Source organism: Scyliorhinus canicula, chromosome 14 (assembly GCF_902713615.1).
Source record: "Scyliorhinus canicula chromosome 14, sScyCan1.1, whole genome shotgun sequence".
In the NCBI taxonomy this organism is placed as follows: domain Eukaryota; kingdom Metazoa; phylum Chordata; class Chondrichthyes; order Carcharhiniformes; family Scyliorhinidae; genus Scyliorhinus; species Scyliorhinus canicula.
Window position 1 is genome coordinate 6,787,890 of NC_052159.1, and position 288,358 is coordinate 7,076,247.

Genomic DNA, 288,358 nt, shown 5'->3' on the forward strand with positions numbered 1-288,358 from the left:
TGTCAGATTTTAATCGCTCCACCGTTGCCCGGGCTCCAAACTCTGGAATTCCCTGGCTAAACCCCTGCTTCTCTCAAACTCCGGTTTCTCCTTTAAGATGCTCCCTAAAACCATCCTCTTTGACCTGTGCTGAATGTAGGGATTTCAGATATATTGCGTTATATGTATCTGATGCAGTAAGGGTTAAAAGTCTGGGTTAGAGTGTGTGTGACTGCTGCAGTCATGTTTTTTAAAAGGCAGTAGACCTTTTGGAGACAGAGGTGCAATTAAAGCATCATAAAAGTTTAGGCTAATGGACTTTTGTTTATATTAAGAGGGTCCCCTGGGGAGTAGATAATTAGAGACATTGTGTTCAGCTTAGTGAGGGGAGGAAGTTAATGGGAGGAGCCAGGGGTCGAAGCAGCCAGGTGTTGAGCTATTCGGTTTTGAAGTTTAGCTATAGATAGGGATGTGAAGAGACAAGAAGCGGTGCTCTCAATACAGTGAAGTTGGATCTGTCTATGGACAGACTAGCAGTTTCTGGAGAAACAGTCAGTTAAGGATTTGATTGAGGACAGACGAGAACCAGCTGATCTCGAGACGGTGAGTTAAACATTCGCCTGTGAACAGCATAGGAGCAATTTCAAAGGCTGGTAGTTTAAACAGTAGTGGAGACGGGCAATAATGTGCAGCTGGCTCCTGAGGGATCTCTTTCTCAAGGTGGTTTATCCAAGACATCTCCTTACAGCAAGTACTCCTGAGTCATGCTAACGGTATTTAAAAGTGGATTTTGTCCTGAGATGGGTGTTGCTTGAGAGGAGATAAAGGTAGCAGTTAGAACGGTCTCATTTTATTGTGAAACATTGTTTAACTGGTAATAGTGGGCTATTTGTCTTTATGGTATCAAAGTTAGTTTAATACCATGTTAATGATGTTTGTTTTAATGCACCATATCCCTACTTTCTCGTGACACACATCGCCTGGAGTGAGGTAGCCTTTCCTCACGGTCTTACAAAATGAAAAGAAAACATTTAGCAAGGGTGTTTCGTGGCACCTGCAGCATTGAGAAAGACCTCGCTATTCAACGGCACTTTGCCAGTTTTGTTTGCCCACAGGGAGGGTCCCCCCATCAAGGCTGCTCTTTACGTCATTTCCTGCACTGACGTGCTCAGCTCACCAGTGCACGAGACGACCCCTGGCATGGGGCGGCATTTTTAAAGGCAGCCCTGATATTTCCACCCTCCTGTGCACCCCCCCCAATCCGTAACCTCAGGATCCTTTCCCCCTCCCCACCCCAGCTTCACCCAAATTGCCTCTCCTGGGATCCTCGAACCCCCCCTCACCCCGACTCTAATGGGCAAGGCCCCCCCCTCCTTCCCAAGCCATCCCCTGCTACAGGCAACCTGGGAACTGGGAATGTTGGCACTGCCACCCTGACAGTGCTGGCAGTGCTGTTGCCACCCTGGCAGTGCCGTCATGGCACCTTGGCAGGACCTGGGTGGCAGTGCCAGGGTGCCAATGTGGCAATGCCAAGGTGCCATGTTGCCAGCGGGAGAGCCAGGGTACCACCCTGCCCTGTCCCCGACCACCTGGGGGCCTTAACCCACCAGCTAGACCCTCCGAGGTGCCACTACGACTGGTTCACGACTTTGTGAACCAGTATCAAACATTTCCCGGTCGAGGCTTCGCTGGCGGGGCCGGTGCACCCCAGGCCCTGGGTGAATTGGGCCAGCGCATATTTAAATGAGCCTCATCGCTCACTCTCGCCCAGCGAAAGCGGGATCCCAATCACAGGGACTTTGTGAGAGCCGCGATTCCCGATGGAGGCCTCTCTCCAAGCCGGGCAGGATGAGGCTGCTGAATTACGCCCGATATCTCCTCCCGTCACTCGGTGCCGCGTGATAATCATTCCTGCGGAGCGCCGTCTGATGTTTTACTGTGTTGACGGCACCACATAGCCACACGTTGCTATTGTTTATTGCTCTGTAGGGCGGGGATGAAGACCAGCGAGATTCCACTCCAGGGAAAGGTGACATCTTTGGACATTAACTCAGACCGAACCCAGCTCCTCAGCTGTTCCCGAGACGACCTGCTGAATGTGACAGACCTGCGGATGAACGAGACCAGGCTAGAGCTCAGGTACCGTGAGCGGGCGGGCCAGGAATTGGGTTAGGAGATTTATTCAAATGAGTAATGTTGAGGTTTTGTTCTGAGGCACGAACGGACTTTCTTAGCCTTTCTAATTCTCTTTATTCCAGAGCCGAAGGGTTTAAGTGCGGCGCTGATTGGACAAAGGCAATTTTCAGGTTAGTCTCAGTGTTACGTTGTGTTTGGCGTGAATTCTGATCAACGTGCGTTTCGCTTTTACAATGCCATCGGAATGTTGATGTTACAGAATGTCAGTCAGATGTCCTGATCGGAAGGACGATGTTACTGACTTTTCCAGGGGACAGCGAAGACCAGGAGAGATGCCAACAATGCCAATTTTGAGGGAATTTGGAGAATGTGTGGTTTGTGTCGGTAGAAAGAGGCTGGGTGTGATTCTCTGGGCCTTTCGCCGTGGGCACAAATCCCCTGATGGCCACTAAACTCTCGTGAGGGGGTCCCAACGGGATTCTTCCAGGGTTGACATATGTTGCCCCCTGCTGGTGTGTCGCCGCACTGACCAGGAATCACTGCTGCTCTCCGGCAGCCAAGATGGCCACGATGGGGGCACCAGGGCCCGTGTAGCCCCCGGATGGATGGTCAAGGTCATGGCCAGATTGTGGTGTTGGGGTGGAGCTTTATCTCCACATTGTGGTCAGGCCAGGTTTGTCGGCCTATCAGACCCCGTCCCGTGAAGAGTGACCCGACAAAACATGCCCCCCTGCTTATTTTTGATAAACGTGTCAAAAAGTCTGGAGGGATAGGGTGCGGGGCTGGGTAGGATTCTTTTCAGAGGGTCGGTGTAGGCTCAATGGGCCGAATGGCCTCCTTCTGCACTGTATGGATTCTATGATTTCTGTCGGAAGTTCGATTCTGGTCAATAGTAACCCCCCAGGTTGCTGATAGTGGGAGATTCTGCGATGGTCACGGGGAAATGGTGAGATTGCTTTCTCGTTGGAGACGGTCATTGCCCAGCACTTGTGTGGCGCGACTGTTATGTTCCTTACCTCTTCCTGGCTTTTTAAACCTTGCATTGAAACTTTAAGTAATTTGTGAAATCAATCTGTGGTAATCCCAGGCAATGTTCCCAGGTCGCTGGTACGTAATGTGTCAGAGAACCTTTCCTGACCAGTGTAACCTTCCCTTTATTTAAACACCCAGCTTAATAGATTTTCAGAAATTGGATTTGGAATTTCCAAATTCAATTCACCATCTCCAGCAGTGGCAGGAGGCCAGTTATTATCCATTTGGCTGCTGTTCTGGGTCCCTGAGGTAAAACAAATGGTTTTCACTGGCCGTGCAAACATTTTTCATCACGCTAACCCTTTACTCTCTGCTACTTTCTTTCCCAAGTCTTCCGAGTGGCTGCCAATTCTCTCCAGGATTTCTCAGGAGCGTTCCCAGGATTGGAGACTAACTTCCAGGATAATGTGGGTAGCGTGCTGCCTCACGGCGCCGAGGTCCCAGGTTCGATCCCGCCTCTGGGTCACTGTCCGTGTGGGGTTTGCACATTCTCCCCGTGTCTGCGTGGGTTTCACCCCCACACACCCAAAGATGTGCAGGGGAGGTGGATTGGCCGTGCTAAATTGCCCCTTAATTGGAAAAAAAAACCTCCAGGACAATTTGTGCACAGCAAAACCCACAAACTATGATGCGATAATGCCAGGTGATCTGTTTTAGTGAAGTTGATTCAGGGCCAGGACATTGGGGGAAAATGCACTGTTCCTCTTCAAAATAGTGATTTGGGATATTCCTCGAGGACAGTCGGGACCACGACTTAATATCTCAACTGGAAGACAACACCTCTGACAGTGCGTCACTCCCTCAGTACTGACCCTCTGACAGTGCAGCACTCCCTCAGTACTGACCCTCTGACAGTGCAGCACTCCCTCAGTACTGACCCTCTGACAGTGCAGCACTCCCTCAGTACTGACCCTCTGACAGTGCAGCACTCCCTCAGTACTGACCCTCTGACAGTGCAGCACTCCCTCAGTACTGACCCTCTGACAGTGCAGCACTCCCTCAGTACTGACCCTCTGACAGTGCAGCACTCCCTCAGTACTGACCCTCTGACAGTGCGGCACTCCCTCAGTACTGACCCTCTGACAGTGCAGCACTCCCTCAGTACTGACCCTCTGACAGTGCAGCACTCCCTCAGTACTGACCCTCTGACAGTGCAGCACTCCCTCAGTACTGACCCTCTGACAGTGCAGCACTCCCTCAGTACTGACCCTCTGACAGTGCGGCACTCCCTCAGTACTGACCCTCTGACAGTGCAGCACTCCCTCAGTACTGACCCTCTGACAGTGCAGCACTCCCTCAGTACTGACCCTCTGACAGTGCAGCACTCCCTCAGTACTGACCCTCTGACAGTGCAGCACTCCCTCAGTACTGACCCTCTGACAGTGCAGCACTCCCTCAGTACTGACCCTCTGACAGTGCAGCACTCCCTCAGTACTGACCCTCTGACAGTGCAGCACTCCCTCAGTACTGACCCTCTGACAGTGCGGCACTCCCTCAGTACTGACCCTCTGACAGTGCAGCACTCCCTCAGTACTGACCCCCTGACAGTGCAGCACTCCCTCAGTACTGACCCTCTGACAGTGCAGCACTCCCTCAGTACTGACCCTCTGACAGTGCAGCACTCCCTCAGTACTGACCCTCTGACAGTGCGGCACTCCCTCAGTACTGACCCTCTGACAATGCAGCACTCCCTCAGTACTGATCCTCTGACAGTGCGGCACTCCCTCAGTATTGACCCTCTGACAGTGCAGCGCTCCCTCAGTATTGACCCTCTGACAGTGCAGCGCTCCCTCAGTACTGACCCTCTGACAGTGCAGCACTCCCTCAGTACTGACCCTCTGACAGTGCGGCACTCCCTCAGTACTGACCCTCTGACAGTGCGGCACTCCTTCAGTACTGACCCTCTGTCAGTGCGGCACTCCCTCAGTACTGACCCTCTGTCAGTGCGGCACTCCTCCAGTACTGACCCTCTGACAGTGCAGCACTCCCTCAGTACTGACCCTCTGACAGTGCGGCACTCACTCAGTACTTACCCTCTGACAGTGCAGCGCTCCCTCAGTACTGACCCTCTGACAGTGCAGAACTCCCTCAGTACTGACCCTCTGACAGTACAGCACTCCCTCAGTACTGACCCTCTGACAGTGCAGCACTCCCTCAGTACTGACCCTCTGACAGTGCGGCACTCCCTCAGTACTGACCCTCTGACAGTGCGGCACTCCCTCAGTACTGACCCTCTGACAGTGCGGCACTCCCTCAGTACTGACCCTCTGATCAGTGCGGCACTCCTCCAGTACTGACCCTCTGACAGTGCAGCACTCCCTCAGTACTGACCCTCTGACAGTGCGGCACTCACTCAGTACTTACCCTCTGACAGTGCAGCGCTCCCTCAGTACTGACGCTCTGACAGTGCAGAACTCCCTCAGTACTGACCCTCTGACAGTGCAGCACTCCCTCAGTACTGACCCTCTGACAGTGCAGCACTCCCTCAGTACTGACCCTCTGACAGTGCGGCACTCCCTCAGTACTGACCCTCTGACAGTACGGCACTCCCTCAGTACTGACCCTCTGACAGTGCGGCACTCACTCAGTACTTACCCTCTGACAGTGCAGCACTCCCTCAGTACTGACACTAACAATGCAGCACTCCCTCACTACTGACCCTCTGACAGTGCAGCGCTCCCTCAGTACTGACGCTCTGACAGTGCAGAACTCCCTCAGTACTGACCCTCTGACAGTGCGGCACTCCCTCAGTACTGACCCTCTGACAGTGCAGCACTCCCTCAGTACTGACCCTCTGACAGTGCAGCACTCCCTCAGTACTGACCCTCTGACAGTACGGCACTCCCTCAGTACTGACCCTCTGACAGTGCAGCACTCCCTCAGTACTGACCCTCTGACAGTGCGGCACTCCCTCAGTACTGACCCTCTGACAGTGCGGAACTCCCTCAGTACTGACCCTCTGACAGTGCAGCTCTCCCTCAGTACTGACCCTCTGACAGTGCAGCATTCCCTGAGCACTGACCCTCTGACAGTGCGGCACTCCCTCAGTACTGACCCTCTGACAGTGCAGCACTCCCTCAGTACTGACCCTCTGACAGTGCGGCACTCCCTCAGTACTGACCCTCTGACAGTGCGGCACTCCCTCAGTACTGACCCTCTGACAGTGCAGCACTCCCTCAGTACTGACCCTCTGACAGTGCGGCACTCCCTCAGTACTGACCCTCTGACAGTGCAGCACTCCCTCAGTACTGACCCTCTGGACAGTGCGGCACTCCCTCAGTACTGACCCTCTGACAGTGCGGCACTCCCTCAGTACTGACCCTCTGACAGTGCAGCACTCCCTCAGTACTGACCCTCTGACAGTGCAGCACTCCCTCAGTACTGACCCTCTGACAGTGCAGGCCTCCCTCAGTACTGACCCTCTGACAGTGCAGCACTCCCTCAGTACTGACCCTCTGACAGTGCGGCACTCCCTCAGTACTGACCCTCTGACAGTGCAGCACTCCCTCAGTACTGACCCTCTGACAGTGCGGCACTCCCTCAGTACTGACCCTCTGACAGTGCGGCACTCCCTCAGTACTGACCCTCTGACAGTGCGGCACTCCCTCAGTACTGACCCTCTGACAGTGCAGCACTCCCTCAGTACTGACCCTCTGACAGTGCGGCACTCCCTCAGTACTGACCCTCTGACAGTGCAGCACTCCCTCAGTACTGACCCTCTGACAGTGCAGCACTCCCTCAGTACTGACCCTCTGACAGTGCAGCACTCCCTCAGTACTGACCCTCTGACAGTGCAGCACTCCCTCAGTACTGACCCTCTGACAGTGCGGCACTCCCTCAGTACTGACCCTCTGACAGTACGGCACTCCCTCAGTACTGACCCTCTGACAGTGCGGCACTCCCTCAGTACTGACCCTCTGACAGTGCAGCACTCCCTCAGTACTGACACTCTGACAGTGCAGCACTCCCTCAGTACTGACCCTCTGACAGTGCAGCACTCCCTCAGTACTGACCCTCTGACAGTGCAGCACTCCCTCAGTACTGACCCTCTGACAGTGCAGCACTCCCTCAGTACTGACCCTCTGACAGTGCGGCACTCCCTCAGTACTGACCCTCTGACAGTGCGGCACTCCCTCAGTACTGACCCTCTGACAGTGCGGCACTCCCTCAGTACTGACCCTCTGACAGTGCAGCACTCCCTCAGTACTGACCCTCTGACAGTGCAGCACTCCCTCAGTACTGACCCTCTGACAGTGCGGCACTCCCTCAGTACTGACCCTCTGACAGTGCAGCACTCCCTCAGTACTGACCCTCTGACAGTGCGGCACTCCCTCAGTACTGACCCTCTGACAGTGCGGCACTCCCTCAGTACTGACCCTCTGACAGTGCAGCACTCCCTCAGTACTGACCCTCTGACAGTGCGGCACTCCCTCAGTACTGACCCTCTGACAGTGCAGCACTCCCTCAGTACTGACCCTCTGACAGTGCAGCACTCCCTCAGTACTGACCCTCTGACAGTGCGGCACTCCCTCAGTACTGACCCTCTGACAGTGCGGCACTCCCTCAGTACTGACCCTCTGACAGTGCGGCACTCCCTCAGTACTGACCCTCTGACAGTGCGGCACTCCCTCAGTACTGACCCTCTGACAGTGCGGCGCTCCCTCAGTACTGACCCTCTGACACTGCAGCACTCCCTCAGTACTGACCCTCTGACAGTGCGGCACTCCCTCAGTACTGACCCTCTGACAGTGCGGCACTCCTCAGTACTGACCCTCTGACAGTGCGGCACTCCCTCAGTACTGACCCTCTGACAGTGCGGCACTCCCTCAGTACTGACCCTCTGACAGTGCAGCACTCCCTCAGTACTGACCCTCTGACAGTGCAGCACTCCCTCAGTACTGACCCTCTGACAGTGCAGCGCTCCCTCAGTACTGACCCTCTGACAGTGCAGCACTCCCTCAGCACTGACCCTCTGACAGTGCGGCACTCCCTCAGTACTGACCCTCTGACAGTGCAGCACCCCCTCAGTACTGACCCTCTGACAGTGCAGCACTCCCTCAGTACTGACCCTCTGACAGTGCAGCACTCCCTCAGTACTGACCCTCTGACAGTGCAGCACTCCCTCAGTACTGACCCTCTGACAGTGCGGCACTCCCTCAGTACTGACCCTCTGACAGTGCAGCACTCCCTCAGTACTGACCCTCTGACAGTGCGGCACTCCCTCAGTACTGACCCTCTGACAGTGCAGCGCTCCCTCAGTACTGACCCTCTGACAGTGCAGCGCTCCCTCAGTACTGACCCTCTGACAGTGCAGCACTCCCTCAGTACTGACCCTCTGACAGTGCGGCACTCCCTCAGTACTGACCCTCTGACAGTGCGGCACTCCCTCAGTACTGACCCTCTGACAGTGCGGCACTCCCTCAGTACTGACCCTCTGACAGTGCGGCACTCCCTCAGTACTGACCCTCTGACAGTGCAGCACTCCCTCAGTACTGACCCTCTGACAGTGCGGCACTCCCTCAGTACTGACCCTCTGACAGTGCAGCACTCCCTCAGTACTGACCCTCTGACAGTGCAGGCACTCCCTCAGTACTGACCCTCTGACAGTGCAGGCACTCCCTCAGTACTGACCCTCTGACAGTGCAGCACTCCCTCAGTACTGACCCTCTGACAGTGCGGCACTCCCTCAGTACTGACCCTCTGACAGTGCGGCACTCCCTCAGTACTGACCCTCTGACAGTGCGGCACTCCCTCAGTACTGACCCTCTGACAGTGCAGCACTCCCTCAGTACTGACCCTCTGACAGTGCAGCACTCCCTCAGTACTGACCCTCTGACAGTGCAGCACTCCCTCAGTACTGACCCTCTGACAGTGCAGCACTCCCTCAGTACTGACCCTCTGACAGTGCGGCACTCCCTCAGTACTGACCCTCTGACAGTGCAGCACTCCCTCAGTACTGACCCTCTGACAGTGCAGCACTCCCTCAGTACTGACCCTCTGACAGTGCGGCACTCCCTCAGTACTGACCCTCTGACAGTGCAGCACTCCCTCAGTACTGACCCTCTGACAGTGCGGCACTCCCTCAGTACTGACCCTCTGACAGTGCGGCACTCCCTCAGTACTGACCCTCTGACAGTGCAGCACTCCCTCAGTACTGACCCTCTGACAGTGCAGCACTCCCTCAGTACTGACCCTCTGACAGTGCGGCACTCCCTCAGTACTGACCCTCTGACAGTGCAGCACTCCCTCAGTACTGACCCTCTGACAGTGCGGCACTCCCTCAGTACTGACCCTCTGACAGTGCGGCACTCCCTCAGTACTGACCCTCTGACAGTGCAGCACTCCCTCAGTACTGACCCTCTGACAGTGCGGCACTCCCTCAGTACTGACCCTCTGACAGTGCAGCACTCCCTCAGTACTGACCCTCTGACAGTGCGGCACTCCCTCAGTACTGACCCTCTGACAGTGCGGCACTCCCTCAGTACTGACCCTCTGACAGTGCAGCACTCCCTCAGTACTGACCCTCTGACAGTGCAGGCACTCCCTCAGTACTGACCCTCTGACAGTGCAGGCACTCCCTCAGTACTGACCCTCTGACAGTGCAGCACTCCCTCAGTACTGACCCTCTGACAGTGCGGCACTCCCTCAGTACTGACCCTCTGACAGTGCAGCACTCCCTCAGTACTGACCCTCTGACAGTGCGGCACTCCCTCAGTACTGACCCTCTGACAGTGCGGCACTCCCTCAGTACTGACCCTCTGACAGTGCGGCACTCCCTCAGTACTGACCCTCTGACAGTGCAGCACTCCCTCAGTACTGACCCTCTGACAGTGCGGCACTCCCTCAGTACTGACCCTCTGACAGTGCAGCACTCCCTCAGTACTGACCCTCTGACAGTGCAGGCACTCCCTCAGTACTGACCCTCTGACAGTGCAGCACTCCCTCAGTACTGACCCTCTGACAGTGCAGCACTCCCTCAGTACTGACCCTCTGACAGTGCGGCACTCCCTCAGTACTGACCCTCTGACAGTGCGGCACTCCCTCAGTACTGACCCTCTGACAGTGCGGCACTCCCTCAGTACTGACCCTCTGACAGTGCAGCACTCCCTCAGTACTGACCCTCTGACAGTGCAGCACTCCCTCAGTACTGACCCTCTGACAGTGCAGCACTCCCTCAGTACTGACCCTCTGACAGTGCAGCACTCCCTCAGTACTGACCCTCTGACAGTGCAGCACTCCCTCAGTACTGACCCTCTGACAGTGCAGGCACTCCCTCAGTACTGACCCTCTGACAGTGCGGCACTCCCTCAGTACTGACCCTCTGACAGTGCGGCACTCCCTCAGTACTGACCCTCTGACAGTGCAGCACTCCCTCAGTACTGACCCTCTGACAGTGCAGCACTCCCTCAGTACTGACCCTCTGACAGTGCGGCACTCCCTCAGTACTGACCCTCTGACAGTGCAGCACTCCCTCAGTACTGACCCTCTGACAGTGCGGCACTCCCTCAGTACTGACCCTCTGACAGTGCGGCACTCCCTCAGTACTGACCCTCTGACAGTGCAGCACTCCCTCAGTACTGACCCTCTGACAGTGCGGCACTCCCTCAGTACTGACCCTCTGACAGTGCAGCTCTCCCTCAGTACTGACCCTCTGACAGTGCAGCACTTCCCTCAGTACTGACCCTCTGACAGTGCGGCACTCCCTCAGTACTGACCCTCTGACAGTGCGGCACTCCCTCAGTACTGACCCTCTGACAGTGCGGCAGCTCCCTCAGTACTGACCCTCTGACAGTGCGGTACTCCCTCAGTACTGACCCTCTGACAGTGCGGCTCTCCCTCAGTACTGACCCTCTGACAGTGCAGCACTCCCTCAGTACTGACCCTCTGACAGTGCGGCACTCCCTCAGTACTGACCCTCTGACAGTGCGGCACTCCCTCAGTACTGACCCTCTGACAGTGCGGCACTCCCTCAGTACTGACCCTCTGACAGTGCGGCACTCCCTCAGTACTGACCCTCTGACAGTGCAGCACTCCCTCAGTACTGACCCTCTGACAGTGCAGCACTCCCTCAGTACTGACCCTCTGACAGTAGAGCACTCCCTCAGTACTGACCCTCTGACAGTGCAGCACTCCCTCAGTACTGACCCTCTGACAGTGCGGCACTCCCTCAGTACTGACCCTCTGACAGTACGGCACTCCCTCAGTACTGACCCTCTGACAGTGCAGGCACTCCCTCAGTACTGACCCTCCGACAGTGCGGCACTCCCTCAGTACTGACCCTAGACAGTGCAGCACTCCCTCAGTACTGACCCTCTGACAGTGCAGCGCTCCCTCAGTACTGACCCTCTGACAGTGCAGCACTCCCTCAGTACTGACCCTCTGACAGTGCGGCACTCCCTCAGTACTGACCCTCTGACAGTGCAGCACTCCCTCAGTACTGACCCTCTGACAGTGCAGCACTCCCTCAGTACTGACCCTCTGACAGTGCGGACTCCCTCAGTACTGACCCTCTGACAGTGCAGCACTCCCTCAGTACTGACCCTCTGACAGTGCAGCACTCCCTCAGTACTGACCCTCTGACAGTGCAGCACTCCCTCAGTACTGACCCTCTGACAGTGCGGCACTCCCTCAGTACTGACCCTCTGACAGTGCAGCACTCCCTCAGTACTGACCCTCTGACAGTGCGGCACTCCCTCAGTACTGACCCTCTGACAGTGCGGAACTCCCTCAGTACTGACCCTCTGACAGTGCAGCTCTCCCTCAGTACTGACCCTCTGACAGTGCAGCATTCCCTGAGCACTGACCCTCTGACAGTGCGGCACTCCCTCAGTACTGACCCTCTGACAGTGCGGCACTCCCTCAGCACTGACCCTCTGAAGTGCGGCACTCCCTCAGTACTGACCCTCTGACAGTGTAGCACTCCCTCAGTACTGACCCTCTGACAGTGCGGAACTCCCTCAGTACTGACCCTCTGACAGTGCAGCTCTCCCTCAGTACTGACCCTCTGGCAGTACGGCACTCCCTCAGTACTGACCCTCTGACAGTGCGGCACTCACTCAGTACTTACCCTCTGACAGTGCAGCACTCCCTCAGTACTGACCTCTGACAGTGCAGCACTCCCTCACTGACCCTCTGACAGTGCAGGCACTCCCTCAGTACTGACCCTCTGACAGTGCAGCACTCCCTCAGTACTGACCCTCTGACAGTGCGGCACTCCCTCAGTACTGACCCTCTGACAGTGCAGCACTCCCTCAGTACTGACCCTCTGACAGTGCGGCACTCCCTCAGTACTGACCCTCTGACAGTGCGGCACTCCCTCAGTACTGACCCTCTGACAGTGCGGCACTCCCTCAGTACTGACCCTCTGACAGTGCAGGCACTCCCTCAGTACTGACCCTCTGACAGTGCAGGCACTCCCTCAGTACTGACCCTCTGACAGTGCAGCACTCCCTCAGTACTGACCCTCTGACAGTGCAGCACTCCCTCAGTACTGACCCTCTGACAGTGCAGGCACTCCCTCAGTACTGACCCTCTGACAGTGCAGCACTCCCTCAGTACTGACCCTCTGACAGTGCGGCACTCCCTCAGTACTGACCCTCTGACAGTGCGGCACTCCCTCAGTACTGACCCTCTGACAGTGCGGCACTCCCTCAGTACTGACCCTCTGACAGTGCGGCACTCCCTCAGTACTGACCCTCTGACAGTGCAGCACTCCCTCAGTACTGACCCTCTGACAGTGCAGCACTCCCTCAGTACTGACCCTCTGACAGTGCGGCACTCCCTCAGTACTGACCCTCTGACAGTGCAGCACTCCCTCAGTACTGACCCTCTGACAGTGCAGCACTCCCTCAGTACTGACCCTCTGACAGTGCAGCACTCCCTCAGTACTGACCCTCTGACAGTGCGGCACTCCCTCAGTACTGACCCTCTGACAGTGCGGCACTCCCTCAGTACTGACCCTCTGACAGTGCAGCACTCCCTCAGTACTGACCCTCTGACAGTGCGGCACTCCCTCAGTACTGACCCTCTGACAGTGCAGCACTCCCTCAGTACTGACCCTCTGACAGTGCAGCACTCCCTCAGTACTGACCCTCTGACAGTGCGGCACTCCCTCAGTACTGACCCTCTGACAGTGCAGCACTCCCTCAGTACTGACCCTCTGACAGTGCGGCACTCCCTCAGTACTGACCCTCTGACAGTGCAGCACTCCCTCAGTACTGACCCTCTGACAGTGCAGGCACTCCCTCAGTACTGACCCTCTGACAGTGCAGCACTCCCTCAGTACTGACCCTCTGACAGTGCGGCACTCCCTCAGTACTGACCCTCTGACAGTGCAGCACTCCCTCAGTACTGACCCTCTGACAGTGCAGCACTCCCTCAGTACTGACCCTCTGACAGTGCGGCACTCCCTCAGTACTGACCCTCTGACAGTGCAGGCACTCCCTCAGTACTGACCCTCTGACAGTGCGGCACTCCCTCAGTACTGACCCTCTGACAGTGCGGCACTCCCTCAGTACTGACCCTCTGACAGTGCAGCACTCCCTCAGTACTGACCCTCTGACAGTGCGGCACTCCCTCAGTACTGACCCTCTGACAGTGCAGCACTCCCTCAGTACTGACCCTCTGACAGTGCAGCACTCCCTCAGTACTGACCCTCTGACAGTGCGGCACTCCCTCAGTACTGACCCTCTGACAGTGCAGCACTCCCTCAGTACTGACCCTCTGACAGTGCGGCACTCCCTCAGTACTGACCCTCTGACAGTGCGGCACTCCCTCAGTACTGACCCTCTGACAGTGCAGGCACTCCCTCAGTACTGACCCTCTGACAGTGCGGCACTCCCTCAGTACTGACCCTCTGACAGTGCAGCACTCCCTCAGTACTGACCCTCTGACAGTGCAGCACTCCCTCAGTACTGACCCTCTGACAGTGCGGCACTCCCTCAGTACTGACCCTCTGACAGTGCAGCACTCCCTCAGTACTGACCCTCTGACAGTGCGGCACTCCCTCAGTACTGACCCTCTGACAGTGCGGCACTCCCTCAGTACTGACCCTCTGACAGTGCGGCGCTCCCTCAGTACTGACCCTCTGACAGTGCGGCACTCCCTCAGTACTGACCCTCTGACAGTGCGGCACTCCCTCAGTACTGACCCTCTGACAGTGCAGCACTCCCTCAGTACTGACCCTCTGACAGTGCGGCACTCCCTCAGTACTGACCCTCTGACAGTGCGGCACTCCCTCAGTACTGACCCTCTGACAGTGCAGCACTCCCTCAGTACTGACCCTCTGACAGTGCGGCACTCCCTCAGTACTGACCCTCTGACAGTGCGGCACTCCCTCAGTACTGACCCTCTGACAGTGCGGCACTCCCTCAGTACTGACCCTCTGACAGTGCAGCACTCCCTCAGTACTGACCCTCTGACAGTGCAGCACTCCCTCAGTACTGACCCTCTGACAGTGCGGCACTCCCTCAGTACTGACCCTCTGACAGTGCAGCACTCCCTCAGTACTGACCCTCTGACAGTGCGGCACTCCCTCAGTACTGACCCTCTGACAGTGCGGCACTCCCTCAGTACTGACCCTCTGACAGTGCAGCACTCCCTCAGTACTGACCCTCTGACAGTGCAGCACTCCCTCAGTACTGACCCTCTGACAGTGCAGGCACTCCCTCAGTACTGACCCTCTGACAGTGCAGGCACTCCCTCAGTACTGACCCTCTGACAGTGCGGCACTCCCTCAGTACTGACCCTCTGACAGTGCAGCACTCCCTCAGTACTGACCCTCTGACAGTGCGGCACTCCCTCAGTACTGACCCTCTGACAGTGCAGCACTCCCTCAGTACTGACCCTCTGACAGTGCAGCACTCCCTCAGTACTGACCCTCTGACAGTGCGGCACTCCCTCAGTACTGACCCTCTGACAGTGCAGCACTCCCTCAGTACTGACCCTCTGACAGTGCAGCACTCCCTCAGTACTGACCCTCTGACAGTGCGGCACTCCCTCAGTACTGACCCTCTGACAGTGCAGGCACTCCCTCAGTACTGACCCTCTGACAGTGCAGGCACTCCCTCAGTACTGACCCTCTGACAGTGCGGCACTCCCTCAGTACTGACCCTCTGACAGTGCGGCACTCCCTCAGTACTGACCCTCTGACAGTGCGGCACTCCCTCAGTACTGACCCTCTGACAGTGCGGCACTCCCTCAGTACTGACCCTCTGACAGTGCGGCACTCCCTCAGTACTGACCCTCTGACAGTGCAGGCACTCCCTCAGTACTGACCCTCTGACAGTGCGGCACTCCCTCAGTACTGACCCTCTGACAGTGCGGCACTCCCTCAGTACTGACCCTCTGACAGTGCGGCACTCCCTCAGTACTGACCCTCTGACAGTGCGGCACTCCCTCAGTACTGACCCTCTGACAGTGCGGCACTCCCTCAGTACTGACCCTCTGACAGTGCGGCACTCCCTCAGTACTGACCCTCTGACAGTGCGGCACTCCCTCAGTACTGACCCTCTGACAGTGCGGCACTCCCTCAGTACTGACCCTCTGACAGTGCGGCACTCCCTCAGTACTGACCCTCTGACAGTGCGGCACTCCCTCAGTACTGACCCTCTGACAGTGCGGCACTCCCTCAGTACTGACCCTCTGACAGTGCAGCACTCCCTCAGTACTGACCCTCTGACAGTGCAGCACTCCCTCAGTACTGACCCTCTGACAGTGCGGCACTCCCTCAGTACTGACCCTCTGACAGTGCGGCACTCCCTCAGTACTGACCCTCTGACAGTGCGGCACTCCCTCAGTACTGACCCTCTGACAGTGCAGGCACTCCCTCAGTACTGACCCTCTGACAGTGCAGCACTCCCTCAGTACTGACCCTCTGACAGTGCAGCACTCCCTCAGTACTGACCCTCTGACAGTGCAGCACTCCCTCAGTACTGACCCTCTGACAGTGCGGCACTCCCTCAGTACTGACCCTCTGACAGTGCAGCACTCCCTCAGTACTGACCCTCTGACAGTGCGGCACTCCCTCAGTACTGACCCTCTGACAGTGCAGCACTCCCTCAGTACTGACCCTCTGACAGTGCGCACTCCCTCAGTACTGACCCTCTGACAGTGCAGGCACTCCCTCAGTACTGACCCTCTGACAGTGCGGCACTCCCTCAGTACTGACCCTCTGACAGTGCGGCACTCCCTCAGTACTGACCCTCTGACAGTGCGGCACTCCCTCAGTACTGACCCTCTGACAGTGCGGCACTCCCTCAGTACTGACCCTCTGACAGTGCGGCACTCCCTCAGTACTGACCCTCTGACAGTGCGGCACTCCCTCAGTACTGACCCTCTGACAGTGCGGCACTCCCTCAGTACTGACCCTCTGACAGTGCAGCACTCCCTCAGTACTGACCCTCTGACAGTGCGGCACTCCCTCAGTACTGACCCTCTGACAGTGCGGCACTCCCTCAGTACTGACCCTCTGACAGTGCGGCACTCCCTCAGTACTGACCCTCTGACAGTGCGGCACTCCCTCAGTACTGACCCTCTGACAGTGCGGCACTCCCTCAGTACTGACCCTCTGACAGTGCGGCACTCCCTCAGTACTGACCCTCTGACAGTGCGGCACTCCCTCAGTACTGACCCTCTGACAGTGCGGCACTCCCTCAGTACTGACCCTCTGACAGTGCGGCACTCCCTCAGTACTGACCCTCTGACAGTGCGGCACTCCCTCAGTACTGACCCTCTGACAGTGCGGCACTCCCTCAGTACTGACCCTCTGACAGTGCGGCACTCCCTCAGTACTGACCCTCTGACAGTGCAGGCACTCCCTCAGTACTGACCCTCTGACAGTGCGGCACTCCCTCAGTACTGACCCTCTGACAGTGCGGCACTCCCTCAGTACTGACCCTCTGACAGTGCAGCACTCCCTCAGTACTGACCCTCTGACAGTGCGGCACTCCCTCAGTACTGACCCTCTGACAGTGCGGCACTCCCTCAGTACTGACCCTCTGACAGTGCAGCACTCCCTCAGTACTGACCCTCTGACAGTGCGGCACTCCCTCAGTACTGACCCTCTGACAGTGCAGGCACTCCCTCAGTACTGACCCTCTGACAGTGCGGCACTCCCTCAGTACTGACCCTCTGACAGTGCGGCACTCCCTCAGTACTGACCCTCTGACAGTGCAGCACTCCCTCAGTACTGACCCTCTGACAGTGCGGCACTCCCTCAGTACTGACCCTCTGACAGTGCAGGCACTCCCTCAGTACTGACCCTCTGACAGTGCGGCACTCCCTCAGTACTGACCCTCTGACAGTGCGGCACTCCCTCAGTACTGACCCTCTGACAGTGCAGCACTCCCTCAGTACTGACCCTCTGACAGTGCAGCACTCCCTCAGTACTGACCCTCTGACAGTGCAGCGCTCCCTCAGTACTGACCCTCTGACAGTGCAGCACTCCCTCAGTACTGACCCTCTGACAGTGCAGGCACTCCCTCAGTACTGACCCTCTGACAGTGCAGGCACTCCCTCAGTACTGACCCTCTGACAGTGCGGCACTCCCTCAGTACTGACCCTCTGACAGTGCAGCACTCCCTCAGTACTGACCCTCTGACAGTGCAGCACTCCCTCAGTACTGACCCTCTGACAGTGCGGCACTCCCTCAGTACTGACCCTCTGACAGTGCAGCACTCCCTCAGTACTGACCCTCTGACAGTGCAGCACTCCCTCAGTACTGACCCTCTGACAGTGCGGCACTCCCTCAGTACTGACCCTCTGACAGTGCAGCACTCCCTCAGTACTGACCCTCTGACAGTGCGGCACTCCCTCAGTACTGACCCTCTGACAGTGCGGCACTCCCTCAGTACTGACCCTCTGACAGTGCGGCACTCCCTCAGTACTGACCCTCTGACAGTGCGGCACTCCCTCAGTACTGACCCTCTGACAGTGCGGCACTCCCTCAGTACTGACCCTCTGACAGTGCGGCACTCCCTCAGTACTGACCCTCTGACAGTGCGGCACTCCCTCAGTACTGACCCTCTGACAGTGCGGCACTCCCTCAGTACTGACCCTCTGACAGTGCGGCACTCCCTCAGTACTGACCCTCTGACAGTGCAGCACTCCCTCAGTACTGACCCTCTGACAGTGCGGCACTCCCTCAGTACTGACCCTCTGACAGTGCAGCACTCCCTCAGTACTGACCCTCTGACAGTGCGGCACTCCCTCAGTACTGACCCTCTGACAGTGCGGCACTCCCTCAGTACTGACCCTCTGACAGTGCGGCACTCCCTCAGTACTGACCCTCTGACAGTGCGGCACTCCCTCAGTACTGACCCTCTGACAGTGCGGCACTCCCTCAGTACTGACCCTCTGACAGTGCGGCACTCCCTCAGTACTGACCCTCTGACAGTGCAGCACTCCCTCAGTACTGACCCTCTGACAGTGCGGCACTCCCTCAGTACTGACCCTCTGACAGTGCGGCACTCCCTCAGTACTGACCCTCTGACAGTGCAGGCACTCCCTCAGTACTGACCCTCTGACAGTGCGGCACTCCCTCAGTACTGACCCTCTGACAGTGCGGCACTCCCTCAGTACTGACCCTCTGACAGTGCGGCACTCCCTCAGTACTGACCCTCTGACAGTGCAGCACTCCCTCAGTACTGACCCTCTGACAGTGCGGCACTCCCTCAGTACTGACCCTCTGACAGTGCGGCACTCCCTCAGTACTGACCCTCTGACAGTGCAGCACTCCCTCAGTACTGACCCTCTGACAGTGCAGGCACTCCCTCAGTACTGACCCTCTGACAGTGCGGCACTCCCTCAGTACTGACCCTCTGACAGTGCAGCACTCCCTCAGTACTGACCCTCTGACAGTGCAGGCACTCCCTCAGTACTGACCCTCTGACAGTGCGGCACTCCCTCAGTACTGACCCTCTGACAGTGCGGCACTCCCTCAGTACTGACCCTCTGACAGTGCGGCACTCCCTCAGTACTGACCCTCTGACAGTGCGGCACTCCCTCAGTACTGACCCTCTGACAGTGCGGCACTCCCTCAGTACTGACCCTCTGACAGTGCAGCACTCCCTCAGTACTGACCCTCTGACAGTGCGGCACTCCCTCAGTACTGACCCTCTGACAGTGCGGCACTCCCTCAGTACTGACCCTCTGACAGTGCAGCACTCCCTCAGTACTGACCCTCTGACAGTGCGGCACTCCCTCAGTACTGACCCTCTGACAGTGCGGCACTCCCTCAGTACTGACCCTCTGACAGTGCGGCACTCCCTCAGTACTGACCCTCTGACAGTGCGGCACTCCCTCAGTACTGACCCTCTGACAGTGCGGCACTCCCTCAGTACTGACCCTCTGACAGTGCGGCACTCCCTCAGTACTGACCCTCTGACAGTGCGGCACTCCCTCAGTACTGACCCTCTGACAGTGCAGCACTCCCTCAGTACTGACCCTCTGACAGAGCACTCCCTCAGTACTGACCCTCTGACAGTGCGGCACTCCCTCAGTACTGACCCTCTGACAGTGCAGCACTCCCTCAGTACTGACCCTCTGACAGTGCAGCACTCCCTCAGTACTGACCCTCTGACAGTGCGGCACTCCCTCAGTACTGACCCTCTGACAGTGCGGCACTCCCTCAGTATTGGTACTGGGAGTGTCAGTCTGGATTACAGGGACAAGAGACTGGATTGCGAGCTGCTTGTCACCTACTGAGTATGAACAAGTCCATGTAAAGGTGAAAGAGTTTGCAGAGAGATGTAGCCGTGGGGAGGGGTGTTCAGTGTATGATAATCCTCTTGTTTTCATGTAGTCTGAAGCTCCTGTATCCATCTGTCCTGTCGGAAGTTGGTAATGGATTTGTCTATTTTTGTTCTTCCAGCCCTGATGGATGCTATGCAGTTGTTGGATCCTCGGAGGGAGTTCTCTATGTCTGGGACACCCTCACTGGCCAATTGGAGACTTCCTTGGTTGGTCAGCACAGGTATGTGGAGGAAGTGCACCTTGCGCATTCTGCGTTTGTCCCTGTTTTGCCTCCACTTCTGAGAGTGAAATTTATTCCGAAGCAATGCAGCAACGGCCTCCGTTTATCCGAAGCCTTTCAGATCGGAAACTACAAGATATCGCACCTTATTTGTCTTCCGGACATCCCAGAACTTTCCAGCCATTGGCTCGGCTGCCAATTTGGGCACAGCAAGCTCCAACAAACATCATGGGGCTGGTTTAGCACATTGGGCTAAATCGCTGGCTTTTAAAGCAGACCCAGGCAGGCCAGCAGCGCGGTTCAATTCCCGTACCAGCCTCCCCGAACAGGCGCCGGAATGTGGCGACTAGGGGCTTTTTACAGTAACTTCATTTGAAGCCAACTCGTGACAATAAGCGATTTTCATTTTTCATTTTCATGCGGTAAATGACCTGAAAGTAAGTGTAAAATACTGCGACTGCTGGAAACCCGGATCAAAAACTGAAAATGCAGGAAAATCTCAGCAGGTCTGACAGCATCTGTACCACCTGAAAGTCGCTTTTAATTATGTGGGTCGCGGGGTGAATATTGCCCGGGACTGCAATGATTAGAAAGACAGCGAGGAGTTTCCTGTTGAACCCTCCATTCAGAGTTTTGAGATGCTTTCCCTTTCTGGGGTATTTTGAGCTTGGCCGGGATACTTTTATAACACGTTAAGCAAGTGACTCTGCAGGGGCTAGCGAGTAGTATATTCTGCGAACAGCCGACAGTCCCAAAACCACGCAATTGAGCAACGCCGGGTATGAAGTTCCGTGCCAGTGGGATGTCAGGTACATGCACCCGACATTCCAGAAATTAGCTGATCAAGTCAAACAACCATATTCCTTCAATTGGCTGTAATATGCAGAGTGCAGACCATACTCAACCAGCCCACAGCAAAATGTCTGCTGTTAGATGTGATTCCACGATTGGGCAGCACTTGCTGAACAATCCTGAGTGGGCTAATAGCTACACTGACAACCAATTTCAGACAATCTGTCGAGCGTTTCATTTACGCTCGTTAGAAGCCACATGCGTTCATACACAGGGACCTGTTCCCCGCAAACAAAAGGAATATGCTCAAGCCTTGCACCTTTTTTGAATTAGCTGGGAGCTTGGGGAGCCTGTAGTTCCTGTTGCGTTCTCCGTGGCAACATCTCAGCCAATCAGATTCAACCTTCCAACCAATCAAGGCCCTTTTCCTCTGTGGGATAAATTGTTGCGATCATTTGAAATTTGATACTCTTGTGTTTGTTCTGATGAGTGTAAGATGAAAAACTTCAACAACATGTCTCTCTTTTCAAGAATATTCATATTCTGACTGGTAGTTTCGAGTCCCATTCCTCACTGGTCACCGATTTCTTTTCCCTGTAAACACTGTGGTCATTTTGTGGGGGTAAAACACGCACGTCATTCCCTCCGCATAGGAACAGTCAGACAGCGGAGAATGTCTGCCTGGCGAATCTTCTCCAGAACAAATAGAGTCAACACGATGATAAAAGAAAAATACTGCTGATGCTGCAAATCTGAAATTAAAACAAAAAATGCAGGACAATCACAGCAGGTCCGGCAGCATCTGTGGAGAGAGAAACAGAGTTAATGTTTCGAGTCTGCATGATCTTTTATTGGAGTCGGTATGAGCTGGCTTCTGCAACGCTTCCCTCTCCAGCTTCACAACTCGCACTCTTCTGAAAATTGAGCTCCAACAGGACTCTGCTGCACGTATCTTTACTCACACCAAAATCTGTTCACCCATCTTCCTTGTGCGCACTGATCCACATTGGCTCCCAATACTTCAGTTTCAAAAGTCTTCTCTTTGAGGGCAGCACGGTAGCACAAGTGGCTAGCACTGTGGCTTCAGAGCACTAGGGACCCAGGTTCGATTCCCCGCTGGGTCACTGTCTGTGCGGAGTTCTCCCCATGTCTGCGTGGGTTTCCTCCGGGTGCTCCGGTTTCCTCCCACAGTCCAAAGATGTGCGGGCTAGGTGGATTGGCCATGATAAATTGCCCTTAGTGGCCAAAAAAGGTTAGGAGGGGTTATTGGGTTACAGGGATAGGGTGGGTCGGTGCAGACTCGATGGGCCGAATGGCCTCCTTCTGCACTGTATGTTCTATGGTGTTTTCAAATCCCTCCGTGGCCGCTTCCCTCCTCCATCCCCACAGCCCTCCAAGATCGCAGCACTTCTCCAACTCTTGTCTCCTGCCCATCCCCAATTTTAATCGCTCCATCATTAGCGGCCGTGCCATCAGCTGCCTGGTCCCCAAGGAATTCGCACCCTGTCCTTTTCCGCTACCATCTCCTTCTTTAAGGAGGTTTTTGATCTGTCTTTATACCCCCTCAAGTGGCTCGATATTCAAAACTTGTCTTATGTTGCTACAGCTGTACGAGGCATTGACGAGACCTCACCTGGAGCTCGGTGTACAGTTTCGGTCCCCTTATTTGAGGAGGGATAATAATAATAATAATCGCTTATTGTCACAAGTAGGCTTCAATGCAGTTGCTGTGAAAAGCCCCTAGTCACCACATTCCGGAGCCTGTTCGGGGAGGCTGGTACGGGAATTGAACCCGCGCTGCTTGCCTTGTTCTGCATTACAAGCCAGCTGTTTAGTCCACTGTGCTAAACCAGCCCCTGAGGTTGCGTGAGCGGCAGTTCAGAGGATGTTCACTAGATTGATTCCAGAGATGAGGCGAGCGGTGAAGGAGGAATGGGATCAGCCAAGTGGAAAGGTAATAGACCCATCATCCAAATGGAGGATGTCAGTCAAACTGTCTTTTTTCCCCATTTTCAATGTTTTTATATCCGTTGGAGAGAAATGTTCAAAGAGAATGACATGAAACAAATCTCTTTGAGCCACCCGATGATTTTTCACGCAGCAGTGTCCTGGAGATTGATCGATCTTCAGATCCTGGAGACTCCAGGGCAAGACGGGAGGGTTGGCAGTGCTCGGAGAAGGTCGGAGCTCCAGATTCCCACTCCCTCATCTGAGGAAGATCCTGCCACGCCCCACCCTCTGCCCTTCGTCCAAGTCTATGCCTCCAAAGATTCAACCTTGACAAATTCTCCCCCCACTTACACACACACACACACACAGTCCATTTCCCCTCTCCCTGCTCCGAAATAGCTTTCACTCTCTCTCTCTCTCCCTTGTTTTCCAGATCATCCATCAACGCGGTTTCCTGGTCTTTGTCAGGGGAGTACGTGGTGACTGTGGACCGTACGAAGATGGCCAATCTCTGGTCTGACTGCTGACCCGCTTGCAGTGATGATGCCGTTTCTGCTGCTCCTGACCACCATTGCATCAAGTGGGAATCTGTCCCAGAAAGAAAGGGTGACGAGTGTACCAGAGCTTGGGTTCAAGAAATTTAATGTTCCTTACAGGGGGGGGGGGGGCGTTTCGCCGACAGCCCCCAACTCCCCCCACGCCCAACTTTTGTTTCCAAGGCAATGGACGCATGAAACCCACACAAAGACTGAAGAAGGAGGATGTGGCCTCGGTACCTCCTGCAAGATGAGGGAGTTTACCTCATGCCCTATCCAAGACTGCCTTGTACCTCCCACGGGGAGGGAAAAACTCGCACAGCGCGGGTTGGTGACGGGAAACCTCCAGGAAGAGTTGAACCCAAAGCATTCCTTTCACAGTGGAGGTTGTGTTCGATTCTCAATGCTCAGTGGAGGGACAATGACAAGGGAATGAGTCTGAATCATTCTCAACAAATGGTAACTGTGCGAAATAAGTTGCAGGAAGGGACTTGGAAAGTGAAAGTATTCAAGGGACAATGAGATTAGTAATAAAAATACAACATCCTCCAAAGACTCAGTGAGTCAGGATGCACCTGCGGAGAGAAGGGATGGAAATAAAGGGTTCGACTCTGACCCATGACTGGATGTTCGTCTGAAAGACTGAGCTGGGTTGTAAGGTTTGAGAAGCAGTTGAACTGCAAACTTGTCTTCTACAAAGCCCTGTGCACTTCAAACGCACTTTGCCATCATTCATTTGACGAAGGAAAAATGTATTTTTGAGGGAGAGAAAATATTTTTTTAATTATTGGCGGTGAATTTTTAATTAATCTTTCACGGGATGTGGGCGTCGCTGGCTAGGCCAGCATTTGTTGTCCATCCCTAATTGCCCCTTGAGAAAGTGCTGGTGAGCCGCCATCTTGAACCGCTGGAGTCCAGGTGGTGTAGGTGCACCCGCAGTGCTGTTAGGGAGGGAGTTCCAGGATTTTGCCCCAGCGACAGCGAGGGAACGGCCGATATATTTCCAGGTCGGGATGGTGAGTGACTTGGAGGGGAACCTCCAAGTGGTGGGGCTCCCAGGTATTAACACTGCAATGAAGTTACTGTGAAAAGCCCCTAGTCACCACATTCCGGCGCCTGCTCGGGTACATTGAGGGAGAATTCAGAATGTCCAATTCACCTAACAAGCATGATAAATTGCCCCCTAGTGTCCAAAACGTTAGGTGGGGTTACTGGGTTTCGAGATTAGGATGGTGGTAGGCTGCTCTTTCAGAGGGTCGGTGCAGACCCGATGGGCTCAATGGCCTCCTTCTGTGTTGTAAGGATTCCGGAGGGATTCTGTCCACTCTCTAAACCGAGAGAGATTGCAGCCAACCTGTGGGGGGGTCGGTTTCTTTGCAGCTGAATCAGAGGGAGGGTGGGAGGAGGAGGGAGGATCCACTTGGAGGCCATGAAAGTGTGGTGGGGGGGGGGGGGGGGGGGTGATTCTGAGGCCTACCTTGGGCTCACAGCCTAGCTTTCAGACACTGGCATTGGTGGGGCTCTTGTCTCTTGTTCCCCCCGTAAAGCCGAGGCTGCACATTGTGACAAGGTAGCACGGGCTCAGACAGAGGGAAGAATGTGAAATATTGTGAGACAATAAGTACTGAGTTTGTCACTTCCCCAAAACATTTCGAGGGAAAACGAAGAGTTGCGAGCCGCGACACCTTTCCAAATTTTCCCGGCATGTTTCACATCTAATGAGGTGCTTGGCATGCAAGCCCCGGTTTTAACCTGTGCTCGCTCCCGGTCATGCACCGCCTCGAGTTTGAAAATTCCCACCCTCGTTTTCAGATCTCTCCGTTGCCCCCCTCCCCCTCCCCCGCGCTCTTCCCTTCCTCTGTACTCACCCCCCAACCAACCCCCAAGACCTCTGTGCTCCTGATGTTCAGGGACCTTCAGCATCGGCGATTTTAAGCACTCCAACTTTGGTGGCTGGGAACCTCGGCTTCATGGGCCCGGAGGTCTGGAGATCCCTCCTTAAACCTCCCCGCCTCTCTCGCCCTCTCTCCTACAGTAAGACACTCCTTCAAATCTACCTCTTTAACCCAGCTTTTTGGTCAACCTTTGTGTGATTTTGCAGCGCTCCTGTGAAGCGCCTGGGCCATTTTGTCTTAAGGTTACCTTCTACACTCAAGGTACTATATAAACATAGGGGCAGCACGGTGGCGCAGTGGGTTAGCCCTGCAGCCTCACGGCGCCGAGGTCCCAGGTTCGATCCCGGCTCTGGGTCACTGTCTGTGTGGAGTTTGCACATTCTCCCCGTGTTTGCGTGGGTTTCACCCCCACAACCCAAAGATGTGCAGGGTAGGTGGATTGGCCACGCTAAATTGCCCCTTAATTGGAAAAAATGAATTGGATACTCTAAATTTATAAAAAAAAAGGTAGACTATATAAACATAAGTTTGCATTGGAAGCCAATTAATGTACAGCAAGCTCACATATAAATAACAGTGTGATAATGACCAGATCATCTATTTTGTCGTGAAATTAATTGAGGGCGAAATATTGTTTTCTTAGAAATAGCACCGTGGGGTCTTTTATATCCAACTGAGGGATAGAAAGGGCCTCAATGTAATGTCCGACCTGCGTGACAATGTTTCCGATAGTGCGCCACTGCATCAGTGTTCAGCCAAGATTTTGTACGCGAGCCTCGGGGTGGGACTCGAACACACAATCTCAGTGTCGAGAGTCCGCCCCACTGAGCTACGTTCTTTCTTTTTACAAATTTAGAGTACCCAATTACTTTTTTTTTCCAATTAAGGGGCAATTCGGCGTGGCCAATCCACCTACCCTGCACATCTTTGGGTTGTGGGGGTGAGACTCATACAAACATGGGGAGAATGTGCAAACTCCACAGGGACGGTGACCCAGGATCAGGATTCGAACCCGGGTCCTCAGCGCCGCAGTCCCTGTGCTAACCACTGCGCCACGTGCCGCCCTGAGCTAAACTCTTGAGGGGGCTTGACAGGCTAGATGCTGAGGAAATGCTCCCTCCCCTGGCTGGAGGATCGAGAACACAGGAGTCACAGCCGCAGAATAAGGAGCCAGCCATTTGAGACGCAGATGAGGGGAATGTCTACACTCAAATTGCTCTGAATCATTGCTATTCTCCAGCCCAGGGAGATGTGAATGCTCTGTCGTCGAATATATTCAAGACATAGGTCAATGGATTTTACTTAGAGGTACTAAGGGGATTAAGGGATGTGGGGATTGTGCAGGAAGATGGAGTTGAGGTGGGATGGAGTTGAGGTAGGAGATCAACTGGGATCTTGTTGAATGACAGAACAGGTTTGAAGGGCCGAATGGCCTTATTCAGCCCCTAATTTATATGTGCTTTATGCAGGGACAGCTGCTGGTACCATGGAGCTTCAGGAGGTCAGTGTAGGAACTGTAGAATAATTACCTGGTTGAACAGAACTTGATCATTGCTGAAAAAGAAGAGTTATACTGTTGAAGGTTTTCATCTTGCACTCATTAGGAAAGATGCAAGAATGCCAAATTTCAAAGGGAGCAATAATTTATATTGCATGAGAAAAGGGTTGGGGAGTCGGCTCTGATTGGTCAAGGCGTTGCCATGGAGAATGCAACAGGGAGACTAAGATTAACAGTCGGGTGTTTGGTAGACACTACACATATTCATATACAGGGACTTGTCCTTTCATCCAAAGGGAACATGTCCAAGCATTGCACCTTTTGTGCATCAAACAGGCATGGGGACGCATTTAAGTCGGAGATGAGTGGGAATTTCTTCTCTCTGAGGGTCGTTAATGTTTGGAATTCTCCCCCCAGAGAGCAGTGGGGGCTGTGGGTCAGTGAGTATGTTCAAGTCGTGTTAGAGTTTAGATTAACAAGAGAGTCGAGGGTTTAGGGGAGCAGACAAGAAAGTGGAGTTAAGGCCACAATCCGCTGAGCCGTGACATTATTGACTGACCAGAGCAGGCTCGAGGGGCCGAATGGCCTACTCCTCCTGCTTCTTATGATCTCACAAAGAATGCTTTCACGCAGTTGAGTTGTGATCTGGAATCCCGGAAGAGCGGTGGAAGCAGATTCAACAGGAACGTTTAAAAGGGGAGTTGGATAAATTGTTGAAGAGGAAACACATGACAGAGTGATGGGAATAGAGCAGGGAAGCCGGTCTAATTTGATGGATCTTTCAAAGAGATAGTATAGGCATGATAGGCAGAATGGCCTCCTATTGTGTTGTAGAATTCAAGCATTCCATTTGGATTTTGGTGCCTTTATTACGCTCTGGACACCCTACACACGAGCGAGTGAATAGCCTTTCTCTCCCCCACGCATGCATAATACAAACCTGACTCTATTTCCACCAATTTGCTCCAATCTGTATGTTTCTCTAGTTACTGACTCCCCTATCAGCACAAACACTCTCTCCTGCCTTACTCCAGTAAAGCCTTTCATGATTTTGAACATCTCTATGAATTCGCCATTTAACCTTCTCTGTTCTCAGGGGAGTCTCTCCACGTCAACTCAGGTCCCAGTGAAACTCCAGCCACCGTCTGAACCCCGTCCACGGCCTTGGTATTATCCATATCACCCAATACTCACCCTCGGTATGTCAACCATGGCTCAGTTGCCGCTGAGTCCCACGACCCCCCGTTCACCTCCTCCTGCACGATCTGAGCACCAAGATCGAGGCTGACGTTCCCATTGCACGGTAGCACAAGTGGATAGCACTGTAACTTCACAGCGCCAGGGTCTCAGGTTCGATTCCCGGCTTGGGTCACTGTCTGTGTGGAGTCTGCACGTCCTCCCCGTGTCTGCGTGGGTTTCCTCCGGGTGCTCCGGTTTCCTCCCACAGTCCAAAGACGTGCAGGTTAGGTGGATTGGCCATGATAAATTGCAATTAGTGACCAAAGAGGTTAGGAAGGGTTATTGGGTTGCGAGATAGCGTAGAAGTGGGGACTTAAGTGGGTCGGTGCAGATTCGATGGGCCAAATGGCCTCCTTCTGCACTGTATGTTCTATATTCTAAGCACTGGGGGGTGGGGGGTGGGGGGTGGGGGGGGGGGGGGGGGGGGGGGGGGAGTGCTGCACAGTTGGAGATGCCATTTTGAGGTGAGATGTCAAATCGAGGCCTGCTTGGGTGGATGTAAAGGATCCCAAGGCGTTATTTCAAAGAGGAGGCAGGGATTAACCCCGAATGCCCTGGTCAGTATTTATCCTTCAATCAACATCACAAAAGATTACTTGGAAAATGTCACGTTGCTGTTTGTGGGAGCTTTCTGTGCACAGATTAGACGCTGAATGTCCTCCACTACAACAATGAGGACACATCAAGAAATGCCTAATTGTCTGCAAAGCACTTTGAGACATCTAATGGTGATGAAAAATGCTATATAAATGCAAATCTTTCTTCCTTGCTTCTGTACAGTTCTTGTCAAATGAATGTTGATTTTTCTTTCACAGGTTCACTGCACCTAATCTACCCAGTAGATTTATTACTGACATAGCACAAGTGGTTAGCACTGTGGCTTCACAGCGCCAGGGTCCCAGGTTCGATTCCCCGCTGGGTCACTGTCTGTGTGGAGTCTGCACGTCCTCCCCGTGTCTGCGTGGGTTTCCTCCGGGTGCTCCGGTTTCCTCCCACAAGTCCTGAAAGTGACCTGCACCCCCTACAGTGCTAACCACTGTGCTACCGTGCCTCCCACATCATGGCTGACCTGCAACCTAACACTATAGGCCCACCTTTGCCTCATGTCCCATAATGCCTTTGGTTAACGCCCCTTAATTAGAGCTCACCCGAACCCCTTTGAGTTCTTAATAAAAACAAAGGATCTGTGTTAACTGAGGGTTTCTGATTGTATGCAGTATCTGCTTATCTAAATACCTGCTAGATTAACATGTTGTTTACATGTTTAGACATTGTAAAGAATTTAATTTCTTGCAAAGGTGCTTTAGTACTATTAATATTAAAGTTCATGGCTTTTGTATTTTTGTTAGATTAAATAAAATCACGTTTCACTTCCTCAGTGACTGAAAAGTGTTCTTTGTAAATTCCATCCAAATGTTTGTTCTTTTTATTTCCGCAGCTTTGTTCTCTAAAAATTTCAATCCTCACTCGCTCGCCTGTGCTGATGCTTTACCTCCTTCCCGGAGTTTAGTTCCAGTGTGGTCCCACGTTCCAATTTTCTTCCTGATGGAACCATCAATTCACCAGACAAGTGTTTCCGATGTGAATCTAGGCTTTAATCGACTTACTTCAGAGCCAGCCTGTTACCCGTCGATGAACTCGTAGTGAACTCAGGCTGACTCTGGACAGGGGTATTTATACAGCTGCACTAGGGGGCGGAGTCGTGGGCTGACACTCCACATCATGCGTGGCTGTCCCTCCCGCTCTTACCGGCAGCCATTGGTGCGTTCCGAAGGATCTGCTGGTTGATAGGTGGCATGAACGGGCCTACCTTGGCCATCGGGCCCTGGGGTGGGGCTTGAACCTGGAGCTACTGGATCAGAGGTTAAACGCTACCCACTGTGCCTCATGTCTGGTCTCGACCACCGCTGCTTGTATGAACAAAGAACAAAGAAAACTACAGCGCAGGATCGGGCCCTGCAACCTGCCAAGCCTGCGCCAACCATGCTGCCTGCAGGAACTAATACCCCTTACCCTTCCGAGGACCATATCACTCTATTCCCATCCTATTCATGTATTTGTCAAGATGCTCCTTAAAAGTCACTATTGTACCTGCTTCTACTATCTCCCCCGGCAGCGAGTTCCAGGTGTCCACTACCCTCTGTGTAAAAAACCTCCCTCGCGCATCTCCTCTAAACTTTGCCCCTCGCACCTTAAACCTATGTCCCCTAGTCATTGACTCTTCCATCCTGGGAAAAAGCTTCTGACTATCCACTCTGTTCATGCCCCTCATAATCCTGTAGACTTCTATCAGGTCGCCCCTCAACCTCCGTCGTTCCAGTGAGAACAAACCCAGGTTTCTCCAACCTCTCCTCATAGCTAATTGCTGGGGCTGGTTTAGCACACTGGGCTAAATAACTGGCTTTGAAAGCAGGCCAGCAGCACGGTTCAATTCCCATACCAGCCTCCTCGAACAGGCGCCGGAATGTGGCGACTAGGGGCTTTTCACAGTAACCTCATTTGAAGCCCACTTGTGACAACAAAAGATTTTCAGTTTCATTTAATTAATGAGGGTCAAACACATCACATCCAGTCCACAAGACCTCTTTGTGTAATAACCTACATGAAACACGCCGGGCGGGGTCGATTGTTTTCCCCGTGTGGCTCAAGGGGTATGAGCTCCCGCTCGAACTATGGGGCTGATAATTATGTTGTATAAAGGGTCGGTCAGTTAGAAACCAATGACACGGGATTAAGGCAGGGGTTTGCGGACATCGTGTCAGAGGTCCTGGAAGGGAGGGTGACTCCGAGCCCAGAAGTGGCAATATTTGGAGTGTCGGAAGATCTGGGAGCCCAGGGGGGGAGAGAGGCTGACGTTTTGGCCTTTGCCTCCCTGGTGGCCCGGAGATGGATTTTGCTGGGATGGAGGGACTCGGAGTCCCCAAAGTCGGGGGTGTGGGTCAGTGACATGGCTGGGTTTCTCAGGCTGGAGAAAGTTAAGTTTGCCTTAAGGGCTTCATTGCAGGGGTTCGCTCGGAGCCTTTCATCGACTTCTTCAAGGAGAATTATTGACCGTCAGCGGGGGGGGGGGGGGGGGGGGGGGGGGGGGGAGGCATGGAAATGACGAATAAGGGCGGCGAATCTAATATATGGGTAGCTGGGTGTTAGGGCGGGGGGAAATTGGGTGTGTTATTATGGAGTTTTTGCGTGTGTTGGACCACTCTGTTGTTTAGAATGTTAATATGCTAAAATTATAAATGCCTCAATAAAATATTTTCTGAACAAAAAGGAAAGTGATGACACAGGGAGAGGACACAGTGAGGTTCAACCTGTGTAAATAGTCCATGTTCAAAATAAACGACTCCCCTCGCCTTTATTAAATTGGACTGCTGCATTTCTTTGCTTTCACACTCTGCTCTTTCTGAATGTCCAACTCCCCCTGTCTTAGTTTCCCCTCCGAGCCCAGCTCCCTTCTCCAACCCATTCCATTGTATGTTTCAATGTTAAGGTCAGCATTTTAAGCTCCCCCACTGACGGACTTTTAGGGGAGGGGCAGGCCTGGAACGACGGAGATTGAGGGTGACCTGATGGAAGTCTACAGGAATATGAGGGGTGTGGACAGAGTGGATAGTCAGAACCATTTTTCTCCAGGATGGAAGAGTCAATTATGAAATTGGAGGGGTGGGCTTTCCCCCAGGTTCCCGCCTGTCCCAACCATGCAGCGATTTTGTGCCGGGGAGGGGGAGGTGCAAGGCCTTGGACGGGAAGCCTGCACTTGCCCCAATTGAGCCCGTTAAGTAACGGTTAAGGGTTGCTTCTTGCCCGGCCTCAAGTCTTAGGCTGGCAGAAGGATTGAACTTGGGAAAAGCCAAAAATCAAAAGGGTTATCTCTCGGGCGGTGGGGAGATGACTCCATCAGAAATCCCTTCCTGAGCTCAAAAGGACTGAGCGCCTCCTGACCGCCCTCCCCCCACTCAACAGCCGGTCTCTCCCCTGAGACACCGATCGGCCCACTTTGCGCCCCCTGGGCCTCTCTTGACCCCTCTGTGCTGGGACCCCTTGGACCTCCCTGGGCCTCTGGTGCCCAGGCGTAGGCTGGGATTTTCCAGGCAAATGCGAGGTGATGCATTTTGAAAGATCAAATTCAAGAGCGGACTTTACGGTCAATGGAAGAGTCCTGGGGAAAATTGATGTACAGAGAGATCTGGGAGTTCAGGTCCATTGTACCCTGAAGGTGGCAACGCAGGTCGATAGAGTGGTCAAGAAGGCTTACAGCATGCTTGCCTTCATTGGACGGGGTATTGAGTACAAGAGTAGGCAGGTCATGTTACAGTTGTATAGGACTTTGGTTAGGCCACATTTGGAATACTGCGTGCAGTTCTGGTCGCCACATTACCAGAAGGATGTGGATGCTTTTGAGAGGGTGCAGAGGAGGTTCACCAGGATGTTGCCTGGTATGGAGGGTGCTAGCTATGAAGAAAGGTTGAGTAGATTAGGATTGTTTTTGTTGGAAAGACGAAGGTTGAGGGGGGACCTGATTGAGGTCTACAAAATTATGAGAGGTATGGACAGGGTGGACAGCAACAAGCTTTTTCCAAGAGTGGGGGTGTCAATTACAAGGGTCACAATTTCAAGGTGAGAGGGGGAAAGTTTAAGGGTGATTTGCGTGGAAAGTCTTTTACGCAGAGGGTTGTGGGTGCCTGGAACGCTTTGCCAGCGGAGGTGGTAGAGGCGGGTATGATAGCATCATTTAAGAGGCATCCAGACAGATATATGAACGGGCGGGGAACAGAGGGAAGTAGATCCTTGGAAAATAGGGGACAGGTTTAGATAAAGGATCTGGATCAGCGCAGGCTGGGAGGGCCGAAGGGCCTGTTCCTGTGCTGTAATTTTCTTTGTTCTTTGTTCTAGCATCCCACCTCACCCCGCCCCATGGTGGGTTTTTCCACGGCGAGTAGGGCAGCAGGGTAGCATGGTGGTTAGCATAAATGCTTCACAGCTCCAGGGTCCCAGGTTCGATTCCCGGCTGGGTCACTGTCTGTGTGGAGTCTGCACGTCCTCCCCCTGTTTGCGTGGGTTTCCTCCGGGTGCTCCGGTTTCCTCCCACAGTCCAAAGATGTGCGGGTTAGGTGGATTGGCCATGCTAAATTGCCCGTAATGTCCTAATAAAAAAGTAAGGTTAAGAGGAGAGGGGAGGGGAGGGGAGGGGGGGGGGGGGGGGGGGTTGTTGGGTTACGGGTATAGGATGGATACGTGGGTTGGAGTAGGGTGATCATGGCTCGGCACAACATTGAGGGCCGAAGGGCCTGTTCTGTGCTGTACTGTTCTATGTTCTATGAGCCATTTGCTGCCAGCGGGAAGTTCCGGTGTGCCAAAGTCTATGGCCTTTGCCTGGCTTCCACGTCCGCCACTGGGGAACCCGCTACTGGGGGCAGGGAGTCACCTTTGGTGGGACTGGAAGACCCTGTTATCGGGAAGGGACGGAAAGTCCTGCCCCTTCGTCTCAGGCGTCCTCCCGCATTTCTCCTTCTGTCCACCGGTAGCGCTGTCGCTGCAGGAGCTAGAGAGCTGGCGGACAATCTGATCAGCCAGCTCTCGAGGGAAGGTCTTCCCCCCCAGCAAATGGCAGCGTTCCCACCTACAGCCAGTTAAACCTCAGTCCAGCGTGAAATGGCTGCGGGGGCACTCCAAGTCGGCGGGGATACGTTCCCCACGGATTCTTCAGATGGCGGGAATGGAGACCCAGTCAGCTGAAAAATTCAGTCCCAAGTTTCAGCTGTGGCTCAATGAGCAGCACCCTAGTTACCCAGCACCCCTACTTGGAAATATATCGGCCGTTCCTTCACTGTCGCTGGGGCAAAATCCTGGCACTCCCTCCCTAACAGCACTGCGGGTATACCTACACCGCATGGACTGCTGCGGTTCGAGAAGGCAGCTCACCACCACTTGCTCAAGGGCAAATAGGGATGGGCAACAAATGCTGGCCTAGCCAACAACGCACATATCCTGTCAATGAAAATAAACAATAACCATCGTCCTTGTTGAAATCTGTAAACACGCACCTTTAAACTAAGTGGGGTGCTCTTACAAAGGGCCGGTGCAGACTTGATGGGCCAAATGGCCTCCTTCTGCACTGTAAAATCTATGTCTATGCTTATGTCTAACTACTATTAATCATTATATACCTCAACAGGATGTGATGAGTTTGACCCTGACAAACAAGCAGTGGGTGGTCAAGGCCAGACAAGGCTTCACAGCTCGCAATGGCCATTATTTGAAGATAAGACTATTTACAGATAAAGAACTCCATTATTGTTTCACCAGTCCTTTTGTATTTTTGGTACGTTTACATTGAAACAGAGAAAGAACGCACCATGGTGGCAGGGTGGTCGCACAGTATTCGACGAGCTGACTGAGCAGAACACGAGCCTCGATCTTTCTTACCCAAGCAGAAGAATATAAACGCAGCAGATCTGACAGCATCTGTGGAGGGAGAAAGAGAGTTAACATTTCAACTCCAATATGACTTGTTGTATGTTTGCAGACCCACATAATTAATTCTTATCTGGCATTTGAAATGGCCTTAGCGAGCCATTCTGTTCAAGAGCAATTCAGGATGGGTAACAAATGCTGGTCCAGTCAGCGACACACCATTAGACCATAAGACATAGGAGCAGAATTAGGCCACTCGGCCCATCGAGTCTGCTTCGCCATTCAATCATGGCTGATATTTTTCTCATCCCCATTCGCCTGCCTTCTCCCCTAACCCCTGATCCCCTTATTAATCAAGAACCTATCTATCTCTGCCTTAAAGACACTCAGTGATTTTGGCCTCCACAGCCTTCTGTGGCAAAGAGTTCCACAGATTCACCACCCCCTGGCTGAAGAAATTCCTCCTCATCTCTGTTTTAAAGGAATCGTCGCTTTAGTCTGAGATTGTGTCCTCTGCTTTTAGTTTTTCCCACAAGTGGAAACATCCTCTCCACGTCCACTGTATCCAGGCCTCGCAGTATCCTGTAAGTTTCAATAAGATCCCCCCTCATCCTTCTAAACTCCAACAAGTACAGACCCAGAGTCCTCAACCATTCCTCATACGACAAGTTCTTCATTCCAGGGATCATTCTTGTGAACCTCCTCTGGACCCTTTCCAAGGCCCAGCACATCCTTCCTTAGATACGGGGCCCAAAACTGCTCACGCATCCTGTGGAAGAATGAATTTTTAAAATTGCATAAAATCAGAGTGCATTTGGGTCATTCAGAACAAGAACTCCAATGGCATTGCCATCACGGAATCCCCACTATCACCCTTCTGGGGTTACCATTGACTAGAAACTGGATTAGACTACAAATATAAACACTGTGGCTACCAGAGCAAGTCAGAGGCAGGGAATCCGACAGCGAGTAACTCACCTCCTGACCCCCAAAGCCTGTCCACCATCGACAAGGCACAAGTCAGGAGTGTAATGGAATACTCTCCACTTGCCTGGATGAGTGCGGCTCCAACAACACTCAAGAAGCTCAACACCATCCAGGACAAAGCAGCCCCGCTTGATTGCTCCCCCTTCCACAAATATTCACTCCCTTTCCCTCCCCCCGACAATCGGTAGCAGCCGTGTGTACCATCTACAACTCACTATAACTCACCAAAGCTCCTGAGGCAGCACCTTCTAAACCCACAACCACTACCATCTAGAAGAACATGGGCAGAAGATACCTGGGAACCCCACCACCTGGAGGTTCCCCTCCGAGTCACTCACCATCCTGACTTGGAAATATATCGGCCGTTCCTGCACTGTCACGGAGTCAAAATTCTGGAACTCCCTCTCTAACAGCACTGTGGGTGTACCTACACCACACAGACTGCAGTATGTTCAGGAAGGCAGCTCACCACCACCTTCTCGAGGACAATTAGGGATTGGAAACTAATGCTGGCTTAGTAAACAGCGCCTGCATGCCACAAATGAATATATTTTTTGATAAAATCATTGGTATCTATGCCTCAAGCTTCCAGCCCATTGGCCAGTGTGTATAAAACTGGACATTTGAACTTTGCAGAATTAGAATTCAACAGTGCAAAAGGAGGCCATTCGGCCCATCCATACTGTGCAGGCTTTTTGAAAGAGCTATGCAATTAGTCCCACACACCTTCCCTATTCCCTCAAGCCCTTCAATTTATTTTCCATTTTAAAATATTTATCCAATCCCCGATTGAAAATTGAGTTTTTCAAGGTGCTGCCTCAGGGGGCTTTGGTGACTTATTGCAGTGCATCTTGTAGATGGTACACACGACTGCCACTGATTGTCGGGGGCTGGGGGGGGGGGGGGGGGGGGGAGTGAATGTTTGTGGAAGGGGGAGCAATCAAGCGGGGCTGCTTTGTCCTGGATGGTGTGGAGCTTCTTGAGTGTTGTTGGAGCTGCACTCATCCAGGCAAGTGGAGAGTATTCCATCACACTCCTGACTTGGTGCTTAAAAAATTGAGTTTTTTAAAATATCCATTCTCGGGATGTGGGCATTCCTGACAAGGCCAATATTCATTGTGCGTCAAAAGGTGACCTGAGAGGATGGTGGTGAATCATAGAAAACCTATAGTGCAGAAGGAGGCCACTGACTCTGTGCTCATCCTTCACATGAGCATTTTACCCATGTCCATTGTCCCTGTAACCCCTTAACTTAAACTACACATCCCTGGACACTAAGGGGGAATATTCATGGCCAACCCACTTCACCGGGACATCTTTGGACCTCCACAGACACGGGGAGAACGTGCAAACTCCACACCGACAGTCACCCAAGGCCAGCATTGAACCCGGGTCCCTGGCACTGTGAGGCAGCAGTGCTAACCACTGTGCCGCCCTTCAAGTATTCATATCCAGCTGACGAATACAACTACAGAATGCACGGATGAATTATTCAAAAAGGGAGGGAGACAAAAAGTAGGATACTACAGGCTAATTAACTTAACATCTGTCACAGAGAAGATGTTGGAAGTTCTTATTAAAGAAGCTACAGCAGAGCACTTGGATATGTTCAAGATAATCCGGCAGAGTCAACGTGGTTATTTGAAAGGGAAATCATGTTGAGCCAACTTATTGGAGTTCCTTGAGGGAATAACGTGCTGTGGATAAAGGGGAACTGGTGGATGCACTGTACTTAGATTTCTAGAAGGCATTCGGTAAAGTGCCACATCAAAGGTTATTGCAAAGAATAAAAGTTCATTGTATAGGGGGGTAACATAATGGCATGTGTTGAAGATTGGCTGTTTAACAGGAAGCAGAGAGTAGGCATAAATGCAGGCAAGATCTAATGAGTGACGTGCCACAGGGATCAGTGTTGGGACCTCAATTGTTTACAATTTATATAAATGACTTGGATGAAGGGGCGGTCGCTAAATTTGCTGATGACACAAAGCTAGGTAGGAAAGTAAGTTGTGAAGAAGACGTAAGGAGGCTACAAATGGATGCAGACAGGTTAAGTGAGCGGACACAGATATGGCAAATGGAATATAACAGTGTTCTTCAAAGTCGGGGGCGCGACCCACGGGTGGGTCGTGGGCGGGTGTCGGGAGGGTCACGGAGCCATTGTCCGCGGCGCTCCCGAACACGCAAATCCACACGCAGCAGCCGGCTTTTCATAACGCCGGCTGCATGCGGCCGTGAACATGTTAAAAAAAAAATTTGGCCGCATTGCGCATGCGTGCCAATAATTGGGCACGCATGCGCAGTGCGGCCGCTATTTTTTAAAACAGTTGCAGTTTTTGTTTTACAAGTTCTGCAGTGGTTTTTATTCATTTACTTTATTCATTTAATTTTTTTTTTCATTTATTTTATTCATTTTATTTTTTTTACAAGTTCGGGGGGGTTTTATTCATTTTTTCCATTTATTTTACTCATTTTATTTTTTTTTTTTCAAGTTGGGAGGGGGGGTTATTTGATTAAATTGTACAGGATAAAATTCAGAACTTTGGACAGATGGAGACTCCATACCTTCCGACACCGGAAGGCTTCACCTTCATCCAACAGGATCCATTGGAGGAGCGTGTCCGAGGGCCAAAGGGACCCAAAACTATTTCCTCCATTTTTGTCAGCAGCAAACAAGGTAAGAGAAAATGGTGGGTCGCGCAGGTCGGCCGGCGTGGGTCGCGAAGGTCGGCCGGCGCGGGTCCCGAAGGTCGGCCGGCGTGGATCGCAAAGGTCGGCTGGTGTGGGTCGCGATGGTCGGCCGTCGTGGGTCGCGAAGGTCGGCCGGCGTGGGTCGCGAAGGTCGGCCGGCGTGGGTCGCGAAGGTCGGCTGGCGTGGGGAGCGAAAGTCGGCCGGCGTGGGTCGCGAAGGTCGGCCGGCGTGGGTCGCGAAGGTCGGCCGGCGTGGGTCGCGAAGGTCGGCTGGCGTGGGGAGCGAAGGTCGGCCGGCGTGGGTCGCGAAGGTCGGCCGGCGTGGGTCCCGACGATTGGCCGGCATGGATCGCAAAGGTCGGCTGGTGTGGGTCGTGAAGGTCGGCCGGCGTGGGTCCCGAAGATCGGCCGGCGTGGATCGCAAAGGTTGGCCGGCGCGGGTCCCGAAGATCGGCCGGCGTGGATCGCAAAGGTCGGCAGGTGTGGGTCGCGAAGGTCGGCCGGCGTGGGTCCCGAAGATCGGCCGGCGTGGATCGCAAAGGTCGGCCGGCGTGGGTCGCGAAGGTCGGCCGGCGTGGGTCGCGAAGGTCGGCCGGCGTGGGTCGCGAAGGTCGGCTGCCGTGGGGAGCGAAGGTCGGCCGGCGTGGGTCGCGAAGGTCGGCCGGTGTGGGTCGCGAAGGTCGGCTGGCGTGGGGAGCGAAGGTCGGCCGGCGTGGGTCGCGAAGGTCGGCCGGCGTGGGTCGCGAAGGTCGGCCGGCGCGGGTCCCGAAGATTGGCCGGTGCGGGTCGCGAAGGTCGGCCGGCGTGGGTCCCGAAGATTGGCCGGTGTGGGTCGCGAAGGTCGGCCGGCGTGGGTCGCGAAGGTCGGCCGGCGCGGGTCCCGAAGATTGGCCGGTTGGTAAAAATGGGTCCCCGGAAAAAAAGTTTGAAGAACACTGGAATATAATGTGGGAAAATCTGAAATTGCCCAATTTGGCAGGAAGAATAAAAGAGAAGCTTATTATATAAATGGTGAGAGATTGCAGAGCTCGGAGGTACAGAAAGATCTGGGTGGCTTAGTGAATGAATCACAAAAGGCTAGTATGCTGGCCCGGCAAGTAATTAGGAAAGCTAACAGAATGTTGTCATTTATTGTGAAGCAAATTGAATACAAAAGTAGGACGGTTCTGCTTCAGTTGTACAGAGCACCAGAGAGACCTCAGCTGGACTATTGTGTGCAATATCGGTCACTTTATTTAAGGAAGGATGTAAATGTGTTGGAAGCAGTTCAGAGAAGGTTCACCAGGCTAACACCTGGAATGGGCGGGTTATGAGGAAATGTTGGTCAGGCAGGGTTTGTATCCGCTGGAGTTGAGAAGAGTAAGAGGCGATTTGATTGATATATATAAGATCCTGAGGGGTACTTGTGGGAGAATCTGGAAATAGGGGTCACTGTGTAACAATAAGTAGTTGCTCAATTAAAATGAAAATTAAACGTCATATTGGGCTGGATTCTCCGATTTCCAGACTAAGTGCTGACACCGGCACGGGAACAGTGGCGTTTTACGCTAGAAAACACGGCACAACAGCTGCCCCGATTCCGGGACCGTTGGGGGGCTGGCAGCCGCTCCGGGTAAAGCTCCCACGCCAATAACGGCTGGAGAATAGCCGGATCCGTAGCCGCGCATGTGCCGGCCATGAGCTGGCCGTGCTGCCAAATAATGACCCCCAGTAACCCCCACTTGCCATCCCTCAGACCACCCCCCCACCAGTCCCCCCAGCCCTTGCCAAAGCCCCTCCCCCAACAGCCGGCAGCACGGCCTCCCCCCCCCCCCCCCCCCCCCCCCCGCCCCCGACTGTGACGGCGCTGGACACAGTCTGCAGCCACCATGCGGGGTCGATGAGAAAAAATAGCATAAGTGTGCCGCTCAATATACAGCAAAATATAGATAGATTGGAGAGTTGGGCTGAGAAATGGCAGATGGAGTTCAATCCAGGCAAATGCGAGGTGATGCATTTTGGAAGATCTAACTCAAGAGCAGACTATATGGTCAATGGAAGGGTCCTGGGGAAAATTGATGTACAGAGAGATCTGGGAGTTCATGTCCATTGTACCCTGAAGGTGGCAATGCAGGTCGATAGAGTGGTCAAGAAGGCATACAGCATGCTTGCCTTCATCGGACGGGGTATTGAGTACAAGAGTCAGCAGGTCATGTTACAGTTGTATCGGACTTTGGTTAGGCCACATTTGGAATACTGCGTGCAGTTCTGGTCGCCACATTACCAGAAGGATGTGGATGCTTTAGAGAGGGTGCAGAGGAGGTTCACCAGGATGTTGCCTGGTATGGAGGGTGTTAGCTATGAAGAAAGGTTGAGTAGATTAGGATTGTTTTCGTTGGAAAGAAGGAGATTGAGGGGGGACCTGATTGAGGTATACAAAATTATGAGAGGTATGGATAGGGTGGATAGCAACAAGCTTTTCCCAAGAGTGGGGGTGTCAATTACAAGGGGTCACAATTTCAAGGTAATGTTTAAGGGAGATGTGCGTGGAAAGTTTTTTACGCAGAGGGTGGTGGGTGCCTGGAACGCTTTACCAGCAGGGGTGGTAGAGGCGGGTACGATAGCATCATTTAAGATGCATCTAGACAGATATATGAATGGGCGGGGAACAGAGGGAAGTAGATCCTTGGTGACAGGTTTAGATAAAGGGCGGAATTCTCCGCTCCCCACGCGGCCTGGGAGAATCACGGGAGGGCCTCCCGACATTTTTTACGCCCTCCCTGATGCCCCCGTGATTCTCCCCCCATCTCTCGGAAAAAGCGCCCGTGGCCGAGCGGCCGGCCCTTCACGCCTGTTTCACCACGGCAGCAACCACACCTGGTCGCTGCATTCGTGAAACGGGCACCAGATGCCCGTTTGGGGTATCTAGGGGCCCGATTTGGATGGGGGCACCGCGACTGTGCTCCGGAGGGGACAGGCCCGCGATCAGTGCCCACCGATCGTCGGGCCAGCGTCCAAAACAGACGCACTCTTTCCCCTCCGCCGCCCGGCACGATCAAGCCGCCACGTCTTGCCGGGCGGCGGTGGAGAAAGACGGCACCGCGCATGCGTGGGTTCGTGCTGTCTGCGCGGTGATATCATCCGCGCATGCGCGGGTTGGAACCAGCAACCCGCGCATGCGCGGATGACATCATTAAAAGCGCTGTGCGCGCTTCATTTCTGGCGGCCAAGGTCGCGGCCGGGAACGACAGGGGCCCGCTCCTAGCCCCCCGGGTGGGGGTGAATTAGTTGCGGGGAGCGGGCCTCGAGGCTGTCGTGAATCACTGCCGAGTTCACGACGGCCTCCATGATTTTTGGCCTTAGCGGGGAATACCGCCCAAAGGATCTGGATCGGCGCAGGCTGGGTGGGCCGAAGGGCCTGTTCCTCTGCTGTAATTTTCTTTGTTCTTTTGCTCTGTCTGGAAACCGGCCCATTTGGGGTGGAGCATCGGGGGAGGGGGGTCACGATGACATGCCAACGCCTTTCCAATGGCGTGCGGCATGCAACGCGATGATAGCTTTTCGGAGGGGCAGAAAGTTGAAAACCAGCATTAAACCGGTGCCGCCCCCGATTTGGGCATCGGAACGGATTCTCCGCCCAATCGCCAATTGCGATATTGGCGTCGGGCACTGGAGAATCTCGCCCCATTTCTCTCAGAGGGAACTGAGTCTTTGGAACTCTCTTCCTGAAAAAGGGATAAAAGCTGAACCTTTGAATATTTTTAAGGAAGGGGTGGGTAACATCTAGGTGACCAAGGGGGCAATGGCTCGCAGCGGGTGGGACCCTGGTTTGAGTTGAACATCAGATCAGCCATGTTCTTATTAAATGGTGGAGCAGACTCGAAGGGCTGAATGGCTGACTTCTAATCCTTACTCCCACATTCCAATGTCATGCAACATAGTCATTTGGTAGATTTGCTAAGAGCTAAGTGATTGGCTGTGGGATTGGGTAAGGATTTCCAGGTTTTCTTCCCCAAGGGAGCCATTCAGATTACAATGATAATGACAATTTAACGGTTAGGTATTAACTATTGACATTAGCTTTTCTAATAAAAATAATTCATTTCAAATTCTCTGAGTAACTACATTTGAGATGGTTAGAGTCACAGAAAAAAGGAAGATGGTTGTGATGGTTGGAGTTCATGAAATCATAGAATCCTTACAGTGCTGAAGGAGACCATTCAGCCCATCGAGTCTGCAATGGTCCCGAGAAAGAGCAACCTACATACTATCTATCGATGTCTGTGTATCTGTCTAACGTAACCAACTGTCTATCCATGTCTGTGTAACTGTTTAGTGTAACCAACTGTCTATCCATGTCTGTGTAACTGTTTAGTGCAGGGGTGGGCAAACTTTTCCGTGCAAGGGCCACATTCAGAAATTCACAATTCACAAAGGGCCGCATAGTATATTAAGTAAAATAATTACTTCACCTGGTTATGATTCTGGGCGCCTCATATAGAACATAGAACAGTACAGCACAGAACAGGCCCTTCGGCCCTCAACGTTGTGCCGAGCAATGATCACCCTACTCAAATCAACGTATCCACCCTATACCAGTAAGTAACCCAACAGCCCCCCCCCCATTAACCTTAAAAAAAAAATTAAAAAAAAAAAATTAAAAAAAAATTTTTTTTTTTTTAAATGACTTGGTGGGCCGCAGAAATACCTTTGGCGGGCCGCATGCGGCCCGCGGGCCATAGTTTGCCCACCCCTGGTTTAGTGTAACCAACTGTCTATCCATGTCTGTGTAACTGTTTAGTGTAACCAACTGTCTATCCATGTCTGTGTATCTGTCTAATGTAACCAACTGTCTGACCATGTCTGTGTAACTGTTTAGTGTAACCGACTGTCTGTCTATGTCTGTGTATCTGTTTAATGTAACCAACTGTCTATCTTTGTCTGCGTATATCTTTAGTGTACCCAACTGTCTATCCAGGTCCGTGTATCTGTCTAATGGAACTAATTGTGTACCCATATCTGTTTATCATTTTAGTGTGACCAACTGTCTATCCATGTCTACCCAAGGTCAACACCTCCACCCCATCCCCATAACCCAGTAACCCCACCCAAAACTAAGGGCAATTTTGGACACTAAGGGCAATTTAGCATGGCCAATCCACCTAACCTGCACATCTTTGGACTGTGAGAGGAAACCGGAGCACCCAGAGAAAACCCACGCACACACGGGGAGAACGTGCAGACTCCACACAGACAGTGACCCAAGCCGGAATCGAACCTGGGACCCTGGAGCTGTGAACCGATTGTGCTATCCACAATGCTACCGTGCTGCCCTTATTCAACCTCTCCTCATAGCTAATGCCCTCAATACCAGGCAACATCCTAGTAAATCTCTTCTGCACCCTCTCTAAAGCCTCCACATCTTTCTGGTAGTGTGGCAACCAGAATTGAACACTATACTCCAAGTGTGGCCTAACTAAGGTTCTATACATCTGCAACATGAGTATGCTCAATGCCCCGACCAATGAAGGCAAGCATGCCGAATACCTTCTTGACTACCTTCTCCACCTGGGTTGCCCCTTTCAGTGACCTGTGGACCTGTACACCTAGATCTCTCTGACTTTCAATACTCTTGAGGGTTCTACCATTCACTGTATATTCCCTACCCTGTATTAGACATTCCAAAATGCATTACCTCACAACAGGCTATCGACGTCTATGTAACTGACTAATGTAACCAACTGTCTATCCATGTCTGTGTAATTGTTTAGTGTAACCAACTGTCTATCCAGGTATGGTGAATGTGTAACCACTATAAATTCACACTGTACATTACTGTGTCCCTGTGGGCTCTGTCTGTGAGCCGTTGTGCAGCTCTGCCCACAGGGGGTTATGAGGAGCATGTACAGGGCTCCACCCTTGGCTCCGCCCCCAGCAGGAAGTATAAGTGCTGCGGTCCTACGAGTCCGCCCTCAGTTCAGTATAGTCACAGGCAGGCTCAGTTGTGAGCCGATTAAAGCCACAGTTTACTTCAACTCGTGTCTCTGAATGAATTGATGGTTGCATCAATTTAATCGGCTTAAAAACTACTATGGAATCAGCCCTCAAACCTGACCGACTGGAACTCGATCACCAGGCCGCAGAAGCAAAAGAAATGTTTTTGCATTGGCTTCGGTGCTTCATAGAATTTACAGGGCAGAAGGAGGTCATTCGGCCCATCGAGTCTGCACCGGCTCTTGGGAAGAGCACCCTACCCAAGCCCACACCCCCACCCTATCCTAATAACCCAGTAACCCCATCCACCACTAAGGGCAATTTTGGACACTAAGGGCAATTTATCATGGCCAATCCACCTAACCTACACATCTTTGGACTGTGGGAGGAAACTGGAGCACCCGGAGGAAACCCACGCACACACGGGGAGAACGTGCAGACTCCGCACAGACAGTGACCCAAGCCGGAATTGAATCTGGGACCCTGGAGCTGTGAAGCCATTGTGCTATCCACAATGCAACCATGCTAACCTTCAAGGCCGACCTGGCTGCATCGACTACCTCCTCTGTTACAGAAGAACAGAAACTCAGTCTTCTCCACGCACAGCTGAGCCATCGTATTTTTACTCAACTTGATGTAACTGACTCTTATACTGAGGCCCTCGCGATACTCGACCGCCTGTGCGTGTGGCCCGTGAATGAAGTCTACGCGCGGCACATCTCTACAACTCGCCACCAGCGCCCTGCAGAGTTGCTAGAAGACTACTTGTGCGATCTTAAAGCTCTAGCACGAGAATGTAACTTCCAGGCCGTGACAGCCTCCCATTGAGGGAGGTGAGGGAGGGTGAGGGAGGGTGAGGGAGGGTGAGGGAGGGTGAGGGAGGGTGAGGGAGGGTGAGGGAGGGTGAGGGAGGGTGAGGGAGGGTGAGGGAGGGTGAGGGAGGGTGGAATTCGCCGTCCGAGACATGTATGTTGCAGGGGTCCGATCCAATTATGTGCAGCAGCATCTTCTCGAGAAAGGGGCCCAGGACCTGGAGGACACGGTAAAACTAGCGACCTCATTAGAGGTCGCTTTCCAAAGTTTAAATGCGTTCCCGGCCGATCACGCAACCCCATTGTGGACCCCCGACCAGAGACTGCCCCAGGCCTGTGCCACGTGGCCACCCGCCCACCACAGAGGGCTATCGTGCCACTTTTGCGGCCAGCCCCAACACTCCCGGCAGCACTGCCCGGCCCCCAACGCAACCTGCAGCAGCTGCGGGTGGAAAGGACATTTTGCTAAGGTCTGCCTGGCCAAAGCTAAAAATTCTAACTCAAACCCTAACCCGAACACTCGCTCCTCCGACTCACAGGCTCGCAGACCCCGCAATGTGGCAGCGTGTCTGCCGATTCCGCCTCCGCACAACATGTGCGACTCATGGGGGCCGCCATCTTGGCAATCCTCCCCCACGCAGCCGGTCATGTGCGATTTATGGGGGCCGTCATCTTGGGTGCCATCTTCCTCGCCGCCCGCCACGTGCGATCCATGGGGGCGGTAATTTTGGATGCCACCTTTGGCATCACGAACGGGGTTTCGGTGTTCCAACGAGCAATGGACTGAATGGTGGACCAGTACGGGCTGCGGGCCACGTTTCCGTACTTGGATAATGTCACCATCTGCGGCCATGACCAGCAGAACCACGACGTCAACCTCCACCGATTTCTCCAAACCGCCCAAAAACTCAACCTCATCTATAATAAGGAGAAATGCATTTTCCGCACAACCAGGCTAGCCATCCTCGGCTACGTCATGGAAAACGGGGTCCTAGGACCCGACCCTGACCGACCCTGACCTGACCCCTCTTACAACTCCCTCTCCCTCACTGTTCCAGGGCCCTCAAGAAGTACCTCGGATTTTTCTCATACTACGCCCAGTGGGTCCCCCAGTATGCGGACAAAGCCCGCCCACTATTTAAGACCACACTCTTCCCACTGTCAGCTGAGGCCCGCCAGGCCTTCAACTACATCAAGGCGGACATCGCCAAAGCCGCCATGCGGGCGGTAGATGAGTCCGTCCCATTCCAGGTGGAGAGCGACGCCTCAGAAGTCGCTCTCGCTGCCACTCTGAGCCAGGCAGGTAGGCCAGTAGCGTTCTTTTCCTGAACCCTCTCCGCTTCGGAACTTAGACCCTCCTCAGTCGAAAAGGAAGCCCAAGCCATTGTGGAAGCCGTACGGCACTGGAGCCACTACCCCGCTGGTAGGAGGTTTACCCTCATCATTGACCAGAGATTGGTTACCTTTATGTTTGATAACTCGCAGTGGGGCAAAATCAAGATGACAAAATCTTGCGGTGGAGGATCGAACTCTCCACCCATAATTATGATATCGTATACCGTTCTGGGAAGCTCAACGAGCCCCCAGATGCCCTGTCCCGCGGCACATGCGCCAGCGCGCAAGATGACCGACTACAGGCTATCCACAATCACCTCTGCCACCCAGGGGTCACCCGGCATGCCCACTACATAAAGGCCCGCAATCTGCCCTTCTCCACCGAGGAGGTTAAATCCGTCACCAGGAATTTCCCGATCTGCGCGGAGTGTAAACCACACTTCTATAGACCAGACAAGGCCCATCTGGTAAAGACATCCCGGCCCTTTGAACGACTGAGTATTGATTTCAAAGGGCCCCTCCCTTCGAACAACCGTAACATCTACTTTCTCAATATTATAGACGAGTTCTCCCGTTTCCCCTTTGCCATCCCATGCCCTATATGACCACCCCCATGGTTATCAGAGCCCTGCACAGTATCTTCACCTTGTTAGGCTTCCCCAGCTACGTCCACAGTGACAGATGTTCGTCCTTCATGAGTGACGAGCTGCGTCAGTACCTGCTCAGTAAGGGCATCGCCTCGAGCAGGACTACCAGCTATAACCCCAGGGGGAATGGGCAGGTGGAGAGGGAGAACGCGACGGTCTGGAAGACCGTCCTACTGACCCTACGGTCCAGGAATCTCCCGACCTCCCACTGGCAGGTCCTTCCCGATGTGCTCCATGCTATTAGGTCCCTCCTTTGTACAGCCACGAACCAGATTCCTCATGATCGCTTATTTGTCTTCCCTAGGGGCACTACCACGGGGGCCTCGCTTCCATCCTGGTTGAGGACACTGGGCCCTGTCCTCCTTCGGAAGCCCGTCCGGACACATAAGACAGACCCCCTGGTAGAGAGGGTCCTGCTCCTGCACTCAAACCCCCACTACGCGTTTTTCAAACACCCCGATGGCCGACAGGACACCGTTTCCCTCCGGGACCCGGCACCTGCAGGATCTACTACCACTACCACAACCACTACCGCCGATGTACCTCCCACACTACACCCCCTGCATCTATTTACTTCCGCGCCCCCTTCCACCCGTTACACCGGTCCGCAGGAACGAAGCTCTGGAAGAACCACCCCCGGAGTCCACCCTCGGATTCGCACTGAACATCCTTCCACAGCCATCTGAAGCGGCTGCAACACCAGCGCTTCGCCGGTCTCAACGCACGATTCGGGCGCCGGACCGACTGAACTTATAGACCCGTCACCCCCGCCGGACTTGATTATTTTAACAGGGGGTGAATGTGTAACCACTATAAATTCACACTGTACGTTACTGTGTCCCTGTGGGCTCCATCTGTGAGCCGTTGCACGGCTCTGCCCACAGGGGGAGATGAGGAGCATGTACAGGGCTCCGCCCTTGGCTCCGCCCCCAGCAGGAAGTATAAGTGCTGCGGTCCTACAAGGCCGTCCTCAGTTCAGTATAGTCGCAGGCAGGCTCAGTTGTAAGCCGATTAAAGCCACAGTTTACTTCAACTCGTGTCTCTGAATGAATTGATGGTCGCATCACCAGGTCTGTGTAACTACCTAGTGTAACCAACTGTCTATGTCTGTGTACCTGTCTAATGTAACCAACTGTCTATCCATGTCTGTGTATCTGTCTAGTATAACCAACTGTCTATCTTTGTCTGCGTATATCTTTAGTGTACCCAACCGTCTATCCATATCTGTGCATCTGTCTATTGTAACCAACTGTGTACCCATATCTGTTTATCTTTTTAGTGTGACCAACTGTCTATCCAGGTCCGTGTATCTGTCTAATGGAACTAATTGTGTACCCATATCTGTTTATCATTTTAGTGTGACCAACTGTCTATCCATGTCTATGTAACTGTTTAGTGTAACCGACAGTCTATCGATGTCTGTGTATCTGTCTAATGTTACCAGCTGTCTATCCATGTCTCTGTATTTGTTTAGTGTAACCAACTGTCTATCCATGTTTGTGTAACTGCTTAGTGTAACCAACTGTCTATCCATGTCTATGTAACTGTTTAGTGTAACCAACTTCTATCCATGTCTATGTAACTGTTTAGTGTAACCGACAGTCTATCGATGTCTGTGTATCTGTCTAATGTTACCAGCTGTCTATCCATGTCTCTGTATTTCTTTAGTGTAACCAACTGTCTATCCATGTTTGTGTAACTGTTTAGTGTAACCGACTGTCTATCCTTGTCTGTGTATCTGTCTAATGTAACCAACTGTCTATCCATGTCTGTGTATCTGTTTAGTGTAACCGACTGTCTGTCCATGTCTGTGTAACTGTTTAGTGTAACTAACTATCTATACATGTCTGTGTGTCTGTCTAATGTAACAAACTGTCTATCTCTGTCTGCGTCTCTGTTTAGTGTAACCAACTGTCTGACCATGTCTGTGTAACTGTTTAGTGTAACTAACTATCTATCCATGTCTGTGTGTCTGTCTAATGTAACAAACTGTCTATCTCTGTCTGTGTCTCTGTTTAGTGTAACCGACTGTCTATCCATGTCTGTGTGTCTGTCTAATGTAACCAACTGCCTATCTATATCTGTGTAACTGTCTAATGAAAATGAAAATCACTTATTGTCACAAGTAGGCTTCAAATGAAGTAACTGTGAAAAGCCCCTAGTCACCACATTCCTGCACCTTTTCGGGGAGGTTGGTACGGGAATTGAACCGTGCTGCTGGCCTGCCTTGGTTTGCTTTAAAAAACAGCTATTTAGCCCTGTGATAAACCAGTCCTGTCTATCGATGTCTGTGTATCTGTCTAGTGTAACCAACTGTCTGTCCATGTCTGTGCATCTGTTTAGTGTAACCGACTATCTATCCATGTCTGTGTATCTGTCCAATGTAAACAACTGTCAATCGATGTCTGGGTGTCTGTCTAACCAACTGTCTATCAAATGTAAAGTTGCCAGAGAATCAAAGGTAAAGTTGCCACAGTCATAGAGGCCATTTGGCCCATCATGTCTGCACCGGCCCTTGGAAAGAGCACCCCACTAAATCCCATGCCTCCACCCGATCCCCGTAACCCAATAACCCCACCTATTCTTTTGGACATTAAGGGGCAATTTTTGCCTGGCCAATCCACCAAAACTGCACATCTTTGGACAGTGGCCGTAGTCCCAGATGATCATAGGCTGCTTTAGCTGACTGGTGCTGATTTCACCTGAGGGTCACCACACTTCAGGCAAGAGGCAAGAAGGGGGGGGTGGGGGGATTCATGAATAACTTCAGACGGTACAGGATTGAACCCACGCTGCTGGCCTTGCTCAGCTGTCTAGCCAACTGAGCTCAACCGGCCCCCATGGGTCTGTGCATCTGTGCAGAGTAACAAAATCCCTATCCATGTTTGTATATCTGTCTGGTGTAATCAACTCTCTATCCATCCTCTCTCTCTCTTTGTTCTGTCTGTCTGTCCATTCCCACTTGCGTTCTACAATTTCTTTACCCCATCCCGTCTACTGGGTTCCCCCACTGCCTCTGTGATTAAAAGTGCAGATGTTACCCAGACTGAACCCTGTTTTGGCCACGGTGCAACCTATTACCGAGAGGAGGTGGTACAGCTTTAAGCAGAGCTAGGCGTGGGGATGTGTCTGGGTGAGGAGCAGAGAGACTGTGTGTGTGTGTGTGTGTGTCTCCCTGATGTACAATCAGCAATGACGGTGTAACAAGAGCAATAGCAATCTGGACATTATCAGCCTTCAAGGAAAGAAATTGATCTGTTTAATATCAGATGTTGGTGAGAGGGGAGGGAGGGAGGGGTGCATGCTTGTGTTAAAAAAAAGAAGGAATTTGTGCAGAGAGAGGAGTGGACAAGATTAAAACCGACAGCGAGAGTGAGAGAGAGGGGGGTGACAGCAGTAAGGAGGGCTGACTGAATTCAATTTCAGCTGGAGGTTCCGAGGGCTGGGCTCTGATCAGGCATTCCAACAAGCTGCCTGCTACAGGAGAGGCAGAAGGATAATGGGTGACAAAGGCACAAGGTTTGTGAGATTTCCATCTCCTGTTTATTTCCAATGTTTGAATTGCCCAGGGGTGGATTGTAGAGGGGAAATGATACAGTCCAGTGCTGAGCCTGTGCTACAAACTGGGGGGGGGGGGGGGGGGAGGCTGGGGCAGAGACTGGGACTGTCTGTCCCTCGCTGTTATGAATCTGAAGTGTTCTGTCCATTAGCATCGCCGCTATCTGTTCTGACGGGTGCTTTTGAGTTTGATTTTTCCATCTGCCTCCCATTGCAATGATTGCTGCTGTATTAAAGTGGGTCCTCGAGCTGTGGTCAAGGGAATAGCTGGCGCTAGGGTTCAACTTGAAACATTGGATCATTGTAGGGGGTTGGGTTGGGGGGGGGGGGGAGGATAAATTGGGATTTGCCACAGCACTGCTTGAAGGAGACCCCCCCCCCCCTTCCCTCCCGTTTCTAACCCTTCCTCTATTCCTGTGCTTGCTGTTTTAAATGGCTGAGTGGGGTCTGTCTGGATTTGCTTCCCCTCTCTCCCTCTATTTGTACTTCAGTTTTTCCCAATCCCAAAAAATTCCAAATGAGTCAAATCACTTCCTCCCCTTGGGGCTTTCAGAACTTAAAGGGACCATCAGAGGAACAAAAGGAGGCCCTTCAGCCCCTCGAGCCTGGCCTGTCATTCCAGGGGATGGTGGCTGACCTGTATCCTAACTCCATCAATCTGCCTTGCCAACACATCCTTTTGTGCACCTGAGTAATACGAATCGATAGATCCTGGATTTAAGATGATTAACCAAGCTAATACCCCCCCCTCCCCCCCCCGCATGTTGCGGAGGAGCTCCCATATCTCTCACACTCTGTGTGATGGTGTGTGCCTTAGCTTCTCTGCCCAACGGACTGGCTCTGATTTTAAGCTTCACGGCCCTTTGCCCCAGAGTGCCCTCCACCAGCGGAGCAGGTCCTCCCAATCGATTCTGTCCAATCATTTTTTTTGAATCACAATTAAAGCACGGCTTGACGTTGCAGGGAATACAGGCCTGGTCCGGTCAACCTTTCCTTTGTAATCTAACCCTTGGAGCGTTTGATAACATTGTGGGATCGTCCACACTGGGAGAAATGCAGGCGAAATATCTCCTCGTGACCGGGAATGGCATCATTCCGGGTACTGACTGCAGTTCCAGGGACGTACTCCGGAACAAATGTTTCCCCACTGCAATGTTTGAAATGAAGAGGAGATTAACCAGTAACTTCCAAAAGGGGACAGGGTGCATACTTTAAGCAAATAAACCTTTCTGCGGGGTTGTGGGGAGGGTTAGGGCAGTGAGACCGGGAAAGCTGGGAATGTTCTCCTTCCAGCTTTACAGCACAGCCCTTCGGCCCATCGTGTCTGTGATGGCCATCAAGCACCTATCTACTCTCATGCCATTGTCCAGCACCTGGTCCGTAGCCTTGTGTGCCGTGATGTTTCAAATGCTCATCAAAATTATTCTCAAATGTTGTGAGGGTCTCTGCCTCCACCACCCCTTCAGGCAACGAGTTCCAGATTCCCGCAGACCTCGGGTGGAAAAGATTTTCCTTAAATCCCCTCTAAATCTCCTGCCCTTTACCTTAAATCTATGCCCCCTGGTTAAGTCCGTTAAAGGGATAAGTTCCTTCCTATCCACCCCATCTATGCCCCTCATAGTTTTGTACACCTCGATCAGATCAGAGAAGGTTCAGGGGGGATTTAATCCAGGAGTTGAAATTTATTTAATTTTTAAAAAATAAATTTAGAGTACCCAATTCATTTTGTCCAATTAAGGGGCAATTTAGCCTGGCCAATCCACCTCGCCTGCACATCGTTTTGGGTTGTGGGGGCGAAACCCACGCAAACACGGGGAGAATGTACAAACTCCACACGGACAGTGACCAGAGCCAGGATCGAACCTGGGACCTCGGCGCCGTGAGGCAGCAGTGCCAACCACTGTGCCACCGTGCTGCCCCGAGGAGTTGATCTTTATGAGGGATTTTGATGGAGCGAAACTGTTGCCATCGGCAGCAGCAACGCAATGAAGAGATTCAGCAAATGGGCTAAATCGCTGGCTTTGAAAGCAGACCAAGGCAAGCCAGCAGCACGGTTCAATTCCCGTACCAGCCTCCCCGAACAGGCGCCGGAATGTGGCGACTAGGGGCTTTTCACAGTAACTTTATTTGAAGCCTACTTGTGACAATAAGCGATTTTCATTTCATTTCAAAGAACAAGAGGGGGACCGGAGGAGAGTTTGTTTAAGTGGCGAGTTGCTGTGATCTGGAAGGCACTGACCGAAAGGGCGGTGGAAGCAAATTCAATAATAACTTTCAAAAAAGGGAATTGGATAAATACTTGAAAAGAAAAACAAAAGTAGGATTATGGGGAAAGATGAAGGGGGAGTGGAACAAATTAGATAGTTCTTTCAAAGAGTGGCCGCAGTCTCGATGGGCCGAGTGGCCTTCTCACACGATCTATGTCCCACAGAAAGTGTCCTCACTCCAGCTGTTGACGTGCCTCCTTCAGAGAGCTTCCTTTGGTCAGTAATAGCAGAACTGATATTCTTTTATTACAGAGCGCTTGAAGTCAATCTGAGGCGTTAACGGGCTCTGGGGACACATCGGAACATCAGATATGGAGGGGGCCAGTCAGCCCATCAACCCTGTTCTGCCATCCATTTAGATCATAGTTGATCCGTTTCTTAACTCCATCCACTTTCTTTGCCATAAAGGCACCGAACGAGGCCATTCGGTCCAGAAAATCCATGCAATCCAGTCTGTCCCATTCCCCCGCTCTAATCCCGAGAACCTGCAGGCCTTTCCCCCTCAAGAACCCATCCAAATTCGTGTTGAAATAATTATTAGTCTCCACTTCCACCCCCTTTCTTCTCGTGGCAGCGCGTTCCAGCTCATTACCACTCGCTGCGTAAACAAGGTTTTTCCTCATATTCCCACCCCCCTCTCTTGCCCGAAACCTTAAATCTGTCTCGCCCTGTGTTAGGAGAATCCAAGCTGGTTGGCGAAGTACAAAACAAGGACAGATCTTTGCTTTGCTGAGAGAGTTCATTAACTTCAGTTCAGTCTCATTGCTCCCACATACCCAGTGTCCCACCTGTCCCCGATTTCTATGCTCATTTAGGAAAACCAAGTATCAATAAAAATAAGTGGATAAAAGGGGTAACAGACCCTGATTGGGCCACTGGAACAGAAATAAAACTTCAAAGGAAACTCACATAACTGAATTAAAATGGTGTTCCCGGGGCTGATGATGCACGCCAGCCCCAGAGGTGGCCACCGCTCGCGGAAGGCCTCAAACGTACTTGTGGACATACCCCCCCTCCCCCTCTCCAGTGACACACAGCCACTAACATTGCCTTGAAAAGAAGGATTGACAGTCAGGCCAGACGACCCCCTCGAATGCCTACTGCCTGGGCCTGTTAATGGCTGCCTTGGCCAGGGCCCAGGAGCAGGTTTACAAGGAGGGCCTCCTTGCCAAGTGCTTAATTAAACAATGCTCGTCACCTGTGTATCTTAAGGATGGTTATAATTAAAACCCTGGTCCTTGTTCCCAAAGGGCTGCATAGTGCCCTCACATTGCAAAAGTCTATCAAGCTCCGTTTTGACATTTTCAGATGCAATCCAGCCTCAACAGTTTTTGGAGGGAGACACTTCCAGATTTCCACTCCCCTCCGTGTGAGGAAATGATTCCTGACTTCACCCTGGCTCTCGTTAAGGTTGGCTGTCCCCCGGCAAGGTCCTCATCCTGTCAAGGGCCATGTGGGCAATATTTTATGCATTCCAGTTCAGGCGAGCTCGGAGAGTTGGTCATCAAACAGAAATGCTGAGGTGGAGGCAACTACTGATTGGAGCCGATTTTTATTTTCTTTGTTGCATTTACTGAGTAACCAGCTGAGATACTCCCACCCCTGTGTAACCCTGAATCAAAGCCGTCGATTCTTGGCAGAGTGTCATGTGTTGATCAGAATGCACAGAAACCATCTGCTACACATAAAGGAACATCTGTTGAATGAATAGTCCTGCCATAATGGAATGGACTTTTCCAAATAGGCAATGGACCTATTCCCTTTAAACCTTTTTTTAATGACATGAATGTCCTTGTCCTTTCTAGGAATTCCTTACTTTCTCTCTTTCTCTCTTTCTTTCTTTTCTCTCTCTCTCTCTTTCTTTTTCTCCCTTTCTCTCTCTATCTTTCTCGCTCTTTCTCTCTCTTTCTCTGTCTACCAGCGAACCTGGAGTACAGGTCCTACCTTACATCACCTAATACAGGTGTAACAGTGGTTTACCACAATCACCTTCATATGTTTTGGTCCTGTCCAAAGCTAGAGGATTACTGGAAGGAGGTTTTTAGGACAATTTATAAAATGGTTCACGTGAAACTGGATCCGGGTCCCCGGGAGGCCATATTCGGGGTGTCGGACCAGCCAGGGTTGGAAACGAGTGCGGAGGCCGATATCGTAGCCTTCGCCTCGTTGATCGCCCGAAGGCGGATCCTGATAGGTTGGAGAGCAGCCTCTCCACCCTGTGGTCTGGCGTGTCCGGGGGGACCTGTTGGAATTCTTGACTCTTGAGAAAGTTAACTTTGAACTGAGGGGAAGGATGGAGGAGTTCTCCAATTCATGGGCATTATTCATTATGCACTTTCAAGAACTGGATAACATCGAACATTAGTTGGGGAGGATGGGTGGGAGGGTTGGGGGGGGACGGGGGCTGTGTGTATTAAGGGTGACTATGGGTGATCCCTAATTCCTTTTTGTCATTTGTTTGTGTGAACATGCGGGCTAATGTTTGGGGTTTGGTGGGAGGATGGGATCGTTGTTGATATGGGGATTGACATATTCGTTACTGATTATTGGTTATTGTTGGTGGGGGTAAATTTGGGAGAAAATGTGAAAAAGGAGGAGAATTAAAAATATTTTAAAAAAAGACATGTCTCTCTGGGAGACATGTCTCTCTGTCTCCCATCCCCACTCTTAAATCAGTGAATTTAAGGCAAATCGTAGTCCTGGTTAACATTTGCAGGCAGCGTTTAGCTTTAAGGAACATGGTGCCATGGGAAAACTTGAGTTTTGACACATTTTCTTCAAGTTTAATATTATGGTGGTACTATACAAATTACATTACTTAGGATATACAGCACAGAAACAGGCCTTTTGGCCCAACTCGTCCACGCGGCTGTTTAACATGAGCACCCTCCCATCTATTCCTCTCTATTCCCTTCTCCCACATACATTCGTCCAGCTTCCTCTGAAATTATCAGCAGTTAGGGGAGCAGACAGGCGATTCTGCGGCCACAGACGTGACTCCAGGATGGTATATTGCCTCCCTGGGGGCCAGGGTCGGGAATGTGCCTGAACAGTTGCAGGACATCCGAAAGAGGGAGGGTGATAAGACAGAGGTTGGCGGTACACGTTGGCACCAATGATGTAGATTGAATGAAGGATGAGGTCTTGTGAGCATTCAGGGAGCTCGGTAGCAGATGAAAAAGCAGAACCTCAAAGGTTAAAATCCCTGGATTATTCCTGGTGCCACCTGTTAGCGAGGATGGAAATAGGAGAATAGCATGGCTCAGGCGTCCGTGCAGGAGGGAGGCTTTTAGATTCCTGGATCACTGGGAATGTTTCTGGGGGAAGGTGGGACATGTACAAACGGGACAGTGTGCAACTGAACCAAAATGGGACCAACATCAGTCATTGTCACTCTCTGCCTGTCAAGGCCTATCCATCTCTCTGACCAATGTCCTTGTGTTCGTCGCCATGACTACCCCACCACCCAGGGTTTCAATTCCCAATTGTACTGCTATTGGAGCCTGAGTAGTCTTCATTCTAATCTATTCCTTGAATTAATTTATCTTACAGCCTTGAATGTCAGATATCACAGATTAATTAAGTTTCCAAGAACAGTAACCTGTATTTAAATAGTGCCGCTCATGTAGTGAACCATCCCAAGCCACCTCACTGGGGTGTTGTCATCTGTGGAAAGAGAAGTAAGCAGTCTTACAACACCAGGTTAAAGTCCAACAGGTTTGTTTCCAATCACTAGCTTTTGGAGCACAGCTCCTTCCTGCACCTACCCACTTAACCTGGTGTAAGACTTCTTACTGTGCTGGCCCCAGTCTAACAGCAGCCCAGATAAAGAGAGAAGGGGCTGGATTCTCCGATTTCCCGACCACATGCTGACGCCGGCTTGGGAACATTGGTGTTTCACAGCAGACAAAACGGCGCAACAGCTGCATCGATTCTGGGACCGTCGAGGGTCTGGTAGCTGCTCCGGGTAAAGCTCCCGGCTCCCACGCCAGCTGGAGAATGGCCGGGTTCGTGACCGCGCATGCACGTGGCGGTGCCCTGTGGCAGCACGGCGCCGGCCGCGCGAGTACCCGGCCTGCCAAATAACGAACCCCAGTAACCCCCCTGGCCAGCCCCGGGCCAACCCTCCACCAGCCCCCCCAGTCCTTGCCGAAGCCCCCCCTGGCCAGCGGAACGCCCCCCCCCCCTCCCCGCCTCGATTGTGGCAGTGCTGGACACAGTCTGCAGCCGCCACACGGGATGCACGAAAATAAATACCACACGTGTTCCGCGCCATCGGGAACATGGCCCATCGGGGATGGAGCATCGGGGGAGGGCCTCAGGTGACATCCCGAGGCCGTCCCGATGGCGTGCGGCGTAGTCTTCAAGTATGCCGTTCCTGAGGGGGCGCAGCATCGGCGCCGCTCCCGATTTCGGCACAAACGGGGATTCTCTGGCCAATCGCCGAACGCGATTTGGGAGAATCCCGCCCAATAAGTCAGATGACTAAAAGCTTGGTCAAAGAGGTAAGGTGTGTCGTCATGGAGGAAAGTGAGGTGGAGAGACATGGGGAGTGAATTCTGGAGATTAGGGTCCAGACACCAAAAGCGTGTGATATGAGGAGCGGTTGAGGATTCTGTGTCTGTACTCGGAGTTTAGAAGGATGAGGGTGGATCTAGTAAAATTGTGGATGCTCAAGATAGATAGAGATAGAGAAATACAGCACAGAACAGGCCCTTCGGCCCACGATGTTGCGCCGAACTTTTGTCCTAGGTTAATCATAGAATTTTGGACAATTTTTCATGGCCAATCCACCCAATCTGCACATCTTTGGACTGTGGGTGGAAACCGGATCACCCGGAGGAAACCTACGCACACACGTGGAGGATGTGCAGACTCCACACAGACAGTGACCCAAGTCGAAAGCGAACTTGGGATACTGGAGCTGTGAAGCAATTGTGCTATCCACAATGCTACCGTGCTGCCCTTAAAAGATGCCAGAATTGGAGGAGCGCAGAGAGTCGTGGGTACTTGAGGAGGTTATAGAGATAGGGAGGCACACAAGATTGTGGAGGTATCTTTCCTTTACACTTTTCGCAGGGCTTGGGGACCATCCTCTAGGCCAACATTTTTATTGCCTCTCTCTAGTTGCGCTTGAGAAGATGGTGGTGAGTCTCCTTGTTGAACCTCTGAACTCCGCATGGTGTAGGTACACCCACAGTGCTGTTAGGGAGGGAGTTCCAGGATGTTGCCCCAGCGACAGTGAAGGAACGGCCGATATATTTCCACGTTAGGGTGATGAGTGACTTGGAGGGGAACCTCCAGGTGGTGGGGTTCCCAGGTGTCTGCTGCCCTTGTCCTTCTAGACGGAGAGGCCGTGGTTTACTTAGAACAAACTTTAGACATCAGTCAGATTTCAATGTCCTAGTTCCCACTCCCACTTTTTAATAACTTTTCACCTCACACTTCCTACCTGTAGTAATTGAAGCATTACTTCGTTCCCTTGTCAATAATTTAATGCGTTATGTTCCCATTGACTGGTACACCTTCCCATCTCTGTTATATAGTTATTGAATGTTTTATTTTACATTAATGGATGAGTGGAGGCCATTCAGCCCCCAGACCCTGTCCCACCATTCAATGGTTCCCTAATACATTGAATGGTAGAACCCTTAAGAGTATTGACAGTCAGAGAGATCTAGGTATACAGGTCCACAGGTCACTGAAGGGGACAACACAGGTGGAGAAGGTAGCCAAGACGGCATACGGCATGCTTGCCTTCATTGGCCAGGGCATTGAGTATAAGAGCTGGCAAGTCATGTTGCAGCTGTATAGAACCACACTTGGAGTATAGTGTTCAATTCTGGTCGCCACACTACCAGAAGGATGTGGAGGCTTTAGAGAGGGTGCAGAAGAGATTTACCAGGATGTTGCCTGGTATGGAGGGCATTAGCTATGAGGAGAGGTTGTATAAACTTGGTTTGTTTTCACTGGAACGACGGAGGTTGACGGGCGACCTGATAGAGGTCTACAAAATTATGAGGGGCATAGACAGAGTGGATGTGAATCTATGGAATTCCTTGCCCAGCGAAGCAGTTGAGGCTCCTTCATTACATGTTTTTAAGGTAAAGATAGATAGTTTTTTGAAGAATAAAGGGATTAAGGGTGCTGGTGTTCGGGCCGGAAAGTGGAGCTGAGTCCACAAAAGATCAGCCATGATCTCATTGAATGGTGGAGCAGGCTCGAGGGGCCAGATGGCCTACTCCTGCTCCTAGTTCTTATGTTCTTATGTTCTAATTACTAGGGGGCATAGATTTAAGGTGCGAGGGGCAAGGTTTAGAAGAAATGTATGAGGCAAGTTTTTTTACACAGAGGGTAGTGGGTGCCTGGATCTCGCTGCTGGAGGAGGTGGTGGAAGCTGGGATGATAGTGATGTTTAAGGGGCATCTTGACAAATACATGAATAGGATGGGAATAGAGGGATACGGACCCCGGAAATGTAGAAGATTTTAGTTTACATGGGCAGCATGGTCAGCACAGGCTTGGAGGGCCGAAGGGCCTGTTCCTGTGCTGTACTTTTCTTTGTTCTTTGTTTGTTCTAATACGGTTACCTGTCAGAAACCTATCATTATCACTTTTGAAATTTATTGATCCCCAACCTCAGGGCTGGAGACATTTCCATATTTCCACTATTGGCTTAGATTTCCAGAGAGCCATGGAGACCCTCTGGTGAATTGAAAATGGTGGGCAGACCCCAGATCCAGAGGTCCCACCCCCTGTCCAGTATTAAGTTCAAACATATCCCATTTCCACTGCAGCCGGGGTTTTATCGTGCGGTGTGAGAATTGCCAATATTCAGATCAGCCACTATTCTATTGCTCGTGAGGATGGGCCCCATGTCGAAGGAAGGATGTGCTGGCCTTGGAAAGGGTCCAGGGGAGGTTCACAAGAATGATGCCGGGAATGAAGAGCTTGTCGTATGAGGAGCGGTTGAGGACTCTGGGTCTGTACTCGTCGGGATTTTGGAGAGCAGTTCAGAGGTGTCGGTGTGTGCAACTGGAGTCATGCACAGGCTGAGATTGGGTAAAGGCAGCGGATTTACCACATCCAGCTGATTTGGCTAAATCGAGGGAAGAATCTGCAGCCTGATATGGGGCTGAGAACAGAGGCAGAGCAGCGCATAGTGCTGCACTGCCCCTTTCTCGGAGGTAAGTGGCAGATAGTCAATTCAGGTGTTAAAGGCTAATTAAGGTCAATTATCAGAGGCTAACGAGCCCTAACCCTAACTCGAATGCTGTGGGCTTTGGGGGGGAAAAACAATTCCCTGAACGTGGCTGAAGTGTTCAGTTGTTCAACGGTTCTGTGTTTGATCATGTGAGGCAGCACGGTAGCATTGTGGATAGCACAATTGCTTCACAGCTCCAGGGTCCCAGGTTCGATTCCCGGCTTGGGTCACTGTCTGTGCGGAGTCTGCACATCCTCCCAGTGTCTGCGTGGGTTTCCACCGGGTGCTCCGGTTTCCTCCACAGTCCAAAGATGTGCAGGTTAGGTGGGTTGGCCATGATAAATTGCCCACAGTGTCCAAAATTGCCCTTAGTGTTGGGTGGGGTTGCTGGGTTATGGGGATAGGGTGGGGGTATGGGCTTGGGTAGGGTGCTCTCTCCAAGAGCCGGTGCAGACCTGATGGGCCGAATGGCCTCCTTCTGCACTGTAAATTGTATGAAAAATTCTATGAGTCTGGTAACTGATCTATGCTCACTGTGCTTGATTGGTTTACTCAGAGTAAAGTAAAGAGAAACCACAGGATGTACTAGAGCTGAGTTGTAGACACTTTGTGATTGCAGAGCAGAGTTTGGTTAAAGCATTCTGAACAAACCTGTTGTGGACGTTGAATCATCTGTGCATTGCTCTGAGGCAGTTCGTGCGTACAAAATATACAACAGTGGACAAATGAGGGCTCCCCTCTATAATGGTGGCACGGTGGCTGTGACCATGTTTAAATTCAAATTTGTTAAAGCTGCTGAGAGGGGACTTTACTATCGGAGCTCCTCCCCCCCCCCCCCCCCCCCCCCCCTCACTCCTCACATGCCCTCCCTCTTACTGCAATGTCAGGTTACAGCTCCTGTTGGGCTGGGTGCTTTTTCTTGGCCCTCTATTGGCAGATCGGTTTGCTCAGTTGCCTGTATGGCTGGTTTGTGGCGCAGAGTGATGCCAACAACACGGGTTCAATCCCCGCACCAGCTGAGGTTTGTGCAGTGAAGGTCCCGCCTTCTCGACCAAGTGGGCGGCGTGGTACCACAGTGGCTAGCACTGTTGCTTCACAGTTCCAGGGTCCCAGGTTCGATTCCCGGCTTGGGTCACTGTCTGTGCGGAGTCTGCACGTCCTCCCCGTGCCTGCGTGGGTTTCCTCCGGGTGCTCCGGTTTCCTCCCACAGTCCAAAGATGTGCAGGTTAGGTGGATTGGCCATGCTGAATTTCCCTTAGTGTCCAAAAAGGTTTGGTGGGATTACTGGGTTGCGGGGGTAGGGTGGAGGCGTAGGGGTCTCTTTCCAAGGGCCGGTTCAGACTCGATGGGCCGAATGGCCTCCTTCTGCACTGTAAATTCTATGACAACCTTGCCCCTTGCCTGAGGTGTGGTGACCCTCAGGTTAAATCACCACCAGTCAGCCCTCCCCCCTCAAAGGGGAAAGCAGCCGATGGTCCTGTGAGGCTGCGGCGACTGTCAGTGACTGTTCAGTTTCAAGAACTCCAAAATGCACAATCCTGCCCCAGCATTGTCAAAGTAGGTCACCCTTACCCATGATGCCATAGGTTTGGGGACACAGATTATCCCAAATCGATGAGTGTACTTTCGGATTCCCACTGCAGGGGTCCAGTGGAACGTTCAATACAATTCAACGGTTCAAATCCCTGGGCTAATTTGGATATATGTATTTCGAGGTTGCCTTTGCTTACCTCCAAGATCAGAGGCTTGCGAGAGGGACCAAGCCACAGAATTGAAACCTCCGAGCGACGCTGCGTTGGATTGATTCGGCTAAGGGTGCACGTTTGACTGATGTTGTTTTGAGATGTTGGTTTTTAAACGTGCGGATGCCCTGCGCAATTGTTTCTGCGACATTTCAGAAAGTTAAGTTGTTCAATCAGATGTAATTGGTTGGTGACCTGGGAAGGTTCGGTCAGAGGAGAGCGTCTCCTGGTGAGAAATGACAGAACAGAATTGCTGTTTACACAGAATATTAATCTAATAAAGTAGCAATTTATTACCGAGAGTGTGAACGTTTGTTGTTTTCCTGTTAAAATGCTTCCATTCCTGCTGAAAATCTGTTAAGTTACTGTTAATTATTTGAATGTTTATTTATTGTTCATGAAATTCACTTAGCACAGTGTATATTTCCAAATACATTCATAGGATGTCGATGTAGTGAGCAAAGCCGGCATTGCTCTTTTCGTTCTGGGGACCGTTGGCTAGGCCAGCATTTGTTGTCCATCTCTAATTGCCCCTTGAGAAGGTGGTGGTGAGCTGCTGCCTTGAACCGCTGCAGTCCCCGAGGTGTAGGTACATCCAAAGTGCTGTTAGGGAGGGAGTTCCAGGATGTTGCCCCAGCGAAGGAACGGCCGATATATTTCCAAGTCAGGGAGGTGAGTGACTTGGAGGGGAACCTCCAGGTGGTGGGTTTCCAGGTATCTGCTGCCCTTGTCCTTCTAGATCGACAGAGGTTGCGTGTTTGGAAGAGGCTGCTGATGGAGATTTGGTGAGTTGCTGCAGTAAATCTTGTAGTTGGTTGATGAGTTTTTTGCACCCTATCTAAGTGTCCCTGAGAAGGTGGAGGTGAGCCACCTTCTTGAATACAGTTTTTTAGGCCATGTTAGAGGGCAGTTAGCAGTCAAAGATGTCAAAAACCAAGACCAACCTTGATGAAAAGAATCTGGGAAATTCCTTTTTGGACTGTAGTGTTCAATTTTACAGTGTTCGATTTTGCGAGTCTGATAACTGATGTATGCTCACTGAGCTTGATTGGTTAAGCCTGGGTGTGGACTCAGAGCAAAGTAAACAGAGATTGCAGAAGCTACTAGAAGCTGAGCTTTACTCATGTGTGCAGACAATTGTGGCTGCAGAGATAGTTTAAAACTCTTGGAAATAAACCTGGTGCTCAGTTAGAAACAAGTGTCATCCCTCCGAGATATGTAAAATATAAAACAAGCTGGCGAATATACAACATCGATGGGATGGAAGCTAGGCCAGGTGGTCAGTGGGACTCCGCTAATTCTAGGTGGTACTTAGCCTCATGTATGAGGTGATCTCAGGTTCCGACGGAATCATGACGATTAATTCCCTCCGAAGATGTCAATGAATGGTTGCCACCTCCGGGCGAACCCTGACACTGACCCTCTCAAGGCAAACTTGATCTTTTCCAGGCCGAGAAAGCTCGCCATGTCGGTGTGGTAGTCGGTATTAGGGGTCTTACGGTACCCAGGTTGGAGGTACCTGATGCTGTAAGATCATTGGTGAAGCCTGCCTGCTGGTTCCGCCCAGTAAGGCGGAGTATAAGAATCTGTGTTTCCCTAGCTGCTACATTTCTGTACCTGCGCTGCTGGGGTAAACAGCTAGTTCAATTGCCTTCAATTCTATTACAATCTCGCTTCGGGAGTTATTGATCGTGCATCAATTTATTGAACTAGATGCCCCCCCCCCCCCCCAGCAGCGTAGGTACAGAAAATGCAGCAACTAGGAAAGCACAGACCTTACAGCATCAGGTACCTCCAACCTGGGTACCGTAATACCCCTAATACTGACTACCACAGTCGGTTAACCAGGCCTCTGATTTCAGAGGCCTAGACTCCCTCCAAACCAGTAGTATCCGTCGCCGGGCTACCAAGGAGGAAAAGGCCAGAACATCTGCCTCGCCCTCCTCTTGAACATCCGGGTCCTCCAACACCCCAAAGATCGCTACCCCCGGACTCATTTCCAGACTTGTCTTCAATACCCTGGACATGACATCCGCGCACCCCTGCCAATCTCCCCTAATTTGTGGGCATGCCCAGAACATAGGGACATGGTTCGCTGGTCCACCCACACACCTGACACACTTGTCTTCCACCCCCAAAAATTTACTCATCCGGGTCGCTGCCATGTGTGCCCGGTGCACCACCTTAACTGGATCAAGCTGAGCCTTGCGCCTGTAGCGGTCGCGTTGACCCTGCTCAGCGCCTCCGCCCATAGGCCGTCCTCCATCTCACCCCCCAGTTCCTCCTCCCACTTACGCTCCAGCTCCTCTGTATGCGTCTCCTCCGCCCCCATTAATTCTTTGTAGATGTCTGAGACGCTCCCCTCCCCCACCCACCCCCCAGACACTACCCTATCTTGAATCCCTCTTCGTGGCAGGAGTGGGAAAGAAAGTCCCGCACCTGTAGATATCTGAAATCATTCCCTGCTGTCAGCCCGAACGTCACCTCCAGTGACCTTAAGCTAGGAAAGCTCCCTTCCAGAAACAGGTCCCCCATCTTCTCAATCCCTGCCCTTTGCCAGACCCAAAATCACCCATCTGAGCTCCCCGGAGTGAACAGATGATTGTTGCATATTGGGGACCAAACCGACACCCTCACTGCACCAACACATCTCCTCCATTGCCCCCAGATCCTCAGGGACGCCATCACCACGGGGCTGGTGGAATATCTCGCCGGCGGGAAAGGCAATGGTGCCGTTATCAGCGTCCCTAGGCTGGTGCCCCTGTATGAAGCCGCTTCCACCCGCTCCCAAGCCGCCCCCGTGCCCACCACCCACTTCCTGATCATCGCAATATTGGCCACCCAATAATAATTACTAAAGTTTGGCAGGGCAAGCCCCCCTCTCCCCCCCGATTCCTCTCGAGCATCACCTTCTTCACCCGTGGGGACTTACCCGCCCAAACAAAGTTCAAAATGATTTTGTTGATCCTCTTAAGAAAATCGAGAAGGCATTGGAACACAAATAAAAATCTCGGCAATATCGTCATCTTAACTGTCTGCACCCTCCCCACCAGTGATAGCGGGAGCGCATCCCATCTCCGAAACTCGGCTCAACCAGCCGGGACAAGCTCAACTTGTGTAACCGGCCCCAATCGCGCGCCCCTTGTATCCCCAGATACCTGAAGTTGTCCCTCACTAACCTGAACGGTAGCTCCCCCAGCCGACCCTCCTGGCCTCTTGCTTGGACTACATACATCTCACTCTTCGTCATATTCAGTTTGTATCCCGAAAACCGGCAAAATTCCCCCAGAATCATCATAATCTCCCTTATCCCTGCCCCTGTGTCCGCCACATATAGGAGTAAATCATCCGCATACAGCGATACCCTATGCCCCCCCCCCCCCCCCCACCCCCGAACCAGCCCTTTCCAGCCCCTAGAAGCTCTCAGAGAAATTGCCAGCGGCTCTATGGCCAGCGCAAACAGCAGCGGGGAGAGGGGACATCCCTGTCTTGTCCCCCGGTACAGCCTAAAATAGTCCAAGGTCATCTTATTTGTCTTTACACTCGCCTCCCAGGCCTGGTACAGCAGCCTGACCCAGTCGACAAAGCCCCCACCAAACCCAAACCGTCCCAACACCTCTCATAAATAGTCCCACTCTACCCGGTCAAATGTCTTCTCTGCATCCATGGCCACGACTACCTCCCTACCCTCCGGGGGCATCATAATCACGTTAAGCCACCTTCTAATATTGGCCACCAACTGCCTACCCTTGACAAATCCGGTTTGGTTGTCCATGATCACCTCCAGCACACAATCTTCAATCCTGGAGGCCAGCACTTTGACCAGCAGTCCACATTGAACAGCGAGATCAGAGCCATTCCCTTATCATTGTGTCAAGTGATCGGGAGGATGTTCGAAGGTGAAATAGGTGGACTTTGAGCATTTCTCATCAAACAACAGCTAAATTTGACAATGGAGGGATCTTCTAAAATGCATTGGTGATCTGATGAAAAAAGCAAAATCTATACCTCAATGCAGAGCCCAGTCATTTCTGCAAGATAATTTGTGTAGAATCGCATTCACAAAATGAAGTAGCGAGGTTGTGCATTTATACAAAGAACAAAGAACAATACAGCACAGGAACAGGCCCTTCGGCCCTTCCAAGCAGCACGGCAGCACGGTAGCATAGTGGTTAGCACAATTGCTTCACAGCTCCGGGGTCCCAGGTTCGATTCCCGGCTTGGGTCACTGTCTGTGCGGAGTCTGCACGTTCTCCCCGTGTGTCCATGGGCTTCCTCCGGGTACTCCGGTTTCCTCCCACAGTCCAACGATGTGCAGGTTAGGTGGATTGGCCACGCTAAATTGCCCTTAGTGTCCAAAATTGACCTGAGCGTTGGGTGGGGTTACTGGGTTATGGGGATAGGGTGGAGGTGTGGGCTTGGGTAGGGTGCTCTTTCTAAGAGCCGGTGCAGACTCGATGGGCCAAATGGTCTCCTTCTGCACTGTAAATTCTGTGAAAAAAGCCTGTACCGATCATGATACCACCCTTGGTCAAAACCCTCAGCACTTCCAAACGCCGTATCTTTCTAAATCCATCCTATCCATGTGTTTGTCAAGATGCCTTTTGAACACCGTTAATGTATCTGCTTCCACAGCCTCCCCTGGCAGCGCGTTCCAGCCACTCACCACCCTCTGTGTAAAAAACCTGCCTCACACATCTCCCCTAAACTTTGCCCCAAGGACCTATGCCCCCTGGTGACTGACCCCTCCACCCTGGGATAGAGTGCATCCATTCTATCCATGCATCTCATAATCTTGTACACCTCTATCAGGTGACCCCTCTCAACCTCTATCATTCTAAATATATAACTCCTTTCATAACCTGGGGCCAACTGTGCACAGCAAGTTCCCACAAGCAGCAATGTCATAATGGCCAGGTGGTCTGTTCTTTTGTGTGTTGCGTGAGGGCTGATTTGTTTTTTTTTTGGAGGGGGGAGGACACTGTGGAGAGAACTCCCCTGCTCGTCTTTGCAATAGTGGTCATGTGATCCAGCTGAGGGGGCCGATAGGGCTTTCAGAATGACGGAATGCTTCCTGGGATTGGCTCACAATTCACGCCAGTGCATCGGAGCAGCATTAACAGGAGTTGATATTATCATTTAATTCAGGGCACTCCAGGGTCAGTTCTCTTTGTGTTAATTAGGTTTCTGTAATGCTGTTGGCTTAGTCACTGCTTTGAGTCATTGCACTTAATAATGTCGCCCGTGTCAGAGTAACGCTGAAAAAAATTCAAAATCACATCAAGCCAGATGCAACTCTTGCTCCATGCTTAATAGGGTAGACTCCTTCTTTCAAAGGGGTCCAGAAGTAGAGATTCCCTCTTTTGATAAAACATAGAAAATAGGTGCCAGAGGAGGCCATTCGGCCCATCGAGTCTGCACCACCATTCAATACGATCATAGCTGATCATGCAAATTCAGTATCCCACTCCCGCTTTCTCTCCAAACCCCTTGATCCCTTTAGCCGCAAGGGCCACGTCCAGCTCCCTCTTGAATATATCCAACGAACTGACCCCAACAGCTTTCTGTGGTAGAGAATTCCACAAGTTCCCAACTCTCTGAGAGAAGAAGTTCTTCCTCATCTCAGTCCTGAATGGCTGACCCCTTATTCTTAGGCTGTGACCCCTGGTTCTGGACATCCCCAACATCGGGAACATTCTTCCCGCATCTAACCTGTCCAGTCCCATCAGGATTTTATATGTTTCTATGGGATCCCCTCTCATTCATCTAAACTCCAGTCAGTACAAGCCCAGTCGATCCAGTCTTTCTTCACATGTCAGTCCTGCCATCCCGGGAATTAGTCTGGTGAATCTTTGCTGGATACCCTCAATAGCAATAATGTCCTTCCTCAAACTAGGAGACCAAAACTGTACACAATACTCAAGGGGCACGATTCTCCGCTCCCACGCTGGGTGGGAGAATCGCGGGAGGGCTGCTCTGGCACCCCCCGCGATTCTCCCAAAATGGCGTGTTGCGTTTTGTGACACGCCGTTTTTCACGGCGACCCGCGATTCTCCGGCCCGGATGGGCCGAGCGGCCTGCCGTTCCCGACCTGTTCACGCCGGCGGCAACCACACCTGGTCGCTGCCGGCGTGAACATGGCGCCAAAGGTTGGTTTGTGGCTTGTGGGGGGCGGAGAGGGGAGTGAGCACCACGGCCGTGCTCGGGAGGGGACTGGCCCGCGATCGGTGCCCACCGATCGTCGGGCCGGCGTCTCCAAGGGACGCACTCTTTCCCCTCCGCCGCCCCGCAAGATCAAGCCGCCACGTCCTCCGGGGCAGCGGAGGGGAAGACGGCAACCGCGCATGCGCGGGTTGGAGCCGGCTGACGTCATTAGGCACACCGGCCGTGTCATTCTCGGCGGCCGAGATTTACGGCACACCGCTCCTAGCCCCCCGGGCGGGGGGAATAGGGGGCGAGGAGTGGCCTCTGACGCTGCCGTGAAACACAGTGGGGTTTCACGATGGCGTCGGGCGTTGCGAAGAATTCCGCCCAAGGTGTGGCCTAACCAAGGCCCTGTATAATATTTCTGCAGAGAGAGCGAGACTTGGTCTCTGTTTGCAGCTTGTAATGGTTCCCCTGTCGATTCATTCATCCAGGTTATCTCCAGCCTCAGGAATACTCACAGCCTTTCTGTGTCCAGGAGTCAAACTGAAACTCCTTGGGACTCTGAAAACCATTCCACTGGGATAGGATACAATCAGCACCTGTTACTGGGCAGAGTACGGCCTTTTGGGACAATTCATTGGCCCTTAGCCAATCAATCAAACCGAGTCCCAATCCATCTCTTTCTCTCTCTCTGGTGCCAAAAAGTCTGAACTCCTGTTTAAACGGGCAGAGATTAGCGGAAAGTCCTCTCCGGTAACTTCTGAACTCCTTGAGCAGTATTCTCCGCTCCCATGACTAAGTGCCCGCGCCGTCGTGAACGCCGTCGCGTTTCACGACGGCGCGAACAGGGCCCGGGCACGACCTATTCTGGCCCCCATGGTGGGGGGGGGGGAGTGGTACTGCTTCACCGCGGGGGGGGGGGGGGGGGCGGGGAGTGTTACTGCTTCACCGCGGGGGGGGCCTCCGATGGGGTCTGGCCCGCAATCGAGGCCGACCGATCGGCGCTGGAGCGGTTCACGCCACTCCAGTCCCCTTACGTGGCGCCAAATGGGCTCCGCGCTAACTCGCGCATGCGCAGTTGGGGCAGCTCATTCCTGCGCATGTGCAGTTGGGCTGCGCCATCCTGTGCATGTGCGGGGCACTTCTTACGCACACTGGCCCCTCACCAACATAGCGGCGGTGTTCTGGAGCCGGCCACGGAAGGAGGTAGGCCCGGGGAGGGAGAGGCCGGCCCGCCGATCGGTCGGCCTCGATTGCGGGCCAGACCCCATCGGAAGCCCCCCCCCCCGCGGTGAAGGAGTAACACTCCCCCCCCCCCCACAGGCCGCTCCCCCCAGCGTTCCCGCACATTTCCCACCAGCAGCGACCAGGGGTGAACGGCACCGGCGGGACTGTCATTTTCCTCGCCGGCCGCTCGGCCCATCCGGTCTGGAGAATCGCCGCTCGCCGTTTGCGGCAATTCTCCGAGCAGCCCGGCGCGACTCGCGCGGCGCTGGTTTGGGGGGGGGTGGGAGAATTGCGTGCAGGTGTTCGGGCGGTGTGGCGCGACTCGCGTGGCGCCCCCCCGATTCTCCCACCCGGCGTGGTGGGAGAGAATACCACCCCTTATCTCTCTGCTGCTTGATTTAAAGACACATGTCCATTCATCACCCATAGATCAAAAATGATAACAGCAAAATAAAAGAAAGGGGAAATAGGGGAATTAACAGGAAGGACCCTGACACTTTGAAAGCTGTCCCTAATAAGAACATAAGAACATAAGAACTAGGAGCAGGAGTAGGCCATCTGGCCCCTTGAGCCTGCTCCGCCATTCAATTAGATCATGGCTGATCTTTTGTGGACTCAGCTCCACTTTCCGGCCCGAACACCATAACCCTTAATCCCTTTATTCTTCAAAAAAACAATCTATCTTTACCTTAAAAACATGTAATGAAGGAGCCTCAACTGCTTCACTGGGCAAGGAATTCCATAGATTCACAACCCTTTGGGTGAAGAAGTTCCTCCTAAACTCAGTCCTAAATCTACTTCCCCTTATTTTGAGGCTATGCCCCCTAGTTCTGCTGTCACCCGCCAGTGGAAACAACCTGCCCGCATCTATCTTATCTATTCCCTTCATAATTTTAAATGTTTCTATAAGATCCCCCCTCATCCTTCTAAATTCCAATGAGTACAGTCCCAGTCTACTCAACCTCTCCTCATAATCCAACCCCTTCAGCTCTGGGATTAACCTAGTGAATCTCCTCTGCACACCCTCCAGCGCCAGTACGTCCTTTCTCAAGTAAGGAGACCAAAACTGAACACAATACTCCAGGTGTGGCCGCACTAACACCTTATACAATTGCAACATAACCTCCCTAGTCTTAAACTCCATCCCTCTAGCAATGAAGGACAAAATTCCATTTGCCTTCTTAATCACCTGTTGCACTTGTAAACCAACCTTCTGTGACTCATGCACTAGCACACCCAAGTCTCTCTGAACAGCGGCATGCTTTAATATTTTATCGTTTAAATAATAATCCCGTTTGCTGTTATTCCTACCAAAATGGATAACCTCACATTTGTCAACATTGTATTCCATCTGCCAGACCCGAGCCCATTCACTTAACCTATCCAAATCCCTCTGCAGACTTCCAGTATCCTCTGCACTTTTCGTTTTACCACTCATCTTAGTGTCATCTGCAAACTTGGACACATTGCCCTTGGTCCCCAACTCCAAATCATCAATGTAAATTGTGAACAATTGTGGGCCCAACACGGATCCCTGAGGGACACCACTAGCTACTAATTGCCAACCAGAGAAACACCCATTTATCCCAACTCTTTGCTTTCTATTAATTAACCAATCCTCTATCCATGCTACTACTTTACCCTTAATGCCATGCATCTTTATCTTATGCAGCAACCTTTTGTGTGGCACCTTGTCAAAGGCTTTCTGGAAATCCAGATATACCACATCCATCGGCTCCCCGTTATCTACTGCACTGGTAATGTCCTCAAAAAATTCCACTAAATTAGTTAGGCATGAACTGCCTTTAACGAACCCATGCTGCGTCTGCCCAATGGGACAATTTCTATCCAGATGCCTCGCAATTTCTTCCTTGATGATAGATTCCAGCATCTTCCCTATTACCGAAGTTAAACTCACTGGCCTATAATTTCCTGCTTTCTGCCTACCTCCTTTTTTAAACAGTGGCGTCACGTTTGCTAATTTCCAATCCACCGGGACCACCCCAGAGTCTAGTGAATTTCGGTAAATTATCACTAGTGCATCTGCAATTTCCCTAGCCATCTCTTTTAGCACTCTGGGATGCATTCCATCAGGGCCAGGAGACTTGTCTACCTTTAGCCCCATTAACTTGCCCATCACTCCCTCCTTAATGATAACAATCCTCTCAAGGTCCTCACCTGTCATAGCCTCATTTCTATCAGTCGCTGGCATGTTATTTGTGTCTTCCACTGTGAAGACCGACCCAAAAAACCTGTTCAGTTCCTCAGCCATTTCCTCATTTCCCATTATTAAAACTCCCTTCTCATCCTCTAAAGGACCAATATTTACCTTAGCCACTCTTTTTTGCCTTATATATTTGTAAAAACTTTTACTGTCTGTTTTTATATTCTGAGCAAGTTTACTCTCATACTCTATCTTACTCTTCTTTATAGCTTTTTTAGTAGCTTTCTGTTGCCCCCTAAAGATTTCCCAGTCCTCTAATCTCCCAGCAATCTTTGCCACTTTATATGCTTTTTCCTTCAATTTGATACTCTCCCTTATTTCCTTGGATATCCACGGTCGATTTTCCCTCTTTCTTCCGTCCTTCCTTTTGTTGGTATAAACCTTTGCTGAGCACTGTGAAAAATCGCTTGGAAGGTTCTCCACTGTTCCTCAACTGTTCCACCATAAAGTCTTTGCTCCCAGTCTACCTTAGCTAGTTCTTCTCTCATCCCCTTGTAATCTCCTTTGTTTAAACACAAAACACTAGTATTTGATTTTACTTTCTCACCCTCCATCTGTATTTTAAATTCCACCATATTTGGTTCGCTCCTTCCGAGATGATCCCTAACTATGAGATCATGAATCAATCCTGTCTCATTACACAGGACAAGATCTAGGACCGCTTGTTCCCTCGTAGGTTCCATTACATACTGTTCTAGGAAACTATCGCGGATGCATTCTATAAACTCCTCCTCACGGTTGCCTTGACCGACCTGGTTAAACCAATCGACATGTAGATTAAAATCCCCCATGATAACTGCTGTACCATTTCTACATGCATCAGTTATTTCTTTGTTTATTGCCTGCCCCACCATCTCGTTACTATTTGGTGGCCGATAGACTACTCCTATCAGTGAATTTTTCGCCTTACTATTCCTGATTTCCACCCAAATGGATTCAACCTTATCCTCCATAGCACCGATGTCATCCCTTACTATTGCCCGGATGTCATCCTTAAATAACAGAGCAACACCACCTCCCTTACCATCCACTCTGTCCTTCCGAATAGTTTGATACCCTCGGATATTTAACTCCCAGTCGTGACCATCCTTTAACCATGTTTCAGTAATGGCCACTAAATCATAGTCATTTACGATGATTTGTGCCATCAACTCATTTACTTTATTCTGAATACTACGAGCATTCAGGTAAAGTACACTTATGTTGGTTTTTTTACCTCTGTTTTGAATCTTAACATCTCCAGTTTTATTCCTTTTGTTATTTGTAATGGCTCGGCTCCCTCTCTCAAAGGGGTCTTGATGGGAGACTCCCTCTTTAAAGGGGTCCCTTAGGGGGCGAATCCCTCTTTCGAAGGGCTTCCTGATTGGGAAAATTCCTGTTTAAATTCTCAGTTGAGATTGTTCTGAGCATTGGATGCCTGCCAACGAAAGTATTCATCAATTAGCTTATTTTTCAATTGTTGGCAATGATTAACTCCTGAAAATTCGACAGTCACATCATCTGAGAGAAAATGCATGATTGTTAAAATAATCCATCACTGGATAGTGAAGCCCATGGGAGGTTCTGCTATATTATTAGGGGCTGATTTAGCACAGAGGGCTAAACAGCTGGCTTGTAGTACGGAGCAATGCCAGAAGCGCGGGTTCAATTCCCGCACCTGCCTCCCTGAACAGGCGCCGGAATATGGCGACTAGGGGCTTTTCACAGTCTACTTGTGACAATAAAGTTATTATTATTATTAAAGGGGACTCTTCACCAGATATCTTGCCTCAGTTTCAAAGGAATATTCTCGAGTGAAGGGTCGCTCTCTATGTACCACTGACAGGAACACTGCCTGATATAAGTCTCAGAGTTTACCTTGATTCTGTCTGTATAATAACCGTTTCACAGTCTATAATGCAACTAATCTAACCTCTTTCTCTCCCTCTCCTTCTGTCTCACTCCACTCTCTCTCCCTGTTCTTTCTTTCTCTTGCTTTTTCCCATCTAGTTTCTTATTTCTCACTCCCTTGTAGTCTGGGTTTTATTCCTATTTTTTCATTGCCATCTTCTTCCTTTCTCTCTCTCTCTCTTCCTCCTTTATTCATTTCTTTCTGTCCTTGTTTCTTTCTATCAAGGCTCTCTTGTTCTCTCTCTCTCTAACCCCACTCCACCCCACTGCATTCTATGTGTCCTCTCTCTTTCTTCTCTCTCTGTCTCCCTTCCTTCTCTCTTTCTTCTCTCTTTGTCCTTCCACCTTTCCCGATAATGTCTATCTCGGCATCAAGCATGCCTTGAGCACCCAATCCTGTCTAAACCGGGGCACTGAGGGCGTGATTCTCCGGTATCTGTGGCGAGTTTTTCAGGGAGTTTCCCGCCGCTATTCAATGACACTTAGTCACGTTTTTTGGGCCCTGGGCAGTTTCTCACCAGTTTAGCCGCACTTCGAATTTTCTTTAGCACTGGGCAGCTGAACTCCGAGATCGGGCCGCCATTTTGAAAGGATGCCCCGATCGCTAAGTGAGGTTCCCCCACTCCCCCGTCCCCTGGGCAATGTCACCCCCCTCACACATGGGCACTACCCCACCCACCCCCAAGTGAGGACAGCCCATTGTGGGGTCTCCCGGGGCCTCCTATCTTCATGACCTCTTAAGCCCCCTTACAGCACCCTCTCCCTTCTGGGACCTCCCCCCCCCCCCCCCCCCCCCCCCCCATCACCAACCTCCCGAGGCCCCTACTTTCCAGCCCTGTAGACCTTCACCCTTGAAACCCCCTCTCCATGCTCCATTCATGGGCATGGCCCCCCTCGGGCCCTGACCCTTCACAGTGCCACCCTGGCACCTGGGCATCCTTGCATTGCCACCCTAGCACCCAGGTAGTGCTCCTGCTGGCTTGGCACTGTCATCCGGACACCTTGGCAGTCTCAGAGTGCCCAGGATCCAGGGGGAGGGCCACCCTGCACTGCCCTGACCACCCAGGGGCCTCTGATGGCCTGGGAGACCCCCCCCCTCCCCCCCCCCCCCGGGGGCCATTCCACCTGGTCCACGTTGGTGTGGACCAGCACTGATCAGCGCCCAGCTGCAGCCTTCCTGGGGAGGCCGGAGAATCAAAGGAGGCCGGTGGATCCCGGGTAAGTAGATCTTAAGTAGGTTTAAGACCTACTTCCGGGGATGCCATTTGGTCCCGTCTCTTTTGGGCGCAGTTCCGACCCTGACGCCTTGCGGAAGGGCTCTCCCGAGATTCTCCGGCTACGTTGTGCTCTCGCTGGAGTGCAACACAGCAAGAGAATCGCGCCCTAATGTGATTGGAGACTTCAGTTATGTGGAGAGACTTTCTTTTGATTTATTGGATAGGATGTTGCCGTCGTTGGCAAGGTCAGCACTTAGTGCCCATTCTGGACTGGGCTTGAACTTTGTGGCTTGCGAGGCCACATCAGAGTACAGTCAACTATAATGCCATTGATCTGGCATCACATGTAGGCCAGACCAGATAGGAACAGCAGATTTCCGTCTCTCACATGGGTTTTTTACAACAATCGATGGAAGTTGTTATGATCACTATTGCTGAGATTAACTTTCCATTTCAGAATTATTAACCAAATTTAAATTCCATGGTGGGGTTTGAACCCATGGCCCCAGCACATTAGCCTCGGGCCTCTGGATTACTTGTCCATTCCGCCACTGTCTGAAGAAGATACGGTTGCTTTCCTTAAAACAGAGATGAAGAGGAGGTTTGATGGGTGTTATTTTATATTTTCCAACTCAGGATGATACCGAGATGACACAATTCTTGTTGTGTAAACTATATTTTGTACATAGTGCTTCTAAATGTCTGCTCCATGCTCCAGCTCCAGCTTCCAGGGCTTTTGACAGTTTCTTGACTTTTGTCAGTTTTAACTAATCAATCACAGTGAGCATCGATTGTAAGCAGACTCACGCCATCAAGCACGAACCAATTGACCAGGGTAGAGTTGTTCAAAATCATGGAGGGTTTCGACGGAGTAAGTGAGGTGAAACTGTTTTCAGCGGCAGGAGAGTTGGTAACCAGAGGGATACTGAGTAAAGGTGACAGAAGGAAACTTGTTTGCATCCAGCGAGTTATTGTGATCTGGAATGCAACATCTGAAAGTGTGGTGGAATCAAATTCAGACAGAAATTGGATAAATACTTGACATGTAAAATAAGTACAGAGCTATGGGGGACAGTGCAGAGGGACTGGGACTAATTGGATATCTCTGCAAATAGCCAGCATAAACAGAATGGGTTGAATGGCCTCTGTCATGCTAGAATATTCTATGATGCAGTGACTCTAATTTACCCCCATCCTACCTGCACCCAAACCCAACTTGATGAATGGCAACACAGGCTCCTGGGGTCGACGGGCTAAGTACTGAGCTTCTGTCCTTCCTAAATCCTTATCATTTTCAATGTCACCAGTCCTATACCTGGCACCTCTAGTAAACATCCCCTACACTGTCTTCCATGGCCCTGATGTCCTAGTCTTAGTGAATTTTCCTCTGTTTAGGAGAACCATAAACCATAGAATTTCTATAGTGCAGAGGGAGGCCATTTGGCCCATTGAGTCTGCACCAACTCTCTGAAAGAGCACCCAACCTGGGCTCACTCCCCCGCCCTATTCCCGTAACCTCACCTAACCTACACATCTTTGGACACTAAGGGACAACTTAGCATGACCAATCCACTTAGCCCCAAGCAGACATGCAGAGAAAGTGCAAACTCCACACAGACAGTCACCCAAGGCCGGATTGAACCCGGGTCTTTGTGAGGCAGCAGTGCGAACCACTGTGCCACTCTGCCGTCCGTATGTAAAATGTAACCGTTGCTTCCTGTACCCAAAGGGGTGGACAGGGGGACTTTCTTTATCGGTGCCTTCCTTCTGCTTTCTGACCGACCTTTGGCAATGCATCAACTTTCGATTCATGTCCGATGCTTCCACCAATGGGGACAGTTCATATCTGCTCTGTCCAGATCCCTCATGATTTTGAAAACCTCCATCAAATTTTCTTCTCCAAAGAAAACAATCCCAGCTTCTCTAATCTGTCCACACAGCTGAAGTTCCTCATCCCTGGAGCCATTCTTGGGAGCTGTTGGGATTACAATGAGTTGACCTCTTGTTGCCTCTTGTAAGCTACAAAAGGTTCTGAGACTTGGCGGCGCTCAATGATCTGGCGCTGACTCGGAATTTAAACCCCAGAGCTTTATTTTATTCATTCACAGGATACATGACCAATATTTACTGGCCATTAAATAAAAGCATAAAATGCTGGCACTGCTCAGCAGGCAACCTCTGTGAAGAGAAACAGGGATTCCTCATCTTTGATCGGAACCTACTTCCAGTCCAAACAATTCTGAGGACCGCCCAGATCCCGCTGGAAGCAGGATTGAAGGTTAGCAGTTGAAGGAACGTCAAAATGGGAGGCTTTCTGCTTTGTTTTTTAATAAATTTAAAGTACCCAATTCTTTTTTTCCAATTAAGGGGTAATTTAGTGTGGCCAATCCACCTACCCTGCCCATCTTTGGGTTGTGGGGGTGAAACCCACGCAGACACGGGGAGAATGTGCAAACTCCACACGGACATTGACTTGGGGCCGGGATCGAACCTGGGACCTCGGCGCCATGTGGGTGCTGTACTTTTTTTTAAAATATTTTTATTGAGGATTGTTTTGTATTATACACGCTATTATACAGAGCAAAGGTAAGCGTGGACATACATTGAAAACAAAAGAAAAATAAAGAGAAATATCATAGATTATCATAGAATTTACAGTGCAGAAGGAGGCCATTCGGCCCATCGAGTCTGCACCGGCTCTTTGAAAGAGCACCCTACCCAAGGTCAACATCTCCACCTTATCCCCATAACCCAGTAACCCCACTCAACACTAAGGGCAATTTTGGACACTAAGATCAATTTATCGTGGCCAATCCACCTAACCTGCACATCTTTGGACTGTGGGAGGATACCGGAGCACCCGGAGGAGACCCATGCACACACGGGGAGGATGTGCAGACTCCGCACAGACAGTGACCCAAGCCGGAATCGAACCTGGGACCCTGGGGCTGTGAAGCAATTGTGCTAACCACTGTGCTACCGTGCTGCCCTATATATACATCGGTCGGCTTCTGTCACTTACATCAGTTATTTTACATTATTTACATTTTCTGCTTTTATTTAATGGCCGGTAAATATTGGTCATGTATCTTGTGAATGAATAAAATAAAGCTCTGGGGTTTAAATTCCGAGTCAGCACCACCCACGGTAAGAACAGATCATTGAGCGTTGCCAAATCTCATAACCTTTCGTAGCTTATAAGAGTTTTGGTTCTGGTTGGGTCCACGGTTCCTCTCTCCCCTTCCTGAGCCTACTCGCCCTCTGACCTTCTGCCGTGCCTTCTTCCCTTGTCTGCTCTTGTGTCCTGCTTTGATTTGAATTGATTTTGATTTGATTTATTGTCACACGTACCGAAGTACAGTGAAAAGTATTTTTCTGCGGCCGAGGGAACGTACAAAGTACGTACATAGTAGGCAAAAAAAGAATAATCGACAGAGAACATTGACAGATGGTACAAAGACAAACAGTGATTGGTTACAGTGCGGAACAAGGGGCCAAACAAAGCAAATACATGAGCAAGAGCAGCATAGGGCGTCGTGAATAGTGTTCTTACAGGGAACAGATCAGTCCGAGGGGGAGTCGTTGAGGAGTCTGGTAGCTGTGTGGATGTTCCAGTTGGGTTGGCGTGATGCCGTGTATTCGGTTTTCCTGGTTGTCGAGTTCCCCCTTTAGGCCCCCCCCCCCCCGTGTCGTGACCAGCCTTGCCACTTTTTTTCTAGGCTGACGATCTGGTCGCCCTGGTCTGTTGCGGCCTTCTCCAGTTCTTTGATGGTGTTTTCCTGGGCTTCCAGTCGCCTCACCTGCCTTGTCCTGGGCCACCTGCATGGTCGCCAGAGCTTCCGCAAACGCGCCCACTAACCGCAGCTTGAATATTGGTTCTTGTCTCTTCCCGGTGTTCTCTCAGTTCCCTTGAGAGAAACATCCTCCACTCATCTCCTTCCCTGGTGTGTGTGTGTCGGGGGGAGCTCCTTGCATTCCATCTGGCATACAGAACTGGCTAGGTCATAGAAGGCAGAGAGTAGCAATGGAAGGGTGCTTTTCTAATTGGAGGGCTGTGACTAGTGGTGTTCTGCAGGGATCAGTGCTGGGACCTTTGCTGTTCGTAGTATATATAAATGATTTGGAGGAAAATCTATCTGGTCTGATTAGTAAGTTTGCCGATGACAAAGGTTGGTGGAATTGCGGATAACGATGAGGACTGTCAGAGGATACAGCAGGATTTAGATTGTTTGGAGACTTGGGCGCAGAGATGGCAGATGGAGTTTAATCCAGACAAATGTGAGGTAATGCATTTTGGAATGTCTAATGCAGGTAGGGAATAAACAGTGAATGGTAGAACCCTAAAGAGTATTGAAAGTCAGAGAGATCTAGGTCCACAGGTCACTGAAAGAGGCAACACAGGTGGAGAAGGTAGTCAAGAGGGCTTACGGCATGCTTGCCTTCATTGGCCGGGGCATTGAGTATAAGAATTGGCAAGTCATGTTGCAGCTGTATCGAACCTCAGGCTACACTTGGAGTATAGTGTTCAGTTCTGGTCGCCACACTACCAGAAGGATGTGGAGGCTTTAGAGAGGGTGCAGAAGAGATTTACCAGGATGTTGCCTGATATGGAGGGCATTATCCTCCATATTATGGAAGTCAGATCGGCCTTCCTGAAAGTGAACCCACGGAAGGCGATGGGTCCGGACGGGATCCCTGGTCGAGCACTCAGAGCCTGCGCATACCAGCTGGCAGAGGTATTCACAGACATCTTTAACCTATCCCTACTCCACTCCGAGGTCCCCACCTGCTTCAAGAAGACCACCATCATACCGGTACCAAAGAAGAACCAGGCAACATGCCTCAATGACTATCGCCCGGTGGCCCTGACGTCAGTTGTAATGAAGTGCTTCGAGAGGCTGATCATGAAGCGCATCACCTCCATACTCCCGGAACGCCTTGACCCACTTCAATTCGCATACCGTCGCAACCAGTCCACATCAGAAGCCATTTCCCTGGCCAGCAAAACTAAAGAGCTGGTCATCGACTTCAGGAAGCATAGTATCGTACACACCCCTGTCAGCATCAATGGGGCCGAGGTGGAGATGGTTAGCAGTTTCAAATTCCTAGGGGTGCACATCACCAAAAATCTGTCCTGGTCCACTCACGTCGACGCTATCACCAAGAAAGCACAACAGCGCCTATACTTCCTCAGGAAACTAAGGAAATTTGGCATGTCCACATTAACCCTTACCAACTTTTACAGATGCACTATAGAAAGCATCCTATCTGGCTGCATCACAGCCTGGTATGGCAACTGCTCAGCCCAGGACTGCAAGGAACTTCAGAGAGTCGTGAATACCGCCCAGTCCATCACACGAACCTGCCTCCCATCCATGGACTCCATCTACACCTCCCACTGCCGGGGGAAAGCGGGCAGCATAATCAAGGATCCCTCCCACCCGGCTTACTCACTTTTCCAACTTCTTCCATCGGGCAGGAGATACAGAAGTCTGAGAACACGCACGAACAGACTCAAAAACAGCTTCTTCCCCACTGTCACCAGACTCCTAAATGACCCTCTTATTGACTGACCTCATTAACACTACACCCTGTATGCTTCAACCGAAGCCAATGCTTATGTAGTTACATTGTATATCTTGTGTTGCCCTATTATGTATTCTCATGTATTTTCTTGTATTTTCTTGAATTTTATTTAATTCCCTTTTCTTCCATGTACTGAATGATCAGTTTGAGCTGCTTGCAGAAAAATACTTTTCACTGTACCTCGGTACATGTGACAATAAACAAATCCAATCCAATTCAATCCAATCTATTAGCTATGAGGAGCGGTTGAATAAACTCGGTTTGTTCTCACTGGAATGACGGAGGTTGAGGGGCGACCTGATAGAGGTCTACAAAATTATGAACGGCATAGACAGAGTGGATATTCAGAGGCTTTTCCCAAGGTTAGAGGGGGCAATTACTGGGGGGCATAGGTTTAAGGTGCGAGGGGCAAGGTTTCCAGTAGATGTACGAGGCAAGTTTTTTACACAGAGGGTAGTGGGTGCCTGGAACTCGCTGCCGGAGGAGGTGGTGGAAGCAGGGACGATAGTGACATTTAAGGGGCATCTTGACAAATACATGAATAGGATGGGAATTGAGGGATATGGACCCAGGAAGTGTAGAAGATTGTAGTTTAGTCGGGCAGCATGGTCGGCATGGGCTTGGAGGGCCGAAGGACCTGTTCCTGTGCTGTACTTTTCTTTGTTCTTTGTTCTCTTATCACATCCCCGGCACTGGACGTGAGGGAGCAATGCTAATCAGGGCACCACCGTGTCGTCCAGATGTCTGCTGCTTTTAAGCATTTCTAATGAGAGAGTATCAAACAGAACCCTTTCTCTCTCCCTCTAGAGGTATAGGTTGATCGGCTGACTGTTTTCAGCACTTTGTATTCACTAGGGTGATCCGGGTAGGGAGGGATTTTTCTATGAGGAGAGGTTGAGTAGGTTGGGCCTGTACTCATTGGAGTTTAGAAGAATGAGAGGCGACCTTATTGAGACACAAGATTCTCGGGGGGTTTGACAGGGTAGCTGCTGAGGGATTGTTTCCCCTTGGGGGAGAGTCTAGGACCAGAGGGCACAATCTCAGAGTGAGGGGGTCTCCTATTTCAGACAGAGATGAGGAGGAATTCCTTCTCTCAGAGGGGAGTGAATCTGTGGAATTATTTACCGCAGAGAGCTGTAGAGGCCGGGGCGTTAAGTATGTTCAAAGCTGAGAGAGACAGATTTTTAATCAGTGAGGGAAATCCAGGGTTTGGGGATAAAGCAGAATGGTGGAGTTGAGAATTAGCGGATCAGCCATTGAAGGGTGGAGCAGACTCGACCGACCGAATGGCCTGATTCAGCTCCTATGTCTTATGGTCTGCTCTCAATCATCAGTAAAGAAACTAATATCAGAGGATGAACTGTAGATGTGGGGGGAGGGGAAGGGGGAAGCAAAGAGGAGAAAGGGTGAGGAAAGGTGGATAAGATGGGGGGGAGGGGAATTAAATATATATTAAGAAAGAAAGAAATGGTAAAAGATAGTTAAAATGAAATGGGATGAAAACAAATGGGTCGAGGTGGGGTAGAGCTGATCATCTGAATTCGATGTTCAGGCCGGAAGGCTGTAGCGTGCCTAACCGGAAGATGAGATGTTGTTCCTCCAGTTTGCGTTGCGCTTCACTGGAACATTGCAGCAGGCCAAGGACAGACATGTGGGCATGGGAGCAGGGTCTTGTGTTAAAATGGCAAGCAACAGGAAGGTCAGGATCCTGAATGCCCACAGACCAAAGATGCCCAGCAAAGCGATCACCCAGTCTGCGTTTGGTCTCTCCGATATAGAGGAGACCACATCGGGAGCAGCAAATGCAATAGACCAAATTGGAAGAGATGCAAGTGAAACTCTGCTTAACCTGGAATGAGTGTTTGGGGCCTGGGATGTTAAGCATAGAAGAGGTAAAGGGGCAGGTGTTACACCATCTGCGATTGCATGGGAAGGTGCCATGGGTGATGTAGAGAAGTATTGTTGCAATTGTATAGGGTGTTGGTGAGACCACATCTGGAGTATTGTGCCCAGTTTTGGTCTCCTTATTTGAGGAAAGATGTGGTGGCATTGGAGGCAGTTCAGAGGAGATTCGCCAGATTGATTCTGGGGATAATGGGGTTGATGTGTGAGGAGAGATTAAACAGTTTGGGCTTATACTCACCGGTGTTGAGAAGAATGAGAGGGGATCTGATCGAGGTCTATAAAATACCAAAAGGGATTGATAAAGCAAACATAGACCAAATGTTCCCCCTTGTGGGGCAATCTAGACCGAGAGGTCACAGATATAGGTTGAGAGGCGTTTGATTTAGAACTGAGATGAGGAGGAACTGCTTCTCGCAGAGGGTGGCGAATTTGTGGAACTCCCTGCCCCCTAGTGAGGTGGAATCTGAGTCATTAAATGGTTTCAAGAAGGAGATAGATACATTTCTGATTTTAAAAATGTGCTCAAGGGATATGGGGAAGAGGCAGGGAGGTGGATTTGAGACCAGGAAGGGATCAGCCATGGTCTGATTGAATGGCGGAGCAGGCTCGAGGGGCTGAATTGCTGACTTCTTGCTCCTAATTCCAATGTTCCTATACCCCACTGAAGTTGGCTTTTCCCTGAGTTAATTGTTCTTAATCTGGATTGTCCTTTGTCCTTTTCCATAGCCTAAACTTTATGATGTAATGATCACTGTCTCCTAAATGTCTTTCTATTGACACGAGATCCACTTGATCCACTTCATTAAAAGAATCAAGTCATTCGGTGCCTCCTTTCTCATTGGACTGGACATATACTACTGCAGAAAATTCTCCTGAACAGACTCTAGGAAGTCTCGCCCCTCTCTGCCCTTTATACAACTACTCTCCCAGTCTAGATTCAGATAATTAAAGTCTCCCTTTGTAGCTACTCTATAATGTTTGCATGTTCCTGTAATTTCCCTGCTGATATGTTCCTCTCCATCCTTCCCACTAGTTGGTGGTCTATAGACGACCATGCACAATCTAATTGCACTTTTATTTCTTCCTGAGGTCACGCCACACTGAGTCAGTCCTTGATCCACCTGGGACATCCTCCTCCAGCATTGCAACGCTTCCCTTACTCAATAGTGCCCCCTTCCCACTTTTTTCCCTTTCATATATTTTACGAACACCTCTTGTACTCAGGAATATTTAACAGCCAGTCCTGCCCTTCCTTGAGCCAGGTCTCAGCGCCAGAACATCATATTCCGAATGTAATCTGTGCACGTAACTGTCCAGTCGCATTTACCACACTCCGTGCGTTCCGGAGGAAACCCACGCAGACACGGGGAGAACGTGCAAATTCCACACAGACAGTGACCCAAGCAGGGAATCGAACCTGGGACCCTGGCACTGTGAAGCCACAGTGCTAGCCGCTGTGCTACCGTGCTGCCCATTCATCTGCTTTACCCTCCTATTTCGAGAATCATGTGCGCATGGTACTGGGAGTGGGTAAGCCGGAGGTTGGTACTTTTGAGGTCCTGCTTGCTAACTTCCTACCTACCTCCTTAAATTCTGACTGCGGGATTGTATCCTTCTTTCTGTTCTCCATGGCAATGCTTCAACCAATTAGGGCTGACTTTCCAACCAATCAGCACTTTTTCCTCATGCAGTATAACTAGTTGCTCCCTTTGAAATTTGGTATTCCTGTGTTTGTCCTGATGACTGAACGATGAAAAGCTTCGACAATGTGTCTCTTTTTTTCAGTAATATTCCTCAAGGCTCATTAGTGAAGCAGATGGATTTTTCTGACACACGAAAGCTTCATGATCACTTTTACTCTGGTCAGTTTTATTAATTCCAGGTTTTATTCGAAACTGAACATAAATTCTCAAAGCACCCTATTGGGATCTGAACTGACATTCTCTGGATTTTTGATCCAGTTAAGTAATTACTGCATCACCGCCCCATCAGCAATAGTGACCTGATAATCAGCCCAGTCTGCCCTCGCAGGTAGACACAATATATTGCCACGGCTCGATTGGCAGAATGTTTTGGGATGTCCAGAGGAGGCACAAGGCACTATGGGATACCCATCTTTGGACTTGTGGGAAGAAACCGGAGCACCCGGAGGAAACCAACACAGACACGGGGAGAATGTGCAAACTCCACGCAACCACCCATGGCCGGAATTGAACCCGGGACCCTGGCATTGTGAGGCAGCAGTGCTAATCACTGTGCCAACGTGTCACCCAAGTACTGAAGGCATCTGCTCCAGGATTGGCCGCACCCCTTAGCCAAGCTGTTCCATAAGAACATAAGAACTAGGAGCAGGAGTAGGCCATCTGGCCCCTCGAGCCTGCTCCGCCATTCAATTAGATCATGGCTGATCTTTTGTGGACTCAGCTCCACTTTCCGGCCCGAACACCATAACCCTTAATCCCTTTATTCTTCAAAAAACTATCTATCTTTACCTTAAAAACATGTAATGAAGGAGCCTCAACTGCTTCACTAGGCAAGGAATTCCATAGATTCACAACCCTTTGGGTGAAGAAGTTCCTCCTAAACTCAGTCCTAAATCTACTTCCCCTTATTTTGAGGCTATGCCCCCTAGTTCTGCTGTCACCCGCCAGTGGAAACAACCTGCCCACATCTATCCTATCTATTCCCTTCATAATTTTAAATGTTTCTATAAGATCCCCCCTCATCCTTCTAAATTCCAACGAGTACAGTCCCAGTCTACTCAACCTCTCCTCATAATCCAACCCCTTCAGCTCTGGGATTAACCTAGTGAATCTCCTCTGCACACCCTCCAGCGCCAGTACGTCCTTTCTCAAGTAAGGAGACCAAAACTGAACATAATACTCCAGGTGTGGCCGCACTAACACCTTATACAATTGCAACATAACCTCCCTAGTCTTAAACTCCATCCCTCTAGCAATGAAGGACAAAATTCCATTTGCCTTCTTAATCACCTGTTGCACTTGTAAACCAACCTTCTGTGACTCATGCACTAGCACACCCAAGTCTCTCTGAACAGCGGCATGCTTTAATATTTTATCGTTTAAATAATAATCCCGTTTGCTGTTATTCCTACCAAAATGGATAACCTCACATTTGTCAACATTGTATTCCATCTGCCAGACCCTAGCCCATTCACTTAACCTATCCAAATCCCTCTGCAGACTTCCAGTATCCTCTGCACTTTTCGCTTTACCACTCACTTTTGGGGCCTCACGGTAGCATGGTGGTTAGCATCAATGCTTCACAGCTCCAGGGTCCCAGGTTCGATTCCCGGCTGGGTCACTGTCTGTGTGGAGTCTGCACGTCCTCCCTGTGTGTGCGTGGGTTTCCTCCGGGTGCTCCGGTTTCCTCCCACAGTCCAAAGATGTGCGGGTTAGGTGGATTGGCCATGCTAAATTGCCCGTAGTGTAAGGTTAATGGGGGGATTGTTGGGTTACGGGTATACGGGTTACGTGGGTTTAAAGTAGGGTGATCATTGTTCGGCACAACATCGAGGGCTGAAGGGCCTGTTCTGTGCTGTACTGTTCTATGTTCTATGTTCATCTTAGTGTCATCTGCAAACTTGGACACATTGCCCTTGGTCCCCAACTCCAAATCATCAATGTAAATTGTGAACAATTGTGGGCCCAACACGGATCCCTGAGGGACACCACTAGCTACTGATTGCCAACCAGAGAAACACCCATTTATCCCAACTCTTTGCTTTCTATTAATTAACCAATCCTCTATCCATGCTACTACTTTACCCTTAATGCCATGCATCTTTATCTTATGCAGCAACCTTTTGTGTGGCACCTTGTCAAAGGCTTTCTGGAAATCCAGATATACCACATCCATCGGCTCCCCGTTATCTACTGCACTGGTAATGTCCTCAAAAAATTCCACTAAATTAGTTAGGCATGACCTGCCTTTAACGAACCCATGCTGCGTCTGCCCAATGGGACAATTTCTATCCAGATGCCTCGCAATTTCTTCCTTGATGATAGATTCCAGCATCTTCCCTATTACCGAAGTTAAACTCACTGGCCTATAATTTCCTGCTTTCTGCCTACCTCCTTTTTTAAACAGTGGCGTCACGTTTGCTAATTTCCAATCCACCGGGACCACCCCAGAATCTAGTGAATTTCGGTAAATTATCACTAGTGCATCTGCAATTTCCCTAGCCATCTCTTTTAGCACTCTGGGATGCATTCCATCAGGGCCAGGAGACTTGTCTACCTTTAGCCCCATTAGCTTGCCCATCACTCCCTCCTTAGTGATAACAATCCTCTCAAGGTCCTCACCTGTCATAGCCTCATTTCTATCAGTCGCTGGCATGTTATTTGTGTCTTCCACTGTGAAGAGCGACCCAAAAAACCTGTTCAGTTCCTCAGCCATTTCCTCATTTCCCATTATTAAAACTCCCTTCTCATCCTCTAAAGGACTAATATTTACCTTAGCCACTTTTTTTTGTCTTATATATTTGTAAAAACTTTTACTGTCTGTTTTTATATTCTGAGCAAGTTTACTCTCGTACTCTATCTTACTCCTCTTTATTGCTTTTTTAGTAGCTTTCTGTTGCCCCCTAAAGATTTCCCAGTCCTCTAATCTCCCAGCAATCTTTGCCACTTTATATGCTTTTTCGTTCAATTTGATACTCTCCCTTATTTCCTTAGATATCCATGGTCGATTTTCCCTCTTTCTTCCGTCCTTCCTTTTTGTTGGTATAAACCTTTGCTGAGCACTGTGAAAAATCGCTTGGAAGGTTCTCCACTGTTCCTCAACTGTTCCACCATAAAGTCTTAGCTCCCAGTCTACCTTAGCTAGCTCTTCTCTCATCCCCTTGTAATCTCCTTTGTTTAAACACAAAACACTAGTATTTGATTTTACTTTCTCACCCTCCATCTGTATTTTAAATTCCACCATATTGTGATCGCTCCTTCCGAGAGGATCCCTAACTATGAGATCACGAATCAATCCTGTCTCATTACACAGGACAAGATCTAGGACCGCTTGTTCCCTCGTAGGTTCCATTACATACTGTTCTAGGAAACTATCGCGGATACATTCTATAAACTCCAGTACAGCGACAACACTGGCATCTACCCGGCAATGTGGAAAATTGCCCAGGTATGTCCTGCAGGCAAGTAACAGGACAAATCCAACCCAGCCAATTACCGCCCTAATGGACTGTTCTCAATCATCAATAAAGTGATGGAAGGAGTCATCAACAGTGCTATCAAGCAGCGCTTACTCACCAATAACCTGCTCACGGACGATCAGTTTGGGTTCCACCAGAGTCGCTCAGCTCCTGACCTCATTACAGCCTTGGTTCAAACATGGACAAAAGAGCTGAACTCTGGAGGTGAGAGTGATGAAAAGGTGAGATTCTCGTTAGCTAGTAACAGAATTCTCTCGGTGTATGGATTTCTTGTATTTTTCACTTTATTTGCGCAGTAGATGCTGATAATGCGATTTGGGAAATTGGTAAGGAGGTTGCGTTAATGCAGCTCATTGACATGATTCCATCGACCTGGTTAATGACAGCTAATGAGTTCCTTCACTCTCCAAATGGCTCGACTGTTTGCAGCCTGTCAGCAAATATACTGTTCGGATAAAGGTAATTAACCGTGAGCAAAAACGATCAAACAAAACATTAAAAGTGAGTCGTAAAATGGGATTTTGTACAAATGTTGAATGATAGAATGGGAAGATCATTCATAAGAACATAAGAAAGAAGCAGTTTGGCCCTTCAGCCGGAATTTTCCCAATTGTTTTGGGATACAGCGAGAAAACAAGGGAGAATCCCGCCAAGTGCAGGAATACTTATGGAATATTGAGCCTTTTTGACAAGCGTGAGCTGCATTGTCCGTTTCTAGGACGATGTCCCCACGCCGTCGTGGAAACTGTGAAAACTGACGTCAAAAGGCCACAGATTCACCATCTTGCAGGGGGCTAGCAGGCAGCTGGCGGGAAGCTCACAGCTCTAGCTGCCGATACGGCCCCCGCACGTCCAGGTCAGAGGCCGCGCCTGCGCCCGTGGCGGCCTGTAGCGACCGCGCCGTGCTCGATGGCGGACTCAACCCGCGGACCTGGACCACCGAAATAGTGCTGCACGTCGGCCGCTCGCCCGCCCCGGACCGCCCGCACACATAGCCCCCAGTCCCGAATGAAGCCCCCCCCCCTCATCTCCGATCGGCCCTCCCCCCCCGACTGTGACAGCCCTGGACTGAGTCCGCAGCCGCCACGCGAGTATCACGGACAGTGGGACCATGTTAGATCCACGTCGTCGGGAACACGGCCGGTCGGGGCGGTGAATCGCAGGGTGGGCCTCAGCCAATGGCCTGAGGCGGTGGATACTCGGCGCTGCGTACTCCGCGAGAACGCCAATTTTTGGGGGGCGGAGAATCGCGAAACCGCTGCCGGTCCCGATTTTGTGCGCGAAAGCAGATTCTCCGCCCCATCGCCGAACGCGATTTTGGCGTCAGGGTGCGAAGAATCCAGCCCCATGTTTCCCGAGTGTTTCACAGCCTGCTCCTGCCGATTTGCCTCAGATACGTTCGCCCCGTGAAAACGTCACCTCTGTAATCAGCTTCATCTGAAGCCTCCACATCCTTCTGGTAGTGTGGCGACCAGAATTGAACACTATACTCCAAGTGTGGCCTAACTAAGGTTCTATACAGCTGCAACATGACTTGCCAATTTTTATACTCAATGCCCCGGCCAATGAAGGCTCGAACTGTAAAGGCAGAGTCACAGCATCAGGAAAGCATCCCTCCTCACACTGCAAGGCCGACTGGAGGAGTTCCATCGCCTTCTGAAAGAGGAGATAGTGCCGGCACTCCTCCGCTAAATGGCGTCGGTGTGACGTCACGCCAGCAACCTATGAATATTTAGTGAGGTGGGAAGTCCTGACTGTTGTATTCAAATGAAGTTCCTGAACTTTCCGTGGTGGGATTCTCACTACGCGACCAATGAAGGGCCCGGAAAGTTGGAAATCACAATCTCTCCGGTGTGTTGCTCTGGTTATCACGTTGCCGGCCAGTGAAAACGGTTACTCCTCATTTACTCCTCCCTAATCAAAGTGAATCACCTTACACTCCCCCGTGTTAATCCTCACTTGCCACGTGTCTTTCTGCACAATCTGCTTGTCCCCACTGGGTATTCACTTTGTGAAATCTGCAACCTTTGCAATTCGGCTTGTATAACCCAAGTTCGGGTCCTTAATATGTATCGGAAAGAGATGGCGCAGTACTGATCCCAAAACACAGGGGGCGGGATTCTCCGCTTGCCGACTCCGAAATCGCGTTCGGCGATCAGCCGGAGAATCAAAGTTCCGACCGAAGCCGGGGCGAGGCCACTCTTGCGATGTTCCGCCCCCTCAGGACATTGCCTGCGGCCCGCCCCACCGATGCTCCGCCCTCGACCGGCCGTGGGGAACTCGGCGCAGCGGCTGCGGACTCAGGCCAGCGTCGCCACAGTTGGAGGTGGGCCGATCCGCGGGCAGGGGTGGGGGGGGGGGGGGAGACTTCATCGAGGGCTGGGGGCACTGTGGGGTAGTGATCCGGGACGCGCGAGCCGGCCAAAGTGGGGGGCTAAATCGCGGGCCGGGTCCGTGGGCTGCGTCCGCCATGAAGCACGGTGCGGCTGCTGCAGGCCACCGCCATGCGCATGCGCGGGAACGGACCCGGTAATTCTTTGTACCCTATCGACAGCTGGAGCCGGGTGGTCTGCGCTGCCTCCCGGCTGGTCCCCAGCTAAACGGGGCAGCGATGGCCGTTTAACGCCATTCTTCCTGGTGCCAAACGCCACCGTTCCCAGGTCGGTTTGGGGACATAGCCCCAGGATCGGAGAATCCAGTCCATGATAGTTCCCCTCCACATCGTCAATCAAGCAATCACCACCATTCTCTTCCTGTCCCTTAGTCAGGTTCGCAATGGGGGGGGGGGTTGGTATTTCACCAGAGCCCCAAGCTAATGCTCTCGGGACTCAGATTCAAATCCCACCACAGTAAGTGGTTCAATTGGAATCTAGTGATCTAGTGATCACCGTGGTACAGATACAATGCTGTTTGGCAGCGGGGGAGGGGTTTGGATGTGAGGGAGAGGAGTGACAGTGTGGAAGATACACACAGGACTGGGGAAGATGTGCTGAGAGATTGCAAGCTAAGTTGTTTTTTTATAATAATTGTCTTTGCGATATGAATAAATCGATAATTTGTATCGTCCGCCTGAGCTACTCAGTCCTTCCAACTCTCAACATCTGTCAGTGCTTCTTCCCAAGACCAGCACATTTTCTCCTCTCCCTTCACTCACAATTAGACGTGGAGATTTCACCGACTCCGGTTGAAGCAACAGCTCCAGAGATCTAAACGCATAATCCAGGCCGGCATTGCCGGTGTAGCCCTGAGGGAGTGCGACACTGCCAGATGTGCCCCCTTTCAGGTGGGACGTTAACCCAAGGCCTCTCACGTGGGTGTAAAAGATCTCACCGCCGCCGCTACTTTGAGAAAAAGAGCGGGGTAGTTTTTCCCTTGTCGACATTCATCCCTCAACCAGTGTCACTGGAAATAGATGATTTGGGAGCTTGCTGTGCACAAGTTGGCCATTGCACCCTTTCATTACATTGCAACAGTTTCAACTGAAAGCGATGGTCATCCTGGTAAGTGGTCAGGTCACGGCTGGAGAATTGAGCCCAATTCCGGGACCCACACTTTGGGAAGGATTACAAGGCCTTGCAGAGGGTGAAGGGGAGATTTGCTCAGATGGTCCCTGGGATGCGGGATTTCAGTTAAGGTGGAGAGACTGGAGAAGCTGGACTTTCTCTTCCCAGATCAGAGAAGGTTAATGGGGAGATTTCATCCATCGGACCATTGAACCAAAGAAAAGTAGCGTTGCAAAAGGAGGCCATTCAGCCCATCCCCAGCGTGCCTGCGCCAGTCAACAATTCATTCAAGCTGTTCAAAGTTATGAAGGCCTTCAAAAAGGAGAAAGTGTTGCCAGTGACAGGAGTCTGGGTAACCGGGGGGGGGGGGGGGGGGGGGGACACAGATTGAAGAGAATCAGAAAAATAACCTGAGGGGAGAGGAAGAGAATGTTTTGGACACAGTTGTTACGATCTGGAAGTTACTGGCTGAAAGAGCAGGGAAAGCAGGTTCAATAGGAACTTTCAAAAGGTAGTTGGGTAATACTTGAAATGGAAACATTTACAGGATAGTGTTTGAAGAACAGGGTGTGGGATTTATTATATAAGTCTTTCAAAATATATAACTCATGGGGATGTTGGGTGGGGGGGGGGGGCTGTTGGGGATATTCGGTTGGGGGGATTAGAACATAGAACATAGAAAAATACAGCACAGAACAGGCCCTTTGGCCCACGATGTTGTGCCGAACCTTTGTCCTAGATTAATCATAGATTATCATAGAATTTACAGTGCAGACGGAGGCCATTCGGCCCATCGAGTCTGCACCGGCTCTTGGAAAGATTATGGATTGTGGGGGATGTTGGGTATATTGGTTATTGGGGATGCTGGGTGGGAAAGTTTTGGGGTTGTTGTGTGGGGGGGGCATTATGGCGGATGGGGGTGGGGGGATTGTGGGGGATGGGGTGGGGGGATTGTGGGGGATGGGGGTGGGGGGATTGTGGGGGATGGGGGTGGGGGGATTATGGCGGATGTGGGTGGGGGGATTATGGTGGATGGAAGTGGGGGGAAAGTGGGCGATGGGGGTGGGGGGATTGTGGGGGATGGGGGTGGGGGGATTGTGGGGGATGTTAGGTGGGGGGTTATGGCGGATGTGGGTGGGGGGGTTATAGCGGATGTGGGTGTGGGGATTATGGCGGATGTGGGTGTGGGGATTATAGCGGATGTGGGTGGGGGGGGTTATAGCGGATGTGGGTGTGGGGATTATGGCGGATGTGGGTGTGGGGATTATAGCGGATGTGGGTGGGGGGGTTATAGCGGATGTGGGTGTGGGGATTATAGCGGATGTGGGTGTGGGGATTATAGCGGATGTGGGTGTGGGGATTATAGCGGATGTGGGTGGAGGGATTATGGCGGATGTGGGTGTGGGGATTATGGCGGATGTGGGTGGGGGGGGTTATAGCGGATGTGGGTGGAGGGATTATGGCGGATGTGGGTGGAGGGATTATGGCGGATGTGGGTGTGGGGATTATGGCGGATGTGGGTGTGGGGATTATAGCGGATGTGGGTGTGGGGATTATAGCGGATGTGGGTGTGGGGATTATAGCGGATGTGGGTGGAGGGATTATGGCGGATGTGGGTGGAGGGATTATGGCGGATGTGGGTGTGGGGATTATGGCGGATGTGGGTGGGGGGGTTATAGCGGATGTGGGTGTGGGGATTATAGCGGATGTGGGTGGAGGGATTATGGCGGATGTGGGTGTGGGGATTATGGCGGATGTGGGTGTGGGGATTATGGCGGATGTAGGTGGTGGCGTTATAGCGGATGTGGGTGGGGGGGTTATAGCGGATGTGGGTGGGGGGATTGTGAGCGATAGGGGTGGGGGGATTGTGGGGGGATTGTGGAGGATGTTAGGTGGGGGGTTATGGCGGATGTGGGTGGGGGGATTATGGCGGATGTGGGTGTGGGGATTATAGCGGATGTGGGTGGGGGGATTGTGGGTGGATTGTGGGGGATGTTAGGTGGGGGGATTATGGCGGATGTGGGTGGGGGGGTTATAGCGGATGTGGGTGTGGGGATTATAGCGGATGTGGGTGGGGGGATTGTGGGGGGATTGTGGGGGATGTTAGGTGGGGGGATTATGGCGGATGTGTGTGTGGGGATTATAGCGGATGTGGGTGGGGGGATTGTGGGGGGATTGTGGGGGATGTTAGGTGGGGGGATTATGGCGGATGTGGGTGTGGGGATTATGGCGGATGTGGGTGGGGGGATTATGGCGGATGTGGGTGTGGGGATTATAGCGGATGTGGGTGGGGGGATTGTGGGGGGATTGTGGGGGATGTTAGGTGGGGGGGTTATAGCGGATGTGGGTGTGGGGATTATAGCGGATGTGGGTGGGGGGGTTATAGCGGATGTGGGTGTGGGGATTATAGCGGATGTGGGTGGGGGCGTTATAGAGGATGTTGGGTGGAGGGTTTGGGAAGGTTTGCTGTGGGGACTGGGCATGGCTGGGATTGCTGGTGGTGGGGACAATAGTTCTTTCAGACTATAAATAGTTGCGACGGGACAGATAAGCAGCGTGGAAGGGTCACCTTGTCTGAGGGTGGAATATAAGATTTCGACACGTAGGCCTTCTCTCGTCTGGAGTCAATGTGAGTTGAACACCGCCCTCATCGCTCTGGGAAAAATCTGTCAGAGTGAAATGGTGCGATGTGACCTTGCACCTTCAGCAGGCAAATTGCCTTAATCTCCTCCTGAGTCAGTCTGACTTCTCACTGAAACAGCTCTTTTTCCTGGAGGAACTTCAGACACCAATCATGGCTTCAAAAAGAGAAAATGCAAATTATTCTTAGTAAACTGGACTCTCAAAATGCTTGAGGTGAAATTTGTACCTTTACTGCAACGTTAGTTCGAAAAATTCCTATCCTTTTATCCCTTGCATCGTCTACCCATTCATCCCATTAATGTCTCATATTACTCACATCTCCCCCCATCTCCACCCCTTCCTCCTATATCATCCCACTCCCAATCCTACCCTCCATAGCATTCCTCTCATGGTGCGCCCCTCCATGCTGCCCACTACCCCCCCCCCATCGTACTGGATTACTCCAGCCTGGGCAACTTGTCAGCGACTCTTGCCCTCCCACAGCCACACCTCACCATCCCGGAACCAGTGGCAGCCGCGGTGCGTGTCTCACGGGACCCAGCCTTCCACGTACTGCCGGCAACTCACTGACTAATCGGAAGAGTGCGGGTGGACACAGACTTGGATCATTACTCGTCATCCCTTCCAGGACCCAGAGACACATCATGCAGACTAAGCAAGTGCTTATATTGGCTCCCGTAGCTGGTCTTCCCTGGAGCAGCTCACCAGCCTGACGGCAGCCGCTATCGCTTGAGGGGCACCACTCCACATCAAGCCTGGCTACCCAGGGATCTCTCTCACTATCACCACCTGCCATTGGTGCGTTGGAAGAATTTACAGGCCGACAATCAGGCGCTTTGGCTGCATTATGAACGCATCTTCCATGACCAACAGGATCTAAAGTGAGATGTGAACCCTGAAGCTCTGGCTCAGAAATAGGGGCTCTACCCACTGCACCATCGTCATTCATTAATGGAATATCTTTGGTCTGTTTCAGCAACACATTCCTTTTCACTCCTATTTATCCAGTCATGGCCAGTTCAACTTCAGCAGTCCCTCCTCTTACATAGGGGCTGGTTTAGCACACGGCTAAATCGCTGGCTTTTAAATCAGACTAAGGCAGGCCAGCAGCACGGTTCAATTCCTGTACCAGCCTCCCCGAACAGGCGCTGGAATGTGGCGACTAGGGGCTTTTCACAGTAACGTCATTGAAGCCTACTTGTGACAATAAGTGATTTTCATTTCTTCCCAACCCCTGCACATTTAATTCTGGAGAACCCCAAGAATCTATCCTTGACCCCTCTATTTGTTCAACATCCAGGGTTGGGCAATCCCTAAATTTCTTCATCTGAACTTTGAAAGGATGCGAGCCATTGGCTTCACTCCCCACCACAACTCTTCACCATTGGCTTCACTCCCGCCACAACTCTTCACTATTGGCTTCACTCCTGCCACAACTCTTCACTATTGGCTTCACTCCCATCACAACTCTTCACTATTGGCCTCACTCCCCACCACAACTCTTCACTATTGGCTTCACCCCTGCCACAACTCTTCACTATTGGCTTCACTCCCGCCACAACTCTTCACCATTGGCTTCACTCCCCACCACAACTCTTCACTATTGGCTTCACTCCCCACCACAACTCTTCACTATTGGCTTCACTCCTGCCACAACTCTTCACTATTGGCTTCACTCCCCACCACAACTCTTCACTATTGGCTTCACTCTCACCACAACTCTTCACTATTGGCTTCACTCCTGCCACAACTCTTCACCATTGGCTTCACTCCCGCCACAACTCTTCACTATTGGCTTCACTCCTGCCACAACTCTTCACTATTGGCTTCACTCCCACCACAACTCTTCACTATTGGCTTCACCCCTGCCACAACTCTTCACTATTGGCTTCACTCCCCACCACAACTCTTCACCATTGGCTTCACTCCCCACCACAACTCTTCACTATTGGCTTCACTCCTGCCACAACTCTTCACCATTGGCTTCACTCCCGCCACAACTCTTCACTATTGGCTTCACTCCTGCCACAACTCTTCACTATTGGCTTCACTCTCACCACAACTCTTCACTATTGGCTTCACTCCTGCCACAACTCTTCACCATTGGCTTCACTCCCGCCACAACTCTTCACTATTGGCTTCACTCCTGCCACAACTCTTCACCATTGGCTTCACTCCCGCCACAACTCTTCACTATTGGCTTCACTCCTGCCACAACTCTTCACCATTGGCTTCACTCCCATCACGACTCTTCACTATTGGCTTCACTCCCATCACGACTCTTCACTATTGGCCTCACTCCCCACCACAACTCTTCACTATTGGCTTCACTCCCCACCACAACTCTTCACTATTGGCTTCACTCCTGCCACAACTCTTCACTATTGGCTTCACTCCCCACCACAACTCTTCACTATTGGCTTCACTCTCACCACAACTCTTCACTATTGGCTTCACTCCTGCCACAACTCTTCACCATTGGCTTCACTCCTGCCACAACTCTTCACCATTGGCTTCACTCCCGCCACAACTCTTCACTATTGGCTTCACTCCTGCCACAACTCTTCACCATTGGCTTCACTCCCGCCACAACTCTTCACTATTGGCTTCACTCCTGCCACAACTCTTCACTATTGGCTTCACTCCCACCACAACTCTTCACTATTGGCTTCACCCCTGCCACAACTCTTCACTATTGGCTTCACTCCCCACCACAACTCTTCACCATTGGCTTCACTCCCCACCACAACTCTTCACTATTGGCTTCACTCCCCACCACAACTCTTCACTATTGGCTTCACTCCTGCCACAACTCTTCACTATTGGCTTCACTCTCACCACAACTCTTCACTATTGGCTTCACTCCTGCCACAACTCTTCACCATTGGCTTCACTCCCGCCACAACTCTTCACTATTGGCTTCACTCCTGCCACAACTCTTCACTATTGGCTTCACTCTCACCACAACTCTTCACTATTGGCTTCACTCCTGCCACAACTCTTCACCATTGGCTTCACTCCCGCCACAACTCTTCACTATTGGCTTCACTCCTGCCACAACTCTTCACCATTGGCTTCACTCCCGCCACAACTCTTCACTATTGGCTTCACTCCTGCCACAACTCTTCACCATTGGCTTCACTCCCATCACGACTCTTCACCATTGGCTTCACTCCCATCACAACTCTTCACCATTGGCTTCACTCCCCACCACAACTCTTCACTATTGGCTTCACCCCTGCCACAACTCTTCACCATTGGCTTCACTCCCCACCACAACTCTTCACTATTGGCCTCACTCCCCACCACAACTCTTCACCATTGGCTTCACTCCCCACCACAACTCTTCACTATTGGCCTCACTCCCCACCACAACTCTTCACTATTGGCTTCACCCCTGCCACAACTCTTCACCATTGGCTTCACTCCCCACCACAACTCTTCACTATTGGCTTCACCCCTGCCACAACTCTTCACCATTGGCTTCACTCCCCACCACAACTCTTCACTATTGGCTTCACTCCCCACCACAACTCTTCACCATTGGCTTCACTCTCACCACAACTCTTCACTATTGGCTTCACTCACACCACAACTCTTCACTATTGGCTTCACTCCCCACCACAACTCTTCACCATTGGCTTCACTCTCCACCACAACTCTTCACTATTGGCTTCACTCCCCACCACAACTCTTCACCATTGGCTTCATTCCCCACCACAACTCTTCACTATTGGCTTCACTCCCATCACGACTCTTCACCATTGGCTTCACTCCCCACCACAACTCTTCACCATTGGCTTCACTCCCGCCACAACTCTTCACTATTGGCTTCACTCCTGCCACAACTCTTCACCATTGGCTTCACTCCCGCCACAACTCTTCACTATTGGCTTCACTCCTGCCACAACTCTTCACCATTGGCTTCACTCCCCACCACAACTCTTCACCATTGGCTTCACTCCCGCCACAACTCTTCACTATTGGCTTCACTCCTGCCACAACTCTTCACCATTGGCTTCACTCCCCACCACAACTCTTCACCATTGGCTTCACTCCCGCCACAACTCTTCACTATTGGCTTCACTCCTGCCACAACTCTTCACCATTGGCTTCACTCCCCACCACAACTCTTCACCATTGGCTTCACTCCCGCCACAACTCTTCACTATTGGCTTCACTCCTGCCACAACTCTTCACTATTGGCTTCACTCCCGCCACAACTCTTCACTATTGGCTTCACTCCCATCACGACTCTTCACCATTGGCTTCACTCCCATCACAACTCTTCACCATTGGCTTCACTCCCCACCACAACTCTTCACCATTGGCTTCACTCTCCACCACAACTCTTCACTATTGGCTTCACCCCTGCCACAACTCTTCACCATTGGCTTCACTCCCCACCACAACTCTTCACTATTGGCTTCACCCCTGCCACAACTCTTCACCATTGGCTTCACTCCCCACCACAACTCTTCACTATTGGCTTCACTCCCCACCACAACTCTTCACTATTGGCTTCACTCCCCACCACAACTCTTCACCATTGGCTTCACTCTCCACCACAACTCTTCACCATTGGCTTCACTCCCCACCACAACTCTTCACTATTGGCTTCACTCCCATCACGACTCTTCACCATTGGCTTCACTCCCCACCACAACTCTTCACTATTGGCTTCACTCCCATCACGACTCTTCACCATTGGCTTCACTCCCCACCACAATTCTTCACCATTGGAATCACTCCCGCCACAACTCTTCACTATTGGCTTCACTCCCCACCACAACCTTCCACAAAGCGGCTTCATTCCCCGACAGAATTCCTCACCATTGGTCTCCTTCCTATCACCGGTTGTAAGAGACGGTTAATGTCCTATTTGACTCCAAGTTAAGCCCATATCCACTCCATCAATAAAATTGTCTACCTCCGTCTGCACAATGTTGCCGCTCTCTGTCCCTGTCATGGCCCATGTGCAGCTGAAGCTCCCATCTGTGCCTTTGCCACCTCCACGTTCGACTGTTCCAATGCTGCACTGACCCACCTTCCCTCCGTCCCAAAAAGACACATCTCCTCTCGATTTCCGCTGCCTATGTTCTACACCGCACCAAGTGCGACTCGACCATAACTCGGACGGACCCTTGCTGCGCTGCACTGCTTCCCAAAACCGGTCTCTTGTTAAATCCTCTCTCACTTTGCCCCACCATTGGCAACTGCATCTTCTTCGCATAAACCCTCCCTCCATTCTCACCCTCCCTACCGCACCTACCTTTAGACCCCCCCACCCCTCCCGAAAACATCCAGCAAACTGTTGGTCACCTGTCCAAATATCTCTCTCGTTGTCTGGGTACCCCTGTCTCTTCTGAGGAATGTTTAGATTCAGAATAGGTTCAGAGTTGAGTGGCCTTGTCGATGAATGATGGAAGATAACATGCAGGTCCAGCAGACAGTGATGAAGTTGAATGCTAAGCTAGTTTTTATTGCAACAGTGACGCACTACAATTCTTCAGGACAATAGTGGGACCATGGGAGGGATTCTCCGACCCAGTATTCTGGTGCAGCATGTGCCTGCCGGCTGCAGAATTCTCCCTTCCGCCAGCTGGCCAATGGGTTTTCCTACTGTTGGCAGCCCCATGGCGTCAGGAAATCCCCGGGCACGGGTGTGTTGCCGACGCAACGGAGAACCCTGGCATCGGAATTCCATACCTGGAATATTTTGTACATTTCTGGTCTCCTTACCTAAGTAAGGATATACTTGCCCTAGAGAGAGGGTAACAAAAGTTTGCTGGACTGGTTCTAAACCACATCGCTCAATGGGCTGAATGGCTTACTTCTGCTCCTATGTTCCCATGAGTGCATTGTCTTACGAGGAGAGACTGAGGGACCTCGGCCGATACACACTGGAGTTTCAAACAATAGGAGGTAATTTCATTGCAACATATCAAATGCTGAGAAAATGATTCCTTCTGTCTGGGGAATCTAAAACCCTGGGGGTGGTGGCGCGGGGGCTGGGGGGGTGGGAGGGCGTGGAGATGAGGTCACAGTCTCGTGATCAGGGGGCCGATCATTTAGGACTGAGATGGGGTGAACGTTCCTCACTCAAAGGGTTGTGAATCTTTGGAATTCTCTACCCCGGAGGGTTACGGATGTTCAATCATTGAGTATATTCAAGACTGGCGATGGGTATTTGGACACAAAGGGGTATGGGGGGGTCATCTGGGAAGGTGGAGTTAAGGTAGATGATCCTGGTATGAATTTGTTGAATTGCAGGGCAGGGCTCGAGGGGCCGAATGGCCGACACAGGTTCCTGTGTTTTGACTCCGAGTCCGTGAAGCACCTTGCAATGTTGGTTTCATGCTGCAGCGGTGTGATGGACAGGGTAGTTTTACCTGTCACACTGTGGCATTGTGTTAAACGCGAGTCTTTCTTGCTTTCTTTACACGATTGAATCCCATTCTCCAGAGCCGGCACTGAGGACTCAAGCTCTCTCCCTTCAATGAATAGACTGTTGATATATCCCAAGGTTGCTGCGGATGTCGCTGTCAGTGTTATTCATGGGGAATTAATGAGAGGGAGACAGGATAATGGAACGCAAGGTTGCTATCGCTTCTGTAAGCTTGTTCTTTGACTGGAAAGCCTGATTGGATTGCCACCTCGTTCTTGCTGCCTTTTCTCCATTATGTCTGGTTAATATGTTCTTGTAGCCTGGATATTAAGAGCACAGCACAGTGTGATTAGGATTAATCTGCACCCAAAAAGTAATGACTGACACTCATTTCATTTTGCATCAATTTTCTCACCAATCTTCATCTTGTGAAGGAGTTGACTATTTTCTGACGTGAGAAAATATGTGGGGAGATTTGTGAAGAGTTATGCAGGCGTTTTTGATAAAGCAAGTAGCGACAAAAATGTTTCCTCCGGCAAGTATAATTATGTAGAGGCTATAGTTTTAATTCTTCTGAAAATGTTGCTGAAGCTTTTCATCTCAGACTCATCAGGACAAATGCAGGAATGCCAAATTTCTAACAAGCACAACAATTTATACTACAGGAGAAAAGACTGCTGATTGGTTGGCAAGTTGACTCTAGACAAGGTTGTCATGGGGAAAGCAAAGGAAAGTATGGGCTCCCCAAGATTCACGACCAATCAGAGTCAGCTTGCTGTCCAGTCAGCACCTTTTTCTCCTGCAGTATTAATAGTTGTGAGCATTTGAAATTTGGCATTCTTGTATTTGTCCTGACGAGTGCATGATGAAAAACTTTGGCAGCATGTCTCTTTTCAGCAATATTCAAGATCTGTACTATCATGCGACTGTCTATAGATTAATTATCAAAAGAACTAAATGGGAAATGAGGCGAAATGAGGGCACAGTGGTTAGCACTGCTGCATCACAGTGCCAGGGACCCGGGATCGATTCCGGCCTCGGGTGACCGTCTGTGCGGTGTCTAAACTTTCTCCCCGTGTCTGCGTGGGTTTCCTCCGGGTGCTCCGGTTTCCTCCCACAGTCCAATGATGTGCAGGTTAGGTGGATTGCCTGTGTTAAATTTGCCCCTTTGTGTTCAGAGATGTGCAGGTTAAGTGGGGATTTGGGGATAGGATGGGGAATGGGCCTAAGTAGGGTGCTCTTTCAGAGGGTCAGTGCAGATTCGATGGGTGGAATGGCCTCCTTCTGCACTGTAGGGATTCTATGGAAGTTTTTATCTAAAATGGAAGTGAATCAAATTCCATCGGAACTTTCAAAAGGCAATCAGACAAGTTCTTGGAGAGGATGAGTTTGGAGGGTTATGGGGAAAGAGGAGGGGACAGATTTTTCAAAGGGCCAGCACAGGCACAGTGGACAGATTGGCCACCTTCTGTGTTGCAAGGTTTGATGATTCTGCATGTTTTCCAAATGCTTTGACAGTGAGTCGGGGCAGGTTACACATCCCAAGTTCAATTCTTACCTTCATCCCCACTTTCCATGGAAGGGTCACCGCAGTCTACAAGGATTTCACCATTCCTGCTCTGATTTCCCCAGACCAGCACAATCAGCAACAACTGTATCTCCGCTCCCACCCTGTGTTTCTTTACTCTGTCATGGGGTGTGGCCGGCGGCGGCCAGGCGACTAGAGTTTTAAAAACTAAATTTAGAGAACCCAATTGATTTTTTCCACTTAAGGGGCAATTTGGCGTGGCCAATCCACCTAGCCTGCACATCTTTGGGTTGTGGGGGCGAAACCCACGCAGACACGGGGAGAATGTGCAAACTCCACACGGGCAGTGACCCAGAGCCGGGATCGAACCTGGGACCTTGGCGCCGTGAGGCAGCAGTGCTAACCACTGCGCCACCGTGCTGCCCTCCGACTTGAGTTTTTGATGAGGTCACAGAGAGGGTCGATGAGGCCAGTGCTGTTGATGTGGTGCACACGGACTTCCAAAAGTCAATTGATACAGTGCCATGTGCCAGACTTGTGAGAAAAGTTAAACTCATGGAATAAAAGAGACAGCAACATGGGTACAGAATTGGCTGAGTAACAAGAAACAGAGAGCAATGGTGAGTGGAGCATAAACAGAAAACACTGGACAATGTCAGCAGGTCTGACAGCATCTGTGGAGAGAGAAGGGAGCTAACTTTTCGAGTCTGGATGACGCTTTGACAAAGAGTCATCTCGACTCGAAATATTAGCTCCCTTTTCGACAAAAAGACATAGACAAGTTGGCGGAATTGGGCAGACAGATGGCGGATGAAGTTCAATGTGGAGAAATCTGAAGTGGTTTATTTTGGTAGGAAGAACATGGAGAGACAATATAAAATAAAGGATACAATTGTAAAAGGAGCAGAGGGACCTGATGTATATGTGTATAAGTCATTGAAGGTGGCAGGGGAGCTTGAGAGCACAGTTCATGAAGAATATAGCACTCATGGGGCGCTGAGTACAAAAGCAAAGAGGTTCCGTTGAACTTGTTGGAAGATACTAGTTTGGCCTGAGTTGGAATATGGCACCCAGCTCTGGGCACTATGCTTTAGGAAGGCTGTGAACGCATTGGACAGAGTGCAGAAAATATTCATGGGAATGTTTCCAGGAATGAGGAACTTCAGTTATGTAGATAGATTGGAGAAGTTGGGACTGTTCTCCTTGGAGAAGATGGAGAGGAGATTTGACAGAGGTGTTCAAAATCATGAGGGTTCTGGACAGAGCAGATAGGGAGGATCAAGAATCAGTAGGCACAGATTGAAGTTAATTCGCTAAAGCAGCAATATAGACATGAGAAACCTTTACATGCAGCGAGTGGTTAGGATCTGGAATGTACTGTCTGAGAGTGCGGTGGAGGCAGATTCACACAGCGAGTGGTTAGGATCAGGAATGTACTGTCTGAGAGTGCGGTGGAGGCAGATTCACACAGCGAGTGGTTAGGATCAGGAATGTACTGTCTGTGAGTGTGGTGGAGGCAGATTCACACAGCGAGTGGTTAGGATCTGGAATGTACTGTCTGTGAGTGTGGTGGAGGCAGATTCACACAGCGAGTGGTTAGGATCTGGAATGTACTGTCTGTGAGTGTGGTGGAGGCAGATTCACACAGCGAGTGGTTAGGATCTGGAATGTACTGTCTGTGAGTGTGGTGGAGGCAGATTCACACAGCGAGTGGTTAGGATCTGGAATGTACTGTCTGTGAGTGTGGTGGAGGCAGATTCACACAGTGAGTGGTTAGGATCTGGAATGCACTGTAGGGAATATACAGTGAATGGCAGAACCCACAAGAGTATTGACAGTCAGAGAGATCTAGGTGTACAGGTCCACAGGTCACTGAAAGGGGCAACACAGATGGAGAAGGTAGTCAAGAAGGCATACGGCATGCTTGCCTTCATTGGCTGGGGCATTGAGTATAAGAATTGGCAAGTCATGTTGCAGCTGTATAGAACCTTAGTTAGGCTGCTCTTGGAGTATAGTGTTCAATTCAGGTCGCCACACTACCAGAAGGAAGTGGAGGCTTTAGAGAAGGTGCAGAAGAGATTTACCAGGATGTTGCCTGGTATGGAGGCTGAATAAACTCGGTTTGTTCTCACTGGAACAACGGAGGTTGAGGGGTGACCTGATAAAGGTCTACAAAATTATGAGGGGCATAGACAGAGTGGATAGTCAGAGACTTTTTCCCAGGGTAGAGCGGTCAATTACTGGGGGCATAGTTTTAAGGTGCGAGGGGCAAGGTTTAGAGGAGATGTACGAGGGAAGTTTTTTACACAGAGGGTAGTGGGTGCCTGGAACTCGCTGCCGGAGCAGGTGGTGGAAGCAGGGACGATAGTGACATTTAAGGGGCATCTTGACAAATACATGAATAAGATGGGAATAGAGGGATACGGACCCCGGAAGTGTAGAAGATTTTAGTTTAGACGGGTGGCATGGTCGGCACAGGCTTGGAGGGCCGAAGGGCCTGTTCCTGTGCTGTACTTTTCTTTGTTCTTTCTCTGTGCGTGTGGTGGAGGCAGATTCACACAGCGAGTGGTTAGGATCTGGAATGTACTGTCTGTGAGTGTGGTGGAGGCAGATTCACACAGTGAGTGGTTAGAGTCTGGAATGCACTGTCTGTGAGTGTGGTGGAGGCAGATTCACACAGCGAGTGGTTAGAGTCTGGAATGCACTGTCTGTGAGTGTTGTGGAGGAGGGGTCAGCTGAAGCATTTGAAAAGAGATTGAAGCGTTATCTGAAAGGGAAGAATGTGCACAATTACAGGGAGTAGGCGAGAGAATGGCACTGGGTGATTTCCACCTTCAGAGGGCCAGCACAGACATGGCAGCCCAAATATCCTCTTTCTGTGTTGTATCGTACTATTCTATTTGACTCCAATTTGCGTGAAAGGAGTGTTTTGTATGCCATAGAATCCCGACGCTGCAGAAGGAGGCCATTCAGCCGGTCGAGTGTGAACGGACCCTCCGAAACAGCACCCTATCTCGGCCCACTCCCCTGCCTTATCCCCATCACCCCACCTATCCCCCACATCTTTGGACACCAAGGGGCAATTTAGCACGCCCAACCCACCTAACCTGCACACCTTTGGGCTGTGGGAGGAAACCGGAGCACCCGGAGGAAACCCACGCAGACACGGGGAGAACGTGCAAACTCCGCACAGTCACCCGAGGCCGGAATTGAACCTGGGGTCCCTGGCGCTGTGAGGCAGCAGTGCTAACCACTGTGCCACCGTGCCGCCCTCTTGATTTTGGCCCGAACAGCTTGGCTCTAATTATAAGATTATGCCCCTTTGTTCTGGACTCAATCCACTGAAGGAAAAAAAATCTCTATCTACCCTATCAACAGCACGGTAGCATGGTGGTTAGCATAAATGCTTCACAGCTCCAGGGTCCCAGGTTCGGTTCCCGGCTGGATCACTGTCTGTGCGGAGTCTGCACGTCCTCCCCGTGTGTGCGTGGGTTTCCTCCGGGTGCTCCGGTTTCCTCCCACAGTCCAAAGATGTGCGGGTTAGGTGGATTGGCCATGCTAAATTGCCCGTAGTGTCCTAAAAAGTAAGGTTAAGGGAGGGGGGAGTTGTTGGATTACGGGTATAGGGTGGATACATGGGTTTGAGTAGGGTGATCATTGCTCGGCACAACATCGAGGGCCGAAGGGCCTGTACTGTTCTATTCTATTCTATTCCTTTAATCATCTGCAACACTTCAATTATATAATCCCCTCAATTTCTGCTCACCGCTGCTATTATCTCTTTACGGGGCTCATTGTCAAATTTAATTTTATCATCTTGCTTTGTTTTCATTCCATTATGTTAAAGGTGTTATATAAATTGTTATTGCTGCTGCTCCATATCCGAGGGAGTACAAAATCCAGCTAGCGCAATTTAACCCTATTAGCCCCATTTGTACATGATCCAAGTGGATTTATTCCAAGCTCGCTTGTGATTGGCATTGTGGTTTTGGGGCTGTGGGGCCCATTGTCCCTCACAGCCCAGTTCTGGGTTGGCGTCATGGAGATACCCTCCGCTGTGCCTCGAGCCCGAGAATTGTCCGCCAGAGTTGAGCAGAGACTTTAACCGAGGAATGAGCTCGCTGCAGCAGCAATGCCGATCCTGGGGAAACACGCTGGTGACAACTTTAGCCAAGCACTCAGTTTTTCTAAATGGATTTTTATCAGCGGTGAGAGTGGTTGCCATGGGAAACCGCAGGGCCGACTTGATTCAGGAAGGCTGCAGTGACTGCAAATGAGGAGAAATGGGAGCAGGGGTTTTAAAGGGAGCTCGGCGAGAGTGTCAGCCGAGCACTCGGGAGTGAAGCAATCAGATCATCACCTTCTTTCCCAGAAAGTGACAAAGTGTTTTACTTCCTCCATCTTCTGTGCTTCAAGTCATTGTTTCTGTAAGGTTTACGTGGCAACTGTTGTTCAGATATTGCCCTCCACTCCCAGGAAGACATGTTTTCTGCTGCTCTCTGGGGAAAGAGAGGATGAACCTGCATTTATATAGCGCCTTTCGCAACCTGGGCTGTCCCAAAGCATCTTACTGCCATACAAAGGCAGCACCTGTTGCAATGAAAGAAACACAGAATTTTCACACTGCAAGCTCCCACACACCATAACGCGATACATAGAATCCCGACAGTGCAGAAGGAGGCCATTCTGCCCATCAAGTATGCACCGACCCTCCAAAAGAGCACCCTACATAGGACCTCTCCCCTGTCCTATCCTGGTTAGTCTTCACATCTTTGAACACGAAGGAGAAATTTAGCATGGCCGATCCACCTAACCTGCACATCTTTGGACTGTGGGAGGAAACCGGAGCACCCGGAGGAAACCCACGCGGACACGGGGAGAACGTGCAAACTCCACACAGACAGTCACGCGACGCCAGAATCGAACCCGGGTCCCGACGCTATGAGGTAGCAGTGCTAACCGCTGTGCCAGCGTGCTGCCCATTGACCAATCATGAAATTGGTTAAAGGAAAGCAAAAGATGATTTGCATTTATCTAATAAGACTATTAGATGTCTCAAAGTGTTTTTTGGTCAATGAAACATTAATCAAGTGTAGTTACTATTGTAATGTAGGCAACACAGCTGCCAATTCTTGCACAGCAAGATTCCACAAACGGCAATGTGATAATGGCCAAATAGTCTGATTTTAGTGATGTGGATCGATATTGGCCAGAGCATTGGGGGAGAACTCCCATACTCTTCTTTGTAATAGAGCCATGGGACCGTCCACATCCATTTGAGCAGACAGATGGAACCTTGGTTTAATGTGTCAGCCAGAAGACTTGACCGGTGACCCTGCAGCACTCCCTCAGTGCTGAGGTGAGAGTGTCAGCCTGGACCTGGTGTTAAATTCCTTGGAGTGGGTCCTGTACCCCGAATCGTGCGATTCAAAGGCGAGGACACTACCCTCCAAGTCACAACTGCTGGCGATGCTCAAGGATCACACACAAGTAGTTAATCATTGGGTGGTTTAGCACGGTGGGCTAAACAGCTGGCTTGTAATGCAGAACAATGCCAGCAGAACGGGTTCAATTCCTGTACCGGCCTCCCCGAACTCGGGGCTTTTCACAGTAACTTCATTGAAGCCTACTTGTGACAATAAGCGATTATTATTAATTTCTTGGAAAGTTAGCTGCATGCCAACTCTCCTGGTTCCAGATCAGGCAGATTGGACTTCAAAACCCTATCACTCAATCCCTCCAACTCCCCATATCCCTCAATCCCACACATCCACTTTCTCCTGATATCCCTCAATCCACCTTCTCCCCATAAACCTCTATCCCACCTTCTCCCCATGCCTCTCAATCCTACCTACCGACCTTCTCCCCATCTCCCACAAACCAACCATCTCCCCATATCCCTCAATCCCACACACCCACCTTCTCCCCAGATCTTTCAATCCCACCTTCTCCCCTTATCCCTCAATCACACCAAATCAACTCCTCCACAGGCCCTCATTCCCACCAACTCACTACTGAATCCATATCCCTCAATCCCACACACCCACCTTCTCCCCAGATCTTTCAATCCCACCTTCTCCCCTTATCCCTCAATCACACCAAATCAACTCCTCCACAGGCCCTCATTCCCACCAACTCGCTACTGAATCCATATCCCTCAATCCCACCATCTCCCCAAAACCCTCAATCCCATCTTCTCCCCATATCCCTCTATCCCACCCACCCATCTTCTCCTGATATCCCTCAATCGCAGCTTCTCCCCATATCCCTCAATCCCACCTTCTCCCCATATCCCTCAATCCCACCTTCTCCCCATATCCCTCTGACCCACCTTCTTCCCATATCCCTCTATCCAACCTTCTCCCCATATCCCTCAATCCCACCTTCTCCCCATATCCCTCAATCCCACCTTCTCCCCATATCCCTCTGGCCCACCTTCTTCCCATATCCCTCAATCCCACCTTCTCCCCATATCCCTCAATCCCACCTTCTCCCCATATCCCTCTGGCCCACCTTCTTCCCATATCCCTCAATCCACCTCCTCCCCATATCCCTCAATTCCTCTCACCCAACTCCTCCTCATACCTTTCAATTCCACCTCCACCCCATCCCCTCAATCTCACATCCCTCAATCCCGCCAACCCATCTTTCCCCCATATCCCTCAACCCACCTCCTCCTCACAACCCTCAAACCCGCCAACTCCCTCCCCATATCCCTCAATCACACCTTCTGGGAGCATGGTAGCACACGTGGCTAGCACTGTGGCTTCACAGCTCCAGGGTCCCAGGTTCGATTCCCTGCTGGGTCACTGTCTGTGTGGAGTCTGCAAGTTCTCCTTGTGTCTGCGTGGGTTTCCTACGGGTGCTCCGGTTTCCTCCCCCAGTCCAAAGATGCGCAGGTTAGGTGGATTGGCCATGATAAATTGCCCTTAGTGTCCAAAAAGGTTAGGAAGGGTTATTGGGTTATGGGGATAGGGGGGAAGTGCGGGTTTAAGTGGGTCAGTGCAGACTCAATGGGCCGAATGGCCTCCTTCTGCACTGCATGTTCTATGTATCTCTATGTATCTCCTATATCCTTCAATCCTACACACCCATTTTCTCCCCATATCCCTCAATCCCACATTCACCCCACATCCCTCAGTCCCAGCTCGGGAAAATGCAATACTCCTCACTATTGCAAAGAGCTAATTAAAGTAAATCAGGCGACACTCTCATTGCACTTTAAGGATGAATGTGTACTCAGCATTTCTGTTGCCCGCCAGTAAATTCTCAACCCTTCCCACTTTGCTTCATGATCTAATCCAGGGTGGCAAGAATGGACAAGGACAGAGAAATGAGTCACATTTACGTAGCACCTCTCACATCCTCCCAGCACTTTGCTGCCAGTGAAGCACTTATTAAAGTACGCTCACTATTGTCCTGTAGGAAACATGACAGCCAATTTCAGCACAGCAGGATCCCAGAAACACCAATGCGATGAGGACACAACTGATTTTAGTGATGCCGATTGGGGAATTGTTTATTTTCCCGTACTCTTCTGTGCAGTAAGCATCTGGGAGGGCGGTTTGGGCCTCTGTTTAGCGCCTCATCCAAAAGGTGGCACCACTGACAATGGCGCACTCCCTCAGTGGCACATCAGCCTGCATCTGTGGAGTGGGTCTTGAACTTTCTGATGAAGAATACTGACGTCACAAATACTCCACCAACCCAGTTGTTATTGAGAAGACCCATCCGTGGCGGCAAATGGTGAGGAAAGGGATTGCTGTGATTCCCCATAGAGTTGAATAGCCTGGTTCTCTTGACCGTGAAGAATGTGTGGATTCAGAGGAGGAAAGGGATTGAAGGGTCAGCAATGACAGAAATATTCAGGTCAAGTAATCCTGCCCCACGCCTGTCCCCTTGATTTTGGATGGGAGGGTGGCATGGTGGGTGTGCCCCTGGGTTAATAATCAAGAGACTGGGACTAATGGTCAAGGGGCAGGAGTTCAACTCTCACCATGGCATCTGGTGGAATTTAAATTTCAATGAATACAGCTGCAGTGCAAGATTAGTTTCAGTGATGGAGACCCTAAAATATTCAGGTCGGTGTGTGCCGTCTACAAGATTCCCCTGCAGGAACTCACCAAGGCTCCTCAGGCAGCACCTTCCAAACCCACGACCACTACCATCTAGGAGGACAAGAGCAGCAGATACCTGGGAACCCCACCACCTGGAGGTTCCCCTCCCAGTCACTCACCACCCTGACTTGGAAATATATTGGCCGTTTCTTCGCTGTCGCTGGGGCAACATCCTGGAACTCCCTCCCTCACAGCACTGTGGATGTACCTACACCACTTGGACTGCAGCGCTTCGAGAAGGGCAGTTAGGGATGCGGCAATAAATGGTGGTCTACAATTAGTGAATTTTTTTTTAAAAATCATCATCGATTGCTGTAAAAACCCATCTGGCTCACCGATGTCCTTCGGGGAAGGGAATCTGCCATCCTTACCCGGTCTGGCCTACATGTGACTCCAGATCCACAGAAAGCCATTCAGTTCGGGGGCAATTAGGGATGGGGAACAAATGCTGGGCTTGCCCATGAGGCCCACATCCCGTGAATAAGATATCAGAACAAAGACCATTCGGGCTCCCGACAAAGGAAGGTCTGTGGCCTTACTCAAGTTCCAAAGTCGCAGATTGATGACATCAGCAGTGAGTGAGGGGAGGCCTGGGATGTTTGATAGCAGCTCCATGGTCGGAGCAGCCTCCTGGGCGAGGTAAGTGTCAGAAATCAGCTCCTTTCAGCCATTCCTGCACACCCCACAGGCCTCGCAGGGAATTAGTCGAGCTTCCCCTGCCCCAGTCACCACCCCAATACCCCCCTCCATCCTGCCCCAACCCCCCAGCTCCTGGGGAACCATTAAACAATCCATAAACCTTGGAAATAGAACGTAAAAAACATTTAGGAGACTGATACTAAACAGTGAAAATTCAGGGCACGATTGAGTCCCGTGTTGGGTGTGTTGAGCGGGGTCTTTCCTGGTACTTGCAGCTCCCAGAACGACCCCGCTATTAAACGTGACTCTGCTAGTCCTGAAGCTGTTTTCTACCTGGCAAACATGCATTGCCAGTTCAGCCGCTTCTCAGCTCGATCCGGGCCTAGCACGTGATCCAAACACTCTGGTTAAGGCAAGATTTTCTCCATGGCTTCCCATCAGTGTAGCCATTTCAGGATGATTGAAGATTTGCCCGCACTGTCCTCACCTTGCCGCTGTTTCTCTCATTGCTGCGTCTGTCCGCTGGGCTCTTCACTGATTGCTTCTGTTGTCATGTTTGGAAACGTCATAGCATGCAAGGCCCAAGTGCTAGAATATTAGAATAGATAGGGGCTTGATGGCTGGCGCAGAGAGGATGGGCCAAAGGGTCTCTTTCTGTGTGGAATCTCTGCAGGAGGAGGCCATTCAGCCCATTGAGTCTGCAACGACCCTCCACGTTCTGGGAGGCTTTGAAGGCAATGATCGGGGGGAAATAGTAACTTAGAAGACAGGAAGGAGAGGGTGGCTAGGCAACAGCTGTCAACTCCACATTGGCGGTGGATTGGCGGTACTCCACGGGTCCAACCGCGCAACTACTGGCGGAGAGGAAAAAGCTACAAATGGAATTTGACCTGCTCTCCGCCTGGAAAGCAGCGAGCCAGCTCCGCCAAACACGGGAGGTCTATTCTGAGCATGGAGACGAGGCCAGCCGCCTGCTGACACACCAGCTGAGGAGGCCGCCACAAGAAGAGATAGCACAGGTAATGGATGGGAATGGTCGGGTGGTCACAGCTCCAGATGCGAACGTTTACCGGGGACTATACACTGCCGAGCCCCCGGAGGGGGACCCAAAGATGAAACAGTTCCTCGACAGTCTCGACAGGCCAGCTGTGGGGGTGGAAAGGAGTCAGGGCGGGAAGCACGCTAGGACTGGAAAGGCAGCACGGTAGCATAGTGGTTAGCACAATTGCTTCACAGCTCCAGGGTCCCAGGTTCGATTCCCGGCTTGGGTCACTGTCTGTGCGGAGTCTGCACATCCTCCCCGGGTGTGCGTGGGTTTCCTCCGGGTGCTCCGGTTTCTTCTCACTGTCCAAAAATTTGTAGGTTAGGTGGATTGGCCATGATAAATTGCCCTTCGTGTCCAAAATTGCCCTTAGTGTTGGGTGGGGTTACTAGGTTATGGGGATAGGATGGAGGTGTGGGTTTGAGTTGGGTGCTCTTTCCAAGAGCCAGTGCAGACTCGATGGGCTGAATGGCCTCCTTCTGCACTGTAAATTCTGTGATTCTATAGATCATGCAGTGCACTAATTCCATGCAGCCGGGGAAGGCACCGGGGTGGGACCGAGAGGGTAACCGCTGGACCTCCATAAGAAGTTTGTGGCAGCACAAGCCCTGCGCCTGCGGGAGATGTTCAACAACTCGCTGTCGAGGGGGGTCCTGCCGCCCACGTTGGCGCAGGCCTCGATCTCACTGATCTGCAAAAAAGACAAGGTCCCGACAGAGTGCCGGTCATACTGACCCATCTCACTCCTGCACACTGACGCCAAACCCCTGGTGAGGCGACGGGGAGATTCGCTTGCCAGAAGCAATCACGGGAAGATCAGACCGGGTTGGTCAAGGGCAGGCAGCTGATAGTGAACATCAGCCGCCTGTTGAAAGTGGTTGTGACCCCACCCGGGGCAGGGACACCAGAAGTGATCGTCTCCCTGGAAGCTGAGGAAGCCTTCGACAGAGTAGAATGTTGGTACCTCATGGGGGTGCTGCAACAGTTTGGGTTTGGGCCAGTGTTCACCTCGTGGGTGAAACTTCTGTACAGCTCTCTCCCTGATGAGCGTGCGGACGAACACCAGCAGCTCTGAATCTATCCAGCTGCTCAGAGGCACGAAGCAGGGGCGCCCGCTGTTCCCGCTGCTGTTTACACTGGCAATTGAGCCACCAGCCATCGCTCTTAGATCAACGAAGGGGTGGACAGGCATCCAGAGAGGAGGCAGCGAATCTCATTGTATGCGGATGACCGGCTACTCTACGTGTTGAACCCCCTAGTCAGCTTGGTCAGGAAAACGGAAACTCCGGAGGGAGTTCGGAGCTTTCTTGGGATATAAAATAAACCGGAGCAAGAGTAAAATCTTGGGAGGGAGCCCCGAGATCAGAGCTGGGAACACCGCCATTCAAATTGGCCCAAACCAAGTTCAGGTACCTGGGGGATACAGATAGCTCACGGTGGTCACTGCTCCACCAGTGGAACCTGTCCAGCCTGGTGGAGGAGGTGAAGACGGACCTGTGGAGATGGGATTCACTCCCACTCTCCCTGGCGGGAAGAGTGCAGACGATAAAAATGAGCGTGCTGCCACGGTTCCTCTTCTTATTCACTTCACTCCCGATCTTCATCCCCAAATCCTTCCTCACCAGAGTGGACAAACTAATCATAACCTTCACCTTGTCGGGAAAGAGTCCGAGGATACGGAAAACCGTCCTACAGAGAGGGCGACACATGAGTGGCTTGGCTCTGCCGAACCTCCTATTCTATCACTGGACGGTTAACGGGGAGGATGCGGGGAGGTTGGGGGAGCCACAGATGGAATGGGTGCAGATGTAGGAGGCCTCCTGTACTGGGACATCCCTCTGGGCACTGGTCACTGCCTCACTTCCATTCCCCCCAGCCAAGTATTCGAGGAGCTCGGCGGTAGTCGCTACATTACCGACCTGGAACCAACTCAGGCACCATTCCAAACTGGGGGACAGGTCTGTTGCTGCTGCCATCCGGAGGAACCACAAATTTATCCCAGTATAAATGGACACCACCTTCAAAACATGGAGAGAGGACGGAGAGGTACTGACGGTGAGAGACATGTACATAGACAGTAGCGTAGCGCCCCTTGGTGAGCTAACAGAGAAGCTCCTGAAAGGTTAAAAACTCTGGTACTTACAGGTGTGATACCTCCTCCACAAGGAGACCATTTCATTCCCCCAGATACCTGGACACACCCTACTGGACACACTACCAGCACCAAACTCGCTAGGGGATGGTAAATGTGGCGACATACACGGACAATTGTTTGAAAAGGTAAGGGCCCCACCGGATGAGATGCGAGAAAGGTGGGAGGAGGAGCTGGCCATGGAGATAAGGGAAGGACTCTGGTTCGAAACTCTGCTCATGGTAAACGCCACATCCTCATGTGCAGGGCTGAGCCGAATGCAACTAAAGGTGGTGCACAGGGTGCACCTGACCAGGACTCGGATGAGCAGGTTCTTCCCGGGAGTGGAGGAGAAATGCGAACAGTATCAGAGGGGGTCCAGCCAACCACACCCACATGGTCTGGTCCTGCCGCAAACTCATGGGTTCTGGTCCGCCTTCTTTGAGGCCATGTCCAGAGCGGTGGGGGTAAAGATGGACCCATGCCCGTTAGTGCCAGTCTTTGGGGTATCGGAACATCGAGAGCTCTTTACAGGTAGAGAGACCGCCACCCTGGCCTTTGCCTCCCTGATTGCCCGGCGGATATTTCTGCTTGGACGGAGGTCGGCAGCGCCACTCAGGGCCTCAGACTGGCTCTCCGACTTAGCAGAGTCTCTTAAAACTGGAAATAAATCAAATTCGCCATCAGGGGGCCGGAGGAAGGTTACCACTACCTGTGAACATAATTTACCTGTCTCTTCCCGGACCTGTTCGTGACCAGCAGCCAAGGGAGGGGGGGGGGGGGGGGCGGAGGCGAGGAGCAGGGGGGGGGGGGTGGGGGCGAGGGGAGAAACAATCAGAGGAGGGAAATGGGGGTTGGCGGGGGTGGGATGGGGGGGGGGGAGATTAAGCGTGGGGAGGAGCGAATACGCATACACAGCGAGAAGGAGAAATCTGCACAACATACCAAAGGGTGTGGATGCTCAGGTACGGCAACACAGCAATACTGCCGTACAAAGGGCGTACCCGACGTGACTGAGATCATCTCCTACCTCGCTCTGTCCTGGGGTGCGGTACTTGTTGGGTACCCACCGCCCCAGGCTTCAAAGGGGTATCTCGGACCACATCCCCACTATGCTGGTCACTGCAATGTAAATAGACCACGGGCGGGATTCTCCGACCCCCCCACCAGGTCGGAGAATCGCCCGGGGCCAGCGCCAATCCCGCCCCCACCGTGTCCCGAATTCTCCGCCACCAGAGATTCGGCGGGGGCGGGAATCGTGCCGCGCCGGTCGGCGGGCCCCCCCCCCCCCCGCCGATTCTCCGGCCCGCGATGGGCCGAAGTCCCGCCGCTGTCAGGCCTCCCCCGCCGGTGGGAATCAAAGCACCTACCTGACCGGCGGGATTGGCGGCGCGGGCGGGCGCCGGGGTCCTGGGGGGGGGCGCGGGGTGATCTGACCCCAGGGGTGCCCCCACAGTGGCCTGGCCCGCGATCGGGGCCCACCGATCGGCGGGCGGGCCTGTGCCGTGGGGGCACTCTTTTTCTTCCGCCTTTGCCATGGTCTTCACCATGGCGGAGGCGGAAGAGACCCCCTCCCCTCGCATGCGCGGGGATGACGTTTGCGGCCGCTGACGCTCCGGCGCATGCGCGGACTTACGCCGGCCGGCGAAGTCCTTTCGGTCTCAGCTGCCGTGGCGCCAAAGGCCTTTCCCGCCGGCCGGCGGAGCGCCAACCTCTCCGGCGCGGGCCTAGCCCCTCAATGTTAGGGCTTGGCACCGAAAGATGCAGAGATTTCCGCACCTTTGGGGCGGCCCGACGCCAGAGTGGTTCACGCCACTCCGACACACCGGGACCCCCCCAGCCCGCCGGGTAGGGGAGAATCCCGGCCCACATCTCATTTGCTCTCTGTTTTCATTTGATAACACTCGGGAGAGCCAATCTGGGGCCTTGAGTCCAAGCAGAAATATCCGCCGGGCAATCAGGGTGTAAATTTCAACCACATGTATAATAAAAGGGTGTAAATTATTTACAACCTCAGTTCTGATTAACGCAACTGTACAATTGAACTGTATGGTGATAAGACTTAGCTGTCGCAAATGAAAAACTCCAAGAAAAACACCTAAAATTAGATAATGCAGCATTTGGTGCAAAAAAAATGGAGGTGTTGCCCACGCCGTCACGCTGGTGGGCGGAGCCGTAATACGCCAGCGGCGTCAGGAATCCTGAGATCGAGGCGCAATTTTTTAACGGTTCCCCGATGTCCAATAACAAAAGAAGGTTCATCCCAGGCCAAACGCAGGTGCAAAATCCCGACCTATAAATTTCCATATTTAACACTGAAGTCTTTACACTCGAGCTGTGTGATCTCGAAGGCGCTGCCTGAAAGGGTGGTGGAAGCAGATTCAGTAGGAACTTTCAAAAGAAAGTCGAAGTATCTGAAAAGGATACATTTGCAGGATGGAGGGCAGGGCAGGTAAATGACTGCTTCCTCAAAGGGCCAGCACAGACAAGATGGACTGAGTGGCTTCCTATCGTTTCTGCGTGATTCTGGGTTATAGCAATGTTTGCAGCGCTTGCTTTCTGAGCTCCGACATGGGGCTGTTTAGCTCACTGGGCTAAATCGCTGGCTTTAAAAGCAGACTAAGGCAGGCCAGCAGCACGGTTCGATTCCCGTAACAGCCTCCCCGAACAGGTGCCGGAATGTGACGACTAGGGGCTTTTCACAGTAACTTCATTTGAAGCCTACTCGTGACAATAAGCGATTTTCATTTCATTTCATTTTTTAAAATAAATTTAGAGTACCCAATTATGGGGCAGCACGGTGGCACAGTGGTTAGCATTGCTGCCTACGGCGCTGAGGACCCGGGTTCGAATCCCGGCCCTGGGTCACTGTCCGTGTGGAGTTTGCACATTCTCCCCGTGTCTGCGTGGGTTTCACCCCCACAACCCAAAGATGTGCAGGGTAGGTAGATTGGCCATGCTAAATTGCCCCTTAATTGGTAAAAATAATTGGGTACTCTAAATTTAAAAAAAAAGAGTACCCAATTATTATTATTTTCTTTCCAATTAAGGGGCAATTTGGCGTGGACAATCCACCTCGCCTGCACATCTTTGGGTTGTGGGGGTGAAACCCACGCAGACACGGTGAGAATGTGCAAACTCCATACGGGCAGTGACCTAGGGCCGGGATACAAACCCAGGTCCTCAACGCCGTAGTCCCACTGCGCCACCATGCTGCCCGATGAGTTCCCTCAGTATTTACGGTGTTTGACCTCATGAATGTTTCAATATTAGACGGCTTCCGTCCCAAACTGTATTCATGATGTGCAGGAAATGTCTCTCAAGGTTGTATCGGTGTTTGCTGGAATTCCCATCGGGGTTGTATCAATATTTGCAAGGAGATTAATTGGAGGTGTGAGAATTGTTACAGGTCCCCGCATCGGATCACCAGGTGTGGACCACCCGTTCCCTGTGACCTCTACTGAATACCAACCTCCCGAGTAACGGAGTGGGATTTCCCCTTTGATGAAGGGAGCCCACATAGTAGAAAGAAACCCGGCCTGAGACCCTTTGGGGAGTGGAGTTAGCCTTTGTTTGTACTTTCAATAAACCTTTCCTTTGTATCCTACTCTTCGTTCTGCAGCAAGGTTGCCCAGTAGTTAGCACTGTTGCTTCACAGCGCCAGGGACCCGGGTTCGATTCCCGGCTTGGGTCACAGTCTGTGCGGGGTCTGCACATTCTCCCCGTGTCTGCGTGGGTTTCCTCCGGGTGCTCCGGTTTCCTCCCACAAGTCCCGAAAGAAGCTTGTTAGGTGAATTGGACATTCTGAATTCTCCCTCTGTGTACCCGAACAGGCGCCGGAGTGTGGCGACTCGGGACTTTTCGTAGTAACTTCAGTGCAGTGTTAATGTCAGCCTACTTGTGACAATAATAAAGATTATTATTATTATGATCTCGCTTTTGGGATTCTGCAATAATGTTTGCAGGAATTGCCTGTTTTGCTGTGTCAGTTATGACAGGGATTTCCCCCTCGGACGTAGATATTCGCAGGCACTCCATGGAAGGGAAATTACATATGTTTGCATATTTGCAGGAAATCCCCCTCAAAAATGTATCAATATGTAGAGTGATGTCTCCTGGGGCTATGTCAGTGCTTACAGGAATTCCCTCTCAGAATGGGTCAATATAATTCTAATATATTAAATGTTATCAATGTCGTTATAATATATGATATTGTATCAATATAAGGGTCGATTTCTCCTGAGGTTTTATAGACATTTTCAGGAATCTCGCCTCTAGGATGTAGACCTTTTCAGAGAAACTCCCCAACAAGATTTTTTTATCAATATTTGCTGCAATTTCCTTGAGGTTTTGTTAATATGTGGAGGAATTTCCCCCTGGGATTATATATTAATATTTGCAGGACTTTCCCTTGTGATGGAGTAATGTTATATCCACAGTTTTGAACTCATTACAGGAGATGGCAATTTACTGAGCGATGATCTAGATGTCTAGGCTCATGTCCGAGAGACATTAGTTCAAATCCCACCATGAGAGTTAAGGGAATTTAAATTCAATTACAAAGAAAAATGGGATTTGAGAGCTGGTCTGATGGATAATGAGTTGTAATTTCTTTAAAATGTAAACCAAAATATAGATTCCAAGCTACCTGTTATTCCCCCATGTGCTTTAAAAAAAAACCCTTCCGACCAGTCATTAATGACTCAAAGAGGCAAACCCACATGTTCTCACGCCCATAACCAAACCACCCCATCAAGGATCCCAAAGACAAACACACGACGATTGCTTGCTGTGCTTTGCTTAAAGAAATTCCCCGCCCCCCCCCCCAGTTCCTGGGCTGGGGTTCGAACCAAGGCTCAGAATCGGGGCACCACCTGCTGCTCCTCAAGACCTCTGAGCAGCTGAAGGAGGGGGCAAATGATCAGGAAGGAGTGAAAAATAGTCAGAAGCCTGGTGTTTGAGGAGAGAAGGAGCCATGCTGAAGTTCAAAATGAGGTCAAACATTTGAATCAATCCACTTTGGAGAAAATGGAGAATATTGGGTAAGTGAGTTGCTGAGTTTAAATGAGCTGAAGGTTGTGAATGGGCAGCACGGTAGCACAGTGGTTAGCACTGTGGCTTCACTGTCACTGTCTGTGTGGCGTCTGCACATCCTGTGTCCGCGTGGGTTTCCTCCGGGTGCTCCGGTTTCCTCCCACAAGTCCCAAAAGACCTGCTTGTTAGGTGAATTGGACATTCTGAATTCTCCCTCTGTGTACCCGAACAGGCGCCGGAGAGTGGCGACTAGGGGCTTTTCACAGTAACTTCATTGCAGTGTTAATGTAAGCCTGCTTGTGACAATAAAGATTAGTATTATTATAGAAAGGAGACAGATTCCCTTTATTTCTTCACGTGTGCTGCTGGGCAGACCAGCATTTATCGTCCATCCCTAATTGCCCTGGAGAAGGTGGTGATGAGCTGCCTTCTTGAACCGCTGCACCCCATGTGGTGCAGGTACACCCACTGTGCTGTTAGGGAGGGCAGCAGCCTGGGTGAGAAAACCCTTCTAGAATTTTTATTTATTCATTAGAGGCTTTTTCCCGGCTTTGCTGGACAAACTAAGTTTTTCAGCAGCATAAAAATTCTACACCCTACAGAACTGAGAAATGTTGCAACCTTTAAGCCCTCCGGTGTTTGATTGGCTGTGAGGTAAAGTTGAAACTTCTCTCCATATGAGTTCCAAGTCGCACAGTTTTCATATAATGCACCCCTGGCTCCCATATTTCCTGCCATTCCTGATCCCGGCTCCTAGGCTCTATACGTCAACCAACTTTCCTCCCTTCCATTTATTTTTGATGTTTGGCATAAGAGGTACTGGATTCTCCGACCCCCCCCCCCCCCCCCCCCCCCCCCCCCCCCGCCGGCGGGATTCCCGCCCCCGCCGAATCTCTGGTTCCGGAGACTTTGGGAGACGGCGGGGGCGGGATTCACGCCTCCCCCCGGCGATTCTCTGGCCCGCGATGGGCCGAAGTCCCGCTGCTGTAATGCCGGCGTGAATCAAAACACCTCCCTTACCGGCGGGACTGGCGGCGTGGGCGGGCTCTGGGGTCCTGGGGGCACGAGGCTACCTGGCCCACCGATCGGCGGGCGGGCCTGTGCTGTGGGGGGCACTCTTTTCCTTCCGCGTTGGCCATGGCCTTCACTATGGCGGAGGCGGAAGTGACCCCCTCCTCTGCGCATGCGCGGGGATGACGTCAGCAGCCGCTGATGCTCCAGCGCATGCGTGGACTTCCGCCGGCCGGCGAAGTCCCTTCGGCCCCGGCTGGCGTGGCGCCAAAGGCCTTTCCCGCCGGCTGGCGGGGCTCCAACCACTCCGGCGCGGGCCTAGCCCCTCAAGGTTAGGGCTTGGCCCCTAAAGGTCCGGAGAAATCCGCACCTTTGGGGCGGCCCGACGCCGGAGTGGTTCACGCCACTTTATCCCGCCGGGACCTCCCGCCCCGCCGGGTAGGGGAGAATCTAGCCCGAGATCTCCTTATCCGCAATACAAATTAGAATTTTTTCATTTTTGCCTTTTTTCCCGAGTAGTGACTTGTACAGATTCGAGAGACTTTTGAATCCCCGTTCCCACAGTCCATTTTGCTTCACCGCGTCCACAGTCCCTGAAACCTAGAATCTACCTATCATAATATCCACTTCTATATATAATGGAGTGCAGACAGGCAGTGATTGACACACAGGATGACCAGTAAGCACACAGCACAGTGCAGCCAATCACCAGACAGGACACGGCCACTATAAAGCCAGAGGGCACTAGGTTTCCCTCCCTCTCTGGACCCAGCCACTGAGACAGTCAGAGTTTGTGAGCATTAGCCAGTACAAACACCACGCGGTATCTAGTACGTCTGGTCAGGCAATAGGTCTCCAGTCAGTTCAGTATACCCATAGCTTAGCATATATATTAGTTGTGTCGTTGAATAAAATCGTGTTGGATCTTCTCCAGTGTTTGAGGTCTGTCTCTCGCCACACTGCATCAAGTGCAGTCCACGTCGAACCAACCTCCCTAACACATCACTACCCACTCCGACGACTGTCGTTCTGCTTGCTCGCTATTGTGCTCCGTTTCTTTTTCAAACCTTCAGCATCGATGCCTTTGCTATGCCCCATGTGCGAGTGTTTTCTCCACTCTTGACGCCCCACTTTAATTTTCAACGATTTTTGGCTCAACAATTCTTTTCTTGGCCTCCATCCTTGTCGCCCGTTTTCTCTTTTGTCATATTCTCGATGTGTGCCCCAAAGAGAAAATGCACGGAGGTGCCACCCTCTGGATTCTTACAAACACAATGAGAGGTTAATTAGGAGATGTTGCTCACGCAGTCTGAGATGGTGAACTGAAGCCCACGCAAACAGCTCTCTGTGACATCACTGCAGATCAATTCCGCCAGAAGGGATGTATTCCCTGCTACATAACACTGCTAAATGGACAATTGAACATTTTCCCACATTATACTCTCTTTGTCAGATCTTTGCCCACTCACTTAACCTATCTATGACTTTTTGTAGCCTCCTTACGTCTTCTTCACAACTTACTTTCCTACCTACCTTTGTGTCATCAGCAAATTTAGCCGCCACCCTTCATCCAAGTCATTTCCATAATCTGTAAGAATTTGAGGTTCCAGCACTGATCCCTGTGGCACATCGCTCGCCACATCCTGCCAACCAGAAAAATACCCGTCCATGCCAACTCTCTGTTTCCTGTTAGTTAGCCAATCTTTTATCCATGCCGATATGTTACCCCATATACTATGAGCTCTTATTTTCCACAATAACCTTGCCATGAATTCGGTTGTGAAGTGGAGGGACGAACTAAAAAGCATGTCCCTTGTTTGGACACCGTTAAGCGGAAAGAATTCGTGCAGTTTCTGCTAAACCAGATTATTCTGTGACAGGCAGAATTTGTGTGGTCCCTTCCGATCTATCAACAGGGCAACACGGTAGCATTGTGGATAGCACAATCGCCTCACAGCTCCAGGGTCCCAGGTTCGATTCCGGCTTGGGTCACTGTCTGTGCAGAGTCTGCACATCCTCCCCGTGTGTGCGTGGGTTTCCTCCGGGTGCTCCGGTTTCCTCCCACAGTCCAAAGATGTGCAGGTTAGGTGGATTGGCCATGATAAATTGCCCTTAGTGTCCAAAATTGCCCTTAGTGTTGGGTGGGGTTACTGGGTTATGGGAATAGGGTGGAGGTGTTGACCTTGGGTAGGGTGCTCTTTCCAGGAGCCGGTGGAGACTCGATGGGCCGAATGGCCTCCTTCTGCACTGTAAATTCTATGAGATAAATTCTATGAGATTCTATGAGATACAACAGGATGTTTGTCTGTATAGTTTTCATGTTTCCTTACTGATTTTTTTCTAATTTAAAATTACTGCCAACAGGTAGCCTTCAGTAATTTTAAAAATAAAGAGGGCTATATATCAACAGACCTCGGATGTTGAAAATGTGTAACACTAACACATGCATAGATTAGATACAGCTATAGTTAAAGCAGTAATAACAAATTAGGGATTTATCACTCAGTCTATTTATTGATACAGCCTGATATCTTTCCTGGTTACATTGATCCTTTTGTTCAAGTGAAGGGTTTTCAGAAACAAAGGATCATCATGGAGCTGTGACGCATCTTGTTGACAAATTGCCACAAATTGGTTCTCAGTTGGATTTGAAGTTCCAGTCCTCTGGCTGCATTAGCAGACTTTCTCTTCTGATGTTTCAGATGATTCCCAGTTGGATTTGCTTTGTTCGGAATACCTTTCCTGAAAGTTAGTTTCAGTCACATGACTGCCGGGTTAACAATTCTGGGGTTCAGATCACAATGATTTTTAAAAAAAATAAATTTAGATTACCCAATTATTTTTTCCAATTAAGGGGCAATTTAGCATGGCCAATCCACCTATTCTGCACATTTTTGGGTTGTGGGGGCGAAACCCACGCAGACATGGGGAGAATGTGCAAACTCCACATGGACAGTGACCCAGAGCCGGGATCGAACCTGGGACCTCAGCGCCGTGAGGCGGTTGTGCTAACCACTAGGCCACCGTGCTGCCCTCAGATCACAATGATGCAGTAGCAGTTGACAACAGTCATTCAGTCTTACCTCTGCCCCAACCGTTCCAGTAGTCTCATCTGTTCCAAGACCAATTAGGGAGACAAAGATCTCTTTTCTTCAAATGCTGGTTGATCCTTGCACGCAGGTGGCTGTCAAGTATTCTATTCAGATCCGTAGAATGATAGAATACGTGCACCGACCCTCTGATAGACCACCCTGTCGAGGTCCACTCCCCACCCTATTCCCGTAACCCAGTAACTCCACCTAACCTTTTGGACACAAAGGGTCAATTTAGCATGGCCAGTCCAACTAACCTGCATATCTTTGGACTGTGGGAGGAAACCAGAGCACCCGGAGGAAACCCATGCAGACATGGGGAGAAAGTGCAGACTCCGCACAGACAGTCAACCGAGGCCAGAATCGAACCTGGTTCCCTGTTGCTGAGAGGCAGCAGTACTAACCACTGTGCCACAGTGCCGCCCCATGTTGACGCAGAATCCATTTTTGTCCACGTTTAAACGCCCTTCGTCATATGCATATGCAGCCATTTGAATAAGTTTTGTTAACACTTTCACTAAGCTTGATGTTAACTTCTTCCATTGGGCAGGAGATACAAAAGTCTCGCACGGACAGAATCAAAAACAGCTTCTTCCCCGCTGTTACCAGACTCCTAAATGACCCTCTTATGGACTGACCTGATTAATGCTACGCTCCTGTATGCTTCACCCGATGCCGGTGTCTCTGTATTTACATTGTGTACCTTGTGTTGCCCTATTATGTATTTTCTTTTTATCTTCTTTTCTTTTCATGTACTTAACGATCTGTTTGAGCTGCTCGCAGAAAAATATTTTTCACTGTACCTTGGTACACCTGACAATAAACAAATCCAATCCAATCCAATATCCTCAAAATCGCTCCGAGCCTGATAATTATATTCTCTCTGAGCATCAAGTCATGGAAAAAACACAGGCTGAGACTGACTCATCCCGTTGTGATGGGACACGCTGCGCGAGGTTCGACAGCCTGGCCGATCCCAGGAGCGGACGGGGCAGTAAGGTCCCACCCACAATGAACTATAATTGTTTTATGACAAGAATCACAGAATAATACAGCATCAGAAAGAGACCATTCAGCCCATTTGGGTAGTATCAGCCTTTTTAGAGAAGCCATTTGATTAACCCCACTCTCCTACATTTCCCGGAGAGCTCTCATTCCCTGTTGAAAGCTATTATTCAATGTGCAATGTATTCCGAATCACAGTAGCATAGTGGTTAGCATAATTGCTTCACAGCTCCAGGGTCCCAGGTTCGATTCCCAGCTTGGGTCACTGTCTGTGCGGAGTCTGCACGTTCTCACCGTGTGTGCGTGGGTTTCCTCCGGGTGCTCCGGTTTCCTCCCACAGTCCAAAGATGTGCGGGTTAGGTGGATTGGCCATGCTAAATTGCCCTGAGTATCCGAAATTGCCCTTAGTGTTGGGTGGGATTACTGGGTTATAGGGATTGGGTGGGGGTGTGGGCTTGGGTAGGATGCTCTTTCCAAGAGCCACAGGGAATAAAAATGTTTTTCCTCATGTGGCCGCTGGTACGATTGCCAATCTGCGTGAGAAAATAGACAGAGATTTGTTGATGTGGGTCCACTCTGATTGGTACATCACAGAGACATAAGGCAGCCCAGAATACTATACCAGTGACAGCATTCTATTCCGGAACCCCGGTGACAAAACCATAAAGGTGGCAGGGCAATTTGATAAAGACATTAAAAAGGCACACAGGGTTCTGAACGTTATAAATGAGGCATAGCGTACAAAAGGAGCACTGGTATTGTAGTGGTAATGTCAGCAGCTCAGTCTAATGCTCCGAGGACATGGGTTCAAATCCCGCCTCGGGGGCGGGTGAAATTGAAGTTGGGCTGAGTAATGGTCGCCATGACGACAGCCATCAATTGTTGCAGAGGCTCATTTGGTTCACTGATGTAACTTGAGGCAAAGGAATCTGCCGACTTATCTGGCATGGCCCACAGTGACTCCAGACCTGCAGTAACCTGGTTGGTATGGACGAGCAAGCCACGCAGTTCCAGGGCAATTAGGGATGGGCAACAAATGCTGGCCCACATTGGCAGAAGGATCAAGAGCCGGAGGGCACAGATTTAAGGTGATTGGCAGACGAAGCAGTGGCGACATGAGGCAAAACGTATTCACACAGCGAGTGGTTAGGTTCCGGCATGCACTGCCTGAGAGTTGGGGCTTTTGAAAGTTTTCCTCATTATGTATCAATATTTGGGAGGGTTCCCCCTTGTGGTTGCCTCAATATCTGCAGAGATTTCCATTTGTCATTCTTCAATATTGTCAGTGAGGTATTATCAATATTTGTAGTTGATTCTTCCCCAGAGAGTTCATTATTATTTGACTGGAGTCCCATTTATGAGTGTATTAATGTTTACCAGAACCCTCGCTGCCCCTCAGGACTGCATTAATACCTGCAACGATTTTCCCTCAGGAGTGCATCAATATTTACCAGGAATCCCTCCATGGAGTCTATTGACATTTACAAGGAATTCCCCTCGGGAGAGTATCAATGTTGTCAGGGAATCTCGGCCTCGGGAACATAGCTGTATTTACAAGGGTGTCCGCAGGAACACATTGGTTTTTGCACGATGTTCCACACAGAATGAAAACCGCTGTCGGTGTGCCTTGACCTGACCCATTATCAATCCCCTCAAATGAGCCAGTGCTTGTGTTTCAGCATGATCCTTGTCCTGCTTTTGAGCACTTGTAGTAAGGTGACACTGCAGAAATGACGGCGCCAAAGGGAAATTAAGTTATTGTGAAATGAGCATGCACTTCAAATTAGCAGTGAGCAAATAGAGAGTGCAAGACACTGGGATTTGGGACCTTACACCACCAGCCTGCCCTTTGGACAATGAATTGCCACTTAAGGGCTCTTCCACCACTGCAGGTAAAACAAAACAACGAGCTTAATGTGGGTTGTCCATCGACTGCATCTGACTATATCGGCATTTATTGCCCACCCCTAAATGCCCCAGAGAAGATGGTGGTGAGCTGCCTTCTCAAACCACTGCAGTCATGTGGTGTAGGTACACCCACAGTGCTGTCAGGATTGGATTGGATTTGTTTATTGTCACGTGTACCGAGGTAGAGTGAAAAGTATTTTTCTGTGTGCAGCTCAACAGATCACTTAGTACAAGAAAAGAAACACGTAAAAGGGCAACCCAAGGTATACAAAGCAAATACATAGACACCAGCATCGGGTGCAGCATACAGGGGATTAGTATCATAGATCATAGAATTTACAGTGCAGAAGGAGGCCATTCAGCCCATCGAGTCTGCACCGGCTCTTGGAAAGAGCACCCTACCCAAGGTCAACACCTCCACCCTATCCCCATAACCCAGTAACCCACCCAACACTAAGGGCAATTTTGGACACTAAGGGCAATTTATCATGGCCAATCCACCTAACCTGCACATCTTTGGACTGTGGGAGGAAACCGGAGCAGCCAGAGGAAACCCACGCACACACGGGGAGGATGTGCAGACTCCGCACAGACAGTGACCCAAGCCGGAATCGAACCTGGGACCCTGGAGCTGTGAAGCAATTGTGCTATTCACAATGCTACTGTGGTGCCTTTTTATTAATCAGGTCAGTCCATAAGAGGGTCGTTTAGGAGTCTGGTGACAGTGGGGAAGAAGCTGTTTTTGAGTCTGTTCGTGCGCGTTCTCAGACTTTTGTATCTCCTGCCCGATGGAAGAAGTTGGAGGAGTGAGTAAGCCGGGCGGGAGGGGTCTTTGATTATGCTGCCCGCTTTCCCCAGGCAGCGGGAGGTGTAGATGGAGTCAATGAATGGGGGGTGGCTTGTGTGATGGACTGGGCGGTGTTCACAACTCTCTGAAATTTCTTAAGGTGTTGGGCGAACAGTTGCCATACCAGGCCGTGATGCAGCCCGATAGGACGTTTTCTATGGTGCATCTGTAAAAATTGGTAAGAGTCAGTGTGGGCATGCTAAATATCCTTAGTTTCCTGAAGAAGTATAGACGCTGTTGTGCTTTCCTGGTCATAGTTTCGACGTGAGTGGACCAGGACAGATTTTTGGTGATGTGCACCCCTAGGAATTGGAAGCTGCAGTTCCAGGATTTTGACAGTGAAGGAATGGTAATGTATTTCCAAACCAGGATAGTGTGTGGCTTGGAGGGGAACTCGCAGGCGGTGATGTTCCCATGTGTCTGCTGCCCTTGTCCCTCCTGAGTGGTAATGGTGGTGGGTTTGGAAGGTGCTGCCGAAGGAGCCTTGGTGAGTTGCTGCAGTCTTATAGATGGTGCGCACGGCTGCCGCCGTCTGTCGCTAGTGGAGGGAGTGAATGTCGAAAGTGGGGGAGAGGGTGCTGGTAAAGTGGGCTGTTCGACCTGGATGGTGTCGAGCTTGTTAAACCTGCCAATGGACGTCCATTCCATTGGTTCGAGGTAGCTCAGAGACCGTTGTGTTAGATTGCCGTGTCCGCCTGTCCCTAGCTGTGATGTAGTAGTGAATAAAATCAAACATACCTTCACTCCGGCTGAGAAAAAGGCCTACTTCCGAGGGCTAACCACACATCTCTGCTGAGACTAAGTCACTGTCCACATTTTAACTAAAGATTACAACACGTGGCTAGATGTCAGTGCTTGCAGGAGAGGCTGCAAGGCACATTTGATTATGGAGCCATTAATCTTTCATAACTGGACTATTAATTGAACATTTGATATGAAATACTGTACAACTTGGTAAGACGAGGTATTTTCCATTTCAATCATTTGACACAAAAATAATTGAAAACTCCCGGAATATACTGATAAATTTCAAGGGACAGCAGCTGCAGTCAATCCCGTGACCTCCAGGTATTGGTGCTAATTTGAAACCTTTGAAGAGTAGTTACTATTGTAATGTCGGAAACCCGGAAACCAATTTGCACACAGACAGCTCCCACTAACAGCAGCCTGATAATGGCCGGGTGGAAGCAGAGACTTTGAATGTAGATTTTTGATAAAAAAAGGGAGTGAAAGGGTATCGGGGGGGGGGGGGGGGGGGGGCAGGAATGTGGGGTTGAGGTTGCAATCACGTCAGCCATGATCTTGTTGAATGTCGGAGCAGGCCCGAGGGGCCGAATGGCCTCCTCCTGAAAGGCTCCACCAATCCCACTCAAGAACAGAAGATGCCCCAGAATTTCAGAAGAGCCGATTGACTGCTTGCCAAGTCCATCAAAATTTACATCACGGGCTATTCCACTGAGCACACTGAATGAAGGGGTCTGCTTGGTCAAGCCAAATAGCAGCTTGCAGCGGGGGGGGGGGGGGGGGGGGAGGGGGGAGGAGGGAGTGTGGGTTCAGCTGAAAACCAAAAGCCTGTAATGTTGCAGGAGAGGAATTAAAACAGAGAAAGACAGAAAAGACAGGGATTCAACAAGTTCCTTACATCTGACACAAATAAAGTTACAGCCACGACGTTCAAAACAAATGTCCCAGCCCAGGACTATCGGGAACTGCCGGTCAGGGTCGGGGGGGGGGTCGATATTTAAGGCCCCTTTGGCGAGCTCCTATTGGGCAAGCCTCCGTCCGCTCAAAGTCCAGGGAGGGATCGATCAGCGATTCCCCCACGGTCTTCATGAGGGTTATAACATCTCTCCCCCCCCTGAAGTCTATTTCATCCCCTTCATTCCTGCGGCGATGGGATCTCTTCCGCCTTTTGCCGTGAGGCCTCAAGTCAGCAGAAGGTGGAGCCGGATCATTTAGTGGGGGGGGGGGGGGGGGGTATGAAGCGAACGGGGGGGACCTCCGCTTCCTCGACTGACTGCTGAGAGGTATGGAAGGGGGCTCGCCCTCGGTACAAGCCTCCAGAATCTCTGCAGCCTCCATCTCTGATTCCAAGTCTTCACTGTCGGAGGGGGCGGAACGACACTAGGGTCCCCCATGGGCAGGGAACCTGTGCGGGTGGTGGGCACGACTGGCGGTGGGAATATAGTTTCGACTGAAGGGGGCTCCCTACTCCTCGGGTTGTCTGGGTGCTTTTTCCCGGCCTTTCCTTGGAACTTGGCTTGATGGGAGACAGGCCCTGTCTTCTCCAACATGATTCCATGGATACGGCATCTTTTCTTTTCTCGGTTCTCTCGGACCTCCCGACATCGGAAGTCCTGGTTGGACTCCACCTTCGCCTCCTAATGGGGAGATTGCCGGTGCAGCCTGGAACACCGCCATCGCCCCATCAATAATTCCTCTCGGGCGAGTCCCATTGTGGTGTGAGGCGGATTTGGTAGTCCAATAGGAATCGAGCCAACCTGGTGTCTATGGAACCCGCCAACTGTTTCTTCATTCCATTCTTCAATGTCTGCACGCCCGCTCTGCCAGGCCATTGGAGGATGGATGGTATGCCGCTGCCCAGATGTGCTTGATGTCGTTTGACTCTAAGAACGCCTGGAACTCCCCACTGCTGAAGGCGGTACCATTATCAGATACGAGGGCCCACTGGTACGTCAGAAACTTTGCCAGAGTTTGTCAATCGTTGCAAGAGAGGTTGAGTTCTGGAAGCCATTTAGAACAGGAATCAGGAGCAGATGTCGGCAATTTAGCCGTATGCGCCAACTCCGCCATTCAATCAGATCATTGCCGATCTCTTCCTGGTCTTAAATCCACCTGGAATCATAGAATCCCTACAGTGCAAAGGGGGCAATGTGACCCATGGAAGCTGCACCAACCATTCGAAAGGCCTCCTTACACAGGCACAATCCCTGTAACCCCACCTGATCTTTGAACACTTAGGAGCAATTTATCATGGCCAATCCACCCAACCTGCGCATCTTTGGACTGTGGGAGGAAACCAGAGCACCCGGAGGAAACCCGCGGAGAAAGTGCAAACTCCACACAGACAGTCAGCCGAGGTCAGAATCGAACACAGGTCCCTGGCGCTGTGAGGCAGCAGTGCTAACCATTGTGCCATCTCTCTCTGCCTGTTCCCCATATCCCTTTAACCCTTTTTGTTATCAGAAATGTATCAACCTCCTTCTTGAAACCATTTAGAATCTAACAATCTTTATTATTGTCACAAGTAGGCTTGCATTAACACTGCAATGAAGTTACAGTGAAAATCCCCTCGTCGCCACATTCCAGCGCCTGTTCGGGAATCGAACCTGGCTGCAAGCAACAGTGCTAACCACAGTGTTACCGTGCCGACCATTAAAACACAGGGATAGGAATGAGAAAAAAAAATTCTCTCCTCAGTTTTTTTGCTTAGAATTTCATTTTTTACACTCTAAATCACCCAATCTTTTTTTTCCAATTAAGGGGCAATTTAGCCTGGCCAATCCACCGAATCCTGCACATCTTTGGGTTGTGGGGGCGAAACCCACACAGACACGGGGAGAATGTGCAAACTCCACACAGACAGTGACCCGGGGCTGGGATCGAACCAGGGTCCTCGGCGGCGTGAGGCAGCAGTGCTAACCACTGCGCCGCCTTGCCGCCCACCTCACCTCGTTTTAGCAGCTTTTAATATCCCGGTTTGGAATCTTGCATCGAGCCCCTGAAGAGGGAGGATTTTTTTTTTTTTAACCCTCTAATTATTCACGCTGCAAGTCCATCTCTTTTGCCTCACCGTAGTTGGTTTGTTTTCCTCTTTCCTGGCGCTGGCTCGGAACTCACCCCCCTCCCCTCGCCCCATCGCCTCCACCGACATCTCCTGGTCTATGTGCAGCCAGAGTTGGCAGCCTTAATTACAGCAATCTCCCCGGCTCTCAGGAAAGACTGGAAACAGTAAGGCTTTTATCTCCAGGCGGAGAAGGCTGAAGTGCGAGCTTAAAGAGTTCTTGAAGGTAATGTATCCGCTGGCCATGAAAAAAAAAGCAAAACTTGCATTTTCCCCAGCACTTTTACAGCCACTTCTGGCAGTAACCGCGGTAGTAACATTAAAACATGCAGCAGCCAATTTGCAAGCTCCTCGAACGGCATTGCGATAACGAGCAGGAAATTCGGTTTTCCTGCGACGTTGGTTAAGGGACCCCCAATACCAGGAAGAACTCCCCGGGTGACCGGGAGATATTTTCCCAGCGAAAGCAGTGATGGGGGCCCTCTTTTTAATCGAAAGGACAGCTCCTTCAACACTGCAGCACTCTCTCGCTACTCCTCTGGAGCGCTTGGCCACAACCACGGGCCACAAAAAGAAGATGGTCATAGAATAAATCCACTTGGGAATCATAGATCAAAGAATTTACAGTGCAGAAGGAGGCCATTCAGCCCATCGGGTTTGCACCGGCTCTTTGGAAAGAGCACCCCATTTAAGCCCACACTTCCAACCTACCCCGTAACCCAGTAACCCCACCTAACCTTTTTTAGATACTAAGGACAATTTAGCACGGCCAATCCACCTAACCTGTCCATCTTTAGATTGTGGGAGGAAACCGGAGCACCCGGAGGAAACCCACGCAGACACAGGGAGAATGTGCAGACTCCGCACAGATAGTGACTCAAGTTGGGAATCGAAGCAGGGAGCCTGGAGCTGTGAAGCAACAGTGCTAACCACTGTGCTACTGTGCAGCCGATGCGAGGGTGAATGCAAGGGAAACTTCTTTACCTGGGGAGTGGTGAGAATGTGGAACTGATTACCACAGGGTGTGGTTGAGGTGAATAGTGTAGGTGCATTTCATAGAATCATGGAATTTACAGTGCAGAAGGAGGCCATTCAGCCCACCGAGTCTGCACCAGCCCTTACAAAGAGCACCCTACTGAAGCCCACGTATCTACCCTACCCCCGTAACCCAGTAACCTCCAGTTAACATTTTTTGGACACTAAGGGCAATTTAGCACGGCCAATCCACCTAACCTGCACATAGTTGGACTGTGGGAGGAAACCGGAGCACCCGGAGGAAACCCACGCAGACACGGAGAGGACGTGCAGACTCCACACAGACAGTGACCCAAGCCGGGAATCGAACCTGGGACCCTGGAGCTGTGCAGCAACTGTGCTAACCACTGTGCCACCGTGCTGCCCGTTTGAGAGATCAGCACAAATGAAGAGGTAGGGGACGCTTGCGTAGAGCAGAAATATCAGCATGGACCAGGTGCGGCAATGGCCTGTGCCTGTGCCTTAAGTGAATCCCTCCCACCGTAACTCGACCTACTGCCTCCTTGTGGTGGAGGTGCCACATTCCATAATCATGATGTGACCCATATGGCCACAAACCCACCCACTGGTCAGGTCAGGTCAGCTAGAGAGTGCAGCGGGCTCCCAGTCACAGCTGAATGCTCTTTGAAGATTGCTCAGTCCCAAAGCATTAGAACATCAAAGTCGTCCTTATAATTATTCGGAACCCTTGCCAGTCAGCGCCAGCTGATGTGGGCCGAGCGTTGCCAAGACAACGGCAAATCAAAGGAGGGAGATCTAAGTGAGAGGTTCTTACCCTCCACAGTGGATACTCCATCGGTTTTCCTTTGTTCAAATTAGATTTTCACCACAGTAACAGAACCTCATGGCACCAAGGTGGCGCAGTGGTTAACACTGCTGCCTCACGGCGCCGAAGTCCCAGGTTCGATCCCGGCTCTGGGTCACTGTCCGTGTGGAGTGCGGTGAATGTAATATGATAATTCACACTATGTCTTTGTAAGCGCAGTAGTGTTATCCGACCACTAGGGGGAGTAGCTCTGGGAGTACTCAGGAACTTGTACTGGGCTCCACCCTTGGCTCCTCCCACGACTCCTCCCCCTAGTGCTGCTGTATAAATACCCTTGTCCAGAGTCAGCCTGCAGTTCACTGAGAGTTCATCAACGGGTAACAGGCTGGCTCTGTAGTAAGTCCATTAAAGCCTAGATTCATATCGGAAACACGTGTCTGGTGAATTGATGGTTCCATCATCAAGTTTGCACATTCTCCCCATGTCTGCGTGGGTCTCGCCCCCACAACCCAAAGATGTGCGGGTTAGGTGGCTTGGCCACGCTAAATTGCCCCTTAATTGGAAAAAATGAATTGAGTACTCTAAATTTAAAAAAAGAAGAAGAATCACTTTGATTTGGCACCACTGATCTTGAAAGTGAGGCTAAATGTCAGGCGCTTTGATTCCCATGGAAGCATGTGCATCAACAACTCCAACTCCCTACCCCTTTCCCGAAATCCCGCCCAGCTTCCTCTGTTTGCATAATTATCAGATTCCCTTGGTGAGAAAAACGGCCAGGTCCCTTGGTGCCCCGGTTGTCGATCAGTTGTCTGTCGCGACACCTTCACGTTTCTCCCTCAGCCTTGCCTAGCCTATGCTACAACGAGACGGGGCTGCTGGGCCCTACCCCTCCCACGGGGAGTTGGGGGTGCAGTAGTAACGCTACTGGTCCCGGTGATTTTGAGAACCTGTCTCAGGGGCCATGGCTTCCAACCTGCCTCGGCAGCTGGTGAAATTTAAATTCAATTTATAAAACCCGGAATTGAAGGTTTGCCTCAGTAATGGGTCTATTTATTGGTGTTTATGGGTGGCACAGTAGCACAGTGGTTAGCACTATTTCCCGCCTTGGGCTACTGTCTGTGCGAAGTCTGCTCGTTCTCTCCATGTGGGCAGCACGGTGGTTAGCATAAATGCTTCACAGCTCCAGGGTCCCAGGTTCGATTCCCGGCTGGGTCACTGTCTGTGCGGAGTCTGCACGTCCTCCCCCTGTGTGCGTGGGTTTCCTCCGGGTGCTCCGGTTTCCTCCCACAGTCCAAAGATGTGCGGGTTAGGTGGATTGGCTATGCTAAATTGCCCGTAGTGTCCTCAAAAGTAAGGTTAAGGGGGGGGGGGTTGTTGGGTTACGGGTATAGGGTGGATGCGTGGGTTTGAGTGGGGTGTTCATTGCTCGGCACAACATCGAGGGCCGAAGGGCCTGTTCTGTGCTGTACTGTTCTATGTTCTATGTCAGCGTGGGTTTCCTCCGGGTGCTCCGGTTTCCTCCCACAGTCCAAAGACGTGCTGTTAGGTGATTTGGACATCCTGAATTCTCCCTCTGTGTACCCGAACAGGCGCCGGAATGTGGTGACTAGGGGCTTTTCACAGTAGCTTCACTGTAGTGTTAATGTAAGCCTACTTGTGACATAGCACAGTGGGCTAAACAGCCGGCTTGTAATGCAGAACAAGGCAGTAGCGCGGGTTCCCGAACAGGCGCCGGAATATGGTGACTAGGGGCTTTTCACAGTAACTTCATTGAAGCATGGTAGCATTGTGGATAGCACAATTGCTTCAGAGCTCCAGGGTCCCAGGTTCGATTCCGGCTTGGGTCACTGTCTGTGCGGAGTCTGCACGTACTCCCCGTGTGTGCATGGGTTTCGTCCGGGTGCTCCGGTTTCCTCCCACAGTCCAAAGATGTGCAGGTTAGGTGGATTGGACCTGATAAATTGCTCTTAATGTCCAAAATTGCCCTTAGTGTTGGGTGGGGTTACTGGGTTATGGGGATAGGGTGGAGGTGTTGACCTTGGGTAGGGTGCTCTTTCCAAGAGCCGGTGCAGACTCGATGGGCCGAATGGCCTCCTTCTGCACTGTAAATTCTACGATAATCTATGATAATAAGTTATTGTTAATAAAGATTATTATTAAATGTCCCTTTCGGGCAAAACATCTGCCGTCCTTACCTGATCTGGCCTTGAACACAGGGATAGACATGTTCTTGATTAATAAGGGGATCAGGGATTACGGGAAGAAGGCAAGGAATGGGGATGAGGAACATATCAGCCATGATTGAATGGCAGAGCCGACTCGATGGGCCGAATGGCCTAATTCCGTTTCTATATCTTCTGGTCTTGTGGCCTACATAGGGGCTGGTTTAGCTCACAAGGCTAAATCGCTGGCTTGCAAAGCAGACCAAGCAGGCCAGCAGCACGGTTCAATTCCCGTACCAGCCTCCCTGGACAGGTGCCGGAATGTGGCGACTAGGGGCTTTTCACAGTAACTTCATTGAAAGCCGACTCGTGACAATAAGTGATTTTCATTTTCATGTGACTCCGGACTCACAGAAACATTGTTTACTCTTAACAGTCCCGCGTAATGGCTCTCGCAAGCCATTCGGTTCAAGGGCAATTAGGGATGGGCAACAAATGCTGGCCCAGCCGGCCACGCCCACATCCCACAAGAGGAATGGTAAAAGAGCCGCTGCAGTTCACCTGGTTAAGGTGGTGAGTGCCAGGGCTTTGGGCGCAGTGACGGTGAGACACTGACCGATGTATGTCCAGGGTGGGCGTACGTGAATGGGAGGGGATTCTGGGAGTGAGGGTCTCCTTGTGTTTCTCGTGCTAACGGAGGAACAGGGAGGGGGCTGCAGGAGTTGATGTGCTGCCACATGAGAAGTGCGAGAAGCAGCCAATAAACCAACTACTTTTAAAAATAAAAACAGAAAAAGCCAGATGAACTCAGCAGGCCTGACAGCACCTGTGCAGAGGGAAATAGAGCCCGGGTCCATGTGACACTTCTACACCCCTGTGAGTGAAGGAATGTTCTGCAGTAATATTCTGGGTTTTTTCCGACACTTTTCCAGCACCCACAGTATTTTGTTCTTATTTGAGTGATTTTACATTTTGTCAGGGTTCATTGTGAACTGCAGAGGTCCAATTTGAAAGTGTAGACATGAACGTATACATAGAGACAGGAGTAGACCATTCGGCCCATCAAACCTGCTCCACCATTTTATACTATCAGGGCTGGTGTTGGGCAGCAAACTCCATTTTCACACCGACTCCCCGGGCGCAATTCTCCCATATGGGGAGAAATCGTAAGGCTGGCGTCAAACCCGGGCGGGTTTGACGCCAGCGCGCCCCTTCCCGACCGGGAACCGATTCTGGTCCCCGGTCGGGGCTAGCAGCCCGACGCCGTAAGCTCCGGCATCACGGGCTTAATGAATTTCGTTAAGCCCGCTTGCCGGAGTTAGCGCCGGCTGACGCGTCATATGACGTCAGCCGCGCATTTGCGCGAAACCCGCGCATGCGCGGGCCGGGATGCCCCTCAGCCGCCCCGCGAAGTGATACAGCGGGGCGGCGGAGGGACAAAGAGTGCGTGGGCACCGATCGCGGGCCCATGGCACCCTTGGCACGGCCGTGGTACTGCCGTGCCAATCGGTGCCATGGTTTTAAAAAGCGAGAGTTTACGGCCGTTTTTACGAACCGCCAGACCAGGTGTGTTTGCCGTTCGTAAAAACAGCCGTAAAGGGCTGGGAACTCGGCCCACCGATCAGCTCAGAATCGCTGCCGGGCGTGGGGGGGGGGGGAGAATAGCGGGAGGCCGTCGGAACAGCGTGGCCGTAAAATTTTACGAGCCACGCTATTCTCCGCACCGTCGGGAGTGCGGAGAATCTCGGCCCCCATGTCCCTTAATTCCCGAGCAGAATAAACACCTCTCTATTCCAGCCTGAAATATATTCAAGGATGGAGCATCTGGGGGAGAGAATTCCAAAGGTGTTGTACCTGTCCTGGGAGTGTTTGATGGGGACAGTGTAGAGGGAGCTTTACTCTGTATCTAACCCCGTGCTGTACCTGTCCTGGGAGTGTTTGATGGGGACAGTGTAGAGGGAGCTTTACTCTGTATCTAACCCCGTCCTGTACCTGTCCTGGGAGTGTTTGATGGGGACAGTGTAGAGGGAGCTTTACTCTGTATCTAACCCCGTGCTGTACCTGTCCTGGGAGTGTTTGATGGGGACAGTGTAGAGGGAGCTTTACTCTGTATCTAACCCCGTGCTGTACCTGTCCTGGGAGTGTTTGATGGGGACAGTGTAGAGGGAGCTTTACTCTGTATCTAACCCCGTGCTGTCCCTGTCCTGGGAGCGTTTGATGCTTTAATATTCTCAGTATTTTGTCTTGCACGTTGGGAGTGGTAGGGGTGGAGGCTGCGGGGGTGGGAGCGGTAGGGGTCGTGGTTGAGTGGGGTGGGAGCGGTAGGGGTCGTGGTTGAGTGGGGTGGGAGCGGTAGGGGTCGTGGTTGAGTGGGGTGGGAGCGGTAGGGGTCGTGGTTGAGTGGTGGGGGAGCGGTAGGGGTGGAGGCTGCGGGGTGGGAACGGTAGGGGTGGAGGCTGCGGGGTGGGAGCGGTAGGGGTCGTGGTTGAGTGGGGTGGGAGCGGTAGGGGTTGTGGTTGAGTGGGGTGGGAGCGGTAGGGGTTGTGGTTGAGTGGGGTGGGAGCGGTAGGGGTTGTGGTTGAGTGGGGTGGGAGCGGTAGGGGTTGTGGTTGAGTGGGGTGGGAGCGGTAGGGGTTGTGGTTGAGTGGGGTGGGAGCGGTAGGGGTTGTGGTTGAGTGGGGTGGGAGCGGTAGGGGTAGAGGTTGAGTGGGGTGGGAGCGGTAGGGGTGGAGGCTGCGGGCTGAGAGCGGTAGGGGTTGTGGTTGAGTGGGGTGGGAGCGGTAGGGGTCCTGGTTGAGTGGGGTGGGAGCGGTAGGGGTGGAGGCGGCGGGGTGGGAGCGGTAGGGGTTGTGGTTGAGTGGGGTGGGAGCGGTAAGGGTTGTGGTTGAGTGGGGTGGGAGCGGTAGGGGTAGAGGTTGAGTGGGGTGGGAGCGGTAAGGGTTGTGGTTGAGTGGGGTGGGAGCGGTAGGGGTAGAGGTTGAGTGGGGTGGGAGCGGTAGGGGTGGAGGCGGCGGGGTGGGAGCGGTAGGGGTTGTGGTTGAGTGGGGTGGGAGCGGTAAGGGTTGTGGTTGAGTGGGGTGGGAGCGGTAAGGGTTGTGGTTGAGTGGGGTGGGAGCGGTAGGGGTAGAGGTTGAGTGGGGTGGGAGCGGTAAGGGTTGTGGTTGAGTGGGGTGGGAGCGGTAGGGGTAGAGGTTGAGTGGGGTGGGAGCGGTAGGGGTGGAGGCGGCGGGGTGGGAGCGGTAGGGGTCGTGGTTGAGTGGGGTGGGAGCGGTAGGGGTTGTGGTTGAGTGGGGTGGGAGCGGGTAGGGGTTGTGGTTGAGTGGGGTGGGAGCGGTAGGGGTTGTGGTTGAGTGGGGTGGGAGCGGTAGGGGTAGAGGTTGAGTGGGGTGGGAGCGGTAGGGGTTGTGGTTGAGTGGGGTGGGAGCGGTAGGGGTGGAAGCGGCGGGGTGGGAGCGGTAGGGGTCGTGGTTGAGTGGGGTGGGAGCGGTAGGGGTCCTGGTTGAGTGGGGTGGGAGCGGTAGGGGTGGTGGTTGAGTGGGGTGGGAGCGGTAGGGGTGGTGGTTGAGTGGGGTGGGAGCGGTAGGGGTAGAGGTTGAGTGGGGTGGGAGCGGTAGGGGTGGAGGCGGCGGGGTGGGAGCGGTAGGGGTCGTGGTTGCGAGGGTGAGAGTAATAGTAATCTGCAATGAAGTGAACAGGAAAGAGCAGCTGGGCCTCATTGCGATGCAGCTGTATTTACTGCATTTCACACGGTGGATTGTGATTTGATGACACTCTCGTAACTGTCAATGACGTTGGGGATGTTGCTGCCAACACTGCCATCTCATTGTAGTCCTCCTGATTCAACACCTCTTGATTGCAGTTGTCTGCCAGTTATCAGGAAGCAGTAATGTGCTCTGTGCGTAAGCAAGATCTAATCAAATATGCTAATACAGGCGGTTAATTGTGATGAACCTTTTACTGCCCTTTAATTGACATAGTTTCAGTGGTTCTGTGCCTGAGTCAGAAGACTGGAGTTCAAGGTTCCCTCTGTTGTCACCATCCAGATGTTGACTCTCGTTGCCCCCTCTGCCCTGGGATGGAAGTTTATTGTCCTCCAGGAGGTCCCGTGATGCAGTGGGCAGTGCCCCTGCCTCTAAACTAGAAGTTCCGTGTTCAAGTTCCACTTCAGGACTTGGTGACCAAGGAAGATGTTCTCATAACATGGCCAAAATGGGGGTGGGGACATGTGGTTCCTTCCAATGTACCCCGGTGGCAGCTGGTAAAGGCGGGATAGATCCCTGGAGATTCTCCAGGTTCCAGGAGATTTCTGGTCGGCCGGGTGATAGAAAGTTGGAGCCTCTACCGCCAGTACCCATAGCTCCGGAGTGCACGTTGGCACAGCAACCCCTCACCACCACGTGCGGCTCAAGGAAGGCAGGAGTGATCAACTGTCAAAAAAGGAGGGTGGCGCAAGACAAGGGGAGGGTGGTATGGAGGCCGGAATGGAAACAATAGCTAACTGAGGCTGGAGGACCATCAACTTGATGAAAGACACTCTTTGGTCTGCCCGGAACTCGTTGGTTGACCGTGAGTTGAGTGCTGCAGACTGGCACATGCCAAACCCCAGGAATATGTACTGAGGGACTCGCTAGAGCTTGGGACAGCTGCCACAGAGGTACAACAGGGGAAGGTCGCAACCATTGGGCACCAAGGGTTAGTAACTGAGTAGAACCCCCCAGGCTGTATACCTGACATGGAATGAATATTCCGAATATCAAGAATATCGCAGTTGTGTTGCGGCGCCTTAGGATGCGATACGAAGAGAACTTGAATTTTATTGCACTTTCCGTAAGCTTCAATTTGAAATGTTTTATCATTTACTTTTACAAATTTTATGAGTGATGTCTATTTTTTTGAGTGGGGGGGAGGAGTGGGGGAGGGAGAAGGAACAACAGATGGGTCCAGAGCAGGAGATGAAATAACAGCAGATTCTTCACAGCATCTGGCCCTGTGAAAAGCTTTAGTTATTCAGTTGGGAAATTGTTGGACACAGTGGTGAGTCTTCCAGGTTGGAAAATGTGTAATTGGAAGCTGATGCTCAAGCTTCCCCTCAGCTTCATTACAACATGGCAGGGTGTCGAATGAGAGAAGAGATCGGCCTGATTGAACAAGTGCTGAATTAAGCTGAGAGGTGACAGGAAGCTCGGGGCCAGTTACTGGTGGACTGAGCTCAGGGGTCCCAAACTGCTTCCAGTTTGCCCCTTTGCCCCGTGTAAATACGATCACAGGCAGCAGCGAACATGGGACACAAAGTGGAAAGAAGTGTCAGTAAATGGCTGTTTCACCTCGGGAGGGGGGGGGGGGGGGGAAGGGGGGGGGGGGCAGTGAGGAGGGAGGAGGTTAAAGGTCAGTTGTTCCATATCCTGTGAATGCCTGGATAGGCACAGTGAGGAACGGATGGGGTTTCGGGTGTGATTGAGGAGTGGACCGGGATATCCCGGAGGGAACGCTCCCGGTGGAATCCTGATCAAGGAGTGGAAGGACATGGTTGGGGCTGTTTAGCTCACTGGGCTAATCGCTGGCTTTGAAGGCAGACCATGGCAGGCCAGCATCACGGTTCGATTCCCGTACCAGCCTCCCCGAACAGGCGCCGGAATGTTGCGACTCGGGACTTTTCACAGTAACTTCATTTGAAGCCTACTCGTGACAATAAGCGATTTTCATTTCATTTCTAATCATTTGTAGTGCCTAGCTGTGTGCACATTGGCTGCTGCATTGCCTACTTTACAACAATGACTGAAAGTACTGCATTAGGTATAAAGCGTTCATGGGAGTCCTGACGTTGTGTGAGGTGCTATATCAATACAAGTCGCTCTTTCTTTGCTGGGAGCTCCAGGTGACACATTTGCAAGGCTACAGAAATCAGTTGCTGTGGCTCAGACAAAGAGGCTTCAATGATGGTAGCCTGAAGGACGGTGTCTAAATCATTCATCTCAAAGATAAGTGAGTGCGTTCTTCAAACATCCCATAAATCTAAGCGAATATACGAAGCAGCATTTTCAACAGGATATTGCCTGGCTGACTATCACTAACTCATGACCATCTTGCACATTCAACAAATCTTTTCCATTTACCAGTGCATTGTAATGAAGTAATTATTGTGCATTTACCTGCAGAGCTTCCTTGACAATCCTTACTGAGAGCCATAACGTAAGAATCACTATCAGTCCTAGTTTCCCACAGTCCACTCTCCCCTATCACAGACCCTACCCACCCATTCACTCCCCTCCCACACCCCCATGTACACTCTCCCCTATCACTGACTCTACCCACCCATTCACTCCCCTCCCACACCCCCATGTACACTCTCCCCTATCACTGACTCTACCACCCATTCACTCCCCTCCCACACCCCCATGTACACTCTCCCCTATCACTGACTCTCCCCACCCATTCACTCCCCTCCCACAGCCCCATGTACACTCTCCCCTATCACAGACTCTACCCACCCATTCACTCCCCTCCCACATCCCCAAGTACACCCTCCCCTATCACTGACTACCCACCCATTCACTCCCCTCCCACACCCCCACATACACTCTCCCCTATCACTGACTCTACCCACCCATTCACTCCCCTCCCACATCCCCATGTACACTCTCCCCTATCACTGACTCTACCCAGCCATTTAATCCCCTCCCACATCCCCATGTACACTCTCCCCTATCACTGACTCTACCCACCCATTCACTCCCCTCCCACACCCCCATGTACACTCTCCCCTATCACTGACTCTATCCACCCATTCACTCCCCTCCCACACCCCCATGTACACTCCCCCCGTCACTGACTCTACCCACCCCCTCCCACACCCCCATGTGCACTCTCCCCTATCACTGACTCTACCCACCCATTTACTTTCCTCCCACATCCCCATGTACACTCTCCCCTATCACTGACTCTACCCCCCATTCACTCCCCTCCCACATCCCCATGTACACTCTCCCCTATCACTGACTCTACCCACCCATTCACTCCCCTCCCACATCCCCATGTACACTCTCCCCCATCACTGATCCACCCATCGTGTCCTTGCTGTCCCTCTGAAGGCCAATCCAGTCAGTCCCATTCCCCGCTCTATCCCGTAACTCTGCAGTTTCCCTCTTATTTCCCTCAAGAACCCATCCAATTTCCTTTTGAAATAATTCATCGTCTCCACTCCACCCAGTTCCAGCTCATTACCTCTTGCTGTGTAAAAACTTTCTTCCTCACTCTCCTCCTTTCAAACGCGCAATAAAGATGGCTAAAAGGGGTCATGAAATATCTTTGGCTAACAGGGTTAAGGAAAATCCCAAACCCTTTTATTCGTATATAAGGAGCAAGAGGGTAACTAGAGAAAGGATTGGTCCACTCAAAGACAAAAGAGGGAATTTATGCGTGGAGTCAGAGGAAATGAGTGATCTTCTTAATGAGTACTTTGCATCGGTATTCACCAAGGAGAGGGACATGACGGATGTTGAGGTTAGGGATGGATGTTTAAATACTCTAGGTCATGTCGGCATAAGGAAGGGGGAGGTTTTGGGTATTCTAAAAGGCATTAAAAAGTGGACAAGTCCCCAGGACCGGATGGGATCTATCCCAGGTTACTGAGGGAAGCGAGAGACGAAATAGCTGGGGCCTTAACACATATCTTTGCAGCATCCTTGAGCACGGGTGAGGTCCCGAAGGAGAATTGCTAATGTTGTCCCTTTGTTTAAGAAGGGTAGCAGGGATCATCCAGGGAATTAGCTTGACGTCAGTGGTAGGCAAACTATTGGAGAAGATACTGAGGGATAGGATCTATTCACATTTGGAAGAAAATAAACTTATCAGTGATAGGCAGCATGGTTTTGTGCAGGGAAGGTCATGTCTTACAAACCTAATAGAATTCTTTGAGGAAGTGACAAAGTTAATTGATGAGGGAAGGGCTGTAGATGTCATATGCATGGACTTCAGTAAGGCGTTTGATAAAGTTTCCCATGGCAGATTGATGGAAAAAGTGAAGTCATATGGGGTTCAGGGTGTACTAGCTAGATGGATAAAGAACTGGCTGGGCAACAGGAGACAGAGAGTAGTGGTGGAAGGGAGTGCCTCAAAATGAAGAAGGGTGACTAGTGGTGTTCCACAGCAATCCGTGCTCGGACCACTGTTGTTTGTGATATACATAAATGATCTGGACGAAGGTATAGGTGGTCTGGTGAGCAAGTTTGCAGATGATACTAAGATTGGTGGAGTTGCAGATAGCGAGGAGGACTGTCAGAGAATACAGCAAAATATAGATAGATTGGAGAGATGGGCAGAGAAATGGCAGATGGAGCTCAATCCAGGCAAATGCGAGGTGATGCATTTTGGAAGATCTAATTCAAGAGCGGACTATATAGTCAATGGAAGAGTCCTGGGGAAAATTGATGTGCAGAGGGATCTGGGAGTTCAGGTCCATTGTACCCTGAAGGTGGCAATGCAGGTTGATAGAGTGGTCAAGAAGGCATACAGCATGCTTGCCTTCATCGGACAGGCTATTGAGTACAAGAGTCAGCAGGTCATGTTACAGTTGTATCGGACTCTGGTTAGGCCACATTTGGAATACTGCGTGCAGTTCTGGTCGCCACATTACCAGAAGGATGTGGATGCTTTAGAGAGGGTGCAGAGGAGGTTCACCAGGATGTTGCCTGGTATGGAGGGTGCTAGCTATGAAGAAAGGTTGAATAGATTAGGATTGTTTTCGTTGGAAAGATGGAGGTTGAGGGGGGACCTGATTGAGGTCTACAAACGTATGAGAGGTATGGACAGGGTGGACAGCAACAAGCTTTTCCCAAGAGTGGGAGTTTCAGTTACAAGGGGTCACGATTTCAAGGTGAGAGGGGGAAAGTTTAAGGGAGATGTGCGTGGAAAGTTTTTACCCAGAGGGTGGTGGGTGCCTGGAACGCTTTGCCAGCGGAGGTGGTAGAGGCGGGCACGATAGCAACATTTATGATGCGTCTATACAGATATATGAACGGGCTGGGAACAGAGGGAAGTAGATCCTTGGAAAATAGGCAACAGGTTTAGATAAAGGATCTGGATAGGTGCAGACGGGGAGGGCCGAAGGGCCTGTTTCTGTGCTGTAATTTTCTTTGTTCTTTGTTCCCTGCATCTCTTGCGCGAAACTTTATATCTGTGACTCCCCCGAGTCCTCATACCATGAGAACAGCTATTTCTCGTCTACCTTATCCAATCCTGTCAGTATCTTGTAATCTCCCTTCAACCTCCTTCATTCCAAGGAGAACAACCCCAGCTTCTCCAACCCAACCTTGTAACTAAAATCCCTTCGTCCCTGGAACCATTCTGGTAAATCTTCTCCGTACCCTCTCGAGGACCCTCACATCCTTCCGAAAGTGTGGCGGCCAGATCAGGACACAATACTCCAGTTGTGTCCTAACCAGAGCTTTATAAATCTTCAACACAACTTCTCTGCTTTTGGCTTCTCTGGGCCAGAGGTCCACTGCCAAGACCGGCAGCTGGAGTTGGGCCATTTCCTGACTCACCAGACTTGCCTTTGTTTCAAGGATCCTGCCAAACCTGTGCACAGCATTGGTCTCCTTATTTAAGAAAGGATAAAATTGCATTCGAAGCAGTTCTGAGAAGGCCCATAAGACCGTAAGACATAGGAGCAGAATTAGGCCACTCGGCCCATCGAGTCTGCTCCGCCATTCAATCATGGCTGATGTTTTCTCATCCCCATTCTCCTACTTTCTCCCCATTTGGGGCAGCAGGGTAGCATGGTGGTCAGCATAAATGCTTCACAGCTCCAGGGTCCCAGGTTCGATTCCCGGCTGGGTCACTGTCTGTGTGGAGTCTGCACGTCCTCCCCGTGTTTGCGTGGGTTTCCTCCGGGTGCTCCGGTTTCCTCCCACAGTCCAAAGATGTGCGGGTTAGGTGGATTGGCCATGATAAATTGCCCGTAGCGTCCTTAAAAGTAAGATTAAGGGGGCTGTTGTTGGGTTACGGGTATAGGGTGGATATGTGGGTTTGAGTAGGGTGATCATTGCTCGGCGCAACATCGAGGGCCGAAGAGCCTGTTCTGTGCTGTACTGTTCTATGTTCTATGTTCTATAACCCCTGACCCCCTTATTAATCACAAACCTATCTATCGCTGTCTTAAAGATAGTAAGAAGTCTTACAGCACCAGCTTAAAGTCCAACATGTTTGTTTCAAACACTAGCTCTCGGAGCACTGCTCCTTCCTCAGGTGAATGAAGAGGTATGTTCCAGAAACATTTATATAGACAAATTCAAAGATGCCAGACAATGCTTAGAATGCGAGCATTTGCAGGTAATTAAATCTTTACAGATCCACAGAGAGGGGCAACTCCAGGTTAAAGAGGTGTTAATTGTCTCAAGCCAGGACAGTTGGCAGGATTTCGCAAGCCCAGGCCAGATGGGGGATGAATGTAATGCAACATGAATCCCAGGTCCCGGTTGAGGCCGCACTCATGTGTGCAGAACTTGGCTCTAAGTTTCTGCTCAGCGATTCTGCGTTGTCGCACGTCCTGTAGGCCGCCTTGGAGAACGCTTACCCGGAGATCAGAGGCTGAATGCCCTTGACTGCTGAAGTGTTCCCCGACTGGAAGGGAACATTCCTGCCTGGTGATTGTCACGCGATGTCCGTTCATTCATTGTCACAGTGTCTGCATGGTCTCGCCAATGTACCACGCTTCGGGACATCCTTCCCTGCAGCGTATGAGGTAGACAACGTTGGCCGAGTCGCACGAGTTTGTGCCGCGTACCTGGTGGGTGGTGTTTCCACGTGTAATGGTGCTATCCATGTCGATGACCTGGCACGTCTTGCAGAGATTGCCATGGCAGGGTTGTGTGGTGTGGTGGTTGCTGTCCTGATGGCTGGGTAGTTTGCTGCAAACAATGGTTTGTTTGAGATTGCGCAGTTGTTTGAAGTTTCAATGTTTGCCATATTCGGGCATCTCCACATCATGTCTTAAAGACACTCAGTGATTTGGTCTCCACAGCCTTCTGCAGCAAAGAGTTCCACAGATTCACCACCCTCTGGCTGAAGACATTCCTCCTCATCTGTTTTAAAGGATCGTCCCTTTAGTCTGAGATTGTGTCTTCTGGCTCTAGTTTTTCCAAAATGTAGGACAGATTGGGCTTGTACCAATGGCAATGAAGAACTCTCTTGATGCTGCTTGAGCAGATGTTTATTTTTCTATCCTACACCAGATGGCCTGTCAATCAAAGCAGCACAGTGCTTTTCTTAACTCTCACTGACAGCTTAACCCTATTTCTTTCAAGTTTAAAGAGCAGGGGATTAAAAAAATCATGACACATAAACAAACTTTATTCGCCATGCAATGGCATTTATGCCTATTCTATTCCACACCATGCGTTACGCGTTAAGGACATGGGTGCAGGCATAATGGGGTCTGTTTGAACTCAGCACAAAGGTCAAATGGCCCTGCTGACTTTGGGTTTCCTTCCTCTTTGATTGCTGCCTTGTCCCATGCCCCCTGCAGGCAAACATTGGAAATGTCAGAAATGGGACTAGAGTTCAATGTCAGGGTCCCTCCCGCGATTTATTTAAAAAAAAATTTAGAGTACCCAATTCATTTTTCCAATTAAGGGGCAATTTAGCATGGCCAATCCACCTACCCTGCACATCTTTGTGCTGTGGGGGCCAAACCCACGCAAACACGGGGAGAATGTGCAAACTCCACACGGACAGTAACCCAGAGCCGGGATCGAACCTGGGACCTCAGCGCCGTGAGACAGCAGTGCTAAACACTGTGCCACTGTGCTGCCCCCCTCCCGCCATTGCTAAAAGTCCACGGAGCCTTCCCAACTCCATGAAAATCTATCCCAATGTCTCTCCATTTGAAGTCTAGGCGGCGTGATTCTCCGACCCCCACGCCGGGTGGGAGAATCGCGGGAGTGCCGGGCGATTCCCACCACGTCGCCCTGGCACCCGCACGCGATTCTCCCACCCCCCCCCCCCAAAATGGTGTGCCGAGATTTACGACAGGCTGCTCGGAGAATCGCCGCTCACCGTTTCTAACGGTCGAGCGGCGATTCTCCGGCCCGGGATGGGCCGAGCGGCCTGCCCAATCCGACCGGTTCACGCCGGCGCCAACCACACCTGGCCGCTGCCGGCGTGAACAGCGCGCGAACGCTGCCTGTGCGGCCTGTGGGGGGGGAGGCAGGATCGAGCACTGGGGGGGTTGCTCAGGAGGGGTCTGGCCCGCGGTCCACTCCGGTTTTCACTCCAGTGTCGGCACTTAGTCTCCCGTTGGGAGAATTACGCCCAAGATCTTGCATGCTTTGGTCGTTACTCTCTCAATCTTCTCCGATCGATGTACGCATTACCCCCGGGTCTCCCTGCTCCTGCACACTCTTTAGAACTGCCATGACTTTATAAATCCTCTCCCTATTTCTCTGCCAAATGACACCACCTCACATGGGGGAGATGGTAATAACGTAGTAATGTCTCGGGCATCATAGTCCAGAGGCCCACGTTCAATTTAGGGTCAAATCCCACCCCGGCAGCTGGTGGAATTTTAATTAAATTAACAAAACCTGAAATTAGAAACTAGTCTGAGCCATGGAGACCATGAAATTATCATCGATTGTCGTAAAAACCCAACTGATTCATGAATGTCCTTTAGGGAAGGAAATCTGCCGTCCTTACCCGGTCTGGCCTACATGTGACTCCAGACCCACAGCAATGTGGTTGACTCTTAACTGCCCCCCTCAAGGGCAATTAGGGATGGGCAATAAATACTGACCCGACAGCGCCACTCACATCCCAGCAAAGAATAAAAGCCGTTTGTGTTAAATTCAATCCTCCGCTTCTATTCTACCAGCCTCTCTGCGGCCTGTTCGATGTGCTCAGATGAAGGTGTTCTCAAATTTCCAAACAGAGGCTTTTCCACCTACAGTACGTCTCTGTTTCCATAAGACCATAAGACATAGGAGCAGAATTAGGCCACTCGGTCCATCGAGTCTGCTCTGTCATTTAGGGCTGTTTAGCACAGGACTAAATCACTGGATTTGAAAGCAGACCAAGGCAGGCCAGCAGCACGGTTCGATTCCCGTACCAGCCTCCCCGGACAGGCGCCGGAATGTGGCGACTGGGGGCTTTTCACAGTAACTTCATTTGAAGCCTACTTGTGGCAATAATTTCATTTAATCAGAGATTTATCATAGAATTTACAGTGCAGAAGGAGGCCATTCGGCTCATCGAGTCTGCACCGGCTCCTGGAAAGAGCACCCTACCCAAGGTCAACACCTCCACCCTATCCCCAGAACCCAGTAACCCCACCCAACACTAAGGGCAATTTTGGACACTAAGGGCAATTTATCATGGCCAATCCACCTAACCTGCCTTTGGGAGGAAACCGGAGCACCTGGAGGAAACCCACGCACTCACGGGGAGGATGTGCAGACTCCGCACAGACAGTGGCCCAAGCCGGTATCGAACCTGGAACCCTGGAGCTGTGAAGCAATTGTGCTATCCACAATGCTACCGTGCTGATATTTTTCTCTTCTCCACTCTCTTGCCTTTTCCCTTACTTTATTGTCACAAGTAAGCTTACATTTACACGGCAATGATGTTACTGTGAAAAGCCCCTAGTCGCCACACTCCGGCGCCTGTTCGGATACACAGAGGGGAGGGTTCAGAATGTCCAATTTACCTAATAGCTTTGACAAAGAGTCAATTTACCTAATAGCTTTGACAGAGAGTCATCGGACTCGAAACGTTAGCTCTTTTCTCTCACTACAGATGCTGCCAGACTTGCTGAGATTTTCCAGCATTTTCCCTTTCGTTTCAGATTCCAGCATCCGCAGTAATTTGCTTTTTATCTGACAGCACGTCTTTCGGGACTTGTGGGAGGAAACCGGAGCACCCGGAGGAAACCCACGCAGACACGGGGAGAACGTGCAGACTCCGCACAGACAGTGACCCCAAGCCGGGAGTCGAACCCGGGACCCTGGAGCTGTGAAGCAGCAGTGCTAACCACTGTGCTACCGCGCTGCCCTGTGCTGTGTGTGTAGCACTGTGAGTAGGGCTGTTGGCTGGGATGGTGTGCGTGGGGAGTGTAATGTGTATGTGCTGCTGCAGCTTATCAGCCTCCCAAGTGTCAATCCCGACCCTGGCAAATCCGGCAGCGTTTCTCGTTGGAATTGTTCGTGTGCCACGTGGCGCCGGTGCTAGCCCCTCCACAGCCGCTGAATCGACCCAGGTGCGGCGCCAGTTTTGTGAAAGTCCACGAATCCTGCCCAGGCATCAACACTTAGTCTCAGGAACGGAGAATTCCACCGAGGGCCATCTCTGTCAATATCCCGTCTTTGTCCCGGTGTCAGATTGTGTTCAATAACGTTCCCACAAAAGGCCTTTGGATACTTTCCTGTGTGAGAGGTGATGCATAAATGCAAGACGTTGGTTGTTGCTCGGTGCACTGACAGTTATTCCTTACATCTCTCTCTCTCTTTTCGCAGAGTCTTTAAGAAATCCAGCCCCAATGGAAAGGTAAGAAATTGTCATTTCACCCGTTCGCCAACAAGCGAACATCTCTCCCGTGTGGGTGGCATCCTGCGAGGGTAGGGGGGGGGGAAACGGGATTGGTTGAGATGGTTCAATGCCAGTGCCCGCTCAAGTGTGATGTGGTTGTGCAGTTCCCAGAATTCCTGTGTTTCTATTCCCCGTTTTCTGAATCGCCAAAGGGTTGAAACGTCAGTCCCCTCACAGTGGTTAGCACTGTGGCTTCACAGCTCCAGGGTCCCAGGTTCGATTCCGGCTTGGGTCACAGTCTGTGCGGAGTCTGCACATCCTCCCTGTGTGTGCGTGGGTTTCCTTCGGGTGCTCCGGTTTCCTCCCACAGTCCAAAGATGTGCAGGTTAGGTGGATTGGCCATGATAAATTGCCCTTAGTGTCCAAAATTGCCCTTAGTGTTGGGTGGGGTTACTGGGTTCTGGGGATAGGGTGGAGGTGTTGACCTTGGGTAGGATGCTCTTTCCAAGAGCCGGTGCAGACTCGATGGGCTGAATGACCTCCTTCTGCACTGTAAATTCTATGTAAAAATCTCATTTTTGTTTCCACTTTCTCCTGCACTAAAAAGTCCTTTTCATAGAACGGTGTCTGGAACTATGTACTCCTCTTAAATGTGGCCTGCTGAGGTTCAACACAGGGAGTATTTTAGTGAAGGCAGTGGGCAGATATTAATTTTCATTTCTAATTCTCACTGATGAAGATTGGCTGAAGAGATTTTGGGGCATGCCATGCCTGAATTATTCATCAATGTGTTTCAACTGACTCAGTTTGAAAATTTATGTATTAACGCTCGACTGAGGTGTATAGTAATGACTGGGAGCTATTTCAAAGAAGCACACACCTCTGAAAAAGCAATTGTATGCCGATTCGGGGGAACTATAGATTTGACCCAGGGAAGTGGGATGGAAATTTTCGGAGATGGGAGGAGAAAAGAATTGGGACACTAAAAGATTTGTTTCCTGGGGGTCGGTTTGCAGGATTGAAGGAGCTGGACGCGAAGTATGGGCTGGAGCAGGGGGAAATATTTAGATACATGCAGGTTCGAGATTTTGCCAGAAAGGAGATAAAGAGCTCCCCGGTGGAGCCGGCCTCCACATTGCTGGAGGAGGGGGGAATGGAGAAGGGGGTAGTGTCAGCGGTTTACGGAGCTATTTTGGAAGAGGATAAGGCACCACTGGAAGGGATCAAAGCAAAGTGGGAGGAAGAGTTGGGAGAGGATATGGAGGAAAGGTTCTGGTGTGAGGTGCTCCGGAGGGTGAACGCCTCCACCTCGTGCGCGAGGTTGGGGCTGATACAGCTGAAGGTGGTATACAGAGCGCACCTCACGAGGGCGAGGATGAGCCGGCTCTTTGAGGGGGTAGAGGATGTGTGTGAGCGTTGCAGGGCCCCCCCCCGCTAATCACATTCATATGTTTCGGTCCTGTCCAAAACAGGAGGATTACTGGAAGGAGGTTTTTAGGGTAATCTCTACAGTGGTGCACGTGAAACTGGACCTGGGCCCCCGGGAGGCCATATTCGGGGTGTCGGACCAGCCAGGATTGGAAACGGGTGCGGAGGCAGATGTTGTAGCCTTCGCCTCATTGATTGCCCGAAGGCAGATCCTGATGGGATGGAGAGCAACCTCTCCACCCTGTGCCCTGGCTTGGCGGGGGGACCTGCTGGAATTCTTGACTCTTGAGAAGGTTAAGTTTGAACTGCGGGAAAGCTCGGAGGGGTTCTACAATTCATGGGCGTTATTCATTATCCAGCACTTTCGAGAATTGGATTACATCGAACATTAGGGGGGTTGGGAGCTGGGAGGGTTGGGGGAGGGGGGGCTGTGTGGGTTAATGGTGACTATGGCTGATTCCTGATTCCTTTTTGTTATTTGTTCATGTTAACATGCGGGCTAATGTTTGGGAGTTTGGTGGGAGGATGGGATTGATATGGGGATTGACATTACATTTGTTACTGATTAATGTTTATTGTTGGTGGGGGTAAATTTGGGAGAAAATGTGAAAAAGGAGGAGAATAAAAATATTTTTAAAATACAAGAAACAATTGTGGGTCAGAACAATGCGCCACCATTTCCAAACCAGGGCTGGGGAGTAATGGCCTCCACATCACCATGTGGCAATGAGCCCTCTTGTCTCATTAGACAGTGGCTTGCGGTGGCCAACTCTGTGTTAAGCATGGCCTGGTGTGACTCCGGAGCCCGACTCTGGCACGACAGCCTCTATGCACATTTTACTGCAGTGGGTTGAGTGGGTACAGGGTTCATAATAATAATCTTTATTATTGTCACAAGTAGGCTTACATTAACACTGCAATGAAGTTGCTGTGAAAAGCCCCTAGTTGCCACATAGTTAGTTGCCCGTTCCAGCCTCCCCGAACAGGCGCCGGAATGTGGCTACTAGGGGCTTTTCACAGTAACTTCATTTGAAGCCTACATGTGACAATAAGCGATTTTCATTTTTCATTTCATTCCAGCACCTGTTCGGGTACACAGAGGGAGAATTCAGAATGTCCAATTCACCTAACAGCACGTCTTTCGGGACTTGTGGGAGGAAACCGGAGCACCCGGATGAAACCCACGCAGACATGGGGAGAACGTGCAGACTCCACACAGACAGTGACCCAAGCTGGGATTCGAACCCGGGACCATGGCGCTGTGAAGCAACAGTGCTAACCACTGTGCTACCATGCCTGGCCCCAGTCCTCTCTGCCCCCCCCCCCCCCCCCCCCTCAGCCAATTGAGCTTTTAGTTTCTGCTCACCTCTCCCAATGCCGTTCCAAACAGTCTGCCCGGCCGAGGTCACAGCCATCAACGACTGTCGCCCAGTGTCCATGTCCGCCATCTTCATAAATGACATGCGTTGGGCTGGGGTGGGCACAGTGAGAAGTCTTACAACACCAGGTTAAAGTCCCACAGGATTGTTTCAAACACGAGCTTTCGGAGCGGAGCTCCTTCCTCGGGTGAATGAAGATAAGAGGCCGGCATTGCCGAGTGAAGATATCTTGGAGTGGGGTGGAGGTGGAGGAGATTGCAGACATCAGGAGGGATGAAGTGGTGGAGGAATTGAGAAGACAATGAGAATTTTAGAAACAAGGTGTTGCGAGACTGGGGGTAGTATAGGTCAGCAGGCAGGAGGGCCAATGGGTGGACAGGTTTTGATGACCGACAGGACATGGGCAGCAGGGATTTGGACGAGCTCGGGTTTACGGAGGTAAAATCTTGGAGGCTGAGCTGGAAAACAAGTTTCTTCATGCACCCCCCCCCCCCCCCTCACATTCTGTGAGAATCTCACACCCGTGGATTGTGTTTCTGTGTTTCATTAACAACATTCTTCAAGTGTGTTCTCACCCTCTTCCCTGGAATGTGAACACAATAATAGCATCATCTGAAACAAAACACTGCTGAGCAATGTGTTAATTGGGAACACGGTGCAAACATTCTGACAATCCAAGTGATTAATCCCAGTTCAAACATAATTATTAACAAGCATTAACAAGTAGGACTTGCATTTATGTAGCATCTTTAACAGCCTCAAGATATTCCAATGCACTTTCCAGCCAAACAAGAATGTGTAGAGGGAGTTTTATCTAACCCCATGCTGTACCGGCCGGGGCTGGTTTAGCACAGTGGGCTGAACAGCTGGCTTGTAATGCAAAACAATGCCAGGGTTCAATTCCTGTACCGGCCTCCCCGAACAGGTGGCGGAATGTGGCAACTAGGGGCTTTCACAGTAACTTCATTAAAGCCTACTTGTGACAATAAGTTATTATTATTACCTGTCCTGGGAGTGTTTGATGGGGACAGTGTAGAGGGAGCTTTACTCTGTATCTAACCCCGTGCTGTACCTGTCCTGGGAGTGTTTGATGGGGACAGTGTAAAGAGAGCTTTCCTCTGTATCTAACCCCGTGCTGTACCTGTCCTGGGAGTGTTTGATGGGGGCAGTGTAGAGGGAGCTTTACTCTGTATCTAACCCCGTGCTGTACCTGTCCTGGGAGTGTTTGATGGGGACAGTGTAGAGGGAGCTTTACTCTGTATCTAACCCCGTGCTGTACCTGTCCTGGGAGTGTTTGATGGGGACAGTGTAAAGGGAGCTTTCCTCTGTATCTAACGCCGTGCTGTACCTGTCCTGGGAGTATGGGGACAGTGTGGAGGGAGCTTTACTCTGTGTCTAACCCCGTGCTGTACCTGTCCTGGGAGTGTTTGATGGGGACAGTGTAGAGGGAGCATTACTCTGTATCTAACCCCGTGCTGTACCTGTCCTGGGAGTGTTTGATGGGGACAGTGTAGAGGGAGCTTTACTCTGTATCTAACGCCGTGCTGTACCTGTCCTGGGAGTGTTTGATGGGGACAGTGTAGAGGGAGCTTTAGTCTGTATCTAACCCCGTGCTGTACCTGTCCTGGGAGTGTTTGATGGGACAATGTAGAGGGAGCTTTACTCTGTATCTAACCCCGTGCTGTACCTGTCCTGGGAGTGTTTGATGGGGACAGTGTAGAGGGAGCTTTACTCTGTACACATCAAAAACTCCCCGGACAGGCACAGCATGGGTTAAATGTACAATCCAGCTTTATTTTCCGTTGTAATATGCTGATTAAAAAAGCAGCTCATGGTTCTCTCTGAGATAGAAATGCTGTATTGAGTGCACAGCGAATTTTTACGGTTAAGAATATCACAAAGTTAAAATAAGAGATGAGAATTTATGGTGAATTTGAGGGACTCAGAGTTGTGTTTACAGAAATCACGAGAAACTACAGCACAATGTGGGAAGCAGGCGAATGGAATGTTGGCCTTTCTCTCAAGGGAGTAGAAATACAAAGGGGAAGGATGTGCTTCAACTGCCTGCCACAGTGGATCCCATCTGGAGTATGTGTTCTGTTCAGAGCACTGCCTGAACGAATCCATCATTTATAATCAGTAATGGAACACTTCCTGTTCAGTCAGTAAGAAAATGGTTTGTTTTACGTGGGAGAAGTTCAATGTATCGTTCTCCTGCCAATGCTTGAGTGGATTTCCCTTTAAGGCTGTCTCAAAATCACGAAATATTTTGGAGAGGAATAGACGTCAGGGATTGAATTTAGTGGAGCCCGGAGCGGGCCGGATGGTGGACAGGCCTGGAGAAGGGTCGGGTAGGCCCCACGTCCTACGCCCGGTGGTGGGGAAACAGTTGTGCATTTGGTGAGCGGCAGGAAAGAGCCAATGCAGCAAAAGCGGCAGCTAGTGGCAGGAGGCAATTAGGTGGGTTAATGAGTCACCTGAAAACATTTATGACCGAGTACTCAGGGATGAAGTGAGACTTGCACCGGTTCCCCTTGCCTCCAGGAAGCCCCCTGTTGGGTTTCCAAGCAGTTCCGAGCACGCAGGCCTTACCTGGCTTTGGGGAGTCTGTGGGGGGGGGGGGGGGGGGGGTGAGGCGGTGCTTTCTGAGAGCATCCAACTCCATTCCTCCAACCCCCCCCTCCCCGCCCCGCTTCACCCCCCCTCCCCGCCCCGCTTCACCCCCCTCCCCGCCCCGCCCCACCCCCCTCCCCGCCCCGCCCCGCCCCACCCCCCCTCCCCGCCCCGCCCCACCCCCCTCCCCGCCCCGCCCCACCTCACCTCCCTCCCCGCCCCGCCCCCCCCCCCCTCCCCGCCCCGCTCCACCCCCCTCTCCGCCCCGCTCCACCCCCCTCCCCGCCCCGCTCCACCCCCCTCCCCGCCCCGCTCCACCCCCCCTCCCCGCCCCGCTCCACCCCCGCTCCCCGCCCCGCTTCACCCCCCCCTCCCCGCCCTGCTTCACCCCCCTCCCCGCCCCGCTTCACCCCCCCTCCCCGCCCCGCTTCACCCCCCTCCCCACCCCGCTTCACCCCCCCTCCCCGCCCCGCTTCACCCCCCTCCCCGCCCCGCTTCACCCCCCCCCCCCGCCCCGCTTCCCCCCCCTCCCCGCCCCGCTTCACCCCCCCTCCCCGCCCCGCTTCACCCCCCCCTCATCGCCGGCAGCCCTCCTCCAGCTTGCCCCACTTCCCTCTCTCCAGGCATCCAGCGACAATGCCCAGTGAAGGTTCTGCTGTGTTCTCAGCAACGGCAAACCGCTCCAGGAATGTGCCAGGCAATGGAGAGCTGGTAGCGTCTAATTGGTCGGCAGCTCCCGGGGGAGTGGGGGTGGGGTGATGGCCACCCGACTGGGGACTTTGTCGGGTGGAGGGCTCGACATTCTCCAGTTAAGTGTTTGCTAACCTTGTTAGTGCACTGGGCCTCCCTCTCTCGTGGAGAGGGGACACACGGGTCCCACCAGGGATCCAACTAGTGGGCAGGACCCCCTTTGTCACAACTAAACTACATCCCATGTTTCTATGCCAATGGCCGTTTGGAAAGCAGAAGAACATAGAGATTTAATGGACTTCAAGCAAGTACAGAGGCAGTAAAATAATAATAATAATAATAATACAGTAATCGCTTATTGTCACAAGTCGGCTTCAATGACGTTACTGTGAAAAGCTCCTAGTCGCTACATTCCGTCACCTGTTCGGGGAGCCGGTACAGGAATTCAACCCTCGCCGCTGGCCTTGGTCTGCTTTACAAGCCAGCTACTTAGCCCACTGAGCTGAACCAGCCCAGGAAGAGGTTACAGAGATAGGGATGGATTTAGGGGCGGGAAGAGGGTACAGCGATAGGGAGGGTTGTAGGGGCTGGAGGAGGTTACAGAGATAGGGCGGACTGTAGAGGCTGGAGGAGGTTACAGAGATAGGGCGGACTGTAGGGGCTGGAGGAGGTTACAGGGATAGGGAGGGTTGTAGGGGCTGGAGGAGGTTACAGAGATAGGGAGGGTTGTAGGGGCTGGAGGAGGTTACAGAGATAGGGAGGGTTGTAGGGGCTGGAGGAGGTTACAGAGATAGGGAGGGTTGTAGGGGCTAGAGGAGGTTACAGAGATAGGGAGGGTTGTAGGGGCTGGAGGAGGTTACAGGGATAGGGAGGGTTGTAGGGTCTGGAGGAGTGTATAGCAATAGGGAGGGTTGTAGGGGCTGGAGGAGGTTACAGGGATAGGGAGGGTTGTAGGGGCTGGAGGAGGTTACAGGGATAGGGAGGGTTGTAGGGTCTGGAGGAGGTTACAGGGATAGGGAGGTTTGTAGGGGCTGGAGGAGGATTACAGGGATAGGGAGGGTTGTAGTGGCTGGAGGAAGTTACAGGGATAGGGAGGGTTGTAGGGGCTGGAGGAGGTTACAGGGATAGGGAGGGTTGTAGGGGCTGGAGGAGGTTACAGGGATAGGGAGGGTTGTAGGGTCTGGAGGAGATTACAGGGATAGGGAAGGTTGCAGGGGCTGGAGGAAGTTACACAGATAGAGAGGGGTCTGTGGTTGGAGAAGGTTTACAGAGATAGGGAGGGTTGAAGGGGCTGGAGGAGGTTACAGAGATAGGGAGGGTAGTAGGGGCTGGAGGAGGTTACAGAGATAGGGAGGGTAGTAGGGGCTGGAGGAGGTTACAGCGATAGGGAGGGTTGTAGGGGCTGGAGAAGGTTACAGGGATAGGGAGGGTTGTAGTGGCTGGAGGAGGTTACAGGGATAGGGAAGGTTGCAGGGGCTGGAGGAAGTTACACAGATAGAGAGGGGTCTGTGGTTGGAGAAGGTTTACAGAGATAGGGAGGGTCAGAGGCTGGAGGAGGTTACAGAGATAGGGAGGGGGTGTAGGGGCTGGAGGAGGTTACAGAGTAAGGGAGGGTTGTAGGGGCTGGAGGAGGTTACAGGGATAGGGTGGGTTGTAGGGGCTGGAGGAGGTTACAGGGATAGGGAGGGTTGTAGTGGCTGGAGGAGGTTACAGGGATAGGGAAGGTTGCAGGGGCTGGAGGAAGTTACACAGATAGAGAGGGGTCTGTGGTTGGAGAAGGTTTACAGAGGTAGGGAGGGTTGTAGTGGCTGGAGAAAGTTACAGTGATAGGGAGGGTTGTAGGGGCTGGAGGAGGTTACAGAGATAGGGAGGGTCAGAGGCTGGAGGAGGTTACAGAGATAGGGAGGGGGTGTAGGGGCTGGAGGAGGTTACAGAGTAAGGGAGGGTTGTAGGGGCTGGAGGAGGTTACAGGGATAGGGTGGGTTGTAGGGGCTGGAGGAGGTTACAGGGATAGGGAGGGTTGTAGTGGCTGGAGGAGGTTACAGGGATAGGGAAGGTTGCAGGGGCTGGAGGAAGTTACACAGATAGAGAGGGGTCTGTGGTTGGAGAAGGTTTACAGAGATAGGGAGGGTCAGAGGCTGGAGGAGGTTACTGGGATAGGGAGGGTTGTAGTGGCTGGAGGAGGTTACATGGATAGGGAGGGTTGTAGGGTCTGGAGGAGGTTACAGGGATAGGGAGGGTTGTAGTGGCTGGAGGAGGTTACAGAGATAGGGAGGGGTCTGGGATTGGAGAAGGTTTACAGAGGTAGGGAGGGTTGTCGTGGCTGGAGGAGGTTACATGGATAGGGAGGGTTGTAGGGTCTGGAGGAGGTTACAGGGATAGGGAGGGTTGTAGTGGCTGGAGGAGGTTACAGAGATAGGGAGGGGTCTGGGATTGGAGAAGGTTTACAGAGGTAGGGAGGGTTGTAGTGGCTGGAGAAAGTTACAGTGATAGGGAGGGTTGTAGGGGCTGGAGGAGGTTACAGGGATAGGGAGGGTTGTAGTGGCTGGAGGAGGTTACAGAGATAGGGAGGGGTCTGGGATTGGAGAAGGTTTACAGAGGTAGGGAGGGTTGTAGTGGCTGGAGAAAGTTACAGTGATAGGGAGTCAGAATTCTAGCTGCTCCGTTTTGTATTCCAATTGTTTATACTTTGTTTTGAAGTGTGACACTGAAATGTGAGGGCAGCGACTGAAACGTGACAAAACTGGGGAAGTAGCAAAGTGGCCTGGCACATTGAAAAGGGAAAGCTGTTAAACAGAGATAGAGCTGAGCAGCAAAATAATACCGCGTGCATTGCACAGAACGATATCTCCTGATGCTTTTATCGTGAGCACAGCTACAGGAGACCAACCAGTTTTACACTAAACGGAGCGGCTATCCTTTTGTTCCTTTTTTATTCATTGCAAGATTCAACAGGCTGGGGCTTTTTCTCTAGAAAAGTGAAAGCTGGGGGTGCGACTGATAGACGTCGTTCAGATTCCCAGACAGCTTTGGACGGTCGATGTGGAGAAGATGTTCCCACTTGTGAGGCCAGGCCAGATCCAGGAAAACCATTGACCGCAAACAGTCACTCATGAATCCAGTCAGGAATTCAAGAGAAGCTTCTTTACCAAAGAGTGGTGGGAATGTGGAACTCGTTACCTCAGAATGGGATAGATATGTTTCAGGGGAAGCTGGATAAACACATGGGGGAGAAATGAATAGAAGGATATCATGAGAAGAACAGGGGCGCGTGGAGACTCCTGTGGAGTATAAGCACCAGCAGGGAACAGATGGGCTGAATGGCCTATTTTACTGGTGTGAATGTTGCAAAATGCTATGTCATTATTGAATCAACTATAATCTTGAAAATTGCTGATAAAGAGACATGCTGTCAAAACTTTTCATCTTGTACTCATCAGGGCAGATTCATCAGAGTGCCAACTCTCAAAGGAAACAACAAATTATACTCCAGGAGAAAGTGGTGCTGATTGGTTGGCAAGTGGACTCTGATTGGTTGAGGCATTGCCATGGAGCAGGCAGCAGGTCCCCCATGCTTTTTCTTAATTCCATTTATTAATTGATGCCTGGGCGTTTGCCTGCAGCGGACAGGTCCCTGCATATTAATATAGGTAGCTTCTAGAAAGCATAGCATTGTGATCCCAACTGATAATCTTCAACTGGTTGTTTGTGTAATTGTTGGCACACTCGGGGTTGTTCAGCAAGGGCTGCCCAATCACCGAATCACACCTGGCGTTCAACGGTAAGTTCTTAGATTGGCAAAGCACGGGCTCGTTGCAGACGGTCAGCGGTGGGAATTCGGTCCATTACGAAGATGTGCTGTTTGATATGATGCAGCAGTCGATGAGATGTATGGATTTGACAGCATGCCTCTCTAATCAGCGACACGCAAGCTCTGTGCGACCAAACAAACGTAATCTCTTGCTTCTCTTACCCTTTCCCAGCTCACCGTCTACCTTGGAAAAAGAGACTTTGTCGACCATGTTGACTTTGTGGAGCCAGTCGGTGAGTGTACTACTGCAGAAAACAATCAAAATCGACCATGGGCTGGCTTCTGGTGCTAGCCTCACCATCCGGTGTCAGGTTTGGTTTGGCCAGTAGCCATAATCACCCTTGAGTCAGAAAACCGTGAGTTCAGGTTGCACCCCAGGATTAAACGCTAAGCCTAACCTAACCTATCGGGTCCCAGTGTTACACTGAGGGAGTGCTGCATTGTCGGCAGTGTCACCCTCTGGATGATACGGCAACCAAGACCCCATCGCGCATGTTTGAGCTCTTGAAAATGCGATCCGTTTGGTCTTATTTCGTTGCAACTTGTTCTTCTTCGAGTATTTATTCAATTACGTTTTGAGGTTACTATTGACTCTACCACCCTATAAGGAGATGCATTCAAAATCCTAATCACTCTTCATGTAAAACTAGTTTTTCCCTATGTCACCTCTAGCTCTTTTATCAATGACGTCAAACCTGTGTAACTCTGTTTAATGATCCTTCAGCCGTTAGAAGCGCTCTAAATCTCTTCTGTACCTTCTCAGAAGCCATCACCCAGGTCCAGGGAGGGTGCTCCTTCGATGGGCTGGTGCAGACCCAATGGGTCGAATGGCCTCATTCTGCACCGCAGGGATCCTTGGAAGTACAGAGGAGCAGATGGATCCTGGGTGCATGCCCAAAGATCCCTGAAAGAAGTATTTTGAAACGCCACAACATACAAGGCCATGGACCCAGCGCTAGAAAATGAGATTAGAATTAGATTAGGGGGGGGGCGACATGGCGGCACAGTGGTTAGCACTGTTGCCTCACAGCGCCAGGGTCCCAGGTTCAATTCCAGCCTTGGGTGACTGTCTGTGTGGAGTCTGCACGTTCTCCCCGTGTCTGCGTGGATTTCCTCCGGGTGCTCAGGTTCCCTCCCGCAGTCCAAAGATGTGCAAGTTAGGCAGATTGGCCGTGCTAAATTGCCCCTTAGTGTCCAACGGTTAGGTGGGGTGACTGGGTTTCAGGGATAGGGTGGAGGCGTGGTCTTAAGTAGGGTGCTCTTTCCAAGGGCCGGTGCAGACTCGATGGACCAAATGGCTGCCTTGTGCACTGTAAATTCTATAATTTCTATGAATAGATAGGTGAACAGTGCAGACACGATGGGCTAATGGGCCTCTGTTCTGTAAATCTCTATGACTCTATGAGAATTGTTAAAAGTATATTCATGAATATTCAAACATTTCAAATTGAAAATTATGGAGAGTGCAGTAAAATACAACCATACAAGCAGAAACTGAAGCGGGAGAATCCAGCTAAGAAGGTTGTGCAGTGCTGGTCCGAGGAAACAGAAGAGCTCCTACGAGACTGGGTAGAGACAGTGGACTGGCCCATATTTAAGAACCCAGGGACCAATCTAAATGAGTATGCCACCACCGTCAGAGACTTCACCAGCAAATGTGTGGACCACTGCATGCCAAAGAAAGCAGTACGTACGTTTCCCAACCGGAAACCATGGTTCAGTCAGGAGATTGACACCCTACTGAAGGACAGGTCTGAGGCGTTCAAGTCAGACGACGCTGACCTATACAAGAAATCCAGGTACGACCTGCACAAAACCATCCGAGATGCCACGAGAGAATATCAGACCAAGCTAGAGTCACAGACTAGTGTTACAGACCCCCGGTGGTTGTGGCAAGGCCTAAACAACATAACGGGCTACAAAGCGAAGCCGAGCAGTATCTCCCGCACCCCTCCCCGATTAACTTAATTCATTCTATGTTTGGTTTGAGCAGGAAACCAACGATCCGCAGTTGAGTGCCCCAGCAGCCCCGGGCACACCCATTTCCACCATCACAGCTTCCGAAGTCAGACCGGCCTTCCTGAGAATAAACCCTCGGAAGGCGACGGATCCGGACAGGGTCCCTGGTCGTGCACTCAGAGTCTGCGCGGACCAGCTGGCAGAGGTGTTCGCAGACACCTTTAACCTATTCCTACTCTGCTCCAAAGTCCCCACCTGCTTCAAGAAGACCACCATCATACCGGTGCCAAAGGAAAACCAGGCAACGTGCCTCAATGACTACCATCCTGTAGCCCTGACAGCAATCGTAATGAAGTGCTTTGAGAGGTTGATCATGAAGCGCATGACCTCCATACTCCCAGAATGCCTAGTTCCACTGCAATTCACATCCCGCCGCAACCGGTCCACAGCAGACGCCATCTCCCTGGCCCGACACTCATCCTTGGGGCATCTCGACAACAAGGACTCCTACATCAGAATCCTATTTATTGACTACAGCTCTGATTTCAACGCCATAATCCCAGCCAAACTCATATCAAAGCTCCAAAACCTAGGACTTGGCTCCTCACTCTGCAACTGGATCCTCGACTTAATAATAATAATAATAATTGCTTATTGTCACAAGTAGGCTTCAATGAAGTTACTGTGAAAAGCCCCAGGTCACCACATTCCGGCACCTGTTCGGGGAGGCGGGTGCGGGAATAGAACCCACGCTGCTGCCTTGTTCTGCATTACAAGCCGGCTGTTTTGCCCACTGTGCTAAACCAGCCCCTAATCCTGAACCATAGACCACAATCAATAAGAGTAAACAACAACATCTCCTCCACGATAGTCCTCAATACCGGGGCCCAGTAAGGCTGTGTACTTAGCCCCCTACTATACTCCTTATACACACACGACTGCGTGGTAAAATTTAGTTCCAATTCCATCTACACGTTTGCTGACGACACAACCATAGTGGTCGGATCTCAAACAACAATGAATCAGAATACAGGAGGGGGATAGAAATCCAAATATGGGCAGGATAGGTGGGTTGGCCATGTTAAATTGCCCTTAGTGTCCAAAAAGGTTAGATGGGGTTACGGGGATAAAGTGGAGGTATGGGCTTAAGTGGGGTACTCTTTCCAGTGGGGTACTCTGGTGCAGACTCAATGGGCCGAATGGCCTCCTCTACACTGTAAATTCTATGATCTATGGACCTAGTGGAGTGGTGTAACGACAACAATCCCGCCCTCAATGTCAGCAAAACTAAAGAGCTGGTCATTGACTTTAGGAAGCAAAATACTGTACACACCCCTGTCAGCATCAACGGGGCCGAGGTGGGGATGGTTGACATCTTCAAATTCTGAGGTGTGCACATCACCAACAATCTGTCCTGGTCCACCCACGTCGACGCTATGACCAAGAAAGCACAACAGCACCTATACTTCCTGAGGAAACTAAGGAAATTCGTCATGTCCACACTGACTCCTACCAACTTTTACAGGTGCACCACAGAAAGCATCCAATCGGGCTGCATCACAGCCTGGTATGGCAACTGCTCGCCCAAGACCGCAAGGAACTTCAGAGAGCCGTGAAGATAGCCCAGTACATCACACAAACCTGCCTCCCACCCACTGACTCCATCTACACCTCCCGCTGCCTGGGGAAAGCGGGCAGCACAATCAAAGACCCCTCCCACCCGGCTTACTCACTCTTCCAACTTCTTCCATCGGGCAGGAGATAGAAAAATCTGAGAACACGCACGAACAGACTCAAAAACAGCATCTTCTCCCCTCTGTTACCAGACTCCTAAACAACCCTCTTATGGACTGACCTGATTAACACTACACCCCTGTATGCTTCACCCGATGCCGGTGTCTAGGTATTTACATTGTGCACCTTGTGTTGCCCTATTATTTACATAGAATTTTTTTTTTACATAGAATTTACAGTGCAGAAGGAGGCCATTTGGCCCATCGAGTCTGCACCGGCTCTTGGAAAGAGCACCCTACCCCCTACCCAAGGTCAACACCTCCACCCTATCCCCATAACTCAGTAACCCCACCCAACACTAAGGGCAATTTTGGACACTAAAGGCAATTTATCATGGCCAATCCACCTAACCCGCACATCTTTGGACTGTGGGAGGAAACCGGAGCACCCAGAGGAAACCCACGCACACACGGGGAGGATGTGCAGACTCCGCACAGACAGCGACCCAAGCCGGAATCGAATCTGGGACCCTGGAGCTGTGAAGCGATTGTGCTATCCACAATGCTACCGTGTATTTTCTTTTTATTTTATTTCCATGTACTAAATGAACTGTTTGAGCTGTTCGCAGAAAAATACTTTTCGCTGTACCTCGGTACACGTGACAATAAACAAACAAAAAAACAAAACAAATAAAATTCAACTTTTCTCCCCACTGTATGTCCCTCTTTGAGCTGCCTCAACACAATTATAATACGCTTGATATTTACGATATACACTCCATGTCAGGCATACAGCCTGAGGGGTTCTACAGTTTCCAGCTCTCTGTGACCCTGTTGCTGAAATAACTTGGCCAGCGACCTTTCCCCTCTGCGTCCCTGTGGAGACTGACACAACACCTTCCTTTCATGTTTCCAAAAACATATTTTCTTCATCAAATTTGCCAAAGTTCACAACAGGGCATTTCAAATTAAGTATTCCAGAGAGCATAATAAAGTTCTACATTTCTCCCTGCAGCGTGTTCCACCAGCTGAGGTTGTGCAGTGAAGGTCCTGCCTCCTCAACCAAGTGGGCGGCACGGTAGCACAGTGGTTAGCACTGTTGCCTCACGGTTCAAGAGTCCCGGGTTGGATTCCCGGCTGGGTCACTGTCTGTGCGGAGTCGGCACGTTCTCCCCGTGTGTGCGTGGGTTTCCTCCGGGTGCTCCGGTTTCCTCCCACAGTCCAAAGACGTGCAGGTTAGGTGGATTGGCCATGCTAAATTGCTCCTTAGCGACCAAAAAGGTTAGATGTGGTTACTGGGTTACGGGGATAGGGTACAGGTGTGGACTTGGGTGGGGTGCTCTTTCCGGGGGCCGGTGCAGACTCGATGGGCTGAGTGGCCTCCTTCTGCGCTGTGAATTCTATGAATACCTGCACAGGGCACCCCAGGCCAATCGCCACCACGCAAAAACTCCAGCTTGGCACATTGGCAGCGCCAACCTCGCACTGTGGCAGTGCCTGTTCCTGCTGGCGTTGCCACCCAGGCACCTTGGCAGTGCCAGGGTGCCACCCTGCACCCTCGACTGAATCATGTCTTTGGAAACATGCTGTAAACAGGGAGTTTGAATATTCAGCGAGGGAGGATCAGGTGGTAGGGGGTCAAGGACGGCAGATTTCCTTCTCTACCGGGGCAGTCTTGTAAAAACCCAGAACCAATGGTAGTTTCACCACGATTGAGACTAGCTTTATGTTCCAGATTCAGTAACTGAATTTAAATTCCACGAGCTGCCGTGGTGGGGTTTGAACCTGAGTCACGAGAGCATTAGACTGGGGCTTCAGGATTAGTAGTCCATGACGTTATCACTAAATCCCCAAGTTTCTCATGGCTGTAGATACTGCAATTCAGTCCGCCTGTGACTTTGAGTTAATATGAATAATAGTGAAGTGATGAATTTTTATCGCGGCTACACTCAGTGGAATATGGATCACTCTGTGGTCTGAATACAGGACTTGTCGGTCCTGAGATTTGGCACTGTAGCACAGGGCTCTGCGATGCTGCAGCTCCCTACTCTCAGAGTCAGTCTTTATTACTCATTGAAGGTGCAAAAAAGATTTGAGCAATGCCATTAAAAATCAGACGGACGCTGTCACTTTCCCCAAGCAGCAGAATCTGCTGCTACTTTCAAACACAGTTCCAGAACAAGTTCTTTTCTTCACCTTGAGGTCAGCTCAACACACCTACCGTAAAAGAATCCCAAGCTGTATTTATGTGCAGGGGTCCGAAAGATCGATTAAAATTGCGGTCGATTTTGGGTTGTTCGCTGATAGCCAGCTTATTGCGGAGCAGGGCCTACAGCGTGGGCTCAATCCCCGGACCGGTTAAGGTTATTCATGAAGGCTCTGCCTCCGCAACTTTGCCGCTCACCTGAGGTGTGGTGACCCTCAGGTTGAATCACCAGTAGTCAGCTCTGGTGATGTGTGGGGTGGGTGGTGGTGTGGGTAGTGGGGGTGGGGATGGGTGGTGGGGAGGGGGTGGGGTGGGTTGTGGATGCAGGGGTGTGGGTGGATGGTGGGGGTGTGGTGGGGAGGGGGTGGGGTGGGTTGTGGGTGGATGGTGGGGGTGTGGTGGGGATGGCGGGTGGGTGGGGTGGGTTGTGAGTGGATGGTGGGGGTGTGGTGGGGATGGCTGGTGGGGAGGGGGTGGGGTGGGTTGTGGGTGCGGGGGTGTGGGTGGATGGTGGGGGTGTGGTGGGGCTGTTTGTTGGGAAGGGGGTGGGGTGGGTTGTGGGTGGATGTTGGGGGTGTGGTGGCGATGGCTGGTGGGGAGGGGTGGGGTGGGTTGTGGGTGGATGGTGGGGGTGTGGTGGCGATAGCTGGTGGGGAGGGGGTGGGGTGAGTTCTGAGTGTGGGTGGATGGTGAGGGTGTGGTGGGGTGGCAGGTGGGGAGGGGGTGGCAGGTGGGGAGGGGGTGGGGTGAGTTCTGAGTGTGGGTGGATGGTGAGGGTGGGGAGGGGGTGGCAGGTGGGGAGAGGGTGGGGTGAGTTGTGGGTGTGGGTGGATGGTGAGGGTGTGGTGGGAAGGGGGTGGGGTGGGTTGTGGGTGGATGGTGGGGGTGTGGTGGGAAGGGGGTGGGGTGGGTTGTGGGTGGATGGTGGGGGTGTGGTGGGGATGGCTGGTGGGGAGGGGGTGGGTTGTGGGTGTGGGGGCGTGGGTGGATGGTGAGGGTGTGGTGGGGTGGCAGGTGGGGAGGGGGTGACAGGTGGGGAGGGGGTGGGGTGAGTTGTGGGTGTGGGTGGATAGTGAGGGTGTGGTGGGGTGGCAGGTGGGGAGGGGGTGGGTTGTTGGTGTGGGTGGGTGGTGAGGGTGTGGTGGGGTGGCAGGTGGGGAGGGGGTGACAGGTGGGGAGGGGGTGGGGTGGGTCGTGGGTGTGGGGGTGTGGGTGGTGGGGTCGGCAGTGGGGGTGGGGATGGGTGGTGGGGGTGGAGATGGGTAGGGATGGCTGGTGCGGAGGGGTGGGGTGGGTTGTGGGTGCGGGAGTGTGGGTGGATGGTGGGGGTGTGGTGGGGTGGGTTGTGGGAACGGGTGGGGGTGGGTTGTGGGAAGGGGTGGGGATGGAGGTGGGTAGGGATGGGGGTGGTGGGGAGAGGGTGGGGTGGGTTGTGGGTGTGGGGGTGTGGGTGGATGGTGAGGGTGTGGTAGGGGTGGCTGGTGGGGAGGGGGTGGGGTGAGTTGTGGGTGTGGGGGTGTTGGTGGTGGGGTCGGCAGTGGGGGTGGGCGTGTTTGCTGGGGGTAGGGGTGATTAACAGGCCTGATTTTGGAATGTATAGTCCAGCTCTATGAAATGCAAGTCTCAAAGCGTCACCACGGGATCATGACGAGTATCTTCTCTCTCCTTCTACAGATGGTGTTGTCTTGGTTGACCCAGAATATCTGAAGGAAAGGAAAGGTAGGGATTGAGAACAACTCTCTCACAGCATGGAGATTTCTGACTGGTATCACTGGTATGGTGTCCAGGGACCATCACTGAAACACACAAATGGCGATAAGGTTCCAGAGAATATGATGGTTCCTTGTACTGGGCAGAGCAACATAACATGGGTCATTGTTAACGTGTAAGACTGGACAAATATACCGGTGTTTGGCTTGAATGTGTTTGAAGATTAGCAAGTGTTTCTACAAAGGTGACATTATTGGTTAAATAGGGGAGAGTGTACATGGGGATGTGGGAGGGGAGTGAATGGGTGGGTAGAGTCAGTGATAGGGGAGAATGTACATGGAGATGTGGGAGGGGATTAAATGGGTGGGTAGAGTCAGTGATAGGGGAGAGTGTACATGGGGGTGTGGGAGCGGAGTGAATGGGGGGGTAGAGTCAGTGATAGGGGAGAGTGTACATGGGGATGTGGGAGGGGAGTGAATGGGTGGGGAGAGTCAGTGATGGAGAGAGTGTACATGGGGATGTGGGAGGGGAGTCAATGGGTGGGTAGAGTCAGTGATAGGGGAGAGTGTACATGGGGATGTGGGAGGGGAGTGAATGGGTGGGGAGAGTCAGTGATGGGGAGAGTGTACATGGGGATGTGGGAGGGGAGTGAATGGGTGGGTAGAGTCAGTGATAGGGGAGAGTGTACATGGGGGTGTGGGAGGGGAGTGAATGGGTGGGGAGAGTCAGTGATGGGGAGAGTGTACATGGGGATGTGGGAGGGGAGTGAATGGGTGGGTAGAGTCAGTGATAGGGGAGAGTGTACATGGGGATGTGGGAGGGGAGTGAATGGGTGGGTAGAGTCAGTGATAGGGGAGAGTGTACATGGGGATGTGGGAGGGGAGTGAATGGGGGGTAGAGTCAGTGATAGGGGAGAGTGTACATGGGGATGTGGGAGGGGAGTGAATGGGTGGGTAGAGTCAGTGATGGGGGAGGGAAGAGCACAAATGAGAATGGCAGGAGTTAGGAAATGACAGAGACAATGTGTAAATTAGTCAGTTCTGCCATAACATCAAAATAACTTGAACACTGAAGACCGATGCTCAGCGTTATGCTGCCCAAAGTGACTGTTGCTCAGAGATGTTGATCCCTGTTAATTGGTGGACAATGTAACCCATTGATAGCCTTTTCCCGTCTCCGCAGTGTTTGTCACCTTGACCTGTGCCTTCCGGTATGGCCGGGAGGATTTGGATGTGCTGGGGCTGACCTTCCGGAAGGATCTCTTTGTGGCCAATGTCCAAGCGTTCCCACCGGTGGCTGAGGAGAAGAAACCCCTAACCCGTCTCCAGGAACGCTTGATGAAAAAACTGGGTGAACATGCTTACCCTTTCACCTTTGAGGTCAGTCCCCTGATTATCAGCTTCTAATTTGTAATGGGCCAGGGTTTAGAGAACCCCAAAGTGTATCATGGAGTTCACCTGACCCATAACGTTTAATAGATTTTGGTTATGGGGAGCACAAGGACCCGCTTTACAGGTGTGGTGCAACAGAGAACTAAAAATATTTTAAAACCAAAACAATGTTTATTCTATGAATCCCATTAACATTTTGTAAACACATACAGTAAACATCTTAGCAATCATCAACTAAAATACTCCCCCCAAAGAATACAGTACTCTATAAGTAATCCTTAATCTTTCCCAGCAACGTCCATAAGACAAAAGACCCTTTTTAACACCGAGATCAGGTTTAAATTCACTACTGAGAGCAGTTATCACTTTGAAATCCTTAAATGATCTGGAGACAGTCTTTAGATTACAGCGAGAGATCTTCATACAGCTCCTTGCTTTGTCTGCAGCTATCCAGCTCTCAAAATGAATCTAAACACACCCTGTAGCTGCTTGCTCAAAAACAAAAGTGAAAGACAAACAGCCCAGCTCCACCCACTCTCTGACATCACTGCAGCTATCTGACAAACACCAATTTCTTAAAGGTACACCCACTACTGTACAGCTATTCGATAAATACCTAGGGCGGGATTCTCTGAACGCCCGCCATGTCGGAGAATCGCAGGGGGGGCGGCGTGAATCCCGCCCGCCGCCGGCTGCCTAATTCTCCGGCGCCGGGGTTTTGGTGGGGGTGGGAATCGCGGCGCGCAGCCGGCGACCGCTGGCAGCGGCCCCCCGGCGATTCCCCGACCCGCGATGGGCCGAGCGGCCGCACGTTTTCGGCCAGTCCCGCCAGCGTAAATCAAACCTGGTCCGTACCGGAGGGACCTGGCTCTGCAGCGGCCTGTGTAGTCCTCGGGGGGGGGGGGGGGGGGGGGGGGGGAGGATCTGGCCCCGGGGGGTGCCCCCACAGTGGCCCGGCCCGCGATCGGGGCCCACTGATCCGCGGGCAGGCCTGTGGCGTGGGGGCACGCTTTCCCACCGTGCTGGCTGCTGTAACGGTCCGCCATGGCCGGCGCAGAGACGAAATACCCTGCGCATGCGCTGGAATCAGGCCAGCACACGCTGGCGCTCCCGCGCATGCACCAACACGTGCCGACGGAGTCCCTTCAACACCGGTTGGCATGGCGCCAACCCCACTAGAGCCAGTCTAGCCCCTGAACGGCCCGACGCCGGAGTGGTTCACGGCCACGCCTCGGTGCCGAAGCTAAAACTGTTGCATGAATCTGAGGCTGAATTTGAGGTGGTTTAATGGGCGAACAACTCCAATTTCATGACAAAAGCCAAACACAAACAGCAGAATCTATCGCAGGGAGAAGCACTGTGAGCTAAATAATAGACTTGAGCCCATAATGACACAAGACTTAGTCAACAACAATGTATATATAATATGTAACAAAATACCGCCTTTCACTGACATGGTCTATTCCCACCTCGGCAATAATCTGGCCTCTGTGTCTAATTCTTGTTTCATGAATGGTCCCGTGAAGTGCCTTGGGACATTCATTATGTGAAAGGTGCTGTATAAACGTTAATATCATGTTGGTGCTCACATTATGAAACATCCCACAGTGCTTCACAAGGTGCGTGTTCAAAGAAAATTTTAATAGCAAACCACTTGAGGAAATATTAGGGGTTGATGGGAAGCTTGGGTAATGAGGTAGGATTGAGCGGCTCTACTACAGACAGAGAAGTGGGAGGTTTAGGGGGGGATTTCCAGAAATTTGTACCCAAGCAGCTGAGGGTACGGCCGCCAGTGGTGGAACATAGAACATACAGTGCAGAAGGAGGCCATTCGGCCCATTGAGTCTGCACTGACCAATTTAAGCCCTCACTTCCACCCTATCCCCATAACTCAATAACCCCTCCTCACCTTTTTGGACACTAAGGGGCAATGTAGCATGGCCAATCCACCTAACCTGCACATCTTTGGACTGTGAGAGGAAACCGGAACACCCGGAGGAAACCCACGCAGACACGGGGAGAACGTGCAGACTCCACGCAGACACTGACCCAGCGGGGAATCGAACCTGGTAGCCTGGAGCTGTGAAGTCACAATGCTTTTTTTTTTACATTTAGAGTGTCCAATTCATTTTTTCCAACTAAGGGGCAATTTAGCGTGGCCAGTCCACCTACCCTGCACATCTTTTGGGTTGTGGGGGGCGAAACCCACGTAAACACGGGGGGAATGTGCAAACTCCACACAGACAGTGACCCAGAGCCGGGATCGAAGCCGGGACCTCGGCGCCGTGAGGCAGCAGGGCTAACCCACTGAGCCACCGTGCTGCCCCTAGCCACAATGCTACTGTGTAGAGCAGCACAGATTGACGGTGTGCAAGAGGTCAGGACTGAAGGAGTACAGAGCCCTTGGGGCTGCGGAGATAGGAAGGGGGGGGAAGAAATGGAGGTATTTTGAAAACAAGAGATTTTTAAAATGAGGTGACCTTTCCCGCAGAGTTTACCTACTCAGTTCCGTCTATTATTCCCGTAAAAGTCAATATGCGGTGGCAAAAATAAACCTATTGAATTTGCATCTTAATTGAAGCTAAAACTGTTGCTTGCATGAATCTGAGGCTGAATTTGAGGTGGTTTAATGGACGAACAACTCCAATTTCATGGATGTTGCTTGTGCAGTGGCAATGTTGCCACACCTGTTTTCACAGATGTTGTGTCATTCACTCATCAGCTGTTCCTGCTTTGGTCGTATTGGCATCACGGACTAACATCCGTATTCTACCCCCCTTTATTTAATGAACGTGTTTCACAATATTAAAGTCAATATGACCAGATAACCTGTTTTCGTGACACTTTGATTGAGGGATTACTATTGGCTGGAAAACCAGGGCAAACCCCCCTGCCCTTCTTCAAAATAGTACCTTGGGGTCTTTGACACCCAACAGGCAAGGGGATCGATAGTTTGATCCAAAAGATGCACCGCTGGCAGAGCAGCACTCCCTCAGCACTGCACTGGAGTGTCAGTCTTGATTCTTTGTGCTTGCGTCCTGAAGTGGGTCGTGCTCCTGACATCTTTGTGATTGCGAGGTTAGAGTATTACCCACTACACCAGGACTGATAGCAGTGGTGCTGTGATTGTCTATCAGGTGATGAGGGGTTGAATGTTCTCAGAGACTCAGTGAAGATCATGCTGCTACTGATCGGGAGATTTTTGTTCCTTATTTTCCAGATTCCTCCCAACTTACCATGTTCCGTCACTTTGCAACCAGGACCTGAAGACACAGGAAAGGTATAACTCCCATCCTCCCTGCAATTTCTTTCACCCTTTTCCTTCATCCTCTGTTTTTAACCTTGTCTCTTTTGTCCTCTGATGGAACCATCAATTCACTAGACACGTGCTTTAAGATATGAACAGTGGTTTTAATCTACTTACAACAGAGCCAGCCTGTTCCGCGTTGAACTCTCGATGAACTGAACGACTGGCTCTGAGCATTGGTATTTATACAGCAGTCCGGGGGGAGGAGTCATGGGCGGAGCCAAGGGTGGAGCCCTGTACAAACTCCTAAGCATTCCCAGCGCTACTCCCCCTAGTGGTCGGGCAACGCAACTGCACTTACAAATGCATGGTCTCATGTATATACAATACAGTGTGAATTACGGAGTTACATTCACCACATCCTCTATTCCCTGTTTTCTTTCCCTCTCTCTTTTCTCCATCTCCCCCTTAACCTCCTCTCTCGTTCACTGCGCTTCTCTATTTCATTGGTTCCTCTTGTTCATGTTCACAGAAGGTATTCACCGGGTGATTCAACAACCCCTCCCCACCCTGCCCCATCTTCCCCTGGCATCCGACACACCCACCATCTCCAATATCCTTCATTCCAACCCACCTCCTCCCCATTGGGGTCACTTGAGTATAAAAAGTATTGAGTATAAAATCAGGGAAGTTCTGGTGAACCTTCATACATCTCTGGTCAGGCCCCGACTGGAATATAATGTCCAGTTCTGTTTGCCACACTAGAGGAAGGGTGTGAGGGCCCTTGAGAGGGTGCGGAGGAGATTGACCAGAAAGATTCCAGGGACGAGGGGAGTTTAGTTCCAAGGTTGGGTTGGAGAAGCTGGGGTTGTTCTCTGGGGACTGAAGGAGATTGAGGGGAGATTTGATAGAGGCTTCCAAGATAATGACAGGATTGGATAAGGTAATAATAATAATCATCATTATTGTCACAAGTAGGCTGACATTAACACTGCAATGAAGTTACTGTGAAAATCCCCTAGTCGCCACATTCCGGCGCCTGTTCGGGTGCACAGAGGGAGAATTCAGAATGTCCAAATTACCTAACAGCACGTCTTTCGGGACTTGTGGGAGGAAACCGGAGCACCCGGAGGAAACCCACGCAGACACGGCGAGAACGTGCAGACTCCGCACAGACAGTGACCCAAGCCGGGAATCGAACCTGGGACCCTGGCGCTGTGAAGATACAGTGCTAACCACTGTACTACCGTGCTAGGTAGATGAGGAATACCTGTTCCCATGGTGCTCAGAGTGAGGGGTTGCGGGGGACCAAAGGAGTGCAGGTTTGGTGGGGTTTGGGGTTACAGGTCCCTGCACACCTCCAGAGGGTTGGTGCAGGCCTGATGGGTCGAATGGCCTCCCCTGCTGTAGGGATTCTGTGGATTCTATAGACACAGGTTTAAGGCTTTGGGCAAGGGGCTGTGAGGAAGAACATTTTCACACAGTGAGTTGTAATGACCTGTAACTCCTTTTGAAAGCAGCCCTCAGCTCTACTGCCAGCCCCCTCATGGGCAGCGAGCTCCAGCTCATCACCACTCGCTGAGTAAACAAGGTTTTTCCTCACATTCCCCCCTGTGTCTCGTGCCCAAAACCTTAAACCTGTTTCCTCTGTGTCCTTGGGGATGGGGGAGGTGGGCTTCCGTAGGTGTGCCAGTCCAGTGGGGTATTGAGGATAGGGTAGGACGTAGGCGTAGGTAGGGTGGTCTTTCAGAGAATTGGTGTAGGCTCGATGGGCTGAATGGCCTCCTTCCGCCCTGTAGCAATTCTATGATTCTAACCCCAGCTTCTCCAACCCAACTTTGAAACTAAAATCCCTCGTCCGTCTGGCAAATCGCCTCCACACCCTCTCGAAGGCCCTCACATCCTTCCTAAAGGTTCAGCAGAACTTCCCTGCTTTTGTACTCAACACCTCAATTAATGAAGTCCAGGGTCCCATGTGCTTTGCTAACTACTCTCAATATGTCCCGAACCCTTGATTGAGGCACCCCCCCCCCCACCCACCCCCCCCCCCCCCCCCCACCCCCACCCCCACCCCCCACCCCCCAGGTGCCTCTGTCCCTGCACACTCTTTAGAATGAATGGTTGTATTTTATCAGTTGAGTTGGGATTCCAATGTTAGGGGGGGGGGGGGGGGGGAAAGTGGCTCTCGATCCTACACCTGCCGCCAGTGAGACCTGGTCGGCAATTTTACCACCAGCACCCTCCTAATCGGGCACCTGTCCGTCTGCCACCAAATCACCTTGCTGGCTGCCAGCTCGATCGCAGGGCCGGTTAACTCTGAAACCTCGGTAGCACCGCCAGGACACGTGGTCACTGCGGAGGAGTACAGGAGACCTGGGGGATCACGGGCAGGCGAGTTTAAAAGAACAAAATTGGCAATTCACAGGGCCGAGGGTCGAAGGGCAAAACCATCTGGGGCGGTCGCTGGGGCAGTAGGGGGGGGTGTTGCCTTCCCTCGTTCTCATCCCTCCTTTGGCCTATGAGGCTCATCCTCACTGGGGGCCTGCCTCTATTTTGCTAGCGGCCTCCCCTCATGGAAGAACGTAATGCCCGCTCAATGACCCTTATTTGGGCCTTCATTTACATATGTAAATGAGTTACCCACCTCTTTGGGTAAGGCAGCCTATCCGTTTCCATAAAATACCCTGATAGGGGGATCACATCAGAGATCCACTTTGACTCGGATGGCGACTGGTCATTCCTCAACCCCCCCCCCCCCCCCCCCCCCCTCCCCCCAACCCCACCCTTTGACCTGAGGGCCGCCAAAAGTTCAGCCCCATGCAATTGGCCAGAACCTTGTGGAGGCAACGGGAATGTCAGCCATTGTCTGGAGAGCTGTGAAAACCCCTGGCTGCCTCTGTCCGGGAAGGCCTGCCCTCAGGGGAGGAGAAGGGGGGTGTCGGTGGCCCCGGCACAGCTGAAGGGTGGCAGGGGGAGATCTGCGGGATTGGGGGGGGGGGTCACGATGGAGGGGGTGTGAGGGCCGTGAGCAGCAAGGGCGGGGCGGTAACTCTGAGTGGGCTCCCCTTTCCCGATGCTGAACCCCTCGATCAGGCTCTTTGTCGTCCCCCCCCCCCCCCCTCCCCCACCTGGGAGCACTCAAACTAACACACCAGGGTTTACCTGTCATGTTCCCCACACGGGCCCACTGCCCACCACTGGGTTCATTATGAAATGAGGCCCTTGGGTGTGTGTTCATTGGCTCTGAAGGGCATTAATTGGCAGTGGGGCAGGAAGGCCACCCAGGGATCTTCCCGCCACTGGCTTAAATCGGGGCGGAGACTGGACGGTGGTGGAGTCCCCATGATTAAATACGGCGCTCTGCCCGTTGAGTCTACATTGCCTCTCCCTCGCCCTTCTATCAAAATGCATCACCTCACACTTTGTACCAGATTCCATTTCCATGGTGAACATTTGGCATCAGCTTGCTGCCTCTATGCACTGATTGGGGTTGATGGGCCCTCATGAATCCACTGCCGGACCACCTTGTCGCATTCTGTTTGAGTGCAGCTTCCGTTTGCTGAGACTCACCAGGGCCCTATCCTCTTTATCTTCACCTAGGCTTGCGGTGTGGACTTTGAGGTGAAAACGTATTGTGCAGAGAACCTGGAAGAGAAAATTCATAAACGGTAAAGCTCCTTACTCCTCATTGACTGCGGAAAATGAAGCCGGGTGTGGGAGTAGGTTGGGGGTGGGGGGTGTGGGGCGGGGGGGGGGGGATGCTGGAGAAACAGGTTGGCGACACTGTGAGAAACGGTAGCATTGTGAATAGGCAGGAGAGAGATCCCGCTGGGATCCACTGCCCTCAGTACCATTTACGTAGAATCCTACAGTACTATCCAAAGATATGCATGTTAGGTGGATTGGCCATGCTAAATTGCCCCTTCGTGTCTAAAGATGTTCAGGTTGGGTGGGGTTACGGGGATAGGGCGGGGGAGTGGGCCTAGATGGGGTGCACTTTTGGAAGGTCTGCGCAGACTCGATGGGCTGAATGGCCTCCTTCTGCACTCTAGGGATTCCATGATTCTATGATTCAATAAAATCTTGGTTCATTTCTAAACTCCACTATCCTGGACTCCTCCAAGTTAACACTCGTTCTCTCCTACCTTGGAGATTAGGATTCTCCTCAATGTATCTGCACTGTTTGGAGCTTCTGTTAGTTATCATTGATCATATTAGGATGAATCTTATCATATATTTCATAACCTCTGCTGGCAGGAACTCCGTGAGGCTGGTGATTCGTAAGGTGCAGTACGCACCTGAGAAACCTGGTCCACAACCCATGGCGGAGACCACGAGACAGTTCCTCATGTCCGACAAACCCCTCCATCTGGAGGCATCACTGGACAAAGAGGTGAGAGTCGCGGGAGAGGTGAGTGTCACAAAGACATCAGGGGTCACAGATAAAAAAGGACCACGTTAGTACAGACTTTCTGACTCTGCCAGCGGAGGTGGTAGAGGCGGGTACGATAGCATCATTTAAAATGCATCTAGACAGATATATGAACGGGCGGGGAACAGAGGGAAGTAGATCCTTGGAAAATAGGCGACAGGTTTAGATAAAGGATCTGGATCGGTGCAGGGCCGAAGGGCCTGTTCCTGTGCTGTAATTTTCTTTGTTCTTTGTTCTTTGTTGTTCTTTGTCTCAAAACATTGCCGCATTCTCACTCCAAAGTCTGCTTATATAATCTCCTGGGTACCTGCTGTACTATAAATTAGACACGTTAAACGCCTTGTTTAGATTCCAGTCCGTAACTCCTGGGTATCTGTTATTCTATATATAAATGCCCCTGAACCCCTTGATTAGATTCCACTCTGTAACTCACTCCCGGGTATCTATTATTCTATATATAAACCACCCCGATCCCCTCCATTAGATTCCAGTCTGTAACTCACTCCAGGTATCTGTTATTCTATATATAAACCACCCTGACCCCCTCGATTAGATTCCAGTCTGTAACTCACTCCCAGGTATCTGTAATTCTATATATAAATCACACCGATCCCCTCGATTAGATACCAGTCTGTAACTCACTCCCGGGTATCTGTTATTCTATATATAAACCACCCTGAACTCCTCGATTATATTCCAGTCTGTAACTCAATCCCGGGTATCTGTTATTCTATATATAAATCACCCCAAACCCCTCGATTATATTCCAGTCTGTAACTCACTCCCAGGTATCTGTTATTCTATATACAAACCACCCCAAACCCCTCTATTAGATTCTAGTCTGTAACTCACTCCCGGGTATCTGTTATTCTATATATAAACCACCCCAAACCCCTCAATTAGATTCCAGTCTGTAACTCACTCCCGGGTATCTGTTATTCTATATATAAATCACACCGATCCCCTCGATTAGATACCAGTCTGTAACTCACTCCCAGGTATCTGTTATTCTATATATAAACCACCCTGAACCCCTCGATTAGATTCCACTCTGTAACTCAATCCCGGGTATCTGTTATTCTATATATATAAATCACCCCAAACCTCTCGATTAGATTCCAGTCTGTAACTCACTCCCGGGTATCTGTTATTCTATATATAAATCACACCGATCCCCTCGATTAGATACCAGTCTGTAACTCACTCCCGGGTATCTGTTATTCTATATATAAACCATCGCGAACCCCTCGATTAGATTCCAGTCTGTAACTCAATCCCGGGTATCTGTTATTCTATATATAAACCCCCCCCGAACACCTCGATTAGATTCCAGTCTGTAACTCACTCCTGGGTATCTGTTATTCTATATATAAACCCCCCCCGAACACCTCGATTAGATTCCAGTCTGTAACTCAATCCCGGGTATCTGTTATTCTATATATAAATCACACCGATCCCCTCGATTAGATTCCAGTCTGTAACTCACTCCCGGGTATCTGTTATTCTATATATAAATCACACCGATCCCCTCGATTAGATTCCAGTCTGTAACTCACTCCCGGGTATCTGTTATTCTATATACAAACCACCCCTGAACCCCTCGATTATATTCCAGTCTGTAACTCAATCCCGGGTATCTGTTATTCTATATATAAACCACCCCGAACACCTCGATTAGATTCCAGTCTGTAACTCACTCCCGGGTATCTGTTATTCTATATATGACTGCCAGTTGCATGAATGGTAAATCCTGACTGAAACCAGCATTTCACTCATGAATGGGGATCTCAAATAATTGTGTGATCACTGCACATGCCCTTTGAACCAATGACCCTGCTGCCTGATCTGGGTGACTCCATATCTTGGAGGGTTCTGTGTTTTGACAGCTGTGGATACTTTTGCCGTTTCAGATTTATTATCATGGTGAACCGATAAATGTCAATGTCCACGTGACCAATAACACTAACAAGACAGTCAAGAAGTTAAAGATTGCAGGTAAATGTGAGGTTTGGTAAATGTGGTATCCTAGCTCCCTTGGCTCTCAATATTCCGATGGGAGTCGGACCATTTTACTGGAATGTTAACACGCGTGTATACTTCATCAGGATATGTCACAGCTGGGTCCAGAATTGTGGAGCTGGATTCTCCGCCGGCCGGATGCTCCGTTTTGCCGGCAGCCCAGGGGTTTCCCGACGGAATGGGGCTGCCCCACAATGGGAAACCCCATTGACCGGCCGGCGTAACGGAGCATCCGCCGGCGGGGTGAAACAGAAATGTGGCGCGGCGGGGCGGAGAAACCAGCCTGTGAACATGAATATGAAATGTACACAAGGGGCGGAATTCTCTGACTCCCGGGGGGTCAGAGAATCACCCGGGGCTGGCGTCAATCCTGCCCCCACCGTGTCCCGAATTCTCCGCCCTCCCCCGAGATTCGGCGGGGTCGGGAATCTCGCCACGCTGGTCGACGGGCCCCCCCTCGTGCCTGTCGGCGAGGCCCCCGCGGCGATTCTCCGGCCCGCAATGGGCCGAAGTCCCGCCGCTGACAGGCCTCTCCCGCCGGCGTGGATTAAACCACCTACCTGACCGGTGGGATTGACAGCACGGGCGGGCTCCGGGGTCCTGGGGGGGGGGGGGGGGGCAATCTGACCCCCAGGGTTGCCCCCACAGTGGCCTGGCCCGCGATCGGGGCCCACCGATTGGCAGGTGGGCCTGTGCCGTGGGGGCACTCTTTTTCTTCCGCCCCCACCATGGCCTTCACCATGGTGCAGGCGGAAGAGACCCCCTCCACTGTCCATGGGCCGGTATGATGTCAGCAGCTGCTGACGCTCCGGTGCATGTGCGGACTTACGCCGGCTGGCGAAGTCCTTTCGGCCCCGACTGGCGCCACGTTCACGCCAGCCGGCGGAGCGCCAACCACTCCGGCGCGGGCCTAGCCCCTCAATGTGAGGGTTTAGCCCCTAAAGGTGCGGAGAATTCCGGACCTTTGGGGCGGCCCGACGCCGGAGTGGTTCACGCCACTCCGACACGCCGGGACCCCCCCGCCCTGCCGGGTAGGGGATAATCCTGGCCAAGATTCCCATTGTCGACACACAAACAGGGCTACGGGTTGATGTGTAAAGAGGTGATGATTATCGTTGAAAAGAGAGGCGTGTTGTTGAAATATTTCACCTTGCACTGACCAGAACAAACACAGGAATGCAAAATTTCAAACAATCGCAACTGTTTATACTCCCGGGTGAAAGGGGTGTTAATCTCCTGTTGTATAAATTGTTCTGATTGTTTCAAAATTTGGCATTCTTACATTTGTCCTGATGAGTGGAAGACTGAAAGCTTCGACAACACGTCTCTCTTTTCTGCGACCTGCAGCTGATGTTTATTTTCACCTGAGGAAGGAGCTGCGCTCCGAAAGCTAGTGTTTGAAATAAACCTGTTGGACTTTAACCTGGTGTTGTCAGACTTCTTACTGCGCTCACCCCAGCCCAACGCCGGCATCTCCACATGATGTTTATTTTGTGTGACGCCAATAATCAAGAAGGCTACAGTTGGAAGTGAAAGATGGGGTTGAGCCACGGGCCCTTCCTTTCCATGACAGCAGTGTGCCAGCACGCAGAGCCTTGAAGTGCAACTCGAGGATTGAGACATTCCGGGAATGCGTCTATCTAATCAATGCCTGTGAAATCTGGCCAGGGTTAGCACTGGAAATGAGGGCAAACTCGAGACAAGCAAATCACACGTCAGGAGGGATTAAGTCCAGGAGCCGGCGTCAGGTTACTTGATCACCCAAAGCTGCCACTTTCTCAAACATGCACCTCTTGTTTTACAGTTCGTCAGTACGCCGACATCTGCCTGTTTAACACAGCCCAGTACAAGTGCCCAGTCGCCACAACAGAAGCAGAGTGAGTACAACTCTGTCAGCCTTTGCAATCATAGAATCATGGGAACTTATAGAACAGAAGGAGGCCGTTTGGCGCATCATGTCTGTACTGGCTCTGTGGAAAAGCAATTGTGCTGAGTCCAGTCCCCCTGCTTCTTGTCTCTAAAAGGTCCATCTCCCTCTTCAAATTATTTATGGAATCTGCTTCCAGCACCCTTTCAGATCAAAACATTTCTCCTTGTGGTATTCAATGGTTCAATCATTCTGTGTTTGATCATATGTACCTGGTAATTAATCTATGCTCACTATGCTTGATTGGTCAAGCCTGGGTGTTGACTTGGAGCAAATTAAATCGACACCACAAAGCTAAGCTGGGAGTATGGCGTAGCCATTTTAAAGCGTTGAATAACGTCCCTGCACACTTAGAAATTAGTGCCAGAAACTAGGCGTTTCTCAGGGAAATTAAACAGCAAATACACAACACCCCTCATCTCCTTCTTAATCTTTTCCCAATGATTTTTAAATCCAGGACTTTGTCTTATCGGCTCAGTCACTGGAAACCTGGGGCGGAATTCTCCGCTTCCGCGAAAAATCGGGAAGGCCGCCGTGAACTCGGCCGAGTTTCACGACGGCCTCGGAGGCTGCTCCTCTCACCTTATTCACCCCCACCCGGGGGGCTAGGAGCGGCCCTCCGTAACTCTCAGCTGCCGGGCCTTGACGCTTGTGTCAAGGCGGCACGCCAAGAATGACACGGCTGGCGCGCCGAGAATGATGCGGCCGGCGCGCCTAAGTGACGTCAGCTGCGCATGCGCAGGTTGGCCGGCTCCAACCCGCGCATGCGCGGCTGACGTCACGACGGCTGACGGCTCAAACCCGCGCATGCGCGGTTGCCGTCTTCCCCTCCGCTGCCCCGCAAGATGTGGCGGCTTGATCTTGCGGGGCGGCAGAGGGGAAAGAATGCGTCCCTTTGAGACGCCGGCCCGACGATCGGTGGGCACCGATCGCGGGCCAGTCCCCTCCCGAGCACGGCCGTGGTGCTCACTCCCCTTTCCGCCCCCCACAATCTTCAAACCAGCTTTTGGCACCATGTTCACGTCGGCAGCGACCAGGTGTGGTTGCCGCCGTCGCGAACGGCAGGCCACTCGGCCCATCCAGGTCGGAGAATCGGCGGTCACCGGGAAAAACGGCGAGCGGCGATTCTTCCGAGCGGGGGGTGGGAGAATCGCGGGGGGGCGCCAGGGGGAGGGGTCGTGAGTCGCCTGGCCCTCCCGCAATTCTCCCACCTGGCGTGGGGAGCGGAGAATCGTGCCCCATCTCTGCCAAAATTCAGATCTTCTTGGGCACAGTCCGAACTTTCTCCCTATAACTGAAGTCACTCATCCCGGGATACTTGGGAACACCACCAGTTGGAGGTCCCCCTCCAAACCACTGACCGTCCCAACTTGGAAATATATCGTCGTTTCTTCACCGTTGCTGGGTCAAAATCCTGGAACTCCCTCCCTAACAGCACAGTGGGTGTACCTGCACCACGTGGACTGCAGCGGTTCAAGAAGGCAGCTCACCACCACCTTCTCAAGGGGCAATTAGGGATGGGCAACAAATGCAACAATGCTCATGTCCCGTAAATGATTTTTTAAAAAATCGTGATAAATATCCCCTGTTCCCCTTTTTTAAGATCTTTACAACATTCCCACAAAATTTCCCACAATATTCTGGCAGCATTGCTGAACCCTGTCCTGAATCTCACCAAGTTCAGTTCGCCCATCGCCGCTCTGCCCAGTTCACCCATCGCCCCTCTGCCCAGTTCACCCATCGCCCCTCTGCCCAGTTCACCCATCGCCCCTCTGCCCAGTTCACCCATCGCCCCTCTGCCCAGTTTGCCCATCGCCCCTCTGCCTAGTTCACCCATCGCCCCTTCACCCAGTTCACCCATCGCCCCTCTGCCCAGTTCACCCATCGCCCCTCCGTCCAGTTCACCCATTGCCCCTCTGCCCAGTTCACCCATCGCCCCTCCGTCCAGTTCACCCATCGCCCCTCTGCCTAGTTCACCCATCGCCCCTCTGCCCAGTTCACCCATCGCCCCTCTGCCCAGTTCACCCATTGCCCCTCTGCCCAGTTCACCCATCACCCCTCTGCCCAGTTCACCCATCACCCCTCTGCCCAGTTCACCCATCACCCCTCTGCCCAGTTCACCCATCGCCCCTCTGCCCAGTTCGCCCATCGCCCCTCTGCCCAGTTCACCCATCGCCCCTCTGCCCAGTTCACCCATCACCCCTCTGCCCAGTTCACCCATCACCCCTCTGCCCAGTTCACCCATCGCCCCTCTGCCCAGTTCGCCCATCGCCCCTCTGCCCAGTTCACCCATCGCCCCTCCGCCCAGTTCACCCATCGCCCCTCTGCCCAGTTCGCCCATCGCCCCTCTGCCCAGTTCACCCATCGCCCCTCTGCCCAGTTCACCCATCGCCCCTCTGCCCAGTTTACCCATTGCCCCTCTGCCCAGTTCACCCATCGCCTCTCTGCTCGCTGACCCACAAGGGCTCTTGATTACGGAACGCCTTGCTTTTACAAAAAAATTCCCATCCTTCTTTTCAGATCCCTCTACTGCCTCGCCACCCCGCCTCCACCCCCCATCCCCACCCCTCGTCGATGCCTTCCCTTCATCTCTGTAACCTCCACCAACCCACAGCTCTCCAAGATCTTTGCTCCCCTCCAGTGGCGCAGTGCAATGGAGTGTGTTGGACTAAGTCCCATGAAGGGTTCACCGTAACTGTCTGTGAGGTCAGAGAAGGATGTGTCAGAGGGTCTGGAAGAAAGCAGCAGGGAAATAGTTAATGTAAGGAAAGTAATCTTATACCTGTAAACATGTCACAAGAAAGTTAGAGTGTTTGCAGCTGGAAGTCTATGGGAGTTATTGAAATCCAACCACGCAATGATATAACTTTCACATCCCCGGTTTGAATCTCTCCCTCGTTGGCGTCCGTGTCTTCAGCTGGCTGAGCACTAAACTCAGGAATTCTCTCCCTAAATTTCTTCACTCTTCCTTGTGGTAGTCACCACTGATGTATATATTGTATGTATAGGATGTCGATATAGGTGCTTTATGGTCAGGCCCCTGTACTACAGGTAGATCCCTAACTACTGGCTCCACCCAGTAGGCGGAGTATAAATATGTGTGCTCCCCGTACAGCAGCCATTTTGTAAGCTGCTGTAGGAGGCCACGCATCTCAGTGTAATAAAGCCTCGATTACATCCTACTCTCGTCTTTGCGTCTTTGATAGTGCATCGTTCCTAAAAGCTACCCCTGTGGCCACGATCCTGATCACCAGTCCTCACGGTTCCTAATGACTCAATGTCAAAGTTTGTTTGATAATCGGGCCTGTGCCTATTTGGGATTTTCCCGCCTCCCATCATATACTGTGACCTGCTGTGGGAGATGGACATTCAGCGGGTCGGGATGATGCCGGTGGTGGGCAGGGCTGGAAAATCCCACCCTGTGTCTGAGGAGCTGTGTGAATTCAAGCTGTTGCTCTCGTTGAATGAATTGAGCTGCGGAGGGCGATAGAGTCACTCGGCCTGGAAGCATTCCCGAGTCGAAAGGTCACAGACTCAAGTCTCCCTTGAGAGGCTGAAGCACAGAAATCTAGGCTGACTCTCCAGTGCACCACTGAAGGAGAGGGGCTCTGTCAGAGATCCGTGGATCGACATACCCGAATCAGGAAAGATTTCCGTAGCGCCAGATTAGCCAGGTGTTTCCTGGTGCTCAGAGCTATCAACGCCCATCCAGCTAGATCAGGGGCTTCACCAGGGAACGCGCTGCCGAGGCCGCACTTGGCCCCATTTTCGGCAGCGAGAGATTGCGACGCCATTTTTAAATGGTGTCCCAATCTCTTGAGTCCCCAATGGGACCCGCGAGCACCCCCTAAGCCACAACTCACTATAGGGGGGGAGGGGTCCCGGGGGGGGGGGGGGGGGGGGGGGGGGTCCCTCGCACCCCCCCTGCCCTCCCGCATACCCGTGCAGAGCACCCCTTGGCCCGATCACTGCCTCACAAAAAGTGCCAGCCTGGTACCCTGGCAGTGTCCCTGCCAACTGACAGTGTCACTCGAGCACCATGGACAGAGAGCGAGCACATGGGGGCGTCCGATCCGCTGGGAGACCCCCACGACTGCCAGGTCCCCGTTTGCGGGGACGAGTACTGAACGCCGCTCACCAGATGTCTCCGATGGTATAGATACCAACACCTGGGTTAATTCAGGGAACTGGATGAGACTGGCTGTCCCGCTCTAATATGCAGATTTGCCAAAAAGTGATCCTGCCCACGGTGGGTGGGATTCACATCACAACATCTCGCGAGATAGCATTAGATTTCGCGAGGAGTAGCGGGCCGGGTATATTCCGGGAACGTGATCTCTCGGCATCTACCAGCCTTGATGAGCCGCGGAGCGCTGACCTTCAGGTGAATAATGGCCGGTAGATTGCGACCTCTATCCTTTCGATGAGATATTAAACCTTCATCTGCCTTCTTGGGTACACTTAAAAGATCTTACAATGTTCTTTTGAAGGAGAGAAGATTAGGGGCTGGTTTAGCACCCTGGTCTAAATCGCTGGCTTTGAAAGCAGACCAAGGCAGGCCAGCAGCACGGTTCAATTCCTGTTCCAGCCTCCCCAAACAGGCACCAGAATGTGGCGACTAGGGGCTTTTCACAGTAACTTCATTTGAAACCTACTCGTGACAATGAGCCATTTTCATTTCATTTCATTTTCGCGAGTTCTCGCTGATGTCCAATATTAATCAAAATAACTAATCAGATCAATTGCTGTTTGTGGGAGATTGCTGTGAGCGAATTGGCTTCCTCATTTCCTACCTTTCAGCGGTGGCTCATTTTGAAGGTACTTTATTGGTTGTAAAATGATTTGGGTTGTACCAAGGTCATGAAAAGTGATATATAAATGCAATTTCTTGAATATCACTGAAAAGAGAGACATGTTGCCAACTTTCATTCATCTGGACAAATGCAAAAATGCCAAATTTCAAACAATCACAACAACGTATCCTACAGGAGAAAAGGATACTGATGGGTTGGCAAGTCAATTTCAATTGGCTGTGGCATTGCCTTGGAGAAAGCATTGGGGATCTATTTGTTCCCCAAACTCCCGGGTAACTCAAAAAAATTGCAAGGATTGAACATATTCCTTTCGTTTGCAAGTGGGTCCCCCGTATCTGAATGTATGTCGCCTCTAGCAACAGTTAATCTTTGTTTGTTGCCGCTGACTTTGTTGACCCATTGATGTGTCAGGTGATCAATGAGGGGAGTGAAAGGTCATGTGATGATACCAGCCCCCCCCCCCCCCCCCCCACCCGCCCCGTTGCAACTCAGAGTTGACAATCCAGTTCAGGCACTGGTGTAAGAATGTGGAGTCTGTGAATTCTCCCCACCTTTGGGGGCCAGCCCCGCGCCGGAGCGGTTGCCACCAGAAGACCGGCGCAGAAAACCGGTGCCCCCGGCAGCGGGGCTGGCCGAAAGGCTTTCGCCGGTCCGCGCATGCGCCGGCAGCGACGGCAGCTGGCCGCTGACGTCGCTGCCGGCGCATGCGCGATGTGGGGTTCTCTTCCGCCTCCGCCATGGCGAAGGCCGTGGCGGCCGCGGAAGAACATAGTGCAGCCAGGGCACTGGCCCGGACTCTGAGGGGGGGGGCCCGATCGCGGGCCAGGCCATCGTTGGGGCACCCCCCCTGGGGTTCGATCGCCCCCCGCCCCCCCCCAGGACCCCGGGGGCCCGCTCGCGCCGCTGAGCCCGCCGTTCCAGAGGTGGTTTAAACCTCGGCGGCGGGAGAGGCCTCCCAGCGGCGGGACTTCGGCCCATCCGGGCCGGAGAATCACCGCAGGGGCCTCTCCGATCGGAGTGGTGAGATTCCCGCCACCGCCACTTCCCGGGTGGCGGAGAATCTCTGCCACAGCGGGGGCGGGATTTTAGGCGCCCCCAGGCGATTCTCCGACCCTGCTGGGGGTCGGAGAATTTCGCCCCTTCTCTCTGTCTCTCACTCTCTCTCTCTGTTTCCAGTGACATTGTGGCTCCAAGTTCGACGTTCTGCAAAGTGTACACGCTGACGCCGTACCTGGTCAATAACCGAGAGAAACGTGGCTTGGCTCTGGACGGGAAACTCAAGCATGAGGACACGAACCTGGCGTCCAGCACCCTGTAAGCACACTCGACATTTGTAAAGTTTTTAAGCATCTAGTAACTCACCCCCTGACACCCCAAAGCCTGTCCACAAGTCAGGAGTGTGATGGAATACTCTCCACTTGCCTGGATGAGTGCAGCTCCGACAACACTCAGGATGTGGAGATGCTGGCGTTGGACTGGGGTGGGCAGAGTAAGAAGTCTTACAACACCAGGTTAAAGTCCAACAGCTTTGTTTCAAACCACTAGCTTTCGGAGCACTGCTCCTTCCTCAGGTGATTCTCCGATAGCTAGTGATTCGAAACAAACCTGTTGGACTTTAACCTGGTGTTGTATGACTTCTTACTGTGAACACTCAAGAAGCTCAACACCATCCAGGGCAAAGCAACCCACTTGATTGACACCCCTTCCGAAAATATTCACTCCCTCCAGCAGCGGCACACTGTTAGTTCACTGTTGCTGGGTCAAAATCCTGGAACTAGGGTGGCACAGTGGCACAGTGGTTAGCAGTGCTGCCTCACAGAGCCAGGGTCCCAGGTTCAATTCCCGGCTTGGGTCACTGTCTGTGCGGAGTCTGCACGTTCTCCCCGTTTCTGCGTGGGTTTCCTCCGGGCGCTCTGGTTTCCTCCCACAGTCCAAAGATGTGCAGGTCAGTTGGATTCACCATGCTAAATTGCCCCTCAGTGTCCAAGGGTGTGTAGGTTAGGTGGGGTTACAGGGATCAAGGGTGCTATTTCAGAGGGTGGGTGCAGACTCAGTGGGCCGAATGGAATTTTATGATCGAACTCATTCGCTAACAGCACTGTGAGTGTACCGACACAGCATGGGCTGCAGCGGTTCAAGAGGGCAGCTCATCACCACCTTCTGAAGGACAAGTCGGGATGGGTAATAAATGCTGGTCCATCTTTAATCTCAGTCTTGAAAATTTCAAATGACCCCCCCCCCCCCCCCCCCCCCCCTCCCTGCTCCCACTGTCTTTATGGGATACAATTCCAGATTTCCTTCTGTGGAAAGGTTTTTCCTGATTCACTCCTGAATGCCTAGCCCTAACCTAGACCCTTAGGCTTTTAATACATACAATTGCCCAAAAGGGGCTGGTTTAGCACACTGGGCTAAATCGCTGGCTTTGAAAGCAGACCAAGGCAGGCCAGCACCACGGTTCAATTCCCGTACCAGCCTCCCCGAACAGGCGCCGGAATGTGGCGACCAGGGGCTTTTCACAGTAACTTCATTTGAAGCCTACCCGTGACAATAAGCGATTTTCATTTCATTGCAAGGAGAGATGGAATTTACACTCGCAGCATAAGAGGAATTCCTGTGGTTAAAAATCCATTAATTTAGCTAAACCTGACCTATGACCCATTAGGCCGATTGGAGAAGCGAACAGTGCTACTGAGCTAAAACCAGGCTAGGATGGACTTTCTCAATGGGTAGCACTCCCTCCCCATCCTCACCCACCCCTGGCCTAGAAGACCACAAGTTCAAATCCCACTCCAGACACTCGAGCATAAAATCAAGACTGACACTGGATTGCTGTGGATTCATGTGTTCCCATGAATATGATGACTTGAGGATGTTGGGCTGTATTTAAGAACATCTCTCCACTTTTCAACATTCTCATTTGGAAGCCTAAGGGGCAGGGAAAATGCAGTTATACCCCTTGATGAGCCACCAGTGTTGTTGATCCCATGGATTCCATGCAGAGAGAGAGAGATTGTGTCCAATTTCTGCTGCTCCACAATATATTATTGGAGTGAGTCTCGGAGGTGAGATTCCCATTGATATTGACAATGTTCTTTCCCCGCAGATTAAGAGACGGAGCAACTAAGGAGATCCTCGGCATCATGGTCTCTTACAAAGTGAAAGTGAAGTTGGTTGTTTCGAGAGGGGGGTAAGTGCTGAGATTCTGTGTCACAGTGCAGGTTACTGTAACGAGCTGTATCATTGTTGGGGATTGCAGTTAGATTGGTCAGGAAAAGGAGTGTTTGTCAAAGAACCACCAACGAGCACCTTGTGAGGTAAATGGTCCAGTATTCCTTGATGGTTTTAGTCAACGTTTCCTCTTCCCAATGTGCTATTGTACCCAAGGCTTTATCTCTAAACTATTCTGAATAAACGTGCCTCAGTAAAATGACAATGGCGACTGCTGGAGTTTGCCTCAGTGAACCAGGCCTATTAACTGAAGCAGAGAGAGGTATGGAAATGTACATTGGATGTGGGCAGAGACGTGGGTGGTGAAGATTGCTGATATCTCACTGACCCATTGAATCTATCACCAACCCATAAAATCCATCACTGACCAATAGAATCCATCACTGTCCAATAGAGTTCACCACTGACCAATAGAGTACATCATTGACCAATAGAATTCATCAATGACCAATAGAGTTCATCACTGACCAATAGATTCATCACTGACCAATAGAGTCCATCACTGCCCCTTCAGAGTGGATTTTACGGCCTCTGGGAGGCTGAGGGAGGTTGAACAGGGAGCGAGTGGTTTGCTTGCTCTCGCCCCACCACCTCAGATTGGTGAATCAAATGTTGGACCAACTGGAGGGAGGATAGCCAATCAGCAGTGTCAAAAAGGGACTCTGCTCCTAATCAGGAGTCTAGGCCTGGGTGTCGGGCGGGAGAGGGGGTAGGCCAGAATTCAGCCTCAACCACCAATTTAAATGCTCCCCCACACCCCGACCTCCTCACACTATCACTGGTTCCTTATTTTTTAAGGAAGCCCAAAAACAATGAATAAATAAAAGTCTACAAAATACACTGACACTCCACCTGCACCAGCCCAACCTGCTGTGACACACAGCCATGATCCTAGTGGAAGCCCCTTTCTCCCACCATCGTGCTGCCCCCTGGTGTAAATCGCTCCCAAATGCTCTCCTGTCCAACCACTGGGAAATGATCTGGCAGCAGAAAATTAAACAAGGTCAATTGTTCGACCGTTGCTTTTTATAAGATGGCAGATGGGCTTCCGATTTTGGTACATGCAGGGTGGAGGGAAGGGGCGGGGAGGGGGCGGGGGGGGCACAGTGGCTGCGCCAAATTTGGGGTCGTGAAATCCAGCCCATAGAGTCCATCACTGAGCTCTAGAGTTGCTCCTAACCCTTAGAGATGCCCCTGCCCCATCACTGAGCCTCAGAATCCCTCCCATGGAATAACCATCCCGGGCGTTCAACCTCGTCACATTCGCCATTGACTCATTTTACCATCAGCTTGCTAATAGCTCAGCTCTGAGCTTGGCCTACACAGTGGCTGCAGGACCTGTCACCACCACGGGAGATCATAAAAAGTGCTTCACAGACAATTTGAGGTGTGGGAAACCCAGCAATCAGTTTGCACAGCGCAGTGTACTGGCGTGGGAAATGTGATAATTACCACATAATCTGCTCTTAGACATTTTGATCGAGGGATGGGTCAGAATACCAGAATTAACTTTCCAAAACAGTGGATCTTTTCCAGAGTGCACAGGGCCTTCTTTTCGCATCCCGTCTACAAGACAGCACCTCTGACAGTGCGGCACTCTTTCAGTACTGCACTGGGAGAGTCAGCCTGAGTTACAGGCTCCATTTCACAGAAGAGGAAGAGGAATCAACGACCTTCGGACTCGAAGGCCCCTGAACCGATGCCACCATCGTACTTTAACTTCAGTCGGAGGAGAAGGCTGCGTCAATACTTGAACAATGTTTGATTGTTTTGCTGCCTCTGTTTATATGGGATGTGTTACGTTCACTCACCAAGCTGCTGATTTGCTTATCAAAATCTCTTTCTCTCCCTCTCTCCTGCTCTTTATTTTAATGCTAGCCTTTTGGGAGACCTTGCCACAAGGTAAATGTGAAGCTTTTGACAATCACAGCCCGTCGCTCACTCGCAATTTCACCTCAATGTGCGTTGGCCGTTGTTTACTCTTGCATCTGGCACCACAACTTTAACACATCACTTTCCATGTCAGTGCATGCATTGTGGTCTAGAGAAACAATTGTTGGCTGACCCATGGACGGGCGGGGGATGGGAGGGGGGTGGGGGGTGGTGGATGCTGAGAGAGTGAACACATGATCTGGTGTGAGAATAGAGAGATTCAGAGCAGTAAAACGGATAGTAAAATTCCAATGACACCCAGGGAGCTGGCATAGGGATTTGACTTTGTATTTGAAGGACACCAGGCCAGATTTGTAAAAAGCAGATTTTGTTTGGCTAATCTAATTGAATATTTTGAAGAAGTGACACAATGTGTATTCCTGGCCGCCACATTATAGGAAGGATGTGATTGCGCTGGAGGGGGTGCAGAGGCGATTCACCAGGATGTTGCCTGGGATGGAGCGTTTAAGTTATGAAGAGAGGTTGGATAGGTGTGGTGAATGTAACGTAGTAATTCACACTGTATTTACCAATACCATTGTAAGCGCAGTAGCGTTATCCGACCACTAGGGGGAGTAGCTCTGGGAATGCTCCCCCCCCTTGACTGCTGGATAAATAACCGTGTCCAGAGCCAGCCTGCAGTTCATCGAGAGTTCAACGGGTAACAGGCTGGCTCTGTAGTAAGTAGATTAAAACCACATTTTTAAAAACCATGGGATCAAGTCCATCAGGACTCGCACCCCAACAATATAGGAAGGATGTAAGGACTGGAGTGGGTGCAGAGGTGATTCACCAGGATGTTGCCTGGGATGGAGCGTTTAAGTTATGAAGAGAGGTTGGATAGGCTTGGGTTGTTTTCCGTGGAGCAGAGAAGATTGAGGGGTGACCTCATTGAGGTGTACACGATTCTGAGGGGCCGGGACAGGGTGGATAGGGAGCGGCTGTTCCCCTGAGGTGAAGGGTCAGTTAAGAGGGGGGGCACAAGTTCAAGGTCAGGGGCGGGAGGTTTGGGGGGGATTTGAGGAAAGCTTTTTTTACCCAGAGGGTGGTGACGGTCTGGAACGCACGGCCTGGGAGGGGGGTAGAGGCGGGTTGCCTCACATCCTTTAAAAAGCACCTGGATGGGCACTTGGCACGTCACAACATTCGAGGCTCTGGGCTCTGGGATGAGGGGGGCAGGTCAGGTGTTTTCCATGGATCGGTGTGGACTCGATGGGCAGAGAAACCTCTTCTGGGCTGTATTATTCGGTGATGTTGATGAAGGGAATGTGGGGGATGTTGTCTATTTAGATTTGAAGAATGTGCTTCACAAAGTACCACATAAAAGGCTGGTTCACAAAATTGAAGGTCGTGGAATAGGACGGTCAGTGTCAGCTTGGGTGAAATATTAGCTTGAGGACAGAAAACAGGGAGACAGGTAAATGGTTGTTTTTCAGACTGGACGGTGCTGTTCCTCAAGGGCCTGTGCTAGGACCATTGTCTTTTTATGATTTATATAAATAACCTGGACATTGCAATACAGAGTAAAATTTCAAAACTTGCTAATGATACCAATCGATTACAAGGGGACGTTGATAGACTTGCGGAACAAACAGACAAGTGGCAGATAGAATGTGGTGCATATAGATTTCAGTAAAGCGTTTGATAAGGTTCCCCACGGTAGGCTATTGCAGAAAATACAGAGGCATGGGATTCAGGGTGATTTAGCAGTTTGGATCAGAATTTGGCTAGTTGATAGAAGACAAAGAGTGGTGGTTGATGGGAAATGCTCTGACTGGTGTCCAGTTACTAGTGGTGTGCCACAAGGATCTGTTTTGGGGCCGTTGCTGTTTGTCATTTTTATAAATGACCTGGAGGAGGGCGTAGAAGGATGGGTGAGTAAATTTGCAGATGACACTAAAGTCGGTGGAGTTGTGGACAGTGCAGAAGGATGTTACAAGTTACAGAGGGACATAGATAAGCTGCAGAGCTGGGCTGAGAGGTGGCAAATGGAGTTTAATGCAGAAAAGTGTGAGGTGATTCATTTTGGAAGGAATAACAGAAAGGCAGAGTCCTGGGCTAATGGTAAGATTCTTGGTAGTGTGGACAAGCAGAGAGATCTCAGTGTCCATGTCCATAGATCCCTGGAAGTTGCCACCCAGGTTGAGAGGGTTGTTAAGAAGGCGTACGGTGTGTTAGCTTTTATTGGCAGAGGGATTGAGTTTCGGAGCCTTGAGGTCATGTTGCAGTTGTACAAAACTCTGGTGCGGCCGCATTTGGAGTATTGTGTGCAGTTCTGGTCGCCACATTATAGGAAGGATGTGGAAGCATTGGAAAGGGTACAGAGGAGATTTACAATAATGTTGCCTGGTATGGAGGGAAGATCATATGAGGAAAGGCTGAAGGACTTGAGGCTGTTTTCGTTAGAGAGAAGAAGGTTAAGAGGGGACTTAATTGAGGCATACAAGATGATCAGAGGATTAGATAGGGTGGACAGTGAGAGCCTTTTTCCTCGGATGGTGATGTCCAGCACGAGGGGAGATAGATATAGGACAGATGTCAGAGGTAGGTTCTTTACTCAGAGAGTAGTAAGGGCGTGGAATGCCCTGCCTGCAACAGTAGTGGACTCGCCAACACTAAACGCATTCAAATTGTCATTGGATAGACATATGGACGATAAAGGAATAGTGTAGAGGGACTTTAGAGGGGTTTCACAGGTCGGCACAACATCGAGGGCCGAAGGGCCTGTACTGCGCTGTAATGTTCTGTGTTCTATGTTCTATGTTCTAATTGTGATGCGATGCATTTTGTCAGAAGGGATAGGGAGCAGCAAAATAGATTTAATCACCGAACCATAGAATTTACAGTGCAGAAGGAGGCCATTCAGCCCATCGAGTCTGCACCGGCCCTTACAAAGAACACCCCACTGAAGCCCATATATGTACCCTATCCCCGTAACGCTCACTTAACATTTTTTGGGCACTAAGGGGCAATTTAGCATGGCCAATCCACCTGACCCGCACATCTTTGGACTGTGGGAGGAAACCGGAGCACCCGGAGGAAACCCACGCAGACACGGGGAGGATGTGCAGACTCCGCACAGACAGTGACCCAAGCCGGAATCGAACCTGGGACCCTGGAGCTGTGAAGCAACTGTGCTAACCATTATGCTACCATGCTGCCCACAATGTCACAATTCTAAAGAGTGCGCAGGAACAGAGGAACCTGGGGGTGCGTGTGTATAGAACTTTGAAAGTGTCAGGGCATATTGAGAGAGTGGTTAGCAAAGCATGTGGGACCCTGGACTTCATAAATAAAGATAGGGGTTGGGATTCCCCGACCCTGGGGCTAAGCCTTGACTCCGCTGTAAATGCCTGGCCCCTCAGAGCAGCGTTGCTGCGCCACACAGGGTGCCAGCACGGCACTGGAGCGCTTCATGGAGCTGCAGCTGCTTAAACGGGCGCCAGCGCGGCTGGCCCGGATCTTCGCATGCGCGCCACGGCCGGCGTGAGTCTGCGCATTGGCATGGGCTGCCTTCTCCATGCCGACCCCCGGGCAACATGGCGGAGCCCTACAGGGACCCAGCGCGGAGGAACATGGGCCCCCCCCCCCCCCCGCCCCCCCGGCAACCCGCCGATCGGTAGGCCCCAATCGCGGCCCTGGCCACCATGGAGTCAGATCCCCCCTCCCACACCAGGACGGCCCCCACAGCATGAACGGCGATGTCCCGCCGGGTAGGACTACACGCGACGACGCCAGTGGGACTCGGCCGAACCCGGCGGGCACTGTGCCCGTCGAGCACGGAGAATCGCCAGGGGGCCACGTTGAGCCTGTTTGTATAAGGACTCGGGGGGGGGGGGGGGGGGGCACAGTTTTAAGGCTTTGGGCACGAGACACAGGGGGGAACGTGAGGAAAAACCTTGTTTACACAGCGAGTGGTGATGAGCTGGATCAAGGGGGCTGCTAGAGGAGACGATGAATGATTTCAAAAGAAAATTGGATGGGCTCTTGAGGAAAATAAACCTGTAGAGCTACAGGGATAGAGCGGGGGAATGGGATTGACAAGATTGGTCTACAGGGGGACAGCATGGACCCGATGGGCTGAATGGCCTCCTCTGTGCTGTAAATCACTTTTTGACTTTTTGACAGGCACGTGGACAGCAGTAAATTGAAGGGTGTAGGTTAAGTTAATGTTAGTTTAGCCTGTACTGTGCTGTACTGTTCTATGTTCTATATTCTATAAGATGCAAACCAAAAGCATGCAGGTGCATCAGGCGGTAAAGAAGGGTAATAGTATGTTGACCTTCATAGTGAGAGGATTCAAGTATAGGAGCAGGGATGTCTTGCTGCAATTATACAGGGCCTTGGCGACGCCCTGGAATATTGTGTGCAGTTTTGGTCTCCTTCTCTGAGGAAGGATGTTTTAGCTACAGAGGGAGGGCAGCGAAGGTTTCCCAGAGTGATTCCTGGGATGCAGGACTGGCGTATAAGGAGAGATTGAGTCGGTTAGGATTATACGAAAATGAAAATCGCTTATTGTCACGAGTAGGCTTCAAATGAAGTTACTGTGAAAAGTCCCTAGTCGCCACATTCCAGCGCCTGTTCGGGGAGGCTGTTACGGGAATCGAACCGTGCTGCCAGCTTCCTTGGTCTGCCTTCAAAGCTAGCGATTGGCCCAGTGAGCTAAACCAGCCCCATATTCACTGGAGTTCAGAAGAATGAGGGGGGATCGCATAGAAACCTATAAAATACTGGACAAGGTAGGTGCAGGAAGGATGTTCCTGTTTTGTGGAGGAGTCCAGAACCAGGGGTCACAGTCTGAGGATACGGGGTAAACCATTTAGGACAGAGATGAGGAGACATTTCTTCACCCAGAGAGTGGTCGGCCTGTGGAATTCGCCACCACACAATGTAGTTGAGGCCAAAACATTGTTTACCAGAGTGATTCAGATATAGCTGTTGGGATGCAGGATTCAAAGGGTATGGGGGAAAGCGGGAACAGGTTACTGAGTTGGATGATCAGCCATGATCATCATGAATTGTGGAGCAAGCTCGAAGGGCCGAATGGCCTCATGCTGCTCCTATTTTCTAGGTTTCTAGATCACTTTCTTCCAGTGTTGTATGTCCTCCCTACATTTATCATTACACTTAATATTTTCAAGATTCATTACATGCCAAACATACAACCCGAAGGGTTTTACCCAGATTCCAGCCCCTGATTGGTGGCTGAAAGGTCTCGGACGGTGGCTTTTCCCCATTGCATCTCTGCGGCACCTACCCCATGCACTGCTGTGGGTGCCTACCGCATGCGTTGCTGTGGGCGCCTACCCCATGCGTTGCTGTGGGTGCCTACCGCATGCATTGCTGTGGGGGGGGGGGGGTTTGCGGAATCAGGGAGGACTTTCCAAAAACATACCCATCCACACAATAATCCTGATTCCATCTACCTTTCAGTGACGTGATCCTGGAGCTGCCATTTACCTTGATGCACGCAAAGCCCGAGGAAGAGGCCTTTTACAGAGAAGGTAAGGAGCCTGATACAAACCATCGGGGCCAGAGTGAAACTGTTAAAGCTGCAATCTGCAAATAGAATGCTTTGAGGTGCGCAGCAGCTCCATCAGACGTACAGCAACTTGCATTTCGAAAACGCCTTGGATGCAATAAGACCCCCCATCCCAAGCTGCTTCACACGAGCGGTTATTTACACATACATTGGCTGAACCTCAGAAGGAGATTTGATGAAATAGGGAGAAGAGTTTATACATTCTGTCCCTCCAGCCGACTCCACCATTCAATAGGCTAGTCCACATTCCCTCCCTACTTTCCGTCCTTTAATTCCCTCAGCATCCAGAAATCTATTGATCTCTGCCTTGAATATAAATTGTAAATAGTTGAGGTCCCAGCACTGATCCCTGTGACACACCACGTGTCACACGTTGCCACCCTGAAAATGACCCATTTATGCCTACTCTCCACTTCCTGTTGGCTAACCAATCCTCTATCCATTCCAATATGCTACCCCCTCCACCCTGAACTCTTATTTTGCTGAGTAACCTTTGATGTGACATCTTGGCAAATGCCTTCTGGAAATCTTACAGTACATCCACAGGTTCCCCCTTTATCCATGTTGTTTGTTACTTCCTTCACAATCTCTCATAAATTTGTCAAACATGATTTCTCTTTCACAAAACCATGTTGACTCTGCCTGATTGCATTGATTTTCTAAATGCCCAGCTATAACCTCCTTAATAACAAATTCCAGTCGTTTCCCCCCGTGACAGATGTTAAGCTAACTGGCTTGAGGTTTCCTGCTTTCTGACACCCTCCTTTCTTGAACAGAGGAATCACTTTCACTATTTCAATGGACGCGCCAACACTAAACGCATTCAAATGGTCATTGGATAGGCATATGGACGATAAGGGAATAGTGTAGATGGGCTTTAGAGGGGTTTCACAGGTCGGTGCAACATCGAGGGCCGAAGGGCCTGTACTGCGCTGTAATGTTCTACATTCTATGTTCTATTTGCCAATCTGATAGGACATTTCTAGAATCTAGAGAATGTTGGAGAATTACAACTAACACATCCACTATCCCATCAGCCACTTCTATTAAGACTACAGGGTGAAGTCCATCAGAACGTGGAGAGTTGTTCTGAAGAACAGTCAAACGGACTCAAAACGTTTCTCGCTCCATAGATGCTGCTAGACCTGCTGGATATTTCCGGAACTTTCTGTTTTTATTCAGAACCTGGGGACTTGTCACCTTTGAAGTTCTGATAACCTCCTCAGTCCCCTTTCCCTAGTGTGCTGAGGAAAGAGCATCGGGCGAGCGATGGAGGAAGGGTGTTGGGAGAATGGCGGAGCAAAGGTGGTAGGTGGGGGATAAGAGGGAGGGAGGGGGAGCATCAGGGGTGTCGGGGGGAAAGAGGGGGAACTTGTGCAAAAGGGAGTGGGAGGGAGATTGGGGGAGGATGAGCAAGGGGAGGAAGGGGGAAGGGCTAGAGGTGGAAATGTAATGACTGCTAGTGGTCTTCTCCAGCAATAATAAGAATAAGAAAATCTACACAGGATGACCAGCAAACTTGGTGCTGCCCTGTAGACATCTCCCTGACATGTGAATGTTCTTCTTACAGTTCCAGAGAATGAGGTTCCGATCGACACCAATCTGATTGAGTTTGACACCAAGTAGGTCCTCCTCCATTCGAGATCCCTTGTCCTTGCTCAGCATTCCGTGTGTGTATCCTTGTGTGCATGTGTGTCTCCCAGCCTTCCCGTAGTTACCTCATTATCCTGACTTTGTTTATAGGAGATTGCAACTTACTTTTGGCTGCAGAGTTCCGCACCCTTCCCCTGGATTGGGATACGTCCCACATCCAGGCACCCGTCCAGTTGCCACCCTGTGCTCTGACTGAGCTGAGGCCAGGGATTTTGCACAGAGCTCTGCCCGGATCGATGCAGTTCCTGGACTGGTGGAGGTTGAGCGTAAAACACGGCAAAATACCGCAAATGTATTGAAGCAAGAAAGACAAAGGTGGCACTGTGCAAAAACGGGCCATTCGGCCCCACGGGGCCATGCTGGGGTGGAACTTTGCGGTCACCTCCCCACACATCCCTGACCATTCTGAAATTTACAGGGGGCGGGGTTGGCATCTGGTGTTCTGCCTGTCCTCGGGCCTACTCAGGCACTTAAGTGGCCAATTAATGCCCACCGAAGGGTAACAGCCCACTGCGGCTATGTTACCCGTGACTGAGGACGGTCCACAGCAAGTGGTTAGCCTAGCACCTTTAGCTGCATGAGCAAGGGGAGAGGGTGGGTTAACCTCCTTTGGCGGAGATTGCCTATGCCCATCAGAGGCAACAACCCCCCCCCCCCCCCCCCCCCCACTAAGGTCTTACACCCCATTAACACTCCCGCACCTCACCCCCTCTCTCCCCATTGCCAGCCAGGCGCCGCCAATGCACTGAGCCTTCCGTCGGTCCAGCGTCCATTGGCTCCTCTTCTTTGGGGACTGGCTGCAATCCCAGTTGCGGCCACCGCTCCGACCCAGTGCTGCTGGGACAACACTCCCGAATCGGCCTGCAGCTCTCTGGGGCACAGTGGTAATCTCCTTCCTTCCAAACGCCCGCTTATTAATGACGTCCCTCACGATACCCATTTGCGTTCTGGCATTCCCCTCACCCCGACGAGTGGAAACACCTTCTCTCCCTCAATCCGACCCAAACCCTCGTGGATAATCTTAAAAAAAGAAAGGTCCCGGCCAATATCTTTTTCATCGCAGCGTCTCTTTGCGTTAAATCAATAAGCTGCCAGCAAAGGCAGGCTGCACCTGTTTGGTGTAATGTTGGTTCCTGGGCCAGCTCATTCCCTTTCAATACTCTTCCATCCGCAGTGACGATGATATTGTCTTCGAGGATTTCGCTCGGCAGCGGCTGAAAGGGTTGAAGGACGACAACGATGAAGATGAAGACGGGGTGAACTCCCCACAGCACAACGATCGATAAAACGCGCAAACCTCGAACCGCTGTGAAATCGCGGCGGGTTTCTGGGCCCGTGGAAAAAGCTGCTGTTGTTAGTTTATTATTCCTCCTTGTTTTTTGTTCGAAAATTGAAATATCTGAGGCTGCTCGGTGATCTCGAGCTGAAACCAAACTGTAGACTGGTACACTGATGATGTTAGTTCCTTCACGGCCTCTTCAGGAGCGAAGCCTTTGGTAGGCCTCAACGGCGAGAGCCAACTTTCTCCAGGAGGCTCCCAGGAATTCCAGATAAATCTGCATGCTGGCACCAAAACGCCCTGATGTGAATAATCACGGGGAGCTTTAAACATTTCCTATCAACGTTTATTTCTTGTTTATTAACTGCAGAAATATTGGAAATGTGTGGGTGGGTGGAAGGCTGTTAATTTTTCTAAGGCTTTTGGGGAAGTCACCCTCCAGGAAACCAAACCCAATTGACAACCCACTCAACCCAACTCGTCGTTGCGACCAGTAGATCTGAGCTTAAATTTAATATATTTCATTCAAAGCAAAAATATGGAGCAGAGAGACACGATAATTCTCATCCAGCGATACATTTATTAAAGTTTTGCTATCTTTACCAAATTCGTCTCTGTCATTCGCCAAATGATGCTAAATCAAGGCTAAATAAACCTTCCCAAAGGCAAGTCGAGATGGTTGTTAAGTGTCCCCTCGCTCGCGACACCTATATCACACAGTGTTGTCATGTGTGGATGAAGTGATTGAGAGCGATATGAGAGCCCTAACTTGTCCACTTCCTTCCAGACCTGACACCCCCAGTTTGTTTTCAGAGTCACAGCTTTATGCAAACCCGATAGTAATGTTTCCAATTCCAACCAAACACCTTCCTTCTTCTACATTTTAGCACCTAACCCCGTGCTGTGCCTGTCCTGGGAGTGTTTGATGGGGACAGTGTAGAGGGAGCTTTACTCTGTATCGAACCCCGTGCTGTACCGGTCCTGGGAGTGTTTGATGGGGACAGTGTAGAGGGAGCTTTACTCTGTATCGAACCCCGTGCTGTACCTGTTCTGGGAGTGTTTGATGGGGACAGTGTAGAGGGAGCTTTACTCTGTATCTAAACCTGTGCTGTACCTGTCCTGGGAGTATTTGATGGGGACAGAGTAGAGGGAGTTTTACTCTGTATCTAACCCCGTGCTGTACCTGTCCTGGGAGTGTTTGATGGGGACAGTGTAGAGGGAGCTTTACTCTGTATCTAACCCCGTGCTGTACCTGTCTTGGGAGTGTTTAATGGGGACAGTGTAGAGGGAGCTTTACTCTGTATCTAACCTCGTGCTGTACCTGTCCTGGGAGTGTTTGATGGGGACAGTGTAGAGGGAGCTTTATTCTGTATCTAACCCTGTGCTGTACCTGTCCTGGGAGTGTTTGATGGAGACAGTGTAGAGGGAGCTTTACTCTATATCTAACCCCGTGCTGTACCTGTCCTGGGAGTGTTTGATGGGGGCAGTGTAGAGGCAGCTTTACTCTGTATCTAACCCTGTGCTGTACCTGTCCTGGGAGCGTTTGATGGGGACAGTGTAGAGGGAGCTTTACTCCGTATTTAACCCCGTGCTGTAGCTATCCTGGGAGTGTTTGATGGGGACAGTGTAGAGGGAGCTTTACTCTGTATCTAACCCCGTGCTGCACCTGTCCTGGGAGTGTTTGATGGGGACAGTGTAGAGGGAGCTTTACTCTGTATTTAACCCCGTGTTGTACCTGTCCTGGGAGTGTTTGATGGGTACAGTGTAGAGGGAGCTTTACTCTGTATTTAACCCCGTGCTGTACCTGTCCTGGGAGTGTTTGATGGGGACAGTCTGTGAAAGGAGTTTTACATTTTCCCGATTTGGGAATGCATGATGCGAAAACATAATGCAAAAAAACCTGACACACCTGAGATCACTCACATTGATGTGCACTAAAAAGCAAATCAAAACTTTGCTTTCTCCAAAAAAAAAGCACTGGATTTGAAGTTAAGCAACACGATATCACACTGTACCAGTTTATTCAAAACTTTGTAATAGTGCCATCTTTGTCATTTAGTGTCAAGCTAACTGTTTACTATAGCACTGAGCATGCACTTCTCTGTTAGCTTCTCTATGTCCTATATAAGAGTGATCATGATTATAAGTTGCTATAGATTGTGCCTAAGGACATGCAAAGAGATTTTCAGCGACTGCACATTCTACGAAGTCGACTAGTCACCTGGGCTGTCCGTTGGCCATTTGTAAGAAGGATTGTTAGTCTGGAGTGTGTGGGTGAAGGGGGTTACCCATCAATTAGCATAAACATCCTGGGGGTTACTATTGACCAGCGACTGAACTGGACCAGCCATATAAATACTGTGGCTACAGGAGGAGGTCAGAGCTGGGAATCCTGCGGAGAGTAACTCACCTCCTGACCCCCCCCCAAAGCCTGTCCACCATCTACAAGGCACAAGTCAGGAGTGTGATGGAATACTCTCCCACTTGCCTGGATGGAGCGCAGCTCCAACAACTCTCAAGAAGCTCAACACCATCCAGGACAAAGCAGCCCCGCTTGATTGACACCACATCCACCACCTTCAACATTCAGTCCCTCCACCACTGACGCACAGTAGCAGCCGTGTGTACCATCTACAAGATGCACTGCAGCAACTCGCCAAGGCTCCTTAGGCAGCACCTTCCAAACCCACGACTGCTACGTAGAAGGACAAGGGCAACAGATACATGGGGACACCACTACCTGGAGGTTCCCTTTCAAGCCATTCACCACCCTGACTTGGAAATATATCGGCCGTTCCCTCACTGTCGCTGGGTCAAAATACTAGTACTCCCTCCCTAACAGCACTGTGGGTGTACCTACATCACATGGGACTGCAGCGGTTCAAGAAGGCAGCTCACCACCACCTTCTCTCAAGGGGCAATTAGGGATGTGTAACAAATGCTGGCCTAGCCAGCGACGCCCACTTCCCAAAAATAATTGTTGAAAAATCATCCCGCCTGAACTGTTTTAAATTCGGGTCCGTTTAACAATGTTTACTTTCAGATCAGCAATGGAACATTCCGGTTAATTCAGTTTACAAAGCTCAATACTCCCAGCCTTACACAGCCTGGAAGCAAATTTCCCGGTCAGCAGCGGGAGTTGGTGTTTTCCGATAGGACGAAAAGTCAGAACGATAGCCAGTTATCGAGAAAAAGAGATTGAGCGTTTGGCTTTTGCCTATCGTAGGGTCATGGTAAAAGCAGGAGGCCATTCAGCCCATCCAGACAGTTCCACCAGGACTGTCACGGATCTGCATGTTAAGTTCCATCCTGCTGAAGTTTAAACCTGTGTCTATCTCCCTGCGACAGTGTATTTCTGACCTGCTCACAGGTCAGCGATCCTTCTCCGCTTTCTAATCCTTACCTCAGCATAACCCAGCTGAAATGGTGGAATATCAGAAAGCCAAGCATAATTGACAGCACAGAAGGCCATTCGGCCCATCACCTCTGTGCCAAGTCTGAGAAATAGCAATTTAGCAAGTCCCCCCTCCACCTCCTGTACTCTGTTTCTCTCAGTTGCTTGTAAATTATCTTTGGATTGCCTCAATTGAATCTGCCTTCACCACAGTCTCAGGCAGCAAATTCCAGACCCTAACCACTCGCTGTGTGTGAAAAGGTTTCTCATGTTCCCCGTTGCTTCTTCTGGCTTAAATCTGTATCCTCTGATTCTCGATCCTTCCACCAATGGGAACAGTTCCTCCCTGTCTGCTCCGCCCAGATCCCTCATGATTTTGGTAAGAAGTCTTACAACACCAGGTTAAAGTCCAACAGGTTTGTTTCAAACACTAGCTTTCGGAGCACTGTTCCTTCCTCAGGTGAATGAAGAGGTTTGTTCCAGAAACATATATATAGACAAATTCAAAGATGCCAGACAATGCTTAGAATGCGAGCATTTGAGGGCAGCACGGTGGCCTAGTGTTTAGCACAACCGCCTCACGGCACTGAGGTCCCAGGTTCGATCCCGGCTCTGGGTCACTGTCCGTGTGGAGTTTGCACATTCTCCCCATGTCTGCGTGGGTTTCGCCCCCGCAACCTAAAAAAATGTGCAGAGTAGGTGGATTGGCCACACTAAATTGCCCCTTAATTGGAAAAAATAATTTGGTAATCTAGAATGCGAGCATTTGCAGGTAATTAAGTCTTTACAGATCCAGAGAGAGGGGTAACCCCAGGTTAAAGAGGTGTGAATTGTCTCAAGTCAGGACAGTTGGGAGGATTTCTCAAGCCCAGGCCAGATGGTGGGGGATGAGTGAAATGCGACATGAATCCCAGGTCCCGGTTGAGGCCGCACTCATGCGTGCGGAACTTGGCTACAAGTTTCTGCTCAGCGATTCTGCGTTGTCGCGTGTCCTGAAGGCCGCCTTGGAGAATGCTTACCCGGAGATCAGAGGGTGAATGCCCTTGACTGCTGAAGTGTTCCCCGACTGGAAGGGAACATTCCTGCCTGGTGATTGTCGCACGATGCCCGTTCATTCATTGTCGCAGCGTCTGCATGGTCTCGCCAATGTACCACGCTTCGGGACATCCTTTCCTGCAGTGGCATCTCCGCTTCATGATTTTGAACATCGATCAAATCTCCTCTCAACCTTCGCGTCTCCAAGAAACAGTCCCAATGGCTCCAATCTTTTAAAAAGTAATTTAGAGGACCCAATTCATTTTTTCTAATTAAGGGGCAATTCAGCGTGACCAATCGACCTAGCCTGCACATCTTTGGGTGGTGGGAGTGCGACCCACGCAGAGGCGAGGAGAATGTGCAAACTCCACAAGGGCAGTGACCCGGGGCCGGGATCGAACCTGGGACCTCGGCGCCGTGAGGCAGCAGTGCTAACCAATGCGTCTCCGTGCCGCCCACAACGTCTCCAATCTATCGTCATACTGAAGTTCTTCATCCCTGTAACCCATTCTCGTGAATCTTTTCTGCCCTCTCTCCATTGTCTTCACATCCTTCCTAAGGTGTAGCCCCAGGAACAGGTCACAATTATCCAGCTGAGGCTAAACGAATGATGTTTACAGGTTTAACGGAACTGCCTTCCTTTTGTACTTTTATGTTACTCATAAAGTCCAATAATCTGCATGTTTTATTGAATGCAGATAATAGGAGTAGGCCCTTCAGCCCTTTGAACCTGCCCACCATTCAACATGATCATGGCTGACCCCAATCTCAACATCACACTCTCCTTACACCCCTCGACACTTTTAGCGTCTCGAAATCTATTTCCTTCTTACTCAGGGGGGTCAGGCTAATCCTGTGGCGATGTGGGTTCTATTCCCACCCCGGCAGCTGGTGGGAATTTAAATTTGATCAATAAATATGCAATTGAAAGCTAAATGGAAGTCACCATCGTGCCCGAGAGCTGAAGGCTGCTCGTTGCTGTCCCCTTTTTGAGAGTTGACTGGTGGTGATTTAACTTGAGGGTCACCAGACCTCAGGCAAGGGGCAAGGTTGAGGAGGACCATGGGGAACGTCAGCCGGTACAGGAATCGAACCCTGGCTGTTGTTATCATGAACCATCAGCCCAGCCAACCGAGCTAAACCCGAAGTGAAAACTCGTTTCGGTAATGATAACCATTAAACTGTCATCAATCCTTGTAAAAACCCATCTGGTTCACTAATGGCCTTTAGGGAAGGAAATCTGCCGTCCTTACCCGGTCTGGCCTACATGTGACTCCAGGCCCACAGCAATGTGGCTGACTCTTAACTGCCCACTGAAATGGCCGAGTGGGACACTCAGTTCAAGGGCAATTAGGGATGGGCAACAAATGCCGGCCGTGCCAGCGATGCCCACATCTCATCTCCCCTTTAGAACTGTACCTCAGAATTTACAATGCAGAAGGAGGCCATTCAGCCCATCAAGTCTGCCCGGCCCTTGGAAAGAGCACCCTACTCAAGCCCACACCTCCGCCGTAGCCCAGTAATCCCACTTAACCTTTTTGGACACTCAAGGGGAATTTAGCATGGCCAATCCACCTAACCTGCACATCTTTGGACTGTGGGAGGAAACCGGAGCACCCGGAGGAAACCCGCGCAGACACGGGGAGAACGTGCAGACTCCACGCGGACAGTGACCCAAGCCGGGAATCGAACCTGGGACCTTGGAGCTGTGAAGCAACAGTGCTAACCACTGTGCTACCGTTTAGTTTATATTGTCTGCACGCCCAGTGTAAATCAAGTTAAGACTTTTAATGCTGCTTTAAAGAAGGTATGCCGTTGTTGTGCCAACCCCCCGGCCACAAGGCCAGGCCCCCTTCCCCCCCCCGAGTGTGGCCTCAAGCTGAATCTCTCTAACCCGTTGTCTGATGACCAGCGTGAGAAGACCTTTCTAACTGAGTGGCCCTGTGTGACTCAGTGCCCAAGGTGACTGTACCTTCAACATGTGACTGTGTGGTTGCAACAGGGACCAAGTGATTGAATAAACTCAAAGGACAGTGATTGTATTTTTAATAATGATCCTTTGCCAGTTACAAGATGTTTGAGGCTCCTTTAGCAGTGTCTATTGACAACATCACCTTCATTTTTATTGATGGAATAAATGCCTTGTTTTTTAATTTATTATGCAGATAGACTTTATGTGATTCCTGTTTGATATCTGACCTGTACTAGTATTAATGAATTCCCAATGTCAGACTCTGTACGCCAATGGGACAGTTGTATCTTGAACGTGTTGTCTTTTTGTACACTGGGTTAGTCGGGCTCAGGCCCATTCACTAATGTCATGATTTTGTTTCCTCCATGGTTTTACATGAACTGTGATGTACGAAACCTCTTTAAAGTATAATAAATGATCATAATTGGTCTTTGCGATGATCTTCATTTGTGCTCTGCTTTGCTTCCTCGAGCGACGGGTCCTGTTCTGTCGTCTCAGGTGTGAGGGAGGGAGCGAGTGGGGCAGGAGTCGCTCATTTTGTCCCTCAGCCTCCTCTGCTGACCTTTCACCCCAACACTGCCCCCGCCCCTCGCCATTGCTCGTTTTCCATCAATTCCAAGAATTCATCAATCTCAGTCTCGAATTTAATCAATGAGTGAGCATCCACGAGCTCTCCAGGGCAAAGAATCCCAAATTATCACAACCCTCTGAGTTCAGAAATTTCTCTTAATCTCGGTACGAAACAGCCAGCCTGTCATCCTGAGATTGTGTGCGTGTCTGAAATTCTCTGACCAGCGGCCATACCGCTGCCTCTCCCCCGACTCTCTCTCCCCGAGGGAGATATCTGTACACTGACAGGTATTTGATTGGATTGGATTTGTTTATTGTCACGTGTACCCAGGTACAGTGAAAAGTATTTTTCTGCGAACAGATCATTAAGTAATGCGAAGAAAAGGGAATAAAAGAAAATACATAATAAGGCAACACAAGATATACGATGTAACTACATAAGCACTGGCATCAGATGAAGCATACAGGGGTGTAGTGTTGATGAGGTCAGTCCGTAAGAGGGTCATTTAGGAGTCTGGTGACAGTGGAGAAGAAGCTGTTTTTGAGTCTGTTCGTGCGTGTTCTCAGACTTCTGTATCTCCTGCCCGATGGAAGATGTTGGAAGAGAGAGTAAGCCGGGCGGGAGGGATCTTTGATTATGCTGCCCGCTTTCCCCAGGCAGCGGGAGGTATAGATGGAGTCAATGGATGGGAGGCAGGTTTGTGTGATGGACTGGGCTGTGTTCACGATTCTCTAAAGTTTCTTGCGGTCCTGGGCCGAGCAGTTGCCATACCCAGGCTGTGATGCAGCCAGATAGGATGCTTTCTATGGTGCATCTGTAAAAGTTGGTAAGGGTTAATGTGGACATGCCGAATTTCCTTAGTTTCCTGATGAAGTATAGGCGCTGTTGTGTTTTCTTGGTGGAAGCGTCGACGTGGGTGGACCAGGACAGATTTTTGGGCATGTGCACCCCTAGGAATTTGAAACTGTCAACCAACTCCACCTCGGCCCCGTTGATGCTGACAGGGGTGTGTACAGTACTTTGCTTCCTGAATTCAATGACCAGCTCTTTCGTTTTGCTGGCATTGAGGGAGAGATTGTTGTCACTACACCACTCCACTAGGTTCTCTATCTCCCTCCTGTATTCTGACTCGTCGTTATTCGAGATCCGGCCCACTATGGTTGTATCGTCAGCAAATTTGTAGGTGGAGTTGGAACCAAGTTTTGCCATGCAGTCGTGTGTGTACAGGGAGTAGAGTAGGGGGCTAAGTACGCAGCCTTGCGGGGCCCCGGTGTTGAGGACTATTGTGGAGGAGGTGTTGTTGTTCATTCTTACTGATTGTGGTCTGTTGGTCAGAAAGTCGAGGATCCAGTTGCAGAGTGGAGAGCTAAGTCCTAGGTTTTGGAGCTTTGGTATGAGCTTGGCTGGGATTATGGTGTTGAAGGCGGAGCTGTAGTCAATAAATAGGAGTCTGGTGCAGGAGCCCTTGTTTTCGAGATGCTCTAGGGATGAGTGTGGGGCCAGGGAAATGGCGTCTGATGTGGACCGGTTGCAACGGTATGCAAATTGCAGCGGATCAAGGCGTTCTGGGAGTATGGAGGTGATGCGCTACAAAACAGAGGATACAATTCTAAAAGATTTGCAGGAGCAAGGGACCTGGGTGTATACATTCATATGTCATTGAAGGTGGCAGGACAGGTGCAGAGTGTGGTTAATAAAGCACACAGCATCCTAGACTTTATTCATCAGTGGCATTTGATTGAGTGCCACACGACAGGCCAGTCAGCAAAGTTAGAGCTCGTCAAATAAAAGGGAGGGCAGCTACGTGGATACGGAATTGGCTGAGTACCAGCGGAGAGTATTGGCTAATGGATGTTTTTCAAGCTGGAAGGAGGTTTGTGGTGGCGTCCACCAGGGATCAGTGTTAGAACCCCGGCTCTTCCTCACCTATATTAATGACCTCATTAATACAATTCTGAAAGGTTTGCAGGAGCAAGGAACCTGGGTGTATACGTTCATATATCATTGAAGGTGGCAGGACAAGTGCAGAGTGTGGTTAATAAAGCACACAGCGTCCAAGACTTTATTCATAAGGGCACTCTGAACAAGAGCAAAGAGGTTAGGTTGAATTGTATAGAACACTAATTAGACCTCAACTGGAGTATGGTGTCCAGTGTGGGCCCTGCACTTCAGGAAGGATGTGAAGGCTTCACAGAGGGAGCAGAAACGATTTAGGAGAATGGTTCAGGCGATGAGGAACTTCAGTTATGGCGATAGATTGGAGGTGTTGGGACTGTTTTTGCCGGAGAAGGTTGATTGGGTATTCGACACAATAATTCTAAATCATGAGGGGTCTGGACAGAATACGGAGAGAGAAAATGTTCCCCCTGATGGAAGGATCTAGAACCAGAGGGCGCAGATTCAAAACAATTTGCGAAAGATGCAATGGAGACATGAGGAAAACCCTTTTCACACAGCGAGTGGTTAGGATCAGGAATGTACTGTCTGTGTGTGGTGGAGGCAGATTCACACAGCAAGTGGTTAGGATCTGGAATGTACTGTCTGTGAGTGTGGTGGAGACAGATTCAGACTGAGTGGTTAGGATTTGGAATGTACTGTCTGTGAGTGTGGTGGAGGCAGATTCACACAGCGAGTGGTTAGAATCTGGAATGTACTGTCTGTGAGTGTGGTGGAGGCAGATTCACACAGTGAGTGGTTAGGATCTGGAATGTACTGTCTGAGAATGTGGTGGAGACAGATTCACACAGCGAGTGGTTAGGATCTGGAATGCACTGTCTGTGAGTGTGGTGGAGGCAGATTCACACAGCGAGTGGTTAGGATCTGGAATGTACTGTCTGTGAGTGTGGTGGAGGCAGATTCACACGGCGAGTGGTTAGGATCAGGAATGTACTGTCTGAGAGTGTGGTGGAGGCCGATTCACACGGCGAGTGGTTAGGATCAGGAATGTACTGTCTGTGAGTGTGGTGGAGACAGATTCATACAGCGAGTGGTTAGGATCAGGAATGTACTGTCTGTGAGTGTGGTGGAGGCAGATTCACACAGCGAGTGGTTAGGATCTGGAATGTACTGTCTGTGAGTGTGGTGGAGACAGATTCACACAGTGAGTGGTTAGGAACTGGAATGTACTGTCTGTGAGTGTGGTGGAGCCAGATTCACACAGTGAGTGGTTAGGATCTGGAATCATAGAATTTACAGTGCAGAAGGAGGCCATTCGGCCCATCGATTCTGCACTGGCTCTTGGAAAGAGCACCCTACCCAAGCTCCACACCTCTACCCTATCCCCACTACCCAGTAACCCCACCCAACACTAAGGGCAATTTTGGACACTAAGGACAAATTAGCATGGCCAATCCTCCTAACCCGTACATCTTTGGACTGTGGGAGGAAACCGGAGGACCCGGAGGAAACCCACGCAGACGCGGGGAAAACGTGCACACTCCGCGCAGACAGTGACCCAAGCCCGGAATCGAACCTGGGACCCTGGAGCTGTCAAGCAATTGTACTAACCACAATGCTACCGTGCTGCCCTTGCACTGACTGGGAGTGTGCTGGAGGCAAGCTCAATAGAGGCATTTAAGGAATTTGATTATTATCTGAAAATGAAGATTGTGAAGGGTTTCAGGGTGAAAGTAGGGACATGGCAGGAGCCAGGGCAGACACGATGGGTAGAATGGCCTTCTTCTGTATCAAATCTGTCCACTTCTGTGTCCCCTCTCTCTCAGTGAGATATCTGTAAACTGAGTGGTGTCTCTCAGACCCCTCTCTCTCAGGGAGATATCTGTACATTGACTGGTGTCTCTCAGTCCCCTCTCTCTCAGGGAGATATCTGTACACTGACTGGTGTCTCTCAGTCCCCCCTCTCTCTCAGGGAGATATCTGTACACTGACTGGTGTCTCAGTCCCCTCTCTCTCTCAGGGAGATATCTGTGCACTGACTGGCGTCCCTCAGTCCTCCCTCTCTCTCAGGGAGATATCTGTACACTGACTGGTGTCTCTCAGTCCCCTCTCTCTCAGGGAGATATCTGTACACTGACTGGTGTCTCTCAGTCCCCTCTCTCTCAGGGAGATATATCTGTACAGTGACTGGTGTCTCTCGGTCCCCTCTTTCTCAGGGAGATATCTGTACACTGACTGGTGTCTCTCAGTCCCCTCTCTCTCTCAGGGAGATATATGTACACTGACGCTGTCTCTCAGTCCCCTCTTTCTCTCAGGGAGATATCTGTACACTGACTGGTGTCTCTCAGTCACCTCTCTCTCAGGGAGATATCTGTACACTGACTGGTGTCTCTCAGTCCCCTCTCTCTCAGGCAGATATCTGTACACTGACTGGTGTCTCTCAGTCCCCTCTCTGTCTCAGGGAGATATCGGTACACTGACTGGTGTCTCTCAGTCCCCCCTCTCTCTCAGGGAGATATCTGTACACTGACTGGTATCTCTCAGTCCTCTCTCTCTCAGGGAGCTATCTGTACACTGACTGGTGTCTCTCAGGCCCCTCTCTCTCAGGCAGATATCTGTACACTGACTGGTGTCTCTCAGTCCCCTCTCTGTCTCAGGGAGATATCGGTACACTGACTGGTGTCTCTCAGTCCCCCCTCTCTCTCAGGGAGATATCGGTACACTGACTGGTGTCTCTCAGTCCCCCCTCTCTCTCAGGGAGATATCTGTACACTGACTGGTGTCTCTCAGTCCCCCCTCTCTCTCAGGGAGATATCTGTACACTGACTGGTGTCTCTCAGTCCCCCCTCTCTCTCAGGGAGATATCTGTACACTGACTGGTGTCTCTCAGTCCTCTCTCTCTCAGGGGGAGATATTAGTACACAGACTGGTATCTCTCACTCTCTCTCTCAGGGAGATATCTGTACACTGACTGGTGTCTCTCAGTCCCCTCTCTCTCAGGGAGATATCTGTACACTGACTGGTGTCTCTCAGTCCCCTCTCTCTCTCAGGGAGATATCTGTACACTGACTGGTGTCTCTCAGTCCCCTCTCTCTCTCAGGGAGATATCTGTACACTGACTGGTATCTCTCAGTCCTCTCTCTCTCAGGGAGATATCTGTACACTGACTGGTGTCTCTCGGTCCCCTCTCTCTCTCTCTCAGGGAGATATCTGTACACTGACTGGTGTCTCTCAGTCCCCTCTCTCTCAGGGAGACATCCGTACACTGACTGGTGTCTCTCAGTCCCCCCTCTCTCTCAGGGAGATATCTGTACACTTACTGGTGTCTCTCAGTCCCCTCTCTCTCAGGGAGATATCTGTACACTGACTGGTGTCTCTCAGTCCCCTCTCTCTCAGGGAGATATCTGTACACTGACTGGTGTCTCTCAGTCCCCTCTCTCTCAGGGAGATATCTGTACACTGACTGGTGTCTCTCAGTCCCCCCTCTCTCTCAGGGAGATATCTGTACACTGACTGGTATCTCTCAGTCCCCTCTCTCTCAGGGAGATATCTGTACACTGACTGGTGTCTCTCAGTCCCCCCTCTCTCTCAGGGGGATATCTGTACACTGACTGGTGTCTCTCATGCAGGGGTTATTTGATCGCTGGTTATTTCAGGGTGTGAGCTGTTGAGGTTGCGGTTTCACTGGCTGATTGCTGCAGTGTTCGGCTGATGGTGTGGAGCTGGTTCCTGCCATGGACCCTTTGATGGACACCGAGCGAGGAGGAGCAGACAAATGTTTTACCACAGATGAGGCACGGGTACGGCCTCTCCCCGCTGTGGCGCCTCTGGTGGACGGTTAGGTAGGAGGAGTGCGCAAAGGACTTGCCGCAGGCGTGGCAGCGGAACGGCCTCTCCCCGCTGTGCGTGCGTCCGTGAACCAGGAGTGCCGAGGAGTCGGCGAAGGTTTTGGCGCACTGCGGGCACCTGAAAGGCCGCAGCCCTGTGTGCCCGCGCTGATGGTGGCGGAGCTGTGAGGAGCGGGCATATGTCTTCCCGCAGACGCCGCAGGCGTACGGACGGAGCCCAGCGTGTAACCGACAGTGCGCCGCCAATGAGGATGGGCAGCTGAAGATCTTGCCACACTGCCTGCAGCCATAAGGCTTCTCCCCTGTGTGCGTGCGCCCATGGACTGTCAGTGAGGAGGCCTGGGCAAATCCTTTGCCACATTGTCCGCACTGGTACGGTCTCTCCCCGGTGTGTGTGCGCCGGTGGTACAGGAGATGTGAGGATTTGGTGAAGGCTTTGCCACACTGCGTGCAGGGGAATGGCCTCTCGCCAGTGTGGACCCGCTGGTGATACAGGAGCTGGGTTGAGGTGGCAAACGCCTTACCGCACTGCGCACAGGGAAACGGTCTCTCACCGGTGTGTGCCCGGCGGTGCATGGCTAGCGAAGACGAGCGGGAAAAGGCCTTGCCACATTGGGCACAGGGGAAAGGGCGTTCTCCTGTGTGGACCCGCAGGTGGGCACTCAGCTGCCAAGACCTTGTGTAGCTCTTTTCGCAGGCAAAGCATTTGAAAGGTCGGGAATCTGGGAGGGGACACGAACCAGCACGGGGTTCAACCAATACCGATCTCTCTCCTCCGTGTACTCCAATCGCGATCTCCTCTCCACATCGAGCGACTGAGGTTCTCCCTTTGATATTTGCAATCAGGTTCTCGCCCTTGTGTCTCCCAATCATATTCTCAGCTCCATGTCCAGCCATTTTGATCCATTCTCCAACGCTCCCCACAATCTCTTCCTCACTTCCCGCCATCACGACCTCCTCTCCGTCTCGCGCCACCTCTTTTCCACCTTCTGCAATCACCTCCCTCTCCATCGCCGCTTCATGGAACGGGGCGTCTGTAAATAAATGAGAACAAGATTGAGAGGCGGCGGAATCTGCTCAAAGACTGAGTCTCTTCTGCCCGACCAATCAATGCTGGCCCTCTATCACTGCAACTAATTGCATCAGCATACTCCTCTAATTAATCCACTGCCCCTCAATCTCCCAACAGCCCTGTATCAATCGCATAACATTGGATCAAACCCGTTCCCTGTGCTTAAACGTACACCAATTGCAAATTTAGATCAATAACAAAAGCAAAATTCCGCAGATGCTGAAAATCTGATATAAAAACAGAAGCTGCTGGAAAAACTCAGCAGGTCTGGGAGCGGCTGTGGAGAGGGAAACATGGTTAACCATCCCGATTCAGCGATTCCCTTGCGCCCGGCACGGATCCGGGTGCAACAGGGGAATCTGGCGCGAGCCACAAATCGGGCTCCGTGTCGGGCGCGAAAACACGATTCGCTCTGCCCGGCGCAATCAGGATTGTGCCCTCGCTGGGCAATTCACCCGGTGTGCGGGAGTGGTAATGACTGTAGTAAAGAAACACAGCATTGGTCCAGAGTGAGGGTGCACGGCAGAATCATGAACAGCTCTGCCCGAAGGCAAAAAAAAACACAGGAAAACAAGAATCAAAATGGCACACAGCAAAAAGACCGACTGAACGCGAAAAACAGCAGGGAGAACGCCCCGCTATCTAACGCCACTTTGCCGTTTTGTTTGGCCTTCGCGAGGAACACCCCACTGAGGCCACACGTTCCTCGGCGTGAGCTCAGCGCGCCAGCGCAGGAAGAGTATTCGCAGATGGTGGCACCATTTTTAAATGCCAACCCAATCTTACGACCCCCCCCCCCCCCCCCACTACCCACCATCTCGGATACCATAACGCAGCCTCCCCTGCCCCCACTGCTCCAATTGATCTCTCAGGGGGGTCATCGAGCCCCAACCGTCATCCCGCCTCTCCCCATCCCTAGCATGGGCAACCTGGCACCTGGGCACGATGGCATTCCTGCCTGGTAATGCCACCCAGGCATCCTGGCACTGTCAGGCTAAGATGCCAGCGGGAGTGCCAGAGAACCACCCTGCTCAGAGCCCAACCACCCTGGGGCCTCCAATAGCCTGGGAGACCCACCCCCCCCCCCCCCCCAGGTACAACCTTCGTCTCCCCAAATACATGGGATTTCCTGCCGAATTCTGGATCAGTTCTATCTGTCACCTCCCTCCCTTCCACTAGCCTGCCAAGCCAAACTTCCCCGCCTGCCCTAACCCTGAACTCTCATCTTTCTCTAGTTTCTCTCCATCTCCCCTCTTACCCTCTCTGAGCTCATCTTGTCCCTGAGATCCAGCTCCTGCTCTCCTGACCCTCAGCTATTGACCCCCCCAACCTCACCTCCTGGTCACTCTCCCACATTCTACTCTCTGTAAACTTGTCATTCAAAACTCTGCTGCCCGTGTGTGTGTCCTAACTCTCACTGTGCTCCTGTAACAATCACATCTTTATTGCTGCATTCCTCTATCTCTCCCTCTATCTCATTCCCTCTATCCCTCACTCTGTACCCCTTGTCTTTCTCTCACACACAACTCACCCTATCTGCCTCCCTCTTTCACATTCTCTCGCCCATCTCTCCGCCCCGTCCCTTTCTTTCACACACTCCCTCCATCGCTCTGCCTCTGCCCCTTTCTTTCACACACTCCCTCCATCGCTCTGCCTCTGCCCCTTTCTTTCACACACTCCCTCCATCTCTCTGCCTCTCTCCTTTCCCCTCACACTCTCTCCATCCCCCTGCCCCTTTCTTTCACACACTCCCTCCATCTCTCTGCCTCTCTCCCTTCCCCTCACACTCTCTCCATCCCCCTGTCCCTTTCTTTCACACTCTCTCCATCTCTCAGCCCCTTTCTTTCACACACTCTCTTCATCTCTCTCTCTTTCTGTGGCCTCCCTTTCTCTTTCACACTCTCCCACCATGTCTCTCTCAGAGTCTCTCTCTCCACTTCTCCCTGCCTCACTCACTCTCTCTGTTTGGCCCCATTACCCAGATTCTGGGCTCCGCTCCGCCCGGGGGCCGGGGCTCCGCTCCGCCTGGGGGCCGGGGCTCCGCTCCGCCCGGGGACCGGGACTCCGCTCCGCCTGGGGGCCGGGGCTCCGCCCGGGGGCTCCGCTCCGCCCGGGGGCCGGGACTCCGCTCCGCCCGGGGGCCGGGACTCCGCTCCGCCGGCCTCTGCCTCTCTCGGGGTCGGTCTCTCCGCTTTATCCACCGGCCCCGACGCTGCAGTTCCCGGCCGCCAATGTGGGGGGTGTGGAGAAAACACAGAGAGAGAGAGAGAGAGAGACTGGAGAGACAGATAGAGGAAAAGAGAGAGAGAGAACTGAATCCAACAATACTGGAGAGACAGATAGAGGAAAAGAGAGAGAGAGCGAGAGAACTGAATACAATAATACTGGAGAGACAGATAGAGGAAAAGAGAGAGAGAGAGAGAGAACTGAATCCAACAATACTGGAGAGACAGATAGAGGAAAAGATAGATAGAGAGAACTGAATCCAACAATACTGGAGAGCCAGAGAGAGGAAAAGAGAAAGAGTGAACTGAATACAATAATACTGGAGAGACAGATAGAGGAAAAGAGAGAGAGAGAACTGAATAGAATAATACTGGAGAGACAGATAGAGGAAAAGAGAGAGAGAGAGAACTGAATCCAACAATACTGGTGTGGTAGTCACCACTGTTTATATATAATACGGTAAGGCTCCTGTACTACAGATACGGGGGTAGATCCTTGCCTGCTGGCACCGCCCAGTCGGCGGAGTATTAATGTGTGTGCTCACCGAGCTGCAGCCATTTCAGCAGCAGCTGCAGGAGGCTACACATCTCTGCTTAATAAAGCCTCGATTACTCTCTACTCTCGTCTTGCGTCGTAATTGATAGTGCATCAACTGGAGAGACAGATAGAGGAAAAGAGAGAGAGAGTGGGAACTGAATACAACAATACTAGAGAGACAGATAGAGGAAAAGAGAGAGAGAGAATTTAATCTAACAATACTGGAGAGACAGAGGAAAAGAGAGAGAGAGAGAACTGAATCCAACAATACTGGAGAGACAGATAGAGGGAAAGAGAGAGAGAGAACTGAATCCAACAATACTGGAGAGACAGATAGAGGAAGAGAGAGAGAGAGAGAACTGAATCCATCAATACTGGAGAGACAGATAGAGGAAAGAGAGAGAGAGAACTGAATCCAACAATACTGGAGAGACAGATAGAGGAAAAGAGAGAGAGAGAGAACAGAATCCAACAATACTGGAGAGACAGATAGAGGAAAGAGAGAGAGAGAGAACAGAATCCAACAATGCTGGAGAGACAGATAGAGGAAAAGAGAGAGAGAACTGAATACAAAAATACTGGAGAGACTGATAGAGGAAAAGAGAGAGAGAGAGAGAGAGAGAACTGAATCCAACAATACTGGAGAGACAGATAGAGTAAAAGAGAAGAGAGAGAGAAGTGAATCCAACAATACTGGAGAGACAGATAGAGTAAAAGAGAAAGAGAGAGAAGTGAATCCAACAATCCAACAAAGTGATCCCTGAAGTGTTGGCAATTCTGGACAAGGTGAAAATAGATAAGTCCCCGGGGCCTGATGGGATTCATCCTAGGATTCTCTGGGAAGCCAGGGAAGAGATTGCTGAGCCTTTGGCTTTGATTTTTGTGTCATCATTGGCTACATGAATAGTGCCAGAGGACTGGAGGGTAGCAAATGTGGTCCCTTTGTTCAAGAAGGGGAGTAGAGATAACCCCGGTAACTATAGGCCGGTGAGCCTCACGTCTGTTGTGGGTAAAGTCTTGGAGAGGCTTATAAGAGATACGATTTATAATCATCTAGATAGGAATAATATGATTAGGGATAGTCAGCATGGTTTTGTGAAGGGTAGGTCATGCCTCACAAACCTTATTGAGTTCTTTGAGAAGGTGACTGAACAGGTAGACGAGAGTAGAGCAGTTGATGTGGTGTATATGGATTTCAGTAAAGCGTTTGATAAGGTTCCCCACGGTCGGCTATTGCAGAAAATACGGAGGCTGGGGATTGAGGGTGATTTAGAGATGTGGATCAGAAATTGGCTAGTTGAAAGAAGACAGAGGGTGGTGGTTGATGGCAAATGTTCAGAATGGAGTTCAGTTACGAGTGGCATACCACAAGGATCTGTTCTGGGGCTGTTGCTGTTTGTCATTTTTATAAATGACCTAGAGGAGGGCACAGAAGGTTGGGTGAGTAAATTTGCAGACGACACTAAAGTCGGTGGAGTTGTAGACAGTGTGGAAGGATGTTGCAGGTTACAGAGGGACATAGATAAGCTGCAGAGCTGGGCTGAGAGGTGGCAAATGGAGTTTAATGTAGAGAAGTGTGAGGTGATTCACTTTGGAAAGAATAACAGGAATGCGGAATATTTGGCTAATAGTAAAATTCTTGGTAGTGTGGATGAGCAGAGGGATCTCGGTGTCCATGTACATAGATCCCTGAAAGTTGCCATCCAGGTTGATAGGGTTGTGAAGAAGGCCTATGGTGTGTTGGCCTTTATTGGTAGCGGGATTGAGTTCCGGAGCCATGAGGTCATGTTGCAGCTGTACAAAACTCTGGTATGGCCGCATTTGGAGTATTGCGTACAGTTCTGGTCATCTCATTATAGGAAGGATGTGGAAGCTTTGGAACGGGTGCAGAGGAGATTTACCAGGATGTTGCCTGGTATGGAGGGAAAATCTTATGAGGAAAGGCTGATGGACTTGGGGTTGTTTTCGTTAGAGAGAAGAAGGTTAAGAGGTGACTTAATAGAGGCATACAAAATGATCAGAGGGTTAGATAGGGTGGACAGTGAGAGCCTGCGCCCGCGGATGGAGGTGGCTAGCACGAGGGGACATAGCCTTAAATTGAGGGGTAATAGATATAGGACAGAGGTCAGAGGTAGGTTTTTTACGCAAAGAGTGGTGAGGCCGTGGAATGCCCTACCTGCAACAGTAGTGAACTCGCCAACATTGAGGGCATTTAAAAGTTTATTGGATAAGCATATGGATGATAAGGGCATAGTGTAGGTTAGATGGCCTTTAGTTTTTGACATCCCATGTCGGTGCAACATCGTGGGCCGAAGGGCCTGTACTGCGCCGTATCGTTCTATGTTCTATGTTCTATGTAATACTGGAGAGACAGATAGAGGAAAAGAGAGAGAGAGAACTGAATCCAACAATACTGGTGTGGTAGTCACCACTGTTTATATATAATACGGTAAGGCTCCTGTACTACAGATACGGGGGTAGATCCCTGCCTGCTGGCACCGCCCAGTAGGCGGAGTATAAATGTGTGTGCTCACCGAGCTGCAGCCATTTCAGCAGCAGCTGCAGGAGGCTCCACATCTCTGCTTAATAAAGCCTCGATTACTCTCTACTCTCGTCTCGTCGTAATTGATAGTGCATCAACTGGAGAGACAGATAGAGGAAAAGAGAGAGAGAGTGGGAACTGAATACAACAATACTAGAGAGACAGATAGAGGAAAAGAGAGAGAGAGAATTTAATCTAACAATACTGGAGAGACAGAGGAAAAGAGAGAGAGAGAGAACTGAATCCAACAATACTGGAGAGACAGATAGAGGGAAAGAGAGAGAGAGAACTGAATCCAACAATACTGGAGAGACAGATAGAGGAAGAGATAGAGAGAGAGAACTGAATCCATCAATACTGGAGAGACAGATAGAGGAAAAGAGAGAGAGAGTGGGAACTGAATCCAACAATACTGGAGAGACAGATAGAGGAAAAGAGAGAGAGAGAACTGAATCCAACAATACTGGAGAGACAGATAGCGGAAAAGATAAATAGAGAGAGAACTGAGTTCAACAATACTGGAGAGACAGATAGAGGAAAAGAGAGAGAGAGAGAACTGAGTTCAACAATACTGGAGAGACAGATAGAGGAAAAGAGAGAGAGAGAACTGAATCCAACAATACTGGAGAGACAGATAGCGGAAAAGATAAATATAGAGAGAACTGAATCCAACAATACTGGAGAGACAGATAGAGGAAAAGAGAGAGAGAGAGAACTGAGTTCAACAATACTGGAGAGACAGATAGAGGAAAAGAGAGAGAGAGAACTGAATCCAACAATACTGGAGAGACAGATAGAGGAAAAGAGAGAGAGAGAACTGAATCCAACAATACTGGAGAGACAGATAGAGGAAAAGAGAGAGAGAGAGAACTGAATCCAACAATACTGGAGAGACAGATAGAGGAAAGAGAGAGAGAGAGAACTGAATCCAACAATACTGGAGAGACAGATAGAGGAAAAGAGAGAGAGAGAGAACTGAATCCAACAATACTGGAGAGACAGATAGAGGAAAAGAGAGAGAGAGAACAGAATCCAACAATACTGGAGAGACAGATAGAGGAAAAGAGAAAGAGAGAGAACTGAATCCAGCAATACTGGAGAGACAGATAGAGGAAAAGAGAGAGAGAGAACAGAATCCAACAATACTGGAGAGACAGATAGAGGAAAAGAGAGAGAGAGAACTGAATACAATAATACTGGAGAGACAGATAGAGGAAAAGAGAGAGAGAGAGAACTGAATACAATAATACTGGAGAGACAGAGTGAGGAAAAAGGAGAGAGAGAACTGAATCCAACAATACTGGAGAGACAGATAGAGGAAAAGAGAGAGAATGAGAGAGAACTGAATACAATAATACTGGAGAGACAGATAGAGGAAAAGAGAGAGAGAGAACTGAATCCAACAATACTGGAGAGACAGATAGAGGAAAAGAGAGAGAGAGAGAACTGAATACAATAATACTGGAGAGACAGAGTGAGGAAAAGAGAGAGAGAGAACTGAATCCAACAATACTGGAGAGACAGATAGAGGAAAAGAGAGAGAGAGAGAACTGAATCCAACAATAGTGGAGAGACAGATAGAGGAAAAGAGAGAGATGGAGAGAGAGAGGGAACTGAATACAATAATACTGGAGAGACAGATAGAGGAAAAGAGAGAGAGAGAGAACTGAATACAATAATACTGGAGAGACAGATAGAGGAAAAGAGAGAGAGAGAACAGAATCCAACAATACTGGAGAGACAGATAGAGGAAAAGAGAGAGAGAGAGAGAGAGAGAACTGAATACAATTATACTGGAGAGACAGATAGAGGAAAAGAGAGAGAGAGAGAACTGAATACAATAATACTGGAGAGACAGAGTGAGGAAAAGAGTGAGAGAGAGTGGGAACTGAATCCAACAATACTGGAGAGCCAGATAGAGGAAAAGAGAGAGAGAGAACTGAATCCAACAATACCGGAGAGACAGATAGAGGAAAAGAGAGAGAGAGAACTGAATCCAACAATACTGGTGTGGTAGTCACCATTGTTGCTCGTTATGCTTTCCCTTAATTGGCTCTGTTTTAATTACCTTTGCTCTAGAGTCGCCAGGTATCTGTCTGATACCGCCACAGGGTTTAAAACCAAGTAGTGATCAATAACTCAATACACCAGTTAGTAAGTTTGAAATCAATATACATTTATTATACACAGTCAATTACTACTCATGCATTAACTCTATTTACTAAACTACAGCTGCTAATAAAAACCTATACAGCTTCGAATGGCCCACTCAGTCAGAGGAACAATGGCCTTTGTCCGGTTCTGATACTGCTGGCTTCGAACTGGTACGGAATAGTAGCTAGGAGCGTCTATCCCGTAGCGTGCGTTGACCTTAGACTTACTTGGTTGATGCAGCTGCTAGGCAGGTCTCTCCTCGCTGAGAGCCAAGGCCAAGAGAGGGAACTGAACTTGGGGACACTATCTTATAGTCCCCAGGGGTTTCGCGCCCTACTGGGCGGACCCCGGACTTGGTCCCAATTAATTGGACCATGTCCCAATCCTTCCTATCGATTTTCTCCAATACCGGAGTTATTCCCTGATCGTTGGGCGGGCCCTATGTGGCCGTTGGCCTGCCTTTGTTTTAGCTCCCACTGGCGCCGGGGAGTCTGTCCTGGTCTCGATTGTTTCAATGTTTCTCTTTGTCCCTGGAGATAGCTCATTAATATGTTAATGGCTATTGGTTTTGGTTCTGTCTGGGTTCTGCAAATCTTAATACATAGGAAACCTTGCACCTGCTTGTGTTCTCTGGTGTTGTCCGTTTTTTCCCTGCACTCCTTGCGAGCGTCCATTTTGAATTGGGACGTGGCCACCCCAGGTGGCGACACTCCCTCCTTGTGATCCTCAACGCGAAGCGTGAAGGATCACATTACTGCGATGTCTTCGTCCTCTGACCAAGCGGGCACTCATGTCTAGGCTCTACTCTGACCCTAACTATGCAATAAATTTTTAACTAAATAATTTTACATACACATCATCAAAACTCTATGGGGGGCTATGTCTTTAAGGACATGCATTACAAAATAAAAAACTGGAACCTCTAACTATCCTCAATAAACTATTTTCACTTAAACCATTCAAAAATATACCAACTTCTTAACTTTACAAAAATAGCAGCATTCAAATTCTCTCTGGTTTGGCAGTCAAACGCAGAGTTTACATTCCTTTATTCCATAAATGCTCACATTTGTTTATTCACAAACGAAGACACACAAACAAAAACAAATGTACTTTATTACATGTCAAGGGGTTCGGGGGCCTGGTGGAAACTGAAAATAGGGGATCTTATTCTGTATACTGGGGTGCGAGAACGGTAGGCTCTCCTTTGCCACTGAATACACCAATACTGGAGAGACAGATAGAGGAAAAGAGAGAGAGAGAGAGAGAGAACTGAATACTCCAATACTGAAATGAAAATCGCTTATTGTCATGAGTAGGCTTCAATGAAGTAACTGTGAAAAGCCCCTAGTCGCCACATTCCGGCGCCTGTTTGGGGAGGCTGGTACGGGAATTGAACCGTGCTGCTGGCCTGCTTGGTCTGCTTTAAAAGCCAGTGATTTAGCCCAGTGAGCTAAACCAGTCCCTAAACCTGGAGGGAAAGAGAGAAGAAAAGAGAAAGAGAGAGAACTGAATACACCAATACTGGAGGGAAAGAGAGAGGAAAAGAGAGAGAGAGAGAACTGAATCCAACAATACTGGAGAGACAGATAGAGGAAGAGAGAGAGGAGAGAGACAAACACAGAAAGTTAAAGGGAGATAGACAGACCGGGGGGGGGGGGGTAAGAGAGAACAGGGCTGAATGGCCTAATCCTCGTATCTATGAGAGATGGATAGACAATGAGAGACAGATAGAGGAGTGACAATGAGGGAGCGGGAGAGTGATAGGGAGCAGACAATGAGAGAGCGAGAGAGATGGAGAGAAACTCGGTGAGGGAGAGAGCTGAATGAAACTCAACAACACTGGAGAGACAGATAGAAACACAAAGAGATAAAGGGATATAGACAGTCAGACACAAATAGGGAGGCTGAGAGAGGAGGGCCAAATGAACTATTCGACGGGTGGCACGGTATCTCTGTGGTTAGCACTGTGGCTTCACAGCTTCAGGGTCCCAGGTTCGATTCCCGGCTTAGGTCACAGTCTGTACGGAGTCTGCACATTCTCCCCGTGTCTGCGTGGGTTTCCTCCGGGTGCTCCGGTTTCCTCCCACCAGTCTCGAAAGACGTGCAGGTTAGGTGAATTGGACATTCTGAATTCTCACTCTTTGCACCCGAACAGGCGCCTGAGTGTGGTGACTAGGGGCTTTTCACAGTAACTTCATTGCAGTGTTAATGTAAGCCTACTTGTGACAATAAAGATTATTATTATAGGTTGCGATGTAACAACCGTGTTGCGACCAGCGTGGATCTGTGCGTGCCGGTTAAATAGCGGCAAAGGCCAAAATCGAGGTGGGGCACAAACCAGTTTGGTATTTAACCGGCCCACCCCCGATGGCGAGTTCGGGGTCACGGCCAAATATGGCGAGGATATCATTAACCCTCATTTGGATTCATTCATATCTCATTCACAAAATTGAAGTTGAATGTAACTGCCTCCTGGAAATTAACTGATTCTACATCGAGAAATTATACGGACGCCGTTTAAACGGTCCTCAGCACTGGCGATATCCCATGTACAGGGGGCCACCACACACCCTGAACACCCAGCCGCCCATCAGACCGAGGAGGAACCCAGAGGGGAACACCAGCGACGGCCCAAGGTGTACAGGCATCATTGACCTTGTTGGTCTTTTGAGGAGATTATGAAAAGCATGTGGAGCAGGAGGCTCAGTCTCAACAAGGAGACGGTTCCTCATGGAGGGCAACGACTCGAATCTCTGGTACTCCATCTCCTATCTTCGTCCTTTTCCACTTATTTAATTTTTAAACAAATGTTTCCCAATTAAGGGTCAATTTAACATAGCCAATTCACCTATTCTGCACATCTTTGGGTCGTGGGGGTGAGACCCACGCGGACACAGGGAGAATGTGCAAACTCCACATGGACAGTGAATATGGAGCCGGGATTGAACCCGGGTCCTTGGTGCCGTGAGGCAGCAGTGGTAACCACTGCGCCGCCGTGCTGCCCCCTTTCCCACTTATCATGGGCTATTTTCTCCTGCGGGGGCAAAGAGAGAGCATTGTGAGCCACAAGCTTGATGGATTGGGGGGGGGGGGGGGTTGTCTACAGCAGGTGGTCGGTGTGGGCATTGACCTGGACATGAAGGGGTTGTGCTGGTGGGTGCCGGGGGGATTCTGGGGAGCAAGCATGAAGATCGGATGTGGGGAGGGCTCGGAAATGTGGTGAGGCAGCGTTTAAAAGCAGCTGCCCCCCCTAGTGAATCAGACGGCGAGACAACCAGTAATGGCGAGACGCTCGTGAGGGAGACAGACCGCGAGAGAGAAGGGAGACACCAAGAAAGAGACAGTGAGAAAGCGGGAGGGAGAGAGATAGAGAAACTGAGAGAAACACAGGGTGAGGGAGAGAGCTGAATGAAACTCATCACTGGAGAGAGAGAGACAGAAAGAGAGAGAAAAACCAGAGAGGTTGACAGAAATACCAGAGAAGGAGAGAGAAATACAGCTAGATAGATGGGGAGAGACCGAGAGAGACAGTGAGAAAGACAGACTGTGAAGTAAGAGAGAGAGATCAGTGAGGCAAAGAGGGAGAGAGAGAAGAAAGGCATTTGATAAAGTGCCGCATCAAAGGTCATTGTGGAAACTTAAAGCTCATGGTGTAGAAGGTAACATCTCGGCGTGGAGTGAAGGTTAACTAACAGACAGGAAACAGAGAGTAGGCATAAATGGGTCATTTTCTGGTTGGCAGGATGTGAGGAGTGCTGTGCCACAGGGAAGGAACTTCACCTCTTTACAATTTAGATAAACAATTTGGATGAAGGGATGTTTGCTAAATTTGCTGATGACACAAAGCAAAGTAGGAACGTAAACTGTGAAGCGGACGTAAAGAGGCTACCAAAAGATATGGATGGGTTAAGTGAGTGGGCAAAGATCTTCCAAATGGAATATAACGTGGGAAAATGTGAAATTGTCATTTTGGCAGGAAGAATAAGAAAGTTTATTATCTAAACGGTGAGAGACTCAGAGGGATCTGGGTGTCATAGTGCATGAATCCCAAAAGGCTGGTTTACAGGTACAGTAAGCAATATTATTATTTACTGTGAGGAGTATTGATTACAGAAGTGCTCCAGTTGTACCGGCCTCTAGTGAGACCCCTGGGGCACTGTGTGCAGTGTCAGTCTCCTTATATAAGGAAGATGTAAATGTGCCAGAAGGTTTACCAAACTAATACCTGGAATGGGTGCGTTATCTTATGAGGAAAGGTTGGACAAGCTGGGCTTGTATCCACTGGAGTTCAGGAGAGTAAAAGACAACTTGATCGACCTTTAAGATCCTGAGGGGTATTGACAGGGGGATGTGAAGAGGATGCTTCCTCGTGTGGGAGAATCGAGAACGGGCGGTCACTCATAGAAATGAGAGTTATTCCGATCCCAGACTCCAATAGTGGCTAGGGTACGGGACAGAAACCCCAATATTTTATTTTAATTGTGTCAGAGGGAAGGATACTTCGCTCCAGGAGTGATTGCACAAAGAGAAAGGGATGTGGGTATCTTAAAACAAACTTTATTGGGGTGGCACGGCGGCGCAGTGGGTTAGCACTGCTGCCTCACGGTGCCAAGGACCCAAGATCGATCCCGGGTCGCTGTCCGTGTGGAGTTTGCACATTCTCCCCGTGTTTGCGTGGGTTTCGCCCCCACAACCCAAAGATGTGCAGGGTAGGTGGATTGGCCACGCTAAATTGCCCCTTAATTGGAAAAAATTAATTGGGTACTCTAAATTTATTTTTTTTAAACTTTATTACCAACACATCTCAGGTCACAATCCACTTATAAATACCATTAGCAGACTCAGGAATACTTTGTGCGAAGAGGTGTCCTGGATGAACTACTTTGGAAAAAGAGAGATCCTTCAGGAACCAGCTGCAGATTCTTGCCTGTCTCAACTACTGTTTAAACCACCAGCCTTTGAAATTGCTCCTATCCTGTTCACAGGAGAATCTTTAACTCACCATCTCGCTGTTTCTCGTCTGTCCTCAATCAAATCCTTAACTCACGGCTACTTCCGAAACTGCTGGTCGGTGCACGGAAAGATCTAACCTCACTGTATTGACAGCAGCTGCTTGTGGGGACCCATCCCAATCTAAAACTCAACTTATTGAACTGCAGAAACTGCTTCAGCTCCTGGTTCCTAAACATTAACGACATCATCTTACTAAGTTGAACACAATGGATACGATTTAACACCCAGAAAACAGCCACCTGTTTTGGGCACGTTTAGCAGGGTCTTTCACAGTGCCTCCAGCGCTGGGAGTGACCCCGCTATTAAGCGTGACTCTTTTTGTTCTGGCCTTGGTCGGGAGCCTCCGCCAAGGCTGCACCTCACTTCCTGCACTGATGCTCTCAGCTCGTCAGTGCAGGCGATCTGGCACCATCTTTAAATGCTGCTCAATCTTTTGATCCCCCTTGGACACCACACCGTGGACTATGGACACCCACCCACTGCCCCAATCTACTTCTCAGGGGGTCCTCAAGCCCCCCCTCACCCCACCTCTTAAGGGCAGGGCATCTCCAGACATGACCCCTGGTACTGGCAATTTGGCCGTTCGCTTGTGTCCAATGTCTCTAATTATCTACTCCCCAGGGAACCCTCTTAATATAAACAAAAGTCCATTGGCCCAAACCTTTATGATGCTTTTCAGTGCCAGTCTGGCAGAGCCCATGCCAGCCTAGCAGTGCCCATGCCAGTCTGGCAGTGCCCATGCCAGCCTAGCAGTGCCCATGCCAGTCTGGCAGTGCCCATGCCAGCCTAGCAGTGCCCATACCAGCCTGGCAGTGCCCATGCCAGCCTAGCAGTGCCCATGCCAGTCTGGCAGTGCCCATGCCAGCCTAGCAGTACCCATGCCAGTCTGGCAGTGCCCATGCCAGCCTGGTAGTGCCCATACCAGCCTAGCAATGCCCATGTCAGCCTAGCAGTGCCCATGTCAGCCTGGCAGTGCCACCCTGTCACTGCCAGGTTGTTAAGGTGGCAGTGCCAAAGTGCCCAGGTGGCAGCGGGACTGCCAGGATATCACCCTGCTCAGAGCCCAGTGGACCAGAGCGAAATGGCACCATGGTGAGGTCTCCTGGGCGTGAGCGTTCGTTCTCTGGCCTCGGGGGAAACGAGTGCTGACAGATTTACATAGTGGCTCACTTACATATGTTAATCTGAATCGCGCCCAGTGAAGGCAAGATTCAGATCGCGACGTCTCGTGAGAGCTTGCCAGGCATTCCAAGCGTCGCAAATGGCCTCATCACGTCACCAAGATGGGCCATCGAGGCCGTTCGCTTGTGTCCAATGTCTCTAATTATCTACTCCTCAGGGAACCCTCTTAATATAAAAAGCCCATTCGCCCAAACCTTCATGATGCTTTAATTGCACCTGTCTCCAAAAGGTCTCCTGCCTTTCAAATCAGGATTTTTAAAAACATGACCGCAGCAGTCACACACACTCTGAGTTTTTAACCCTTACTTCACCAAATACATATAATACAATACATCTGAAATCCCTACATTCAGCATGTGAAAAATGAAAATGAAAATCGCTTATTGTCACGAGTCGGCTTCAATTAAGTTACGTGAAAAGCCCCTAGTTGCCACATTCCGGCGCCTGTTCGGGGAGGCTGGTACGGGAATCGAACCGTGCTGCTGGCCTGCCTTGGTCTGCTTTCAAAGCCAGCGATTTAGCCCAGTGTGCTAAACAGCCCCTTAACATGAGTTACCCATTTAAGATGCGGATGAAGAGAATTTTTCTCTCAGATGGGCGTGTGTCTCTGGGCCCCTCTTCTTAAAAGGCGGTGGAAGCAGCATCTTTAAATATCCTAAAGGCAGAGGTAGAGGAATTCGTAACGGGGGGGGTGGGGGGGGGGGTGAAAGGTTATCAAGGGTTCGGCAGGAATGTGGGGCTGAGGTTACAATCAGGCCAGCCACAATCTTATGGCGTAGCAGGTTCGAGGGGCCGAGTGGCCTGTTCCTGCTCCTAATTCGTATGAGCACAAGACAAAAAAAAGAGACCAAGCGTTAGACAGACAGAAACACATAAACAAAGAAAGAACTTTCTCCTGTGGTCCCCAGCATCACAGCTGAGTCTTCAGAGGATTCTGACACCAGCACCTCGGACAAGGGCAGCAGACACAGCGGATCACCACCAACTCCAAGTTCTCCTTCAAGCCATTCACCATCCTGACTTGGAGATATATTGCTATTCCCCGTCACTGGGTTAAAATCTTGGAACTCCCTCCCTAACAGCACTGTGGGTGTACCTACACCACACGGACTGCGGTGGTTCAAGAAGGCAGCTCACCACCATCTTCTCGTGGATAATTAGGGATGAGCAATAAATGCTGGTTGAGCTAGCGATGCTCGCATCCCATGAACGGATTTATTTTGATGTGATAGCAAGAAATGGAATGACACCTCCATCAGGTCTGCATCGACCCTCTGAAAGAGCACCCTACCTAGGCCCACTTCCCGCCCTATCCCTGTAACCCCACCCAAGCTGCGCATTCTTGGACGCAGAGGGGCAATTTAGCATGGCCAATCCACCTATGCCGCCCGCCTTTGGACAGTGGGAGGAGACCGGAGCACCCAGACGAAACCCACGCAAACACGGGGAGAACATGCAGACTCCACACAGGCAGTCACCCAAGGCTGGAATTGCCGGGTCTCTGGCGCTGTGAAGCAACAGTGCTAACCACCGTGCCATTGCGAGGGCCCGACAATATCCCAAAAGGGGCTGTTTTAGCTCACTGCGCTAAATCGCTGGCTTTGAAAGCAGGCCAGCAGCACGGTTCGATTCCCCTACCAGCCTCCCTGAACAGGCGCCGGAATGTAGCGACTAGGGGCTTTTCACAGTAACTTAATTGAAGCCTACTCGTGACAATAAGTGATTTTCATTTTTCAATAGTCCTGAAGACTTGTGCTCCAGAAGGGGCCAGACCCCGAGCCAAGCTGTTCCAAGCTACAACGCTGGCATCTACCCGGCAATGTGGAACATTTTCCAGGTGTGTCCTGTACACAAGAAACAGGACAAATCCAACCCGATCTGAAACATCTGGTTTAACCTCAGACTGTTGCCAGGGACTGGGACAGTGTTGGTTGCTATGGAATGGAGTGGGGACTGAAAGCAATGTCCCAGTTTTTGAGTGAGGGCAATGCTGGATGTCTGATCATTTGGGAAGAGTGAATGGAGAGAGAGGGAGTGTCTGATGCGAGGCCTCTTGCAAGGGGCACTCTCTGTTGCCCGGACTCATGAAGGGCTGCACCAACTTCCGTTGTGCTGGGGACGGATTTGAGGCCAACACCGGAAGTTAGTGTCCTGTCGGCCATTTTGTTTTCGGGCGATTGGGGCGGAGGCCGCTGGCGCGCAGCGAGAAATCGAAGGTGGAGGCGGCGTTCTGTCTCTGAGGCCGGGTAATTCAGCTCGCGTTTCCAACGCTGATATTTCCCCGCCTGGCCCGGGGGGGGGGGGGAGAGACAGGCGGGGAGGTGAGGGAGTGGGCGCGCATGAACGCGGGGGTACCCAGGATGCAGCGCACGGGGGGCGCTTCCCAGAGTGCAGCGCGCTTGGCCGTTCCCAGGATGCAGCGCACCCCGGGGACGGGGCACTTTCCCGGCCGCGCTGCACTCTGGGGGCCGCCGCCGCCATCACAGCCCGGAGCAAACTCCCCAGGGCGGAAAAAACCCATACCTCGTCCTATTCGCCACTCAAATCCCCCCCCCCCCCCCCCCCCAACCGACTGTCAATTTGGCTGCTTTGACTCATTCATCCCTGTGGCTGCCAGAGACTAAAGGGGTAGAAACCACCCCCCCCCCCCCCATAGATTTATATGGGCGGCTCAGTAACACAGTGGTTAGCACTGCTGCTTCACAGCTCCAGGGTCCCAGGTTCGATTCCCGCTGGGTCATAGTCTGTGCGGCGTCTGCACGTCCTCCCCGTGTCTGCGTGGGTTTCCTCCGGCTGCTCTGGTTTCCTCCCACAATTCCCGAAAGACGTGCTGTTAGGTGAATTGGACATTCTGAATTCTCCCTCAGTGTACCCGAACAGGCGCCGGAATGTGGTGACTAGGGGCTTTTCACCGTAACTTCATTGTAGTGTTAATGTAAGCCTACTTGTGACAATAATAAAGATTAGTATTCAACCCAAGGTATTGGGTATGAAATATTGAAGACATCTTCTGACCCCGCCGCCCTCTCTCCAGTGATGCACACGTCAGGTCCAGGGGACGAGTCTGGAGGCGACACCAGAAGTTGGCTGTTCCTCGGGGCTGTGGGGTCAGTGGGGGCAAAGATTAACCCTCGACCTCCACGTGAATTCTAACCCCTGATCTCCACTCCAACGCCTGACCTGAACCCTATCCCTGGCCTATCTTTAATCTCACGGGGATGTGGGTGTCACTGGGCCAACATTTGTTGTCCATCCTTAATTTCACCTAAACCGAGTGTCTCACTCGGCTCATTTCAGAGACAACCACATTGTTATTCGTCTGGAGTCACATGTAGGCCAGAATGGGTAAGGACGGCAGATTTCCTTCCAGAAAGGACATTAGTGAACCAGATGGGTTTTTATGGCAATCTGCAATGGTTTCATGGTCACCATCGCTGAGTCTGGCTTTAGATTTATTGAACCGATGATTAATTCTGCCGGCACGTGTGTCGTATCAGAATGATGAGAAGCATTTGTAGTTTTGAACCAAGCATGAAGAGCCCTCAGTGGGTTTTAAATCCGCCACCTTAACTACCCGTCCGTAACTAGAGCCACTTGAGACTAGCATTTTATTCCACATTTGTTAATTGAATTTAAATCCCACCCGCTGTCATGGTGGGTGTTTGAGCTCATGTAACCAGAGTGTTAGCTGGGGCCTTTGATTACTAGTCCAGCGGGGCTCAGGCCTGAACACCAATTTTTAATTCCTTTAACCCCCCCCCGAACCCCTAACTGACGCTGCTGATCGGACTCTGGGCGCTCCCCACGATCTCCTGCTGCTGTCGGAAGTGGATAAATGGGAAGAAGTTAAACTGAAAACGTCAAACTCTCCAGGGCCTTTTTTAATGGATGCAAAAATGTGTTTTTCTCTTGCAGGTGAAGCGGGTGTTTCTGAAATGTCAGCTCCTGCTTCCCAGGGCCACAACTGGAGCAAAAGGTTAGAGGAGGAGGAAGAGGAGGAGGATCCGGTGGATCAGATGATTTCCAAGACGGGTTGTGCTAGTTTCCATCGCGCCGTTCAGGATTGCATGGCAGAACACCAGGACTGGCGCCAGTGCCAGCAGTCCGTGCACGACTTCAAACAGTGCATGGCGGAATACCAGCGATTGCGAGCCAACCAGCTCAGCAGACAGAATCCCAGCCCGGCAACAAACTGAAATCGGGGCAGTGACCCTTGAGAATCAGCAACACCCCCTTTTTCCCCCCCTTTCAATCCTAAAAAATCTGAAGCTTCAGTATGTTATGAGGGAAACATTTCGCAAGAACTGTGGCAGAAACTGGCTAGTTTGGCACAGAAACAAACTACTTGACCCAACTGGTCAATGGTGGCCTCAAAGCACCACACGAGCCTTCTCCAGCCCTTACTGCTACATTTAATATGAACTTGAGTCAGTAACAACTCCCTGTTCTAATGGAACTACAGGTCACGAGGTTCTGCCTGTTTTTCAGAAAAGCCTGACATTTGAGAGTCGGCACTGTGTGTATGCACTGCTCAAATCAGTACCTCACTGCCTGGCTTCGGTCTGGAGAGAGGAATGAAACCCTGCTAGTTACGGCCTGTCGTTGGTAATGGGAGACGTTCGAAGCAGGTGGAACGAGTGGAGGCCTTGCTTCCAGTTGGTCAGGATTCAGGTAGCCTTCGATTGGACCTGTTGTTTTTGGCCAAGGGCAATTGGAAACCTACAGTGTCAAGTGATCCAAAATTGTACTTTGAGAATTGCAAACCCTAACACCAACAGAGGCAACCTAATACCTATGAACGATTTTTAAAAAACATGCAACTTAGTGCCAAGCCTTGCAGTGGTGAATAAAATGCTGTAATGTTTCCGATGATTGTACAGTATTGTGTTAGTCCTCATTCTGTGCCTGAGCTAATGTTACACATCGTTATGTCTCTGGAATCTGTGTCAAATCCTGGTTATTCAGGCCAGAAGTATGAATAGATACACCCAAACATAACAAGATGGTGGAAATAAGCGTAGGAGTAGGCCCTTTAGCTCCTCGAACCTTCTCTGGCATTCTGGCTGATGTAATGTGCCTCAACCCACCTTCCTTGATTTAAACCTTCTGGGTATTGACAATGGATGTGAAGCTGATGTTTCCCCATGTCGGAGAATCTAGAATTCGAGGTCACTGTTTGAAAATAAGTTGTCGCTGATTCAAGACAAATTAGGATATTTTTTGTTCTCGGAGGGTCATGATTCTCGCACTCTTGACCTCAAAAGGCAGTGGAAGCTGTTATTCAATGGCAGAGCTGGGTAGATTCCTGATTAACACTGGGTGGAAGGTTATCGAGAGTAAGGCAGGAATGTGGGGCTGAGGTTACAATCAGATCAGCCATAATCTTATAGAATGGTGGAGCAGGCTCGAGTGGCCGACTCTTAATCCGTCTGCTCTCTGAGGAAGAGAATTCCACAGACTAATGGTCCCTCGAGAGAAGAAATTCCCTCTTATCTCAGTCTTAACTGGGAGACCAGCTTCTAGTTCTAGATTCTCCCACGGGGGGGGGAAACATTCTCTCAGCACCCACCCTGTGAAGCTCCCTCAGAACCTTATGCTTCAATAAAGTCACCTCATTCTTCAGGGACGGTAGTGACGTTTAAGGGGCATCTTGGCAAATACATGAATAGGATGGTAATAGAGGGATACGGACCCCGGGTGTGTAGAAGATTTTAGTTGAGACGGGCAGCATGGTCGGCGCAGGCTTGGAGGGCCGAAGGGCCTGTTCCTGTGCTGTATTTTTCTTTGTTCTTTTTTTCTAAACCCGCAAGGGTTCAGGCCCAAGCTTTTTAAAAATTCATATGCAGGATGTGGGCGATGCTGGTTAGACCAGCATTTGTTGCCCATCAGAAGGCGGTGGTGAGTTGCCTTCTTGAACTGCTGCAGTCCCTGAGGTGTAGGTACACCCACTGTGCTGTTAGGGAGGGAGTTCCAGCATTTTGACCCAGCAGCAGTGATAGAACAGCTGATATATTTCCTAGTCAGGATGGTGAGTGACTTGGAGAGGAACCTCCAGGTGGTGGGGTTCCCAGGTATCTGCTACCCTTGTCCTTCTAGATGGGATGGGTCGTGGGTTTGGAAGATGCTGCCTCAGGGGCCTTGGTGAGTTACTGCAGTGCATCTTGTAGATGGTGCACACGGCTGCCACTGTGCATCGGGGGAGGGGAAAGGGAGTGAATGTTTGTGGAAGGGGGAGTAATCAAGCGGGGCTGCTTTGTCCTGGATGGTGTTGAGCTTCTTGATTGTTGTCGGAGCTGCAGTCATCCAGGCAAGTGGAGAATATTCCATCACACTCCTGACTTGTGCCTTGTAGATGAATGACAGACATTTGGGGGTGGGGAGGGTCAAGAGGTGAGTTACTCGCGTAGGATTCCTAACCTTTGTCCTGCTCTGGTAGCCACAGTATTAATATGGTAGTCCCATTCAGTTTCTGATCCATGGTAACTCCAGGATGTTGATTGTGGGGGATTCAGCGATGGTAATACCATTGAATGTCAAGGGGTGGTGGTTAGATCCTCTCCTGTAGGAGATGGTAATTTCCTGGCACTTGTGTGGTGTGAATGTAACTTGCCACTTCTCAGCCCAAGCATGGATATTGTCCAGGTCTTGCTGCATTTGGACATGGACTGCTTCATTATCTGAGGAGTTGCGAATGGAGCTGAATATTGTGCAGTCATCCGCAAACATCCCCACTTCTGACCTTATGATGGGAGGGAGGTGATTGATGAAGCTGCTGAACATGGTTGGGGTTGGGCCTAGGACACGACCCTGAGGAACTCCTGCAGTGATGTCCTGGTGCTGAGATGATTGACCTCCAACCACCACAACCACCTTCCTTTGTGCCAGGTATGACTCAAACCAGCGGAGAGTTTTCCTCTGAGTCCCATTGACTCCAGTTTAGCTCGGACCCTTTGATGCCGCACTCGGTCAAATGCTGCCTTGATGTCTAAGGGCAGTCACTCTCACCTCACCTCTGGCATTCAGCTCTTTTGTCCATGTTTGAACTAAGGCTGTAATGAGGTCAGGAGCTGAGTGACCCTGGCGGAACCCAAACTGATCGTCCGTGAGCAGGGTATTGCTGAGTAAGTGTCGTTTGATAGCCCTGTTGATGATTCCTTCCATCACTTTGTTGATGATGGAGAGTAGACTGATGGGGCGGTAATTGGCTGGGTTGGATTTGTCTTGTTTCTTGAGTACAGGTCACACTTGGGCAATTTTCCACGTTGCCGGATAGATGTCAGTAGCTTACTGGAACAGCTTGGCTCGAGGCACGGCAAGTTCTGCTCAACCTTTCCTCGTGACAATTCCTTCATGCCATGAATCAGCCCAGTATTTTGGCAGAATTAATGAGGAGAGACAGTATAAAAGGAACAATTCTACAGGGGGTTCAGGAGCAGAGCAGCTGCATGTACATGCACACAAATATTTAAAAGTGGCAGGGTGGGGTGAGACATTTGGGACTCTGAGCTTTGAAACTGCAGACCAAGGACGGGATTCTCCATCCATTCACGGCAGTGGGATTCTGCAGTTTGGCTGTAGTGACTGGGAGATTTGGCGGAGCGCCAAATTCTCTGTCCTCGTCCGTAGTGGTGGGGGGGGGGGGGGGGGGGGTGGACTCGCGACGGAGAGCACCAGCCCATACAATAATCTTTATTGTCAGAAGTGGGCTTGCATTAACACTGCAGTGAAGTTGCTGTGAAAAGCCCCTAGTTGCAACACTCCGGCGGCGCCTGTTCGGGTGCACAGAGGGAGAATTCGGAATGTCCAATTCACCGAACAAGCACGTCTTTGGGGACGTGTGGGAGGAAACCGGCGCACCCGGAGGAAACCCACGCAGACACGGGGAGGACGTGCAGACTCCGCACAGACAATCGCCCAAGCCGGGAATCGAACCTGGGACCCTGGAGTTGTGAAGCCCAAATACAAATACTGCAGAATTCCAAAGCAAGGAAGCTGTGACAAAGCTTCATCAAACACCGACTGGAGAATTGGGTGCAGTTCTGAGCCCTCCTGGAGGGAGTGCAGAGAAGATTCACTATAACGGGGTCAAGGATGAGGAACTTAACTGGGCAGATAGATTGGAGAAATGGGGGGGGGGGGGGGGGGGATGTTCTTGGCAAAGAGGCGATTAAGGGAGTTTTTTACAGACGCTGCCAGAGCTGCTGAGCATTCCTGGAATTATGTTTGTTTTCATTTCAGATTCCCACCACCTGGAGTATTTTGCTTTGGTGTAAGATGGTGAGGAGATTTGATAGCAATGTTCAAATTCACGTGAGGCATCTGGACAGAGTAGACGGGGAGAAACTGTTCCCATTGGTGGAAGGATCAAGAACAAGAGACAGATTTAAATTGATTGACAAAGGAACCAATGGCGACGTGGGGGAATACTATTTCAGGTTTCAATCGAGACATCGGTAAAGGATTTGGATTGTTATCTGAAGACAAAATATTCAGAGGGATATGGAACACTGGAACTAGGGGCTGATGTAGCACAGTGGTCTAAACAGCTGGCTTGTAATGCAGAACAAGGCCAGCAGCGCGGGTTCAATTCCCGTACCGGCCTCCCCGAACAGGCGCCGGAATGTGGCGACTAGGGGCTTTTCACAGTTACTTCATTGAAGCCTACTTGTACCAATAAGCGATTGTTATTATTAACTTGACTGAGTTACTGTTGTCAGGAGCTGGGATGGATATGATGGGCAAAATGGCCTACTGTGTTGTAAGCATTCTCTCTGTCACGACCTCCAAACATCCCAAAACATTGTGCCGCCAATGAATCGTATTGATGGGCACAGTGCAGAAGACGTGGCAGCCGATTTGCACCCAGCAAACGGCCACAAACCGCAACGTGATAATGAGCAGGTAATGTTGTTTTTGTAGTGCTGATTGGGGCCAGGAGCCCAGAGTGACTTCCCTTACTCTGCCACTAGCAGCCAGGGCGTTGCTTTTAGACAGTGCCTCTGGCGGTACAGCACTCCCTCAGCACTGCACTGGAGCATCAGCATGGATTGTGTGCTAATGTGCCACGGGTGGGGCTTGAATCCACACCTCCTGACTCCGAGGTGAAAATACTCTCCTGGGAGGCAGGCGGATATTCTTTTTCCTGATCAAAGTTCGGTGGCGATGAAGCTCAGGACAGACCCCTCCGCTGAGCCGGGGAATCAACCCGTCCCTGACAGCACAGTGAAGCTGATTTGTATTCGGTGTGTGTGATTAGCCGTAGTTACATTAAAAACATAAGTGACGAGGAGCAGGATTAGGCAATTCAGCCTCTGGATCCCGCCCCGCCATTCAATAACATCGTAGCTAATCTCCTCTCAGTCTCACCGACACTGTCCGGCCCGTTCCCCACAACCCTCAACCCACGACTCATTAAAAATCTGTCCATCTCCTCAAATTTACTCACAGTCCCAGCATCCATCGCGCACTGGGATAGCGAATTCCACAGCTTCACGACCCTTCGCGAGAAGTGATTTCTCCTCCTCTCTGTTTTAAACCTGCTGCCCCTTATCCTAAAACTGGTTCATCCTTAAAACGCAGGGCTGGACCGGTGAGGGACCGGGGGAGGTGCGGATGAGATGGAGCTGGCACCCTCAGTGCGTTCACATGGAGAGCAGAACTCCGGAGGTAACCGTGAGGTGGGAAGCGATTGCCTGAAACCACACTGACTGCGTTACGGGTTGAATCCACGGAGGTGGGCCCATGGAGCTGAGTTGCTGGATGAGAATCCAGTGCTAACCACTGGGTGGCGAGCATGAGTTAAATACATTGGCTGCTTTCTCCCCTTGCTCATGGACTCCGGATCCAAATAATTGATCCAGAAGTGGGGCTGGCGTTCTCTGTTCGTACCTGTTCAGCAATGGAACCTCTGGCTCTGTTCCACTGACTACTGGGTCATTTGCAAAGCAGGCATTCCGTTTGCATTTTAACCCCCTCCGTGCCTCTTAATTTTGAGTTGTTTGCTAATTGTATAGACAAAAGTTCCGGTCCTGTGTCTGCGGGCCAGAAATGCATTTGAGTCAAATGCTGGTAGCAACAGCACCAACGGCATGGATGGCACTGCTGCTTCACAGCTCGAGGGTCCTGGGTTCGATTCCCGGCTTGGGTCACTGTCTGTGTGGAGTCTGCACGTTTTCCCCGTGTCTGCGTGAGTTTCCTCCGGGTGCTCCGGTTTCCTCCCACAGTCCAAAGATGTGCAGGTTAGGTGGATTGACCATGATCAATGCGCAGGATAAGGCAGGGGAATGGGCCAGGTAGGGTGCTCTTTCAGTGGGTGCTGCAGACATGATGGGCCGAATGGCCTCTATCTGCGGATATAGAAGCTTTAATGTCGGCACACTCCACAGGAGCATTATTAAACAAAATCCTATGACACTAAGGCACATGGGACAGGGATGGTTGGGTCAAATAGGAAAATAGGAACGTTTTGTGGGTAGCACAAGTGGATAGCACTGTGGCTTCACAGCGCCAGGGCCCCAGGTTCGATTCCCCGCTGGGTCACTGTCTGTGCGGAGTCTGCACGTTCTCCCCGTGTCTGCGTGGGTCTCCTCCGGGTGCTCCGGTTTCCTCCCACAGTCCAAAGGCGTGCAGGTTAGGTGGATTGGCCATGATAAATTGCCCTTCGCGACCAAAAACGTTAGATGGGGGTATTGGGTTACAGGGATGGGGTGGAAGTGAGGGCTTAAGTGGGTCGGTGCAGACTCGATGGGCCGAAGCTCGATGAACCTGAGGAAGGAGCAGCGCTCCGAAAGCTAGTGTTTGAAACAAACATGTTGGACTTTAACCTGGTGTTGTAAGACTTCTTACCGTCACTGAGACTAGCTCTCAAATCCCGATTTCTCAATTTAATTTAGATTCCGTTGACTGCCTTGGTGGCATTCGAGCCCCTGTCCCCGGAGTATAAACCTCTGGGTCACTCGTTCAGCGACATTACCGCCATCTCATTGTGTCGACATCGAGATGGTTGTGGAGCTGGAGGAGATAACAGAGGTAGGGAGGGGTGGGGCTATGGCGGCATTTGAAGACAAGGATGAGAATTTTAAAATCAATGTGTTACCTAGCTGTGGTAGTCACCACTGATGTATATATTAGGTGATTTGTGGTAAGGCCCCTGTACTACAGGTACGGGGGTAGTTCCCTGCCTGCTGGCTCCGCCCAGTAGGTGGAGTATAAATATGTGTGCTCCTTGTACAGCAGCCATTTCACCAGCTGCTGTAGGAGGCCACATATCTTAGTGTAATAAAGCCTCGATTGCATCCAACTCTCATCTTTGTGTAATTGATCGTGCATCAATTTATTACACTAAAGTTTTCAGGAGATGGATCTCCGCATCAAGCCGGATCTCCTGCAGCTGGATCCGCAGTCAGACAACGCCAAAAAGGACTTTCAACATTGGCTAGCCTGTTTCGAAGCTTACATTGGATCTGCGCCAGACCCAATTCCTGAAGCTCAGAAGATTCAGATCCTCTACACGGGGCTGAGCTCCAACATCTTTCCGCTTATCCAGGATGCGCCGATCTACGCAGAAGCCACGGCGCTACTGAAGGAAAACTACGCTCAGCGGCCTAACACGCTCTACGCCAGGCACATCCTCTCCACCTGTCGTCAACTTCCTGGTGAGTCAGTGGAAGATTTCTGGCATGCCCTGATCCCCTAGTTAGAGACTGTGACTGCCAGGCCGACACGGCCATGGAACACTCGAACTTGCTCATGAGAGACGCTTTTGTCACAGGGATTAGGGTCCGATTACAGCCGACAGCGCCTCTTAGAAGGAGCCACACTCAACCTAGCTGAGACTAAAAAGCTAGTGCTCTCGCTTACCGTCGCTTTGCGCAAATCCAGACCTACGCCCCCGGCCGCGCAGCCCACCCCTCCTGCGCATCGTGGACTCTGCAGACGGCCGCCCCATCGTGGACCTCACCAGCGACCCCCCCAGCCAACCCAATGCCCGTGCCGCGCGGCAACCAACCAACCCCGGGGGACCCAAATGTTACTTCTGTGGGCAGCCTAAACACCCCCGACAGCGCTGCCTGGCCCAGTGCGCCCTTTGTAAGGCCTGCGGCAAAAAGGGACACTTTGCTGCAGTGTGCCAGGCCCACGCAGTTGCCGCTATTGTTCCGACTCCCCCCACATGCAACCAGTGGGCGCCGCCATCTTTTACTCCTTGGACCATGCATGGCCAGTGGGCGCTGCCATCTTCCCCTCTTCAGACCACGTGCGGCCCGTGGACGCCGCCATCTTGTTCTCCCCAGGTTCATCGGGCGCCGCCATCTTGTCTTCCTCACGCCACATGCGGCTCGTGGACGCCGCCATCTTACCAGGGCCCCGGGCACCTCGTCGCCTGCCACCATCGACAACCAGTCGCGTCTCGCCTCGGTCACGATTGACCAGTCTCGCTCACACAACCTGTCAACTGCTTCCACCAACGTGAAGATCGATGGGCACGAGACCTCCTGTCTGCTGGACTCCGGGAGCACCGGGAGCTTCATTCATCCCGATACGGTAAGGCGCTGCTCCGTCCCGGAACACCCCGCCAACCAGAGAATCTCCCTGGCCTCCGGGTCCCACTCCGTGGCGATCCGGGGGTACTGCATAGCCATGCTCACTATCCAGGGCCTAGAGTTCAACGGCTTCCGCCTCTACCTCCTCCCCAACCTCTGAGCTGCCTTGCTACTCGGCCTGGACTTCCAGTGCAACCTCCAGAGCCTAACACTGAAATTTGGCGGGCCCCTACCACCCCTTACTGTGTGCGGCCTCGTGACCCTAAAGGTCGACCCACCTTCCCTATTTGCAAACTTAACTCCAGATTGCAAACCCGTCGCCACCAGGAGCAGACGGTACAGCACCCAGGACAAGACCTTCATCAGGTCCGAAGTCCAGCGGCTGCTTCAGGAAGGCATCATCGAGGAGCAGCAACAGCCCCTGGAGAGCCCAAGTGGTAGTGGTGAAAACTGGGGAGAAACACAGAATGGTTGTGGACTACAGTCAGACCATCAATCGGTACACGCAGCTCAACGCGTACCCCCTCCCTCGCATATCTGATATGGTCAATCAGATTGCACAGTACCGGGTCTTCTCAACTGTGGACCTGAAATCCGCCTACCACCAGCTCCCCATCCGTAAGGGGGACAGCCCGTACACTGCCTTTGAAGCAGATGGCGCCTTTACCACTTCCTCAGGGTTCCCTTTGGCATCACCAACAGGGTCTCGGTTTTCCAATGGGAAATGGACCAAATGGTTGATCGGTACGGACTGCGGGCCACCTTCTTGTACCTGGATAACGTCACCATCTGCGGCCACGATCAGTAGGACCATGACGCCAACCTTGCCAAATTTCTCCACATCGCCATTCTCCTCAACCTCACCTATAACCAGGAGAAATGCGTATTCAGCACGAACCCGCTTAGTCATCCTCGGCTATGTGGTCCAGAACAGAGTTCTGGGGCCGAACCCGACCGCATGGGCCCCCTCATGGAACTCCCCCTCCCCCACTGCCCCAAGGCTCTCAAACGATGCCTGGGGTTCTTTTCTTACTACGCCCAGTGGGTCCCAAAGTATGCGGACAAGGCCCGCCCACTCATTCACTCCACAATTTTCCCCCTGACGGCCGAGGCTCACCAGGCCTTCGACCGAATCAAGGCTGACATCGCCAAGGCCGTGATGCACGCGGTCGACAAGATGTTACCCTTTCAAGTCGAGAATGACGCTTCAGACGTCACTCTAACCACCACACTTAACCAGGTAGGCAGGCCCGTGGCATTCTTTTCACGAACACTTCATGCCTCCGTAATTCGGCACTCCTCTGTCAAAAAGAAGGCCCAAGCCATCGTTGAAGCTGTGCGGCACTGGAGGCATTACCTGGTCGGCAGGAGATTCACTCTCCTCACTGACCAACGGTCGGTAGCCTTCATGTTTAACAACACACAGCGGGGCAAGATCGAAAATGATAAAATCTTGAGGTGGAGGATCGAGCTCTCCACCTGCAACTACGAGATTTTGTATCGCCCCGGTAAGCTCAACGAGCTCCCCAATACCCTATCCCGAGGTACATGTGCCAGCGCACAGGTGGACCGACTCCGGACTCTGCACGGCAATCTTTGTCACTCGGGAGTCCCACGTTTGTCCCACTTCATCAAGGCCCGCAATCTGCCCTACTCCGTCGAGGAAGTCAGGGCAATCACCAGGAACTGCCAGGTCTGTGTGGAGTGCAGACCGCACTTCTACCAGCCGGACCGTGTGCGCCTGGTGAAGGCCTCCTGCCCCTTAGAATGCCTCAGCGTGGATTTCAATGGGCACCTCCCCTCCACTGACCGCAACACGTATTTCCTCAGTGTGGTCGATGAGTACTCCAGATTCCCCTTCGCCATCCCATGTCCCGACATGATGTCTGCCACCGTCATCAAAGCCCTCAACACCATCTCTCTGTTCGGTTTCCCCGCCTACGTCCACAGCGACAGGGGATCCTCATTCATGAGCGATGAGCTGTGCCAGTTCCTGCTCAACAGGGGCATTGCCTCGAGCAGGACGACCAGCTGTAACCCCCAGGGAAACGGGCCGGTGGAGAGGGAGAATGGGACGGTCAGGAGGGCCGTCCAACTGGCCCTACGGTCAAGAAATCTCCCGGCTTCCCGCTGACAGGAGGTCCTCCCCGATGCACTGCACTCCCATTTGGTCGCTCCTATGCACTGCGACTAATGACACACCCCATGAACGTCTCTTTGCCTTCCCCAGGAAGTCCACCTCCGGGATGTCGCTCCCGACTTGGCTGGCAGCTCCAGGACCCGTACTCCTCTGGAAGCACGTAGGACTCCACAAGGCAGACCTGTTGGTTGAAAGGTTACAGCTACTCCACGCCAACCCACAGTACGCCTACGTAGCGTACCCCGATGGCCGCTAAGATACTGTCTCCCTCAGGGACCTGGCACCAGCAGGTTCCCCATACACACACCCCTCCGGCCCAGCGCCACCCTCCACTTCCCCGGCGCACCCAGCCGCAACTCCCGCCCCAGGACAATCTGTCCTTCCCCTGCCCACGCCCGAGGATGACGAGGATTTCGGCACGCTCTTGGAGTCACCGAGGACCAGACCAACACTGGAATCGCCGCCACTGCTGCGGCGCTCCCAGCGGCAGATCAAAGCTCCGGACTGACTGAACCTGTAACTTGATCGGGACTCTTGAAACATCATCCTTCTGGATAATTCTCCACCCCGCTGGACTCAATTTTTTTCTCTCTCTGTATTTTAAAAACATGTACTTGTATATCGTTCTCCACCACCCCCGCCGGACTCAATTTTAACAGGGGGTGAATGTGGTAGTCACCACTGATGTATATATTAGGTGATTTGTGGTAAGGCCGTGTACTACAGGTACGGGGTAGTTCCCTGCCTGCTAGCTCCGCCCAGTAGGCGGAGTATAAATATGTGTGCTCCTTGTACAGCAGCCATTTTCCAGCTGCTGTAGGAGGCCACACATCTTAGTGTAACAGGGGCTGGTTTAGCTCACAGGGCTAAATCACTGGCTTTTAAAGCAGACCAAGCAGGCCAGCAGCACGGTTCGATTCCCGTACCAGCCTCCCCGGACAGGTGCCGGAATGTGGCGACTAGGGGCTTTTCACAGTAACTTAATTGAAGCCTACTCGTGACAATAAGCGATTTTCATTTCATTTAATTAAAGCCTTGATTGTATCCAACTCTCGTCTTTGTGCAATTGATCGTGGATCACTAGCCAATGTCGGTCAGAGAACACAGGGTGGGACTGGGGCAGAGGCAGCAGGCCAAATTCACACAGGGCGGAATGTATCTGATTATAGTAGAGGAATCAGGAAAGGCAAATCAAAAAATGGTTTATTTTCAACTCTAGGTTTAAGGTAAAGAATTTACATGCAACAGTCCCAAGTTGCAGCCAGGACCACTGTGAGATAGCTGAACCCTACTTGGTCCGGCTTTTATAGCAACGAGCCTGCTGATGGGCCGCCCTCAGCGAGGGAACTTGTACTCTACAAAGCTCACGGGAAGGTTAATCAGGTCGTACCCGGGGTTTCCTGGAGCTAGAACACTGGTCACTTCCATTGCTGTTTGTGGGAGCTTGCTGTGTGAAGATTTGATGTGTCGCTTCCTACATTACAACAGTGGATACACGTTCAAAGTACTTCATTCACTGAAGCGCTATATAATTGCAAGTCTAGGATCAGGGGGGAGGCCATCCAGAACCCCTGAGACTGTTCCTCCATTCAATGTGATCATGGCTGACAGGTGTCCTAACTCCATACACCTGCCCTACCTGTACGACACGGTTGCACTGTTGCTTCACAGCGCCAGGGTCCCAGGTTCGATTCCCGGCTTGGGTCACTGTGTGTCTTTGTGAAGTCTGCACGTTCTCCCCGTGTCTGCGTGGGTTTCCTCCGGACGCTCCGGTTTCCTCCCACACGTCCCGAAAGACGTGCTTGTTAAGTGAATTGGACATTCTGAATTCTCCCTCAGGTGTACCCGAACAGGCGCCGAAATGTGGATATTAGGGAATTTTCACATGAGCCTCATTGCAGTGTTAATGTAAACCTACTTGTGACAACAAAGATTATTATTATTCTCACTGTATTCCCTTAATTAGCTTAAACATCTTGATTTCCAATTTAAAATAATTCCCTGAGTTGGCATCTACTGCTTTTCTATTTGAGAAAGTTCCGCTTTGCACTCGGCCATGAAGATGTTTGCGCGGGAGGGTGTGACCAGAGCTCGGGCCATCAATAACGAGACAGCCAGCAATAAAGGCAATCCAGAATTGAGGAGAAACCCCTTTAACCAGGGAGTGGTGAGAATGTGGATCTCGCTCCCACAGGGAATGGTTACGACTAATCGTAAAGATGTATTTAAGGAGAAGCTGGATAAACACATGAGGGGTAAAGGAATGGGACGGGTATACTGACAGGGTGAGATGCCGGGGGCGGAGGGGGGGGGGGGAGGAGGAGGCTGGCGTGGAGTGTAGCCCAAATGGCCCGTCTCTGTGTGATCTATTAGCCAACCTGGACTCTCAGAGAGCTGCTGGTGATGAATCCTCAGAATGTGCGTCAGGGGGACTGCTGGTGAATAAATCAATTGTCGAGGAAATCTAATAGTTCTGATAAATGGCTTGGAGGGGGTGGAGCTGGGTCATCAAGCAGGCAGTAATCTGCTCAACAACAACAGAACATTTACACAAGCAAATCTGTCACAGCCTTGGAAATAAAGCAGGAAGCATCCGACCCCTTTGAAGGGAACTCTCTCCGTATCGAGTGGTCTAATGTGCGAGGAGATCTCAATGCGGCCGGAGAGGCTTTCAGCTGTGTATCGACAAAATTAGGAGGAGCTGTGCCCAAGAGGGATAAGGGGTTGGATCAGATTGGCGGTCAGGTATTGTAGAGTTGATCTTAGTCAGAAACAGCTAACTTGGGTTTACTTTTCATTGCTCACCATCTGGGACACGGTTCTTCAAGGCAAAGAGCTTCTTTTTCCCTTGTGTATCAGGGTTGTTTGTTGTTTACCGTTTTGGATCTGTTGAAGGATGAGTGAAACTAAGCAGAGGAGCAGTTGCCACGACAAGGACAGAGTGCCTCTGGCTCCAATGACATGGCCTTTCTCTCTAGCCGTGCTTGGTGTCCTGGTGTCCTGGGCTGGCGTCTGCCCCTGCCCGTCGGAATGCAGATGCACAGACAAGTCAAGGTTGGTGGAGTGCAGGAACAGGAACCTGACCCGGATCCCACAAGGAATCCCTCTTTGCGTTCACAACCTGCTCATCACCGGCAACAGCATCTCGATCTTGAGGGAGGCGGCCTTCATGGGCAATGGCTCTGGGTTTGCCAGCTTGGCAACCCTTTCTCTCCATGGTAACCGGATCCAAGGCATTGGGCCCTCCGCCTTTGAAGGCTTATCCAACCTCAGGATCTTAAACTTAAGTGACAATGCACTGGTATCCATTGCCGCAGATGCCTTCCTCGGCCTTTGCCAATTGCACAGTTTGAGAATGAACTATGCCCTTCAGCCATCACTGGAGGGCCAGCTCTGGACAGCGTTGCATCCCACCAATCTCCCCAACCTCAGCGAGCTCCAGCTGGTTGGGAACTATCTGACCTGGCTTTCAGAAGGAACGCCCATGAGCTCCAGCTTGCAGGTTTTGGATCTAAGGAGCAACTTGTTGGATCGTATTGAGAGGGGGACTATCTCCAGCTGGCAGACCCACATTAAGCTTAAAGTTTACTTGTCCTCCAACCCATTGATGTGCGACTGCGAACTGCAGCCTTTATACTTGTGGCTAAAGAACACGTCTCAGATCGGGGATGAGCAACACATTGTTTGCTTCGGCCCCAACACCTTGAATGGAAGCGCCCTCAACCAACTGACGCTCGAAGAGTTCGAGTGCCCAGAAGATACAGCTGCCTCCTACGTATTTCTGGGGATTGTCTTGGCTCTGATTGGAGCTACCTTTGTCATGGTCTTGTACTTGAACAGGAGGGGCATATGGAGATGGGCCAGAACCTTCCGAAAGGTTTGCCATGACCCGATGGAGGGTTACGAATACAGATACGAGCTGGATCCTGCGCCCAGGATGGCTGGTGTTACAGCCGTAGTCTAGTCTAGCCTGGTCACAAGGAGAGGGGTTGAGGATGGTTGTCCCCACCAAGTGTTGTTCGCCTCCCTTACCGTTCTCTCTATAAACTCCAATTTTAAAAATCAAATGCGTTTCAATCAGTAACAGAATGTTGAAACAGTATCAGCAAACTTTGTGCTTTTGCTAAGGTATTATATGATGTAATATATGGATTGTTGCATGAAATAAATTCGCTAGATTCTCCAATTTACCCTGTTGATGTCAGCTACAATTATGCGCATTAGCCTGGTTTTGTTTATCACTGTGGAGCCTATTTCTTCAATTTGCTGTGCATCAACAATATTGTGCAAACCTTCCAGATTAACCCTGCTTGCGAATAACATAATAGCATACTTTAAGATTTCTTCTGTGACAACAATATCGTAATCACACTGGAAGGTTTAAGGTGTTGATAGCTCAATAAACAGACTGGAGGGTTCATGCATTTGTTCGGCACAGCGATCGGCTGAAATACTCTGGGTCTTCTCCTCATTTTTGGAAACGAGCAAAGGAAAAGTCTTCCTGTCGGCGATTGCCCCTCGTCTGGGTCGTGTTCAGCAGCAGACGTTTCTGTGACCAATCGCCATTCTACTGTTAAACGTGAATAAGTAGAATAAAAAATTCACCGTTGCATGCTGCACAAGATGGATTCAATTTTTGTTTGTGGTAAAGATGTAAAAAAAAAAATAATGTTGAATGTTGGAGATCGGACAAAATATAATAAATGCCGGACTGCGAAGGTCATCAGTCAGCTGTTGGCAGGTTAACAATCGAGATTACACAATTCAGTACCCTTCAGTAGTCATATCGATTAATCCCAAATGAGTTGTTTCTTTGTGTTCGCTGTGGTTATGTGGGTGCCGCTCCCGCCTCTAAGTCAGAATCTTGCAGTTTTATGTTCAACCTCATGGACGGAAGCACGCAGTCCAGGCTGAAACTCCCTCCCAGTGCAGTACAGAGGGAGCGCGCAATGTTGGAGATGCCATCTTTTGGATCAGATGTGGCCCTGTTTGTCCTCGAGTGGATGTAAAAGATCCCAAGGTCACTATTTCGCGAAGAGCAACAGTGTCCTGGCCAATTATTTATTCAAAACCATTCAGCATTTGGGTGTTGCTTGAGGGATCCTACTGTGTACAAAATTGACTGCAGTGTTTCCTCCATTACAACACTTCAGGAAACGTTTCCAGCTTCATCGGCTGTAAACACGTCAGGACCTCCTGAACTTGTGCAAGGCACTGTATCAATGCACTATATTTACCATTTTTCGAATGACAAAAAGAAGAAAATAAAAAAGTGCATTGCTGTCGCGCCAAATGTCTTGAAACACTTTACATGCTACAAAGTACATAATGGAAGAAACGCAGCAAGCTCCCACTAACAGCAATGTGATCATGAACAGATTATATGTTTTCTTTTGTGACTGGGGGAAAAATATTGAGCCAGGACACCATATGGAACACCCTTGCTCTTTAAATAGCCTCTTTACACCCATGTGGACAAGTCGATGGGCCCTTGGTTCAATGTCTCTTTCAAAAGATAACTTGTCCAACAGTGCAGCACTCCCTCAGTACTGCAGTGGTGGGTCAACAGTGCAGCACTCCCTCAGTACTGCAGTGATGGGTCAACAGTGCAGCACTCCCTCAGTACCGCAGTGGTGGGTCAACAGTGCAGCACTCCCTCAGTACCGCAGTGATGGGTCAACAGTGCAGCACTCCCTCAGTACTGCAGTGGTGGGTCAACAGTGCAGCACTCCCTCAGTACCGCAGTGGTGGGTCAACAGTGCAGCACTCCCTCAGTACTGCAGTGGTGGGTCAACAGTGCAGCACTCCCTCAGTACCGCAGTGGTGGGTCAACAGTGCAGCACTCCCTCAGTACCGCAGTGGTGGGTCAACAGTGCAGCCCTCCCTCAGTACTGCAGTGATGGGTCAATAGTGCAGCACTCCCTCAGTACTGCAGTGATGGGTCAATAGTGCAGCACTCCCTCAGTACTGCAGTGATGGGTCAACAGTGCAGCACTCCCTCAGTACTGCAGTGATGGGTCAATAGTGCAGCACTCCCTCAGTACTGCAGTGATGGGTCAATAGTGCAGCACTCCCTCAGTACTGCAGTGATGGGTCAACAGTGCAGCACTCCCTCAGTACTGCAGTGGTGGGTCAACAGTGCAGCACTCCCTCAGTACCGCAGTGGTGGGTCAACAGTGCAGCACTCCCTCAGTACCGCAGTGGTGGGTCAACAGTGCAGCCCTCCCTCAGTACTGCAGTGATGGGTCAACAGTGCAGCCCTCCCTCAGTACTGCAGTGATGGGTCAATAGTGCAGCACTCCCTCAGTACTGCAGTGATGGGTCAATAGTGCAGCACTCCCTCAGTACTGCAGTGATGGGTCAACAGTGCAGCACTCCCTCAGTACTGCAGTGATGGGTCAATAGTGCAGCACTCCCTCAGTACTGCAGTGATGGGTCAATAGTGCAGCACTCCCTCAGTACTGCAGTGATGGGTCAACAGTGCAGCACTCCCTCAGTACTGCAGTGATGGGTCAATAGTGCAGCACTCCCTCAGTACTGCAGTGATGGGTCAATAGTGCAGCACTCCCTCAGTACTGCAGTGATGGGTCAACAGTGCAGCACTCCCTCAGTACTGCAGTGATGGGTCAACAGTGCAGCACTCCCTCAGTACTGCAGTGGTGGGTCAACAGTGCAGCACTCCCTCAGTACTGCAGTGGTGGGTCAACAGTGCAGCACTCCCTCAGTACTGCAGTGGTGGGTCAACAGTGCAGCACTCCCTCAGTACTGCAGTGGTGGGTCAACATCACAGCTTTCTGACTCTTAGAAGATGTTTAAAAATGTGGCGTTACATTAGCAGAAATGGCTACTAAGAAAAAATCATGGCCATTTAAACCAAGGTGACCAGGTAGATGCCATCGCATAGTTTGGTACCTGAACGTTTTCTCTTGACAGATGCTGACAGACCTGTGCAGTATTGTGAAGCTGCAATAGTCAGCAAGTAATTGTAAAAACTACGTAGTTTCATAGCATGTGTGAATGCAACTTGTCATATTTAGAGTAATCACAAGTCGCAGGTGCATCAATGTTAAAGTTTTTGCACTTTGGTTTTGGTAAGTTTGAAATAATTCATTCATTCAAACTAAATCGAGCAGTCGACATACGAGTTGAGGGAGGCCGTATTGGACCAGGATCTCTTGGGCTCAACTCCGACTCTGTGCTGACTTAACTGATCTCACCTGGTCCCGCCGACGGTGGACCCCTGATGCTGGTTACCCGGCGGATTCAATGGGAAATCCCATTGACAGTGGCGGAACCACAGGCTCCCACCTGCGAGAAGGCCAGAGAATCTCACCCTGACTGTATTGTAGCGAAATTTGCTGATGACACAAAGATGTGAAGAAGATGTGGGCAGCACGGTAGCATGGTGGTTAGCACAATTGCTTCACAGCTCCAGGGTCCCAGGTTCGATTCCCAGCTTGGGTCACTGTCTGTGCGGAGTCTGCACATCCTCCCCGTGTCTGCGTGGGTTTCCTCCGGGTGCTCCGGTTTCCTCCCACAGTCCAAAGATATGCAGGTTAGGTGGATTGGCCGTGCTAAATTGCCCTTAGTGTCCAAAATTGCCCTTAGTGTTGGGTGGGGTTGCTGGGTTATGGGGATGGGGGTGGAGGTGTTGACCTTGGGTAGGGTGCTCTTCCCAAGAGCCGGTGCGGACTCGATGGGCCGAGTGGCCTCCTTCTGCACTGTAAATTCTATGATACAAGGAATCCACAGAGATATATAGATATCGATAGATGGGAAAAATGGCATTTGGAGTATAATGTAGGAAAATATAAGTTTGTCCACTTTGGCGGGAAGAATAGATGGGCGGAATATTATTTAAATGGAGAGGTTGCAGAATGTGGCAGTACAAAGGGATCTGGGTGTCACTGTGTGCAGAATCTGCGTGATCTCCCCGTGTCTGCGTGGGTTCCCTCCGTGTGCTCCAGTTTCCTCCCACAAGTCCTGAAAGACGTGCTGTTAGGTGAATTGGACATTCTGAATTCTCCCTCTGTGTACCCGAACAGGCGCTGGAATGTGGCGACTCGGGGCTTTTCACAGTAACTTTATTGCGGTGTTAATGTAAGCCTAATTGTGGCAGTAAAGGTTATTATTATTATTGTACATGAATCACAAAACGTCAGCATGAAGGAACAGCCAGTGATTAGGAAGGCAAATGGAATGTTGGTCTTTGGTGTGAGAGGGTGGAGTGTAGAAGAAGGAAATTGCTACAATTGGAGAGGGCATTGGTGTGACCACACCTATAGCGCTATGTATATTTTTGGCCCTTCACTTAAGAAGGGATATACAATTGGCAGCATTTCAGAGCAGGTTGACTGGGCTGATTCCTGTGGTGAAGGGATTGGCTAATGAGGAAAGGTTGATCAGGTTGGGCCTGTACCCATTGGAGTTTAGGAGAATGAGAGGTGATCTTATTGAAACACAAGATCCTGAGGGAGCTTCACAGGGTGGGTGCTGAGAGAATGTTTCCCCCCCAGTAGGGGAATCGACACCCACAGTGCTGTTAGGGAGGGAGTTCCAGGATTTTGACCCAGCAACAGTGAGGGAACGGCGATATATTTCCAAGTCAGTGAGTGGCTTGGAGGGGAACTTCCAGGTGGTGGGGTTCCCAGGTATCTGCCGCCCTTGTTCTGCAAGGTGCTGGAGTTTGTGGGTTTGGAAGGTGCTGTCAAAACAGTCTTGGCGAGTTACTGCAGTGCATGGTACACACTGTGTGTCGGTGGTGCAGGAGGTAGGGAATGTTTAAGTTGATGGATGGGTTACCAATCAAGCGGACTACTTTGTCCTGGATGGTGTTGAGCCTCTAGAGCTGAACTCACCCAGGCCAGGGGAGACTATCCCATCACACTCCTGATTTGTGCCTTCTAAATGGTAGACAGGCTTTGGGGGAGTCAGGAGGTGCATTATTCTCCAGCCTCCGAAGTGCTTTCGTTTTTGTTGGGCTCTACTGCGATGGTCTTCATGGTTGAACGTACCATGGAACTCTGATGAGGACTAAGCATTTATACGAGTTACTGAAAGATGACTATGGTTCAGTGAGATCCAGCAGATTGAAGAGATTTGGGAAAACTGATGGCTTTAATTAGACACAGCAGCCAGCAAGGAATTCTAAAGCTTGCGAAAATACAGAAAGATGCACTGTTCTCTGTCACTGAACCAATTTCTGGCCAACAAATAGAATCATTATGATTATGACAACCAACTAGCTCAATACCGGATCCTCAAATTCAATCCTGGTTTGTTTCATTTCGACACAAAAAACAAAATCATCCGTCAAAGGGGTTCTGTTTGAGGAATGGCACAATTCCCGCTGGCGGATATGTTGATGGGGCGAGATAAAGAGGGGGTGTGGGAGGAGGCACAGGTGGAGTATAAACACCAGCACGGACCAGTGGGGCTGAATGGCCTCTTTCTGGGCGCGATTCTCCGCAAATGCGGAGTGTCGTAAAGGCTGCCGTGAAACTGGCCGTGTTTCACGGCAGCCTCCGCGCCCCCTCCCGGGACCCGATTCTCCTCCCCGGTCGGCGCTAGCAGCGGGGCCCCGTGAACCACGGCATCGCAAGCCCACGCGCCAAGGGTCACGGCGGCTGACGCGCAGGATGATGTCAGCCGCGCATGCGCAGATTGGACGGCTCCAACCCGCGCATGTGCGGATGACGTCATAACGCATATGCGTCAAACCCGCGCATGCGCGGGCCCTCATGCCCCTCAGCCGCCTGACTGATCCTGCGGGGCGGCGGAGGAACAAAGAGTGCGCGGGTTTCGGACCAGCTGCCCGCGATCGGTGCCCACCGATCGCGGGCCCATGCCACCCTTGGCACGGCCGTGGTGCGGCCGTGCCAATCGGTGCCATGGTTGTCGGGAACGGAACTTTGCGGCCGTTTTCACGAACGGTGAGAGCAGGTATGTTTGCGTTCGTGAAAACGGCCATAAAGGCCTGGGAACTCGGCCCATCGGATAGGGGAGAATCGCTGTTCGCCGTAAAAAAAACGGCGAGCAGCGATTCGTGTCGTGGGGCGGCCGTCGGGGGGGGAGAATAGCGGGTGGTCGGGAAAAATGTCGGGAAGGCCCTCCCGCTATTCTCCGACCCGTCGTGGGGGGCGGAGAATCGCGCCCTCTGTGTTGGTAGACTCAGTGTGATGTCAAAGATTGAAGACTTGCTGCACCTTCATCTACTTTGGAGAGGCTACAGAAGAGGTTTACCAGGATGTTACCTGGTATGGAGGGCATTGGCTATGCAGAGAGGTTGGACAAACTAAGTCTGTCCTCACTGGAAGAACAGAGGTTGAGGGGCGACCTGATTGAAGTCTACAAGATCATGAGGGGCACAGAGGGGATAGTCAGAAGCTTTTTCCCAGGGTGAAATAGTTAATTACTAGGGGGCATAGGTTTAAGGTGCGAGGGGCAAAGTTTAGAGGCGATGTGCGAGGGAAGTTTTTTACACAGAGGGTGGTGAGTGCCTGGAACTCGCTGCTGGAGGAGGTGGTGGAAGCAGGGACGATAGTGACGTTTAAAGGGCCTCCTAACAAATACATGAATAGGATGGGAATAGAGGGATACGGACCCCGGAAGTGTAGAAGATTTGAGGTTAGACGGGCAGCATGATCGGCACGGGCTTGGAGGGCCGAAGGGCCTGTTCCTTTGCTGTACTTTTCTTTTTCTTTGTTTGTTCTTTATTCAGGCTTCAGCTGGTGTTGAAATCTGGACACCACACTTCAGGAAGGATGTCAAGCTGAGGATGGGGAGGAGATTATTTCGAATGGTACTTGGGTAGAGGGGCTTCTCTTTATGTGGAGAGACTGGATAAACTGGGATTGTGCTCCTTGGAGAAGGGAAAGTTATAGGGAGATTTCCTGAGGTTTGGCAATGAGAATTGAATGCGGTATTCCAAATGTGATCTAAGCAGAATCTGAACAACACCATTTAGCGCCATTAAAATAGTAAAACATCCCAGGAAGCTGCACAAGGAGTGATTATCAAACAAAATTTAACATGGATCCACCTCAGAAGCTATTCAGAAGATCAAAAATCTTGGTCAAAGAGATAGGAATAGAGGAGGAGAGAGAGAGAGTTTCAGGGACAGAATTCCAGAGCTCGGGACTCAGGCTGGTGGAGGAAATTAAACCAGGGATGCTCAATAATAATAATCTAAGGGCAGCACGGAGGCCTAGTGGTTAGCACAGCTGCCTCACGGCGCTGAGGTCCCAGGTTCGATCCCGGCTCTGGGTCACTGTCCGTGTGGAGTTTGCACGTTCTCCCCGTGCCTGCGTGGGTTTCGCCCCCACAACCCAAAAATGTGCAGAGTAGGTGGATTGGCCACGCTAAATTGGAAAAAATAATTGGGTACACTAAATTTTTTTTTAAAAATAATAATAATCTTTACTATTGTCACAAGTAGGCTTACATTAACACTGCATTGAGGTTACTGTGAAAAGCCCCTAGTGACCACATTCCGGGGCCTGTTCGGGTGCACAGAGGGAGAATTCAGAATGTCCAATTCACCTAACAGCACGTCTTTCAGGACTTGTGGGAGGAAACCGGAGCACCCGGGGGAAACCCACGCAGACATGGAGAGAACGTGCAGACTCGCCACAGGCAGTGACCCAGCGGGGATTTGAACCCGGGACCCTGGTGCTGTGAATCAACAATGCTAACCACTGTGCCTCCCACAAGAGGGTGGAATTAAAAGAGTTCATAGATCTTGCAGAGTTGTGGGGCTGCACGAGGTGATAGAGATAAGGAGGAATGAGGCCATGGCGAGATTTGCAAAAGTGAGGGAGAATGTTCAAAGCCAGGTGTTGCCGGAGTGGCAATCAATGTAGGTCAGCGAGCAGGGGGGTCAACCGGGAATTATTGAGAGTTTTTTTCCTAATTCATTGGATGCGAGCGTCACTGGCTGGGCCGGGATTAATTACCCATCTCTAATTGCCTTTGAACTGAGTGGCTTGCTGGGCATTTAAGAGTCAACCACGTTGCTGTGGGTCTGGAGTCACATGTAGGCCAGACCGGGTAAGGACGGCAGATTTCCTTCCCTAAAGGACATTAGTGAACCAGACGGGTTTTTGTGACAGCCGATAATAGTTTCATGATCATTGTTAGACTTTCAATTCCGGACTTGTATTTGACCATCTACCTTGGTGAGATTTGAACGCGGGTCCCCAGAGAATGACATTGTGTCTGGATTATGTCACCACGTCCTCCAGAGGAACAGAGTTTTAGAAGAGAGCTCTGAGGCTTATGAAGGCCAGATGTCAATTTTGAGAGGTAGGATAAACCTCGGCATCTACAGCAATTGGGGTATTAACTGGGGGTAAGGGGGCATTCGTTGTGGAGGCCTTTAGGGGAGCATGGTAGCATAGTGGTTAGCATAATTGCTTCACAGCTCCAGGGTCCCAGGTTCGATTTCAGCTTGGGTCACTGTCTGTGCAGAGTCTGCACATCCTCCCCGTGTGTGCGTGGGTCTCCTCCGGGTGCTCCGGTTTCCTCCCACAGTCCAAAGATGTGCAGGTTAGGTGGATTGGCCATGATAAATTGCCCTTAGTGTCCAAAATTGCCCTTAGTGTTGGGTGGGGTTAGGGTGGAGGTGTTGACCTTGGGTAGGGTGCTCTTTCCAAGAGCCGGTGCAGACTCGATGGGCCGAATGGCCTCCTTCTGCACTGTAAATTCTATGAAAACCGCGTGAGACTGCAAAAGAAATCTGCTGAGTCCTGCATTCAGTTTTTTGTGACTGGAGTTGAGAATCCGTTTAAAGAAAGAACATGCATTTCCATAGCGCCTTTCACGACCGCAGGACATCCCAAAGTGCTTTGCAGCCAGTGAAGTACTTTTGGAATTGTACTATTGCTTGAGGACAACTTGTGGTGCAGTGGGTGTTGTCCCTACTCTGGGACAGAAGCTCCAGGTTCAAGTCCCACCTCTTAACTTCATGGCCATTGAAGGTGTGTCCATCACGTGACCAAACATCAAATGATTGTCAGCCTGTGAATCCTCCCAATACGCCTGATGTTAGACAGTAAGACCGGAAGAGTTTCCTGGTCAGCCATACTGCAGACGGCAATGGCAAACCACCGCAGTACTTTGCCAAGAATAACCATGGAGGAGGAGGTGTGACCATTCAAACGTAGGAAACAGCAGCCAATCTGTGCACAGCAAGATCCCACAAACAGAAACGATATTGGTTGAGGGATCGATAGGGACCAGGTCACTCGGGAGAACTCCCTGCTCTCTCTGGGTAATGTGGTGGGATAGTTTGTGTTCACATTAGCAGGGCAGACAGGGCCTTGATTTAACGTCCCAACCTAAAGATCTCCGACAGGGCAGTGCAGCACTCTCAGTCCTGTTTGAAGTATCAGCCTGGATTTCGTGCTCAAGTGGGGATTGAACCCACAACCGGACACAGAGGTGGAAGTGCTACAGTTAACAGCTGATCAAATCACTTTCCCCTGCCCTTCAACCCTCCAACTGCTCTGCACTCTTCCTCCTCTTCCTCCGCACTGTCTCTAAGCAATAAGACGTCTGACAACACCAGGTTAAAGTCCAACAGGTTTGTTTTGAATCACTAGCTTTCGGAACACTGCTCCTTCCTCAGGTGAATGAAGTCACAAACATATATAGACAAAGTCAAAGGTGCAAGATGATACTTTGAATGCGAGTCTTCGCAGGTAGTTAAGTCTTTACAGGTCCAGATGGAGCAACTGGAGAGAGGGATAATCCCAGGTTAAAGAGGTGTGAATTGTCTCAATCCAGGACAGTTGATAAGGTTTCGCAAGCCCAAAAAAGAAACTGGATGAGTAGATGAGAGAATGAGGGATATAAAGATATGCTGAAAGGCTGAGATCTGAGAGATGATGGGAGGAGATTCGTGGATCAACGAGAGAATAGAGGAGAAGGGGATAAAGCCATGTAACCACGGTAAAATGAAGTAACAAGATGTACAATTTTCCATGTAGCGAATTCAAGATAATGCAACATGACTTATGGAAAACCTTGCCGGAGCAGGCTAGATACAGTGGAACCTATAAATTTGAGATTTGGGTCCCACACTTTTTGGCATGTATTGGAGTTAGAATGAAGTACGGAAGTCAGGAACTCCATGGGGATACTGTTACTACATGCTGGGCAAGTGCCCGGTCAATTCCAGCCCCACCTGCCCCAGAGCCACAACACAATTAAATTAACCAATAATTATAAAAATGCCCGAAATCGTTAACCCTTGGCTGCTCAATAATTACAGTCATCAGGTTTGTAAGTTGAAACACAATAACTGTTTATTTATAGCCAGAACAAATATGAAATTTACAGTAATCACAGCTGGTTAATGTCGAGCTAATACCTGACTCCCCTTTAACCCTCCCACCCTTTACCCATACACACACAAAACAGACAAACACAGAGGGAGGGGAGAGGTGGAAAAATAATAAGGATTAATGTGAAAAGGTGAGTCCTTGCTTCAGATGATGAGTTCTTTAGTGCGGATTAAAGTGAAACTAACCCCAGCCTTGTGATACTGAGAAACATGTCAGTGGAACCGAAACCAATCACCAGTGGACACCGGGCGGGGCACAGACATTTCAGCCAATTTATTGGCCACCAGCTAAGTCAATCAAAGCGAGTCATCACTGATGCCTTCTGGATTCTTCCTGTTTGATTTAAAGATACAGGACATTGCTTCTGCTTGAGGTAAAGATAGAGGGCGGGATTCACCACGCCTAAATTGCGAAACACGATTGGGCAGAAAATAGGTTCCAACGGTAAAATCATGGCAGGCACCAATTTGACGCAAAACTGCAATTTTCCACATCACCCAGCAGAGGGGCGACGTGCTGGAGGAGCAGGAGGAACACCAGGCCTTGTCCGATGAGGAGGATGCGGGGGAGGGCGAGGATGGGCAGGGCATGGAACCCAGGCAGGCACGGGAGGCCGCACAACGTGTGTGCCAGGGCCAAAGCGCACGGAACGCTCTGATCGCTTCTATGCTCATCAACCGGGGGAAGGGTGGAGGGTGGTGAAGTGGGGGAGAGACTGGCCAGGGGCATGGACACTGCATCCCACCCCACACCCCTCACTCTTCCCCCCCACCCCTCTCCCAGCCACCCCTCGACTGCAACCCCTCCGTGATAGATACTTGTTGCACTATGGTGTGGGGGCCCTGGGTCCATAGATGGAGGATGATGACAATTCGCTCTGCGATGAACTCTGTGCTCCACATCGTTTAGCAACGTCTGACTCCTGCCCATGCTAGCACTTTCAACCGTTCACCTGGGTGATCCCTGCATGCGAGCTGGACCTTCCATCACACAGTGTCATTGAATCTCTGGGGTGACGGTGGTGAAGACTGTCGGGGAAGGGGGACGTGGAGCCCAGACCACCCACAGGGTCTTCCCACTCCCCCCCTAATGTCTGCCCAGTCACCCCCACCGCCACGCCCCCAGACCAGCCCACCCCTGCACCCATGCCAACTCAACTGGTGTCTAACTTTCTGGCTTTAGGGGCCCTAACGCTACACTGAGGTGGTCCCCCAGACGGTACAGCAGGAGTGGAGGTGGCCTGTTGTGATTCCCACCCTGCGACCTGGATCCCCATTGGGGGGCGCCTTCTGGGGCGGCCCGGCCTGGATGGGCCCGGCTGCTGCTCGGGCGTCCTGGGTGGCATAGTGCCGCCCTGTTCTAACCGCTGCCCACCAGATGCACCAGGAACAGGATGGGAGAGGGGGGAGGGGGGGGGGGGGAGTCCAAGGTGTTGCGGCACCTCCCCTGCACGAGTCACCAGCACGCACTGCCAGTCCTGGAGTCCCCCTCTAGTCTCGACCAAGGTCTAAAAGCTCACGGTCAAAGAGCACCATCTTCGTCTGGGACGGCACCACATCACACTGCTACTGTGCCACCACCCTGTGGGTCTGTGCCCCATCAGCCAGTGACTGTGCCACCTCCCTCTGGGACTGGGCCACATCCCTTAGTGTCTGCACCAAGACGGCCAGCGCCCGAGCAATGCTGCCGGCGTTCCCAGCCGTGGCCCGCTGCGACGTGGGCCATGCTGAGGAGCGCCGCTGCAATGTCCAGGTGGCTCTGGCACATGGCTGCCTGCGAGAGGGCAGCCCTCTCCTGGGTCTCGGCCATCGCCTACACAAAATGCCCCAGCCTTGGGCCTTGGTCATGCTGATCCATAGCCAAAACCGCCCCCCCCCCCACCCCCCACAAAGCCTCCACCGCAATAAAGAACAAAGAACAATACACTGATAATGATCAGATCTGTTGTTGGGATGTTGACTGAGTCACAAACATTGGCGAGGGCGCCAGGGGGATCTCCCCAGCCCTTCTTCAAAATGGATCTCTCCACCCACTCGAGTGGGTTAATGCTTCATCTGAAAGGAAAGGCAGTGCAGTGCTCCCTCAGCACTGGCTGTGGGATTGTCAGCCTCCATTGTGTGGAGAGTGGGATTGTCAGGAGAGACACAGGCACAGCGAGGAGGTACGCTGGCTGCTCATCGGGATATGATTTACGTGACACGCGGTGTTGCAGAATGAGGCATCTGGTTGGCCCACTGATAGGAAATAAATCCTAACCTGTGACTGCTCTGTGTTATAAACGCGTCAAGGTCACCGATGCAAGTTGTGGTGTTTATTGATGAGTGCGCTGGTTCAGGGTTACTCTGAAAGATATGCTCTCTGGTGAGAAGAGGGAAGTAATTCTGAGGTGTTTCTAATAAATATTTCTTACCGTCACCCAGAATGATATATTTGAGTCAGGGAAGTGATTGGCACGGCACAGCCTCATTCAAGCGGTGGGATTATGTTATCAGTGACCGTTCAGTCCTTGTGCTGTCTCCATATGTCTTCTCAAAACACTGACAGAGATGGAAAATAATGGATTAGAAACACAAACAGAACACAATTTACTGGCAATGGTTGAGTTGGTCAGTAATCCTTCAAAAAGACAAGGGTCGAAGTAGAGAGAAAACGGCCCCATCTCTCTCTCTCTCTCTCTTTTCTTTGTTTTTGGATTTTAACCGGGAAAGGGTTTTGAATGGTTGGGATCGGAATTGCAGATTCCCGCACCTCCTAATAATAATAATCGCTTATTGTCACAAGTAGGCTTCAATGAAGTTACTGTGAAAAGCCCCTAGTCGCCACATTCCGGCATCTGTTCGGGGAGGCCGGTATGGGAAATGAACCCGCGCTGCTGGCCTTGTTCTGCATTGCAAGCCAGCTATTTAGCCCACTGTGCTGCACCAGCCCCAGTTCCCCCTGAGGGAACTTTCTGCCTTATTTCTGAAAAATTAGACATGTTGCTGAATCCTTTCACCTGGCACACACCAGGAAAGCTGCAAGAATGCCAGATTTCAAAGGCCTCAAACCCATGCCTGGACTTCATTGCTCTGGCAATACTGCTTTTAAATCTGAAAGGTCAGATTGGGCAGGAAGCTAGCGAGGGGCCCAATTAATAGCGTCAAGCATGGTGAGGAGGTGGGAGCTGTCTGTCTGGCCCCAATAGAAAAAGCATGCGGCAGCCATTTTGGAGTAAAGCTGCCTTGTCGGGGAGAGCAGGCAGCTCCTAAAAGGGCCAGGAGGATAAAGACGGCGCCAAGTGACCATGGGCACTAAGCTGCAATACACCGCGTGACCCGGTGCTAGCATAACCCATCAAATTTCTCCCAAAAAATAATTTCCCTTTGTTCCACGGTGAACCGACAGCTGTGCAGTAATGTTCACCAGACTGGCTTCAACCGGAGAAAAGATCAGAAAACTTATTCTGTTCTGCACAGCCCCCTTAACAAGCTCCTTAAGATGATTATGGGGCCATTAATTGGCGATGAGGGGGTTACCAATTTGCCCCTTTCAGAACCGCAAACTATCCCCTGTAGGGTCCAGTCCCTCCCTCCAGCTAACACAGAGAGAGAGAGAGAGAGGAGCCTTCTCAGGCTACAAACTTAACTTGAGCAAAAGTGAAGACTTCCCAGTGAGCCCGCCAGGGGGAGGGACAGAGCTGGAGGGGCTGCCGTTTCAACAAGCCACAACAAATTCCTGCTACTTGGGGATCCAAATTGCCCACGACTGGGCACGGATCCACAAATGGAAGCTGACCAGTCTGGTGGAGGAGGTAAAGAAGGACCTGCACAGGTGGGACAGGGCGGGGAGAGCGCAGACGATCAAGATGAACGTACTGCCTGTGATGATATGCAGAAAGCAATTCTGTATATAATATTGCACATGACCTCTGACCAGCAGGTGGCAGTGTGGATAGACGTATTTTGCAGTAGCTCTGTACTAGTTAGTGTTAGTAGTTTGTTATTTATTTATTCTAGTTATCTTTACCATGCAGTTATTTCTTAATAAATTATTTAAACTAGATGTTCTGCAGTGCATCATTCATATCGGCCAATCTACAGAACATTACATGGTACCAGGATGGTTGATCGACTAAGAACGAGAAAATTCAGCAACATTCAGAACAATTAAAGATAACTGGGAAGAAGAACGAAGAAAACACAATTTTTCCACTAACCTTGCAAGCTACTGGTAACTGGTGCTCAACGCACGGTAAAACTTCGAAGCACAGGATGGAAGGTATCAAGGCACCTCATCAGCTTCATTTTACCGGTAACGTAGAAGGGAATTGGCGGGTGTTTAAGCAGCAGTTCAAACTCTATGTTACGGCCCTTGGTCTGCAAGCAAAGCCTGATGAGAGGCGTATTGCGTTGCCGCTCACTGCAGCAGTTCCCCAAGCATTTGAAATTTTCAACAAGCTTGTCTTCAAAAGTGAGGCAGATAGCAAGAACTTTGACAAAGTTCTCAAATAATTTGATCGGCATTGCTCCCCAAAAAAGGGCACCCAGAAAGCAGGCAAATCATTTGACAGTTTTCTGCATTAACGTGCCATTAAAGGCGCAGTGGTGTAATTTTAGTACCCTCCAGTCGTCAATGATCCGTCATTAGATCGTATTCGGGATCTCCAGCGATAAGGTACGCGAGAGGCTTCAAAGAGAAACAGAGCTTCAACTCGAAAATGCTACCCAAATATGTCTCATTAGCGAGCTTGCAGCAAAGCAGATCAGCACATTGAATCTCCGTCATTTTGGCACAAAGGTAGAAGAGGCAGCCGAGCCATTAGTGTGGTGACGCAGTCGAATATAAAACGTGGTCCCAGTAGAGGCGGCCATTTTGAGCGGCAGACCCGAACCGCCATTTCATGCCAGCGATCCGGCAAACGGCATTTGCCACGACAATGCCCAGTGTTTGTAAAGGTATGCTCCAAATCTGGAACAACAAATCATTTTGCTAGCCAATATTTTCCTCGTCAAAAAGAGGAACAAATGAAAGCCATCAACATAGTTGATGAATTTTTCCTCGAAGACATGTTCTTCGTCGACATGGTGTCTAGCGGGGACAAGTACAGTCATTGCATGCAGAAATGACAACGTTGCAATGACAATTTGTAGCAACAGTGCAGTTAATGCAGAAACTCAAAAAGATAAATGAACAGTGCAACTAATGATAAATGACACAACAATAACATTCAAACTCGACACAGGTGCGAAGGCCAACCTTATCAATTTGTCCGATAGCAAAAAGCTGCGAATAAAACTGCAAGTACTAAACAAAAAGTATTGTCAAGAGATTACAATGGAAATGAAATCATGTTGTTAGGAGCATGCGAGTTCGATGTCAATGTAAGAAGCAGAGTTTACATGTTGAAATTTTCCATTGTGGCAGTGGAACACGAATCTCTGATAGGACGAGACAAGTGTGAAGAACTGCAGCTAGTTAAGCGGGTTCACAGTACAGCTTTACAACAAGCGCACATTCCTCAGGAGACTCCATGCTAAATGATTTCCCTGAGATTTTCCAAGGCTTTGGTAGTTTGCCATGCATCTACAAAATCCAATGAGAGGAGAATGCAAAGTCTGATTCACACACCCAGATGTGTACCAGCTGCATTAAGAGACAAATTGAAGGCTGAGCTAGAGAGGATGACAACGTCAGGTGTCATTAAGCACATAGAAGGATCGAAATACTGGGTAAACTCTCTGGTTTGTGTCAAGAAGCGTAATGGAGACCTACGAATCTGTATGGACCCTAAAGATCTGAACCTCAACATTAAGAGAGAACATTACCTTATACCAAAAAAGCAAGGAGTCAGGAGGGCTAGAAGGGGTCACGAAAAGTCATTGGCAAATTGGGTTCAGGAAAATCCCAAGGCTTTTTACAGGTACATAAAAAGCAAGAGGGTAGCCAGGGAAAGGGTTGGCCCACTAAAGGATAGGCAAGGGAATCTATGTGTGGAGCCAGAGGAAATGAGCGAGGTACTAAATGAATACTTTGCATCAGTATTCACCAAAGAGAAGGAATTGGTGGATGTTGAGTCTGGGGAAGGGTGTGTAGATAGCCTGGGTCACATTGAGATCCAAAAAGATGAGGTGTTGGGCGTCTTGAAAAATATTAAGGCAGATAAGTCCCCAGGGCCTGATGGGATCTACGCCAGAATACTGAAGGAGGCAAGAGAGGAAATTGCTGAGACCTTGTCAGAAATCTTTGGATCCTCGGTCTTCAGGTGAAGTCCTGAAGGACTGGAGAATAGCCAATGTTGTTCCTTTGTTTAAGAGGGGTAGCAAGGATAATCCAGGGAACTACAGGCTGGTGAGCCTTACGTCAGTGGTAGGGAAATTACTGGAGAGATTTCTTCGAGACAGGATCTACTCCCATTCGGAAGCAAATGGATGTATTAGCGAGAGGCAGCATGGTTTTGTGAAGGGGAGGCCGTGTCTCACTAACTTGATAGAGTTTTTAGAAGAGGTCACAAAGATGATTGATGCAGGTAGGGCAGTGGATGTTGTCTATATGGACTTAAGTAAGACCTTTGACAAGGTCCCTCGTGGTAGACTGGTACAAAAGGTGAAGTCACACGGGATCAGGGGTGAGCTGGCAAGGCGGATACAGAACTGGCTCGGTCATAGAAGGCAGAGTAGCAATGCAAGGGTGCTTTTCTGATTGGAGGGCTGTGACTAGTGGTGTTTCACAGCGATCAGTGCTGGGAGCTTTGCTGTTCATAGTATATATAATTGATTTGGAGGAAAATGTAACTGGTCTGATTAGTAAGTTTGCAGATGACACAAAGGTTGGTGGAATTGCGGAAAGGGACCAGGACTGTCAGAGGATACAGCAGGATTTAGATCGTTTGGAGACTTGGGCGGAGAGATGGCAGATGGAGTTTAATCCGGACAAACGTGAGGTAATGCATTTTGGAAGGTCTAATGCAGGTAGGGAATATACAGTGAATGGTAGAACCCTCAAGAGTATTGACAGTCAGAGAGATCTAGGTGTACAGGTCTACAAGTCACTGAAAGGGGCAACGCAGGTGGAGAAGGTAGTCAAGGAGGCATACGGCATGCTTGCCTTCATTGGCCGGGGCATTCAGTATAAGAATTGGCAAGTCATGTTGCAGCTGTATAGAACCTTAGTTAGGCCACACTTGGAGTATAGTGTTCAATTCTGGTCGCCACACTACCAGAAGGATGTGGAGGATTTAGAGAGGGTGCAGAAGAGATTTACCAGGATGTTGCCTGGTATGGAGGGCATTAGCTATGAGGAGCGGTTGAATAAACTCGGTTTGTTCTCACTGGAACGACGGAGGTTGAGGGGCGACCTGATAGAGGTCCGCAAAATTATGAGGGGCATAGACAGAGTGGATCGTCAGAGGCTTTTCCCCAGGGTAGAGGGATCAATTACTAGGGGGCATAGGTTTAAGGTGCAAGGGGCAAGGTTTAGAGGAGATGTACAAGGCAAGTTTTTTACACAGAGGGTAGTGGGTGCCTGGAACTCGCTGCCGGAGGAGGTGGTGGAAGCAGGGACGATAGTGACATCTTGATAAATACATGAATAGAATGGGAATAGAGGGATACGGACCCAGGAAGTGTAGAAGATTGTAGTTTAGTGGGGCAGCATGGTTGGCACGGGCTTGGAGGGCCGAAGGGCCTGTTCCTGTGCTGTACTTTTCTTTGTTCTTTGAAAAAATAACATGTGAGTTGGCAGGAGCAACATGTTTCAGGAAATTAGATGTGCCACAAGGCTTCTGGCAACTTAAATTAGATAGAGAAAGAACAAAGCTATGTCTGTTCAACACACCCTTTGGAGGGTATTGCTTCCTAAGGATGCCAGTTGGCATCATTTCTGCTTCAGAAATTTTCCATCATGCCATGGAGCACAGAGTTGAAAGGATTCCAGCAGTCCGAGTTTGTGTGGATGATATAATCATCTGGGGATCGAGACGGCAAGAATGTGACAAAAAGGTATCTCAGGGTCCCGAAGAGCATTAAAGAAAATGGCTTGAAGTTGAACAGGGCGGAATGTGAAACCGGTGTGGACGGCATCACCTTCCTGGGAGACAAACTCTCCGCACAAGGCCTTCAGCCTGATCAAGATCAAATAAGGGCAACCTTGCAGGTGGCACATCCCACGGATAAAAAAGACATATTAAGAATGTTAGGGATGTTACACTTTGTGGGCAAATTCATTCCCAGCCTTGCTGCTAAAACTGCACTTAGGGAAACTATAAAGAAAGACACAACATTCCGGTGGTCCACCAGACATGAACAGGAATGGGGGCATTGCACGTTTCATTGACAACAGCGCCAGTCCTGACCCAGCAAACAATACCAAAATTTCAATGGGCCCATCAAAGGGGATGGTTTGGGAGCGGCCAACAAGATCTGGAAAGAAGCTGGCTTCCAAGAGCATACGCATCCAGATCAATGTCTGATACGGAACGCAGACGTACAAAAAGAATGCCTCAGGCTGATAAATGGGCTCATGAAGATTATATATATGGTGGTCCAACCTTTGAAGTGGAAACTGACTATTTTCAAAAATCTTAAAGAGATTTTTTGCAGCAGGGTAGCATGGTGGTTAGCATAAATGCTTCACAGCTCCAGGGTCCCAGGTTCAATTCCCGGCTGGGTCACTGTCTGTGTGGAGTCTGCACGTCCTCCCCCTGTGTGCGTGGGTTTCCTCCGGTTGCTCCGGTTTCCTCCCACAGTCCAAAGATGTGCGGGTTAGGTGGATTGGCCATGCTAAATTGCCCGTAGTGTCCTAATAAAAGTAAGGTTAAGGGGGGGGTTGTTGGGTTACGGGTATAGGGTGGATACGTGGGTTTGAGTAGGGTGATCATGGCTCGGCACAACATTGAGGGCCGAAGGGCCTGTTCTGTGCTGTACTGTTCTATGTTCTATGTAGATGTTCCCGAGGATTCAGCAAATGATCATGAAGCTGCAACGCTATGACTTTGAGCTGATTTATACACTGGGCAAACATCTCATTGTTGCTGATACGCTATCTTGAGACAGCAGGCATGGACGAAACACACCAGTTGGATGAGGACGTGCAGGTCCTTGTGAACCTGGTCGCTGAGTCTCCGCCCATATCTGACAACAAGTCAAAACTCATTAAAGAAGAAATCACCAAAGATACGGGATTCCTCTGTCAGCTGACACCAAAATCGGGAAAGGTGATTGTGCGGAGAATCGGTTTCGGCGCTGAAATCACGGCAGGCGATTTGATGTCAAATTGCAATACTGCAGTATCTCGACAGTGGTGTCAAAGTTTTATGGAACACACGTACAGTAAAGATGGTTTGCGTATCATTAGCGGGCCCAATCTGGTATTCTACAGGATCGCCGCGATTCTCCGCCTCCGATGGGCTGAGTTCCCGACGGCGCGGTTCACTTGTGCTTTTGAAACCGGCATGGTGGCTGCTGAGGGAGAGGGGGGGGACGGAAAGTGTCCAACATCGCCATAGTTTGCTGACAGTTGTACCGCTGGCCGGGGGGAGTAGTGGGCTGTGGCCAGGATGTGGGCTGTGGGCACGGATCACCATTGCCGCAGCCGGCAAGGCAGCCATGCAGCTGTGCACACCGCTAACAGCCCACTGTGAACTTAGTGCCATCGGTCGTATAGGTGTGTCCCCCTCCCCCCCAGGGCACCCTCCCCAGGTGCCCACTGGCCCTCCGGCCCCTCATCAGCGGGGTGGGCGCGCTCCAGCACAACCAGTGCCATCTTGTTGGCTGGGATGAGTGTGTGTGGGGAGTGTAATGTGTGTGTGAGGCTGGGATGAGTGTGTGTGGGGAGTGTAATGTGTGTGTGCGGCTGGGATGAGTGTGTGGGGAGTGTAATGTGTGTGTGCGGCTGGGATGAGTGTGTGTGGGGAGTGTAATGTGTGTGTGTGGCTGGGATGAGTGTGTGTGGGGAGTGTAATGTGTGTGTGTGGCTGGGATGAGTGTGTGTGGGGAGTGTAATGTGTGTGTGCGGCTGGGATGAGTGTGTGTGGGGAGTGTAATGTGTGTGTGCGGCTGGGATGAGTGTGTGTGGGGAGTGTAATGTGTGTGTGCGGCTGGGATGAGTGTGTGTGGGGAGTGTAATGTGTGTGTAGGGCTGGGATGAGTGTGTGTGGGGAGTGTAATGTGTGTGTGCGGCTGGGATGAGTGTGTGTGGGGAGTGTAATGTGTGTGTGCGGCTGGGATGAGTGTGTGTGGGGAGTGTAATGTGTGTGTAGGGCTGGGATGAGTGTGTGTGGGGAGTGTAATGTGTGTGTGCGGCTGGGATGAGTGTGTGTGGGGAGTGTAATGTGTGTGTAGGGCTGGGATGAGTGTGTGTGGGGAGTGTAATGTGTGTGTGCGGCTGGGATGAGTGTGTGTGGGGAGTGTAATGTGTGTGTAGGGCTGGGATGAGTGTGTGTGGGGAGTGTAATGTGTGTGTAGGGCTGGGATGAGTGTGTGTGGGGAGTGTAATGTGTGTGTAGGGCTGGGATGAGTGTGTGTGGGGAGTGTAATGTGTGTGTAGGGCTGGGATGAGTGTGTGTGGGGAGTGTAATGTGTGTGTAGGGCTGGGATGAGTGTGTGTGGGGAGTGTAATGTGTGTGTGCGGCTGGGATGAGTGTGTGTGGGGAGTGTAATGTGTGTGTGCGGCTGGGATGAGTGTGTGTGGGGAGTGTAATGTGTGTGTGCGGCTGGGATGAGTGTGTGTGGGGAGTGTAATGTGTATGTGCGGCTGCGTCTCGTCGGCCTCCCAACTGTCCATCACGGACCTGGCGAATCCCGCACCATTTCCCATTGGAATCGATTGTGTTCCATGCGGCACCGGTGCTAGCCCCTCAACGTTAACAGAATCGGTCCAGGTGTGGCGCCAGTTTTGCTGTTGTGAAAGTCCATGAATTCTGCATTGGCGTCAACACTTAGTCTCAGAAACGGAGAATCTTGCCCACGGTCTTGCAGAAGGTGAGGAGGTATCTCCACGAAGGATGGCTTGAAGGCGCCTGCTCAAACCTTCACAATGTACGACTAGAGTTAAGTGCTGTGAGTTGATTTTTGCTGTAGAAATAACAAATTGTCATTCCGCAGTCATTAAGGTCAATGATCCTGACAAAACTCCATGAAGGACACTTGGTGATGGAAAAGTACAAGTGTAGAGCCAAGGAGGCAGTGTATCGGCCGGGGATAAACCACGACATTGAAGCGATGGTTAATAACTGCGAAATCTAGAGAGCAGGGATCGTGAAGATGGGAGATATGTTTATAGAGGGGAGCTTCCCCAGCCTGAGGGAGTTTTGGTACTTTCAGACGTGAGATTTCCTGTGCAGACAGGTCTCAACCTTCCCGCTCCTACCACCAAAGGGGGATACAGGACAGGGTGGTTTCCAGAGTGTGGGTGGGAGAAGGGAGGGTTTCGGACATTTACAAGGAACTCATGGGGTCAGAGGAAACACAGACGAGGAGCTGAGCACAAATGAGAAGAGGAGTTAGGAGGAGAGATCAGGATGGTCTCTGGGCAAACGCGTTGAGTAGAGTCAATGTGCCCACAACATGTGCCAGGCTCAGCCTGATACAGTTGAAGGTGGTTCACGAGGCTCACATGACAGTGGCCCAGATGAGCAAGTTCTTTGGGGTAGAAGACAGGTGCGCAAGGTGTGCGGGAGGACCAGCGAACCATGTCCACATGTTCTGGACATGTCCGAAGCTTAGGGGATTTTGGCAGGGGTTTGCGGACGTCATGTCCACGGTGTTTACAACAAGGGTGGCGCTGAGTCCAGAGGTGGCGATTTTCGGGGTGTTGGAAGACCCGGGAATCCAGGAGGAGAAAGAGGCAGACGTTCTGGCCTTTGCTTCCCTGGTAGCCCGGAGACGGATACTATTAGCTTGGAGGGACTCAAAGCCCCCGAAGTTGGAGACCTGGCTATCGGACATGGCTAGCTTTCTCTGTTTGGAGAAAATCAAGTTCACCCTGAGAGGGTCACTGTTAGGGTTCGCCCGGAGGTGACAACCGTTCGTCAACTTCTTTGCGGAAAATTAACTGTCAGCAGAAGTGGGGGGTGCTGGGGTTTAGTTCAGTTTAGATTAGGGTGTGAGAAAGGTGGGACCTGTGAGGGAGGAAGACGGCCTTTGCACTATGTTTATATTTGTATGTACATTGTTTCTTCTGTTATTGTTATAAAACCATAAATACCTCAATAAAATGTTCACACAAAAAAAGTAACTGCGAAACCTGTCAAAGGTTTCAACGCAAACAAAGCAGAGACAATGCGGATGGGTGAGATAGTTACTACTCTGAGACAGAAGGTTGGCATGGATCTCATTTACATAATTGGAAAGGAATGCCTTCTGATCATAGATTACTTTTCTAAGTACCTGGAACTAGCACAGCTATTGAATTCCATGGCCAGATGTGTCATTAAGAATGTTAAAGAGATTTTTGTGTGCCTTGGGATACCGAATATAGTTATGAGTGACAATGATCCCTGTTTTGACGATTATGAGTGGACAAAGTTTGCACATCAGTACGATTTAAAACACGTCACCACGGGTCCTCTGTACTCTTGGTCTAACGGTAAGGCTGAGAAGAGCCTATTGTTAAACAGCTCCTGAAAAAAGCATTAGATAACCGTGATAACACCCATCTCATGCTCCTAAGGTATCGTTCTGCACCACTAGTCAATGGGCTTTCACCAGCTCGGTTGCTGATCAACAGGCAACTGAGAACAGCCTTGCCCTATATTCCTCAAGAACCAGTGAACCACACGTTAGAGACGCAACTCATTTTCGGGCAGCACGGTAGCATGGTGGTTAGCATAAATGCTTCACAGCTCCAGGGTCCCAGGTTCGGTTCCCGGCTGGGTCACTGTCTGTGCGGAGTCTGCACGTCCTCCCCGTGTGTGCGTGGGTTTCCTCCGGGTGCTCCGGTTTCCTCCCACAGTCCAAAGATGTGCGGGTTAGGTGGATTGGCCGTGATAAATTGCCCTTAGTGTCCTAAAAAGTAAGGTTGGGTGGGGGGGTGGGGGGCGGGGTTGTTGGGTTACGGGTGTAGGGTGGATACGTGGGTTTGAGTAGGGTGATCATTGCTCGGCACAACATCGAGGGCCGAAGGGCCTGTTCTGTGCTGTACTGTTCTATGTTCATCTCCCAAAAAAGGAGGCAACAGGGATTTTACGACCGATCCGCGAAAAGACTCCAACCATTGCAATCAGGTGACACGGTCAGACTAGAAGATTCCGAAGGGAGCGGATGGTCTCAGCAGGCAGGTACTGCGACAAGCAGGCCCAAACTCGTATCTCAGCCTCACGGATGAGGGGGTTGTCTGAAGAAGGAACAGAAGAGTTGCGCTGAAAGTTCAGCAACCTTTTGTGATGCAAACGGAAGAAGAAGCGGTTGGCAGCCCGAAAACAGCTGAAACAGTTCAGCAAACGGAGCCCCAACAACAAGATACAGACACAGCAACACAAGAAAAACAAGCAGCATCCACAACTACAGAGGAACATGAAGCAACTTCACAAGTTCAGCAGCCGCTCTGAAGATCAATAGGGCTAAGACGCAAAACTGACAGACTGAATTTGTGATGAACTGTATATAGTTAAATGTTTTAAATTTATTATGCATCTCATATTGGTTAGTTTTGTGAGGGCCAAGAATGATCCAGCACGAGTTTTCAGGATGCAAAGAAATAACATTTATTTACAATAACATATATATATAACAGCAGCAGCAACTTCCCTTGCTGCTCACTCCTCTCTCTCAAACTGGCCAGCTCTATTTATGCAGGGAATCTGCTAATGATTTCTCCGCCTCCCTCATTGGGGAAGCTCATATTCCCAAAGGATTGTGGGATTGTCATTAGTCCCCAGCCAGTGGTAAGCAGACAGGTTATAACAGTTAGTAAATACAAAGTCATGGGCGTAAATAATTACATTTTCCAAAGGAAAGAGGATGTGATAATATGCATAAAGTAATTCTATATAATATTGTACATGACCTCCGACCAGCAGTTGGCAGTGTGGCAGTGTAAGTCTACCATGCGGCTCTGTGCCTTGGGAAATTGGAAGTAAGTTGTGTTGGTGGATAGACTTTTCAGTTGCTCTATAATAGTTAGTTAGTGTTAGTAGTTTGTTATATATTTATTCCAGTTATCTTTACCATGCAGTCATTTCATAATAAACTATTTAAACTAGATGTTCTGTAGTACATCATTCACAGCGGCCCGTCTACAGAACATGACACTGCCCAAGTTCCTCTTCCTGTTCAGATCCATACCGAGCTATATTTCCAAGAACTTTTCACCACAATAGACAAAATGATCATGCCGTTTGTGTGTGGCGTTGGGGGGGGGGGGGGGGGGGGGGGGCGGAGAAGTCACACAAGAATCCCCAAAAAGGTTCCACAGAGGAATAGAAGCATGGGGAGATCTCGTCCTCCCAAGCCTGCAATACGACCACTGGGCGACCACAGCAGAAAGAGTGAGGGGATGGGCAAGGGAGGCGGAAGCAGAATGGGTAAGGATGGAGGAGAGTTCCTGCAGAGAAACATTCCTCCGGGCTCTTCCCACAGCAACACTCCCATCTCCACCAGCCAAGCACTCTGTAGGTCCAATGGTATAGCCACGCTCCAGTCATGGAACCAACTGAGAGAACACTTCAGTCTGACCAAAATGTCCACTCTGGCCCCCATACTGCAAGAACCACAGATTCAGGCCAGCCACAATGGGCACTGTTGACAGGTGGAGACAGGACGGGGGGGACACAGTTGGGGACATATACACAGACGACAGACTAATGATGTTAGAGGAACTGACAGAAAGGTTGCAACTGCCCAACGAGACCAAACGATGACATTTACCACTCAAAAACGTCCTCCGCAAGGGAGGCCCGGCCAACCACGCCCACACCCTCTGGGCCTGCCCCAGACGTGTCGGGTTCTGGACAGCCTTCTTTGAAGCGATATCCAAGGTTGTGGGGGTGAGGGTGGAGCCAAGCCTGAGCGTGGCAGCTTTCGGGGTATCGGACCAGCCGGAACTATTCATGGGGGGGCGTGGGGGGGGGGGGGGGGTGCTGACGCTACCTTTGCCCTCCCTAATCGCCCGCCGGGGATTCCTGCTCGGCTGCCAGTCAGCAGCACCACCCACAGCTGCAGGCTGGCCGTCCGACCTGTCGGAATTCCTCCACCCGGGGAAAACCAAATTCGGGGTCGAGCGAGGGAGAGCTGTGAGGAGGCACGGCCGCTAACTGTGGAGATTACGACTGGTGAAGCACCAGTGACACAAAAATAGGTGGGAAGGTAGGCGGAGACGATGACCCATAGAGGCTACAGAGGAAAACAAACAGGTAAAGTGTCATCGAGTCACAGAGCTTCACAGCACAGAGAGAGGCCTACCAGCCCATCCTGCCAGTGTCGGCCATTAAGCACCTCTCCATTCCAATCCCATTTCCCAGCACGAGCCCATAGTCTTGTATCCGAGGGCGATTCAAGTGTTCATCTGAATGCTTCCTCAATGTTATGGGGGTTCCCGTCTCTACCCTCTCAGGCAGCGAGTTCCAGACTCCCACGACCCCCTCGAGTGAAATTTTTTTTCCTCAAATCCCAACAATCTTTTTGGACAAAGACTTCCTGATTCCCACTCCAGTGATTCCTTACACCTCCCCTCAATGGCCTGGCTCTAACTTTAAGGTTCTGCGCCCCTTGTTCCAGACTCCTCCCCCACCCAGAGGAAATAATTCCCCTCTATCTGCCCTGTCAAATCATTTGATTCTCTTAAGTGACTCAATTGGATCACCCCTTAACCTTCTGTATTCAAGGGAAGACAGCACCGGCTGTCCCCGTGGTTTACGCCCCAGTATCATCCTGCTGAATCTGAGCTGCCCCCTCTCCAAGGCCCTGTTGCCCTTCCTCAGGTGAAGAGCCCAGAACTAAACAGTGATGTTTGTAAGTTACAAGGAAACAGTCTAACACGCCCACAAGTTAATTAGTACCTAATTTATTCATTCGTACAAAGGGATTATTATCCTTCTTACAATGCAAACTCTGTTAAGGATAGAGTTAAGGGCACACATGTAAAGTAATCGGCAAAAGTGATATCAGAGAAATCATTTCAGTGCAGGGAGTGGTTGGGGTCTGGAATGTGCTGCCTGAGAGTGTGGTGGAGGCCGGTACAACTGAAGCTTTTAAAAAGGAATTAGGCTGTTATCTGAAAAGGGGATTTAGGGCAGGGTTACAGGGAGAATGGCACTCAGTGAACTGGCTCAATCGGGGAGCTCCAGCAGGCTCGATGGGCTGAATGGCCTCCTTCTGCACTGTGACAATTCTGCAATGCTTTTTTAATAAATAAAGAAGTTATTAAAAATCAATCTAATGGTCGCCAAATGCGATTTCAATGAATGGGTTTGTATTAAATGGTACTGCTAGATTTCTGGTTACTTTAATGAAGACGTGTGAGTCAGGCAAGGGTGCAATTTTCATTGACTAATCAAGGTGAAACAACTCAGATGAACAATTGGAGAACTGAACCTACAAGTGACTGTTTCTGAATGGGATCAGGTGACCCTTTTCTGGGCGTTCTTTTGAATAAAGCCTTAATGCCCATTAGATTCATAGGTGGGATTCTCCGACCCCTCCGCCGGGTCGGAGAATCGCTGGGGGACGTAGTGAATCCCGCCCCTGCCGGCTGCCGAATTCTCCGGCGTCGGGAATTTGGCAGGGACGGGAACCACGCCGCGCCGGTCAGCGACTGCTGGCAGCGCCCCCCCCCCCCCCCCCCCCGATTCTCCGGCCCATGATGGGCCGAGTGGCTGCCCGTTTTAGGCCTGTCCCGCCAGCGTAAATTACAACAGGTACTTACCAGCGGGGCCTGGCTGCGTGGGCGGCTTCCGGGTTCCTCAGGGGGGCGCGGGGGGGATCTGGCCCCGGAAGGTGCCCCCACAGCGGCCTGGCCTGCGATTGGGGCCCACCGATCCGCGGGCGGGCCTGTGCCCTGGGGCACTCTATTCCTCCGCGTCGGCTGCTGTGGACCTCCGCGATGACCGACGTGGAGGTGAACCCCCCCTGCGCATGCACTGAGATGGCGCTGGGCACACGCTGGCGCTCCTGCACATGCGCCAACCCGCGCCGACCGGCGGAGGCCCTTCGGCGCCGGTTGGCGTAGCGCCAAGCCACATCCATGCTAGCCGGTGCTGCGCAAACCACTCCGGCGCCGGCCCAGCCCCTGAAGGTGCAGAGGATTCCGCCACTCCTTCGCGCCGGAGCTGCCTGCCCCGCTGCTTCCCGCAGAATCCTGCCCATAGAGTTTTACAGCACAGCCAGAAGCCCTTCAGCCCATCTAGCCTGTGCCGGCCATCAAGCACCTATCTACTCTAATGCCATTTGCCAGCACTTGGTCGGTAGCCTTGTGTGCTATGGTGTTTCTCGTGGCCATCTAAGTGCTTCTTCAATGTTGTTGAAGTCAGATTTAAAAGGTTTTTAGGCAAAAGGTGCCCATCGGCTGAGATGCCTGTGGAAGAGGCAATTTGTCGGAATCAGTAGTGTATAAACAATGCTTGCGATTTTATACTCTAACAATTACTCATGTCAGAAAGGACACACGGATAATCATGGATCATTGCTAGGTTCGCTGAACTAGCCACATTCCTGAACAGCCATTAGCTGGGTCAAGTTACAAACTGGTATAAACAACATCATTTAATTACAGACAGCAGAGATAGTCAGGGGGACAAGAATGATTGAAACCAACATGGGAGTCACCAGCACTGATAACCGCTCCACAGGGCAAAGAGCAGAATGTACCCTCACCGGCACTGATAACCGCTCCACAGGGCAAAGAGCAGAATGTACCCTCACCAGCACTGATAACCGCTCCACAGGGCAAAGAGCAGAATGTACCCTCACCGGCACTGATAACAGCTCCACAGGGAAAAGAGCAGAATGTACCCTCACCAGCACTGATAACCGCTCCACAGGGCAAAGAGCAGAATGTACCCTCACCGGCACTGATAACCGCTCCACAGGGCAAAGAGCAGAATGTACCCTCACCGGCACTGATAACCGCTCCACAGGGCAAAGAGCAGAATGTACCCTCACCAACTCGAGGTCTCCAGGTGCAGGAAGGAGACATAACGTTAACAGTTAGATTTGAGTGACTTCTTCATGAAGTTATGGGCTGGTAAGATATCATCCCACTTTACGTAATGTCAAATTTAATTGGATATATATCTAATGTATTTAATCTATAAACTATAATCTATAAACAGTATTATTGGACAAGGTCTGGCCTAAATGAGCTGTGCAGCTGTTTTGAAAAATATATGATGTGGAGATGCCGGCGTTGGACTGGGGTGAGCACAGTAAGAAGTCTTACAACACCAGGTTATGTCGCATTACATTCGGCCCCCACCAACAAGCCTGGACTTGCAGAGGCCTACCGACTGAACTGGCTTGGGACAATTCACACCTCTTTAACCTGGTAAGAAGTCTTACAACACCAGGTTAAAGTCCAACAGGTTTGTTTCAAACACGAGCTTTCGGAGCACGGCTCCTTCTTCAGGTGAATGGAAAGGCTTGTTCCAGAAATGTTTATATAGACACAGTCAGAGATGCCCCGGAATGCGAGCACCTGCAGGCAATCAAATCATCAAAGATGCAGAGAGAGAGGTAACTCCAGGTTAAAGAGACATTCCTCGTCACAATGGATGTCTCGGCACTCTACACCAGCATCCCCCATGACGACGGCATTGCTGCAACAGCCTCAGTCCTCAACACCGACAACTGCAAATCTCCAGACGCAATTCTGCAACTCATCCGTTTCATTCTAGACCACAACGTCTTCACCTTCGACAACAAATTCTTCATCCAGACGCACGGAACAGCCATGGGGACCAAATTTGCACCCCAATATGCCAACATCTTCATGCACAAGTTTGAACAGGACTTCCTCACCACACAGGACTTTCAACCGATGCTATACACCAGATACATCGATGACATTTTTTTCCTTTGGACCCACGGCGAGACATCACTGAAACGACTACACGATGACATCAATAAGTTCCATCCCACCATCAAACTCACCATGGACTATTCTCCAAATTCAGTTCCATTCTTGGACACACTCGTCTCCATCAAGGACGGTCACCTCAGCACCTCGCTTTACCGCAAGCCCACAGATAATCTCACGATGCTCCACTTCTCCAGCTTTCACCCGAAACACATTAAAGAAGCCATCCCCTATGGACAAGCCCTCCGTATACACAGGATCTGCTCAGACAAGGAGGAGCGCAACAGACACCTACAGATGCTGAAAGATGCCCTCGTACGAACGGGATATGGCGCTCGACTCATTGATCGACAGTTCCACCGCGCCACAGCAAAAAACCGCACCGACCTCCTCAGAAGACAAACACGGGACACCACTGACAGAGTACCCTTCGTCGTCCAGTACTTTCCTGGGGCGGAGAAACTACGACATCTTCTTCGCAGCCTCCAACACATCATCAGCGAGGATGGACATCTTGCCAAGGTCATCCCCACACCCCCACTACTGGCCTTCAAACAACCGCGCAACCTCAAACAAACCATTGTTTGCAGCAAATTACCCAGCCTTCAGAACAGCAACCAAAACACCACAAAACCCTGCCAGGGTAATCTCTGCAAGACATGCCAGATCATCGACATGGACACCACCATTACACTTGGAAACACCACCCACCAGGTACGCGGCGCATACTCGTGCGACTCGACCAATGTAGTCTACCTCATACGCTGCAGGAAAGGATGTCCCGAAGCGTGGTACATTGGCGAGACCATGCAGACACTGCGACAACGAATAAACGGGCATCGTGCGACTATCAACAGGCAGGACTGTTCCCTTCCAGTTGGGGAACACTTCAGCAGTCAAGGACATTCAGCCTCTGATCTCCGGGTCAGCATTCTACAAGGAGGCCTTCAGGAGACGCGACAACGCAAAATTGCTGAGCAAAAACTTATAGCTAAGTTCCGCACGCATGAATGCGGACTCAACCGGGATCTGGGATTCATGTCGCATTACATTCGGCCCCCCACCAACAAGCCTGGACTTGCAGAGGCCTACCGACTGAACTGGCTTGGGACAATTCACACCTCTTTAACCTGAAGTTACCTCTCTCTCTGCATCTTTGATGATTTGATTGCCTGCAGGTGCTCGCATTCCGGGGCATCTCTGACTGTGTCTATATAAACATTTCTGGAACAAGCCTTTCCATTCACCTGAAGAAGGAGCCGTGCTCCGAAAGCTCGTGTTTGAAACAAACCTGTTGGACTTTAACCTGGTGTTGTAAGACTTCCTACAGGTTAAAGAGGTGTGAATTGTCCCAAGCCAGTTCAGTCGGTAGGCCTCTGCAAGTCCAGGCTTGTTGGTGGGGGCCGAATGTAATGCGACATGAATCCCAGATCCCGGTTGAGTCCGCATTCATGCGTGCGGAACTTAGCTATAAGTTTTTGCTCAGCAATTTGGCGTTGTCGCGTCTCCTGAAGGCCTCCTTGTAGAATGCTGACCCGGAGATCAGAGGCTGAATGTCCTTGACTGCTGAAGTGTTCCCCAACTGGAAGGGAACAGTCCTGCCTGTTGATAGTCGCACGATGCCCGTTTATTCGTTGTCGCAGTGTCTGCATGGTCTCGCCAATGTACCACGCTTCGGGACATCCTTTCCTGCAGCGTATGAGGTAGACTACATTGGTCGAGTCGCACGAGTATGCGCCGCGTACCTGGTGGGTGGTGTTTCCACGTGTAATGGTGGTGTCCATGTCGATGATCTGGCATGTCTTGCAGAGATTGCCCTGGCAGGGTTTTGTGGTGTTGTGGTTGCTGTTCTGAAGGCTGGGTAATTTGCTGCAAACAATGGTTTGTTTGAGGTTGCGCGGTTGTTTGAAGGCCAGTAGTGGGGGTGTGGGGATGACCTTGGCAAGATGTCCATCCTCGCTGATGATGTGTTGGAGGCTGCGAAGAAGATGTCATAGTTTCTCCGCCCCAGGAAAGTACTGGACGACGAAGGGTACTCTGTCAGTGGTGTCCCGTGTTTGTCTTCTGAGGAGGTCGGTGCGGTTTTTTTGCTGTGGCGCGGTGGAACTGTCGATCAATGAGTCGAGCGCCATATCCCGTTCGTACGAGGGCATCTTTCAGCATCTGTAGGTGTCTGTTGCGCTCCTCCTTGTCTGAGCAGATCCTGTGTATACGGAGGGCTTGTCCATAGGGGATGGCTTCTTTAATGTGTTTCGGGTGAAAGCTGGAGAAGTGGAGCATCGTGAGATTATCTGTGGGCTTGCGGTAAAGCGAGGTGCTGAGGTGACCGTCCTTGATGGAGACGAGTGTGTCCAAGAATGGAACTGAATTTGGAGAATAGTCCATGGTGAGTTTGATGGTGGGATGGAACTTATTGATGTCATCGTGTAGTCGTTTCAGTGATGTCTCGCCGTGGGTCCAAAGGAAAAAAATATCATCGATGTATCTGGTGTATAGCATCGGTTGAAAGTCCTGTGTGGTGAGGAAGTCCTGTTCAAACTTGTGCATGAAGATGTTGGCATATTGAGGTGCAAATTTGGTCCCCATGGCTGTTCCGTGCGTCTGGATGAAGAATTTGTTGTCGAAGGTGAAGACGTTGTGGTCTAGAATGAAACGGATGAGTTGCAGAATTGCGTCTGGAGATTGGCAGTTGTCGGTGTTGAGGACTGAGGCTGTTGCAGCAATGCCGTCGTCATGGGGGATGCTGGTGTAGAGTGCCGAGACATCCATTGTGACGAGGAATGTTCCTGGTTCAACTGGTCCATGGGTGCTGAGTTTCTGTAGGAAGTCCGTCGTGTCGCGACAGAAGCTGGGTGTACCTTGTACGATGGGTTTCAAGATGCCCTCGATGTGGCCAGAGAGGTTCTCACACAGGGTCCCATTGCCTGAAACGATAGGACGGCCTGGTGTGTTGGCCTTGTGTATTTTCGGGAGGCAGTAGAGATCTCCAATGCGGGGATTACGTGGGATGAGAGCACGTAGGGTGTTCTGAAGGTCTGGATCCAAGGTCTTGATCAGTCTGCTGAGTTGGCGGATGTGTTCCTTGGTTGGATCTGCGGGTAACTGCCTGTAGTGTTCCTGGTTGTCGAGTTGTCGGTATACTTCTTTGCAGTAGTCTGTTCTGTTCAGTATGACGGTGGCCCCTCCTTTGTCTGCTGGTTTGATGACGATGTTGCGGTTGGTCTTGAGAGTGCGGATGGCGTTGCGTTGTGCTTGGGTGACGTTTGAGGCTGCCTTGTGATTGCGAGTGATGAATCTGGCATTGACACGACTTCTGACGGCTTGAGCATACATGTCGAGTCTAGGGCATCGAGTTGTCGGTATACTTCTTTGCAGTAGTCTGTTCTGTTCAGTATGACGGTGGCCCCTCCTTTGTCTGCTGGTTTGATGACGATGTTGCGGTTGGTCTTGAGAGTGCGGATGGCGTTGCGTCGTGCTTGGGTGACGTTTGAGGCTGCCTTGTGATTGCGAGTGATGAATCTGGCATTGACACGACTTCTGACGGCTTGAGCATACATGTCGAGTCTAGGGCAAAGTGGAGTTGAGGATTATCAGATCAGATCAATGATGATCTCATTGAATGACTCGAAGGGCCAAACGGCCTACCTCTGCTCTTACGTCTTATCGCCTTATGGTCTCAGAGCCTAGGATTGGAGGAGCACAGAGATCTCAGAGGTTAGTCTTTAACCTGGAGTTACCTCTCTCTCTGCATCTTTGATGATTTGATTGCCTGCAGGTGCTCGCATTCCGGGGCATCTCTGACTGTGTCTATATAAACATTTCTGGAACAAGCCTTTCCATTCACCTGAAGAAGGAGCCGTGCTCCGAAAGCTCGTGATTGAAACAAACCTGTTGGACTTTAACCTGGTGTTGTAAGACTTCTTACTTGAAAAATATAAGAATCAATGTTTCCCTTTGTTCGGTGGAGAGACGGTCTGGGACTTTAAGTCTCCCCACCGGCCAAATTAACCGTTTGATGCCCTGGGCATTGGGTGATTTCTTTGAGATCCTCTCCCGCTAACATTGTAAGGATTCCCGCCTTCTCCACCCTTTTAGGCAGCAAGTTCCAGGTCCCCACCAACCTCTGGGTGGTAAAGCTGTTCCTCAAATCCCGTCTAAATCTCCTGCCCTTTCCCTTAAATTTAAGTCCCGGGTTATTGACCCCCTCTGCTCAGGGGAAAAGTTTCTTACCTATTTCCCCTCAGAATTTTATACACCGCAATCAGGTCCCCCCTCAGCCTTCTCTGCTCCAAGGAAAACAACCCCAGCCTAACCGGCCTCTCTTCATCGCCTAAACGCTCCAGTCCAGGCAACATCCTGGGGAATCTCCTCTGCACCCTCTCCAGTGCAATCACATCCTTCCTATAGTGTGGTGACCAGGACTGCACACAGTCCCTCTAGATGTGTCCTAGCCAGGGTTTTAGAGAGCACTGTCATAACCTCCCTGCTCTTATATTCTATGCCTTGGCTAATAAAGGTAAGTATCCCATAGGCCTTCTTAACCACCTTATCCAGCTGTCCTGCTGCCTTTAGGGATCTATGGACATGCTCCCCAAGGTCACCTCTGGCCCTCTGTACTTCCCAGTCTCCTGTCATTCATTGTGTATTCCCTTGACATGTTAGTGAGTGGGCAGAGACTTGGCAGATGGAAAATAATGTAGGAAAAATGTGAAGTTGTCCACTTTGGTAAGAAGAATAAAGAAGCTGAATGTTATTCAAACGTTGCAGCAGAGAGGGATATGGGGGTCCTCGTGCATAAATCACTAAAAGCTGGCATGCAAGTTCTGCTTGCCATAAGGTTGCCAAATGGAATGTTGGCCTTTTCAAAAGGAATGGAGCATCAAAATAGGGAAGTCCTGCCAGAACTATACAAGGCACGGGTTAGACCGCACCTAAAATACTGTGAACAGTTTAGTCTCCTTATCTAAGGGAATATGTACCGGCATTGACGTCAGTGCAGAGAAGGTTCACCAGGTTGATCCTGGGTAGGGAGGGATTTTCTTATGAGGAGAGGTTGAGTAAGTTGGGCCTGTACTCATTGGAGTTTAGAAGAATGAGAGGCGACCTCATTGAGACATATCGGATTCTCAGGGGGTTTGACAGGGTAGCTGCTGAGGGATTGTTTCCCCTTGGGGGAGAGTCTAGGACCAGAAGGCATCATCTCAGAGTGAGGGGTCTCCCATTTGAGACAGAGATGTGGAGGAATTCCTTCTCTCGGAGGGGAGTGAATCTGTGGAATTCTTCACTGCAGAGAGCTGGAGAGGCTGGGGCTTCACCGCAGAGAGCTGGAGAGGCTGGGGCTTCACCGCAGAGAGCTGGAGAGGCCGGGGCTTTACCGCAGAGAGCTGGAGAGGCCGGGGCTTCACCGCAGAGAGCTGGAGAGGCCGGGGCTTCACCGCAGAGAGCTGGAGAGGCCGGGGCTTCACCGCAGAGAGCTGTAGAGGCCGGGGCTTCACCGCAGAGAGCTGTAGAGGCTTGGGCTTCACCGCAGAGAGCTGGAGAGGCCGGGGCTTCACCGCAGAGAGCTGTAGAGGCTGGGGCTTCACCGCAGGGAGCTGTAGAGGCCGGGGCTTCACCGCAGAGAGCTGGAGAGGCTGGAGCTTCACCGCAGAGAGCTGGAGAGGCTGGGGCTTCACCGCAGAGAGCTGTAGAGGCTGGGGCTTCACCGCAGAGAGCTGGAGAGGCCGGGGCTTCACCACAGAGAGCTGTAGAGGCTGGGGCTTCACCGCAGAGAGCTGGCGAGGCTGGGGCTTCACCACAGAGAGCTGTAGAGGCCGGGGCTTCACCGCAGAGAGCTGTAGAGGCCGGGGCTTCACCGCAGAGAGCTGTAGAGGCTGAGGCTTCACCGCAGAGAGCTGGAGAGGCCGGGGCTTCACCGCAGAGAGCTGTAGAGGCTGGGGCTTCACCGCAGAGAGCTGGAGAGGCTGGGGCTTCACCGCAGAGAGCTGTAGAGGCTGGGGCTTCACCGCAGAGAGCTGGAGAGGCTGGGGCTTCACCGCAGAGAGCTGGAGAGGCTGGGGCTTCACCGCAGAGAGCTGGAGAGGCCGGGGCTTCACCGCAGAGAGCTGGAGAGGCCAGGGCTTCACCACAGAGAGCTGGAGAGGCTGGGGCTTCACCGCAGAGAGCTGGAGAGGCTGGGTCGTTAAGTATGTTCAAGGCCGAGAGAGACAGATTTTTAATCAGTGAGGGAATCCAGGGTTATGGGGGTAAGGCGGGAAAGTGGAGTTGAGGATTATCATATCGATCAATCATGATCTCATTGAATGGCGGAGCAGACTCGAAGGGCCAAACGGCCTACCTCTGCTCTTACGTCTTATCACCTTATGGTCTCAGAGCCTAGGATTGGAGGAGCGCAGAGATCTCAGAGGTTAGTTGGGCTTGGCGACGATAGGGAGAGGCGAGGCCATAGATGAATTTGAAAATAAGGATGAAACTTTCAAGATGTTACTCGACTGGAAGCCATTGCGGGTCAGTGGACAAAAAGAGTGATAGGGAGAGGGGACCTGGTATGACTTAAGACAAGGACAGCAGAGTTTTAGATGCCCCCTCAAGATTACATAGGGTAAAATGTTCGATCGTGAGCGGAATTGGTAGGGTGGACATGTTTCCACTAGTGGGGGAGCCTAGAACTAACGGACGCAGTTTTAGAATAAGGCGTTTGCTGTTTAAGACGGAGATGAGCGGAATTTGGTTCTCTCAGAGCGTCGTTAGTGTTTGGAATTCTCTTTCTCAGCGAGCAGTGGAGGCTGTGGGTCATTGAATATATTCAAGACAGACTTTTGATTGACATGGGAGTCAAGGGTAATGAGGGTTGTTGGGCGTACAGGCAAGAAAGTCGGGTTAAGGTTGGAATCAGGTCAGTGGTGATCTTATTGAATGTCGAAGCAGGCCTGAGGATCTGAATGGCCTTCTCGTCCTTTTAAATCCTCTGTTCCTATGTTAGAACAGAGGAGATTAAGTGGACCTTTATTTGGGGTGCCCAAAATCATGAACAGCTTCGGTAAGCACCGTGGTATAATGGTTCGCACAGTTGCGTCAGAGCTCCAAGGTCTCAGGTTCAATTCCCGGCTGGGATCACTGTCTGTGCGGAGTCTGCACGTTCTCCCCGTGTCTGCGTGAGTTTCCTCCGGGTGCTCCGGTTTCCTCCCACAAGTCCCGAAAGACGTGCTGTTAGGTCAATTGGACATTCTGAATTCTCCCTGTTTAAGGTGATTCACGAAAAAATGTGAGTTACTTTTCACACAGCGAGTTGTTGTGATTTGGAAGACGCTGCCTGGAAGCAGATCCAATAATAACTTTCAAAAGGAGAATTGGCGGAATAATCAAAGAGGAATGATTTGCAGGGCTGTGGGGGAAAGAGCGGGAGAGTGGGACCATTGAGATAGCTCTTTCAAAGGGCTGCCACAGAACACTTGGGCCTAGTGGCCTCCCTCTGTTCTGCAAGGTTTTATTCCAGGTGTTTTGGAATCTATCCTGACCCAGAAACTGGATTTCTGCTCTTTCCAACAAGGCCACTCTGGGAATATTGATTAAGTGGGGTGTCAGTGCACGGCGCATGAGAAATGGGCCTCATTGGCTGGACCGCGGAGGTTCACAGAAGATGGAGTCAGGCATTTTAAAGGCAATCAGTGTGAAACTACTTCTGGAGGTTTAGTCTTTGATGGGGGGGGGAGTCAAGAGAGCTGTATGAAATCACCCATTTCACCCAGCACATCTGCTCTCCCTGACTATGTATCCACGCTGAGACTTGCTCTAGAGGGAGCAACAGAATTTCCAGACTGATTCCTGGAAAGGCAAATTGTTCTCAGAAGAAGAAGAAATTGCTTATTTTCACAAGTAGGCTTCACTTGAAGTTATTGTGAAAAGCCCCTAGTCGCCACATTCCGGCACCTGTTCAGTGAGGCTGGTACAGGAATTGAACCGTGCTGCTGGCCTGCCTTGGTCTGCTTTCAAAGCCAGCGATTTAGCCCAGTGAGCTAAACCAGCCCAGGAGAGATCGATTAGACTGGGCCTATATTTCCTGTAGTTTAGAAGAATCAGAGGTGATCTCATTGAAGTATATAAAATTCTGAGACAGCTCAACAAGGTAGATACTGAGATAAAAGTTAAATACCTTTTTAAAAATATAAATTTAGAGTGCCCAATTCATTTTTTTTCCAATTAAGGGGCAATTTAGCGTGGCCAATCCACCTACCCAGCACATCTTTGGGTCGTGGGGGCGAAACCCACGCAGACACGGGGAGAATGTGCAAACTCCACACGGACAGTGACCCGGAGCCGGGATCGAACCCGGGTCCTCAGCGCCGTGAGGCAGCAGTGCTAACCACTGCATCACCATGCCCCCTTTATAAAAGTTAAATACGGATTTCCGGTTGCGGCTATGCGGAGCTAAGCCGCACGTTCGGCAGCTCCTGCTAGAAACGGACTTTGGGGCTCTTTTCAGGGCCCCCAACGGAGCTTTTTCGACGATTCCCGACGTGGGAAGGGGTCTGCAGTAGATCCCAGGGTTCTATGGTCCGGACCAGGAGTGGGGCGAGCAGAAAAGCGGTGGCAACGCCCCTGGAAAAGCGGGGGAAGGAAAACAAAATGGCGGCCGGCGGAGCCCTCGAGGAGCTGAGGCAGTGGGCGCAGGAGCAGCAGGAGACTCTGCTGCGCTGCTTCCAGGAGCTGAAGTTGGAGCTGCTGGAGTCGCTGAAAGCTACCACCAGGGAGCTGATGGAGGCTCAGACGGCCCAGGGGGCCGCGATCCGGGAGCTGCAGCAGCAGGCCTCCGAAAGGGAGGATGAGGCCGCGGCCATCGCGGGAAAGGTGGAGATGCACGAGGCACTCCATAAAAAGTGGCAGGAGCGGATCGAGGAGCTGGACAACTGGTCGAGGCAGAAGAATTTACGGATCCTGGGCCTCACGGAGGGGCTGGAGGTGTCGGACCTGGGGGTCTATGTGGTCGTTTTGCTGAACTCGCTGATGGGAGCTGGGTCCTTCCAGGGGCCCCTGGAGCTGGAGGGGCCCCACAGTATACTGTCCAGGAGGCCCAAGCCGAATAAGCCGCTGCGGGCAGTGCTGGTGCGGTTCCACCGGTTCGCTGACCGAGAGTGTGTGCTTCGGTGGGCCAAGAAGGAGCGGAGCAGCAAGTGGGAGAACACGGAGGTGTGGATCTACCAGGACTGGAGTGCGGAGGTGGCGAGGCGGAGGGCCGGGTTTAACCGGACGAAGGCGGTGCTCCACAGACAGAGTGTGAAGTTTGGCATGTTGCAGCCGGCGCGTCTGTGGGTCACCATTATTTTGAGTCCCCGGAGGAGGCGTGGGCCTTTGTGCAGGCCGAGAAATTGGACTCAAACTGAGGGTCAGGGATGGGGGTTTTGTATGTAAATGCAACTGTGTCTAATTTTTTCTCTGGAGGGGGGGGTTCTCTGTTTAATGCAGGACGTGTGTTGGCTTTAGGGTGGGTGGGGCGATGTCTTTATATCTTTTTGTATGGGTCTGGTGGACGGGTTTGGGCAGGGAGGTAAACTGGGAGTGCGGGGAGCTGGTGGTGGGGACTGGCAATGGGAGCTGCCCTAAAGGAGGCGGGGTTGGGCAGGGTGAAACCGCGGGCCCCACCAGGTTTCCCGCACAGCGGGGTTTCCTGCGCAAGAGCGGGGGGGGGGGGGGGGGGGGGGGGCGGGGGGGGGGGGAGGAGGAGGGCCTGCTGATGGGCACGGAGGAGGAGGAGTAGCTGCTGGTTGGAGTACCGGGTTGCTGCGGAAATGGCCAGGAAGTAGCTGGAGTATGCAGGGGGTGCTGAGGGGGGGAGTTGCAACCGTGGGGAACAGGGAGCCTTCTGATCCGGCTGATAACCTGGAATGTGAGGGGGCTGGTCAAGCGGGCCTGGGTGTTTACGCACTTGAAGGGGCTGAAGGCAGATGTGGCCATGCTCCAAGAGACGCACCTGAAGGTGGCGGACCAGGTTTGACTGAGGAAGGGGTGGGTGGGCCAAGTATTTCATTCAGGGCTGGATGAGAAGAATCGGGGAATGGTGATCCTGGTGGGAAAGAGGGTGTCGTTTGAGGTGTTAAATGTGGTGGCTGACAGTGGCGGGAGGTATGTGATGGTGAGTGGTAAGCTGCAGGGGGAGCGGGTGGTGTTGGTGAATGTTTACGCCCCAAATTGGGACGATGCGGGGTTTATGCGGCGCATGTTGGGCCGCATTCCGGACCTGGAGGCGGGGGGCCTGATCATGGGGGGGGGGACTTCAACATGGTGCTGGATCCCCCATTGGATCGATCCAGGTCCCAGACGGGTAGGAGGCCGGCGGTGGCTAATGTGTTGAGGGGGTTTATGGATCAGATGGGAGGGGTGGATCCCTTGAGGTTTGCGAGGCCAAGGGCCAGGGAGTACTCATTTTTCTCCCACGTGCATTAGGCCTATTCCAGGATTGATTTTTTTGTCCTGAGCAGGGGGCTGGTTTCGAGGGTGGAGGATGTGGAATACTCTGCCATTGCCATTTCAGATCATGCCCCGCACTGGGTGGACCTCAGGCTGGGGGAGGAGAGGGACCAGCGTCCGCTCTGGCGCTTGGAGGTGGGGCTGCTGGCAGACAAGGAGGTGGCCGGGAGGGTTCGGGGGTGTATCAAGAGGTACCTTGAGGCCAACGATAACGGGGAGGTCCGAGTTGGGACGGTCTGGGAGGCGTTGAAGGCGGTGATTAGAGGGGAGTTGATTTCCATCCGAACCCATAGGGAGAGGGGGGAGCAGAGGGAGAGGGAGAGATTGATAGGGGAGATGGTGAGGGTGGATAGGAGATATGCGGCGGCTCCGGAGGAGGGATTGCTGGGGGAGCGGCGTAGCCTTCAGGCCAGGTTCGATCTACTGACCACCAGAAAGGCGGAAGCTCAGTGGAGGAAAGCACAGGGGGTGGTGTATGAATACGGGGAGAAGGCGAGCAGGATGCTGGCACACCAACTCCGGAAGCGAGACGCGGCCAGGGAGATTGGGGGAGTGATGGATAGAGCTGGGAAGGTGGTGCGGAGGAGGGTATACGTTAATGGGGTCTTTAGGGACTTTTATGGGGAACTGTACCAGTCGGAACCCCCGGTGGAGTGGGGTGGAATGGGGCGCTTCTTGGACAATCTGCGATTTCCGAAGGTGGAGGAGGGGCAGGTGGAGGGACTGGGGGCGCCGATTGAGCTGGAGGAGCTGGTTAAAGGGATAGGGAGCATGCAGTCGGGGAAGGCGCCGGGGCCGGATGGGTTTCCGGCCGAATTTTATAAAAGGTATGTGGACCTGTTGGGCCCTCTGTTGGTCCGGACCTTTAACGAGGCAAGGGAGGGGGTTGCTTTGCCCCCAACTATGCCACGGGCGCTGATTTCCTTGATCCTTAAGCGGGATAAGGACCCTCTGCAGTGTGGGTCATATAGGCCGATCTCGCTGCTAAATGTAGACGCCAAGCTGCTGGCAAAGATCTTAGCCACAAGAATAGAGGATTGTGTGCCGGGGGTCATCCACGAGGACCAGACGGGAAGGGAAGGCAGTTGATTACTAATATGCGAAGGCTTCTCAATGTCATTATGATGTCGGCTGTGGAAGGGGAGGCGGAGATAGTGGCGGCATTAGATGCGGAGAAGGCCGTCGATAGGGTTGAGTGGGAGTATTTGTGGGGGGTGTTGGAGAGGTTTGGGTTTGGGGAGGGGTTTATCCGGTGGGTGAGGCTGCTCTACGAGGCCCCGATGGCAAGTGTAGCCACAAATAGTTGGAGGTCGGAGTACTTTCGGCTGTATCGGGGGACGAGACAGGGGTGTCCCCTGTCCCCCTTGCTCTTTGCATTGGCAATTGAGCCCCTGGCCATGGCGTTGAGGGAGTCAGGGAACTGGAGGGGCCTGGTGCGGGGTGGGGAGGAGCATCAAGTATTGCTTTATGCGGACGACCTGTTGCTGTATGCGGCGGACCCGGTGGGGGGAATGCCGGAGGTGATGAGGATTCTCAGCGAATTTGGGGGCTTTTCTGGGTATAAGCTCAACCTGGGTAAGAGCGAGCTGTTCATGGTGCATCCGGGGGATCAGGAGGAGGGGATTGGTAGGCTCCCACTGAAGCAGGCAGGGAGGAGCTTTAGGTACCTGGGAGTCCAGGTGGCTAGGAGCTGGGGGGCCCTGCACAAGCTCAACCTCACAAGATTGGTGGAGCAAATGGAGGAGGAGTTCAAAAGGTGGGATATGTTACCGCTGTCACTGGCGGGTAGGGTGCAGTCCGCCATGATGACGGTGCTCCCGAGGTTTTTGTTCCTGTTCCAGTGCCTTCCAACCCTTATCCCAAAGGCCTTTTTTAGGAGGGTCAATAGGAGTATTACGGGATTTGTATGGGCGCATGGGACTCCGAGGGTGAGAAGAGTGTTCTTGGACCGGGGCAGGGATAGGGGGTACTATTGGGCTGCCAACGCAGCGATGGTGCCAAAGTGGGTAATGGACGGGGAAGAGGCAGCATAGAAGAGGATGAAGATGGCGTCCTGTGTGGACACGAGCCTGGAGGCGCTGGTAACGGCGCCGTTGTCACTCCCTCCAACAAGGTATACCACGAGCCCGGTGGTGGCCTCAAAATTTGGGGGCAATGGAGACGGCATGAGGGGAGGTGGGGGGCTCAATGGAGTCCCTGATACGGGGGAGCCACCAGTTTGTTCCAGGGAGCATCGATGGCGGGTTTCTGGGCTGGCACAGGGTAGGTGTTAGGAGGTTGAGGGACCTGTTTGTGGAGGGGAGGTTCGCGAGCCTGGGGGAGTTAGAGGGAAGTTTGGGCTCCCCCCGGGAACATGTTTAGGTACATGCAGGTTAGGGCGTTTGCCAGGTGGCAGGTGGAGGGGTTCCCCTTGCTGCCCCCACGTGGGGTACGGGACAGGGTGCTCTCGGGGGTGTGGGTTGGAGGAGGGAGGATTTTGGACAAATACCGCGTAATGCAGGAGGTAGACGAGGCCTCGGTGGAGGAGCTGAAGGGTAAATGGGAAGAGGAGCTGGGTGAGCAGATTGAGGAGGGGACGTGGGCGGACGCCCTGGAAAGGGTGAATTCCTCCTCTTCCTGTGCGAGGCTTAGCCTCATACAGTTCAAAGTGCTGCATGAGTAGGTTTTTCGGGGGCGAAGACAGGTGTGCTAGGTGCTTGGGGAGCCCAGCGAACCACGCCCATATGTTCTGGGCATGCCCAGCGCTGGGGGAGTTTTGTAAGGGGGTAGCAAGGACGGTGTCGAGGGTGGTGGGGTCCAGGGTCAAGCCAGGCTGGGGACGCGCAATTTTTGGGTTTGCAGTGGAGCCGGGAGTGCAGGAGGCAAAAGGGGCTGCGGTTCTGGCCTTTGCGTCCCTAGTAGCCCGGCGGAGGATCTTGCTCCAATGGAAGGATGCGAGGCCCCCAAGCGTGGAGACCTGGATCAATGATATGGCGGGGTTCATCAAATTGGAGAAGGTGAAATTTGCCCTGAGGGGATCAGTACAGGGGTTCTTTAGGCGCTGGCAGCCTTTCCTGGACTTCCTGGCGGAACAGTAGGGAAATAGGCCGGCAGCAGCAGCAACCCGGGGGGGGGGGGGGGGGATTGGGTTTGGTGGGAGGGAGAAGTGTATACATGGGTTTGTTGGATGTGGCGGGTGTTACCTCTTTCCTTTTTGTTGTTTGCTTTTTTTTGGTTTTGTTTTAGTAGTTGCTTTTGTAGGGGGATGGGTGTTGTTCTTGGGTTTTACCATGGCTGTTCTGTTAATATTGTTTTGTTGTTTATATTTTGTGAAAACCTTAATAAAATTTATTTAAAAAAAAAGTTAAATACACAGGATGCCGAAATAAAAACAGAAACTGCTGGATAAACGCAGCAGGATCTGTGGAGAGAGAAACAGGGTGAATGTTGCGAGTCCATTGTGACCCTTCTTCAGACCCTGAAGATACATTCCCCTGGCTGGTGAGTCTAGAACCAGGGGCACAGTATCAGAATAAAGGGAATGCCAACTAGGGTCGAGATGAGGAAGTGAAATGAAATGAAAATCGCTTATTGTCACCAGTAGGCTTCAAATGAAGTTACTGTGAAAAGCCCCTAATCGCCACATTCCGGCGCCTTTCGGGGAGGCTGGTACGGGAATTGAACCGTGCTGCTGGCCTGCTTTAAAAGCCAGCTATTTAGCCCAGTGTGCTAAACCAGCCCCTTGCGTGTTCTCTTCACTCTCAAAGAGTGGTTGTTACATTCTCAGTGTCTCGCAGAGAGGACATGGAGGTGCCAAAATTTGTTTTTCTCACAAACACGATGCAAGGTTTATTCAGGAGATGCTGTTCATACTGAGTTAAGGTGGAGAACTGAAGCCCGTGTAGACACTGCTGACCTGACTACAAATCCCGGGACATTCCACCAGCAGCGATATATTACTTCAATACATAACGCCGTATATTCTTTTGGGTTGTACTCAATATTCTGGAACCTGGCTACTCGAGACCTTTGAAGTATCTTTCTTTTCTTCTGTTGGTAATACTTCCTGCGAAGTTCCGTCAGTGTCCATCTCCATTGATGTTGCAGATTCCTCGGAAACGTAATGTGAGTTTGTTTCACTATTTGGCCTCTGCTCAGAAGTATCACTGCTTTGATTTCCAGATGGAAATACTTCAGCGATTTCACTTTGTGAAGCTAGTAGTCGGTGAGTATGACGTCACCAAACTCTCTTATCATCTGCCTGTGTGGTGTATGATGTTGGACCTGTCTTTGCTAGGATCACAGCAAGTACCCATTTCTCATCTGTCATGTAGCTTCTTGCTAGCACTCACTCTCAAAAAACAAAGAACAATACAGCACTGGAACAGGCCCTTTGCCCTCCACGCCTGTACCAGTCATGATACCACCCTTGGCCAAAGCCCTCAGGGTGCAGAGGAGGTTTACCAGGATGCTGCCTGCCCTGGAGGGTGTTAGCTATGTGGAGAGGATGAATAGACTCCAACTCTTTTCATTAGAAGATTGAGGGGTGACCTGATAGAGGTCTACTAGATTATGAGGGACATGGATAGAGTAGATGTTGTCTATATGGACAGTAAGGCCTTTGACAAGATCCCTCATGGCGGACTGGTACAAAAGGTGAAGTCACACGGGATCAGGGGTGAGCTGGCAAGATCGATACAGAACTGGCTAGGTCATAGAAGACAGAGAGCAGCAATGGAAGGGTGCGTTTCTGATTGGAGGGCTGTGACTAGTGGTGTTCTGCAGGGTTCAGTGCTGGGACCTTTGCTGTTCGTAGTATATATAAATGATTTGTTGGAAAATGTAACTGGTCTGATTAGTAAGTTTGCGGGCGACACAACGGTTGGTGAAATTGCAGATAGCGATGAGGACTGTCAGAGGACACAGCAGGATTTAGATCGTTTGGAGACTTGGGTGGAGAGATGGCAGATGGAGTTTAATAGAACAAAGTACAAAGAAAAGTACAGCACAGGAACAGGCCCTTCGGCCCTCCAAGCCCATGCCGACCATGCTGCCCGACTAAACTACAATCTTCTACATTTCCTGGGTCCGTATCCCTCTATTCCCATCCTATTCATGTATTTGTCAAGATGCCCCTTAAATGTCACTATCATCCCTGCTTCCACCACCTCCTCCGGCAGCGAGTTCCAGGCACCCACTACCCTCTGTGTAAAAAACCTGGCATACGGCATGCCTGCCTTCATTGGCCGGGGCATTGAGTAT

The 288,358-nt window shown here is 51.2% G+C and overlaps 5 protein-coding genes across 13 annotated transcripts in view; 4 read left to right on the forward strand and 1 right to left on the reverse strand.

Annotated features, from left to right (window-relative positions):
- Positions 1 to 24,310, forward strand: part of LOC119977787 (protein Atg16l2-like) — a 131,217-nt gene extending 106,907 nt beyond the window's left edge. Inside the window, exons 16-19 of the mRNA XM_038818995.1 lie at positions 1,969 to 2,118; positions 2,238 to 2,285; positions 20,018 to 20,119; positions 23,295 to 24,310. Of these exons, the coding sequence (XP_038674923.1) occupies positions 1,969 to 2,118; positions 2,238 to 2,285; positions 20,018 to 20,119; positions 23,295 to 23,388 (394 nt within the window). The 3' untranslated portion in view covers positions 23,389 to 24,310. The remainder of the gene's footprint in view (positions 1 to 1,968; positions 2,119 to 2,237; positions 2,286 to 20,017; positions 20,120 to 23,294) is intronic.
- A 25,884-nt stretch (positions 24,311 to 50,194) lies between these two features.
- arrb1 (arrestin, beta 1) lies at positions 50,195 to 198,206 on the forward strand. Of its 5 annotated transcripts, none has more exons than XM_038818753.1 (16): positions 50,195 to 50,404; positions 148,195 to 148,225; positions 158,301 to 158,361; positions 165,701 to 165,745; positions 166,919 to 167,115; positions 170,348 to 170,407; positions 173,975 to 174,042; positions 174,632 to 174,767; positions 176,717 to 176,801; positions 178,630 to 178,702; positions 184,743 to 184,880; positions 186,670 to 186,753; positions 188,673 to 188,696; positions 194,160 to 194,230; positions 195,839 to 195,890; positions 197,096 to 198,206. In XM_038818753.1, the coding sequence occupies exons 1-16, from the start codon at positions 50,385 to 50,387 to the stop codon at positions 197,205 to 197,207; spliced, it is 1,257 nt and encodes a 418-aa protein (XP_038674681.1). In that variant the 5' UTR covers positions 50,195 to 50,384; the 3' UTR covers positions 197,208 to 198,206. The 5 variants fall into 5 exon arrangements, with proteins under 5 accessions (XP_038674681.1, XP_038674680.1, XP_038674682.1 ...); XM_038818752.1 differs by lacking the exon at positions 50,195 to 50,404 and adding an exon at positions 109,799 to 109,852; XM_038818754.1 differs by lacking the exons at positions 50,195 to 50,404; positions 188,673 to 188,696 and adding an exon at positions 109,799 to 109,852.
- Positions 198,207 to 209,577: 11,371 nt separating this feature from the next.
- Positions 209,578 to 213,019, reverse strand: LOC119977868 (zinc finger protein 2 homolog). 3 transcript variants are annotated; one of them, XM_038819129.1, is made up of 2 exons: positions 212,945 to 213,019; positions 209,578 to 210,950 (listed from the first exon to the last, which is right to left on the reverse strand). In XM_038819129.1, the coding sequence occupies exons 1-2, from the start codon at positions 212,961 to 212,963 to the stop codon at positions 209,716 to 209,718; spliced, it is 1,254 nt and encodes a 417-aa protein (XP_038675057.1). In that variant the 5' UTR covers positions 212,964 to 213,019; the 3' UTR covers positions 209,578 to 209,715. The 3 variants fall into 3 exon arrangements, with proteins under 3 accessions (XP_038675057.1, XP_038675058.1, XP_038675059.1); XM_038819130.1 differs by having other exon boundaries at positions 212,967 to 213,012; XM_038819131.1 differs by lacking the exon at positions 212,945 to 213,019 and adding an exon at positions 212,247 to 212,318.
- A 13,754-nt stretch (positions 213,020 to 226,773) lies between these two features.
- LOC119977651 (cytochrome c oxidase assembly factor 4 homolog, mitochondrial) lies at positions 226,774 to 229,522 on the forward strand. Of its 3 annotated transcripts, none has more exons than XM_038818813.1 (2): positions 226,774 to 226,891; positions 228,561 to 229,522. In XM_038818813.1, exon 2 carries the CDS (start codon positions 228,581 to 228,583, stop codon positions 228,839 to 228,841), a length of 261 nt encoding a protein of 86 aa, XP_038674741.1. In that variant the 5' UTR covers positions 226,774 to 226,891; positions 228,561 to 228,580; the 3' UTR covers positions 228,842 to 229,522. The 3 variants fall into 3 exon arrangements, with proteins under 3 accessions (XP_038674741.1, XP_038674742.1, XP_038674740.1); XM_038818814.1 differs by having other exon boundaries at positions 226,780 to 226,861; XM_038818812.1 differs by lacking the exon at positions 226,774 to 226,891 and adding an exon at positions 227,558 to 227,990.
- A 12,716-nt stretch (positions 229,523 to 242,238) lies between these two features.
- On the forward strand, positions 242,239 to 243,485 carry LOC119977791 (trophoblast glycoprotein-like). The gene has a single exon (XM_038818999.1). The coding sequence runs from the start codon at positions 242,281 to 242,283 to the stop codon at positions 243,286 to 243,288; it is 1,008 nt and encodes a 335-aa protein (XP_038674927.1). The 5' UTR covers positions 242,239 to 242,280; the 3' UTR covers positions 243,289 to 243,485.
- The last annotated feature ends 44,873 nt before the right edge of the window (positions 243,486 to 288,358 follow it).

Bases quoted from the DNA above. Each gene is read 5' to 3' on its own strand.
- arrb1 (XM_038818752.1), top strand. From the start codon at position 109,809: ATGTTTGATAGCAGCTCCATGGTCGGAGCAGCCTCCTGGGCGAG. The intron at 148,226-158,300 runs GTAAGAAATTGT...ACCCTTTCCCAG, and splicing joins AATCCAGCCCCAATGGAAAG to CTCACCGTCTACCTTGGAAA. The intron at 174,768-176,716 runs GTGAGAGTCGCG...TTGCCGTTTCAG, and splicing joins AGGCATCACTGGACAAAGAG to ATTTATTATCATGGTGAACC.
- LOC119977791 (XM_038818999.1), top strand. From the start codon at position 242,281: ATGACATGGCCTTTCTCTCTAGCCGTGCTTGGTGTCCTGGTGTCCTGG.